A 218,500-nucleotide genomic window follows, 5' to 3' on the forward strand; every position below is an offset into this window, starting at 1 on the left:
TTTAATCATCTGATTTCCAATTTTTTGATTGACGTTTCGCAAATATCACATGCGTATGGAAGTTATTCAAAGCACGAACGCTGTGGGGTTATGACAAGAATGTGGCAAGAGGAGAATACGTGCAAGGGTTTTTATGTTTACACAACACAGCTGTTACTCAAAACAAATCAATGTTTAAAAGTTGTAAACCAACAACAAAACAAATATGTGCTCTAAATATCCAAACAAACTTCAGTAATTCAACTCCTGAAGGGCCGGATTTGGCCCAGGTACGAGTTTGGTGCTTAGCTGCAAGACACCAATATACCAATGTGATATTTGCCACCTCGCAATTGCGCAACATTTCTGAAACAAATTCTGCCGCCTCAACACATGCTGTCGTTACAAGCTTGGTTTAAACTAAATGTAAATTCGTCGAGTTTGGAGGCGCCAAGAGCAACAATAAATACACAACAAAGTGAGTTTCCAGCTAACTCGTGCTTGCACGCCTGCTACAACATGACATGAATTATTGAGAAGTTCCGCTGCATGAGCCGAGCAGATTGTGACCTAACCGTTATTCAGGCTGTTGAGGGTGCTCGAAACCGTTTGAAGCTCACGAGATGTCATACACTGGAAATGCTATTACACCGGTACACAGCCAGATCGCAAAACTTATCCACATACAAGCTTTTGTAGCACAACAAGCGATTATTACCTGCATAATTAATTGTCGCATTTTAATTCACAGGCAAAAATAACAGGTGTTTGCTTTGTTTACATCTGACCGTTAAAGTTCGAACAGCTTTCTATGTTACACAGACTTGCATCAGTTTTTCGACCTGACTGATTTCAAGCGTGGAAGTATTTTCCACCACACACAAACCTTCGCCCGCTTCATACACTAATTCACAACAACCAATTAACATTTGAAATTCTGTTGTCTGTTACGTCACAAAATTCGCATTTCTGGTGCCTTTCTTGCGTAATAAAGGCCGATTAGATTTTCCCATGTTATACGGCGAGACGAATACGTGTTCTTAAAGATTTTCCTTTCTAGTAAATCATGTTTCAGTCAATTAGTTGCTCGAAATTACAAGTTAGCTGCAAATTGCGCCGCTGTACCAACAATTTTCTGTGGAAGTAGGCACAAGCAAGAACTTCCTTTTTGGGACTCGGTTGCACTCAATTTGGCACTACAATTCAAGGTCATTCGACGAAAACTCAAGGTCATGTTCAACTTCTGCTTAAAGCATGACTTGGACATTTAAGAAATATGCACCAGCATCCGTAACCTTTTAGCAAATGACCACAATACCAGTTAACAGTTTTCTAAGCCTCATTTGGCAATTAAACAAATAAATATTGGTCGGTGCATTTTGTCTAGACAACATCAAACCACAGGCACTGCTTGTTGTGCAAAATGGGATTTAAGCAACGAATTGGTGGCAGAGGATGTTGAAGCAGGCCACACTTGCTCAGCAGAAACGCAATCTCTTAAAAGCTAACTGCCTCGCTTTTTTCTTGTACAATGTTAGACTTCAAACTTCTGTGTAAATAAAACAAAGTTTTACGACATAAAACGTGGTGGGACCTAACAATGTGCAAATAATCGTTGTGTATTTGAACACAATGCGGTTTGTTACGACGTCCACTGATGTAAGTTGACAAAATCATCGCTTTTTCCTAACTTGTCACTTAAGTCTCAGCTGGTGTAATTACAAGCTGGCAGGGTTGCTGCTTCCCTCTGTACTGTGCTGTACAACAGTCAGTTCCAGACTCGTGACAAAGCGTCTGCGCAATAGCGCATACCCCGAGGGAAAAGGCGTCGCATTCTTTATTGATCGAATATTTGCTTGGGACTGAGGGCGTGATTTTTCAATGTTTATAAATATTTTAAACATAAGTTTTTTTATGTTTATGTTTTTTAAAAATCTCCTTCCAAGATTTCCAGTGTGGCAAGAAGACATTAGATTCCAAAAACTTTTTCTTTTCAACGAAACTTGTTTCACGCTAGACTGAACACCATGCAAATTTAAAATAAAGCAACTTCGCGTTAAGCATTGAGATTTGTTCAATAATTTTTATAAAATCAAATTAAACTAACCACACGCTTGTTTCTGCAAAATTGTTGTTGCAATTTCGTTTTCAATGTTTGTTGTCTGTGATTATTAAAGCGTGTACTAGTTTCGTTACGCTTGAATAAACATTCAATTCACTCAGCGAAACATTTTTTCTTCAAGGAGATTTTCTTTTAGAACTGCGTCTGTCTGATCGCTCGTCTGAAGCCGATGGATTGGAACGAAACGTCGCTTTCGGCTTCAATGATACCACCCGGGGGTTTATGGTTGAACACAACAAAGTGCACACGTTAAGTAAATTACTAATAAGAATACTGTCTGGTCCCATGTTTTAATCACAAAATTACTGTTTGGTGAAAGTTGGATTCCACTTCAGAAAGGCGTTGATTTGATAAGCTGCGGTTCAGAAGGATTCCAATGTCGTTTGACCCGCGTTGAAAAAGATAAACCTACTTTCCCGCGGCAACCTTTGTCACTTCTTGTAATGGTGACAGACGTTTTGCCTTGAGGCGCTTTTATTTGCTGGGAGATTCAGCGAGGCCTATTTCCAGCAGACAAGTTGTGTCAGGCAGAATAGTTGTTGGGTTAACACCAAGGCCAGTTAGCTTGTTGTAAACTAGAGTCCATTGGTGCTGCTGCTAGGCATCCTGTATTTCAATTATTCAAATAAACGTCGGTTAATAAAAGTTCATGATTAATTATGCCAGAAGAACAGTTTAACCAGTTGATTTGTATTAACTCGTTCTTGACCAGTTGTACGACGCTGACATCTATATTTAAACTGAATGCTTGAAACCGGCCTGAATGTCAATGCTTGGTTGTGAGACAGGCTATGTTGATAAATCAGTCATGTGCTGTGGTATATACAGACTAACTGCTGTGATCAATCATGTAGTTGTCGTGTGTTCGTTTCCTCAATGTGGCCGTTCCACGTTCGCACGTTGTTTTCTTGTAGCTGTTCAAGAAACCTTGAGGCGTTATGGCTGAAATGTTGCTTTCAAATTCTGCCTAAACAAGCCGTGAATTTGGCCTAAATTAAGGCTGGCGACATCGTCTGTGTTTTGTGAGTTGTTAATTAATTGGTTGAAGGTTGGTTGAATTTTTTCATGAGCTGGCGTGGATGAGTTTAGTTTTGTGATAATGCTTCACACCAATGTCCCATGACAATCTTAATGAACTGAAGTTTCCACAGCCATGGTCGTTACGTCACGGAAAACCTGCTGAAAGTTTCTGAGGGTCAAACATTGTTTTGTTCATTTACATACTTCACAATATTTTGCATGGAGGTAAAGATTTTTATTAGATTTACGAATGAACTTTTATTTAAAATAGGAAAATACAGTACCCGCTAAAACAATACTTTGATGTTTCATTTTGTCAAATTATCACCTTACAATACTGTTTGTCACGTCATAAAGAGCAAAGCGATTTCGGTAATGCAATATTCATACCTGGATCCACCCAGCTTGGACGCGGATATGTAATAACGGTCTAGTTTCAAGAGTTCCCTGAGCTCGTTGAATCATATTGGCCACTTATGACGTAGCATTGCGATATGAAGTTTTCGTGTATGTTGCGGCCACTTCTAGTGTTGTTGTTGTCAAAATCTGGCCGCTCAGCCAAGAAATCATCTACCAGTGCAGACCGAGACTTCATGTCAGAACAGACAAAAGTTGTTGTAGAAACGTGGTTTTGAAATCCACCAATACATGGACTATGTAAACATCAGAACCAAGCCATCAGCAAATATAACGTAGGTTGAGAACCCTCATTTAGTGATTATCAAAAAGCGTTCCAACCGTTTACAGAGTTGGCTGTGCAGTTTGGTCTATGGTCTGTGATTGCCCAAGGTTTTCGCCGTATTTCAGTGGAAACCGGTGAAATACGTTTGGTGGTTTTTAGTAAATGTTTACGCGGACGCCATGTTGAAATCAGTCAACACAAAAAACACAAACATTTAACCAAGGCTTCACGTTTGTGTTTAACTTCCCGCGTAGTTGCATCTCCTGAAGCCATTCTCTGTCTATCAAGGTTTATTTAAACCGAGGATTTAAAACGCCAAGGGCGGTAAATTTTTTCTCAGTTTAATTGTCTTCATTCTACTGTTGTTGAGCAACGTGTCGTTCTAGAACGCCCAAAAGAAGTTGCGCCGGATTGTAAAAGTCGGTTTAAACTTTTCAGCCATGAACTTTTTTCTTCGCATATGACGTGACTGCTGTGAATTCAACTTGTTTATCAAAGAATTTGTAATAATGGTTTCAGAACCAATGCTAGGCAATTTGTGTTTTTTCCAAATACCCCGTACACGAGCATTAAGTTAAAGTTGGGTTCAAACCGACAACAGCTCGTATATATCTCTGGTTAGTTACGGTCGTTTATACCCTCATGTCACGATTCGGAAGTGGCTGGCAGCACTTTCCTCTGCTCATATGCATGTTTGTGGTTAACTACTGCTGCTGCTGCTGTTGATAGCGTCGTACTTTTATGTCTAGCGTGGTTACGTTAAGACTGACTTTCTCAACAGAAAAAAAACAAGGCGTTGTTTGTTTAAATTAATATTGGGATTTATGTGGTTTTGAACTTATGTAAACTTATGTTCATCTACATTGTGAACAGAACTTAAAAATTTCTGTCCAAGCGGTTCAGCATAAAGTCGATTTAATAAGCATGCGTTAATTGCTAAAAAAAAGGTGTTCATTCGTTTCACGTTAACGTTTGGGTTACAGATGAGGTGTTCATTGATTAATCGTGGATGTTTCCTGTTTGCTAACGATCCATCTTTAGTTTGTCAGGAAGGACAGAGTTGGATACATATTTTCCGGTCGTGATGGAATATACACATTAATAATCTCCCCCTCCAGCGAGCTTTAAACCGATGGTGATCCTAAAGTAACTTTGCCGGATAAATTGGGTTTGACTGAAAGCACTTTGTTTAAAGCAGTAGAGTTTTGGTACGTTTAGGCTTGCAAGGTTTAACACGGCAAAAGCAGGTTTAACATGGCAGATGTAGGTTTAACATGGCAGTAGCATGGGCGTGCGTTGAAATAATATAACGTCGTTGTTGTCGATTTGACGATGTTTTGATATTGTCCTTAACCTCATCACACTGAGGTGGGTTTGTGACGTAAACAAACGCTACCAGGCAACACAAACTTCCCGTAAACGACAGGAAGACGAACCTGTAGATTTGAAAGTAAATTTATTATAAACAATCTCCCCCTTTCCCTCAAATGACTTTAAGTCCGAGTCGTATGTTTCATTTGTGACGTAATAAAAATGCGATAATATCTGTGCGGAAGTGATTATGACATCGCAGAACATTAAGATGAATTTATCGAATGATCGTTGTTGTGTTCGTGAAAGTGAACGACAATTGCTTGTGGTTTGAAACTAAATAATTATCAAAGGAATTTATGGTGTTGCTCTAAAACTACTGTTTATGTTAAAAGCCCGAGAAGTTTCAAACTGTCAAAATAACTTCTGTACTGAGTGCAGTGCAGACATCTCTATGGTGACGTCACCACACACGTAATAATCCCACAATGTTCCACGTGTTAGAATAATAAGGTTTTTGATAAATGACCAAAACTTCCACCACATCCGGGTAGTTTGCAAACATTCAACCCGGATTCGATCGGTCAATTGTGACGTGTGAATATAGCGTTTGTAATAATGGAACATGTCGTGACGGACAATGGACAACTTCTTAAAACTCTTGAGTTTGGATTAAGCTTGGCGAGTCTGGGCGCGATTTTCAAAATGGGAAAAAGTTTTTACAGCAAAGTGCGTGGGATCGAAGTGAGTTGTTTGGGAATGTTCAGGTTCAGACGTTGGAGGTGATTTAGTACTGGATTCTGCAGCTAAGACGCCTGAATAAACAATAATCTTCGTATCTTCGTAAATGTCGATTAAGTGCAAATTATCTGAGTGCTTTTTTGTGTAATTCCCGATTCGTGAAAATCGATATTTTTCGATTCTGGTTTAATTATTTCATTTTTAAAGTTTTCAAGCGAATTTCAACCGGGGAGATTTTTTATCGACTGTCTTTTAAATCAGAACTCATTCCTTCAAGGTCAATTAAAGGGCAATTTATTCTGTTTGTAAAAACATTTAAAATCTGTTGTTCTTTATTCCGTAATTAGAACAAAAGAGACGTGGTCTCGCGCGTTCGAGTTTTTATAATTAGAACTAATCTGAAGAACAATCAGAGTTAACAATCGCTCGCGATTCTTCTTGTCGCGGTTTCGTGGTTGTTATCGAATCGCATTGTTTCTAAATTGATTTTCGTTCTTTGCGGCGTCTAGCTGTAGGTTCCTTTGTGACGTCACAAACTGGGGCGCGAGCTTTTGACAATGCAGCTTATATGACGTAATTACCAGCACGAAGTAAAAGTTTATGACGTCAAATTTGTGGTAAAAGGCAAAACATGACGTCATTTCAATGTTTTGGTGACGTAGTGATAAAAATGTTGATAGCAAATTGAATGGTCAGAATGTGAAAGATAATTCACACGAGCTCTTGTATTAGGATTTACTGCGCGTGTGACGTCATTTCGATTGTTGAAACGTCTGATTCAGAGGTGCCAGGAAAGCGATTGCGACGTGGCAGAACTTATTCGACCATGACGAAAATTTTATTTTTTCAGGTTAAAGTTCAATTAAAAGAAATAGAAAAATGGAATAACGTCCAGATCCAGATGAAGCATTTCGCCAGCATTAAGGTCGTTCTGGCCTTCTGCGTTACACTCCTGATCACGACCTTGGTTTATCATTGGACCAAACTGACTCCTGTGGTCCTACACCCGTCAACTTCCACCTTCTTCCAACATATACCCATCGACCACAACGTGTTTTACAACCTGAAGACTCTAATGTTGGCTGATAACAGTTACCAATATGACGAGGTCGATCTTCTGGCGGCGATGGAAAAAAATTGTTCGTTCTCTGCTTCATTGAACGACTCGAATTGGGTGAAAGTTTCGTCATCAAACCAGGTTATGTCGGTTTTTAAATACAAGAAGTCAAAACGGGAGGAATTTATGAAACTGAAAGCGAACCCGACCAAGAAAAGTGAAGTCAGACCCACTGTGAAACCTTTTGACGTGAGAATATTTGTTGTTATTTCGGGATTTATGCGAAGGAAGTCGCGTCTATAATTCGAACGCGTTTAGTCAACGTAGCCACCCCGTGCTTGTTTCTAAAACTCGTAATTATTTTGGTACTGGATGTTAGTTTTTTTGATCAAAAACCCGATTACCAGTATAATATTGCGTTTGTATCAGACCAGTCGACAATAAAATAATAATTAGGAGAGAATTATCGTTTCGGATCCAAACAATCTTTCCAAAAACGCAAAGTTTCTGAAATCAAATTTCGGCATCAAAATGCAGCGTGCATATATTTTGGTCCTGACCGAAGCATTTAACATTGGATTTTTGTGCAGCAAAACGCTCCAGCAAACCCGACTGGCCGCCTGAAAACTCCCAACGAAAAGATCAGCTTTGACGAAAACTTTGCTGAGGTCGCGAAAGAACGTGACAGATGCGACAAGCTTGGGAATACTAAAATCCTGCAGGTTGGAGCCAGAACATAAAAAGATCCCAACTGTTGCAACACACTTTATTACACAGTGTATGGTTACTCACCACATGTTGATAACTTTCCACAATATTTCGTTTTCAGATTCCAGAAGTTCAGGACGAAATGAAACAAACCAAGTTCAAGATCCCAAACATCGTCCACTTTATATGGTTTTCATGCAACCCGTTCAGAGTCGACCACTACATGGCGTAAGGGAGATGAGATTTTATTTATCTCGTGGGAGATTAAACCGTGTTTCACTGTTTTAATTGAAAGTCTTTAGTTACAAAACTCGTAAAAGTATTTCAAACAGATCTTAACTGTGACGTAACAAACCTGGAATCGAATCCTTTTGTTTCAAGTGTGATGGGAGCTCTACGTCATCAACGTCCTCGGGTCATTCTCTTCCACACGGATTGTGAACCTCACGGGGAATATTGGGATGCTTTGAGGAAAATCGCGGGAGAAAAGTTGAAGATTGTGAAGAGGAATCCACCAGAGAAAATATGGGGTCTTGATATCGAGGTGGGGGGGGGGGGGGTGATGACGTCATCAACAATTTTGTTGTCTATAAAAAATCTTCGCGCGATCTTCCATCAGTTATTTGTTTCAAAGGAAAATTTTTTTTTAATTCGTAATTTTTTTTGTAAAAACTAAAAAATTTTGAAATGAAATTCTTTAAATTACGACGCGACAATGTTGTTTGTCATCCTATTAAAAAACAATCAATTTCTCTCAGGTTGTGGAACATCACGCGGATGTCGTTCGACTCCAACTGATGTTGGAGGTTGGTGGAATGTACATGGACACTGACAGCATCATCCTAAATAACTTGGACACATTTAGGAATTACGACATCGTTTTGGGCCAAGAAACCATGGACGCTGTCGGTAGGTGGCGCGAGAGTTCGACGTCAAGGTCACGGTGACCTTGAATTGCAACTTATTTGAATCCAATGTGATTTAGTGGTTTACATTTTATGATGTGTGTCAAGTTACCGAACCACAAATTTCCTGTTTAATTTTTGTAGCGAATGGAATAATTCTGGCAAGCAGGAATTCTTGGTTCCTTCATCGATGGTTCTGGGAATACAAATATTTCCGGGACGATATGTAAGTTGTAAAACATATCACAGTGTTATTCTTGCTGCCAGGTATAGTAATTAATAGGAATTGCTCTTCTGGCACTTAAGTTTCGAAAGTATTTATTGAAACCGGCGTTTCGTCCACCATCCGGTAAAATTATTGTCTGAATTCGAGGCAAGTTTTAAATAAATTGCGTTCCTACCATTAACTAACCAATTTTATTGAAACTTTAGTAGACGTACTTTCAACTAAAGATGCCGCATTCATGACAAAACGCATCGCATAATTCTGTCGATGCCACTGACCGTTAATTTCTGCTTCCTAATTCTTATGAATGAAATTAAAAATAAAAACTTTGTAACAGTTGGGGTCACAACTCTGTCCTTGTTCCGTGGGGGATTTGGAAATATTTCCCCAAAACGATTCACATCGAGTCAAACACATTCTGTCGACCGAACTGGGGGGAGCTTAACCTTCTCTATTATGACCTCATGGATTGGAGCAAAAGTTACGTCATGCACTTGTACACCAGGTATTCCATGACGTCATTATTGATTGCGTAGGGCGCTTTCGAGTTAATTCCATTTTTCTGAAGTTGTAAAACCACGGTAAAGACGTGAGGGTTGAACATTGTGACGTAACAGTTGATTTTGTGCAGGTTCATGTCCGCTTATGACGGAACAAGGGAGCGACCGCTAAAAGAACTCGCGGTTCTCAACACAACCTTTGGGGAGGTCGCCAGACACGTGATCTGGGGAAACAAAGAAGTTCGTGACATCACAAATTGGATTGTGACGTGTGACATCAAAGAAATTTTATACAAGTATGTTCTTAAGCCATACAATCGTGTGTGGATTTTTATAAAGTTTTGTTAAAGGAAGTTGAGTCAAATTTCCATCGGCCAGAAAACAAAATTTAAGATTATTTTAAATTTATATTTTTTTTAGTGCGCGACCGGTCGAAGCTAGTTGAAGATCACCCATCCATGACCAAATTACGTTGGTTGAAATTTTTTTCCCATTCAGCCTGCGATTGTTCTTCGGCGCCACCGTGCGGTTATTTAATTTGTTCAAATTTCCACAGTGCTTTTCTTTATCGTGGCCTCTTTACCTACAATCACCATGATTGACGCACAATCGTGCCATTGTTGCAACAACAATCGAAATTTTGTGTCTGATTTGTTTCAACTTATTTTTGCTGCAGTATTTTGTATCCCTTGTGACGAAACAAATAAACAAATACACGGTTTGTTACGTCACTGAAGCAGACGAAGAAATCTTACCACACAGTTATTCCACGCTTGGCTGCTTCTATGAAATTAGGCGGGAAAACGCATTCAGGCCGTATCTCACAATTAAATTTTGAAAATTGAGCTTTCGATAAACTAACAGAAAATCACAAACTGACCATACTTTCTGTGATTCATTTTTTCACAAAATCAACCTCAATATTTGGGTAGTTTTTCAGCTACATGTACAACAGCACCCTCTACCAATTTACTGCCTGAAAACCAAAGTAAAACTGCCCCAAACACGCTGAAAATCGCCCTGGCAACAGCCTGTTCATCTGCGTTCATTCAACCAAAACACTGGCGCCCATGCTTGACCCATTGCATTGTTACACATAATTAACTCAGGTTTTCGAGAATTTCCCGACCAATAAACTCTTTTCCAGAGAAACACAGCGTTGTAAACAGGATAGTACGTAACTCAATAGCGACAGTGCGTGGCCACAAATGCAACCCTACTAATGTCGTTGCCAAGCGAGTATTACGTCACCATACTATGCTTTGACGTAACAGTCACTATATAAGAATCCTGTATATGAGATAGTGGACGTTTGTATTAGTAAGATTGCAAATCATATACAATTGATGACGTCATATACACGAAACAATCGCAACAATAGGGGGGGGGTTTGTACATTAAGTGTAATATCACGTGATTTGAATACTGAAAACACACAGGGTTGAATTTGTTAAAAGCGCACCATTTCTATATTTACAAATATTGTTGCGAGAAGACAGGTAAAAAAATGCTAGGTCGAATGGCACCGTCCAAATTTTGTAACATGTAGAGTTTGAATATTTGGCAAGAAAACTTTAAACTGCAGCAGAAGATGAAGAAGTTTTGTGAATAAGTAATTTTCTGTAAAAATATTCCCGTTTTTCTATTGATTGAAGTTTGGTTGGAAAGCCATGAATTGCACCCAAATAAAGACGATTTCCACAACATTTATCAATTGCAACCACACACAAGAAAAAGTTATTGTGACACAAAATTGTTGGACGCAAAAGTACGTTAGTTAAAAAGCGAATGCATAAAAGCTGCAAAAAACACAAACCACAATATTATTTAAGGCAATGGCAAATCCTCATGGCCCAATAAAATTCTGCTTCATTTTTATGATTACAGGATTTCAAAAAAAATCTTATCTGCAAACATTGCAGAATAAAAAACACCAAGTATTTCATGATTTATCAAAACAGAAATACAAAATGATAATTTCCACTTTTGGGTTTGAAAGTACAAAGATACATTAAACATAATGTTTTGAGGGTTTAATAAACTTATAGTTTAGTTTATTTAAAGTTGCAATCAACATGTTTTTGGTAAATTATGTAAAACAACTACAAATGCAACAACACTTTCGCAAAAAATCAAAATAATTACCATCACAATGTCAAAGTATTTGCTTAACTTTGTGGTCTTTTGTTAATTTCAAAAAAAATGGTGAGTGATGCAACTTAGGCAAAAAATTAATCACATTAACCAAACTATTCCAAGGCAAGAAATCTGTGAAAATCCATTTATTTCATTCACGACGAAGTAGCCACCGGATGTCGCTTCACTCACACCTTCTTGGTGAAGTTTTCAGGGAAAACCCCCATAGCGGAAGTGGACCCGGTGTCCTCCCACGACGATCGGGGAATCCCCATCTGCCACCCATCATCCTGGGAAAATATTTCAAATATTCGATCGTTTGATGGATTTTTTTTGGGGGGAGGGAGTTAACAGAAAACTTAATTTCAGAAATCTTTTATGTGAATGTGGCCCAGATTTCACTGCTGAAATGTTTAAATGCTAATAAATAGTCTGAATTGATGAACCATGTTGAAACACGGAAACACAATAACTACGTCAGTTGTTCATCAACCAGATGTAATTTTGTATTGGAATCAATTTAACGCTGGCTTAAGTTTCACCAAATTATTAGCGAGTCACAATAGAAATCAAACAAACCTGTTCATCTGGGTCGGGAAACTCCACGACGTAAATAATATCCCCCTTCCCAAACGTTAGTTCATCTTCATCTGCCCCCTGGTATTGATACTGAGCTTGCACCTGAATTATAACAAATATAGCAGTAGTACAAAATATTAAGTAATCCTGAGTCGTCTGTCATATTTTGTGCTAAATCTGTTACTGAGTCTCCGTTAGCCATGGAGACAACAGGTTTCCAACTAAATTTTCCACTAATATTTATTGTTTTCAACAAGGTCAGCAAACAAATCAAAATGTCAGTTTCAACAAATCAGCTGTTTGCCAGAAGGTTCTAAGGTTTCTAGTTAATTTTCAAGTGAGGTATAAATAAGTCTTGATGGAGTTTGTGAACAGGTGAACTTACCGTGTACAAATAATGAGGGGGGAGGATCACATTCTCCGCATTCTTCTCCAGAACTTTCACCTCTGGTTTTGTTTCTGTGGAAAAAATCATATTTGGATTTCTTAAACTCTTCAAAGCCCTACATTTTGAAATGTTTGGTTTTTCAGATAAATATTGCTTGCAAATTTCACTTCTGCATCGTGGAAAAGTACCACAGGTCAACCACTGAACTGTTTTGTTTTTACATTTATCCCACAGTTATTATTTACGAGAACAAGCAAAATTTTTCCAAAAACCTTTTTCAGGGATTTTCTCTTCAATCTCTGATGGAACAGTATCATACACGGGGGATCCCCCATTCATTTGCTGTGGTTCTTCAAGAATCTGTTTAATGGAAATTCAAAATTTAACGAAGATTTAATCCTGGGTAATATCTCAATAATATTAAAGAAGGTTTTTGGTTAATTTTCATGCAAACAAAAATCATGCATTGAGGAATCAAAACCTGTGAAAAAAAAACATTAACACAAAAATTTCGTTGGGAATCTGTTGATACAAAAACATTGTAATAATTATGCAGAGATTATTAATGTTAACTTGAAAGTTCAAACCAACAGTGAAACATGATAAACTTTTCAGAATGATAAATTGTGGAAATTCTCACCATCAAATTGCAATCAATAAATTATGTTGGGATAATTACATATAAAATTCATACATTGCTGACAAAGGAGGGAAAAATAAACAAATATCATCACAAACCCATATGATAGTTTTTTAAACCTGCATGAGAGTGAATGAAAATAATATATTTATGAAATGTGAACATGTTTGTAAATTTAAAATAATTATAAAAAAACACATCAGGAAAATATTCTTCACATCCAAATTCCAAAAATCACTGCAGAATTAGATCTTGATTGCTTTGTATTTTAGTTATTAATTCTACCTCCATTGAATCATCACTAGTAGAGGATTGTGATGTCACAATTAGATTTTCTTCAACATTAATGATGTCATCAACATCCACAGTCAGCTTTTTTTTCTGTGCAGTATCCACGTAATCACTGATGACATCATGGCCAGAACTGTCATTATTATCAGTTGCATCACCAAGGATGACATCATGGCCACCATTTATTTCATGTTGGCTAAAAGAATTAGTGATGTCATTGTTGGCATGGAAAGATATGTCATTGGAAGAGGTGACATCATTACTGATGACATCATGAGATTTAGGCTCAGCAGCAACATTACCAGTGATGACATCATCATTGTTGGTTTCATTTGTGTTGAGTGGAACGATGTTTCGAGCAAACTCATACGGATCTTCTTCTTCAAATTGATGGCTAAAATCAACATCTTGATGAAGGTTGGAAGTTTGTTCATCAGTGATGTCATGATCTTTCCCACTCGTCAATTTGTTGGTCTTCCTCTGGTTAAAGTTTGAACCACTATCTGGTATTTCATCAACCAGTTGTGGTGAATTTCTCCCGACCAAACCAACCTCCGCCTCATTATGGGAAGATTCAATAAAATTTCCAAAATCTGCAAAATCATCGTTGAATCTCTGCATGGAATTAAAACCTTCACCATTGCCGTCGACAACGGAAGAAATTCCCCTGTTTTCATGAAAAACATTTTCTTCGGATCCGAATGGAGTTGATTGTCTCGATATACTCGAACCGGCACTTAAACTTACATCCTTTATGACATCATCATGCTTAGAAGAATCATGGTTTATGACATCATCATCAGTCGAAATGACATCGTCAGGAACCTCAACATCTTCGTACAAGTTGCTAACGCTGCTCGCAACGTCGTCACTCACTCCACCGTTGTTAACGTTTTCATATACTGCAGATTCCGACCCATCATCGCGTTCTGATTTCAATTCCATGTTAACATAATTCTGGTGCTCCGTAGCGCCACCTGCTGACTGAAACTGTGGAACCGGATCAAAGTTTTGTGAGTGATCGACTTCTGATGTGGGAGAATCGTCATCTGCTTGTTTGAAATCAGGGGCCTGAACTTTCTGGAACACGGGGACAGAGGAAGTTTGGGGGTCAGAGGGGGTTTGGGGGCTGGAGGGGGGGATGGATGGGGGGTTTCTGTGAGCTTTTGGGGCTTCTTTCGTCGTTGATTTTCCTTCTTTCGCTTTTAATCCGAAAAATCCCCCTTTGTTTTTTTCTTCTGTTGATTCCGAAGGAGTTTTCCGCTTGGGTGATTTTGTGAAGAGTTTGTCCAATCCAGTGAAAGTGAGGAGAGATTTCCTTTTAACCGGATCCTTACGTGGAAAGTTATTGAATGAGAATTACGACCAAACAAAAGTTTAAAGTTGTTTGTGAAGCAAAGCAGCAGACACAATTCAAAACTCATATTTTCTGTTTAATGGAAACCCCATTTGTACATTGGTCTCGGTTGTTCAGAGAACACCAAAATATCAAGGTGTAGGGAATTAATATATAGGAACTTAAATTGTTCACAAACTTAATGTAAAAGCCAAATAACAGTGGGTTTTTTATGTTTCAATCTATGTTTAGTGAGACAGAAGCTGGATGTTTATGTGGGGTTGTTGTAACAGAAGCGAGTTGTTAGTGACTGGAGGTTACTTTAAAACAATTCATGTGTGAATGAAAAGCGCCATGTCATGAAATTGTGAGCGACGTCAGCATTTTTACGAACCTCTTGCGTCTTTTTATCTAAAGTTTTTGATTTTTTCTTGGCTTGGTTTTGCATTTCGCTTTGCTCTGAGGAATCTGGTAGAGTCATGGTTCGTGGACGTGGGTGAGGAGCTCCTTCTGTGCTCTCATTGGTTGAAGTGGATGCCCGGTCATGTGGAACATCGCGTACTTTCAACCTTGGTGAAGGTCGCGGTTTCTCCGCAACCAAACTTTTTGTCTGAGGTTCAGGTTTTCTAACTTTCTCTGCCTAACACAAGATGCATGCAGACACAAAATAACAAAAAACAAACTTTCGAGTGCTTTACATCATGCACACTAGAGGGCAGCACAAAACAAATGAATCACACGTCAGTGGTGTTTAGTGTTTAGTACACCCAAGTTTATGTTTTGCTGCAAATTATTTTCTTGGTAACTCTCGTTAGAATCACAGACAACGACTACAAAAGAAATCTAAGAAAGCTAAAAAAACTACAAATATCAACTAAACGTCAACTGATCAAACTCATGCAAATATCGAGTTAATACCTCTTGGACTGGTTCTGGTGTTTTCCCAGTTTTCATTTCTTCTGATTGGTCAGGTCCGTTGGTCACATGATCAGATTGTTGTCCAACTTGTATGTTCACGTACTGGTGAGTTCTGAGTTTCATGAAATTAATATAATGAAAAACAAGCAACCATGGCAACAATATTCTACAAAATACACAGAAATTAGGAGTTGGTCAAACTGAAATAGCATTGGGTTAAAAGATACCATGGATAAAATTCAACTTACGACGCATCGTGATCTGATCTGTTGGAAGAACTTCTTTTCCTCCTCGACGAATCATCGTGTTTACTACTTCTATGTGAACTACATGACAACACGGTAGGTGTTAATGCACAGTGGCTTAGGTTTGAACCCACGACCCTCTGCTCTACCGATGAGCTACAGGAGCTCAGTGATTGGAGTAAGCATACTGTGGTCAAGTTACACTGGTGGATACAATTCTACAGCTGGTCAGGTGACATTAGGAAGGGATTTCCACAGCCATACTCAGAAAGTGCAAACAATGCATGCTGAGATGTAACTGACTTCATCATATTTTCCATTTGACCAAAGCTGTAATTTACCACACACACACACACACACACCTGTTGTGTTTGTGGGGCGAGCCACTGTGTCTACGATCTCCAGATGACCTTTCCGAGTGACCTCTTGACCTTTGACCTGTGACCTCATCAGCTGGGAGGGTGGAAGGTTCAGGAAGTTTGGGTGAATGTTCATTTCTCCTAAACGTTAAACACATTCATTCAGAGTTACCGCTATAAAAAACTTCCAAAATTAAATGCTAAATATTTTAAAATAAATACGTCTTCATCATGTCACAGTAAACAGTGGCTTACATTGGTGAATGAAGCCGTTGAATTCTGTATTCCCCGTTATCGAAAGCATCGCGAACGTTTGTCACAACGTGTTTCATCTTCGTCCGAACCTGCAAAAAATAGAAATCTTATTACCAAGAGCAACATTTATGGAAGCAAATAAAAAACAAATTCTGTTTGAATATTTCAGTGCACAAACTTCAGTTTATGACAACAAGATGCATGGGGGGAATGGAGATTGTGTATCTCAGTGCCCCAGTTAAGATGAAAATTCAATTAAACTCCTACCAACAAAAGTAATATTTCTTCACCATCCATGCTTACAAACAGACCTGGGTTTCAAGTTAATCTGCAGAATTAACCCGGAAACTTACATCAGAAAGTTCATCATAGAAAGCTTTCTCTGCCGTTGAGATGTTACTGATCAGATCTGTGCACAAAGTAACTCTTGAGTCATAAAGATCGGGAAGATCATCGTGGAGTTGAGAGTTAAGTGTTTCGTACGTGTCGTGGGCTTGGGTCACATGATCTTGAGCCTACCAGAAATTATGAAAGGAAACTATCTTTTAAATTACAGGAAAAAAAAAACACATGAATAAGTAATTCAAATAGTCTTAAATGTGGTTTTATTTGATTCGTGAAATTGAGATTTTTCGAACCTTGCCCAGTTTCGATTCCTCGAGTTTCTTCGCAGTTTGTAAACCTGCGAGAGCTCGACGTGAAGCGTCAAAATCAACAAGTTTCCGACCACGCTTGTTCACTTTCACTTTCATCTCATTGCACTGAACATAGAAATCACTTTCACTTCCAAATGAAATCTTACTTAAGTTTGAAAAAATAAATTCCATAATAAGAAATTTAAATATCTCAAAGTAATTCTAATTAAAATACACAAAAATATAAACCGTTAAAATGTTTAAGGAATTGTGACATCACAATTGTTTACTGATGACATCACAAATCAAAACTTATTTCATCAATTTGTGTCTATGTATGTCCATCGAACCCAGTTAATAATTCAAATAAATGTTAACATGTAAAGGTTGTCAAACCTGATTAAGATGGTCTTGCAAAACTGTGATGACCTCTGTGTTCAGTCGAGCGTGAAGGTCTGTGTATAGAAGATCGGTGGCCTGGAACCAAAAATATTTACAAGGTAAGAATCGAGCTGAGGTTGGAACAACACGTGAGGAATTTCCTCTCTGTGTGAACTTTGGTAAATTCTTAAAAATATCCAAGGGTTTGAGGCGAATTATTTTTGGAGCAGTTTGCAGAAACTATTTCGTTATATTGCACGAAAACTTCCCAGTAAAATAATTTGACTACATTAAGAATCTAAAACTTCACGTTAAAGATAAAATGTTTTCTTGCAAAAAATGTTCACAACTTTTTGCTTTAAAAAATAATGAGATAATTTTCAAGCAGGTAATCTTGATAAAAATCAATGACCCTTGAGACAGTGAATATAAAGAGGATTAAATACTTTTGCAAGAGTTCCAACCATGTCTTTTCCCATCCAATCATCCTCATATATTTCACCCAACGAAGCATAGAAATCAGCTGCCGCCATTTTCATCACTGAAATAAAAAAAGGTGGTAATTCACAAATGTGATTATCGAAACATGGCTCTTGGAGCTGCAAGAAGCTTTAAATTATGTTTTTGCGGCTCTTGGCAAACCATTCTGAAAATATAATCAACCTATTTATCTAATAACAGCCCATGCTATGAGTGAATTTGTCATGTTTATGTTGCTAAGGTTTGTTTTTTTAACTTGTGTTGTTTTCATGTGGCTCCTTGCAAACATAAGGTTTTGCACTTAAAAGGTTGAAAGCCACTGGTGTGAATAATTAACAAATTAGCAAAGTTTCCAACAAAATCGTCTATACCAAACTTATTGATATAAGAAACAATTCTTATTTTTTCTACCTATAATTGATTGCAGATATCTTTTCATGTCATGCTGGAACTTCTGAAATTGAACCTAAAAAAAAAATTTACTTTAATTGAAAGCTGTGGTATCGTTGACTGTGTTACATAATAATGGTTGGTATCGTTGACTGTGTTACATAATAATGGTTGGTATTGTTGACTGTGTTACATAATAATTGGTATTGTTGACTGTGTTACATAATAATGGTTGGTAAGAGCATTAGGAGTTTATTACACATGAAGTGGAACAATTTGTTTTGTGGCAACGACTCAAGTATTTTAATATTCATCAAATGCTCATCGAGGAAATATAAATGATTTACGTTGGTTGAAGATGACGTAATTGTTGACAATCCACATTGCGTGACACAAAACAGCATTGTTGACATTTCTATGTTGACAAAAGGAAGCCCCCCGACCATTTAGTGGTTGGGGTGGAAGTGACAAAAGTTTTATGAAAATAGGAGGGAGTGAACATGACAAAACCACACCTTCTTGGTCCACAAACACCATGTTAGTGAAACTATATTAAGTGGAATGTAAATGCAAATAAATTCACAAAATTTATCAAAAAGAGTGTTTTGGACACAAATTGAAAACTGACTGTATTTGAAAATTGCAAAATAAGTCTATGCAATGATATCCCCCCCAATGTACACAACAAAATACAAGGGGTAAGATTGTCTACACACACAAACACACTGGTATTGAGAAGCAATCACCATCAAAACATGATCCCAGTTTAATTAACAACACAATGGAGGATTGGAGGATTGGTAACTTGAAACTATGGCGACAATAAAAAGGATGTGAAGAGTTGAAAAGAAGCATGGTTCAACTAACAGCAACAGATTTCAGTTTCAAAACCGCAGCTGAGCCACAATCTACTGCCATGTTTAACCAACATTGTTGGGTTACAAAACATTCTGCCAACATAATGTGGCAACAAATTATTGATATTTTATATGGTTAAGGTTGGTGGGGACTTGGAAAAATACCAACATCTTTTCTATCAACACAAAAATACCGGAAAACTGACTTCAGTTTAAAGCAAAATCGAAACAAATTCACAAAATTTATTAAAAATATTTGTAATGAAAATGAAAAAAATAACAAAAATGAGCAGAGATTGCGCAATAACTTATGAAATGTTTGCAGAATATCCAGCCATGTACAGAATTATCAAGAGTTGCCAAACAAGTTGGTGGAATGCAGAGATAAAGTAATATTGACAGTTCGGCATTGGTAGCATGATGCATTCCAGTTGCATGCCGGCTAATAATTGACAAGCATACAAGCAGCGCTGGGTGCAGCATGTTAGCAAACAAACACTTTTGGTGATAAAGTTGGTCCACTACACACACTATATCGGACACATATTAAGTAGTATCAGATCTGCTTATGTTTCTTTGATAAGTTACAGTTCAATATATGTCAAAAGACAACAATCACATCCTGAATGAACAACTATCAAAGTTACATGACCACAAACCAACTTTCTGAATATAAATTAATAATAACAATCAACAATAGACCCCAGAACAAGATAATGATTTAGTTGATTGGCAAATGTAACAAGTTGTTTAAAGAAGGTGAAGCCAATGATTTTTGGTTGGTGGACTTTCACACAACTTTGTATGTGAATCTACCTGACAGGTTATTAATAATTCAACCTTAAAACAATACTTGGACGAATGAGATGGCCATGAATATTTATAAGCTGGCTTTCATACAAGTATTCCCAACAGAATATAAACAGAAGGTTAAACAAAGTTAACTTTTATTCTGGTTTGTGGCCTAAATAGTGAAGCTAAAATAAGAAATTATGGTAAACTATTGTATGGTGAATACTAACACAACACCAAGGGCTGTTTAATATTTTTATGGGATTGTTTTGTTGGATATTCTTTTATTTGAATTTTAAACAACAAAAATGTTTTAAGGCCAGTTCTGTTTGGGATTTTCTGTTGCTACGAGATATGTTAATATTTGGTGTTGTATAATTTTATACATAACCACATGGACAAAACAATGAAATGAACTGACCTGTTGTTTTGTCACGAGGTAAACATAATTATCGATGATTTCATCTTTTGTTTCTTCCCCACGACCAAAAGACCTCAGCATCTGTATTTACGAAATTATATTTATATATTTGTGTAATTCGAGATATATGAGAGATTGCATGAAATAATGCGTAACATAAATATACGCAAATGAAAATGTTTAATACATTTGTGAATAAACAAGATATGTGGCTAGCTGCACTGACATAATTCTGTGTAAATAAGGATCAACAAGGTTTTCGATAATAACTTGACAGAAAGGGCATTTATTTTAAATATACGTGACATTTATTTGTTTGCTATTATTACAAAAGATATTCATCACCATAAAGAAACTGAGGTAATCAATATTTTAAATGGGTACAACTGTAAACTCAGACTAGGAGTTAAATTTCTTGATTCTTGATTTTGTACATCTATGTTATGCTTGTACATGTGATTTGTTGGGACAATGTTATTTAACTCAGACATCTCAAAAAATACTCTTTTTATAATAAACGAACCTTTTCCCGCCCTCGAAACGCAAATTTTGTGACATTTCTCTTCAACCTTGCACTACTTTCCCTTCTATTTGCTGATGGGTCCGACATCTTCAATTTCCAGGAGCAAATCCACAAAAACCTAACTAAATCTGCACAAGTAAAAGATTGGGAAGACGTTATTATCCTATATTATTATTCAAATTTTATTTGAATTTGAATTCGTCGCATTACGTTGAATACTCATGACACAGATAGAGTCCTAGCTTATGATAATTTAATCGTATTCGTACGTAGGCTAATAATCCTCCAACGAAATGAGATACATTTGCACCAAAAATGTCGGCAAAAATCACGAAAATGGTGCTCTTGTTGCTTCGCAATTAGAATTTCAATTACAACACAGAACATACATCGTTCATTTTACTTTCACAGAAAAAAGCAAAACGTGAAAAAAATATCACCGCCTTCTTGTAATCTTCGCAATCTGCATTCACAATCCAATGAGAGAAAGGGGAGCAATCTTCTCTTAATTAGAACGATTGCGTTTTTCTTTGCCAAGTTTAAACCCCCCTCCCCAAAGATTGGTGTTTTGTGTTTGGTGTTTGAAACCACCGATAGTTCAGTGCGTTTAGAACTTGCATTACTTTCCAAACCAACGCAAATGCAGCAAAAACATTTGCACAAGAAGGCCACGCATAACTTCCCACAAATGGGATTCTTAGAAGAATGTGCTGCTGACGGATGCTTTTCAAAAATAACGCCAAATTTTGCGGCACAGGCCCGGCATGAGATGGGGGCGGGGTTACTCACCAAAACGCATTGTGACGCATTAATGGCTAGCCGTGCAGACAACCATGCATGCGCCAATAAGAACGCTGGTGACATGCTAGAAGATCAATCTTAGACAACATTTTAGTCCGCCACTATAGCGTTCTTATCAGTGTATATAAAAAATTCCAGTGAGAATCGCCATGACCTTACTGGAATCTTTCTTGGCCTATAATGATTTTATTTGTATTAAAACCACCCTGAATAACGAAAATTAACACAAGCCCAACAAGTATTCCCCTACAGCTGTAGTCGGTGACCTTGGCACACAAGGTAATTCTACTACTACAATAACATATGCTACGTCAGGCAGAAAGAACAGTATCTAAATGTCGAGAAATAATGAAATTATGCCTTGAAAGACGCATTGCTCCCACAAAAGTTTTGGCCGCATCTACATTTTGACATAGCTCTGACAACAGGTTATTGAAATGGTTGTCGCCCCCCTGCATTACTAAAGTAACAGTAAATAATCGCGTATAAACGCATTTTTAATTGCTGATATTCATGGGCCCCTGGACCGGAACCAGTATGATGAAGCCGGAAGTAGATTACCAAAAGCCCACTCGTAAAAGTTTTCAGTCATCAAATCCGGTCGCACCGAATAAAATATTAAGAATGCTCAAGCATATTTGCAACTCATTGAATTAAGAGTTAGCACTGATGATGAACACAGCGATGTTCGGAAAGACTGCTCAATGTCTACAATACAAGCTTCGGCTTTCTGATCAAAATGCTTCTGGTTAATCCCACACAAAAGTAAGCGGAAGGTTTTATTCACGACAAAATAGTTCACACAACACAATGACCCTCCCCCCATGGCCCCCCCTCCCCTAGTTGCCGGCAACCCCCCTCCCTATATGTGTGACGTAACAATACAAATATCAATGTACGAAATAAAACAGGATAATAAAGTACAATGTGGGAAAGGCCCGACATACAGTCAACGTCTGCAGGAATCTCCCAAAATATCGGAGATGTTTCCTAAAAATAAGGACAATAATTTAAATTTAAACACAAAAAATTGATCTCTCTACAACGCCTTCGCATCCTGTAAGTTTGTAGAAACTCGAAACCGGTTTTGACCACCAGGTTACAAATACATCGCTGAACAACAAATATCCACTTTGCTTCAAACAAACGTTCGCGTAATTTTTAACATAACGCTACCAGGCATAATATTCAATAAAACCAAAGCTCATAATATTCAAAGGACCTGAGACTTGTGTGGAACTTGCGTGTGGTGAAGAGTTGGTGGTGGATCAGCTGCTGGATTGGTTGGAGAAGCTCTTGGTGGTTTTGGTGGAATTTGACGAGAGCTCCAGGAATTGTTCGTCGTCGTACATGAAATATTAAAGTTGTATTAGTTCCTATTGAGCTAAACTTGATAAACTCCGGCAAAAGTTCTATCCACAAGTTGACAGGCAATTGCGTTATCAGTGGTAGATTTTTATCCAGTAAGTTTTTTTATTACCACCAAATAGATTCCAGACTTCCGTTTCAAATTTTCGCCCCAACATTCATAACATCACGTGATCCCATTCGCTTTGTGCTTAATTTTAATCAACACGAGCCTTAACTAAGGGTTCGGCGCCAAAGATTTATATTGAAAGGAGGTGAATCTTAACTAACAGGAACACGTGATGCAGTAAAACCACACAAACACACGAACAAGCACAAGAATGTTGGGACAGGTTTGAAACAGTTGTCAGGTGTTCTAAGGGTTATTCTGCCCGTGTTGTTGATTATTCTCCAGTCGAATATCCCGGAATGAGTTTTATTCCCCATCAACTACGAAATAATTTTTCCATAACAATATTTACTCTTTGACCCTTTTTTCGTCAATTTGTCTCGAAGATCACCTTTTTAAGTTCCCCTTGTGCCGATGGAAGGTAGAATGAGAAACACCTACACCGTAACAGGAAAGCATTCCTGAATTCACCAGTCATCCTGTATATAAAAACATGCGTATGTTCAATATAGTAAACAAACAGATTACTCCTTTTAGGGAGAAAAATGTCGACATTTAAGGAACCCCACAATCTTACAATCGCTGTCACTTTCCCTCTGCCCACGGAATTTTCCCTCTGTCTTATATGTTTTCAGGGTTAATTATGACGTAAGTATTACGGGAGAACACCCTGGAAAAGCTTTGCACAAAATTAAGACATCTTATGGTCCTGATTTTGCCGAGACTGCAAGGAATTAAGTACCTTGTCTTACAGCGCCCTCTTTCGGTCAGTACGTTCCGGTCATCCGGTTAGACATCCATCGAAGTATGGCTGCACGTAAATAACGTGTAGTTTATCGTATCCAGGTTTGCTGCTAATGATCTAATGTTCTTATTATTCAATAGAAAAATATAGTTTGACCGCAAAACTAAGAAATTTGTCTTTCTATTCTAGTTACAACACTCACCTTAATTTGTCAAGTGGATGAAAACTTCCCAAGACTGAAACCATCACCTCCTGGTGAGGTGGGAAGGAAAACACCTACCCTATGACAGGAAAGCATTCCTGAATACACCAGGATGAGAGTGCGCGTATTTCCAATAGCAATTAATAGCTTGTTTAAAAACAAATGCCGAAATTTATTGAATCGCAATTTTATTTTTTACCTCTCTTTCTGTTCATCAGCTATGTATGTTCTATTCTGTAGTTTCTCACGAGTTCAGAGTTCAGATGACGTAAGTGTGACGTAGACAATCCTGAAAAAAGCTTTGCATAAAACTTGGCTAACCATACATCCCGTGTCCCGGTTTAAGCACCCGTATGATTCATTAGTTCTTATGGTCGTAGTTATCAAGGATTGGTTGCAAATTTAAAATGAGTTAAGTAATTCTTCTCTGGATAAATAAAATAACTTTATAAAGAAACTACCTATATTGTTTGAAAAAGTCCAGGTTTAAGTGGTCAAAAATGTAGTGGGCCTAACAAAAAACATTAGCGACCTGAAAAAAACCTGTGATTTGTATGGAAACTAACGTGTGATGGTGAGTTAGTGGATCAGCTGCTGGGTTGGTTGTCGAAGCTCTTTGTCCATTGTTCGAAACCACGACACGACCGAATGAATGAAGGTGCAGATGCAGTCAGGTAGCTTATACGTAGCAGTCAGGAAATCCACAAGGTCGACGACATCCTGAACAGTTAAGTTGGAACTGTGGTTAGTTTAATATTCGGTTCTTACTCATACCTACATTGCTCTCTTGCACCACCTTGCGCTAAACAGTAGGGAGCGTTGGCGCCACCTTAAAAATCTCTGCTCAAACCATTTATTAAAAGTTTCAAAACAAATGTATCAGTTTCCAACTAACCCGACGCCGGAGGTGACGTTCAATAGAATCCGAACAATGGAAACCATTCCAAATATTCCACTTAGCACATTCGGTTCTCCTGTATTTGTCCGGTTATAGCTTGGTTTTAACCTTACCAATTGGCGGCAACATACCACAACCATACTAGGCCCTGATGACGTTAGTGTGTCCAGGAAGTAAACATTTATTCACCGAGCCCGAAAACTTGAATGCAATCTACATAACCTAAAATTTTCCTCCAAAATTGTGTAGTTCAAAACCTGCAAAACTTGAATTGGTAATTTCCTTGTGTTTAGTGACAATATTGTTTGGTATAGTTACGCGTTTTACAAACGGATGCATAACAAAGCCCATTGTTCCACATTCCAGATCAATAAATCCATGGAGATATCCCTGGTTCAAGATTTTTTATGTAAATGTTGAGTCAACAACACAATATTTAAACTCACCCATTGAATAATCCTCTACCTCTTGAAACAAGACCTAACCCTTGCTAGCAGCCTGACTTTCTTGTTACGTCACAATATTATATGTTACGTCACAAGTAGCCTACATTGATATGTTTTAAACCAAATGCGAGCCTTCCACAAATATTTAACATAGGATGCGACGAATTAAAACAATCTCCTAAATAAAAAAATAGTTCACCTTAACCTGGCGTCATAGTTTCATACCTTAACCTGAGCCAAGTTCCAGCCTCCATTGTATGTTGATGCTTGTGTTGTGATCTGGACACAGTTAAGTTAACAGGCGACTTAACACAGATACACAAAGTGACATACGATAACTTTCAGCAAGAATCCATAATCCAGATCCAGATCCAGATCCAGATCCAGATCCAGATCCAGATCCAGATCCAGATCCAGATCCAGATCCAGGCGACTTCGGTGGTTTTGGTGAAATTCGGCGGGAGCTCCAGGATTTGTTGGAGGTCGTACATGAAATATTAAAGTTGAATTAGTTCCTATCGAGCTAATATCATACACTGCTAGCAAAGGTCAATCTTTAAGTTAGTGGCGGTAACAACGGTGGACTTATGGGAAGTTTAAAACAAATTTGTGTTGTTATGTTTGTTATAAACAAGTGGCATAATTAAGCGTAACTTTACGTAAATTGTTTAAAATAATTAAAAGCTCGTCCCAGATATAAAAATGGGTGTTTCCCGCAAATAGATTCCAGACTTCCGTTTCAAATTTTCGCCCCAACATTCATAACATCACGTGATCCCATTCGCTTTGTGCTTAATTTTAATCAACACGAGCCTTAACTAAGGGTTCGGCGCCAAAGATTTATGTTGAATGGAGGTGAATCTTAACTAAGAGGGACACGTGATGCAGTAAAAACCACACAAACACACAAACAAGCACAAGAATGTTGGGACAGGTTTGAAACAGTTGTCAGGGATTATTCTGACCATGTTGTTGATTATATTCCCAAGTTTATTCTGCCATCAGCAATTTAGCATGTTTAAGTTTCACAGCACTTACCTTGCTATCCACACTTCAACCTGAACTTATGTGAAATGGAAGAACTTCCAACAAGACTGAAGCAAACGTGAAGGTTATCCGGCAAAATCACCAATTTCTAATCAGCGCCTTCACTTGCGGAGATTAACGGGAAAATAAAAGGAAAAAGAAATTCCTCCGCCGAAATTTCCCTCTGGCCGAAAACATTCAGTTGATTAATCAAATCGGATGGTAACCGGCTTATTATTTCATTGTGACGTCACAAATATTTTTGTTAATATTCGATTTATTGCTCTTTTCGAATTCCACGTGGATTCGAATCCGCTTAATGATTCAACGGTTGACTGATTTTCCCCACAAACACATTTATTGTAAATTTTTTTTTTTCACGGAAAGTTAAACATTGACACAAATATCTTGCATATTTTTTATTGCATCAACAACATTTATTTTCGGCTAAAATAAGTTAGGCGTGGATTCAGAAGCAAATGGGTTAGCTCAGGGTTTAAATAAATATGCAGAAAACATTAAATAAATAATAACAACAAAAAATACTCGACACAATGAGCTTAAATTTGCGGCTGTAACTGAATGCAAGCAAGCAGAGGCGTCAACGCTTCCGCTGAGGTCCGAGCCAATTGCCAGTAAAATGCGAGACGTTTGCATTGTAACACAGCGTTGTCATGAAAACTGATCCAAAACGTCATAAATTCTGGAACCAAAGACACCGCAGATCGAGTAAAGTTTAACTTTCTTTCTTCTCAATCTTTTCTTCCTCTTTTTCTTTTTCGTCGTTTTTTCTTCGAATTCTTTGAAGTCTTTCAACAAATTCTCTACCTGAAAAAAACATTCATGATTCCTGAGGAATGTCCATTAAGCGGTAAGCTGCAGCGTAACAAAGCGACTAAGTGACATCACAACAACGTAAATTACGTCACAATTTACCTTTGTGTCGTAGGTTTCTTCTGTTGTGTTGAGTATTGCTTGGAGTAAAGTATTGGCTCCGATTTGCAAGTCTTGCAGGCAATCGTCAGTGACGGCCTCGGGATCGCAAGACTGAAAATAAAATATTGTTGTTGTAACGGAAAATTAATCGTAATTTTTGTTTCTTCAAATCTTAAGGTTTTTAGTCATCTCGTTAAAGTTGCAATGTATAATACACACATACTACACCTTGCAACAATGTGTTGCAATGTATAATACACACATACTACACCTTGCAACAATGTGTTGCAATGTATATACACACATACTACACCTTGCAACGATGTGTTACACACATACTACACCTTGCAACAATATGTTACACACATACTACACCTTGCAACAATGTGTTGCAATTTAAATTGCCGTAATTTTTTTGTAACACAAACAAGAATCGATGCGCTGTGGTTTAGTGACAACTCCTAATCAAACCTGACAAACTGACACGTTTACTGAACTACCTGATCTTGATGAGAACGAACTTTCTGTTTCATCAGCTTAGGTTTGGGAAGATTACAATTCAACTGCCTTCTCTGAAAAGTAAAAAACGAAACAGTCAAAAAAATATCACAAATTAATAGTAAGTATTAAATATTTTATATTGTTCAATGTAAAATGAGTGTTGAATTCAAGCTGATAATCGAGTCATGTGAGCGGGGGATCCCCTTGTGGTAGGCGAGAAATCAATTGTTGTTGGTTTGTTTGCTTTCGAATGCGCGTGGTTGAAACCGATCCAGATATTCACTTTCGCTCAAACAAGAATGTTTCGACGCCGAAACGAAAAGAGAACCCACCCTTCCAACTCTCTTGCCTAATCCCTTGTACCATTCCTTCAGTCGATAAACGTAAAACGCCAGCACGCGGCCTTTTCCAAACTTCTCGATGATTTTCTTCATTTTGCCGGTGATGAAAAGTTTCTTCAAATCTCTGTTGATTTTTGATTTTATTTTCTTTCCGAAAGCGAGCTGAAAAAAAAAAACGATATTTTTGTTTCGCTTTTCACAAAAACTCCCCTCGTAAATTAATTAACACATACAAAAACGTTAAAACAGAAATTTTGAAACACACAACATACGCAATATTTAATTAAATCAAGGATTTTATCAATGCCCCTTTTCACCGCTAACTGAACCAAAATACAGAATTCAAGCATTCGAAATTCAATCCGAAAATGAAGGAGTATTTAGGGGCGATTACAGAGGTCGCGTTCAGATTTCAACCTTAATCTTTTTATTCCAAATACCAACATTCTCACCTTCCTCACTGCTATCAGATCTTCATTTTGTGATCGGATATTTTGTAGTTTTCTCTTGTAACTTACTCGGCTCTCATCCGATATTGTTGTCAAAAACTTTTTGCCTTCACAAACAAACGCGAACCCAACAACAACAACTAAAATCCCGGTGAAAGTGAAACGACACATTGTTGTGATATGTTGTTTCTGTGTTCTTCTCGAGTCGTCCGAACGTCGATGTAGATGGTGTGGAACATCGCGACGCGCGCGCTTATATAATCATTCCACATAAATTCCCCATCTTCACTTCCGCAACTTAAAACAGAAAGGAATTTTTGAAATAGATCGCCACATGTAAAAATATACTTGAATCGATCAAAGCGACGTCGGTCATTTTACAAAATATTCTATTTTACACCCTTTTTCAACGAACCTGTCATTATTTTTCATTCCTATTTTCTAAATTCTCGCGACACAAGCCTGAAATTTACGCAGTGATTGTGACGTAATAAACAAAAAGAAGAACTACAGGAAAAACCATAATTAAGAAAAGATTTCTGTCGACCCACGTGGGTGTGAATTTCCGAACCATTTTCATCATCCGGATGTTTTTTTGCGCGGTCCAGTGGTTACCAAGGCAACGCTAACGTGCGTCATTCATTAAACAATAAGCGTTCCCTCGGTGGATGGATGACAGGGGAAGCACGGAGGGTGTTCCCCCTTTCTTATATATGGCTTCACGGCAACAAAAAGTTAAATGTTTAGGGCTGGACTTTCGTCCGTAGCGAAATATGTTGAGAATCTTAAAACAAATTTGTTTTACTACTACCACAATTTGGTGCTGTTGTGACGTCTGCAGTTACAACATTAGTTGCATAAGTTTTGCATTATTTTTCTTCCATCAACTTACATTTGCAGAGGAAAAATTAGCAAAACCAATTGAATCCAAAAATACCGACCTAACGTTCGTCTGCACTGGCCACCGAGCGTTAAAACCTATTTCGTGGAGGAAAGTTAACCTTACGTCACCTGCTACGTCACGTCACCTGCTACGTCACGTCACCTGCTGCGTCACGCCGCCTACAATAAACACTTGATGGTGTTTTATCAACGTGACCTGGAAGTTTCCTCGGAATTCCCGAAACCACAACAAACAATAAAGAAGGAAGTATTAAAACGACGACCTTCAACTGACCTCTGTGCACACATGGTTTTAACTTGCAGTTTCCCTGACCGGAATAAACCGACGACCGACATCAATCAGACGATCAATATTAAGTCACACGTTGCCTAGGTGTGCAAAATAAATACGAGTTATTGTAGTTTATTTGTGTAGCAACATAGGATCGCATCGAACAGTCTGCGATCTTTGTAGCTCGGTGAAGATAAATCAAGTCATGGAGTGATGCAGTTTCGCGGCAACACAAAAATATAATTATAAATGTTGTTTTGTTAAATTAATGTACAGAAAATATCATCGATTTATGACAAACAGAAAGAAAGTTCGCAAAAATAAGTAAAAACCAAAAACACGCAGACAAGAAATAGTTGATATTTTTACGAGAGCAGTTGATATTTTTACGTAAAATACGCGCGATGTTTTTTTCTTTTTTGAACAATTCCACTTGAAGTAAAAACAAAACTGGTTTCCATCAATTCACAGCTCATCGGTTTAACGACAAGAAATTACTTAAATTAAACGTTTCAAATCAATTAACAAATTTTTTGAAAATCAAACTTTAGCAGAAGAACGCAAAAACTGATTTCCCAGTTGAATAAAGTTTTCGCTAGGTGGTGACAAGACAAACAAAAATGTAATTCATTGTCGGGTGAAATATTTAAAAAAAGTAGGTATATTATATTTTGGTAATTTGTATTACGGTTACCATAACAACAACCGGTACGTAACAATAACCTTTTTGTTACATTGTTCACGAACAACTGGGCCACTCAGCTCACTTCCAAATATTTGGAAACTTTATTTGTTGAAGCAAAACATACTTATTTGCTGGGGTTATTCGGGTAAAAACAAAGTTATTATTTGTAACACACCCGTGTAATACACTCTAGTAAGTATTTGAAGACAAAGAAAAGTAAAAATATTAATATTCTAGTTACAATGTCAGAAGCGCTTATGAAACATGGTTGGTTGAGCAAACAGTCACAGTATAAATGAGCTTTCAACACATCGTTCAATTCCAAATTCATCAGCTGACACAACCACTTCTTGGGAGATTGTGGTACTAAAATGTGTCAACAACAGAAACTGCTAATGTTTTGAAACTTGGAAGGCAAAAACAGCATTAAAAAACAACAACATTTTGTTTAATTGAGTAATAAGTATAAACTGAGGTACAGAAACACTTTAAATGAAACTTTTTGTGGTGAAACAATAGTTGATAGTTGTGTATGATCACAAACGCAGCAAATCGTGACGAGAATTAAACAATTATTTAACATTGGAAAGCAACACCGAAACTTCATGAAACCAATATGTTGTAAAACAAAGTCTTACATTCATTTCAAGGTTTTTAGGCAATTGAAGCAACATTATCAATACATTCACCAAAGTAAGATCCGCAATTTGTGCAGCACTGTACAAGAAATAAGAAAATACTAAATGCACATGCGCAAAGTATAAAAGTTCAAATTCAGTGCTTGGTTCGATTTCCACAACTCCATACACATTGCAAAGTATTTGTTTTAGCCGTAATAGGAACAAAATTCCAATTGTTTGACGACACATTGCAATATTCGGATGCAGAAAGTGACTGGAAATCGACCTGAAAGACCCTCAATTAAAGGCAGAAATATAGAAGATATTCATACAGTGGTCGGGAAACAGGACTTCCAAATACCCAAGTAAAAATGTTTGACTGTCGGGAAATGCAAGCAATCATCGGCATAAAGTAAAAAATTAATGCAATCTTTGCTTTAACTTTGCTACAAAATAATTGTTTTTGGATTCTGTAGAATCACAGAGCGGCCAGAATGTAGCTTGAAGCAGAATAAATACTTATGAAAACTTTTAATTCCAGTCATCTTATAAAAGATGTGTTTGGAATGCCAAATAAAGGAAGCACCCATTTAATGTCATCTGCATCGAACAGATAACAAACTGATGAATCATTACAACAATATTGCGCAAGTAGGGGTTGGGAATTTAAGTAAGCACCCAAAATACACACAAACATTTCTGAAGGCAGCCGAGCAGATATCATTAAATTGCACAACTGTTAAAGCACATTCTACTGCTAATTTTAATATTGGTAGTAGTTAAAAAGTTGCACAAACCCTGTGATTTTTACATGGATTAACAAAAGCAGTACTAGCAAAGTTGTTAAAAAAGGAACTACGAGATTATTGAAATTAAGATCAACTGCAAGAAACAACCTGGAATTTTGAAGAATTAGCTTACGTCCCACCTTACGTAAAATATACTCGATCACGTTGGGTCTAATGTTAATCAGGGAAGAATATTAAACTAGTCGCTTTCACAGTAACAACAATTGTTTAGCAAACAAATAAACACTCATAACGGTCATGAATGTTGATCCTCGTTGCCACTGACAACTTTAAAGGACTTTGCGCATTCGTTCAAGTCAGAATCATGGAGTTTCTTCCACATTTCCACCATTTCCTCACTGTTAAGTTTATGGAGCGTCATCACCTCATGGTAGATGCAGATGTCCTTGGGTCGATTCACCCCCCAACTTTTGAAACCCTTGTGATTCTGCGGCTTCATGTCCAATTTTTTCAAACACACGCCAAGAAAAGCGTCATCGATTGGAATTAGTGGTGTCACTTTGGTGACCTCAAAAATCTTCTTTGACACCAAAGATGACATCACAAAGCCACCACCAGACACATAAGGTGGGTAATATTTTTCACTCCATAAGTTGGTGGAAACGTAATATTTGCTTTTTGGGTCCGTTATCCTTGGTGACGGATAAAGAACGCTTCCAGCAAAAAGATTTTTCGCGGCATCTTTGCTTAAAGACAGAAGGTAATCCACGATGTTGTTAATGTTCACAAAAACATCATCATCGCCCTGAAACACAAACACAAAATTTCAACATTTATCTCAACCTCCTCTGGAACTTATTTTATTTTGAAATAACGACAACACTTGTGAAAACAAAGCATAATATTTCACGAAAAGCTAAACAGGTGAACAGTTAAAGGCTTTAAATAATTGATAAAACACAGTTCAAGTTTACAACCTTGTATGTACATTAGACCCATAAATATTCATGGGAATAATTAGGTTCACTTTAAACAAAGCTGGGAGGAAATTTTCCAAATATTAATGCACTTATATTGTGAAGAAAATTTAACTTTTCTAATGAGTTTTATTACATAAACAATGCACATTGTGTTACAATAATACAAGCCTTTATGTTATTCAATGCCATTAAGGACAATAAATTAGCATACAATTATGGCATCATGCAAGATTATTACAGTTTTAAGTTGTAACAATTGTGAATTAAATCATGCTCCTTATTAACAATTCAATAAAATATGAAACTGTTTGGAATATTTGATGAAACTGCTATGTTTGGACATATTAGCCACACAGCAGGACAAACCGTTATGTTTATGTTAAACTAAAGGTGGTGCCAAAATTACGTCACCGTCCATGCATGACGATAACTTATTGTCTGTCACAGAGCAGCATAGAGTTTGACTCATTTGTTGTGCTTATAACAAACACAAACAAATTGATGCAATAAGATCATATTAACAACAACTTTATGACAAACACAAACAAATTGATGCACTAAGATCATATTAACAACAACTTTATGAAACACAAGTTACAAATTGCACACAAACCTCATGGCCTGAAATTTTGGTTTTGAAATGTCAAGGTTTTGAAATGTTATATGTTAGTGTGGTTTGGTGTGAGTCGATGTATCCTGTTTTGTGGTTTTCACCTTACAAAGGGTCAGGCCCACACCAGCCAGTAACTTCCTCATTGTAAATTTGTCACCAAATGTTTGGACAAACTCCTAAATTTCTTTCTCACACAGAATTTTAAAATTCAATTGATTGTTTGCAATATTGTAGTTCCAAGAACTAATGTGCTGTTTTACCGATGCCTGACATCCTTTCAACAATTAAAACACAATTGTTTGGGCAGTGGCTGAGTTTTTACATGTACACAACAATCTTACATCGCTACATTTTGTGTTGGACAAATTACAATGTTTTCAGTGTTACCCATAATACATTGTTGTACCAGCAGTGCCAACATACACAATTATAATGAATTGGTTTCGTTCACAAACCTTTGACATAATTATCAAACACAGGAAGTTTAACGAAACAGCAACGAGGCCAAAGTTTAAGGCGTTATTGTTCTATCAAAATTAGTTGAGTTTAATCTTGTGTTGCCTTTTTCATATGAATGACATTGCACCAGAGTGTGAGGTGACAACCACATGATATTATCACGACCACAACTTTAAGCAAAAAGATTAATGTGTTTAATGCCATCCAATGTTATGCATGCAAACATTTTACCTTTGTTTTTCTACAAATGTTTAAATTGCAAAAAAAAGCAACTATAAAGGTTTTGAATGCAATCTGCACTTTTCCAAATAAAGATTGTATTTAAATTCTCATCTGGAACAGGAAGTTATCGAGCAACCAATGTTTTTTCATCTGGCAGTTCCACCTGAGCGTGGTTGAACAATTTGTGTTGGTAGTGGAATGTAGTTACTACTTTGCCGAGTCCTTAAGCACTTTCAACCACTACAAGCCCATTATTATAAACACAATGACATCTTCGGTCTGGAATGTTTGACAAATGTGTAATTTCTTTTCTTTTTTAACATTATCTATTTGTTAAGTTCGATTCCGGGCAGAGTGCATATATTACATGCTTAGGGATGTAATCTAACAGAATTTTCTAACAATTATCGACAGTTTTTGTCAACTCTTTATCAAAAGTAAACAGGAAATATGTTAAATTTCCCACACATCACCCCATACAATATATCACAAGTTTCCTGATAACAATTTGACAAGTATTTAGGGTCACATAGCTCCACGCAATTGTCCACGATTTTTACAAACATAAATATGCAACGTCGATGAAACATAAAATGTCTTTTTACAATTTTCAGGGTAAAAGTTTATCAAAACCATTTATCTGCATAAAAAAATCTACATGAAAAAATAGCTTGCTGGTTGGGCAACCATTAATGCTATCGACATTACCAAGAAAACTTTAAAATCTCCAACAACTGACCTTAAAAATGAACTTTGCTTGTGGACAATACGTCACCATCCACCTCATGAACATAATGTCTTTAATCGTCAAGTTTCTGAATGAGTCGTGAAAGTCGCCTTGGATTATATCGTGATATTCCTCCACCTCACGCTCCAACAAAGCTTGTTTCTTCAAGTCATCAGATTTGGCAACCAGAAAAATTCTTAAAAGCAAATTTGCATATTTTTATATTGTGACGTAATAATAATAAAAATCATTAAATGCATACAATAATTCATAAAATTGGAAAAAAACAAATATTATGTGCATGCAGCACTATCGGATACCAAGCAGTAGTTTGGCCATAGTGCACTCCACGGTGGTTCGTCTCTGTTGATTCGTATATACCTAGTTTTGTACCCAATAGAACATTGACCAAAAGTTACCACAAAGTGGGAATCTCTGTGCCTGCTGGTTTAAAAGCTAGCACAGTGCCACAGTTAACAGCTGCACTGATGATACCTTACAGGTAGAACCAGTGTGTACACTCTGTCTGCAGCTTAAAAAAAAACTGAATTGGATAATTGTAGTAATATTTCATGCAATGGCATGATTGGCAGGATTGCCCCACTGTGCAGGTCCTTGCTTGGCGATCACAGCTATCGTATCGCGATCATTAGGTTTGCAGGCTTGGCAGCCCATGCATTGCAGCTGGATTGAATAATTGTATGAATGAACTCTCACCTTCTCAAAATTATTCCGTTTACATTAGATTCATTTCCCCAAGTGTCGCGAATGGACCGCCTTCGATCGAACTGGGCTGTTGTAGATTTTACAACAATCAATAGAAATACAGGCACCTCGTTTCCGTTTTCGTCTTTACATTTATCAGGTTCATTGAAGATGTATGGGTAATATTTTTTCTGTAAATTTAATGAGGCTGTTTTACATGGTGTTGTAAATCACAAGCGACTTATGCAAGGAAGTCAAAAACCCAGCCTCTGCTTACACACAAAATATCAGGTCCAGGTTTTATGTATTAGCATTACTGATAATTTTTACATATGAGCACAGAGCATCCTTTTTTTCAATCACATCAGAATGTGTATATGTATGTTAAATGTCGATATATATATACATGTAAAAAAAACAAGTTACTTGTGAATAAACCAACTGTGGTTTCTGGTCAGATTTTGCTTCAGCTTGTTTTTCATCTTTTACGACTCTTGTCGTTTTTTCTTGAAGATTTTTACTAAGCACTGATTTTTCGTGTTCCAATCTTCGCACGGTATTTGAAAGTTCCACAAATCTCACGGCAAAGTAGAATAGATTGGAGACGAAAAGGAACAAGACGAATAATTTGAAAGCGCCGATCCTGTATCTCCACAACAGTAAAAGAGGTGAAAGGTTGCCATTATTGTATGTGTTGTGGGCATTTTTAACAGCCATCATTGCTTGGACAAATAGCAGCAAACACTACATACTTTTCCTTCATATATATTTTACAATCAAAATAATTTCTATGAATAAAAAACAAAACACAAAGTTGATATTGTTGTGATGCATATAAATTAATTTCTTTCACAACTTAAGCATTGAATCACATATTGTATGTTACGATTGATAACTGTTTGGTTGGGTACCGCAGGAAACACAGTAAGATAAAAAACAAAACAATTCCAATGTTAAATTGTGCAAGTTAACATTTCTGAATACCATAATGATAATATTGTGTTAGCTATACAGTACTAAGTGCTGCACTTTATCCTAAACTACATTACACACTAAACTGCATTGCAAATAGTTGAGAAATTACGTACGCCACGCCAACTTTCTGACAATTCGAAAACGAAACTGCCCCAGTCAGAAGAAGTAACCTGCAATCGTGATACCTGGAACAACTGCGCGATCTAACGGCCGTTCCAATAATGTTCAAAACTCGCTAGAGGGCGTTAACAAACGTATTGTGATTTTAATGTTTATCGTGTTTCCAATCAAGCAATGCGATATCGTAATGATTTCGTTAACTTTAGATTGAAATATTTAAATAACGTTACCGCTGCTATTAAGACGCACTTCCCAATAGAAGTGGTTTGATGTAACAAAATACTGCCATGTCTTACTTGATATAACCTTCAAGGATTGCATTGGTGGCCATTCCATAAATGATGCTCATGTTCATGTATGTGCGCATTTCGGCACCGATAAAGGCATAGATGACATTATGCCCGATTAAACCATGTTTTATTGGATCAGCCACTTGGACACAAACAACAACACAGGAAGAACATTTCGAAGATATATAAACGCTGTTGGTCGCATGTCACGTACAACACCAAACTTTAACCCCAGCAATATTTTATTCATTCCAACTCCTTCTGTACCAACACCAGTACGTCGCATTACACAATCACGAATTTCTGTAAAAAAAACAACTTTCTTGAGCAATGCGCAAACGGCATATATTAATTTAAGGTTGCACAAATTTTGGTCCATAGACGTGAACAACGCGGCAAATTTAACTAACAACTATGTTTGCAAGGCAAAGTAACAGCTTCCATGCTGTCTCAGACACACTGCAACCACAGTAAAAACACAACCAGCCACAATATATAAAGAAACAAATGCGCAAGAAGACAATGGCGGGCGAAAGTTTATCGGCATTAATATTTGCACGTTCACATCCGTAAAAATTTAAGTAGGTTTAGAAGTTGCGTGACCATATCACGATTACGAAAAACAGGAGGAAATCAACATTCTCGTACAAAAACGGTCAAAGTGGTGCGAACAGTTGCCAGGAAAACTGAAGGTTGGGAGTTCAAACCCCAACGGAAGCCAGATTTTAAGTTACATATTTTCCATTTTCTGGTCGTTGTTTGAAGTCAGAGATCTCTCTAATGACCCAAGGTTCAGCATCGCATCGCGCCGAACGTCAACAACAAGATCTGCAATGACGTGGACGCCGACGGACGAAAACATGCCTCGCGGGGAGACTTTAAACAAATCGAGATTTAAACCGTGTTCACCTTTCCATATATGGATAAAACCTACACGGAATATGAAATGCGACACCGGTTAGAGGGGAGTTCACAACTGAAGTGGTGAAAGTACCACTAATCCCTGGTGTTACAAGTTGTAACTAAATCCCGTCTTATTTAAAAAACGCGATTCGTTAAGAGGATTAAAGGTTGGAAAACACCAGAGGTTTTCTATAAAACACCATGGAGGGAAGGCAGGTATTCACATTGGAGGTTAGAAAACTATCGCAACGACAAAAGCTATCAGGTAAGTTGAATTTTGTGAAATTATTGCAAACTTCTTATTTCAAAGTTGAAAATGAAATTTGTAGCAAATGTATTTCGAACATTTAATAAAAACTAAACAAGAATCAAGTATTTGCATTTTCCAACAATTTTTAAACATTTAAACCTTTTTTTATTGTTTTTTGTTATGTTTTGCAACTTTACATGTCAGACATACATTGTGGTGAAGCATGATGAAGTTCATCCAATACTTTGGGGTCAGCCTTCTTCTTATTGCCGTGAGTTCATCCCAGGAATGCAACAAGTTACAACTATGTGCTCCCATCTCAAACCTGCCAGGACAAGAACCATATTTGGAAGGTTGGAACGTTTGTTGTTTTCTGAAAAAATCCATTGACAAATTTGATTCAAATTTACGTGCAAAACTTTGTTCGTTATTTGTTTAAGTGCTGCTTGTTCATAATATGATGATGATTGCAATGCTATGAGCAATATGTTACTTTCTACTGGAGTTACGAACTACAGCCGAACTAAACCAATTGTTTTCTGTAGGTTTGCGAGGATTCCCTGGACCTCCAGGACGTAAGTGATTTAAACCAAACTCAAAAATATTAAATATGTGAATGAAGTTGACATAAGGAATTGTAAAAATTAAACATGAAACTATGTTCTCATCAGATTAACTAAAATCTATTCTAATTATTCACAGCCCCACTTGCACCAGAACTTGAAGGGGAAATTTACAATCTGAAGAGCAAAGTTGAATTACTTACAAGCCCAAGAAAACAAGGTTACAATTTATTAAAATCACAACATATTTACACAAAAACATTAAAATTATTATATCTTGACTGATGGATTGCAAAAATATAATAAATATCACAAACATAATGTTGGCTAAATATTTGCAAATACTTGCTCGGTGAAAACAAGCAAAAAACATTCCTAAATCTTTTTTTCAGTTTGTCCTTCAGTGACCTTCAACTTTCCAAACCGGAATCAAATCAATGACTATGTTATGTACCGTCGACACGTACCTAGTCTAAAAGCAGCTACGGCTTGTGCATGGATAAACGCAACAGATTTTTCACACGACTTTTCTGTCGCAAGCTATGCAGGAACTAGTCATTTGAACAATGATTTCCTAATTTTTTTCACTTCCACAACCAATTTAGGGTTACATGTCGCCAATAAGAACACCAATCTCAATGCACCAATCAACATTAACAATCTGGTAAGACAGATAACATTTTCTTATAAATACACAAAAGTAAAGATTAATATGTAATCCACCCTAATCAATGTAATCATGTCTTATTGAAGAACTTTTTCATAGTTTAAGTAAAAATACCGATGTTTTTTCTTCTTTTACCACAAGTTTGTACTGACAATCTGCCTCCTATTTAGTGAATAGTTGGCAAAGGCAGTTACTAAGAAAATAAAAAGTGAAATTTTAATTTTGTTTCAAACAGGAACATGTTTGTGTATCATTCAACCCAACCCAGAAATCAGCATATGTTAACGGAATTCTAACCGACACTGAATATGTCTCCACCAGTCCTACCACTGGAGGGGGCACTTTAATTTTGGCACAGGAACAAGATTCTCTAAATGCCGGTGGTCTTGATGCTCGTCAATCGTTCAGGTATTTTTTTACTTTCCAGGCAATCGATGCACATTAATTATTGTAAAAGTAAGTTAACATCAGTTGGCTGCAGAAAGTTTAAGCTGTCAACTCTCATCAGTGCAACTGGTGACTGGGGACGGAAACGTCAACTAATTATTAATATTGATTTTTGAGCTTAAAATGTTATAATAGAGAACATAAAATAACAGCTCTGAGTTAAATTATGAATTTTCAAGGCAACATTTCGTGTACATTTTTCAGAACCAACTTTATTTTAATTTTGACAAAATTTAAACTTTCTCACTTTTATGATTTCAGTGGAAGTGTCGGAAACTTCATGATGTGGCCTCGAGTGCTTTCTGACGATGAAATCATAGAAATCTATGCAAGCTGCATTTGTCCCACTGACTATGTGGTTGCCATGACAATGGACACGGTTGAGTTGTTTGGAGAAGCAAGTTACGACGTTCCGGAATCCTGTCCTGTGTCATCATAAACACATGCCTTTGTCACAAAAATCCTACAATTTAATTGGAAAATTAAAAGTCAATACAATTATTAACATTAATAACATTGTTGTTGTAATTATTTGTGTTTAAATTGCACCGATGTTTGAAAAATAACAAAATAATAAAAGCTGGAAATGAATCAAATATGTGATGTTATTGCAACACAAGCTTACACACAAAAATCTGAAAGTAAAATTTAGTTGCACCAGAAATGAAATGTTCAAGTCGCACAATTCTTTGACGTAACATTAACACCAGTATTAAAGATGCATTAAAGTTTAACTGGATTAATCAAACTGATGATTATTTTCACAACAGTAAATTTTTCAATTTTGTACCTGACCATAGTAAGTTGAAAGCTGCATGAACTTGAAATGTCAGAGCCATACCATCGCTTGCAACGAAAACTAGCCTCAGGCACTTCCAACATTGTGAGTTTAACTTTCCATATTAGGATAAAATCTGCACAAGATATGAAATGTCAAACTGGCTACGAGAGGATTAACAAACCTCAAATTATACCAAAGCGTGAACTTAAAGGTCACAATATCATGATTTGCAGAGGATTAAAGGTGGAAAACACCAGAGGTTTTCTATAAAACACCATGGAGCGAAGGCAGGTATTCACATTGGAGGTCAGAAAACTATCGCAACGACAAAAGCTATCAGGTAAGTTGAATTTTGTGAAATTATTGCGAAATTTTTATTTCATAGTTGAAAATGAAATTTGTAGCAAATGTATTTCGAACATTTAATGAAAACTAAACAAGAATTAAGTGTTTGCATTTTCCAACAATTTTTAAACATTTAAACCTTTTTCTTGTTGGTTTTTGTTATGTTTTGCAACTTTACATATCAGACATACATTGTGGTGAAGCATGATGAAGTTCATCCAATACTTTGGGGTCAGCCTTCTTCTTATTGCCGGCAGTTCATCCCAGGAATGCAACAAGTTACAACTATGTGCTCCCATCTCAAACCTGCCAGGACAAGAACCTTATTTGGAAGGTTGGAATATATAACTATGAACTAAAACATAATTAATTACTTTTTTGGTTACAAAATTACAATCACTATAGCAGTTTATAATTTATATCATGCAAGGATTGCAAAGCAATAAACACTGCAGCACTTTTTATTGCTATACATGCATTGAGTTGATTTTGTTAAGTTTACAATTTACGAACTACAGCCAAACTAAACCAATTGTTTTCTGTAGGTTTGCGAGGGTTCCCGGGACCTCCAGGACGTGAGTGATTTAAACCAAACTCAAAAATATTAAATATGTCAATGAAGTTGACATAAGGAATTGTAAAAATTAAACATGAAACTATGTTCTCATCAGATTAACTAAAATCTATTCTAATTATTCACAGCCCCACTTGCACCAGAACTTGAAGGGGAAATTTACAATCTGAAGAGCAAAGTTGAATTACTTACAAACCCAAGAAAACAAGGTTACAATTTATTAAAATCACAACATATTTATACAAAAACATTAAAATTATTATATCTTGACCGATGGGTTGCAAAAATATAATAAATATCACAAACATAATGTTGGCTAAATATTTGCAAATACTTGCTCAGCAAAAACAAGCAAAAACCATTCCTAAATCTTTTTTTCAGTTTGTCCTTCAGTGACCTTCAACTTTCCAAACCGGAATCAAATCAATGACTATGTGATGTACCGTCGACACGTACCTAGTCTCAAAGCAGCTACGGCTTGTGCATGGATAAACGCAACAGATTTTTCACACGACTTTGCTGTCGCAAGCTATGCAGGAACTAGTCATTTAAACAATGATTTTCTGATTTTTTTCACTTCCACAACCAATTTAGCGTTGCATGTCGCCAATAAGAACACCAACCTCAATGCACCAATCAACATTAATACTCTGGTAAGACTGAAAATATTTTGTTACAAATACACAAAAGTAAAGATTAATATGTAATCCACCCTAATCATGTAATCATGTCTTATTGAAGAACTTTTTCAAAGTTTAAGTAAAAATACCCGATGTTTTTTCTTCTTTTACCACATGTATGAAATCTAAATTTTTGTGATTTGGGTTTGAGTTGCAGGCAAACATACTGTGATTTGTAAGGAAATAACCTTCCAATGCATTCAAACATATATTTTTTGTACTGACAATCTGCCTCCTATTTAGTGAACAGTTGGCAAAGGCAGTTACTAAGAAAATAAAAAGTGAAATTTTAATTTTGTTTCAAACAGGAACATGTTTGTGTATCATTCAACCCAACCCAGAAATCAGCATATGTTAACGGAATTCTAACCGACACTGAATATGTCTCCACCAGTCCTACCACTGGAGGGGGCACTTTAATTTTGGCACAGGAACAAGATTCTCTAAATGCTGGTGGTCTTAATGCTCGTCAATCGTTCAGGTGTGAGCGTGTTTAAAATTAGACTAAATTATGGAGATAATGCAACATCTAAGTTAATTGTAAGATTTTGTTATCTGCCACCAAATAAATTAATTTCATTTTTTGAAAAGAAAAATGATGGACAGACAGTTTGAGCTCTTATCAGAGCAACTGGTGGCTGGGGTCGCTCTCGTTAACTGATTGTTAATATTGGTTTTTGAGCCTAAAATGCTTTAATGATGAACATAAAGTCAAAGTTCAAAGTTAGGTTATGGATTTTTAAGGCAACATTTCGTGTACATTTTTCAGAACCAACTTTATTTTAATTTTGACAAAATTTAAACTTTCTCACTTTTATGATTTCAGTGGAAGTGTCGGAAACTTCATGATGTGGCCTCGAGTGCTTTCTGACGATGAAATCATAGAAATCTACACAAGCTGCATTTGTCCCACTGACTATGTGGTTGCCATGACAATGGACACAGTTGAGTTGTTTGGAGAAGCAAGTTACGACGTTCCGGAATCCTGTCCTGTGTCATCATAAACACATGCCTTTGTCATAAAAATCCTACAATTAAATTGGAAAATTAAAAGTCAATACAATTATTAACATTAATAACATTGTTGTTGTAATTATTTGTGTTTAAATTGCACCGATGTTTGCAAAATAACAAAATAATAAAAGCTGGAAATGAATCAAATATGTGATGTTATTGCAACACAAGTTTACGTACAAAAATCTGAAAGTAAAATTTAGTTGCACCAGAAATGAAATATTCAAGCCGCACAATTCTTTGACGTAACATTGACACCAGTATTACAGATGTATTAAAGTTTAACTGGATTAATCAAACTGATGATTATTTTCACAACAGTAAATTTTTTAATTTTGTACCTGGCCATATTAAGTTGAAAGCTGCACGAACTTGAAATGTCAGAGCCATACCATTGCTTGCAACGAAAACTAGCCTCGGGCACTTTCAACATTGTGAGTTTAACTTTCCATATTAGGATAAAATCTGCACAAGATATGAAATGTCAAACTGGCTCCGAGAGGATTAACAAACCTCAAATTATACCAAAGCGTGAACGTAAAGGTCAGAATTTCATGATTTGCAGAGAGTAAAAGTTGGAAAACACCAGAGGTTTTCTATAAAACACCATGGAGGGAAGGCAGGTATTCACATTGGAGGTCAGAAAACTATCGCGACAACAAAAGCTATCAGGTAAGTTGAATTTTGTGAAATTATTGCAAACTTCTTATTTCAAAGTTGAAAATGAAATTTGTAGCAAATGTATTTCGAACATTTAATAAAAACTAAACAAGAATCAAGTATTTGCGTTTTCCAACATTTTTTAAACATTTAAACCCTATTTTTTGTTGGTTTTTGTTATGTTTTGCAACTTTACATATCAGACATACATTGTGGTGAAGCATGATGAAGTTCATCCAATACTTTGGGGTCAGCCTTCTTCTTATTGCCTGAGTTCATCCCAGGAATGCAACAAGTTACAACTATGTGCTCCCATCTCAAACCTGCCAGGTCAAGAACCTTATTTGGAAGGTTGGAATATATAACTATGAACTAAAACATAATTAATTACTTGTAAACATTCTAGGGCATTTAAAGATATCTTCCTATTCAGGAATATTTATATAACTTTTTGGTTACAAAATTACAATCACTATAGCAGTTTATAATTTATATCATGCAAGGATTGCAAAGCAATAAACACTGCAGCACTTTTCATTACTATACTAATGTCATACATTAAGTTGATTTTGTTAAGTTTACAATTTAAGAACAGCAGCCGAACTGAACCAATTGTTTTCTGTAGGTTTGCGAGGGTTCCCGGGACCTCCAGGACGTGAGTGATTTAAACCAAACTCAAAAATATTAAATATGTCAATGAAGTTGACATAAGGAATTGTAAAAATTAAACATGAAACTATGTTCTCATCAGATTAACTAAAATCTATTCTAATTATTCACAGCCCCACTTGCACCAGAACTTGAAGGGGAAATTTACAATCTGAAGAGCAAAGTTGAATTACTTACAAACCCAAGAAAACAAGGTTACAATTTATTAAAATCACAACATATTTATACAAAAACATTAAAATTATTATATCTTGACTGATGGATTGCAAAAATATAATAAATATCACAAACATGATGTTGGCTAAATATTTGCAAACACTTGCTCGGCGAAAACAAGTAAAAACCATTCCTAAATCTTTTTTTCAGTTTGTCCTTCAGTGACCTTCAACTTTCCAAACCGGAATCAAATCAATGACTATGTGATGTACCGTCGACACGTACCCAGTCTAAAAGCAGCTGCGGCTTGTGCATGGATAAATGCAACAGATTTTTCACACGACTTTGCTGTCGCAAGCTATGCAGGAACTAGTCATTTGGACAATGATTTCCTAATTTTTTTCACTTCCACAACCAATTTAGCGTTGCATGTCGCCAATAAGAACACCAACCTCAATGCACCAATCAACATTAACAATTTGGTAAGACTGAAAATATTTTCTTACAAATACACAATTGTAAAGATTAATATGTAATCCACCCTAATCATATAATCATGTTTTATTGAAGAACTTTTTCATAGTTTAAGTAAAAATACCCGATGTTGTTTCTTCTTTTACCACATGTATGAAATCTAAAATTTTGTGATTTGGGTTGGAGTTGCAGGCAAACATATTGTGATTTGTAAGGAAATAACCTTCCAATGCATTCAAACATATATTTTTTGAACTGACAATCTGCCTCCTATTTAGTGAATAGTTGGCAAAGGCAGTAACTAAGAAAATAAAAAGTGAAATTTTAATTTTGTTTCAAACAGGAACATGTCTGTGTATCATTCAACCCAACCCAGAAATCAGCATATGTTAACGGAATTCTAACCGACACTGAATATGTCTCCACCAGTCCTACCACTGGAGGGGGCACTTTAATTTTGGCACAGGAACAAGATTCTCTAAATGCTGGTGGTCTTAATGCTCGTCAATCGTTCAGGTGTGAGCGTGTTTAAAATTAGACTAAATTATGGAGATAATGCAACATCTAAGTTAATTGTAAGATTTTGTTATCTGCCACAAAATAAACTAATTTCATTTTTTGAAAAGAAAAATGATGGACAGACAGTTTGAGCTCTTATCAGAGCAACTGGTGGCTGGGAACGCTCTCGTTAACTAATTGTTAATATTGGTTTTTGAGCCTAAAATGCTTTAATGATGAACATAAAGCCAAAGTTCAAAGTTAGGTTATGAATATTAAGGCAACATTTCGTGTACATTTTTCAGAACCAACTTTATTTTAATTTTGACAAAATCTAAACTTTCTCACTTTTATGATTTCAGTGGAAGTGTCGGAAACTTCATGATGTGACCTCGAGTGCTTTCTGACGGTGAAATCATAGAAATCTACGCAAGCTGCATTTGTCCCACTGACCATGTGGTTGCCATGACAATGGACACGGTTGAGTTGTTTGGAGAAGCAAGTTACAACGTTCCGGAATCCTGTCCTGTGTCATCATAAACACATGCCTTTGTCATAAAAATCCTACAATTAAATTCGAAAATTAAAAGTCAATACAATTATTAACATTAACAAAATGTAACTATTTGTGTTGACAAAAGTGTTTGCATCAATGTTTGTAAAAATTAAACAAAAAATGGTGAAATTGAATCATGTAAGCAGGGATATCTACCTTGTAATATGCGAGTGCAAGGCCTTGTACAGACAAGCAGGTTATCTGTATCAGTCTTGATTACCACATGTCAAACAGAGAAGCAAGTTTGTAGAACATGAATTTTTACATGGGGTTTTGCATCACATCAACAATTTCATTCAGCATTCTACTGATAAATTTGTTTTGATGAAACAAGTTTGTTAGAAGCAGCACTTGCAGTTGCAGCAAAGAATTGAGCCATGATTTGCAAAGTATGCATTGTAATGTTTGTCCTTATGTTGTCTGTTTACGCTCAAACATCCAGCGAGAATAATTGTAACAACTTGCCATTTTATATCTCTGTATCACAACAAGGATCTCCTTCATTGGAAGGTGAAATCGAATCAAATGATTTAAGATTAAAATATATTCAATAAAGTAGTAAATAATAAATAGGTAGCTATAAGCATTTGTTAATTGATTTACTGCACAATGTGCAAATATATTTGTTACCGCTGACACACCAAGTTCATTTATTGGTATTTCTTTACACAGAACTGCGAGGACCCAAAGGAGACTTTGGAAAACCTGGAAAAATGGGACCAAAAGGTATTCAGTTTCATACACTCACTAAAAAATTAGGATTACTGTTAAAGTGGTTAAATTCTCACTGATGTATTTTAAAAGTTTTCAATGAAAATGATAAAAGTTGTTTGGAAATAAACATTTTGTTGCAAGAACAAAAAAAATTGGCTTTTTTGTGAAGAATTGTTAAATTTCACAACAAAATTGTATTTTGGGTCAGGTTGAATTATGATAAAATATTCCTTTTTCACACATAGAATCATATTTTGTCACAACATTATTATCTAGGACAACTTGGTAATCCAGGACCAACAGGCCCAATTGGTAGCCCTGGGCCTACAGGTGTGCAAGGGCCAGTTGGTTCCATGGGCCCACCAGGTGAACCCGGTCCAGTCGGCCCATCCCCAGGTAACAACCAACACAAAAAAAATAATTCAATGATAATTTCAATAATAAAAACTAAAAAAAAGATTTAGAAGGAATGAAAATTCAACTTGAATTAAAAACTGAGAGTCTGTACAGCCTAGGTACTTTCCCTAATTAACTGACAACTCTCTGTGTAAGAATGAGGTTGAATAATTAACTCATTTATTTAAATTATAATTTAGATTTGACTCGATTGGAAAATGAATTGGAAGAATTGAAATTGAGAGTTGCTGGAATTGAATCAGGTAAAAATAATTCAAAACAGCAGTTTACCAAATAATGTTTCAACCTTTGAAGGGTGTGCTCTACATAAGTTCATCTTCCCAAGAAGAAGGCAAACATCGGATTATGTGAGATACGGAGGAAATGTTCCCGACCTCCAAGCTGGGACAGTTTGCATGTGGTTCACTGTAACTGATACATCCCATGAGTTCACCCCATTCAGCTATGCTTCTTCTGTAAATACCAATGATTTTACATTAATTTTAGCCTCAAACAGAGTTAACTTGTTTGTTAACGGCGATAATTCCATCATCACTCACAACATTACAGAAAATGTCAAAGTAAGTAAATATGTGTTCTCTTATTATACACTTTGTTTAAGTTAATAACTAAATTGCCCAAAACATTTGAATTTATGAGCCATTAAAATAAGTCAAATAAACTTACTAACAGATAGTGAAATTCCAATACTTTAAAAATGGACCATTTTTCATCTATAACAATGTTTTTTTTGTCAATATTTAAGTAATTTTAACAAGAAACAAATATCTTCTATTGCAATCTTTAATCAATTCCAGACATTTTTGTGTGCTTGGTTTGATTCTACAACAAATACTGTTGGAGTTTATGGATCAACAAACCAAAGAGAAACCAAACAATATGATGGTAACAGTGTCACTGGGGGTGGGACACTTATCATTGCACAGGAACAAGATTCTGTGAATGGTGGATTTGATAGAGACCAGTCCCTAACGTGAATAAGACTGCTCTTATCTCACCCAAGTTTTACAACATATTAGATCACACAATGCATTAAATTACTTTTCAGGGGAAGTATCAGCAATGTTATGTTATGGTCCAGAGTTCTATCCACTGATGAAATGAATGCAATCTACCATGATTGTCTTTGCCCTTCTGGACATGTCATTGCCATGACAATGGACAATGTAGAGTTGATTGGACAAGCCAGACATGAAATTCCAACAAGATGTCCTGTTGCTTAACATGTGCTTAATGTGTGTTTCCATATCCTGATCAAAAAAGTGCATTGTTGTAATTTGACAAAGAAATTGTTTTAGTTAAATATGATATCTTATGACTTTGCAGCTCTCAATTACAGGTTTTGGTCGAAATGTAAATATTAATATTGACAACTGCCATTCTATGCAACATATATAACACAAATAGTTAAAATGTGCATCTAGGTACCCAGAAAAAACACTTAATTTTCCCATAAACCGGACAGACTGTTTTAACAAAAGTTTTCTTTCCCAACACAAGTGAGTTTAGTCTCACAAAGCAACAATTTAGGATAAAATATTTGTTTTCAGACGTCAGCCTCATTTTGACAAATAAGCAACAAATTATCATAATGCGAGATACATAACAAATGCAACTTCAATATCACGATTTCTGTTTGCGAAAGTCTGGGTATTTAAACCAATCAACAAAAAAACATTTGACTTGTTTCTTGGTATTACGCACAGTACTGGGAAAAACCCCTTTAGGTACTTTTGTATCTGACGTCACATTTCTCGTATGTTATGTTGTGTTTACGTGGCATCTGTATTTTTATTAACGTCGAGTGATACGCCACGAACCCATTTCAACATACGGCGGATAACGCGATGTTTATTGTATGCACGGAAGACAGCTAAATATCCGGCTATTCAAATTACGTGACCCTTCCATCAACACAGCTGTCATTTCAAATGAGTCACGTATCAGTCCGAACCCAAACGACCCTGTATGCATTTTCTATATAAGCCACACATTTTTTGGGTAAAAGAGGGAGAGAAATATAGAGTCACGGAGAGTCGCGAGTAAGTCAAGACATTAAGTCGATAATTTTCAAGCCAAACAGACATACATTTTAGTACGCGTGGTTGTAACGTTTTATTGTAATATTCGTGCGACTGTTATTTATGCATTAAACCGACAGATTGACTTTGGGTTAGAGAGTAGCCTTTTTATCAGGAGTCAGATATACGGCAGTGTTAGTATTTTGTGTAGACGTTTAAATAACGCCCTACACTTTTTATCGTTAATAATCACAAACATAATTTTTTTTAACACCAGAACTTTAAACTTCAATACTAATTAGTGTTCGCAGTCCAACTGCAAAACCAAACACAAATCAGATTTTGTTAAAATTCCACATGACTTGTTGAACTTAAACGATAAATTTAAAAATTAACCACATTTGTAACGTTGATTTTGGATGGTACAGACGTTTTAAATGCGTCACAAATATTATAATGTAGATCAGTGCCCAGTCGTGCCCGTCAACATCCAAAGGTCAGAGAATTAATGTTTGTATGTCGGTAAAGACGGACGATATGGTTTATTTTTGAAACTTTGCACATTTACGTGAAACACACAAGTGAAACGTCACAACGAGACAACAATTTCAAACACACGTTTAAATTTTATTCGATTCATTGTTTTCCAACTGCAACTGCTGCAGAATTATGGGTTGCCAACATTTTCTTTAGTTCCGCAATCGCTAAACCTGGATTGAGGCCCTGAACATAATGTTGGGAAAATATTATACGTAGGTCAACCTAATTAACTTGCTCAAATGTGATTTAGTTCAAAGATTCATGCAAATTCCACTGAAAATATCTTTACTTAGCAACAAACTTCACAAAAGACACTATCAAATATATCTACTTTACTTAACATAATTTACGTAATCGTTTACCTTGGGACATGTTTTTGTGCAGTTCATGATTGTATGGCATCTGTATAGCGAGAATGGGTCATTAAGTCGGTCCAATCGCTCAGGACGATACTCATCGCGACTATCGATTATCCAACGATATGCCTGCATTATAACTTACAACTAGTTCCACGATCGCAATGCAAAGTACAACTGTGTGGGATATTGTCATGCTTGTTATTATTGTTTTTAATGTGAATATGTTTTTACCTGCATAAGAACTGCAGGTCCAAGGTACTTAGTTGGATTCCACCAGTAACTGGGACAAGATGTTGAACAACAAGCACACAAAATACACTCATACAAACCATCCAACTTCTGTCTGTAATAAATTGAATCTTCGGTGAGAGAGTTAATTAAAAATTCAAACCATTAGTTGAAGTTTGCCATAAAGTGAATGCAAAATCCTAACGAAATTATTTTTAAGCAACTTTGAAATCACTGATCTTTAATTTACGTTCTGCAGCCTATCTGCAGTGTCACAGTTAAAAAAAAACCTGTCCCTTTCCATTCCAATGAGTTGTTGTGTTAAAAAACGATTCAGAAACATTTTGACTCATGACTTTAAATTTGTTTTTAAAATTATTTCAGGGGAAACGGGAATCAAACACCCACATAAATTACATTTTGTCACCAACAGCAACATTATATTTGCCAACATAAATATTTTTTTATTCTCAGTAAAGTTAACATGAAATTCAATGATAGTAAAAGTAAGGCCAAGAGATGTTTTAAACTAAAATAAAATTGCAAGCCCAACTTTTTAGAGTTGATTTGGATCCTTCATATGCAGGATCACGTAACATAACTTAAATGCTTGCACAATGAAACCAGGTAAATCTGCTCACCTGTCTTCAACTGACTGATGATTTTCAACGCCAGCTTTTGTTGCATCTTTCTGTTTCAAGAAAGGTTCAATTGATCTGTATTGAGCGTAGAAGTTCCCCATGTCCTGTTGTATAAAATCACAATTAAAAAGTCAAGTGTAAGAAAATTCTTCTATATTCTAAACCTGGTTATATTTCCATGTAAATTAAGGACAGCGATAAGCAGATACCTCAGTTTGTTGATGTTTAGAAAAATATATTTCGCTGTTAAAAATATAAAATATTTGTTTTTCTAAGCATCAACTTACTGCAGCCTATTGATAGTTGTGGATTACCAAATAAATACATATTGTGATACAGTGCATGCTCAACAGCCTGTCAGGGTACCTTGGTTTGAACTGATCCAAATTATTGTGTAAGCTGCAGACAGATGGCTATGGTTTCGACCTAGGTCGAATTTTATATTGGCTCCACTTTGCTTAGCATATGATCCAAATTAGTTTATTTTTCTGCAAACACTTCACTATTTATGTGCAAAAAGTGCCATAATATTATTGAGAGCAACAGACAGGGTGTACGCACTGTTTTGACCTGTAATGTCTCATCAGTGCAGCTGTTAACTGTGGTCAACAGATGTATGTTGACCGAAAGGTACCACAAAGTGGAAATCAGTGTGCCTGCTAGTGTGAAAGCTAGCACAGTGCCACTCAACAGCTGCACTGATGAGACCTTACAGGTCGAACCTCATTATTTTTCAAACGTATTCCTTAAAATGTGTTGTGTTTATCAACATATTTACGACAGAATTTATACTCACAGGTACAAGGTCTTTGACCACATACATGTGTGGCAGAGGGTAAATCCTGGTCGGTTTGCTCAGATTCGTGTCAATTCGCCTGTAAGAGAAACAAAAGTAAGAAAACAACAAATTGAAAATAATTTAACAATATGAACTTTTTACAGCAGTTTCTCGGTATAAGGGATTGAATGGCTTTTTTATTCAGCAAAAAATAAAAAAATGGTTAATGTATTCTTAATAGAAAGTATCTACTAACGATAAGCAAGCCAAAGTATTCGTTCCACGAATGTTCATTGCACAAGAACCACAAATTCCTTCACGACATGATCGACGAAATGTTAAAGTTGGGTCTTGTTCATTTTTGATTTTGATTAAGGCATCAAGGACCATTGGACCACATCTAAAGTACACGAAGAATCATGAAAACTTGTTTGCTTTTCTCATTGTATATTTTCCTTTACATTCAAGGGCAAATTCCACACATGCATTTTGATACAAGCAAACATCTTTCTATATAAATGATAACGCTTAAACATGTGAAAAGAAATATCGCTTACTCATTCAAGTCAACTTTGTATTTCTGCATGTAAGGTTGTGAGCTTTTCTCCTCCGGATTCCATCGATAGACAGAGAAAGTTTTAATCCTTGGTTGCTCCTTTTCGGCTGTTGCGGCGGCAGATGCAGCACAACGTGAAGTCTACAAAAAATTTTTTAAGTTTAAAAGTTAATATGAGAAAATTTTTGCGAGATGAAAATCAATTGTTCTGCAATTTGCAAACAGTTTAACTTTTAAACTCCAAGGTATATTATATATCAACAGGTAAGTAAATAGAACAACTTACCTGGACGAAGATAGATGCAGTTTGGCAAGATTTTCGCAACACTGTACGAGAAATCCCAAACCCCGACATAACCAGAACTTAAAAGATTGAACTTGCCACAAAAAAATGAAGAATGTCTGCTTACGCTATTTTGATGCTAAACAACACAACTATTTTGAAACATGTTAGCTTCAAACAAAAAAATTGCTAACAAACAAACCGAAAAAATACCGAAACAAACACGCAAATTGTTGCAAGAGCTGCCATAAAATCTGCAAGAAACATTATTGTTTATTCAAGCTATGTTTGGCGGATGAGCGAAAGCAATACAAACTACGATTTGACTTTGGGAACCAAGGCACCGGTCTTATTTAATTTATTGGTACACGAACGTAAACTCAAAACTTTTTTCTGTTAAATCGATTCTTTCTTCTCCCCGCCTGTTCATATGTCAAAACAACGGCTTGCTTGCTGCTTAAAAGCCAAATACGGATGATTGCGTAATACTCTACGTCATTGTCACCTGGGTGCACATTGTTACGTAACATTTCACAAAATGACTTGTGTAACCGAAGCCTTTTAAAGCTGTGGTGTGTTGCTGAATTGCCGCTGTGTATACTCATATGCACTTTCCCACTTATTTGTTAAATGTCAAGTTTGTAAACGTAAGGTTTCCCGCAAACAAATACATGCGATAAACAAAAACTTTGGCGATTTAACCAAAAATTAACTGAGATGGGAATGTGTCTTTGACAATTCAAACAAACATCTTACTGTTAAAGGCTGAACATTTTTGGGTTACTCCTGATCGTATTCTAAAAAAAACACTTCTTGAGAAAATTCGGCGTTTAACTTGCGGACAGCAAATGCATGTATCGCCAATACGAAAGTGAGTATACATAGCCGTACTTTTTTTGCTTTTTCTATCAAAAAATTGCTGCACAGACACCGAACTACACACTTAGTTTATGTTTTTTATGAAGTTTATTGTAAGAAGTTCAGCAACTTTGCGATATACAATAATATATCAAAAATAGTAAAAAACTTGTGCATATGCCCAAGGTTTGGATAAATCTTTACAGTATACACTTTTTACATTACAGAAGAACTACAAACTATGAATCCTATTATACATGAGAAGAACAAAGTTAACAACAAGAATCAGTAAATTTACATCCACTGCATGATAAAAGTTTGAATAAAGCACAACAAAATTTGCCTCTTGAAGTTAAACTATTTTTTGAGACAATCATCGGAATGAAACTCCATGTCCAACTTTGCCTTCAGATATTGCAATTGAATCATCATTTTTCGAAAAGTCTGAAAATAAATCTGAGTGGTTTGGTTCCGCAAATTCTCCTTCAAAAATTTGGTCCACACAAGTTTCACAAATATCATTAACTTCGCTGCACACTGATGTCATAATTGATGACATAATTTCATTTGACAAATCCTTGACAATTTTCCAAGGATCAAATCTCCCTTTTGGTTGATGAAAACAGGCCTGTAGATAATTTTGCCTCTCCTTCTGATATTTACAAATAGAGTTCAATGATTCTTCTTTTAAAGTCAAACCAGTTCTAGATTTTTGTTGAGGCAACTGTTTGGAGCATCTTTCATGTTTTGGTGATTTTTTGTCTGTCACAAACTTGTACGGCATTTTCTTTTTGCCTGGACTAGTTGCATGTAAATCACCACCTGCTATATTGACAACTTTTGGGTCTGTCAATGGATCAGACTTTTTTTGATCTTTTTTCGACCTTACCCCATGATCAATATCATCGTACTTAATCTTTTTCCACCGGGCTCTTATCCCCCTCTCCTCATTTTCCATGTCTTCAATTCGTTGAAGCAAAGTTTCGTATGTTCCTGCATTGTTCATGTTATGCGCTTCTTGTTCCAACTCCAGATTTCTGTCCATTTTGCGAAACTCCACTGCCGTATCCTCCACAATATCATCAAACAGAGATTCCACCATTGATTTTTTGTCAGGTTTTCTTGGAAAGGCAGAGCTAGCAGACTTTTTTCCTGATAAGTTTTTAAGCAAAGCACGTACTGGGCTTTTGGTTCGAAGTGGTTGACTCTTATTTCTTGTGATTTCTTTGAAAGAATCATCACTGCTTATATCATTTCCACTGTGTTCAAATTTGGTTGTTGGTTTTTTCAAAGAAGCCATCTTCACTGGTGGAGTTTGAGTGTTGGAGCTTTCATGATTTCTTTTTGGGCTGAACTGATAATGTTTTGATTTAAAATGAGCAGAAGTTTGACGGTATGGAGATTTTATTGGATATTTTGAAGGAGAACGGTGAAGTGACAAAAATCCACTGTGATTTGGAGCTTTATTATTTCTTCTCTTACGTAACTTTTCTTTTTTTACAACAGTTTGCAGCGTTTTAGCAAACTGCTTAAAATCGCTCTGCTCTGCATAACTTGCAATTTCTTTGTTCAAATCAGCCGTAGAAGTGCAAACATCTTTTAATTTCCCTGCATCAATGTGCCTGGAATGATGATCCTTATCCCGTTTCACAATTCCACGAATGTGTTCTTCAAATGTTGGAGGTTCATAAAACTGGGTCTTTCTCGGTGCTTTAGGTCTCTTTTGGGGCAGTTTTGCAACTTTATGCTGGGTTGGTTTAGTTCTTCTTGGTGGAATCCTTTTTTCTGGAAACACAACATCTTGTTCTGTCACGTACTCTGTTTTGATTCTTGGCCTTGCAGGTTTAGGAAGTTTTCGCAAGTGGTGAGACCTGTGCTGGGCAGAACTTACTTCATATTTTGAATTACTTATATCCAACTTTGCCAACTTGATAGCTAATGCCAGTTTTTCACTTGTGAGGGAAGAATTACCGTCATCGTGGTCAGGTTTGTCTGATTGTCGATGAGGGGGTTTGCGTTGAATCTTCTCAATAACAATCACACCTGGATTTCTGTTTACGTTGCCATAATTTGAAGAATCAGATGCGTCCAAGTTGAATAAAAGCTGGTTGTTGTATTGTGAAGGTTTTTCGACGCAAATCATTTTCTTATCCATTTAACTAAGAAACAAAACAAAAAACATTTTAATATAAATGTTTGTCAGAAGCGCTTATGCCGAAGAAAACCCCCCCTGTCTTGCAAAACAAGAAATCTAAAAACAACAAATTAAATTTCACGCAAAAATTCCTGGACATGCTTGACTGATTTTATTTGGTCGACAAACCGATTATTTTTTAGGTGGCACGTGCGATATTTTCATATATTTTTGTTTTTTATTTCTGTTTTGACAATTACAAACAAAACAGCGTTCAATGAAATAGTCAAAAAATGTTAGCTAATTGTCTATGTTTTATTCTCAAAAACGACCATTTTTTTTACAGAAAGGCCGCAAATAGCCTGACTTAATTTGAAGGATGTACAATTGCGCACACGGAATCTACAAAAAATGCATTGTTTAAATTTCGTTTATTCCCGGTTGATTAGTTTAGGTGAAGAATTCTCACGCTCGAAAAACATTTGTAAAATCACTTTTCTGGGACAGCTATGGGCGCATGGGTACCGGCCAGATGTTTGCACTACCAAGCAGATTTTAAACAATGCTGTATATTTGCTAAACCTTTTTCATCACAACATTTATTTTGTATTGCACGTTTATTCAACATTAACTACTAATGGGATCTCCCAATATTATACACATTTGCAAGACATAATGCAACACAAAATAATAAAAGTTTTATCAGAATAAGTACAACAAAAAATGCAGCATGAGGGGTAAAAATCTACCGGATTGTGTAAGCTTGCAGGGACTTATTGACTCTGTGTTGCCACAAACTGAATATGAATACAATAACATAAAGTCCAGCAGCAATGAAGCAGTTGTTTCCAGTGTCGTAATACTCTTCAAATATTAATGTTTTGCTGAAAGTACAAAGTTAATAGTTAAAAAAAAAAATGGAACAAAATTATATTGCCATGGTAATGCACAAACAATGCATACTCTTGTGTGTTAAGGTGGAAATGCGCTACGAAAAATCAAGCTGATGAGGAGGTTTGACCTTACAATCGTGGACTTAGCATGCCCACATATAATCAAGATGAACTGGTCACAACTTGCAAGTCAATTAAAAACAAGCACATTACTGCTTCAAAATGCGATACAATGATAATTTAGTGATTCAATGTTGCTCACAGAAATAATTCAGAAAAATAACAATATGTATTATTGCTTGAAGCGGTAAATGAATTGAATCAGCTACATAAAGCAGAAGTAAAGTTTTGCGGCATTCAACTTTCTGGTAAGTTTATACATAATGTTATCACTTCAGAGCAGTGGTTGTTACCTTTTGAGTGCAGCTACCATTTTAATAAATTACTCAAAACCAGTGTTGTTTAAATAAACCTGGGCAAAAAATTATCAATGGTTGAAGGATGAAGACAGATCAGCATTATACAGCCTACATTATGTAAAATTACTGCCACATTACAAACTCTAGAACAAAGGCCACGGAACCCATAATACAGTTTAAAAACCACTGCATTGGTTGAACATATTGTGTGATTAATGTAAGTTTTATGAAACATTTTGAAGTGATTGTTTTTTGTGGAGAATTTTTTATTAGGCGATCGTTAATTGCGTGGAAGATCACAACGTTTTTTCGGATGTTAATGCATTGACTAATTAATTTTGCGCGGATTATTGGCAAATTTTCATAAAAAATGCACAGAGGATTTATTTACACGACATTTTTTTCCAATGTATTCTGATGTGTTACGTTCTTACTTGCTAATTACGGTGTATGTTGAATAAACAATTGGAAGATCATCATACAATGCTGGACTGAGTAGATAATAAGCTCCACCCATCAATGACTGCAATGAGATGTTACACAAAGAAATTAAAACACATCATATATATTTAAATTAAGTTTCAATTAAAACTGGTAACAGTAGTAAGCCTTATAAAGCATTAATAACAAAACAACAATTATTCTGCAGTAACAGAGGTATTATATCAAACTTAAAAATATATTCTTACTTACCAGCATTATAATCCCCCACACACTTACTATCAAACAACATTGTGAACATTTCGGCCCTATCAGCTTTTGGCCCATGGCTTTTGCAGATTTTGAACAATTAAAATTTACTTAACTGTAAGACAGATATGCATTAGCGTTTTAAACTAAAAAAATTCCACGTTTACTGTCGTAAAACGTCTCAAAATGTCACAAAAACTTCGTCTTTGAACCTTCTTGTTTCGAGGTGAAAAGTTAGCTCGTCACGGAAGGTTTGTTACGCGTCACGTGATTATCACGGGACAAAAAAATGTATGGCATCCGGTATTCCTTTATTTATTTATTGTTCAACAAAAACACAACAAACAATCTGAACATAAAACGTAAGAAAAGTAATTAAAATGTTATTATCGTAAGAGTTTTTAAATTAAAGTTAATTTTTGTCTCCAATACTAAAAATGTAAAAATATTAAAATAATTTATCTATTTTTTTAAAATTAAAGTAAACAACCAAACAAAAGCATCATTGTTTAAATAATTGTAGGGAATTCGACATTCTAAATATTTTGTTTAAACTTGATTTTACATTATGTTATTCAATAGCCCTGTTTACATGGACGTCTAAAGCGGGTTCGCGGCACGCTTCTTACCCGCTTCCCGCCATTATCAGAAAAAGCGTTACGCATCACAGCCCAAGCTAGTTCGGAAGCGGTTTCGGCGAACTAGCTTAATAGGGGTGGGTTCGGAAGCTAGTTCGCCCAACTAGCTTCTTTTCGCGAACCAGCTGTTCGAAAAATTTGGCGGCAAAATCAAGTTAGGTTAGGTTTGCTTGTCGATGTTTTTCGAAGATATTCTTTTTGAGGTTTTAATTTATGTGCTTGGTATTAATATTTATTTCATAAAAAATGACAAAAATATTGCGAAAAAGTCCAGTAATTTGGACCAACGAAGCAATACACCAGTTGTTAAAAAGTGTTGAAGAACACCCAAAGCATTCTTTACTCAATCTGAAATGGGTCAACCACTGGGAATCATTGAAACCGGGAACTATAACATTCCACCATTGTCCTGACCTAAAACAAACGAAAATAACATTTAACTTAACCAAGATACAAAACTATGAATGCAAAGCGAAGCACAGTATTCCAGTAAGCATAAAGCTTGGCCCATTAATACCACCAATATCTCACCTCTGTAATCGCCACGGCCGTTCAAGTCTTCGATTGTGAGAAAGCAGCGCATTGACATGTAACAACAGCAAAGCCTTTCTTCGTTTGCACCGTTTTTGGTAATTATGAAGTAAAAGAAGAGCCCTAACTTCCAATAAACTATCTGTTGCCGCCATATCCATTTTGCGAGAACCGAATTTCGCGCTCATGTAAATTGAGCCCCGAAGCTCGCTCGTTATGGTATGTTAGTTCTTCACGGCTCGATGCCGCAAGCTCGTTCGCAAACCATTTCATGTAAACAGGGAAGTAATAGAAATATTTACAAAAAAATTCACGCATGACCGGTTACTGTTGAAAAGTTGGTTTATTTTGTTGTCTTCACTTATATGCGTGTTGCGACCGCTGGAAGAAAAATATGAAGTAAGTGTTTTATTACAATCAGTTTGTTCGAAGCTTATCAATATCGTGTTATATATACGACTAAATAAATGTATCCATAGCCATAGCATAAAGTCGATTAGTTATAGCATCTTGTTAATTACATTTGTATTTTCAGTGTGGTCACAAAAATACGGCTTCTCAATGAACTCAACGCCAAGGAACTGCGATTGGGTGTTGCAGGCACAAAGTCATCCTGGCACAATCAGTACAAGGACAGTGCGTGGGTCTATGTTGGGAGTTTACCTTATGAGCTGTCAGAGGGGGATGTTATTTGCGTTCTATCACAGTGAGTGCAGGTTTTCCAAATTAGAAATTAATGTATTGGTTGTGGGTATGGTTAATGTTACAACATTAACTAAAGCTAGAATGGTAGTAATATGGATAAATTATTTCATTTGCAAGTTAAACTTTGTGTAGTTAAATGCTTGTCACCACAAAATGCTGTGTTTGTGCAGGTTTGGCGAAGTTGTAAACATAAACATGATTCGTGACAAGAAAACTGGAAAGTCAAAAGGGTTTGCTTTTGTTTGTTACGAAGATCAACGCTCCACTATCCTGGCTGTGGATAATCTTAACGGCACAAAGGTGGTTTGGTCATTTTGAGCTTTGTCCTTTGTATAAATAACATGATTGATGGTATTCTGCTAGAAAAGTGCGTTGTTTTGGAAACAGTCGTATTTTCTTCAGATAAAAGGGAGACAGATACGCGTGGATCACATCATGGATTACAAAGTTCCGAAAGAGGACGAAGAGATCGATGAACTGACGATGAAGATACGGGATAAGGGGGTTGCCCCTCATGTGATGAAGGATTACGAACCAGAAGTTGATAAAGTTGAAGTAAAAGAAGAAGTTTTAGAGGAAATCATTATCTCGGACTCGGATGAAGCGACCAAAGGTACGCAGGTGTCACCACAGAGTTACCAACATGTTTTTCCGTAACACAAATTACTTATTGTATACATGATGGAAATAACTCTTATAATTTACTTTCAGTTAAAAAAAAGAAGAACAAGAAGGGAAAAAAGAAAAAAGGACTCGATTTTTTGAAAGAAACTCCAAATGAGAAGTTAAAAAAACCACAAGGAAAGAAATCACAGGATTCTGATGACGAGGAGAATTCACAAAAAGTTAAAAAACACAAACATAAACGATCTCACGAAGTTCTTGACGAAGAAGAAAAACCTGGAAAACATTCAAAGAACAGGGATTTAAGTAAACACAGAGGTGATGGGAAATTGAGCGATGATAAAAATCCAAAACAACAATATCATGAAAACCGGAAGAGAGAATATGAAGATGAAACACGAAAAAGGCACAGACGTCACGATGATAGAAGAGAGAGGGATATGGACAGAGATAGGAAACAAAGAAGGCGTAGATCACGCTCAAGATGATTGGACTCCATTTTGTCATATTTGCTTTTTTTTGCAATAAATTCACTGCCTCAGCATAGCCTGTCACAATATAAACATTATTTCTACTAGTAAATATATTTAGCACCCACAGGAAAATACTTGCAGCAATAGATGGGCAGTAAAAGCATACAACACAAGTTTTCCATACCTAATAATTTATTTAATGAAACAGAATCAACCTCACAAGGTCTCAAGAAAAAGGTAAATCTTGCATCTGAAAATGATCAAGAAGCACAAGAAGGTATTTCATGTAAAACTATGGTGTGTGAATCTTTAGTGGATTCAAATCATGACGCAGGTATGGCTGGAAGAAGTTCTTCATCGATAGTTTGCTGGTGTTTGTAAATCATGCAACGAAGTCGTACTTTTGCTTCGACCACCGCCTCGCGCTCGTCATGGATCGATCGATTTAATGCCTCGTTCTTTCTCTCAACATCACGATTGGCCTTCAGCAGGTCGTCACGGATACGAATTAGCTCTTCTATTTCTGCCTCGTCATCTGAATCATCCGAGCTGCTGTTTTCGGCAACAGGGGAGAGACCTAGGTTCAAAAAAGTTTGGCAAATGTGGAAAACATTTGTACTGTTGCTTTTTTGTCGGGGTTTTATCGTTAGGTCATTATTTCGAAGTTGACTAAATAAATAACAAGATGAGAAACAGTGTTTTGGTTTTAAGAGAAATTGTAATTAATTGGCCATCAAACAAACCTTTTAGATATAAAAGCAAGCTAAAAAAAGCAAATAATTAGAAACCTTCATTTGTGTGATTGGGGCCATCATCGGGGAGTTCCCCACCACTGAGAATATCATCAGAGGATTCAGTAACGAGTGAAACAGATTCCGCTTGTTGGTTTTGGCTGGAATGAAAAAAAAATCAACACATTTGTTGTTATCAGAAAGCCAGAATAGTTTTGTTATTGAATTCAGACTGTGTGGACAGAATAACATTTCAAAATTTAAAACAGGGTTCACTGCATAGGGTTATCAATAGTGACCTTTCAAGGTCTGCAAGAATTCCCTTCAATCTTTCCAATTCTTCAGTTTCAGCTTCAATTCTTAACTTGAGTTCTTCTTGCATCACAAGTAGTTCCTCCTGGCAACATATCCAGTAAACACAAACATATTCATCCAACATTCGGTGGAATTGTGTGTGAAACTTGCATTGGCAGAAAAATTTTGATATTCATAACTTTTTAATGTGAGTCAAACATTCAGATTCCATACTTTCTAGTTTTGTAAGAGAGATAAAATTGATGTTAACCTGTTCAACCAAAACTTCTCTTTCCTCCTCCAGGAGAAGTTGTATCACCTCAGGATCATTCTCATCATCATCTGCATCCAGTTGATCTTGTGAGTTGTCAACTTCCACTTCACCTTCACTCTCCACCTTCTGTGTTTCCATCTGATGTAAAAATAAATTAGTCACGACACGAGATCCATGTTCGGGAAAAGTAAAATTTATTTCTGAAAAAGAAAACTAGCACAACAAAATAAAATTCGTGCAACAGAAAAACTGGTTTAAAAAACGTTTATAAAATCTATAATAGATAAATAAAACAACACAGGACAAACAAGTTTATGATAAGGAAAAACATTTGTTTGACTTAGAAGTGAATCTAGTGTAAGAATAAAGCAGGCATTTTCCAGCCAATCGTGCAGCCAGATGTTTTTAGGTGTTGTACCTTCTGACTGCGGTTACTTGGACTGGAACCCTGCAACTTTCGTCGCTCGATTGTCAAGTTGTTTAACTTGGTTTTCGATTGCTCTTTCTTAAAATTTCGATTCTATAAAAATAAAATTTACAACAGGCAAAACAACTAAACCCGATGTTAGTTGAAAAAAATAAAAATAAAACAAAAACCTTCCAAAAAACAAATAACAAAAGTGGTCAGGATGTGTTTTAAGTTTATGATAATTTTTCTTACAAGTCTTTTCAATTGAGTCAAAATCCTCTGAACTTCCCACAGTCTCTCATCCTTCAACCGATCTTTGGAACCAGCCTGAAATAAATTTTTCTGTTAATGACAAATGTCAGCCAACCGATGTCACATGAACCACCAGTGGTAAGAAAAAGGCCTCCTGGTCTGAAGGCCAGCGCATTTAACAAAGTTGTTTGACAAACTGACCTAATCATATGCAGTTGTATAACGTCAAATTCACAAACAACATTGATTTGTGCCATAATTTCATTTCAAACATAAGTAGTTCACGGCAACTGTGCAGGACTTTGAAATGGTACAAGATATAAATGGAGGTTAGGAATCACTGGTGGAAAGACAGGAATGCTGGAGAACCAAACAAGATGTTCACCTGAACTTGTGTGTGAAGTCTGTTGAGCAAAAATTCCTGTCGAGCGATTTCAGCAACCACTTCATGTTGTTCTACTGGAAATTGTGGGGTGGTCGCCCAGTCCTGCCATCTCATCGGTTTGACAAGTTTCTTAATTTCAACTCCCTCGAATACCTCCTTACTGCAATACATCAATCAGGTGATGCAAAGTTGATCAAACAAAAGTTTTGTCATCATTTACAACTGTTTAACTTATCAACAGTTTTTGAGCAAACAATTTATAATCTGCCAATATGTAGTTGATGACGCAGAAGTTGTTTAAACTCTATCACATGACTTGCAGGATCGCCCTACTGTGAAGGCTTTACCTCTGTAGATGTGTGTTTATTTCTTATTTGCTTCCAGATATATCATGACAACAAACACCACTTTGTAATATTTGTGATGTATTTTTTACCAGTTGTTAAACTAAGTAAAATTTAGTTGATTTAGAAACTCACCAGTGCATGAAGAAAACATTAAGGACCCTGTGACTGATGTGAAGGGTGGGACTAAGCACGATGGAAATATTCTGGATCGTCATTTTGCTGAACTGCTCAAGTTTAATGATGTTGTCGAAGTGGACGACCAACCATGAAACGAGGATTCTGTTGCAAGCTGGAAGCTTCTTTATCAACTCCTGAAAACCCTGCAAAAAAATTTGCGATTCTTGAAGTTGAGGAAACCAAGTTGCTTTTAGATGGAAGAGCTTGGAGTCTTGGATAAACTTTTGTCAACAGTTGGATATTATTTGGTTTACAAATGTTTATTACAGTATAATTACTACAAATGTTTTCCAGCCCAAATCTGTTTATAACATCTGGTTTTTCTACAAGACTAATAAAATTATTACTTTCATACACAAAACTTTTCTAAATGCATGTGAATTTTCAAGAAATGAATAAACTAAGAATATTTAAATCACCTGAATCTTCTCAGCCTTGCTGTGCTTGCTCGCAACTTCCTCAAACTCTCTACAATATTCATTTGTGAGAATGTGGTCGGGGAGTTCCCTCAAGTAGGATTTAAGAACACCAGCAATCGTGTAAGGTTCAAAATTGTTCAGGTCTGGGGTCATTTCACTGCAAATATTAATCAGGGTTATTTCCACAGCTAATATCTGTTCATTGTCCATTCACCCCAATTAAAAGAATGAATATGTTAAAGTCATAGTGAAGGAGTTTGACGGGACTCACCAGTTATATGACCTTATAAGGTCGTCCATCTTGGCTTTATGTCCAGATATTCTGTAAATCCCCTCACATCGGAGTCCTCTCTCTTCCACAGCATCAAGACACTCCCTCACAACAGCCGGAAGTGGTATGTTGTCATGGTAACCGGTCCGTTCAACAGCCTCTGACAGCGGTCTCCCAAATACTGGGTTATGGACTGGAAAAATTTAGTAATAATGAAGTTATTTTGCACCAAGAAAAACCAAGTTACAAATTTACTTTCAGTCTCTTCGGCTTCTTCAAGGTTTTCCTCTGTTGGCGTGGCAACCGACGAAAACCTCTTCTTTGCCTTCCCCTTGTCTTTTTTGTCTCTAGATCCACAAACAAGACAAATATCAGTTGCAAAAACTATTTTGTGGGCAAACACACTGTTGAGATAATTTGCAGATGATTATTCTGTCATTTTTTAAAACAGGTATTTCTGCAACTTTAAATAACAATAAGCATATCAGCAGCATGTTTGGAACATAACAAAAGGATTTCCTGTTTTTTCTTTATTCATTCCTACTTAAATGAAACTTTGAGATCGCGCGGCAAACTCGCTGATTTCTTCTTTGCTTCTTTACTTTCTTTTAGTTTTTCCTTTGTTGCATCATCAGTTGGTGAAGTGTAACTTTCAGATGTCCTCCCCTTTTTGGTGTGTTTTGCTGCAAAAATGAAAATATTTAACATAACACACATCAACAACAAAAACACACCATGAGTAGAAACATGACAATAAAACAATGTTGTGACTTACCCTTAGAAAAAGACGGTTTCTTAAATAATTTGGACGGCCTTGACTTCTTTGTTTGTCCAAATTGTTTTGAGGAAACATCAGATTTTTCAATGGGGGCTTCTTCATCTCCGCTCAAGTTTTCTGGAGAAAAATGTTGATATTTTCTCTCCTTTTTCTTCTTCTTTAAATCGTCGCTAGAATCGGCGGATTCCGCCATTTCGACTAACGCATATAAGGCTTTTTACATTAAGTAAACCAATAATAATTGATGTAAAATTGACTAGCCAATCTCGAAATAAAAACAAAAAATATTTTTTTGCATACTGGGAAATTACCTTGTTCATAAATCCGTACCTGTGCAGTATATTTACCGAAGCGTATCAACCGAAATCTGTAGCAGAAGAAATATCCGGCAACTAAAAAATTCTGCACGTTCTTACAAGTTTTATAAGCCATTCTTTGTTTCCTTATACTTTACAATACAACGCAATTATTTAAAAGCATTGTTTGTGTATTAATTTCTAGTGAATGTCAATCGCCACTGAACAAATATTGTGTTGGTGCTTAAAACTATAAACCGAATATAACAAGTCATGTGTCAAGTCGTTTGTATTTTTTGACATCGGCCAAGCGAAACACAAGAAAGTAGTAAACAGATTTTTAAGGGTATTCACAAAGTACATGAAGTAAACAGAGGAAAAAATTGAAATGAAAGTCGCTGCAGACCTTTCTGGTCACGAACTCCAGTCGCCCAAACAAAAAACGCCACGCCTATTATTAGCTCAGGGGCGGCGACGTAACAATAGTCTCAATGTGAACGAACAATCGCCTCACGGAACGAAATCACATTAGCGTCAATTTGGTCGAGTGCTCCAAGCTTTCATGTGGAGAAACCGGATATCCATATGTAATAACTCATAACAGTGAAGGTGTTGTCTGGTCTCTGCGAACTGCTGGAAAATACATCATGATCTGATCAACGGAACACTGGGTTTTGGATCCCCAAGTAGAGATAATTGAATCAAGCAAATTTTTTGGGTTTTCAGTTGCGGATGAAAATGCCTGGGAGTTCAGTATCAGTTGCCCAGTCAGTGGCATCAACTGCTGCCGTAGGAGCTGTCGGGAAATTAACCCACGTTCATTATGTACCGATCTACAACGCCCACAGGTTGCGGAGAAGGCAGCGAGAGATTTTAGAGCAAAATTTAAAGGCCATACAAGTGCGTAATTCCCATTGTTTAATCGCATTAGGAATTTTAAGAAAATTTATTGTGAAGTTATGACGAAAATATGTGGTCCCAGTAGTTTAATGTTTATTATAAAGCATTTTTTGTAATTTTTACATTAAGTACGAAACTCCATGTGTAACCATGTAAACATTTGCGTTGGGGGAAAGGTTTTGATTTTTCGAAGTAAAAATCATTGGATATTTTCGGCGAAAGTGAATTACGACTCGACACTCAACTCAACAAGGTTTCAATCAACATCCACATACTTCATATATTTGTAAAACTGCGAACAATGATGGATTGTTGTTTTGTTAAGGATTTGATTGACGAGTTCTGATTTGTTATTGTAGGAATTGAAAGCAGTTGATCTGGTTGGGAGGAATTCTTTGCGCAGTAGACGGAGAAGAAGAAATTGGAAAGATTATAAACCCATACAGGTTGTTTGAATAACAATTATTCCACACAAAGATATTAAATAACAATATTTACTGTCAAGTTAAAAGCACTGCTCTTGCTACAAATGTTTGTTGTTTTGTTTATCGACTATAAAGTATTTTACAACGTCATAGAGCGCACGAAGACGTCAGTTAGAGAATCTTCTACAAACGCAAACGTTCGATATTCCAAGTACTTACACCGGGGCCCGCTACCCCCTCCTCCCCAAAACAGAGAGAGACAAACCGAAAATATCCGCACCACGAGAATCCAACATATCCCAAGCGGCACATTCCTCAATCCCCCCTTCCTTAACGCGCGTCATGTCTCACACTGTGAGGTCACAATCGCCTACGAGGTCACGTGAGATCAGTGGAGCGTTAAAGCTTCCCCAACTGATGAGATCATTTATTCCGACGGAGGGGAGGAAGTTGCCCCCCAGACCTCATCCGGATTCGAGATCAACTTGGATTGATTTGACTGGGAGCCGGAATATGAAGCAAGTCATGGCTCCAAGCAGACACAAAGCTTTTGTGAGTTCGTTGTGATTTCCGATTTATTAAAAACCAATAGCGGGGTTTGATGAAGTTCATCTTTGTCGTCAAAGCAGTATTCTTAAATCCTTTTGGTTTTTAACGGGGAATTGATATGTCGCCCTTTTCAATATTTATAAGGAATTTGCAAAGTTGACCGCTAAGCCCATAAACGCTTTGCCAGTTTTACAAGAACAAAACAGCTTAGCTACCCTGTCCATGCAAACATTCACCAGACAAGCTTTTCAGGATATCGGCGTCAAGCCCGTTTCCTTGGTAACCGTGGATTATGACAAAAATGTTCCAAAACTTCACAGAAGGCCCCTCCCCCCCATTCACAACTCGACCCCCCAAACCAAGTTAGTACGTAACAATAACATTGCGAATACGTAACAATGAAACCACAGCATACATCATTTCAAGCGTGACAACCTTTGGATGGATTTCAATGACACAATAATGGTTTTCCACCAATGCGTTATATTTTGTGGGCATTTGATTCCAACATTTTCGTGCTACAGCAAACAATAATGTGGAACTTATACCAAGAAGTTGAATCTTATTTCAGAACTTGAACTTTTTCAGTGCTCGAAAGTCGAAACCAGCCCGTATCTGGCATCCTATGGATTCACAATCCAAGATCGGTGACGTAAGAGGCAATCAAGCGCAACAGCATAATCGGTCGAGCGTGACTAAGAGCCCGAACACCGATGCGGGAAAGAAACTTCTCGAAAACCTGGTGGTTAAAGTGGATGAGACGAGGAAGAAAATTATCCCACCCATCAGAACCACTCGATTGCTTCCGGAGGCACAGAACCATGGACAAGAATCTCATTGGGAAAACGGGCGGATGAGAGCACAGAAAAGTGTTCGGAAACGGAATGAGAGCGACCGATATTTCGGTAATTTCAGGAGCGGAGTAATTTTGAACAAACTACCTTCTGATTTGGTCGGGAATTACAAAGCGACTTTCGAAAACTTGAATTACTACCTTGGGAAGGGAGCAATTAAAATAAGAGAAGAGAAACAACAGGAAGAAGGAGTCATAATAATTCCTACAGGTACGGATTTTGTAACAGTAAAACCTTAAATTGTTCGTTATGTGATTAATGCAAAATGTATGAAGTTGCGAGAATGTTTGCCGCCAATTTCTATTTCCACTCAGGTCGACAAGGGGAAACACCCGAGTATGAAATAGACGAAGACGCGATTAATCCCGAATTCCTTCGAAGTCTCGCGCACAATTGTGACGTCAAAATGCGTTACGCCCATCGTAGTTCGAGCGACACCCCGAGCATGGAGAGGATGCCGTGGGAAGAAAACGAATCCGGAAGTGACGAAGCGGAAATGGCTGCCCGCAATGCGGCGCTAGCGAGCATGAGAAAATCCGGAAGTCGAAAAGTCAAACGTCTCACGGTTAAACTCCCGGATGTTCCTTACCTGAAACAGGAGCGCTTACGAGCGCCCCCAGCGACCCCGGTCGAAGTGCCGGATACCATGCAATCTGGTGAAGATCAATGCGAGGCCTGCATTCAACAACACGTGACTACAGGCGGCCAATCAGCGCTCGGAATCCCATTGAAGATTTCTCGCAAAGACTTTGGAGCAGAACTGCTTTCAGGGGGGGCACAAAGCCAGGGGGGTAAGCAGTGGTATGGCGTGCGCCCCCTGGTGACAGATGAGGTAAGGATTTTGAGAGGAGAGATGAAGACGATCCAGGAGGAATCGAAGAAGGATCTTACAGAGCAACTGATCCTTGCCCACGGAGCAATGAAGAAACGAAATCACAGCTGCTCCCAGAAAGAAATCCTCATCACTCCATTCACAGTGAAGATTGATGAAAAGTCATCTCAGTCTTCAGTTGAACTTCCTTCCTCCAGGAAGCCGCTAAGAAGCGATTTCCGGAGCAACATTACAAAACCCTACACCTTTTCATACATTTCAGCCAATAAGAAACGAGCATCGCAATCACGTGATCCGATTGTGACCAATCAGCTTTGTAACAGTCCAGAAAAAAAACCCCAAACGAAACCAGACGATTCTTGGTATATTCGAAACTTCGTCCGCGTCACACCTGATGATGTAAAGGGTAATGACGCAAATCCTGACGTCATTAATCCTCCCAACACTGCCGAAGGAGAAATGAGCACACTTGATAAAGCAACTGATCCCATTGTGACGTCACAGACGGGCGATCAAAGTAAATTGAAAGGAAAGAAGCGACGTAGAGTTAAATTAACACACCCACAAAACGCCCCAATTGTTCAGCCAATAGCAGCGAGCGAAACATAAAGCGATGTTTTTATTTAAACGACAACTGCCTGAATACGTCACTGCAAAATCTTTCCGCAATAAATCAGAATGATGTTGATTGTTAACAACTGTAAGTTCGTTCTGAAATATAATCTGGCTTGCTTGAACAAAGATTTCTCAAGTAAATGGATAGGATTGTATTTACAGATAGTATAAGGGGTGAAGTGCAAATTATAAAGTCCACTTTAATCAACTACTTCATACAAAAGAGCTTCTAACAAATTGAACAAGGCAAAAAACTCATTTGGCATCTTGCACAAGATATACATTGGGTAACTGCTTCATTTGATATAGAACATTAATAGAAGTTAAGGTAAATAAAATGGTTTAACAAAAGAAAGCATGAACCGGTTAAATTAGGTAGCGTGAAAAAATGTGAAAATGTTGGAACCAGGAATCATGTTATTGACATTACAGGGAATAGTTGATTTTCACAGTAACAAGGTCAGACTGATCAACCGCATTGCATTTGTATGCATATTTATACCTGGGTTCACTACCATAAGAATATACCACTATTGTTACTAAGTACCAATACATATGTACATAATACAAGGTTATCATTGGGTTACCTATCTCTATGTACAAATAACGGATCGACTTTCAATGCTTTTATCTCAAGGTTGAAATCTCCAGAAAGGAACAAACAATTTTGTGATGAACAAAAGCACACTGTGACGTAACAATGGGTAATTACGTGAGACCGGCGTCTTTGGCCATGGAGTAGAAGTGACCTTTTGCCTTGAGGAGATTTTGGGGTGAATCAAATTCCACAACTTTCCCAGCGTCCAACACAAGAACTCTGTGTAAGAATTGAGAGACATGAGAGTTTGCAACTGTGGCAGTTTGGAATGGGGTCGGTGGTGATTTTCACATTAATTCAACAAATTAGTTTGCAATCGAAGCAACAAATGATGAATGGTTGATTTTGGTGAAATTCGACCATTCATGTTTTTGTTGCTTCCACTACAAATTAATTTGTTGAATAAACATCAGTTATTGGCTGGTGCCAAACCACAACACTTGTCAGTAATTATCAGCAAAACCATGGAGCTGAATCCCCACCTTGTGCTATCCATAATGGTGTTAAGACGATGGGCAATTGTGAAAGTAGTACAATCGGCAAACTGGTCCCTGATGGTTTTCTGGAAATATAAAACAATATTTGGTTGCTATGGTTACCAGAATACCTTGCAAAAATTCAAACAAGGAACCTGATAAATTGGTGTCATTATCACCAGGCAAATCACACAGAACAGTTACATTGGACACATAAACATATCTGTGACCTGTAAGCACTTGTAGTGCACACAACTAATGTATATGTTCCAACATGAACAGCAAACAACGAAATTTAAGGAGGCCAAAATAATTTAAAACGATATATTGGAGTATGATAGTTATTCAGTTGGTTTCAAACCAGCAAGATCTGTTGGTAATTACCTGAATAAGGTCATCTGTTTCAAGGTCAACGGCTGCTGTTGCCTCATCCAGCACCAGAATTTTAGATCTTCTCAAAAGAGCTCGTGCCAAACATACAAGTTGTCTCTGTCCCACACTTAACATGAAAAACGTGGAAGGATTTTAAATAGATTAAAACATTATTTTCTTGGTATTGCTTATTTCATTTTTTTGTCAATTAAAATGTTTGGTTTTTTGCAATTTAAAAATAATATAAATCACAGAAGTTTCGTTGATAAATCATGAAAGTAGGTTTTCTAGCAGAAATTAAACATTATTCATTTTGATTTTTTGTGGCCATAAAAATCTTACCTCAAGTTCTCACCGCCTTCTGACACCTGGTGTTCAAGTTTGTCCGGAAGTGACGTAACAAACTCTTTAAGATGAGAATGTTCCAAGGCATCCCACAATTTGGCATCAGAATAAATTTCAAACGGGTCCAAGTTCATTCTCATGGTTCCCGAAAACAAAACAGGATCCTAAAGAAAGTTGCAATGAATTGTGGGAAGATGTTTATGTCATGTGATCACTGAAGCCCCGCCCACCTGTGGTATGATTGACAGCTTAGACCTGAGATCTCCAAGTCCCATTTCAGCAATATTTCTTCCGTCAATCACAATACGTCCAGATGCAGATTCAATGATGCGGAACAAAGCAAGAGTCAGAGAAGATTTTCCAGCTCCAGTGCGGCCCACTATCCCCACCTGGTGGATATTTATGATCAACATTCAGTTTAAGCTGTCCTTTGTTTGTTTAAGCTATTTAAAATGTCATCAAACAATTTTCAAAACATTTTTACTAAAACCAGTTTATTTTGATACTTGTCGTCGAGATTGCATTAAGATGTCTGTTGGCAGCCATCGTTACCTTTTCACCCCCACCGATGTCTATGCTGATGTTCTTCACAACCAAATCCAATTCCTCTCTGTACCTTGTGCTGTAATCATCGAAGCGTATCCCGCCCAATTCTGGCCAATCACCAGGTGGAGTTCGGTTTAAAATTTTCAGGGGCGCCTACAGCAAAAGTAATGCAATAAATTTTTGCCAAAACATAATTAATTATCATTATTTTGTAAACAACCTTATAATACTGGTTTCCCTGGCATGGTTACTGTCAATGTTTGCAACACAACTTTACATTCAAAACGTCCACCTGATAACCAGATGTAAGAAAAAACAAACCTCTTGTTCGACGTTTGTATATTCCTCAACTCTTTCAATGGCAACAATGTTTGTTTCAATCTCACTCGCCATTCGAACCATCCAGTTCATGATCATCGTGATCTAATTGAATCATTATTTTAAGAGTTTTCATGTGAATTTGGCATGAGACGATCATGTTAGATGATTATGAATAATCATGAAGAGTTAGAACAGATTACATGAGTGGGGTCTTGGTCATATGATGACAATAACAGTTTCTACTTTGATGAAAGATTGCAATCATTCATGAAAGATAAAAAAAAACTCATTCCATAGTTCAAAAACTTTTGTAAAAATTCCCATTTGTCTTTTGGGTTGTTTTTCAGACTCATTGTGGCAACGGGACGAAAATGCAAAAATTATTTTACACAGTAATCACAGAATAGTGCAACATATTGGCAGCATTTGTTTGTTTTTTTACGCTCATAAATAGATTGATGAAGTTACCTGCATGGCGTAAGAGATCGACAAACCAACGACCCCCGCATCTATTTTTCCTCTCTCAAGGACAGCAAATATTGCCGCAAACAAAACAATCAGATTTCCGACAACCTCAAGTCTGAGTGCAAGCCATCTGCAAAACACATTTACTTTCACATTTGGGTCTGGAACATTGGTTTTGCTGAAATTGCCATCAAACAAAACTATTTATTAAATCAACGTTTCGGTCGTCAAACAATCGACCTCCATCTGGTCACACCCGGGTAATTTCTACCTGTTTGAAACTATGTTAGGGTAGTAAGCCATCTGATTCGTGTCAACTTTTGCTGCATTCTGTTTGATGAAACTCTTCCTCAATCCGTAAGCTCTGATCGTGCTCACACCTGGGGAATCACACAAATAAATCTTACCATAGAAATCTTAGTCATTCAGTTGCTAAACAAATTTAAAAATAACAGAGAAACAATAATTTCATATGTTAAAGTATGTGGTACGTATCATATGTTAAAGTATGTGGTACGTATCATATGTTAAAGTATGTGGTACGTATCATATGTTAAAGTATGTGGTACGTATCATATGTTAAAGTATGTGGTACGTATCATATGTTAAAGTATGTGGTACGTATCATATGTTAAAGTATGTGGTACGTATCATATGTTAAAGTATGTGGTACGTATCATATGTTAAAGTATGTGGTACGTATCATATGTTAAAGTATGTGGTACGTATCATATGTTAAAGTATGTGGTACGTATCATATGTTAAAGTATGTGGTACGTATCATATGTTAAAGTATGTGGTACGTATCATATGTTAAAGTATGTGGTACGTATCATATGTTAAAGTATGTGGTACGTATCATATGTTAAAGTATGTGGTACGTATCATATGTTAAAGTATGTGGTACGTATCATATGTTAAAGTATGTGGTACGTATCATATGTTAAAGTATGTGGTAACGTAGGGAAGAAAACAAACCATTCATGGTTTCGCTGAAGTGAGAGTAGATTGGAGATCGACTGATTGACTCAAGACGCTTCAACTGACGTGAAGTTCGGATGTAAAACCTCTGTTGGGAAAATTATTCATGTTTAAAGCGATCGTCTCGTGCTCAAATGAAAAAAATATGATGCATCATCATCTGCCTAAACATTTTACTTTTCTGATTTTCTATAATTTCCAATACATAGGCTGAAATAAGTTCCTGCACTATACTGTATTTACTCCATTATATCTCATGTATTTTGTAAAATAATTTGAGGATAGACTGACCTGAACGAACCAGTAGAGGATGAGAATGGGAACGACGACCGCAGCAAATATTGGGGTACTGAAAATAATCACGAAGAAAGTCGACAACGTCATGAACATTGTACTGAGGAAGCTGGACATGCTACGGGGAATCACCTCATCCACCAAATAAACATCTTTGCTGTGGAAAATAAATTTCAATGTTGATAGGAAGAATATCAACCTGTGCTCTTGAAATATGACACAAGAAAATTTCTTTAAACAGGACGAGCATTTGACAGTTGTTTTGTGAAGCTATCTTGGTCAAGGGCAAAGATCTGTTATTTTGTGGCCAGTTTCAACTTCAATATTCACAAAGTTCATACAGTAGCCAACTTTGTATAATTCTCACTCTAACCTGAATCTGTTCATAACCCTTCCTAGTGGTGTTGTGTCAAAGAAGGCCATGGGAGCTCTCAATATACTGTACAACATATTCGAGTGTAGAACTCGCGCAGCTGCCACAGATCCAAACGAGAGGGCGAACGAAGCAATTAGAACCATGAAAGCTGCACAAATTAGTTATCGATTAATCTGTTTGTCGTTTAAACTGCATAAAAAAAAGTTTGCAACAGAGGTGATTCCCCCACCTTGACCGAAGCCGAGAGCAGCGTAAACTCCAAGCCTCAAACTTGTTGTGTTTTGGGTGTGGTCTGGGTTTATCGGGTCATTTGTCCAATCTACATTTCAACATAAAACAGTAAAGTACGCGGAAAGTTACAAGCAACACAACGTGATGTGATAATCACACATGTTATCCACTTCATGAAATATACACTGGTTTTTATTGCAATTACACAATTAATTGAAGTGAGTTAAGATGAGTGTGCACCTCACTGGTTATTATGACTCATGTTTTTATGGGGGTAAAATATTGAACAAAAGTTTTTGATTGTGGGTGTCAGCAGTAAACTTACAAGTTAACATGTTATGGCTACAATTCCACCAACCCTGGCATGTACCATGAGTTCATACACCAATATTTTACCAAAGCATGGGATTGTAATGCGCCAGGAAGAAAGGTTAGCAAGTGCGTTAATGTCCAGGTATTATATGAATTTACTCATTACATTAACATACAATTCAAACAAGGTCAACATATTTTGGTTAGTGCCTATAGGATGGTATGCGAAGTTTTGACATAATTTGTAAACTGTCGTGCGGTGTTCATAAGGTTGTCGAAATTAGATATCTCCAATCACACAACACCATGAAGTTGTATGTTGCTTACCGGCAAGCCATATGTTGGAGTAAACTGATGCCGCGTTCTGCAGGGTGTACATAGAAATAATAGCAAAGACGACTGGAAATCCGAGAGATCTCATGTAGGAGGTGAACACGGACAGACTGACCTGAAATTTCGTTGCAAGATTGTTAACTTGGTTCATTGACTTGATTTTTTAGTGGGAGATTATTTATAACTGGTGTGATACTACGACAAAACCTGCTTGCAATATTGGGCTTGGGAGGACATTTTGGTAAAAAAATTGTTTCTTACATTTCCAGTTTCCGCTGTTTCAGTTGTAATGAGTTTGTCGTCCTGTTGTTTCTGAGCAGGCAATTTACAAACGCGGTCAGAATCTTTCTTCTTCAGTGGAACATATTTGCATGTCGGACCAACAATATTCTCAGACATTGATTTTCTGCTTCTTTGTCTGAAAAATTTGAAGTCCAAAATAAAAAATGCCCAGCAGAAATCAAATTAACATCATTGTTTGGAACCCACACAAATTTAACAATAAAAGTTGTATGTTGACTATATTTGTCCACTGGAAGTCCACCCAACCACTGTCATGCTGACAACATTTTATGCCAAACTTTTGTTTTCATAAAAAAACTAACAATGACACCAAGGATATTTTGAGAATGCAATAGTAAATTTGCAAAAACAAACAGGAAAATTTGAGTAAAAGCAGAATTATTAAAAATGTTTTTGTTAGAAACATACCGGTGATAAATATTAATTTCTCCCTTAACTTTTGCTATTTAAAACTTGTGACAAAAACCTTTTTCAATAAAATATGTTTAAAAATTAGTTTTGATGCCATTGTTAGATGAGAACCCAACCAAGGAAAAAACAATTCAAAATAAACTCATCAAAATTTAAATCAGGAAGCGAGCAAAAAATATCAACAAGCAACAGAAAACAAACAAAACTAAAAAATAATTTACCTTTCAACAGAATTTGTAAAAACATCGCTAAAAAGAAAATAATTTCAACAAAACAATGTGTTTTGTTAATTTAACTGAAGGCGAAAGTTCTGTTGATTTTGTAAACTTATATTTGATTGCACAGCATTTGCAAAAATAATTTGAATGTTTGAAGTTGTCTAGATATATATTTCGCCTGTATTTCACGTATCATTATCATTGGTTAAAATCTGTTACTGAGTTTGTTTGATGACCATAAAGAAAACAGCGGATTCAAAGTTTACAAACTTTTATTTATGTAAAAAACTGTAAATAATTTCATCATTTAGTTTGATTGTTTATTGGAGAGTTTTGATCTTTGGGTGAAAGTAAAAATGTGCAATTGTTCAGATTCATGTAACAGAGTCACAGATTGGATCAGTGTGGAAACGTAAAAATACCAACCTCTCAAACTTTCGCTTTGCTTGACCGGATGAGTCGACAGAATCAAGGTTGGGGTCGACACTGGCTTCATCGACGTCATCAATAAGCATTGGAGATTGAGGAACTAAAGTAAAAAAGCCCAGTTTAAAAGTTGAATCCACTTCAATCCACACACACAACTTACCACTGGGAACACCCTCGTCAAAAGTCTCGTCATCAGCGTCGCCATAATTTCTCAAAAACTCGGCAAATGCTCCGTTCTTGTCCAACAACTCGTAGTAGCCGCCAACCTAACACAAATATTGTCGCAACCAACTTGAATGGGTTTTGGTTTGAGAGTCACAGACAAGAGTCAATAGACAAATACTGAACAAAGACAGTGAAAAAATACCTTATTTATTAAGAAATTAAACATCAAACTACCTCTGTAATGTTTCCATTGACGAGAACAACAATTGTGTCAACTTGAGGTAAATATTGGACACCGTGAGTCACCAAAATCCTTGTCTGGGAATAAAAATATCAAGGTTGCAGCTCGAAAGACAAAAATTAAGGAGAAACGCTTGAATTTTTTGATTGAAGAAGAAAATTTTTTTCTGACTTACTTTTTTTCTAAGAACTCCTCGAGGCCCCAAAACATTGTCAAAAATATTTTTTCCAACATGCGAATCCACAGCACTCAGCGGATCGTCGAACAAATAAACCTAAACATGCAAAAAGAACTAGGAAGGCCAATTTTTTGAGGGAATCATTAAAAATCATTTAGTCTTTTGGTTTTAAAACTTCTGCCATTATAGGGAGAACAATAGAGGAAAAGTTGGAAAAAGTTTAAAAAAAAATGTTCCAATAACGTTCAGTTCAACGAAAAAATGTTTAATAACGTTCAACGGAATTAAATATTCGTGTAATTTGTAGAAATAGTACAAGTGGTACCTGTGCATCTTGATAAACTGCTCGTGCAATGGAGACACGTTGCTTCTGACCACCTGATAAGTTGATGCCCTGCAAATAATAGCAGGGTTCAGACAATTTGAACTTTTTCCACTGAACATAGATGATCACTTATTTTTGTATAAATTTCAAGTAACCTTTTTACATATTTTGTTAAACAACAACAAATATTTGTGGCTGGATAAAAATTTGTTGCGAAAAAGGTTTAAAAATTAAATGAATTGTGTAATTGGAAAATATTAAACGTTGCGGTAATTTAAGTCACAAACAATTTTATAAAGTGTTTCTTTTGCAAAACGTGGTTAACTGTTCATCATAATTATCTTAAAACAATCCTGACTTTTTTCACTTCTCATTGTGGCTTAATTCACAACAAATTTCCGACACGACCACAGAAATTTTACCCTCTCTCCGATCTCGGTCTGATCTCCTCCAGGCAACATATCGAAGTCCTCCTTCAACTCACAAGATTCAACCGTATCTTGATATTTACAAACATCCAGCTTGTTTCCAAACAGAATATTTTCACGAACTGTCAGGTTCTGGATCCAAGCTTGTTGTGCCACATATGCCACAGAACCCTGGAATAATTAAGTTGAAGTTTGTTGATTTAGGGCAAAACATTTACCGGCCAAAATTATAACAACAAGGTGAAAATTTAACCTTTTTTTAAAAAAACTCCAACAGTCGGTTTTGGAATGTCAAGAAAATAAAACACTTTTGTATTTATTCATTTTTTAGCAAAACTTTTAGTTGTCAGGAGAATTTAAACAAACAAGACCAGAGTTTCCTTTACAATGAAAACATGAGTTACAACAAATTCACCTTGACTGACACGTGGCCCTCGTTCTTCTCCATGTCACCGAGTATCGCAGAAATAAGTGACGATTTTCCACTCCCAACTTGCCCGACGACAGCGACCAGTGAACCGTCCGTCACTTCAAGATTAATACTAAGAATATATGAAAATAAAATATATTCGATTAGCAGTGAAAGTCAATACTGAATATATTCAAACTGGGATTGCCCAGTATCCCAGCAATGCATTCTTGGTAATAATGCAAATTCTGAGGCCGAGGAATAATCTCTGCCCTTACTTTGAATCTTGGAGATAAAATTCAGACTAAAAAAATATGAAAAGTTAAGAACTCACTTTTTCAAAACAGGTTCTTCGTCTTTCGACCAAGAGAAAGTACTGTCTAAGATTTCTATGGCTGGTGAGGATGAGTGGGGATTCCTGTTGACGTTCCTCTCATCCAGTTCCTCGTTGCTGAGAAACTTGTGCAATCGATTCAAACTCACGTTTGTCTGACGGAGAAATTACAAATGTTTAGCAGGCAAATCAAAACAGAATAATGGACAATTTGCATGAAGGAGGCACCACCAATCTGACATACAGAAAATTTGTATGGATTTTGTGTACACCCTCAGCATATGCTTTCGCAAAAAGACATTCGTTGTTCAGAGCTGTCAAAAGCGGCACTTAATTGGGGCATTGGATGAAGATTACTTGGCAACTGATCAAGCAAATTGACCACATGGGTAGGAAGGTCAGCTCTTTTAGAAACTCCAAATATATAACTTCAAAATTTGTTTAAATTAAGAAGTAAACTTATTTGTTTATTCAGTTTTTATCGCACACAAACCTGTACAAGAGCTGACACCATAACAGGAAGCATCATGAGGGGGAATCGGAGGATGTTAAAGAGGGAAAGTGAAACAAAAGCTTTCTGGGCGTCCAAGACATTATGACTATCAGACAGAACGTAAACTGCAAACGTTATCAAAGACACCTGCACGAAAAAAATTCAAATTTCTAATCAATTGTAATTTATTTGATTAAAGTGTTTGTGGTTTTACAACTCTCAAGGAATGATAAAAACATCTTTGCTGAAACCGAATGTTGATAAATTCACACATTGTCAGAAAAACAAATTAAATTATTATGTTCTCAATAACATAATAAACAGAATAATTTCATGAAGTTAATTCAACAAAAGTTTTGGACAAAGTCAACAAATAAAAATTTTTTTAGGGCATTTCACATTAAATTCCTAAAAAATTCGTCAATTTACATGTTTCTATAACATTATGGTCCATAAAAATCTTACCATGAATGGGGCACACGTCCATGTGAAGGAAGCTCCTGCATTTAAGTAAGCTGCACTTCGTAAAACTCCCAACTCAAGATTTCGTACTGCAGTCAGTTTTTCCTAGAAAAATAATATCATACATCACAAGTAGACAGCCTTCGTGACTAACAAGAAGTTATTTACGAACAGAGCTGGAAAGTTTTCTTGGTACAGTTTTTTTTTTAATTTAAAAGAGGGAATGCAAGATTTATAAGTAAAAACAAAATTGACAAAACATTCAATCAGGAACTTCGGAGTAAAATCATGTTTTTTTCAAGTAAAATAAATGAAGTATTCGGAAAGATTTGTCAACAGAAATACGTTTTGAGATTGTCACAAAACCTACACTTTGTAAAACAATTTGGAAGAATCTTAAACAGTGACAATCCAAACAGTTGATTAAAATACTGACATTGATATTATTTGTGTTTACCTTGAATGACATTTCCCATGCGTACATTTTCAACACTTTAATTCCATTAAGAACTTCATTCATCAGCTTGATTCGCTCATCTTTGTGCTTCATCTGTCTAACCTAAATAATTAAAATAATAAATTTAATGTGGCTTTTCAGATTCATGATTGTTGGCATCACTAAATCTTTGGCATACTTTGAATATGTGGATATGGAAATATCAAACAGAATTTCTGGCTGACAGAAAAACACAAATTAGAGGGAATGTGTCCATGAACTCCATTAAGTAAACAAATTTTATTACTTCAAATGAGCATTTCAGTCTTCCTTAACTTGTCCCCCTCTATGCTGTATAAACATATGCTGATGTTGATCATGCTTACAACATACCTGGAGTTTGTGGGCTTTGCTTGCGATCAAACCATTAATTGGGATGAGAACAATCATAACACAAAGACCTGCCATCACAGACGGCCCAAGAGTTTGCCACAAGAAATAGACGGCGAGGATAATCTGGAAAGGACCTGAACACAAACAAATTACCACGTAACTATGTATAGCAATGAAAAAAAACACCAACACAATGGCATATGCTTTCTTTTTATTTCAAAAAGACAATATATATGTTTGTTAATCTTTGACTGTAGTCTGTAGTAACTACTTTTTTTAGGCATATTTGTGTTGTGTGCACAAGTATAGCATATGAACATCAACATTGTTTATATGTTCTCTTATTAAATATCTTAAAACACATGCATACATTTTTTCAAGCATGCAGAAAGAAATTGTCACAAAATAACTTCAAAAACACCTGAACTGTCTTAGAAAGTCAAACTTGTCGTAACTCACCAGACCAAATAATATTAATGTACGACATCAAGTCCATGAATCTCTGGGCGTCGACCGACATTAAATTCACAACTTCCCCAACTGTACTTTCCTTCTTCGCAGAATTACTCAAAACAAGAGCCTAAAAATTTCAATTAAACACTTAACTATGTGGAGGGGATTTTTATACAAACACGAATGATTAGTTTCGCTTGAAAATCCCAAATATATTTGTTTATTATTGAATGTATTCAGCTAATCACATGGATGAATTCAGAAAAAAAGCACTGATCAATGTTAGGTTGGAGATATTTTCCAAACCATTTAAATGCTCTTTGGTAAAGTAGAATTACACTTAAAATACAACTTTTTGCTGGAATAAATAAAATAGACAACTAATAGTGCAGTTTATATTACAAGCAAGCCTAACCTTCTTGTAGACGGCGGACACAACAGCTGACCGAAGTCTCATTCCGACAACAAAACAGACATGGAAATATTGTTGAAGGACGATACTTTGAAAGATGGCAGTAAGAAACAGCAGAACAGCGAGCAGATATCCCTGCCATACTGGGTTGTTGCTGGAGGTGTAATCAATCAATGCACTGTGAGGAATAACATCAGGTTAATTTGTGGATGTTTGTGTTTAAAGTAATTGTTTCGTGCTTGAATTTTCACCTCATAAGTTGCGGACTGACGAAAGTCAAAACATCGTTGATTGCCTTCAGGAATGCACTGAGGGCAAAATAAGGACCAAAAGTGACGATAAGAGCTCTGAACAACGATGGCTGGGGTTTCTTGGCTGGAACACAAACGGGAAACTTATAAAATTCTGACATCAAGTGGAAAAAAATAATTTGTGAAATGCAAGAAAAGTTGCAGAGAATTTCTGCCATGTATTTTGGACAAATATTCACAAAAAATTTAGAACATTACCAATTACCACGCACCAGGGCAGGTTTAAGTGATGGAAAATAACAACACGTTGTGACTGATTTACAATCAAGCCAAACAAGTAAATTATTTGGAGCAAAACAATTCTCATGAGAAGTTTATGGTGACAAGCTTCACCAAAAAACCTCATCGACATTTAAACATGCTAGATATGCAATTATGTCATGAACTTTCATACTATTTGCTTCTTCAATCAGAACTTCTTCATCGGTTCCAGTGAAATGGGAATTTCCGACACCGTCTGCAGCTTGTAGCGCTTCTTTTTTTCTGTGTCACGAACAAACAGGAAGTTAAACAACTTCCTATCGACCAGACTTTAATCGCGACATGTGGAGAATGTGTTGTTGATGATTTGCATGTTGCAAAATAATCACTCAGCAGTTGTAGCTTATTTATTTCTATGGTCCTTATATTACCCCACACAATCAACATGCTTGAGATACTTTAGTTTAAATACTGCCACAAAAATTCTGTCCATCCAAATATTTTCACTTAAATTATGAAGTTTGATTGCTCCAAAAGTTGTCACCACAATTATTTCACAAACCACACTATGCAAGGGTACAAAGTTTGTGTGCTTTATTTGATCAATTACCTCTTGCCAAACCATACAGCAAGTCCGCAAGCAAATATTTACAATTGATGATTTTAATAAGGTGTGGCTGGACTGTGATATCCAATAACCTACTTTGCTTCGGCCATCTCCTTGTTCCAGTTTTTGTTGAAATGTCGTGAAACCCTCGAACATTTGTCCTCATTGTTAAGCAACCATAAATCGTTGTCAACCAACGGACGTTTGTAACCGAGCATGATCATTCTGAGGTCAAGATGTCGGTTAGTGGAAAATATTTTGATTTAGATGAATTTGTAAACACGCTACCCCCATATTTCTGATATTGACATGAGCTATTTGAACTGCATTATATCCACAAGAAAGTTTATCATAACCAATAAGCAGAGATTTAATCTGCAGAAGTTACTTCAAAAAATAAACTTTTAACTATTGTATTTTGGAATAACATTGGTGGAGTTGTATTAGAGCCAATTAAAATGCAGCAACTTTCAAAGTGAGTAAACTTACTTAGAAAACCACTCAAACATCATTCGAGAGATGAATGATGCAGAAACTTCCGGACACACTTTTAATTCTTTTCCGTCTTCTGGAATATTGAGAAGGTCCTCACTTGCATCATAATATGGATCCTGAATTAAGTTTTAGAAAATTTTGTTAAATATTTATGCTTTTTCAGCAAAGTCAAGTGTTTTTCTTTAGTTAAGTTGTAAAATATACTGAGAATAAAAAGGACCGGCCCATACTGTTATTAACGTTGTCATGTTTGAAAAACGTTTTGACAAGTACTTATGCCAATGTTAATAACTGTATGGGCCGGTCTTTTTATTCTCAGAATTATGAGTAAATCTGTGAGTTGTGTTCCTTGTATATATTTGTATTTGTATTGATCATGTGTTTAGGAAAAGAAAGCAAAGCTGTATTAATGTGCTGTAACAGTGTTAAGAAATTGATTTTGAGTGATTTCATCAAATAATTGAAACGATGCAACTTTTACCGGTTGAATAGTGGCAGTAAGTTGTTATTGTAAACAGTTCATGCAGTGAATGGTTTTAATGCCAGGAAGTGGGGAAACGTGGTCGTGTTATACGACAATATTTGTAGATCATTATTAATTGCTGCAATAAGAATTTGGTTATGCTTGAAACATGTATGTAGGAATCATCATTTAATTTACGTTACACATTTTTTGTTACCAAAGTTCAACTTGAGTAAGATTGATATGGTGATGAATTATCTTCAAAAGATGGGTTTAAATAGACATGTTAGTGTTAAACCTGAATGAAGTCTTGCTGTATGTCAAACAAAACTTTGGACAGCACATTAATTATTGCCAGAAGATCAGTTCCTGTTTGAAAAGTTATTTTTCTTTTCATTATATACAACGTACATATTGTGTACTTCTAACTTAAAATCTCAGTAAATACTTACATGAGGGGGTTCAGCTGAATCTCGGTCGACCACAAAGGACAAGATAACTTGTGTGATGACGCAAGTGTAGGAGATGAAGAAGGTGACGCATCTCCACACTTCACTTGTGTTAAGCTGCAATTTAAAACATCATAAATACAAACAGCATTGGTTGAAGCCAACCCTAATGTCAATATGTAACTTGGCACCTTCAATAGGAACTTTACACTCTTCTAAAATACAACAAAATTAATGGAAATTGCATGTGTTAATGTGTACATTAATGTAGCATTTGTGTGTGAAGTTTAAATCAAACCTATAAGATTTAGTATCACGATAAACATTTGCAATTTATCCAACATTCAAACGATTGTGAATTCACTCACATTTCCATCCATAATAAGCTCAACTTTAGTTTTGAATACAAGAGCCCAAGTGATTAGATAGAGAATCCAGTATATAGTGAGTAACCCAGACGATCTGACACCTTTGCTCCGGTCAAAGTTGGTGAAGAAAGCAGCTGTTGCCTTTAACACATAAGTCAGTTATATGGGGTGTCTAAATTATACATTTATGAAAATATGTGTTTCCAAGGTTAAAATCTGTTGACTTTTATGTAAGACAAATAGAGAGTTATAGAAATTAATCAACCTTTTTTATTTGCTGAACAAAACACAATTTCAAGTTATTCTGCCAATTTACTCTTTTATTTATTTTTCAATTACCAAAATACCTAATTTTTTATTTTTGTAAGTAATTTTATTAGTAGTTTCATTTTCTTACCATTCCAAGTCCAATAATAAACGGTGAAATCAAAGCAGCGTACGATATATCGACATTGTTAATCCATTCCCATAAACCTCTGCCAAAGTCTGTCCAAGCCAAAAGCCACAACACAATGGTGAAAATCTACAAAAAATCAAATATCATTTTTAGAATTTTCAATACCAAAGAGAATCTCTGTGATAAACTTAAGAAGTGAATGCACCACATTACTTTCCAAATGACTTTAAATGTTTGTTATTATTTGGCATTTAAAAAAAGAAATTACTAATATATATCACACACCAATTTTGTAGCAAATAGCTTTGAAACTGGGATAGCAGATGCATAGGATTTTCTGATGGCAAAGAAATATGGCAAGCCAAATATAAGAATGAATGCAACCGGTGCCAAATCAAACACGATATCTTCAAAGCAATCACTGAACTCTGGGTCAGTAGAATTGAAGACCTTGTTGTAATCCTAGGAATAAAAATATAAATTAAAATCCTTTATTCTAATCACTGTACACCGAAGGGGGGGAACTTATAAAGATAAGCATGAAATGCATGCTTGATATTCATCTTTCATCTGGTCAAGGTAATTTTAAAGCCAATATGCAAATCTCTACCATGTCATGGTTATTTAAAAGCAAAAAATGTAATTACTATATCATTATTTGGATGAGTAATATGATATAAACATATCTGTATACATTTGCAACTAGAGCCAAGTTTACATGTAGCCAATATTAACTTGTAATATAAGACAAGAATACTTACAAAAAAATCTTCTCCACCACAGAATTCCTTTAAATTCATGGCTGAGGGTTAAATTAACCTAACCATAAACTAAAAAGAATTCCTACAAATGATTAAAAAACACATTTATTTTTATTGACTGTTGATATAATGACACATTTCACTACCAACAAACACATTGGATAAGCAAGGGCGTTGCTTCCAGGATAAGCCAATATATTTACTGAATAACAACATAGTTTACTAAACACCGAAGAATGTACAATGAGAGGTTTATCAACAGTTTAACCATAATAACCTATCTTTGTACAACCTCTAAAGTCAAACCTGTTAATTTCAATCAAACAGCTTCTGCTTGGAACGCCACGTGTGCGTGAGTTAAAATTGCACAATACCTTGCAATAAGTGTCAACTTCTCATAGTTGCGAAGCCGAAAGTAAGTCCTTTTTTTGGTTTAATGCCGCCCAAAACTGCTGATGTAACGGCCGGCAAAACAACGTGAAAATCTGCGACCCTGAAACGCTATTGAAACTTATATCGCAAGTTTTAACGGACGAACGCTTGGTCGAAGTGGAATTTGTGCAAAGTCATTGTTTGTCATCGCCTGAGGCAAAATTAATCAGCTCGACTTACAAATATGGTGGTGTTGACTGGCGTAAATTTCATGCAAACATTTACTAAACTAACATGCGTTTTACGATGTAATTCCTTGCAGATATGTGGCGCAATCTATTGATTAACTTTATTCAAGTATCTGCAGGTATTTTGATACTTTTCCATGCAGTGAATAATGAAAGTCAAAACACAATTTAAAAAACTAATAAAACGAAATCTTCCTACAGGAAATAATCAAATTCTATCACTTTATAAGTCCCTATTAGGCATCAGCTTATGTAACTTAGCCTCAATTCCTCTGAATCATTGTTGACCGTTGAATTTCTGTTCGACCGGCGTTCCATTCAAACCAATGCAAACACTAGTGTGTGAATAGAAATCAATTGACGGGCAATATTTCATAGTAAATATTCCGCTAAGTTTCAGTGAAACGAAACTATTAAGTCTTTATTGAATTAAAACGCCGCCACCGACGGTACAAGCTAATACAGTTGATTGTAACAGCTTCCTGTACAGTCGTGATGGCAAAGCACGGATTTATGCAAATAAGTATAATCACTAACAATCCTGTTAAAATACGGTGATTAATGGAGAAATGGCGATTACGTTTCTTTGGTATAAAGTAGCCACCCATCAGTTTAGCATTTATCGCTATACAATTAATAATGCAACAAAAAATTTCAAAAACTAGATGCAACTTTAATATGGCGCAGTACAAAACCATATGAATGAGTTAAAAGTATACATGATCTTGCGACGGCATACAGGTTGCAAGGTAATAAGGGTGTATTTGGTTACTATGAGCGTGCAGGTTATCGTAGGAGCGGCGGTTAATCGCAAACTTCATATTTCCATCTACAGTAACTCCGGACCGGATAATCTGCATCTGTTCCCCCAAACATGGCCGGAATCGTGCATTCAAACCCTAACGCCGAAGCAAAACAAGACGGAATGAATTATTCCACCTGTTTGCATGCTGGAGGAAATATCCATATAATAAAGCCAATATAAACTGAGCCAGAAGATGCCTCCACATCACAGTCGGTTACCAATCAAACCACCATAATGAGTTATTCACTTCAGATGTTCGGAATCCTCATTCTTGCCACGTTCAACGTTGTGCGGGTAAGATTTCTATCATTAGTTTTACTTTTTACGAAACGGATCTGGTCAATTTAAAAGAAGTTTGCTTTTTTATCATGTTTCTAAGTGTTTACAATGAAAAGCAACTTCAAATCTGTTTCTGTTGTAGATACGAGCCAACTGCATCGGATCGAATGGAGGGGTTGAATATTTGTCGAATAATTATGGTGGAGATCTGATGAGGTACAACACCGAATTAACAGGAGACCCAAACTCCATGTTTTCACCACTAAGTGTCGCGAACATGCTCGCTCAGCTTCGGGAGGGAAGTGTTGGGACAACAAGGTCAGTGGAGTTGGTCAAGGTCGACTCCGTGTCTCATTGTGACGTCACTGACGAATTTTAAACACTCGCCGACAAGAATTGATACAAAGTCATCAAATAATCCCGAACCCTGGGACCAACAGATAGTTTTATATTCAGGTTTTAAATTGTTTTCTCTACCCTGAAAACTCATCGCTGTTACAAAAAAAAAAAAGTTTAATCACAATTTTTTTCAGGAACGAATTCGACAACACGCAAAAAAACAACTTGTTCGGTTATTTCAATAACGACAAAAAACTTCGTGTCGATTACAACAATTCGAGGGAGGTTTTGAAAGAATACAAACTTGCGTTGTTCATCGATTCCAGCATCTACTTGCTTCCAAAATTCATCGGAAATTCATCAACTTTCTATGGCGCAGAAATTCAATCTCTTGATTTCGAATTGACACCAAACGTAAGACTGAATAACATTGGCAAAATTCCCTTTATAAATATGAAACAAAAAGTATTTGCAGTCACAGACCAATTATAATATAAATTATACCAGTCAGTGTAGAAGGGAACATCCTTAGTTAATGAAAAACAACAAATTGAAACAAGAAATTAAGCTGATTATAATTTGATCTCAATACAAACCAACATTACGGGTGTTACTGCTGTGGTTTTAAATTTAACATATCTTAATCAACTTCCATATAAGGTAACGCCTTCTGTTGTTGCCAAGGCTTCCAGGGTGGCGATCAACACGTGGGCGCAGAGTAACAGCGTTAGCATGGTAACCGCAACTCTTTTCACAACGAATCAGATCACTTCATCTACCCGCATGGTGGCGGTAAACACCCTAGACTTCCAGTTAAATCTTCCATTTGTCGGCGATTCTTTGGATAAAACTATGCAGACGTTTAGGCTTAGCAACGGGACTGATATTGAGGTGAGTCAGAGGCGAAACCATGTGACCAATGTAATTGATTGCAATTACACGCTTCACTGATTGCTGATACTTTTACTACCATGGAAATCTTCAAACGACATCGCGGATATGACAAACCCACCTTTTTTTCTGACCAATAGCCGAAAATATTGCTCAAGGTTTCAACACGAGAAAATGAATGATTTCTCACAACCAAAACCGTTTACCCATGAGTTGGGTTTGAAACAAAGAAATACGTTGTCCTTCACTGTGACGAAACAATACCGAAATATCAAGTTTTCGAGTGATTTTTTATGTTTTTTTCGTGCAGATTGGAATGCAGGAGATTTACGCGGATGGATATCACCAGAACACACAAACCAACAACGGGAGAACCCCTGACGTATTCAGAGTTGATATAAGGTAGGGAGGGAGGGTTACGTTGGCGGCCCGCGTTGCTATGGGCAACCAACAACCAAACTTGGTGGCTATTTTCCACATAAGTGACAACAATAATCCGCATTGAAATAAATTTACGTTGGCCGAAAAAGTTAACATATCAGTTTATGCTTATTCACTGCATTTATCCTTAATCAGCACTTTTACCGACACTTAGCACCATTAGTCAGCAAATCTTTTTATATCCCAGCCCGACTGAGGAACTTTATTTCTTTGTGGAAAACAACGGGGTCAGAGGTCATGACATGGAACACGATTTCTGCAAGGAATATACAAGATGGATGAGGTTGGCGAACAGAGAGAAAATCATTCTTAGAATCCCAACATTCATGGTAAAAAACGTCAATAAACCTCTGTAAAGTTTAAATAGATCATGAGTTAAGCACGCTCCCGGTGAGATTCGAACCCACGGTCTTAAGTCTTCCGCGCTCCAACCTTCTAATGAGAGGTTGTGCGCACGGGAATGTTGGTCATGCAGTTCTGGCAAAGAACAAAACAATTCTCCCTATAATAATTCCACACGCAACAAATTACTTCTAACGACAACATCTGGAAACAAATCTTGATCCAATTTTACTTTTCAACGTTTCAGAACGAGTACAGGATGAACGTTGGTCATATTCACCACCACAGATCCGGTATCGTCCACGCTTTCAAACCAACAGCACAATACGACGGGATGACCAACAATACCATGGCTTACTATTCACAAGGTTGGCGATACTTTTAATCTTTTAACTCAACTCACGAAACAGAGTGCAGGCTGTATTGGAATGTTGGAGGTTTAAGGGAGAATACCGTATTTGCATGACGTTGCTTTACACATTTTACATCAATACAGAGAAATGTCGGAAGAGCATTTAAAAAACATGTTTTGTAGTCTGTGAAATTTGCATCACAGTAATTGCGAACTAATTTAGTTTTTGGGTGCAAAATACTTAAAAAAGCCAAAGCTATTATGCTATTGATAATAAGTAGACGTTCCGAACTCTGCCTGGGTTCATCATCTGTGCAAGAATGAGCTACAAGCAGCAAAGCAAGATTCAATTTAGTTTTTTGACCACGCCGGGATTTGAACCCAGGATATTCTGGGCACGAATCCCGATCAGGTTTTCTTCTTGGTATATGAGTCAGGCGCAGTTTTTTTTTTTTTTTTTGAGTCGGGCGCAGTTGCTCAACACCTGAACATGAAACACCACCAGCGCCCTCAAACCGACATATTTTTTTATTGCAGCAATCCACCAGGTGTCGCTGGAGATCGGAAACTCGAACGCGAAGCCGACAACTCAAGCAATCAACCCGTCAGCCGCTAACCTTCAGACATTCCCTACCCTGAACATACCAGAGAATTGTGAATTAATTTGCACAACCACAGTTGCGACACCAGCTGCTCGACCCAACTACAGAAAATTCACGGTTGACCGCCCATACATGTTCATAGTCCGAAACAAAGCGACCAGGGCCGTTCTGCTCTACGGACGTGTTAACAGACCATAAAACCATGATGTAGATATGTTATTTTCAGATTCGTTAAACACGTGCTACTTTATTATTTATTTGGAGTTAATTTTCTATCAACAATCTCTATTATGACGAATAATCACCACTGCGTCTTCATACTGTTGAGGTTTTGCGTCTTGTGCAGTTTCAAATCACGCACCCTGGAAACTCTTCAAACGCATTAAATATGTTGTTTATGTAATGATTACAAATTGTTGTGAAACTTTCTTCAATTCTTTTCGTCTTGAGTCGTTTTTTTTTTCATTCAGTGACGAACTTGAACCGATTGGTGATTGACGACTAATAAATGTATTCGGTTGCAAATATGATTACAATGTAGTACCCTGGGTCACGTGATAGCTCTGGAGCAGGCGCCACCTAGTGGTACATCTTTTGGACCTATATATTAGCACTAATACATTTTAATAAAAGTTTGTACCGTAAGGATAAGGGCAGGCGAAATATTACAAACTAACAAACGCTAATGTAGAACCCCCCACCTTTGCTCGGTCGTTCCAGCTATTACATAGTGACGTATTTCAAACCCCACCACCCCCACTGTTAAGGAGCAACAAATACTTCCAGATGACGTTGTTCCTTGGGGCAGACAAAACATACACAAACATATGCATGCAAGTTGGTATTTTCCTACATCACGAAGTTTGTGTTCATTAAAAGCGAGATTAAAATACGACGTCGCCACATGTTGGGGTGTTCGTGTAAACAATGATGTACATAACATCAACACTGGTTTATGTGGAATACATAACATAACCCTTCCTGTGGATTGCATGTAAATGTAATGTTTATGGAGAGGATTTGATGAAACAACTTTGTATGTTAATCACTTCCATGCTCAGTGTATAAAGGTTGGAACGCTCGAGCTCAGAAGATAAGTTCGAATCGGTATTGAGGTAGAAGAGTAATAAAAACCATATAGACAGCCTAATAATATGTGTGATGATACGTAACAAATAATATCATAATTTTATAAATTCTTTTTATAGATTTTAAGGTTTAACAACAAACTGAGACCGAAACAAGATGATGTTGAAACTCGTGTGTTTGTGTGTTTTGTCTGTGATGGTCCGAGCACAAGTTTTGGTGAGTTTTAAAATGAGTAAATTAAGTGAAAAGCAGTTGTGTATTACAGTACTTATTTGTGCATTTCTTTTTAACCGTTTTGAAGCAATTTCGACCGGCAGAAATAAAGTTCTATTAAAATTTATATTTGTGGAAAATCGTATAAATTTTAATTGCACACAAGATAATTACATCTAACGTTTGGAGGAAAAAAACAACAAAGTTTCCCGAGTTCTTGTTAAATTCAACAAATCCTCACCTTGAAATATTCTTTTCTCACCGCAGGGTCCACGGACCTGCATCGTCAGTGGTTCTGTGATTGAGAAGGCAAATCACTTTGCCGGTAGATTCCTCGAGAAGCAAGGTGAGACATTGGGGGAGACGGCCAACTTCCTCCTGTCCCCACTCACAATCATCCAGTTCGTTGCAAACCTGAGACTCGGGTCAAGATTAGAGACACAGTAAGTTTGTGAACTTCGTTTTGACTTTTTGCAGGAAACTTTCGGAAATTCTTAGATCGCGAGCTTTTAATAAATTTTCGAAACAACTCCAAGTAATCTGTTAGTAGAAAGTGCCCCAAAATTGCAATACTTTAAACTAGTGAGAAAAGCAACACATAAAAAGGAAGCCACGATGTAATGTACAGAGTTAAGATGAAGTGTTTTGCAACATGTTTATCTTGCAGCGAACCCGTAAACTACGTTTAAAAGTGAAAGATTTCAGTCGAAATTCATCTCGATCTGCTTGATACGATGTCACTATAGACAGGGTTTAATGCAAAATCTATTTTCCCAGGCGGGAATTCAGCCAATCTCAGCTTCTGAACGATCTTTCTACCCGAGACAACCAACCTTACACCAACACCCTTCCTATTACACGAGACAACTCGGACACCGCGATATTCTTCGATAATTCGGTTACATTATTGGGAAGCTACGAGAGGGACACCAACGTATCCTTCCCTGGAACAGAACTTATCCACAAAAACTTCAGAACTATGACTCAGGTAGTTGGGGAAGTTGGTTGTTGTAACAAAGGGGGTGGAACCATTTTACTGAACAGATTTAATGAGAGAAAAATGACAACAGAAATCAGTCCAAGTTACGTAAATAATAAATTCACAATTTTTCATAAAAATATGCATAGAATCACGTAAATGTACCAGGTTGTATGCACCACAAGGTAATGGTGGTACAAGAAAGTATTGCAGAGCAGTAAACTAATCTAGGGTTCCAAGATACCTTGGAACGTTATCAAGAAGTTATACAAAAACACGCGATAAACTTCAAAAAATATAGAAAAAAGTATCATTGGATGAACCTTGTGACACTTTTCAAATGAATCCTTTGGTGAGATTTCTATCAAACGAATTTGTTTCCAGCAAACGCGTGAGGAAATCAACTTTTGGGCGCAAATGAACAGCGTAAGTTCAACTACAGAAACCTTGTTCAGGAACGGAGAGATCGATTCCGGCATGAGGATGGTAGCGGTTAACACTTATCACTTAACCCTGCAACTCAGGTTCACATCTGAGATGGAATATCCCCATCTTTTCTACACAAACGAAACTTACACTGTAAGTAAATGCCAACAAGTCGAAGTCTCACTTAGTTGAAGTAGTGTTGCATTAAAATGTGAGGCTTTAACTAACGAGAAGAATTGAGCTCCGGGTGGGATTCGAACTCGTGACCCCGAACATTCCAACTCACGATCTGCAGTTTAGCAAAATATTGTAAAATATTGTAATGTAAAACAAGTTCTCACATTTTCCGCAGGTTGAAATGAGAGAGATCGAAGCGGAGGGTTATTACGTATGTGGGGGGTGCACCCAAAGAAGGAACCGACCTGACATCTTCAAGTTCAATGCTGGGTAAGAATATACCAAACAAGTAATTTGTTGCCCCAAGAAACACGAATATCCCCCCAGGTCTGGTTTGGAGCTGATTATTTTCAAGGCAACTCAGTACATTTCACTCCATGATATTGAACATGATTTCTGTGTGTACTTCGAAAATTGGTTGGGTCTCGTTGGAACAACGCCCGCTAACGTCAGGACACCACACTTTCAGGTAAACGCTATGTCGCTTTTGTAAACTTGTCTTTTCCAGAAAGAAAACCTTATCGGGATTCGTGCCCAGGACATTCTGGGTTCAAATCCCGGTGTGGTGAAAAAAATGGTATTTTTGAGTAACACGCCCTAAGAAGCTTGTCTGACCTCAACCCCAAACATTAAAACACGCGGGTATACGACAAAAAAAACATCTCAAACCAGGGCAGTTTCTTTACCATAAACCTTCACTATATTTTCCTGTTTACTAAACTACCAAAATCATGCGGAAAATCCGAGACCAACAGGAAGCATTGGGTGATGAAAATGCTGACGATGCAGTTTTTGTTTTCAGAGACAATTTATCAACGACCTTGAACCCCTGCTTGGACAACACTTCGGGTTGAACAGAGCTTTCCAAAGAGGCAACGCACATTACAACGGAATCTCATCTTACACTGGACTTTCACTCGACAGATGTAAGGGAGCGAATGTTTGCACATAATACTCATTGTTACGTCACTGTAGATACGCGCACTATTCCGACAACATGTTCATTTCAACAATTTCATTCCACACAAATTAATCTTTAAATAAAAAAGAAATTTTGTTTAAACACCTTTAAACTTGCTAATGAGTTTGACTTGTGGCTGTATCTGTTGGCAAGCATTTAATAACATGCATAGTTTTCTAATTAACTTACTTGAAACCCACGCAGTCGTCCACCAGGTTTCGATCGATGTTGATGATGGGAGCACTGAAGAGGAATGCACGACTGCCCCGATCAACCCCACACCGCCACCACCCGGAAGCAGACTTCGTACATTCATCGTCGATCGTCCGTACGCTTATATTGTGAGGGATGTAAGCTCGGGGGCGTTTGTGTTGGCTGGGAGGGTCGAATTCCCCTAAGGATTTGAGAGAGGAAATTAGATAGAAATTTCTTTTATGTAACCGGAGATTCAACATAGAATCGGACAAACTGTGTGGTATGTTGTGTGTGTATTTGATCACTATCCCATAAAGAGATTTTAAACTGTCCTGTGTTATTTTGCAAAATTTGCTCTGGTGAATTTCCTGTAGCTTTATGTAAAGCATGTTATACACCGACTAATCGGAACTATGTGTTGTACTTTCCAACTACTTTCCTTGTGTGTGTTTATGCGGAGAAACCTTCACCAAACTTTCTGCTTTTAACTGTATGTATAATGGAAGTTCTATTGGCCGTAAACGATTCCACGCTATTACAATTATTACTCGGAAATCCGCTTTGTTTCAAACTTGAGCCGAAACAGAATAACAGGAGCCGTAGAGTCGTCACTTTGTGGGTTTATCGAAACCTCAAAGTTTGTTTTTAAGACAGTAAAACGTAAAAAAATTGAACTTCTATTTTTTTGAAGGTTTAAAATTGCCCAAACCACCACCGCACTGACTTTAATAAAGGCGCCACAAACAATTACGATGTTTTCGCGCTGTGAGAACGTGCTGGATTTGGAGCAGCAAGTTTGTGAACTCTGTGGTTGATAGCCTTTGGAAAAAAAAACTTAAATGTTAGCGAGTGTTCATAACTCATTTATTTGCACACAAAAACAGCAGTAATTGAATGACCACATTTGGAAGCAAACAAGCTCTTGACGGAAACACCTCTAAACCTGGCACAGATACAGGCCATTATTGCAATAATAACTTATTCTTTGAGCTACAGACAGTGCAAATAAAGCATTGTGATCAATGACGCCTTTGCTTGTACAAAGTGACACAGAATGCACTGCAAAGTAACCACAAAGCGAAACGTCTTGATGATTTGTATTTGAAAAATTAACCACGTGATAATGAACGAACGGAGCTTTTATAAAAATAATGACTATGCCATACAATGTTAAAATGTCGTTTAAAAGCAACTCTGGACACTGGACTTCGTTCGAACCATAGAATAATTCGTATGTGAACGGTATAACCTCACTCGTTTTCATGACGTAAACATCCTTCTCATACGTCACAATTACGTCATCCGATCCAAAACCACCGGGCGGTTTGTCACGTGATTATGCGGCGACAATTGATTCGAATTTTACGATGTTTTCCTTCCAGTTGGAGGAGGAGGGTTTCTGGTTCCTTCTCGCCCAGTAAATGTTGATGTAAACGAACCCAGCGATTGCAGACAGCGAGTTTCCTGCTAGTGAGGTTAGGAAGGATGGACCAAGTTGTGTGTACGGGTCATCTGTGTTGGTACGGGCGTACACCAAGTCGCCCAGCAATCCCAAACTACCTGTAAGGAAAAAAAACGAGTTTACGAACCCGTGCACTGAGATGTGATGGACGAGCGCGAGGTTTTATACAGACAGGATACTTGGTTTGTGCAACCACAGAGGTAATGTACGGGACTTATCCGGGTGAACGTTATAAACTGGGAACACCATACCCAGGTTGGTTTCACCACAGATGAAAATATATGAGACTGACTAACCTGCTACACACCAAGCAAGGTTGGCATAGATCACAGCTTGGCTTTCACTGTGCGATAACAACCTCGTGTACATCGCATAAGCACTGAAGGTACAGGTAAACATTGACACCAATAACAAGAACAACGGGAGAAGTTTTGATGCTGAATCTGTAACAAAATATCCGTGTTTTTATTTGTGATAATGACACAAATATTTACTTCTGTTAGAGTCAAAATATTTCAAAAAAACATATTTTTGGTGTTTCGAGCAAGTTTAAACTAATAATTTTTTGGTAAAACACATTTTTATAAGAAACCTTACCAAAGAAAATGCGTTCACATTCTGGCGGGTCAGAATAACAAATAGTAAAAAATCCAAGCTTGAAAGTTCCAGGCCGTTGAATCCAGGCATGAGAGTGGATTGAAACCAAGGATAGGATGAATGAAATCAACACTAGGGACAGGTTACCACGACACAAGTGTGACGAAACAATCATGTTTATCAAAGCAAATTGTTGAATCTGTTACGATCGAAACACAACTGTTGGCAGGTTGTAAACATATTAATAACCAACTGAATCTACATGAAGTCTTTTCCATCAAGGGCCATCTAACGTAAAAGTAGTCAACAAATTATCACCAAGCATCGCTCATAGAAATCCACAACAACGCCGACATAACCATGCAGTATTTTACTGGGAGTCGCGTGTATTCCAGGAAAAAAAGGACCCTGAAAGTTGGCACCCAGGTGGGCTAATGGGTTTTACTGACGCTAAGCAGAGCGGAGAATTCGCTTCACGCACCGCTTATTCTCATCAAAGGTTATTTCATTGCGGGATTGCGGTGTTGCGCTCGTTTTCAATAGTTTTAATTTTTCTGGTAAATCAGTTGCAAAACGAATCACATTCATATCTGGTGGAGATGGAAGTGGGTTAAGTACATTTTCGCCTTCTACAAAAGTGAGAGTACTTGGTAAATACACTGTTGTACCCAAACATCCAACACTACAAGCTGATTCAGAGTTAACAAACGACAATGGGCAACAATAGACATTGTTTACAAACAAACTATTTAAGTCATTATTTTTTGACCTCTCCAAAACCACATGTTTATATTTGTATTTTTAATGGCATGAAGTTTTAACTATCACACTTTTTTAACACGTTCACACAACGTTCAACTTCTAAGCTCGACAAACTCATTAAGTTGGGACTAATTTAGCTAACGATTACGTCACTTCTGTGCGCGTGGTAATCACAGTGCAAACAGAGGGTGGTTTGCATGGTTAAGTTTCGCACGACTTTGCATAGTGAAAACCAGCTTAACGTGGAATCATAACTTATACATGGTCGCTTCACCAAAAAAGTTTCTTAAATGTAAAAAAGCTTAGATACAAGTAGTTATCATCCAGCATTTACCCGAAGAAACGATTAAAGCTACATATTACACAAATAAAAACCCTTTCTAACAACTAATGACCACGGTTAACCTGTACATCCACTCCCTAAACAACATCGCAATCAATATCGCCTGACTTAACCCCATAAATTTCGCCTGTTTTAAGAGAAACCTTTTTCTTTAAAGCCACGTTTACCACTTTAAGATCCAACACTTTGTCGCAAAACCGCAATGTTTCAATTTTAAATTTACTTTAAATTTTAATTCAGCCGCACAAAACACCACAAAACTAAAAGCCGGAAACGGTCTGGAAAATGGTGAAAAACCTGGCTAAAACGGACCGTAAACCCGCTTAAAGCGATTGCTCTGTGACCAAGCCTTGGGGCACAAACCGACCTCCATCAGCAAAAGCGCTCAGCTTAAAATTCCTTCCGGACTTTTCATACGGGCAGCAATTAAACTCCACACGCACACATTAAAGCTTTAATTACTGGGAGTGAGAAAGAAAGAGCCCGGTGAATTTTTGTCATAATTAGGTTAATTTCGTAAACCTCAACACCGCTTAACTTAACCTTTGTATTGTGATTCTATACCGTCTCATAATCACAACGCGCCATCCTCAATACCTTCAAACATGTTTGCTGGGTGGTATTTAAGCCACAATGGCATGAATATATTTGTTTATTTTTACAATTTCCCGAAGAAAAGAACGAAAAAGTAAAACCAACATAACCAGGTTTCAACGCCACTGCGATCTGAAATGTTTCCTTTCGAGCATTTCAAACCTAATATAAATATTCTGGTAAATGAAGTTGCAAAGTGTGGTAGTCACACCGTTGTTTACATTCAGTCTTGAGAACCAACATTTGATTAAAACAACTCCTCCACTCCGGTCTGTAGAAAGCCTGCCCTGGGTGAACGAACAGTTACGAAGCCGGATAACGTTTGATGAAAACGCGTCATCTCAATATGAGATGTTTTTTGTAACACGACACGAATCACCTGGACAAACTGACTCCGCTTGAAAATACGTGACTCTATACGAGGTCGCAATATACACTGTGGTCTCTGCTCCCATGCTGTATGTTGAACAGGAAGCGGTTGACAACAAAGTCACAAAGACAATGGTTGTTGCCAGTTTCCTATATTAAGTGATGCCATAAGCACACGATATCAAGTTCGCCAGCATAGTTTACGTGGTTAAACTCGTAGCGTAAAAGAAAATTTCACCAAAACATCTTTCGATTAAAAGTGAAAGTAGTAAAGATACACGCATATTACATAAGTTGTTCAACATTTACTAAAAGCAATTAAATACTCGTACTCAAGAGCGTATTCCGTATCCACACACCGTTTCGGGTAGACGGTTTCACTGAAACAACGAAGGAAAAGTTCAAAAACCCAGAGAATAAGTTCGAGTAAAGAAGATAACTTGTTCACAAAAAAAACGTTGGCTTGTTTAAACAATGGCTGTAGCAGATCAGGTGCGGGTAGAGGTTATGACATTATATCCGGCTACCGGTATAACACAGCATGAGAAAGTGATGACATCACGTAAGTATGTTCACGGCTCGAAATGCAAACCACAACGAACTGGTGATAATTCCACAGTTAAGACATCCGACTTTAGTAATTACAGGTGCACTTTGAACAAACTGATTTAAGAAAAACTTTATTTGCACGAACTTTTGTGAATTTAATCTCGCTTCACCAGGTGTTGCAAATACACAATTACTTGTAAGGTTATTGACCTGAGACTAACACGGCGTGAGAAGCTGACATATTCCTTATCTATGTGGCTTATAATGGCAACTGACATTTAACTATATATATACTAATTTGAGCTGAAACTACATCAATAAAAAAACATAAAAATGACAAAAACACAGTAGGTCAAGGGAGGACTGCAGATGATAAACCTCTTTACATAGAACTTGGTACACAATGTGGGATTCCTACATTGATATGCCGCCTCCTGTGAACGTATACTTGGTAAACACTAAAACACGGTATTTGTGTATCTTGGAAACTTACTTCTGCCTCTTGCACCGAAGAAACAGAGAATTGCTGAGATTATTCCCAATATAGAAGCGATCCAAGCCAACACAAACGACCAACCAAACTCATAACCCCGAGTTTTCAAGGTAACGCCATGTACAGTGTATAGGATTGAGGCGACCAAACCGGCAAAGCCTGAAAATATACAAAGGATATAAGAAGTAAATTTAATGCTTTATCAGGAGATACAAAATAAATGTAGAAGCAAAAAAGTTATAAAATAATCATTTTAAAAGTTAGTCCAGTGTTGCAGTCACAAGCTGCACTGATGAGACTTTGTAAGTGGAAACAGCAGCAGGCACTACTGTCTGCATCTCAAAAATGAATGCGTTTTAAAGCAGAATGACAAAAAGTTTGTCACGTTTCTCACCTCCAAATGCAGTCATTATACTTGCGTACTGAATGTGTGAGTCGTTATCAACTACAAGGGCGTATATTGTCCATGATGTACTTCCCAGATACAAAGCACATGATACCACCATAAACGCCAAGGTTGCTATTTCAAGAACAGGTCGGTTGCCTGTAACAAAGGTTATTAAACCATGGATTCCTTATGTATATGTTATTGATTGTGTTAAAACGTTTCACGGTGTGTCTACAATGAACATCTACATTTCGGAAAAACTACAATTATGACGAAATCAATTTAAACACATGCCTAAACCAAAGGAAACAACAAAATGTTTTTTATTTTATTTTGTAGCTATGACAACCTATTGGACTAAATTTCGGCAAGGAATTAGCCAAATAGGGTTATGTTTGACCGAGAAGTTGACATGGGATATAAACTTACTTGTGTCGGCTGCGCAATTCAAATTTGCATCTTGACAGATTACAATCAGCCCTCTGTCGCCATCTAACCGTGAACCAACCGACCAAGCAGGAGTGAATGTTGATATCAGGGCGAGAATGAGAGATATACAAAGTAACACGACACCTGTTACAGTTACACCTGGTCTCATGACTACTGTTTATTCCTTACTAAGCGATCTGTGCAAAAAATCATCCATACAGAATTGTTATATTGTATCGCGGTGTGTTTATCTGTATCAGTTTGTATTAAATCAGTTTTTTCTTTGAGGCCACGATCCCAATCAGGTTTTCTATTCAGTTTGGTTCAATTCTAATGACCGATGTTGCCAACCTCCGCCACAATCACCCGTCCCAATTCTCATCTTATCTCGAATACTTCCCTAACTTAAACCAAATATATTCCAATACCTGAAACTACAAATTTAATCTACAGCGTGGAAGCATGCCAAAAACCTCTACCAAGATGTAAGACTTAATCTTGCCTGTGAATTTGCTTCACTGCTTGTAATTGCGTCGAACGTAGATATGCGTGGCGCAACCCGCTTGTGTCGCAACAATAAGAGTAACCCGATAGGACAAACATCGCACTATGACGTCACATAACTAGTGAATGAATGCGTACAAAGGAAATTATCTTACTTCGAACGGCTTGGTTGTCTTGAATGTTTGCTGGAGACTTTAGGTTTGGAAGAATCTCTTGTTGCCGCGTTAACTTTCTGTGGGGAAAACACACCACACACTGTTAAAAATTTTGGGTACAAATTTTTAAAGTTTTGGGTGGTGTGTTTGTTTACCCAAAAAAATGGAGAAATATTTTGGGTATCCTTAAAATCTACCCAAGTGAAATTGGGTAGCATGTCTACCCAAAATAATTTCAATCAATGATTGGGTAGAAAAACATTCTACCCAATTCCATGAAAACTTTTTTTTGGGTAGTCGGCTTTTATACCCAAATATGCAACTGAGTTTTGTACCCAAAATAAACGAATTGGGTATGATCAACAAGTACCTAAATTAAAATCTGTACTTTGTTGGGTAATGACTGTTGTTCAGACAGACTTGGGTATTTCAACCCCAAAATAACATTGCATGTTCAAACAAAAAACAACCACTGTGCCACTTTATAACATAACTATGATCCCAAAACATTTGTTTATTTTCACACAATCCGATTAGCTTAAATACACACATGCAGAATATTTCGAAGACTCCATCCTAAATTTTGGACAAACAAATTTCTCAAACAAGCCAAACGGGGAAACTACACACAAAGGATGGGGATAACATAATTTTTTTTGGAGAACATATGCTTTCACTGATGTGTGTTCTACGGACCATGCATGATAATGTTCATTGTAATAATTAACACAAAGCATGTGTCCAACAAGTATTACACCACATGATTGACTCAAATAAACAGCATCTACCGACAATAAATCTGGCACCCCATCTTCACAAACATGTGCACACACAACACACTGTGCCGAGTACATTAAACCATCATAACTTAGATTATCAGTTTTTTTAATGTAAGTTTCATCAGTGGGGCTGCTACTTGATCCAAACACATCATATGAATTTACAGTTGTAAACTTTTTAATTGTGAAAGGGCATGAAAATAAGTCATTTTCTATAATATTTGATGCTAATTTTATTTGATGCTGGACAGCAATTGTATGTGGAACATTAATGTAATTGTTGCTCCTAGTGATTATTTGCTTCAAACTTTTATGCTTGGCCTCAAATCTCATGCACGAAAATTGCATTAGCGGACCAATTTCTTTAATTAACCTTGGATAATGTAATAAAAAATGCAGTTTAGGTGTAATTGCTGCCTCTGGATAACTGCCATGAAACATGCTAAAAAAGCTTCGCAATTCCATTTCCAGTTCAGTTATTGTTGTGCATGAAATAAATGGTGCACAGCAAATATCAACAATTCCACAAAATGTTATATATAACTCCCATGCATCATCTTCATCAGGAATGTAGCTTCCAATTAACATTGGCAAACATCGAAGTAGACACCAATATTGTGAAGCTAATAACAAACGAAATATAGCCAAAAATAAATTTGCTTGAACAAATGTACACACAATACCATACCAGTTTGGCGCAAATTTTTGCTTTTATCATCAACCAATTTGCCATAAGAAATATGAGATGGTTTGTTTTTATGGTCCATGCCATACTTAAAGCAATCAATTTTGTTATTCAGACAATCAAGACTAAATAGCTTTTTTTTGATTATCAGATTCTGTTTAAAGAGAAAAAAACTGATAATTTGGAGGTCAAAATGTATTTATGATTACTAACAACCAAATACCTGTAAAGTCAGTTTTAATATGTATGGGATTGCTCCCTCAAATATATCATGATGAACATCAGCAGCAAAATTTTCTGCTGGGTGAAAATATTGAGACAACAGTGGACATCGAAATTTTATTCCCTGATGGGGTTTTCCTGTTGTCTGGGCTACTTCTACTGAGTTGTTGTACATTTCCCGGGTACGTATTTGACATTGCTTGTAAGAATTCTGTTTTAAACAAGTTGAAAGTGTCTTAAAATACTACCAAATATGACCGCTTTAGAAGTGAAAGGCATTATTTTAATAAACAACACAGAAAAGGTTTTTACCTTTGTCTGAATGTCATTTCCAGTACATGTACAGTATCTTGATACAAATGTATTAAACCCTGAAAATCGCTCAGTAAAGCCTAAAATGGAGTGAGCAGCTAAATTATCTAAAGCAATTTGTGCAACTGTCCCTCGAACAGTTACCTCTGAACCATTGTAACTGAAATGAACACCCTCCTGGGAAATAAATACATAAATTCAGTTAAAGTTGCAATTACGCTATAACTAATGAAATTTTACTTACTGTTTCAAGTTGCTGTATGTCCCGATTAAGTGGCTGCAAAATTTTGACCCAACCAATTCGAGGGTCCTTTAAATCTTTACTGTAAAAAAGTGTGCTGAGAAAAATTCTATTTACAGCTGATGCAAGTTTGGGGTGAGTGTTGAGTATCAAAAAATAGATTGCACCTTGGAAAAAGGAGTGCAGGGTTGATTGCACAATACAACAAACAAAAATGGCCATGTACCCATATTATGTGTGCCTGTTTTGGATCCAAGTGGATTGACAACCTCAAACCCATCGTAGTAAAATAGAAGTTGTAAATTTGGTACTGCTTCAGTAAAAAGAGAATGTGATTTTGCATATTCCCCATGCGAAAAGCTTTTGTAGACATCTTCATCATCCAAGTCCTCTTCTGATTTAGTGATCTTAAATTATTCAGGAAGGATGATGTTTGTCATTGAACTAATTATACATAATCACATATTGCAGATGTACTTACCCAATCATAAAGACTGGAATTTTCCAGCAAGGTTTTTAAAAGTGCAGTTAGTGAAATATACTCAAGTGAATGGTACTCCATGCCTTGTTTTGAACCATCTTTTGGACATTCAAATAATATATGTCGTGTAGGAGTCTGAACAAGTACTTTGCTTAAAGAAATACAATGTTTGCAAAACAAACTTACAACCAACGAGGGAAGAAGTTTTCTTCTTTGATATTCAGTTACAATATCATGAAAGGGGTTGGCTAATCCCATTGCCAGTTGAAATACTTCCTCTTGACTGGAAGACAATGATGCCGTAGCCTTGATTCCTCCTATCAAAGTTTGAATACTTTCTTCTAATAGGCCTTCTGTCCAAGTTTGTACTAAATGCAGAGCCGACTCAGTCAAATTACAATCAACCTTCAGTTTGGTCAGTGAGAGAGCCATTAATTGCTTTCTGTTGTGTAAGTTTTGCCTTGTGTTTCTGTATACATCAATGTCCTTATCAATACAAGAATCTTCGCTAGTTGCAACACTGCAAGTAGTGTTACAATCACTACCTGAATCCATTTCTTCTTCCTTCGGTGTGTCATTTGGCAAGGACAATTCTTCTAAATCACAGGAACTGTTTCTGGACGAGTATCTGTACCAACAAGTCGGCATATGCCAAGACTTCCCGCAGTGCCACCTTTTTATGTGATGTCGCAATGAAACTTTGTCATTTAGCTGTATAGAGCAACCGTCTATGTTGCAAATTAGCTTGAAAGACTTGTCGTAGCAATGGTGAGAAAACACATGTCTTTTCAAAGCCATTTTACTTTTAAAATAGTTTGCACAAAACGTGCACTTGAACAAAATACTGTTCACACAACTCATGTTATTTAACTTGTCACTGCCTTACCATGACTCCTGCATCCAACAGAACAGTTTGTCTAAAAAAAATCCCTTCTTACAAATTCGGATGAGCGTAACGCAAGCGTAAAATTATTGTTTATTTCAATGATTTATACTCAAAAATAGTGAACCTTTTTATTTATTACCCCATAAAGCCACTGAGCTCCTGTAGCGCAGTTGGTAGAGCGTTGGGCCTGGTTAGCCCAGGGTCGTGAGCTAAAACCTCACCGGGAGCTTGATTTTTCAAATCTCGCTCCGACTTGTCGGGAAAGTGGCTGATCCAGCTTGGCTGCGAAGCCTGTGAACCTTATGATCAGAATATTAGAGCTGTGATCGCCAAATATAACGGGCCTGCGCAGTGGGGCGATCCTGCTTTGCTATGCGAAAGCATAGTATCACTTCTGCGTTGTTTTATTTATTATTTATAGCTTTTCAACTGCATAAAAAGTCGCCGCGAAGAGTTTCAAAAATCAAATTTTGAAATTGGCGCGAAACGTTACGTCACACCCAGTGCGGCGCGGCAAAAATCGTCTAGAGGATGCGTTTGTTTTGCTCACGGTGCGGCGTGGTTTGAAAGTTAAATGATATTTTGTGTTTGTTTGCGAAGGAAATAGTGCGCGTTTTCACGTTTTTTAACGTCAGGAAGTCATAATGAACCGTAGTGTTGACGATGTTGTAGCTATTGTGTCCTTGGCGTTAAAAGATGAGGATGATAAAGAAAGGGAAAGTGTCTGTCAACAATTTTATGGTGAGACAACATGTGTAAATAAGCCAAAACAAATTTGCTAGTTAGTTTTATAATTAATGTGTAAGTTAAAACCTATGCTGTTAAATGTTGATCAGAAAGAAAAAAATATATCCTAATGATAAATTGTACTATTTCGCACATTTTTAGACAACAAAATTGATGGTAAGGCCTTTGGAGCAGTTGACCAGCTGGACATGCTGTTCAAAATATTTCCAGACATTCCCAAAGGAAGTTTATTAAAAATTTACCAAGAACTTAAAACTTCTGAGAGGTCGAATAGCTTTGACATGGACCACATGTCAAATTCAAATTCAAGCAGCAGTTTGGACAGTTCAATATGTGAAACAGTCACCAGTGAAGAGAGTTCAACCTCAAACCATGATTTGGAAGTTCTTCCAAATCTAACTAAGACTGTTCCAAAAGTATTTCCCATTGAACTTTGCGATTTTGGTTTTCATGCCAAAGAACTGATCCGAACTGGCATACTGACCCAGATTGGAAAGTTTGCAAACTGCGCGGAGGATTTTTTTCTGTCGGTGGTGATTGCGCGGATTGTGCGCGGACTAGCGATTTTTTTGCGCGGATTGTAGTAGATTTTGTTGTTGTTTAGTAGACTGTGCCTTTAGTAACAAGCCTATTTTCCCTTTGACAAAAAACACTGGAATAATGTATTTTTAAGAACCGATTCATAATACTTTAATGTTATTAGCGTTTACTTGAATAAAATTGCACTTTTTACAGATGATTATATCCGCTTTTTAAGCGGCTGTCTGGTACAATGACTTGGCGTAGTTGCCACGGGTGGCGAAAGCTAGTCTGGAGGGTTGCGAGTTGGAATCCCATGGTACCTTTTTTTCTCCAGGAACTTATTAATGTTTAATTGGTGTTCTTCTTTCTGGCACGGAGCTACAACGCATTTAACCTAACAAAACCATTTGCCACAAACAACTGTGAAGCAAAAACAAGTGATTCAAAACGTTTTAACTTTATTTACGCTTGATTTGTAACTTGCCAGTTGCCATCACGAAAATTTATGCAAGAAAGGGAAACTTTGGTTCCTAATTTTTTTGTCGTGTAACCACTTTAGAAGCAGCGCCATGCCTATATTTACTCCGACGACCTTTCGATACGGGGATGAGTGCCATCCCATGTTTCTTGCTGCCTTTAACATAAAGTTTGGCCATCTCGTATAACGCCTCGTCACACTGGATTGCATGGGGCATAGAACAATCAACGATTGTTCTGTTTTTGAGAACTTCAGAACTTTTTTCCATTACTCGTAGAATGACTCGGCAACTGTTTCAGTGCCTGTTTTTGCATACATAATATGAAAAACCAAGCAAAATTCCTGACCAATTTTCGCGTATAGCTCGGGGTCGATGTACCTATATGGCGCGGATAAAATTTCTTTCGTTAAATAAGGCAGCATTAAACGATCTTCCATCACCGAAAGAAACTTTGGTGAACGTTTTAGAAAAGAAGGAAAACTCAAGAAACCGAGTTGTAGAAACATCAATTTTAGAAAATGGCTCTTAGCTTGGGTCGCAATCTTCCGTCTTAATGTGATCAAACATTACGGCAAAGTGAGTTTGAAACATAGGCTAATCCCCAAACTACATTAAGTAAGGTTGACTGTAACCTCCTATATATGCGCGCAGAAAACTCGGCCCAAGAATTCAAAAACGCATGTTTTTCCAAAAAAAGATCAAATGGATTTCCAAATTTGACGAATGTGCGTAATTTCGCCATTATAAAATACAGATGGAAAATATTGCATTCACCCCGCTCGACCTTGTCCTTTTTTCGTTGTTCGTGATTTTCGAGAGAAGGAGAGAAAAAAATCAACGCTCAGGTCAGTGAAGCATATCCAAAGAGCCTTCAAACCGAACATTGGCACACAGAACAGTTGGGGTCTTGGGGAAAAGTCATCAGTGTTGCAAGACTTGGAGCGATTTGTGCGCGGATTAATAATTTTTGCGCGGATTGCTAGTAAAATCACGAAAATTGCGCGGATTTTTGACCGATTTTGAAAATTCTGCGCGGAGGATAAATCCTCCGCGCACGACATATTTTCCAATCTGGATACTGACTGAAAAAGGAAAGCGAGAGGTCACATCAGAATTAATACGAGTTATGAAAAAATATGAAAGGTAGAAGATATTTTTCAAACATGACAATGTTAATAACAGTATGAGTCAGTCATTTTATTCTCAGAATTGTGAGTAAATCCGTGATTTGTGTTCCTAAGTTTGTGGGCAACCATTATGGCAAACTAGAAGATATTTGATTTACAATACATTTGTAGTCCTGTTGTAATTATCGTGAGCCTTGTTTTCAGGTACCCTACCAGACCAACAAAGAGATCAGCAATAACTTCCTTTGTACAACTTGGAAAGGCAACCCTTGGACTTAGCGAAGAAGATGCCAAGGTAGCACTTGACTTTATATATACTATACATAAATATATAAAAAAAATTTGCTTCAGAAATTTTGGTTGCGAAAAATAACCCAAAAGATAAACACACAACTTAAACAACAAAGGCGTCTGCAGCATTACACAACCCCTTTTAAACGAACTAAAAACAACACAACCGGGACAGCTTCAACATCTATTATAAAACGTCGAAAAATTATGCATGTGGAGGAACTGGATGTGGATCTGATGAATCAAAATAAACAAGCAAGTTTGCTACGTTTTGATTTTATGAAATTAAACTTTTGAGTTATTGTGTGACAGCTTTACATAGATCACTCTTTACAGCAGGGGGCACGCTCGGTTAAAAAATGGTTGCTTCAAAGGTTTTATGTGACTATAATGATTTTTGTTCTAGTTGTTGAAAGAAGAGTTTCAAAAGCAATGTGACATAAGGAATCAACGCAAAATTTCGGATATGATGGATCAGACATTTGCAATGAGAAGAAACTTTTTCTATTCAAATCCAAATCCAAAAAGTGTGTTTCAAGAATGGCCGGCTTTGTCTATGTATACTGAGGTAATTATCTCTCCCAAATACATATTTTGTTTATTTAAATTTTTGTGACAGTTATCAGTATTGTGCACTTTTTATGTATAAATATATATATATATACATATATATATATGTGATCATATTTGTAAAAGTATATACATTATTTTTTGTATGGACTACAGCAGTGCTTCCCAACCTTTTTCAGTTCGCGACCAACTTTTAATGCAAATTTTATTGTGCGACCCACAATGAGATATGACCGAACGAATAAAAAACATTGTTGCATAAATGTTACATAATGATAATGCAATAATTTTGTGATCTGATAGAAAACTGTATCATTCAGAAATGCTATGCGACCCACTGGTTCGGAAGCACTGGACTACAGCACTATAATTGCTTTTGTTTATTCGCTTTCAGTTGGTTAAAGAATTTAAAAGGGTACAGCGCTTTGAAAAGGAGAATTATTTGCAGTCAAGGATCTTTATGAACATTATTAATTACGCCAAACAATGGACCAAATCTATGCAGGTGAAGCGGATATTACAGAAACTACCATTAAACAATGAAGAACAAATGCCATTTGGTGAGGAAGTTCAAAAATACTGTTATTATTATATTTGACATCATAGTACCAACACAGACATTAATCTAAAAATTTCTTTTCAGATCAACAGATTATTTTTGGTTCATGGGTTTTGTGTAACATCCTTAGATCTAACACTAAAAAGGAGCATTGTACTGAGCGCTACCTGCTTGATCTATGTCCGGTAAGTTGGCAGCAAATTAGTTGTGACAATAAAAAAGTTACTTTTCATTGTATTCAATTTTAAGACATGATTTGTTTTGTAGGAAAATACAACTACAGATGACTTCATTAAGGCAGTTTCAGATCGCCACCAGCCATTCATTGCAGTGTTGGGCACCACAGATGATATCAAAAAAATCCGACTGTTTTGTGAGAAACAACCCTTAATGCAAGTTAAAACCCTATCCGAGGCATTTACTGCTCTTTTTGCGTATTATTACGTGTTTAATTATGAGTACTGCCCACATGTACATTTGGCACTACAGTTTCTGCAAACTTACTGGTTAGGTATCCCAACAAATGTCAATGATTCTGTAAAAGAGTTGGCAATGAAATTAAAGCTAGTTTGAAGTTTTGCAGTGAATTTTATTTCCACTTTTGATGTAATTTCTTTCCTTTGAATACACTTTTGTGTATATTTATTGTGTGGTTCAAAACCAGTGGAGAACCGTATTTTATTTGGGTGAAGTATGTTTCTACCCAACAATGTTGGGGATCCCCACGAATGTACCCAGGATATTAAAAGAGGTACAAATCAGAATTACCCAATATAACATGTGGGAGAAAAACCATGATACCCAAAAATGGAAAATGGGTAAGCAATAACATTACCCAAGTTGGGTTGGGTATCAATTACCTAAAAATTTATATTGGGAATCCCCACGAATGTACCCTGTCAGACATAAAAGTACCCAATAATTTTGGGTAGTAGTTACCCAGTTTTGCTAACACAGTGTATCGGACAGTAGCAACATATTGTTCAAAACATGACTACAACCTTAATATTAATGGCTTTGCTACAATTTAAATTAAAACAATCCTGTGATCAACATTTCCAGGACAAAAGCAATGTAAGATGATTTATCGGTCTTGTTGGAATCGCAATTGTGGACTCACCAGATTAACGAATCTCAGTAACAAGTGCCTGTTAACGTTCACAACAATCGTGGCTTTTTCATTAAAAGCTCAAGAGATGGCAAGTCACGATTATGAAGAGGGAAATCACCGACAAATTACACAGCAGCTTATAATCGCTCGAATTAAAACTTCAACTCATCGAATGTTTTCGACACAAGCTTGAACCGCAACGACCTGTTTACAAAAATGCGCTTTTTATACGGAATAAAACATGCAGTGGAATATTTGGGTGTTAATCATGGCAACGTTGGACAAATATTTTTCACAGCTCGTTTGATTTCAGCATGTGTTCGTCGGGGAACTTCTCAGTAATCCACGCAAGCTGCTACTTTGTTTCCAACTTTGTTTCCAATAAAACAATGTTATGAAAGTCCAGAGATTGAAACGCCTTCATTAAATTATGGAGAGAGAAAGTTTATTAATTGCAATGTTGTAATGTAAACGAATTTGTTCGTTTTGTTTTAAGCACAATGCACATATTTTTCTTGGTTGTTTTCCTGTACATTTAGCGTGTATCGGTATTTGTTTCACCTTTTCACAGTGTGAATTCGTATGCTTGAGCAGTCGTGCTTGAATTGTGGTACGACAGTTGGTTGAGGTGCTGACGGGCGATGCAGTGTCAAGTCAGGGACAGTTCCCTGGTGGTGGCAATAATTTTATTACAAACGTAGCCACTTTGGTCATGTGACTCCAGGTCTCTGCGATAGGCCGTCAGTGCAGAGTAGCCTAGGCGTTTAGCTGGGTTAGGGACACGCTAATTTCGGTTACAGTAACACTCGTCACATCTCAGTTTGCAAGGAATTAACATTACATAAACGTTACAAAGACAGGAGAGTCTCAAAATTTAAACGAAACAAACGTCAAAACTATCCGGTCTTTTAACAACAAGTTGATCAGGATCTCGTGTTGAGATAGAGAGATGGTATCGCAGGTGCCTAAAGCCAAGGCAACAGCATCATGGTCAACAGTTCACGGCAAGATTTAATAGATATTGAAAACGGACATGAATTTACTGGTGACACGTTCGTGATGGCGACCGTGGCCTGCAGCGATTTGTAGCAGGGTTGGAGTTGTTAGAAGCTAAAGCTCGGCTGTAGGTGTAAAGTGTTTTTTGGACTATTTGTGGGAGATTATCATAAGCAGGACAAAAATGGCGGTTTTCACCAGTGTACAAATGTTTGTGGCTTCCTTCAGCATTGTCTACATGTTATCGGTAAGACTGATGTGTCAATAGCTGTTACTATACATTGGTATACCCGTACTGTGTGAATTCGTGAAGCCGCAAAGCTTATTACAACCTTGTAACACGATTGAATGCTCAGTTGTTTTACTGGAATCGCAACGCATGGCTTATTTCACTTTCACACTGAAGTTTAATGAAGGTGCTTTATGTAAATAATGAGAAAAATGTATGAAGTTTATTGAATTGTGGTTGTTCGGGCGACTACTGCTGTAATAGACAGAAGCCACCTAATGTGCCTGAATTTCTTTTTGAGTGGTCAACTATGCTCTTACTTGTATTTGATGTTTAAACATTTTTATGACAAAGCTCCGTGAGCCACTCGCATGCGCTCGGGATCACATATTTATGCACTGGGCTAACCCTTTGCTGTGTGCGACATGCATGGGATAGAATGCTGGTTATAATCAAATCTCTGCCCATATATGGGCAACACCACATGTACTTGCTTATGGACAATTTAAACAGATTTTGACTGACGCGTTTGGAAGGGGAGTTTACACAACGATCGAACGCAGATTCCAAGTTACAACCAAGAAGATTGCGTCACTTTCAATCGCTTACCAGGTTGCAAACTTGTTGTTTCTGGTGATAGTGAGTTACTACGGGAGGAAATGTCACAGGTAACACACAATGTTCGTCACACATTGCCATGGTTAGAAAATTTGCTCCAAGATCATGTGTTATTCTATGGCTGCTCGCTATTGCGTATCTAAAGATGCAGAAATATTGTCTACACAGGCTATGTTGACTGTATCTCAAGGCACAACATATTATATGGTTTCGTTGAAATGTTCGTGTCATAATTTAATATTTGTAGGAAAATAACACAGTGTAACAGTTAAAAAAGTTAAACACTGGAACCTAACGCGTGTTTTTCACACGAAATGTTGGGCTTGACATCCCGCCTATAGAGGAAACCGCATTGACACGACCGGATCTTGGATAATGTTTCAAAATTTTGTGATGAATTGCTTTTAGTTGAAAACCCACAAGCTTGTTGCGATAACAACATGAGCGCATTGGGTTGGGTTTAATTCATACACTCAGAATCCTCGTTAAATCTGCTATTTTACTTTCCTTATTGGTACTTCCGCTGTGTCCTTGTTATTTTAACTGTATTTTAATTGCTTGTTGGTTATTCTACACATCGAATTTGTGTGGTAAAACACCACATACTGCTGCACATGGAAGTATTGCATTCCACAACCCAAGTCATATCTGTTGGCGATACAGTGGAAAAAACATATTTGTCGAACGTCGATTTATGAAAGAAGTTGAAACTGAATATTTGTTTCCCAGGCCTCGGGTTGTGGGGGGGAGTTGTCTGCTTGTTGCAATCTCATTTTTCTTCATCACGATACCACACTTTGTGAGCGATAAGTACGATTATACGATAATCGATACAAACGATTCCACTTTAACTGACGATACATCTCAACTGTGCAGGTAACGTTGTTTCAATTCAACAAGCTGATTTTATGCGATTTCTGCCGAGTAATCACAAACCCAACTGGATAAAGTAATCATTATCAGTACAACTAAATAATGACATTTGTGCTTTTTCTAAGCCTGGAGCCCAATATTTTGCATTTACGATCGCCTTGGAGTTTCGCTAACCCTGGGTCGACAACCACAACTGTATGATATTACATTGCATTCACAGCCTGGCCTCTACACACCCAATGCCATCAAGCACTGTGACTTCACAATGCGACATTGATGACTCGACAACGAGTAGTGGAATATCTGGATTGTATTGGATGGTTGTGGTGGGGTACGCACTGTGTGGGGTCGGGGGATCCACCTTTTACCCCCTAGCTTTTAGTTATGTTGATGATGTCGACAAGGAGAGTTCGCTTTACATTGGTAAGTGGGGTGGGGGGGGGGGGGGGGGGGGGGTGTTTATTAAACATAAAAGAAGAATGACATCCACATGTTTCACCATAAAACTACATCAGGACTTAGAGATTTTGAAATTGAACTTAATTCTATTAAACCATGGAAAAACATTAGAATAACCATACCCTGTTACAACTTTATGGAATTGAAAATTTACTGTTGTTCTCCAGCCATCATCAACACAGCTGGATTGCTTGGGAACGTACTTGGTTATGCGATGTGTGGGGTAATCCTTAAACTATGGATCGACTTCGAACGTATACAACCTGGTGCGGAATACATGAGAAAATTTTCAATGGCGAAGTCTAATAAGTTGACACTTTATCCTGACAGGTACAGTGGATTTAAAACAGGAAGATCCGAGATGGATCGGACCCTGGTGGCTCGGATTTGCAATAGGAGGAATTCTCACGTTCCTTTTCTCAATTCCTCTTTTTTTCTTCCCCAAATCAAACGGGAACGACGAGAAGACGGATGAGGAGTTGGATGAGGGAAGAGGACTCAATGAGATGATGAAGGAGGACGAAAACATAAGGAATGGAAGGGAGTGGAAAGAAATGTGCAAAGGTCATTTATTTTTTACTGATGTCATGGATGAACGTGCAACAATCTGGACGTCTTACCACAGGCTACAATTAAGGCGTTTTTTTGCAATATAAACATTAAATACCCACATTTTTTTGTTGGCTGTTGCCACAAAAACGCGTATTTCTAAGTGACGTAACATTTTTGTATGGTGTCAGATAGGTTCGTTAACATCACAGTTAAGTTGGGTCAGCATTTTTTCTGTTTAAGATGAGTAAAATCGTCTGAATAGAACTTTGACCTTTCCATGCTTCCCACCAGGCCCACTCGCAACATTCAAACGAATGTTCATGAATCCTGTGTATGTATTCACAATCACATCCGGGACTCTGTGTATTGCAACCCAGATAACCATGATCGCGTTCAGTCCGAAGTACTTTGAAGTTAGTTTCGGAATAAGCGCCTCCAACAGCGGTTACATTTTCGGCAAGTTATTCAAATTGTTACTTTTTTTCTTACACGGTTTTGTTTGAATTTAAACTAAACAAATATCAGTTCAGAAAGTCTGATATATTGACAGATAAAAGTTGATTTTTGTCGGTCAGTTATAATGATGATTTAAAGTAGATGTTATTCCACAGGCGCAGCGGTCCTGCCCTGTTCTGGTCTCGCCGTCATCATTAGCGGGATTATCATCAAAAAGATGAAGTTGGAGAGTAAAGGAACGTTGACATTATGTCTTGTATCTGTATGTGGATCGTCGGTCTGTCTTCTACTGTTGTGTTTTGTCGGTTGCCACACAATCGATGTTAGAGGAGTCACAGCAACGTACACAGGACAAGATATAAGGTTGGGAATTTGATTTATCACCGGTTTGTGTCCAGCTATTTTAAAGGCCTGATGGTTTCCAAACATAATTCAAAATCCCTTAACATTCGCAAGTTATAAAAGCAGAACAACTTGGCGCAATTCAACTCTGGCTAATTACACATCGTACTTCCGTCGTATCAGACTTTATGTTTATGTGAGGATATTCCGCCACAACTTGGAACAGTCAGTTTCCACAAAGCATTCAAAAGCCCAACAACCCTAAATTATTATAACACGTGTCTCCAAAATACGTGGCAAGGGCCTGGTAGGTTTTTTACTTCCAGTTCTCCAATACACGAGTGTAATACGGGTTGCGATTGTCAACATGGAACTTTCGCCCCTGTTTGTGGTTCAGATGACGTCACGTATTTATCACCGTGTCACGCAGGTTGTTCGAGTGCGGTGGGAGATACACAGGTGTGTGGATTCATATGCAATGATTTCTTTGCTTTTCTAAGTACGACCATACATATGTGGTCATCCATGCAGTGAATCTCACTTGCTTTGTGTAAAAATGTTGCAAACAAATAATTACTAGGAGCGGCAACAGCACCCGAACATATAAATTCATCACCAACATTTTCCATTCAGAATTTCACCGACTGCGCATGCGTGGAAGGAAACTCCACCGCCACTGGAGGCGCATGTGAGCTCTCGAAATGTCCTCACCTTTTCATCCTCGTGGTGGCGCTACAGACAGCAGCAGCATTCTTCTCATCTATGGTGATTACCCCTTTCATGATGGTAATTCTAAGGTGAGATGTGGATGTGTTTGAGGCTTGTTGAGTGTTTGAGAGAGGATTCTTGTGGACTTTGTTGTCGTGCTGAGAAGTTGAACCCAGATGTTAAGCGGGTATTTTTAACCGTGTTCACATGCAAATCTTACAACTACGAAAGTTAAACGACAGAACTTGCTCAATGGTTTGTGATACAAGAGCTTATAGTGCTTTATGGGGTCGTAAGTTACAAGGATTACCAACTTTCCATAAAGCCCAACATACATGCTGTTGTATTGCCGAACACGGCAATGTTGGAAACAATAATATTTTTTGGGACTCTTATTAAAAAATTGTGAAACCGCCAACGGTTTAGGCGGCAAAACAGGTGTTAGAGCTCTGTTCAAAACAAAAGGTTTCATATTTAACTTGCCTTGAATAACTTTGCTACAGTCTTGTAGATTATTTTTATTCTTTATGATGTGTTTAAACTTGAGGTTTTGTGTTTGGTTCTTACACTAAAAAGGCTGAGAACTATATTGAACAAGACGGTTATTCCACATACAGACATTTAATTCGCCCCTCATATTGCTGTAGAACGGTTCCACCCGAAGATAAGTCGGTAGGAATAGGAATAAGCGCATTCATGGTTCGTGTAGCAGGTTTAATACCATCACGTATTATACTGGCTGCAGCAATCGACTCAACATGTTTATATTGGAGTGACGGGGGTTGCGGAGATGAAGGTTACTGCAAGGTTGGTGGTTCGATTCCCGGTCGGGGAACCAGTTTTATCCATGAGTAAATATTACTTTTTGGAGATAATTTGCATGTTTCAATCAAGTAACAAACCTCTAATTGAAGCAAGCTGAATACACCAGAAAAAATCGATTTCGCTTACCTATACTGTAGGCATAGATATGTAACAGAGGTTTACATTGTTAATCACATTTCCTATGACAACAAGACCAGTGAAGTAATAGATTCACAGCAAAGAAAACGATTTTTGTTTCAGATTTACGACAACTCGGCGTTACGAAAGTCAATGTTTGGAATATTATTTCTCTACCAAGCTGCCTCAGTGCTGACAACGGGTTTGGCGAAGTTCTTTGAAGCGAGAGAAAGAAGAAAAAAGAAGCAAAAGAGAAACGCTGAGAAAAAAGAAATTGATCGTTCCAAACTTATATAATTTCCATAAACACTTTTATTGAAAGTAAAATTTTCATTTCATTACTTTCGAGGTTTTTTTCTCTTTAATTAAAGTTTTCTTGAAATTTAATATGCAAGCCACGTGTTACACGTAAAAGTTTGGCCGTGTTCGAGTCAAAATAATGCCGGGGATATTATTTTTTTTGTAATATTTACTAGAAACAAATACCACACTTAGTGACAAACAAACAACAACAACGTATGTTTATACCTTAAACATGGAACCATTTCAATCGAATTCCTTTCTGCTGGCGTTGCCATAGCAACAGAAGCATTCACTTTCACAGATTGCGACTGCAAAACATTTATTCGCCGTCAAAATTCGAACGCGGCTTAATTGAGTCAACAGCGACACCACAGAGATTAAAACGACCTGTTTGCAAATTTCTGAACACTGCTATAAATTTTAACTGATATCAAACTACAAAACAAAGACACTCATTCCTACTAACCCGAAGTAAAGGCAGTGAAGCCCAGACTAATTTGTCTTTTTACTTACGTACAAGCAGACTTTCTTTCCCTCATAATTTAGAAACCTGATGATGATATTGGCGTCAAAAGTTTAATAATACAAGAAAGGACTTTGCGGTTAATAAATAATGGTGAAATAAAAATGGGCCAAAAAAATGAACCAGACATCATCCAGTAGTGAAATGGAATATTGTCGGGAAAAAAATATCTTTTTAACACAGAACTACTGCAATATATATTTTGAAACTAAACATGAAATTGCAAAATATGATTACATCCTTATTTGACAATTTGGACGAAATTGTATTGACACAAATATTGAGCATAAATATGAGTAAATTTCTTTGTTCATCGGAAATCCATTTTTGAAGTAATGTCCGATCACATAAGGAATATGTGATGTAATTTGATACATAGCAAAGATGCTTCATAATCATCCGGGGTGATCATGGTCATCATAAGAATGGCATAATTAGCAAAAGATTATGAATTGAAAAACCAAGTGAATGTTTTTACACACTGGTTCCTTCAAATCCCTGATCCAAGAAAAACTTGGTGTAGTTTTCTTGAGTTGGTCTAAGGAAAAAAATGGGAAAGTTGAACTTTTAAACCGCAAAAGTTTGTAAAGTAAATACCTTTTATATCTGTTTGGACCGAGAAACCCAATTGTCAAACGTAAGATTCCAATTCCAGTAAGGATTATGAATCGTGATGTAAAATCAAGTTCAGATAACCCTGATCCAATTGCTTTTGCCCACCAAATCATCAATCCTGTTGTGGAAGCATACCTAATGCAAAACTTTGTTTTCAGTGATTTCAGTGAACCCCAAAAAAGGTTAAACTTAAATGGACAACAGTAAGATTTCCTCATATTTGTTTCATGGGTAATTAAACATTGCATAAGACACTGTGGTGGTTGCCAACATAACAAAGTTGATGTTAACCACTGGACATGACACAGTAGTCAATATCTAAATTTTTGTTAAAACTAACCTTGGTTTACAACCACTATCTAATAATTAAACACCAAAATTGGTAAAATGCTTATCCTGTTAAAAATGCACAAAAATATGTGTTAAAAGTAAATGTTTAAAACAAAAGTTTTACCTTAGCAAGGAAATCCAGAGGTAAAATGCTGTTTATCATATTAAGTAGATGTTTCAAACTCTTACTGGGTTCATCATCAGTACTATAACCCAGTGAGAGTTCGAAACGTCTACTAATAATATGATCAACAGCATCCTTAGCTTTGGCTTTCCTTTTTAAAGTCATTAACTCAGATATTTTGCACCCAAACGTTTTACCGCTTTACAAATATCTGCCATGATTGATATTCTTGTTGCCATTCTGCAGACATGCCACAGTTGTCACATTTAATATCCACCATGTGTATGAATGAAATACAAGTAATTTTTTTTGCTCCACGATCTCCAATATTATTGTTGCTCAAATCAATTATTCGATAAGTTGGCTACAGAAACAGATGACGTTGGAAGATTAATCAACACCAAATGCCAAAATAACTTCAATGAAACAAAACTATTAGTTTACCTTGCTAAGAGAAAAGGTTTTGGATATTGCATATAAAAGTTTATCATCAATTTCAGTAATTCCACAACCAACCATCTTTAAAAACCACATATGCTGAAGACATTCTGCCATTGCACAAAGTCCATTGTTGCCGACTTTATTTCCAGATAAATCAAGGAGCAACATCTGAAAACAATGATTGAACTTTAAGTCACAACCTCAGCACAATTAAACACAAACAATAACCCTAACATCTTGTTTTGGTTAAAATAGCGGGGTTTGTATGATTCTATGTATTTGCACATGATTTGTATTACCATGGAAACATCAACACAATAATAGCATTACCCATTTTGATTGGTTTATTGCGTTTATCAGATGTTGGTTCAACTGAGTTATGCCACAACCAGAAATGTCCAAAGATCTAATTGAGGAAAGGCAGTTTGTAATTTCTTGTAGTCCAGCATTTCCAAATTCATTGTTCGACATCACAATGTTCAACTAAACACAATTACATAAAATCTAAAGTAAAATTTATTGAACACAATATTAAAATATTTAACAAGCCAAAAATGCTTTTAACAATCAAAGTCATAAAAAATTAAAAGTATTAAAAAATTTGGAAATGATTCCATCAATTTTGTATTCACCATATTTTTTTTCTTTATTGCATTTGTTAGTTGGTTGTCAACAGTTGTAAAGTGACAAGAAGCCATTTTTAGGCATCTTATATCAGATACAGAGGACAAAATATTGCAAATTCCCTCTATCCCTATGTTGTTCCTCGACACATCTACATATCTCTGAAAAAATTAGTTGATTATGATTTGGAATAAAAACTAGTAAATTTTTAGTCCAGCTTACAAAATAATTTGTGCCTAAACAAAAATGCAATAGATTTACAGAATGAGACAGACTGAATCCATTTTGTTTGTACAATGTAAAACATGCAAATTCACATACCCATGATTTCCTGTTTTCCGTTTTCAACCAATTTCTAGGAGCATGCGTGATTCCACAATTGACAGCAGTCAAATCATTAAATGGGACAATTCTAGTTGCAATTACTTCCAATCCAATGTCTCCTATGTTGTTGTCAGATACATCGAGATGCAACTGCAAGTTAACATTTCAATTACGAATGTATGGGAGCTACACATCAATGTGGAACAAACCCGAAGATATGGATTTTCAGAGAGGATATTCAAGTATTCCACAATAACATTTAGTTCAGTAACATTATAAACTTTCATGTACACCGGCTAAAACAAAGTTAATTAGTTTATAAATATTACTGACACTTTTAAGTAGACATACCAAAATATACCATGGAAGGAGGGTTTCTTTTTTTAGGAGCACCTCTGTACTTACAAATAATGTCCCTAACTGATGTTTGAAAAAAATCATCTGAAAGAAAAAAGTTTAAAGGTCTAAACATGCACAAATTTTAAATGCCACATCTTAATCATGCATATACCTTGTAAGTACTCTGTTTCAATGCATTTTGAAACAATTCCAAAGAATTCCCGAAAAATCGGGCTGAAATTTTGTCAATTTTTCTATTTAGTTGTTTCATGATGTCGAAAAAACAGGCAATGTCTTGGGGATAAATGTTAGCATCCTCAACAACAATATGTTCTGGAAACCTTAGTTGCAAGGACTTTGTTATTTCTTTATCTTGTGTTTCACTGGCCCATTTACAAGCATGGAATATGTTTGAAGGAATAGAAGATAGTACAACGCGTTTTTTGGAGCAAAACATCTCATTTGTAAATGGTATTCGATAACTTTTGGCCAACTCATCAAACTTCTGTTTGTTACAGAAACCAAACATTACAGACACCATGGTTTGGTGTAGATCAAATATTCGTTTGTCAGAAAGTATTTTTTGTAGTGTATCAGTTGAAACATAATACATTAAAAAAATGGCAGCGAAATAATCTTGCCATATTCTATGGGCAAAGTAGCCAACTTTACCACAGTGCAAAATTTCTAGAACTAGATCAACCGACTCATCAAGACCCGTGAAAAGGAAAGAAGATTGTTTAATTCCTGCTTTGTTTAGATCATCAATAGTAAAGAGGTATTTGTTTTCAAGAATTCCCATGCACGCCAGCTTGCCTAAAGCCATTATTTCATGCTCACGGTTGTGCCTCGATTTGAAATAGTTTCTGTAGTAATATGATAGAATATCACACAGGGAAACTGTTGTTATTATCGGATTTTCAACAAAATAGTTGTGAACCAAAATAAAGAATAATGGAATGCTGCAGTAGGATAAGATTTTGGGGTTTTCTTTTAAGGCAGAACAAATGCGAGTGTAGTGTTTTCCACAAACTTCTTTGCCTAATTTCTCCTGGGTTTGTTGACTAAGTCCACAAATTTCGACAACAAAATGTGGTATGTTATGGGGGTGAATCTCATAGAATTGATCTGGCCTGGATGTTGCTGCTTTTTTTGCTAACGGAAATATATTTCCATTAAGAATGTTCATTATAAAAGTCATTGCATCAGACTCTTCAAAAAGAGATACATAACCATATTTTTTTTGCAATATCTCTACACCAGCTTCATCAAGACCGTCCATAATTATAATCATATCTGGATCTTTGTTCAGCAGTTTGAGAATATATTTTTGATGTTCTAAGGTCAGATCTATTTCTGGAGACCAAGAGAACAAAAGTTTGAATAAAGTTGTTTTTTTATCGAATTGAATTGACCTTAATTCAATAAAAAATATAAATGTAAGACTATCCTTATACTGTTCAAGTAAATGTTTAAGCCAAAGCTTTGTAAAAGTAGACTTTCCAATCCCAGGCTGTCCCACAATACAAGCTGTATTCCCATGGTTTTCTCTGTACTTTTTAGCGGCTGGCTCATCCATATTAGATGTCTGTGACATTGCAAACTCTTCGGCAGTTTGAAAAATGTCATTCATTTTTACTGGCATGATATTCTGTTGCTTGCTTCCAAATAAATCCCCATCATCGTCGTCAGCAAGAGAAATGTGTAGATTAGTAGTTAATTCTGGTACTTCGAAGCCAACTTTGTGCTTTGTTTGTACAGAATGACTCAGTGACCCAGATATCTCTTTTGCCCTTTGTAGCAATTGCTGTTGCAGTTTTTCTATAGAAAGAATATCTAAATGTCATGCAATGCCAGTGCCCACGTCGTATATACTATAACACTTAAAATACCAACTTGCCTGTGTCAAGTTTCTCCTTGCTTCTATCAGGTTTTACATTTTTAAATATTGTTAGATTGTTGACTCCTACAATGCTCGATTGAATTTTGGCATGAGATGCAAATACCTTTGAAGTTATTCCTGTTTCAAAACAATATAGATTTAGTAATTCTGAAATTATATGCAAGTTGGTTAAAATATTCAAATGTTTCCAGGATTTATTTTGATTGAAGTAACATGAATTTCAGATTTTCCAGAAAATAAAAAATTTAATGTAATACTTTCAGTAAAACATCGAAAAAACGTTGGAAGTGTTTCAGATTCATTACAAACTATTTTAAACATCAATTATCATGATTGGCAAAAGCCAAAATACAACGGCCTAAATTATTAGTCATTTACAGTTGATGGAAAGAAAATATAATATGCCAGAACCAATATTCTAGTCATTGCCTGTATATATTCTCATAAATAACTTGATGTCCCATGAGTTTCTACAAAAACATTTGTCGAAGGCCTAATACAAAAAATGCAATCCAAGTAAAAAACATTTACAAACACTTGTGGCACAAACTAATTAAACCACTCACCACCATTACTGCTGCTTGTTTCAAAGTCTTTTTCAAACTTGTCAGTAGCCATTCAAACTATTAGGTCATGAGAAATTACACAGAGTACCACTTCCACCACCAGAACAAGGAAATATTCATTCTGTGTCACAATCAAACAGTTCCGCTTTTCGACACAAATTAACAATTCCTAAGTATTCTAGTGAACAATTGGTGCCCAACGGACGACGGTGATTGTATAGTCACCACAAAGTGGAAGTCTTTGCTTGGCCGTTTGGTCAGCAAAGTCGTCTGAAAGTCACACCAGCTGCACTGATGAAACTTTATCGGTCGAAAGAACAATTGCAAGTTCCTATTCTTCTAAAAATCGGGGAAACCCCAAATTACGCCATAAATACTTTTATAGAAAGTTTAATTTCCATTTCATCACTGTTGGTGTTTATCCCCATTCTTTGCTCCGGCTTTTAATTTATTTTTTTCGTGAAGTTTAGGACGAACTTTTCCACGAACAAGTTTAAATATTCCCGCCTTCAAAGATTGTCAAACGACCACTTCCAACATATTACGACTTGTGTCAAAACTAAACCATGAAGTTCTTGACAAAGAGGTCACAAACCAGTTGTACGCGTAAGGTACAGACGTTATTATACCATCTAATGGAATACGTTGAAAATATTTCGCAAACACATTCATATACGACCCAGGTACAAACAACGCGACCAAAACAAGGTTTATAGTTGGTAATTTACTTATTTGTGCAATAACTTGTTTAAAACGTGCATGTGGCAGGCGCAACTGTGCGCGACGCGAGTGGTTCAGGTTGGGAACCCGGTTTACAACATTAACAGTAAGTGACACCTCATCACAATAAAGTATGTTTATACTTTAAACATGACGCTGTCCATCCAATTCCTCCCGATTGACGTTGCCCATAGCAACAGAAGTGATCGCTTCCAGCGACGTCGACCGTTTAAAAAAATATTTTGTCATTAAAATGCCGACGTGACCGATGGTCGAAGTGATAAGACGGACGGAATTAAGCAAAGCTGAAAAAATGTTTGCGTCCGACCTGCAAAGTTGCCTGAAGGGGATCACGTGATCAGGTATGAACTTTAATCACCACCTGTCATGGTTTGAAACCACTTTCTGAGCAACGCAAGTTTGACAGGTGGAAGGTTTTCTGTTTGAGCTTGAAGAAAGTTCTGGAAATAATGGAAGTTTTGAGGGACATCAAATTGTTTGTGGCTTGCTTTAGTCTGGTTTATTTTACCGAGGTGAGTTTTAAACTTGTTCAATTTATTGTAACAAGATCTGCATTACTACCTGATGTTGATAATGTTAAAATGTGTTTTTTAAAACCTTAGTTTAATCCAGAGTTTCTCAACAGCCGACCCGCGTTTATTTTTTGTCTCTCCCCGCAATAAATTCGTTTCACTTTAAATGGATTTCTTCTGGGGCGAAGTGAATACGTTTGCCTCACTGAATATTAACATTTATAAATGCCACACAGAAGGACACTGTTTCGACCTATAAGGATCAATAAGCTTCATGCTTATTTATTACAATCACACAAATGAACGCAAGAAACGTTTAAAGATGATGACCGGATCGTTTGGACGGGGAGTCTACACAACGATCGAACGTAGATTCCAAGTTACAACCAAGAAGATTGCGTTACTTTCAATCGCTTACCAGGTTGCAAACTTGTTGTTTCTGGTCATAGTGAGTTACTACGGGAGGAAATGCCACAGGTAACACTGCCAGCATTTCTAACAATAGGTTGCAAACTTCAGTCAAACACCATCTACCCAACCCTGACCCACCGGACAACTTTCAAAATAACGTAAACGTTTTGCCAAACTTCACATCATTTAATGCATTACCATTATACTGATCATTATTTGGACAAGCAACAAAAATGATTGACGATTATTGCTGCTTCAAGAACAACACGAAGTTAAATATGATCTGCACGATTCTGTTGCATCACCCAATTTGTTTAACGTGTGGTGTGAACAGGAACATAGATTCCCTGTCAAGTTGCCATACCTGAAATTATTTCCAAACCGGGTATGACCCTACATGCGAGAGGCCCATGGTCAGCGGGCTTGGGAACCACTTACACTCTGCACATTTTAAAACGTTAAAAAGTAAATTGTCACAAAACATTCGTCGCCACTGTGGGAGTGAAGATGTTTATCAGAGTAAAGAAGGTCATTTTACGGACATTAGGTCGCAAAATTGAATTTGAAGGACAGGCAAGAGTTTTAAATTACCACGATCGCAACCAGATAAGAGTTCTAAAAAATCAACTTTGGCAAGTGACCAATAGCGAGAGGTTCCAACTATGGAAAATAAAAAAAAAAAGAATATTAATAATAATAATGAATGTACATAAACGTATAGCGCAATCCAAGCGCCAACAAGGAACCAAAAATACAACAGAAAATCGTTCCGGTCGACGTATTAAGCACGTGTTTTAGTATTAAGCACGAGTTTTAGTATTTTAAGACCTCAATTTTCTTGTAGACCCCGGGTGATAGCGGTGAGCTGCATTCTCATCGCGATCGCGTTCTTTGTCAGGACGATACCTCACTTCACCAGCGATAAATACAACTACGCGATATTCGAAACAAACGTATCGTCAACTGACGATATGACTCAGATATGCAGGTAATTGATATCGCGGTACCCGGTAATGTAAACTTTTTCACCTAAAACTAAATTCTCATCAAACAGCCCTCCCTCCAACGTGACGTCACCATCCAATATGACGTCACAGTGTAGTACTGATGACGTGACAGAGGGCATAGGAATACAAGGATTGTTTTGGATGTTGGTGGTTGGTTATGCATTGTGTGGAATGGGTTCGTCTACTTTTTATCCGCTTGGTTTTAGTCACGTGGATGACGCAGTTGGAGAAGAAAATAGCTCGGTTTATATCGGTAGGTGTCGCTCTAGTTGTTGACAACATTCTTGTGTTTGACTTTGTACTGGCACTGCAAAGAGAACCCTCGTGGTGTTTCATTTAGCGCAGATTCCCCTTTCCGCGTTTCTATTAAAAGTCTTATTAATAATCATGGAACAAATTCATTGTTTACAACGGATGTAGAATATTTCCACGAAACCAATGGATGTGATAACTCTGTACATTTATTCCAGCTGTGATGAACTCTATGGCGATAATTGGAGGGATCAGTGGATACGCACTGAGTGGAGTTTGCCTCAAACTATGGGTGGACTTCGAACGTATCCAACCCGGTGAGTGTAGGGGACAACATATTACTGTGAAACACGAAGAAAACGATGAGTAACTCCAGACAGATGTAGAGGCAGTTTCGACCTACCAGGTCTCACAAGTTCACCTGTTTCCAGCTGGGGTAGATAATTAACAAAAGAGTTTCTACTCAAGTAACCCCAGCTGCACTGATGAGACCTGACAGGCAGAAACTGTCTGGTGCTCAATGTTAAAGTAAATGTTGGTACAGTTTTAGATCTGAACGCAGATAAAGATAATTTCTATTTAAAAGTAATGCTTAACAATCTTTCCGGACAGGTACAGTGGATTTAAAACACGAAGATCCGAGATGGATCGGATCCTGGTGGCTCGGATTTGCAATAGGAGGGATTTTAATTCTCATTTTTTCTCTTCCTCTCTTCTTTTTCGCCAAATCAAACAAGAGAAAAACAAAAAAGGCGACTCGTGAAACGAGAGAACTGCAAGAAGAAGTCCAAGGTTTAACGAGTGATGACGTGGGAAATGGGGACGAGGGAAATATGTTGTGCAAAGGTAAAATTTCGTTGAAAGCTTTCAAAACGTTCGACACTAAGCATGTGGTTTTACTTACAGGGCCACTTCTGACAGGGAAACGTATGGCGTGCAACCCTGTGTACATTTCAACTATAATGGCTTGCACATTTTCAGCCGGGGGCCAACTTACAATGGTCATGTTCTCAACTAAATATTATGAGGAAAGTTCCGGGATCAGCGCCTCCAACACCGGTTTTATTATCTGTGGGAAATTGTTCAGTTTGTTTCAATTAAGTTTCCTCAACTGTTTTCTTCACATAAGGATTTGGCGTTGTTTGGGTTAGATACAAAACTTAACTAAGTTTCCGTTTGTATTAACCGACACTTACTAAGCTATTCACGTATTGGCGGTCCCATAAAATAAATAGTTGCCACATGAGTCGTGTTACTGACTGGATATTTGCAACAGGTGTAATTGTATTGCAATGCTCTGGAATCGCAATCATTCTGAGCGGAATTCTGTTGAAGAAGTTGGACCTTAAGAGACGGGGGACATTGATCTTATGCGTTGTATCTTTAAGCATGGCCACAGTTTGCCTGCTGTTGTTGTGTTTTATCGGGTGTGATACGGTGGATGTAAGAGGGATTACGATGGGTTACACTGGACAGGCACTAAGGTGAGGTCATGACCCAAGTATGTGAAGTAAGTTTTGCAACGTGTTCCATGTATGTTCTATGTCCAGTTCTCCAATACACGAGTGTAATACGGGTTGCGATTGTCAACATGGAACCTTCGCCCCTGTTTGTGGTTCAGATGACGTCACGTATTTATCACCGTGTCACGCAGGTTGTTAGAATGCGGTGGGAGATACACAGGTGTGTGGATTCATATGCAGTGATGTGTTGGTTTTTCATCACCAACATTTTCCATTCAGAATTTCACCGACTGCGCATGCGTGGAAGGCAACTCCACCGCCACTGGAGGCGCATGTGAGCTCTCTAAATGTCCCCAATTGATTTTCCCCGTGGTGGCGCTGCAGACAATGACAGTATTCTTTGGATCGTTTGTGACAACACATGCCCGAGGAGTGGGACAATGGACCAGTGCCTTCACATAAAAACCTAACAGACGTTTTAAAAAATATCTTGACACATTGCGAGAGCACAAAGGCTTTGTATTCGTGGCTTCAAACCGCCAATATAATTCAACCCAAAGCACAAGCTGTATGGGAATCCTTAGTCAATGACAGAGTACCTTGGAGGCAAATATATAAAAATATACCGCAAGCTACAGTGGAAACTAAATTAATAAGTTTTCAAATTAAGCTAAATCTCAGGGCCATTGTGACCAATAAAAAGTTAAAAGATCTGAAGTTTATAGAAACAGGTTCATGTGTCTTTTGCGAAAATGCCGAGGAAACGGTTTTACATTTATTTGTAAATTGTCCTATCGCAGCACATTACTGGGAAAATGTATGCAGTTGGCTAAGCGCTAAACTCCGTGTACCCTTGTATTTTTCTCGTGCGCATTTACTGTTTGGTAGACATGAAAATAACAATATTTTTGAATGCTTTTTAAATTGCGCTCTTCTTTGTGCCAGATTTGTGATTTATCGATGCAAATACGGTAAGAGGAAACCAACAATAACAGAATTTGTTAACATGTTGCAAAAAACAAGATCTATAGAACTAAACATCGCCAGTGAAAAATACTGTAGCGAAACGAATTATTACAGAAGAAAGTGGTCCTACGCTACTTGAAGCATATACCCAAATAACTTGACTCTCTTTTGCTGATTTCTCGCCATTGTGTTTACCCATTGTTTTTTGTCTTTTCTTCAATTGTACGCCTTTAGCGTCCTTTTTCAATAAAAAAAAAAAAAAAAATTTGTGACAACACCGTTTATGATGGTGATTTTCAGGCAAGATTGCAGACAATGAGTTATTATTTGCAAACTAGAGGGTAAATTAAATTTACTGCGATGTTATTAAAAGCGAAATTGTCATAAAACCCACAGAAATTAATTGCGAGGAAGAAACTAAGAAAAAACACATGATGGAAACAAACTATTTAAATAATCAGGATCAAAAATGTTGCAGTGATAACCAATAGTGTGTCTGCAGCTCATACACAATTAATACAATCTATTAATAATAATGAAGCATTGTCTCTTTACTTACAGAAGTGTTCCACCCGAAGATAAGTCGGTAGGAATAGGAATAAGCGCGTTCATGGTTCGTGTAGCAGGTTTAATACCATCACGTATTATACTGGCTGCAGCAATCGACTCAACATGTTTATATTGGAGTGACGGGGGTTGCGGAGATGAAAGTTTCTGCAAGGTTGGTGGTTCGATTCCCGGTCGGGGTGGAATGTATACGCGTGGACGCAGTTTGTCGGATTTATTTTCGCAAAAGATTAAGGGAAATTCGTTAGTTTTAAAGCAGACAATGGTTGTTCTTTGGCCCGCTTTTAATATTCATGCCCCCTGGGACGCCGGTGGCACCCCCTACCGTAGGGTCTGGTGGTGTCGTGTACCCCGATATAGCGTAAAGTTGCATGCCATGGCAATAATCATGCTATGTACAGCCAATAAATTACCCAAGCCCGCTTCCATCCCATGCAATTCCAGTGTAGTTTGACGCAGGTTTGGGTCAATTCCAAACAGTGAATTCATGATTATTTCAGATTTACGACAATTCCTCGCTCAGAAAGTCGATGTTCGGGATTTTTTTCGGTTACCAATTAACGTCGGTCGTTTTCACATCTATTGCTCAACTCTTCGAGTGGAAAGAACGTAAGAAACTGACAAGAGGTTGATCGCGTGTCGTTATGGCAACCAGCAGAAAAACAATTAGCATACGGACAATTTGTTTCCATGTGTCCTAATAAGTATTTTCCGCTTTTCTCTTTGCGTGGGGGGTCAAATGCGCTATCAATTTTAACCTGTTTTAAATAAATCACTCTAGTGTGGATTTGCTTAAAATTATTGTGATGGAATTGTTGTTTGCGTGAAGAGAAAAACAATGTATTTGTTTAACGGCAAAGTGACAGCTGTAAAGTTTAAACCGAATTTTACCCTGCGGTTAACTTAATTTCAGTGATTGTAAATTTAGACAAGAGTTCTACAACCAGTGGCCATGATGACCAATATATATGAACAATAAATGCGAAGAAAGTATAGCCAAGCTAATGGGATACTGGGCCACGTTAGTTTCACCAGAATAAATCTTGGCGAAATAAGAAAAAAGATTGAGAAACACTGATATTAGTTGATCACCACCAAGTTTCTCCGAACACAACTCAGTAACTGGGGAGGGTGTTTAACGTTCTGTAAGTTAAAATTTTAAACAATAAGCGCCAGAACAATTGATACAATCTATTCATAATAATGAAGCATTGTTCCGTCACAAATGAGCAAACGCTTAATATACGGATGTTACTCACTTATATGAAATAATATCCTCCGGAGGCGGAGGCGGTGACTTTGTGTCCGTTCCATTAAATGTTGGTTGTTGAGTTTAAACATCAAGCAACATGTCGGCTCTTCGCTGGTTCGTTCTTCTGCTTGCACCATATCTAACAAGTGAGTGTATAACGTCGCTCTGTTTAAGACATGTAGAAAACAGACAAGTATTATTAATCAGTTGTTGCGCGCAAAGTAAAGTTATAGAGAAATATTACAACCGTAGAAGGCAGCTTGCTTATCATTTGAAAGATAAATAACTTTCCCACTGGAATAAAACTTACGTAGATTCGTAACCGACGTTTAGTGTGCGGTGAGACTTCTCCAGGGCAATAACGCAGCAATTCACCATGTACAACACAGAAGGAAAGTTTCTCTTTAATTACAACGCCTGCAAACAACAATAGCAATAAATCAAATAAGTTCGGCTACAGATGTTAATGTTTTTACCTCAAAATCCTTCCTAAATTTAGTGAAATAAATTGGTTTGGTTGATCCTGGGATGAAGCTGCAAACCAGGAAACAGTCGGGTAATATATTCCTACTTAGTGGAGTTGTGTGTGTTTAGATATGTTTGAAATGGAAGGTTCAGGTGAAGGCCCTCTAATATGTCTTTTCGCTCATGCCCATAGCAACATGATGACGGACACACAATGCAACGAACAATCTGAGGTAAATATTCCCCGGTGTCATCCGATATCCTGCATCAATTCAGTTTCTACATGACATGATAGAGCGAATGTGATTGGTCGGTTGGCATAATTTAAAAAAAAAATGGTTAACACAGAGAACGACACATTTGCAGGCGGCTTGTCTCACAAAGATTACCCAGAATAACGAACAGACGTTTTTCGAGAGAACTTGCAAAGAAATGACCGAATGCGGAGAGCTGGTTAACGACAACGCCCTCCAGTGTTACTCAGAGTCAGCCATCAACAACCAAGTAAGGAATATATTCAGTGTTGCAGAAATAACATAAACTGATTGGAATGAATATGAAGTTAATGAGATCCACATCACTATGAAAGCATCGTGATATGATATATCATGAATCGTGATTAAATTAGTGATGAATTAGGTGAACCGCAAAACATGTTTATTGTAAAATTTCTCCTACCTGGAAGAGTTTTTATCATAATTCAACTATTTATTCCCAGGTTCGCGTGTGTCATTATTGTTGTTCAACCGACCTCTGTAACGATTTAACTTCAATTCCCGATGCAGACTTCCCAGATTTACCTCCAGAATATGAAGAATCGAGATCAAAAAGACGCTCTTTCCTGGCATATTTAAGAGACCCTTGAACAAAAGAATATTTTTTTCAACACATTCGGTCGCACGCACCATTGCATTTGTGTGAAAAACTTGATTTTTATGCATGGTTCTGACCATATGTTAGTTCTGTGGCCATATATGGTGTTCGGTATTATTTGGTTTGAAAATTCCGCTCGAGGTCGTACTTGAACCCACAACCTCTGGGATTGTTCCCACAAATTAAACTATTGAATTTTGAACAAAATACATGTGGGGAGTATTTGGTAAATCAAGAACCAGAGGTTGCGAGTTCAAAGCCCAACGAAAGCGGCCTTTCCGCAGATTGTTTTGTTACAATGTAAATGTTGTGCTGATGCCGCCGTAGGTTTTTCTTGCCGCTTTTCATTGCATTGCTATCAGAACAGGGTATTTTTAACATTGTTCTATACTAATTATTGACTGTTGTACCTTGTTTTTCAGTCAGTAGCATTTGTAGATTTTGTAGTTTACCAAATAAGGTCGAATGATGAACAGAATGTTGATGGCTACGGTATTTGCAGGCTGGCTTCTTTCAACAACCTCAGGCCTAAGTAAGTTCCGTGCCCTGCATAAATACAAGAAGAATGGTTGACAATTTTGTTCGAAAATATGACGTCATAAGAAGGAAAGTCGCATGTTGTATGACGTTTTTTTATATTTTTTAATGGTTTATAAACACATTGCCTTATTTAATCTTGACTTCCTCGAAGTGTTGAGGAGGAATTTTCATGAGATAATTTAATCACGTGATTGGTTTCAGAATGTCAGGTGGGGGAAGCGGTCCGTTTATGGGGGGGAAATTTCACCGACGGTGATTTTCCAGAAAGAGAATGTGATATTCCAAACCCTGGGGTAGATTTTGTATTTTTACAAATGTTCCTACAAAAAAATTTAACTTACAAATTTGCACAAACCTGACTTCATGTGCTTTGTTTTTCAACAAACAAAATATTTCTGTCATAAATCAATATATTGTTACGTCACAGGGCCACGTTTTGGGATGCCAGACGAAGATAGAAACTCATCCCTCTGGACGAAAAGTTTCAAAACATTGTAAAGTTTTTTCTGCCTGTCAATCAAACGCTGAATCGAACACAGGAAATTGTTTTGCTGACGCACCAAGAATAAATCACGTGAGTTGCTATGCCAACACTCTACCGTCCAATCAAAACAGTAAAAGACAAACTATGCAATGTTATGTGGATAAATGGGAGATAGAAAATCACAATATTTCAAATCGTCACCACCATCATTTCTGCAGGCGAGGGTTTGTCATTTCTGCTGCAAACCAGAAGATGAAACTGACCAATCAGCTTGCAACACGTTGCACGATATACCGGAAAATTAACCAATTTCGGCCACGATGCGACGAGTTGTGAGCGCATCAATCAAGTTACACATGAAATTAATCGGATATATCGATGATATTCAATATTATGGCATCCAATAAAAATGTTAGTAAGGTTTAAGGGTGATTTTTTTCATCAAAGCTAAGCAGCAGGAAAGGTGAAAATTCCAATTCAAACGTGATTGGATTTCTAGTTTAAACAAGAAGGACGGAAAATGCGAAAGTTATTAGACAAACAAATCACTTTGTGTGTTTCTAGACTTAGTTAAAGTTGTTCAAAGCGTTGCATTTCAACTTACTGCCCCAAGTGCTGAGTCGTGAGGAGAATTGTTTGTTGTCCTCGATTAAACCGATGCGAATTCGACAGCAGGGAATCGGGATACGACACGTGGACATGTAGCCTGGAGGTAAACGGGTTTTGGCAATACATGAAGATAAGATTCCGAACTTGCTGCATTCAAATGTGAAGGGGTTGAACACGAGTCGAATAAACAGATTGCGAGTTGATTCCGTCGCTTATTTAAACGAATGGGTTCTGATTTAAACAAAATATCTAAAGAAATTGCAGCTTTTTAATATTTTCAATAAAGTAAATTTACGGAAGACGAATAACATACATACTTTGGTTGTTAGCAACAAACATGGATTTTCTTTTCAAACTGTTTTTTTTTTCATTTAGGGTTGAAACCGAATCCTGACAGGAAAAATGCAATCGTTTGTAGCGTTGAGTCTCGTTGTGTTATTGGTTGTTGTTGTTGGTAAGTTGTTGTTGTGTTGTTGGTTGTTGTTGTGGGTAAGTTGTTGTTGTGTTGTTGGTTGTTGTTGTGAGTAAGTTGTTGTTGTGTTGTTGGTTGTTGTTGTGGGTAAGTTGTTGTTGTGTTGTTGGTTGTTGTTGTGGGTAAGTTAACACCGAGATATTCGTACAACAACTAACAGGCGCGAAAACGACAACGGCTTTCTGCAACAACATTTAATAAAAATAACTTAATGGTAACAAGTGGTTCGGTTGAAACAGGGGGGTTAAACTGGGATGCGCGCCATGTATGGTATTGTCTATCACGTGACATTTGCGTAACCTTTAAGGGGGATCTGTGAAGAAGCTTAATTTTAATGGATCTAAAACAACGAACAACTAAGTACGATTCTTGGAAAATATTTTCTCAAATTCAAGGTTAAAATCAGCCCGCGTTCTATTACAAACTAATGTAATTTGCCCCCTGCGTTGTAAACCTCTCGATTAGAATTTTAAACGAGCACGCGAAACACTCACACACTCACGTGCGAATAATTTACGGCTTTCCACGACCTAACAACATGAAGTTTTCGTGGTTAAATTATCCATTATAGCTAACTTTAAATGCAACCTCCTCGATACAGATTTGGGATCAGGGATTGAGTGTTACGTTGGTGGTCAGCGTGGGGATTCACTGATTGATGGAACGTTTGCTACGGAGGAATGTAGGAAAGGGCAGGTGGGGATTTCACATTACTTATTATGAGAAACGATAACTAACCAGCTTTCAAATTCCAACGCTAAGTTATGGAAATATATATTTTATTAACCCTTAAAAGGGGCTTGAAATTAGGAATTGAGTCATTTTATTGCTTTAACTTCGGTCATAAATAATGTAGGTCGTCTCGTCTATAATAGGCGAACATAAACGAATTTAAATAGGAATTGAGACATGATGGGAGCATTTAAAATAGCTCAACTTTCCTATTCCATGTTAATTTAAACGTTCACCTCAGGTTTGCATGACGAGGATTGATATCAACCATGGGTTGAGGAAGGTAGAGAAAATGTGCAAAGAAAGAGAAGCTTGTCGGACTCAACAACAACAAAACATCCTCCAATGTTACAACACTAGACGTTTCGCACTCTCGGTGACAATATTACGGGGAAACCCCACATTCAACACCACCATTTATATTAGATTCGATATTATGATAGGAAGGAAATTGCTCGCAAATTTCATCTTAATTATCTGATACTGATTTTTGGTAACATACGTTGGTCTGTTTCCACGTGGTCTCTTAATCTAATGCAATCATTTAACCGGCCTTGAAGCACGACGCCCATAATATTAATTCACCCCACGCCGTTTACTAAATACTCTTATTAATTTGTCTTTTTTTTCGCAATTTTTTAAAGCACATGCTGATGAGTGACGTAATTTGCATACGTAAAGGGGCATTCGGAATTATCGAGACGACTCAAAACGTTTTGTACGAAGTAACTACCACACGAACCAAACGTGTTTAAAGCATTAAAACCGCCAGGACCTACAAGTCACTACAAGTATTTTTAACACCCAAGTAATATTGACCTTGTGCGTTTCAGACCCGTGTATGCAGATATTGTTGTGATGATGACCTCTGCAATGACTTCATTGACATACCGGAATTGCAGGGAAAATAAATGTTTTTGACGTCACATAGGAAGAAATGTGCGTGTTGAGTCTGCGTGAAAATAAACATGCGGAAATGACGTGTCTTGTGTTTGGGGAATACCGGGGACGTCATGTTAGTGCGGAGAGCGGACAATCAAAATAAACAAATGACGTCATGTGATCATAGAAATCATATTACCAAAACTGACAGGGTAGATGCAGATAGGTTACATGTAGAGGATGGCGCTCAAATCCTGGCCGAATCCACAAACACGCAGTACGTCGAATCTTTAGTAATTTTACTAACTTTCGCTTACAATAATCGAATCGTCTGTGTGTTTCCGGTCTTGACTCCCACAAATGCGCTCGGGGAAGTTCAAGAACATTTAAACGTCATAATGACAACCAAGTTGTTGCGCATCAGGAATCTCAGAAAGGCATTTTTTAAGTTAGAAGTTACAAATTGTCGCCACTGCATGTAATTGCCACGTTTGAAAGCAAAGGAAAGCTTTGATGACCGACAAGACAAGAACCCACTTTGCTGACAAAAACCTGCCAAGCAAGTACTTGGTGACGTTGCTTGAGGCTGTGGATGTGGCGAGACTTAAATGTCATCAGGTGCAAAAGGTTCATGCGCCATCTCTTTAGCGAGTCAGAAGGACCGAAACAGTGTTTTCAGCCAATACGAGAGTCCTTTTACTCTGTAGCCGAGTTTAAATTTGTTATTAAGCTAGTTGGGATCACTTTGGTTTAAGTTTACAAAATTTCAAAGAGTCGCATCTTTCATTGTGTTTTGAAAACAAATGTTTAAAATCGGTTGTTGTTTGCTTTGAATAAGTGAGGGAGCATTTGTTACATATCATATTATATCGCAGACATAGAATTGAAAAATATCAGCCAAAACGTCATTAACTTATGAATCGTCTTAAAACAGTAACAAGCCGGAGGCAGTGTTATACACGATATGAAATATAACCTACATTCCAACGTACCTTGGGGATCATTATGTAAATTGTGGAACCTATGTATGCGCGTGGGGTTAACTGAAACATCATAAACGCGGTTCACACATTCCGCTTTTAAATATTAGTCGACCGAACCAGACACGTGACCTTGTGCATAAACAAGACGCAGACAAATGTCTTGTTGTTGCCAAGACAACCGCCACAAAAACGACTCCGGGGCAAAACGCTAAGCGCTGAATAGTGACGTCACAGAGGCGCAGTGTCAGGCCGAAAGGTTGCGGGATTTAGTTTGGAATAATATTACGCGGACAAAGGTTTAGTTCGAGGTTGATCAGGCATTGTTTTATTTGCAGCCAGTGTAGGAATTGTGTTAATCATGAAATACACGATTGCTGTTGTCCTTCTGACCTGCGTGGTTGCTGCCAGCGCACAAGGTATATCTAACCACAAGGAAACAATTCTTTAACGAATAAATAAATAGGTTTACATCGACCAGTCACGCCTCATTCAACTATAAACTAGGATAAGCAACAAACTAATAAAAATTACATCCGTTAGTTGGCGCACTGTGTTGGTAAGGGTCACACTCGCACTGACCCTTTGTTGTGGAACAAGAATTGCGGAATAATAAGAGTTCGAGTCCCGCCATGAGTAACTTTAGGTAACTTAACATTATCCCACCTTAACACAGGTTATTGCGTAATTGTTTAATATTCTCCTCATATTTTTGTCAGAAGAGAACCTGCGACCGCGACCTTTTACTTGTTACGTTGGAAGAGTCGAAGGCGAAACAATTGACAATAGTGACTTCGAGATGAAGAATTGCACGTCCAGAAAAATGGTGAGAACAGTTGATAAAACACGTGTGAAATATCCCGAGGTGAAAATATTGGATAACGTCACAATTCCCTTTCTGGATGTTCCAGAACAAAAAACAATTACAATTACGCGGATCACTAAGAGTCATATGCATTTATTACAATGTTGATATGTTTTCCACAGTCGTGTCAGACGAAGATAGAATGGAATCACGGTAAGATGATCGTGGAGAAATCATGCCATGAAAGAAAAGCCTGCGCATTCCAACAACCTTTGATCAATGAGTTTCAATGCTACAGTGGAATCGCACTTAGGAATATGGTACACATTTTAAACTGATGCAAAATCTCTTTAATTTAAATCAATTTCAAGAGGGATTGTTTTTTTTAAGAAAAGTCAAACGCAAATTTAAAACCTTGCAAAGTTTATATTAATTTACACCAAATACTTGCGGCCTCGCACCTGTTTTAATCCTTATAAGCGTAGTTACCATATTAAGAAAAGTTGTGTCCGTTTCGCCGCAATAACTTAACCCCATGTATTTTCTTCAGGTACGCAACTGTCTGTATTGCTGCAGAGGAAACTTGTGTAACGACCTGACAAGTATTCCAAGGGCACCGTAGATGAGAAAAGTTTCGACACAAATGTACAAATATCACGTGATTTTCTGTGTAATAAATATAAGAAGTTATGGTGACTGGTAATTCCAACACACGAGCGTTTATTGTGACGACATAGAACATTATCTAAAAAGCAAATTATAGTTGGTCACAATGCATGTCAAAACTCTCAACTGGCATGTGGCACGTGACATTTCAAGGTCAAACGGTTTACGTAGAAGGTCAAACGTGCTTCCGTCAACCGGAACCAATCCATTAAACAAAAGCAACACAAGAAAAGTTGACGAGCAAACAAATGACCACTTTCTCACGTCACAATGCCCATTCTGACGTTAATTGTGGCGTAATGTTTTGCTTGTTAGGCGACACGCGTGACTGCGTGTTCATCGAGGCGTCTTAACTGCGTAAAAGTTTCCATTGTTACGTGTTAAAGGGATTGTTCGCGCGCTTAATTCGATATACCGTGACATCGCATCAGGCAGTTCCCATAATTTCGTTGAGAATTGGATCAAACAAATTACCTCATTTTGACTGAAACATTTTGTATTAGCAGAATCCAATTAAAAAACCAAAGCGTTATTTTTAGCCGGTTTAGCATCCATTTGCGTGTACATTGAAATAGGGTTTGAACACAAACCATCGTTTTATAATATAAACAATCCGTTTTTAGAATTTAATCAATAGGGAACATTTAATAAACGCTGGTGTAATTTTTGTGTCCCCTGCATTGATCTGGCGGATTTTATGCAAGGGGGAATTAGACGAGAAAAAAGAAGCCGAGCGATGAAAATAAGGATTTTGTAATATTTATTTTCTTGTGTTTGAATGCAAGTTTCAACTACGAAAACTATATCAACGTCAGTGGCAGAAGTTTTGCCAATTCACTGACACACATGTACATAAACATATGCAATATATTCATCATATTATTAAAGAAAAGTCTCGCAAATTACTGCGCCAACTACCCTTGGCAAAATAAATAATTGTTAAAAACTTTTTCCGCGTCTGAAATTGGACCCAGGAAACTTGAATTCACAAACATCCAATCAGAAACGAGCTTGAAATCATGTAACGATCCGCGACCTTTAAATGTGATTAAACGATTTGTCGAATGCAATCATTCTCTGGAGTCCCGCAATCGCGTTAACGCGCAAACAACTCTCCTCAGTATCGCGTTCCCTCTTTAATTGAAGGAGGACAATGGCAGGTTGCCGAACATCCCGAATTAACGCTGGCTTAAATCAGTCGATCCCGCTGTCGAAAAAAAACCCTGATATTTTCGCTTCCAGGGAATTTCCAAACAAACCATTGGGCGTTTTGAATTGCTTCAATAGAGAATTATCAGACGTTCTATTCTCTAAGTAACATGAGATAAGTTTTTTTGTAAAAGGTTTTTCACGAAGGTGTTTGCTAGCCTGTGTTAAGGCTATTTACGGTAACTAACATAATGCATGTTTTTACCACTGAATCCAAGGGGGACTATTGCCCCCTCAACGCTCCCGCGAATAAATAATTAAAACACAAAAAGAGCTATTCGATTAATCTTATAAACCAGAATGTCCCAGGCAGAGTTGATACCACGGTCAAATACACCAAGGTCTGTGAATTACAATGGAAAAAAATGGCGCGCTACCGAGAAGGCGCGGGGAGGGGGGGGGGGACCTTAGAAGAACTGCGAGTTGGAGAAAGCCGCGCGATTCGCGACGAATTTAAAACTACGCTCGATTATTACTTGTATTTTTGTATAATTCATGAAATTTTGATTAGCAACTTATTGCTGCATTAATACGTTAAATGGTGGGTACTGTGTCAATTGCTCCACTCCATTTATGACGTCAGCAAGGGATTGTTTTGAAACAAACGCACCGTGCACAAGTTTACGGCAATAACTTGTTATGGAGATGAGGGCAGGCAAGGGAAGGTACGAAATGTGGCAGTTTGTTGTGGAAACTTGTTTATTTTCCTCGCATTTTTGCCTAAGGTTTAAGTAAATCTGACAAGGTTTGAATTGGGATCCATATTAGCCCGCATCGAAATCTTCTAATCCTATCTTTAGCACCGAATCAATATGGTTCTTTGAGATAGGCATTTGCAGCGTTTAAGCCTCAATTGATTTTGCGCGTTCCTTGTTTCAGACAACAGCAGAAATTAGATCAAGGAATTCTTAAAATTACCCGAACACCACCTGAATATTACCTGGTGTTTCAGAAGATGTGTTAGCAGAGTTATTCAGTTTCAAGACGTCTGCTTGTTTAAAAGAGCAATGAAAATGTGTTCATTGCTGAGTCTGTTTAGTTGCTTAGTAACACCGAGGAAGGTTCAAATTGAAATTAGGAATTTTTAACGAAATAATAAACCAATTACGTCATCACCAAACAGCGTGAATATTGTTAAAAAAAAACGATTTTTATTTCCATGAGCTGTGCGTGCTTTTACCCGTTGCAGTTAAAAAGAAAATGAAATATCGTAACACGCAGGAGAATTTAGTTCATTACAAACATATTTGCCCAGTTTAACCCCAGGAACAAATATTTTTCCAGCAGATAGAAGTTAGCAATAATGTCCAACTTCCACGGGACACAGCGAACAAGCAAGCAATTCCCAAACTTCCTTATCGACACAATTCTCGAAGATAAACCACAAAATGACGTAGCCAAACCTGTGACGTCATCAAATAGTTACGTGTATGCCAAATATAGCAGAGAGCAGGCGTTGCGAATGTACGCACACAGATTGTCGCAGTGGCGGTCACTCATACAAGGGACACAAGACGAGGGGAATCCCCAAGCCGAGGTTCAAAGTAACTCTGAAAGTGACGGAAATGACGTCTGTTGTCATGGCGACGTGTGGAATCCGGTGTACAGCGAAACGTTGAGAAAGAACAAAAACCTTCACAATTGCATCAGCAAACTACGAAAGATGTCCAGGGATCTGGTGGAGGTGGATGAAGATGAAAGGGCGACATCTGACGGGTGTACGGGAGAGAATGATAAGGTTGTTGATACAGAAACGAACGACGGGGATTCGAAACAGAGCGATGACATGCAACTACTATGGCCGGCGTGGGTTTATTGCACAAGATATTCCAACCGACCATCGGCAGGTATGACGTCACCGGGTAATTTCTGCAACCGGATGCAATGTAACATACAAAAGTAATTTGGAATTATTCAAGCAGTCCATATGGACACATAACGTCGAGCACTGCAGGGGACTTACCCCCAACGTAATACACAAAGTCTAAAATAAATTCTAATGCTTTTGTTTTTGTGTGAACACTTATCGTAATTCCCGTGTTTTCCAACAGGTCCCAGAACAAGAAAATACAAACGTAAGCGAAATATTCGTGCAAGGACGACTTTTTCGGCGGAACAAATTGACAAACTTCAGGTTAGAAGTTAAAGTAATACAGATTCCATCTCATAAAGTCAAATATTTGCGGCAAACGATGAATCTATTAAATTTACCAATTGGTTTTCATGTGCTTTCAATTTAATAAAGTATTAATTTTTACAGCACCGAACAGCGATAAATATATGAATATTAGATTAACGAAATATCTTGATTGAATCAGGGTTTTATGGTGGCACAGTGTATAAGTGGATCCAATTAACCAGAGAAACTCCAACGTTATTGTTTCATGACAGAAAGAATTTGAAAGCAGTCAATATTTAAATGAAGAACGGAAGGCGAGACTTTCCACCAACCTCGGACTCACAGTGGCGCAAATAAAAGGTAAATCTTCCCCAGAAACCACTGGGTCTCAAAAGTTTCACCGCAATTGCAACTTTTTATGCATTAGGAAATTTGTTTTTTTGTTGATCGACTTTTCAGTCGCAAAAAACTCAACTTACAAAATGCCACCATTTTCCAAATCAAAACTCCAATTTTCTGTGTTTAAATTGTTGGAAAACGAACCTAACTGAACGACGGACATGGCGTCGCGTCGCACAGTTTAGGAAGCGCTGTCATAAACCACAACAATAGCCACAATCACAAGCAAATATATGTACGTAATCATATTTCTAACGATGAATATTTATTCCGAAACAATGAACACCTTTGCTTGCATCAACTTATCCGCGTATTTTTTAGTTTGGTTCCAGAACAAAAGAGCGAAAGTGAGGAAAAATAGCCCGGTCCGTTTCCTGGCAACACAGCTGAGTGCGCAGGGTTTGTACGATCACAGCATTAAACCAAACACAAATCAAGAGAAAGTGTAGCAAGAAATCCACTGTACAAGCTTGTACATATCACCATCTCTCAAGCTGATGTACAATAATTGTACAGACAATATACTCATCGCAATTATGTTTCAATTCAATCAACAGATGTGGAAATATTTGATATATATTCATTGTTTTATACAAGTAAGGCAGGCGTTTGTAAACCAGCGTAATTTTTTATAAACGTGAAACTGTGCGGTTGCCATGCGTTGGATTGTCAAGACTTTTTTTTAGGCGTCTCGTATTTATTATCACGTGCCGTTGTGGCTTTCTCGCTTTGTTTTATTTTTAAAGAATTCATCAATTTTACTGGTGTTGAGTCAAGTATGTGGAATTACTCAAACGACACGAAGTTCAGATTTTGTTAAAAGTATTTAAACCAAAACCACCAAAAACAAAAAAAGTGATTAAAACACATGACATTGTTTGTGTCTTGAGGCCAGGTTTGAAATTTGCTGAAAATCAATAATCGCCTGTATTTTACCCGATTCCTGTTCCGAATGCAAAGTCTAATTCGAAACAACAGTAATAGGGCGGTTGGAGGCAAATTAAGTTACGTCTGCTTCCATATTGACGGCACATGGAAGAAATAATGGCAGAAAAATTCCTTTCCCAAGTGACCTGGGTTTGACTCGCGTATATGTTGAATATCTTAAGCAACGTCATAGACGGAACGTAGGTTTACGGTTGTCACGCAATGTAGGTAAGGCTGCGATATACAGGCAAAATATGGTGACATCACATTTATAATGTTCCGCATTCCGCAAATTGCTGCCACAAAAAATAAACTTAATTCTACAATAAACAAATGAATTTAATGTAGAAAATATAATCACATTTGCAATTTCCATCAGAATCATCGAAAAACATGGAAATGTAATTCGCCTTCTCCTCCTGTGCAATTAAGAAAGGTTGATTCCTAATTTGTTTTTCTACAGTGGGTTACTGAGAGGGTAATTCATGCTTGTACCACGATCACATGCCAACATCCATCTGCCGTTTAATTCGGGCATTTCCATATTTCACTTGTACTTTAAGCAGGAACAATATTTACATGTTGAATTGTGGCAGCAATTTACCCGGTTTACCTAAAAACTATACGGGAGAAAGTAAAATATAAAGCATCTAAAATTGAAAAACAATATTTTTCCGCAATCGTTGGTACTTTTTATTCCATGGTTCAAAGCAAAGAAACCAGGAAATTTATACGAGATTGAAACTTTGATGGAAAAAGTGTTTGGTCACTCACGCTTTTAGTGATATTTATATTCCGCTTGTTCAGAGGTTGTCATTGTCGCTTATTTTAACAGAATGAAAAAGTTGGTTTGACCTTCACTTTGGTGTTGACGCCGCAGTTGACGGGGGATCGTAAAAAGCCACAGTTAAATATAATATTCGGACTTGGAATGACTCGACCCGAGCACAACTTGATGATGGGATCTCGTTTCATGTCAACTTCGCTTACGAACAGATTGCGTAACGGATTCTTGGATTAAATGAAAATTGTGTGAACTTTAACAAATAAATACTGGGATATTGAAAGAACTTCGAACAGCGGTACGTTTGGTCGCGCGAACACTTTAATTGCGTTGTAATTTGACAAAACAAGCGCAGCGTAAACTGGTGTTGAAATAGAGGTTCCATATGTTATCTTACAGGAGCAACACAACGCCTAAAGGTCCCGCGGGAGTGGCGACCGACTGAGAAGACAGGAAACTAAAAGTCAAATGAAAAGAACGTTTGGAAATCACGATCTGTGATCGATTTGGTGATTTATCAACTATTGTTAGCTCACTCAATGACCTTATTGTGACGTCACACTACACTGCAGACAGTTACCTCACAAACGCGTTCCAATTGTAAACAGCGTCAACACGATTTAAAGTACCGCTGTGAATTGTTGATTTAATTTGTGGAAATTCAATATTTATTAGGATTTTGTGTAAAAATACGTCGAGGACAGAACGAACGAAATCCCGGCATTTAATGAGTTTCATAACTTTGGCTGAACCGACAGTTTTGGGTTTAACCAAACCCGCGACTTACTAACTTACTTAGGGGCAACGTCGTTTCGTGAAATACATCAATTCTGTCTTAATTATTCGGCACATTATAGAATCCTATTTAAATAAGTGATACTGACGATGTCTTAAATTAGGCAAAATATATCAGAAACAACATAAACAAATATAACTTGATATAACTCGTCCAAAACATCAGATATCACACCTACGTTGCCTAGGAGGCCGATTAGACATTAAACTGTAATAAATTTGGACATAAGGTCAAAAATAGTTTAGTGCTGCCTGTACCTTTGGCAATTGTTGTGAAGAGGTCGCACCGTTTGTTACTTTTAATAATCCCACAGAATATTTCGCTGAATGATACAAAAATGTTGGTGTATAAAAATGTTGGCTATTTTCGACACGACGCGGGTAAGTTTTATTGAATTCTTAACCACGAGGTAGCGCTCATGGCACACAGCGTGGTAATTGTGTTGTAGGCGGTCGTTTTACCATCGTAGCTGTTATTAATGTTATGTTGGACCAAAACAGATGTTGCTGTTTCGAAAAGGGCCGCACAAATCATCAATTGCAATGAAAAAGTTGGTTTCCTGTATTTCCCTCATACTTTTGATCTGTAAGTATGCTGTCACTTAAGCGTATTATGACATCACAAACACGTTTATATACACATCGGATTTCTAGTTTTTTTTAACTTTATTTACGATAGCAACATAACTTTCACTACATTTTTATAAGAAATTATAGCGACCTTCGCGCAATCAAAAGATCGTTAAAAATTGCTCCACTGGAGCATGGGTTCACTGCGCGCACTGCAATTGACATTGGAGGATCAGTGACGTAATCATCACTTGTCGAAAACAAATGTAAAAGAAGTCGTCGTTCGCCACTTGATTTTACAACCATCACGTTTATCCCAAACATTCTTTTGTTTTCTTCGCCAATAATGGAAATGAAACCGTAAATAATGGCGGCAATTTAAAACATCGGCCTTTGGGATCAAACCAAGCAAAAATCGGGATGGGGATTCGTGGCCGAGATATCCAGGGTTCGAATCCCGGTGTGGTCAAAAGAATATAACAGTCAAAAATTTCATTAAACTCAAGTAAACGTCACTGCATTCAGTAAACGGTGCCCAGGTCCGCTCGAATGCGAATGCAACAAAGGTTTGACAACCAGTAAAGAACAATAAGTAATGATTCAAAAACAGTCCAGTTAACTACAGTTCATCGCCAACTTTAAAACTCCTGTTACCCAGGAAACGAATTACTTGGCAAATTTCTACGTCAATCAATTACGCAACACAACAGATTCAGAAACGAATAATTCAAAACAGATGACGTCAACGTATTGAAAGCAAGATAATTACGCACGTCAGTGGTGGAGTGAATGAGTAGGAAAGGTGATCATTAGCGTGTCTGTTGGAGAAAGAAGGTTGTCTGAAAGTCAAGGTGTGCGGGATTGGAGAGGTTATTACGTATCTGCTTCATTGCGTGAGAAGAAGGCGGTGTTCGGTGGCAGAGTTGTGGAAAGTCAAGCGAATAGGTTGGACTTTATGTAAAAGCAGGCAAGAATAATCTACACATGCAGCTATAGGAATATTCTGACGGACTAAAAACAGTTTACTGAAAATATTACGGGCGTGTTTTTAAAGCAAATGAATCTAGCAACCTTACAAGCACATTTACCGTGAGTTTGACTAAAAATGGTGTTTCCTTGTGCAAAGCAGAGAGATGCCACCGCCCACCCAATCACAACTATACCGAAAAAACAAGAAAATATTAAACCACTGTAAACTTTTCGATGATTTAGGAAAAACAGGAAAGAATATTATGTTATAAATCCACACTAAAGGTGGAATGTACAACAGCGCCTAGAGGGCAGAATCGCGGTTTACCAAAAGTTTTTGCTGGTACAAATATAAGCTTACTGCTGTGGTGTAATGTGAAAGTGTAAGTGTAACCGCTAGCTATGTTGCATGTTCCACTTATGGTTAAACTCAGAACTTCGGCGGATACATGTAGTGTAAGCGATCTTAAAGTAGTTTAAGTACAGCAATGTAGTGATTTTATGTTGAATTTTGATGTTATATGCATTGGAAAGTTGTCAAAAGGCTTTAAATGTTTGTTAGGTAAAACATAAATAAATATTTGCCATATACAAGTTTGGTGGACAATCGCTCGGCAACTTTACGACCAAAAAAAAAACAAAATTTAAAACCTACATATTTAATTCTTAGAAAAAACAACCGCTTGGTTTTACAAATACTTTTAATAGTGATTGCTAGTTAATCACTAACGCTTTATAAAATTTCAGAAAAAGATAATTGTTTGTCGATTATTACGTCACAGTAATCAAACAGACTGCGTAAAGTTGTTCAATATGTTTGACATTATGTTGTGTGTGAGTCATAGATAGGTGCGTGACTCACTTTTTTTCGGCGGCCAAGTGAATTACCACCCGTAGAACAATACGAGGGCCGCAAGACAGCCCAAGGCAGGCGACCTCATCAATATACGTCGTGCGAACGCAGGTTGCACTACTGGCTGTCTGGTAGACTGCCGTTGTCATAATACATAGGACTTTCAATTTATTTGCCATCAAAACTCAAAATTATGTGACAACATATTAAGGTTTTTGTGATTTGCTGGAGACAAAATTATTGGCGTGTTAGTATATTCCTATTCAATCAGGACTGTCATCGATATTAAAACTAAAATACTGGAAAAGGTTCATGATTTACCTCTTAAATTGTGTCTTAATAATGTCTTAAATTCATGATTTAATGGAAGTTTGAAATTTAAGATACTTAAGTTACATAACTAGCATTTCTACAGACAAAAATTACTGCACTGCAATTTAAGGAATAGCTGAATCCAACGCAATATCCACTATTTAAAAATAGGTCTTTGGAAATGTTATGTAAGAGACATGAGGCCGCATGCACGTGACGAGACAGATAACGACAAAAAGCGGTGCGCAGGCATTTGTGTGGAATGCTTTACCGTGCAATGCATCAACACACGCACATGCAAACAGAGTGTCACTAAACTATTCGCTTCACTATCTTGGTTTAGTCTTAGGTGAAAATCGTCTGGAACTTAATTTTTAGGAGGAACAAGTTTTTAAAATAACAATTTATGAACTGATTTAAAATGACGGAAAAATGACTACAGCTACATACAAATAATTTCTTCGCAGCGGTAGAAACAACCGAAATTTGATCCTTCTAAACTGTGGTGCAAAAGCCAGTGTACATTGTATTGTTGACCGCATAAAAGGCTAAGTGGTTGTTGGAAGCATGATTAATTGCAGGTGTACGCGGTGCTGTTCAAGGTTAAGTGCGACTGCTTAAGTGGTCAGGCGAGCGTAAAACCAACGACAGTTTCAGCCATAATCAGCTGCTGACCCAGAGTCTCCACAGTCAAGCTCAACTCAATGGTTTTTGTTGATGATTTAATCATTTTTATGTTTTTAATTTATTGCATTGTTAGTTCAGACTTTCAGATTAATAATTGACCTAATTCCACTTTACATTAGACTTAAAATAAGAGAATTAGTAAGACGGTTGAAATAATGTGAGTTTAAAACGCTATTGTAAACTGGTTTGATTTATATGCGATTAATAAATAAAAACTGGATCAAAAAACCAAAGGCCCCTGGCAGGCTGTAGATCGCACACCGTATCAATAATAATATATTAAAATCTGGTTTGATTTAAAGTTACTTGTTGTTTAGGTGTCGGAAAGTACATTAGGTATGTGTGGTATTAAGTGCATAGTTTTTGCTGTACTTTTGTTCGGAATTACTGATGCACAAAGGACGTATCTACAACCAGGTACCATCAGTTGTTCATTCGTATAAATGGTTTGAAACTGTTGTTTTTACAACATTTATTCATCCCGTGTAAACGCGTGCGTGAAGGTGATTGAACACGAAAACTTAACCTTGTTTTAATTTTGGAACCGATTTTGTCACAAATAATTTCTACCAAGTTTCATGTTTTCTTTGGGCAGAAAATAAAACCAAAGTCCCCGAAACTTCGGTGTGTTACCAGGGAACAAATCAAGACTACACAGATGAACATTGCTTAAACTCACAGGTCAGTGGAATCAAGTTTGAATATTGAGTAAAACTTTTGATTATGTCTGTTTTCAAATTCCAATGCAAGATTTATTAGAAACAAGGTGAAGCGTTTAAATAGCATTTTTACTCCTTATACTTTTGTAATGTTTCATATAAAATGCGTCCAAGAACATCCTTAAATGTCGCCTCGCAATGACCAACTATGACGTCACAACACGTAGCGTCGCGTTATCCGGCTCCTTCAACAAACAATTCCCCGCCAATATTCCACTATAGTCAAGCACCTTGTAATAAGACAGATTGATGAAAAGTACCACCTGCCACCAGACCATAGAAATATAAGATTGGCACTCGCGCCCACCTTCATCTGACAATGACAGGTGGTGTATTGGGATTCACAAGACACAGGGAAATGTGGGAAACTCAAATCTATTTTGGACGGAATAAAGAATATATTAAATTTTGCTTTAGATCCGGTAGCCAACAAAAACCAATAAGTCCCAACAATATATTTTTTCTGTTTATGACAATAAGTCCAGTTTTCGACTGACAAAGAAAATTGAGGCTTTTTCGTTTGGTAGAAATATTACTTTGCAAAAATACGTTTTTACCGAAAACCCCCAGCACTATTAAAGTTGGGATCTTATACTTAAACAGCAACTATCAACTTATATATCTACACAGGATATGTGTCTGACAAGTGTGAATATCAGGGGTGGAGAAATGCGTGTGACGAAATCCTGTACAGAGACGGAGGAATGTTTGGTGCTACAGAGGAGTGGGGAAAATTTATGTACGGGGTTCGACCCAACCAATACACAGGTATGAAGGTTTGCCAGACATGGTTATTTCTGTGGTGCTTGCCAATATGTTGGCCCAGGTCTTAATTATCCGCCATAAATATGTGGCAAATCGCGCAGGTCTTGACTTGCTGTTCAGCCGCTGAAATTCGAGAACTGCAAAATCTTTTATTATCCCAAAAAATATCAAATTAATCTTTAAACCTACATAAGTTTGCCTTAACACTGGGTTTTGGTAAATACAGAATTTAATGAGCAACTGTATTGACAACAAGAGGATTAGACTAGGCCCGTGTAAACTATACATACCCGTGCGATAATTCCGGTCGGGTGTTTACTACAATTCCACCCGCCAAGAAAAGTTTAAATTAGTGTGGTTTATAAGATCTCTGTTCACAACAAACTAAAGTAATTCCAACTTTCAAATGTTTGCTTTTGTTAGAAAATTAGTTTGTAAATTATTGTAAGTAGGTTAGTTTAATAAACTGTGACGGTGGAAATATTCTTGTCCACTGCAGACTCGCATGGACCGATGCCTAAAGTTGTAATAATATCTTGGGGCCTCAGTTAAAAGTTTAACCCAACCCTGGTTTAGGCTTCTGCTGATTTAACATAAAAACTGGGTGCAGTGGTGTTATGTTGCAATAAAGTAACGTTGTTTTTGTTATGACGCCACAAATATTTACTTGATACAGGAGTCGACTTGCCATATTTGCTGTGTCGGCGATCGCTGCAACTTCTTCGACACCGCTGCCGAGTTGGAAGAAGCTTACGGAGTTATTTCAAGAATTAAAATCTCACCTTGACTAAAAACAAACAAGCGCAACTGGCAAGAGACTCGAAGCGCCGACAACATATGGATTCGACCACACCATATTTTTGTTGTTTAACCAACGTCAGTCTCAAATTCCACGTCGTCATAATCACATTTATTACAATAGTAAAAATAATTGTCTTAAAACTTATTCTGACGTCATAAACAGTCTCTGTTGCCCAAGCGCGCTTTTTAGTTGCAATAGCAATACATAGAGCCGGATTAGTTGACACGCATGGCTGGTTGCATTAGTTGCAAGGTTATACGGCTTATACACTGTAGGAGCGCAGTAGTGGCAACACCGGGATTCGAACCAGCGCTATCCCGTCTTCTTTGTCTTTTGTCAAATTTAATGACGGATTGAAAAATATTTTCCTTCCTGTTTACGCCTTCATTTGTAAACCTGTTTGCTTGCATTTACAAACGTTCAAATATTGCATTTCTACGAGGGCGAATCGTTGTTTTTCTATATCTAAGTTAAGACGGTTTTGCTTTTTAAAAAATGTTGAAGATTATATTGTTGTTGGATATTTTTCCTTTGCATTCAGCAGATGGCAAATCTGCCTTATTTAACTCACTTTTAACCTATTTTATCGTATTGTGATCTTCCAACTTATGGAATAAATGTTTGCTAACTTCGTTTAGTATACCCATTGACAGTATACTAAAAAAGTAATTCCACTGCTTCAAACAGTTCGTTTTGAGGTCGCGTTGTGTCACTTTGCAGCAAATATTTAAATTGAACTAATAAAAATATACAAGGCAGAACCACATTTGAAGCCCATTTTCTGTAGTTTTCAAATACCGGAGTTTGCGTGAATTTAATATTTGCAATGGAACGTAGTTGCATTTAATAAACCGAAATATATGGCTGTGTTTCGTATATCAACCTTGTACTTTGAAGTTGATGGTCTTTCACCGTGATACGATCACAACAAAGTGAGCGCAGTGAAGTTATCAACGTGTCAGATCAGATGTGGTCATTATAGGTGAGATGATATACGGCCAGTAAAGGTCAAGAATTGGTTTACATCAAACTTACCGTCCAAGACAGCTACTAACGTTCGACATGGGTTTGTATATAAACTCACCAATGCCCTGTTTGTTTTACAACAATGTTCTTCATGGGTGGGAATGGTTATGTAGTATTTGTACAAGCTAATAGGACCAGTACATATTGATTAACAAACAACTTATAATTCGTCTCGAGTTAACCAAATAAACGTCGACTTATTTTCCCAAAAATGCCATGCACGACTTTAACGTGTCATTATTCAATGCCGAAATACCTTACGATTGTGACTTGTCATAATTCCAATATTGTTTCAAATAAACGCTCAATTTTATAAAGGGAGGACATAAAAATAGAAGGAAGAGTAAAACTGGGTAAAACTGATCTACAAAGATATTTTGTGAAACTGCTCTCGAAAGTGGAGGAAAAGGGAAAAAGACACAACTTTAAACCGAGCGGTTTTATAGCAAATATCAGAATAAAGATTCGCCCAAGCGATAAGTTCCACTTCCCACATAACGACTGCACGGATGAATGAGAAAAGAGCGAGTTTGACTGGAAGTCTGCCAACTTCACAAGCTTGTTTACATCTCAGTTTGACACATCATCGATTAAAGAGCTCGCATTAAAGATTGGAAAACCTTGCTTGTAGTTAAGCTTAGGCTGGCAAATGGATTACAGGCGCTAGATGCTGGTCATAGATGGCAGTAATTACTCGACTATTATTCATGATAATAATTGCAAACTCTGTCCATTATTGCTTATTTAGGATTATTTTCAAAGACTTTTTACGATAAAGATCGTTGGTGGATTGTTTTTTATCAATTGGCTAGGAATCCAACAAAATTTTCCACTTCCCAATAACATGCTATGTACGCTGTCGGGACACGATTAAGTGAGGTATTGGATTTGTCAATGTGGGCGTAATCTTGACTAAAAGATACAAAACCACGGAACCCATTGTAAAAAAACGCCTTAATCCCGAAACTTGATCGGATTACGAGATTACGACATGCCTGCGATATTTTCCCTGTGCGTAAACAAAGGCTAGCGTACAGGATTATACTTGTACAGTGCCACATACACAGAGAATGTCGTTTGTATGCAGCTATAACAGCCAAATCGACCATCAAAAAATGTCCTTCACCAAAGAAAAAGGTTGTAAAATTGTGGTGAAAGTTAGTTGGGTGTAGAGCGGTTTCACATGTGGCCGAGGTTGCGTAAAAAGGTTTGAAATTCGGTTCAAATGGTGGACCTTATTAACATGCAACCTGCTGTCTCGTATCTAGTAGCGCAGTTAAATACCCTTCAAAATTATACACAAATGTCGTCAAGCATCCACCTACCTCGAAACAATTTATGTGTGTTACGTCATAAAAATACACAGATTCATACGTCATAAGCTTCGAACTAAATCGACCGCTTGGATTGGAGTACGCATTATGTAGGATTAAGTTTGCGAAACATGATATTTGGGATCAAATCGACAATAATAATGGTTAGCCTTCGTATTTGCCAGCGTCAAAGTGTTAAGAAACCAAACAAGTCGAACTTTTGTGGACGAGATAACATACGTGCGGTTTCGTGCGGTTACGTGCGGTTTCGTGCGGTTACGTGCGGTTTCGTGCGGTTACGTGCAAAGGTGATTGAAATTCAACCACGAGTTGTTATGCAAATAAACAACGTAACAACCGCATAACAACCTGTCTATACCAGTGTCCGGCAACTAAAAGTCACGTGGTATCTTTCCATCTTTTCCCACAGCATTTCTGACCATGAACAGATTTTGTGGAAACCGGAACATTAGAGTTTGGCAACAAAACCCATTCAACCATTTATTTTAGATCAGACAAAACTTGGTTCTAGCGCAGAGGAGAGGGGAGGGGGGGGAGTAAATCTGTGTCAACATAGTGTTGGTGGTGTTTGCTAACCAGACAAGTGTTTCACGTGACACAATGTCAACGTGAATCTGACTTCCAAGAAACATGAAATAAAATATCAACTCACGTATATCAAATATATTTTGATGCCCTTGGCTATAAGGACGCAACATTACTGTATGAGATATATCAGATCGGGGTAAATATGAAACGGCCGCATTATAACGTGACTGAACCTAGCGGTGGCTCTCGCGTCGATTAAAAGTCCATTATGAACAATCCTTGTTATAGAAATAAGTGCAGCACATAATCACTACCACGCATATGTTTGTTCAAATTGAATACAAGAAAATGATTGTTGATTTGACATTTATTTGTAACAACTATACGAGAAATGTTAAGTGCAAACACTACAAACGGATTGTCCGTACAAACGTGAATAAAGAAACGTTTGCAACACGTGTATTACGTAGTGCCAAACGCACACTTCACATAAGCGCAAGGTCCCACATTTTTATCCAAATAACAACAAAGCCAGTCCAGTGCCGACGAAAGAAGGAAATACACGCCTTCACCTCCAGACTCGCATAACCTTGGACCAAAGTTAGACGCTCCATACTGCACCCAGCGGCCGTTTTCTTCGCACACCAGAGGTCCTCCTGAGTCGCCCTTTCAAAAAAACAACATTCACTGGATCTGAACAACCCGACCCTGTTCTCAACTGATGGTAACTCTACACTCTACACCGCATTGAACGAAGCCGATCTACTTTTCATTCTATGCACATTTTTCTTCTCTCTCTACTTACTCTGTCACTGGGATAGACCTGACAATATCAATGCTAATCTAATAACAACCATAATCTTGGGTATTCTACAGTCGCAGAAACAAACAACACAATCTACTTGTAATATCTGTTTGTTATTGCTTATCTTGTAGAGGCCACTGCAGTGGCATATATTAACCAAAACTGTTTATACCACCAAAGATTATCTTATGTAAGTAGTAAACACAGCGAGTCACAGTACAACAAAACTGATGCCACCAGGCGGTTACAACCTTTAAAGTTCTGATAAAAGATAAACAGGGAAATTTAATTTTTGTCGCATGAGGTTGAGCTTTCCTTACTGTAAACAATCTACAGATGGCCTCTACAAGGCAAGCCGAGCATTTAACTAAAAACACGATTCGAACGGATTTACAAATTACGTTGCTAAGAATGCAAAATTCCCTACGCAACACAGAACACCTGCACTTGCTAGTTATAGCTAAAGGCATGCATAGATACAACAGCAATGCCTACATAATAAACCACCCCACCATCCTCTTACAAACACACGATAAATCTCAGACATCCAACACAACTAACTTACTCTGCACTGCAAGTTTGGATTCCCTTTCACCGTCGATCGTTTGGCGCATATATTGTGGTTCGGGTTGTAATAAAACTTCCTGTAGACACGTTGACATCTTGCAGGCGACTCTATGAACTGGACAGCTTGCTTCAACTTGTTCCTATCCGTCTTAGCTGTGGAGACATAACCCTTGTTACCATCCTGTTGCTCATGATGTATCATCATCACAATGTATAACGGTGACATCACAATATATATCGGTGACATCACAACATATAACCCTGTCTAGTTGAAGGCCAGTTGTTTATAATGTCAACGTTTTGCTCACAGAGACAAGGAATCCCAACATAGATTTTACGACCACGTGTCATATTCGAACACGAATGCCAAACCTCACGACTGCTAAAAAGATACATGTTTACCAGTGTTGCTTGTGAACCCCCATCCAACCACCCAGCATCTCCTCTTATCACGTGGGATGACGTCAGGGTTGGGAAGGCACACGGGCGCCACCTCGCGGCGGTACTTGATGTCGCGCTGCCGAACAAATGTGGACGAGATAAACAGTGTTGGGATCTAAGTAAACATGGAGCCAACAATATGAATTGTGTGATTAAAGCTGACATATAAGTTGAAACAGCGGACATCTGAACACAGATCACGAAAAGTGTTGGAATATGGCAACGAATTGGAAGACCCACACGTTATTAATAGAGAAACAATGGCAACTTACATTGAGGTAGAGCAGGGCAAGGTCGTATTGGTTGGTTGGGTCGTCGTACTTGGGGTGGTAAACTATCTTTTTTATAGAGAAGACATCTCCATCAAGTGTTGAAAGTTCACGTTGGTCATGCCTTCCGACCACTACTTGATAGGTCGTTTCCTTTCTGGTGAAGTTATTTGCTTATCGGTACGGTAGAAATTGTATGCTGGATGTATGCAGCGTATATAAAACCACCACACAATTAATATTATCATGATTTTAACAACAATTGTTTAAATATTCAAACACTGCAAAACAGGACCACGTAACTAATTTTACATTTCCAAAGATAAGAAGTGTGTATCACAAAGCAAAAGCAGGATATTTTGTCAAGGAAGCAACAGAAACTGAATTTATTGTATGTTGAACTTACAGCAATGAGTTTCCCTTGGCAAAGCAGTGAGCAGCTGTTACAATCCATCTCTTGGCAACTATTGACCCACCACACTTCCAGAATGAGTAAGTGTATTTCATAACATTTGTGTAGTAATCACGTTTACCTTTCAGATTATTAATACTGATTGCCCACGGCCATGAATGGGCTATAGCTTCTCTACCACCTGTGATTATGCAGTAATTAATCAAATTGGAGATGAATTTATGAACCAACATATAATAAACATAAACAAGAAAATGAGTCCAAGACCAAGTAGACACTGATATTTAGATTAACTTTTTGATAAATTAATTTCAGCCACATTGTTTGGTTATGGTTTTCTATACAACAAGAGATTCTCAACAAGGGGTCTACGGTATAGGGTTGATCACAAAATACATTTGTTGAAAGAACAAATATGATTGTTATAATACAGGAGAGAATTGCACTAATTATTGCAATCCAACTTTTATGATGCCAAGTTATTTGTGCAATTATAAACTGCATTTTGTTAGATTGCTGACCAGCAGCTATAAGTTGAGAATCTACTAAATTTGGCTGGTGACCACTGACCTGAACAAGATAAAAAACGGCTAAAAAGTTTTTATCCAATACTTCATATGGACCAGATTACAGATTAAGCTGCTATATATTGGTTACCGACAATCTTGCCAGATTGTAGAATTGGTAGAATTGCCTGTTTTCCACAGTGTTGGTTCATGTAGAAACTCTGTCTTTCATCTGGTTCAGTTTTCCGGGTGTTTAAGGTTCCGGAAAGTTGTACGCCCCCATAAGCTATCCCTGTAAGTTGAATATTGTTACTGACAGTTCTTGCTATAAAGTTTAGTGACTTCAACATGAACAAGCCAATGTAGGTTTTGAATATTAGCACAGATTTAAATTATTTTTTTAGAAGTATTTTCCTTCTGGCCTTAAAATGGACATCGCCTTTATTTTCACCTACGTTTTGTCGGCATTTTGGCGAGAAATCTTCAGGGTTAAATTAGAATGCCATAAGGACAGTTCTTCTTAAATTACTAAATTTTTTAGATGTTTAAACACAAGTCGCTTCTAAACATATTAACAGTTCTGATGAAGCAAATAGTGTTAAAACGCTTTGTGTGGGGAATATATCTTATTTTGAATGCTGACTGATTTAAAGTTTTCGATAATTTCATTAAATCAGTTAGTTTAGCAAACCTCCAACTCTTTTGTAAGCTTTCAGGCCTTCTCCATTTGGAATTCCATTTGTGTAACTTCCAGTAAAGCCATATCCATGTGCTGATGTTAGGTTAAAAGTTAGTTCCGCTGATATAAACAAAGTGTTAGGTTGGCAAGTTTAAACCCCTGTTGTAATCCACACATACCTGGTGGTTGTATGTTGAAAGATAGGTCAGCACACGTTGATGGTGGTTTATCACACACATACTTTCTACATTTCATTACAACATACTTGAGTTATCGTGAACGTTTAAAAGATACAAAGCCCAAAATCTACAGATATTATAACTCAACATTTCATTGGTAAATAACTTATCCTATCATCAAAACAACATCAATTTTGCTACATGGTGGCCAAAAATATAACCAAATTATTGCCAGAAAAGCTGTATTGCAGCAATAAAACATGCCTGGCAGCATCAGTAGTAATTTAATTTTGTAACAGCTTAGATTTTATAGGAAAAGTGTGAACAAGAAAATGACGCACCTGATTACTTGTGTAAGAAACGCAGCAATTTCATCAACTTTATCCACATTATTAACATGCATTACAAAGTTGGTTGCTGGGACAGACGCATATTGTTGGGGATAATAATACCTAAAAATGCACCAAAATTTAATATAAACATGGCTACAGATTTGACATAAAAACATGGTTCAACTTGTTAAAAACTCACGATTTTAGCAGATCAACATCCCAGTTATATCCAACATAGGCAATGTTGACACCTCGCTCTTTCAACCTTCTCACATACTCCAGGTTTATCTCAGCATCCGGACCAGATACAAATTGTGACATCACAATGAGGAGTTTGTTACGTTTGCCAATATTCTTCCTCAGAAAAATTGACTGATCTTCCAATTTCTAAAAAGTAACCTTTATGTCCCGAATCCCACACAAATTTCGACACTAGTTCAGAAAATTGTTGAAGGAAACAGAATAAACGTCAAACCTGAATAAACTTCCATAATTTTTCATTGGTTATGTCAACAGAGTGTGGTGGAATCCCTTCCATGGCTTCACTCATTCGACGGATGGTTCCAGTTGATGTATCCTGTCCAATCATGGTCATGATTTCCCCGCTTGAATCTACCTGCAAGAAAATGCTGTTAAAACTGTTCAATAAACAGCTAGAAAGCGGTATGACAAAGACATTCATTTATAACACAAACGATACAGACTTTGTCCTGAGCAAGACTTGATACATACATCATCTGTTCCAGAAACTGACAGAGTTCCAAACCCTAGTCCAAGCTTGATCTAAACCAACATGTTCTGGTTAAGTTGTAATCATGCAACACAAATCATACTTGGTCGAACTGGAATGCGTCGAATATTTTCTGGTACATGGAGATCATTTTTGTATTTTCTGGATTATTCTTTAACGAACCCAAACTTTGAATGAAGAAAACATCACCACAACTACAACACAAACAGAAAATCCTGTTTAAAGCACAACATTGTTGGCAATTGTTTTTCTTATGTTTATTTCTCAGTAATGTCAAGTTACTATGTCCTAAGTATGGATCCGCCAGTCTGAACATAATATACAGATTAGTAACAATTTACCCACAAGCTCCAGAATATGAAGTTACAGGTGGTATGGTTGTGCTGGGGATTATCTCCAGTGCTGATAAATAACTTCTGTCCACTAAAAATGCACAAAGACATTGTTAGAATAGACAATAAAATATGTTGATTTGTAATAAACATTTACAAGTATCAACATTAGTGGGTGTTGCTTGATTGTTAAATTATTAATTATTTCCAAAACAAGCATTGATAGAGGTCAAACCTCTTTATAATTGCAAGAGGAAAACAATAAACATTGACTTTAGACTTACTTCTTAGCTCTGGATTTTCCATCAGAATGTTATCGGTATCGAAAATCTTCATGATATCTTCCATAAGTTTCTTGATCTGAGAATTCTCCCAAGGTTTGTATGGGAAGAACCCCTGAATCAAGTTGAAGCTGTTTCTTATGCAGAAAATATATCAAAACCAATAGAGTTAAGACATGTTGCTGCAATATATATCATTTTTGTATCTGAAATAGGTCAACAGACGGTTAGGGCAGTTCCATGATATCAACACAGTGATGATTTATAGCTTGCCCCAGCCAACATGTACACACCTGTGCGTTGGCATTGTAACCTCCATGTACGTTTATTTTCACAAGCACAGAAGCACTTCCACTTAGAGGAGGTTGGAAAACAACAGCTACAGAGCGTGGGTCGAAGTGAAGATTAAGCAAAGCTCGACGCATCTACAAATTGTGGTGCTTTTATTTCAGAGACTGCATAAATTTCATGCCTTCAACTTCCTATTTTAATTTTACCTTTGTTTCTAGTTTTCGTTGGATTGTTATGGCCACTAGAGGGCTTCCAAGTTGAAGAGTTGAATAATCAGTTGGTGTTCTGTCGAATTTCAGCATTTTGAACTGGACTGAAGAAACAAAAAATCCCCTTGACTGTTGCGTTAGACATGGGCATTGTTGGCATCAGTTTGTTTCCAAACAATTCAAGCATTACTCAGCATAATGTCACCAACCTAACATTAAAGCTTTATTGGCTTCTTGTAGGCCTTCTGTGGTGGTTTTTGGTCCAACTGTTGGCGCCACATTAAATTTTCTTGTCCAGCTCGGCCCAGGGCCTACATAATAAAGAAGTTTAACATTTACAAGCCACTGTAAAGCGTTTGAAGCTGACATTAAACTAAACAAAAAAGAGAGAGCTAGTATGCTTCGAACACTACTACGTCCACCATCAGTGCCACTTGAGAAGGACATTAAACTATTCTTACTTTTTACAATAAATTTAACTCCATATTGATTAAGATTGATGGAGTTGATTCCGTTCTGCTTACTCCCAGTGAACTGATTCGAGTCCCCAGCTTCAATGAATTCTACATTACCTCCATCAGATGCCTAACATGACAAACAAACATAGAAATATAAACACACAAAGCACTAGCTTAAACACAGGATCCTTGTGTGAAAATCATCACAGAAAGTGATCGCTAGGTCAGCATATGCAGTTTATGGTTAACATTGTCATTTTCCATAGAAAAGTTACAAAATTATTAGGTGTGGAATTACACAAGAACATGAGACAAACCTGTATTACACCAGAATGTATAGCAGCTAGACACACAGCTGAATCCATGTGGTACAAGTTTGTCCCAATTACAGCATGGTCTTTGCTCACATAACAATCAGGTGGGCATGTAACCAAGAAATAAGGGAGAGATATTTGACGACCTGCTTTGTGACAGGAAATGTATTCACCTGAAAATAAAATCATGTTTTAAAAAATGTTGGTCTTGTAGCTTTGTAATTAGAGTTTAGAAACTTCAAATAGTAGTTGTGCAAACAAGTTTTTAAATCACCATTTGCAGGTTGTTCAACTGAGGTTCTTCCAAGACGAGGGACTATTCGCATTGCGGTCATTATAGCATCTTTAAATGCTTGTGGGACTAAACAACAAAAATTTTGAGCTGGGATCCCAGCTAAGTCCATTTTTAACATCAAGATACCTTCAATAGATTCCACAGTTGCAATAACCTTCTGACTTGCAAGGTAATTTTTTAACATAAATTGGACCATGCCAAGGTCATTGGGTCCAATCAATGACAAAAAAGCAGCATTTTTGGAAGGTATGGCAAGACATTGAAACACCAACCGAACTACTTTTCGCGATCCTAATACTTTGTACTGTAAACAATTAACCAGATTTAAAAATTTAATTGCGTTTCTTACAAACAAATTGTGAAAAAAGTTTATTGCTAATATTTGCCCAAACCTAAAATGTATCTTTCAGTAACAAATACAAAGCTGAGGCGGAATTTATCTTGATTATATTTTATCAACATCTATTGTAAAAGGTCATTGTGTTTGCTGGCATAGCAGCCAAGCTGGATCAGCCACTTTGTACCAACAAGTCAGAGATCTGAAAAATCAAGCTTCCGGTGAGGTTTGAACTCACAACCCTTGGCTTAAGTTCATTAAGCTACAAGTGCTCAGCATTCAGCTGAATGATACCAACCCAACTATGATAAAAACGTAAAAAAAATGTTGTCAAAGATTTTAGTCACATAGAAAAAAGCAATTTTACTTCTGTATTTTTATCTGATCCATTTAAACTGGCTGGAAGTGACCATGTAAGTGATGTAACAGTTCGATTCATGACTTCATAAACAGTCACATCATAAGGAACCTGGGATAATGCTTGAATGGAAGAAATGGAAAATCCTTCAACTTCAAAAGAAACTTGTAACTGTAAACAATTCATTAGTTTATAAATACTAAATGTTGCAAGCAATTATACCGTTGGCAACACAGATTCTTGAATAGTTGCAGACTGTTTAGAATTGAGATCTGACATTAGTTCATTCCAGACAATGTCGTGTCCTGCAACTTTTTCTATTCTAAGAGCACTTTGAAACATTGGAAGTGCAACTTCAGAATCCAAATATTCTTTCTCTGCTTTCATTGCTGCAATTTGTGGATCTTCTGGGATACCTGGATAATTATAATGTGAGTAAGAGGTAGAAAAAAACAGACAATACAAAATGGCACTAACTTAAAGCAATGACAAATGTTGTAATGCCCACCAAAAATCCACAAACAGACATAATTATAAACATTCGTTTTGGAGTAAGCATGAAACTTCTTTCACGTGAAAGTTCCACATGGATTTCATGACCTATGTAACATTAAAATCTTAGTAAGTTTAGCGTAAGTCAGTACACAAATATTTGAAGCACCTTGATTATTATAGTCTCCAGAAATAGCTGGATGAACTGATTTGATTTCATGATCACTTGTGTTAGATGAGGAGGTATTTGAGTAAGCTTTTGCAGCTTTTCTAGCATTATGCCCAAACAGGTAAACATCTCCTGAAAATATTAGTTTAAATGTGGTCTGGACACTTCCATTTTTATGTAAAAAATTTCATTTGAATTTGTATGATTTTGTTTTGTGCAATGCGCTAGGCTACTGTGTAAATATACATGATTGTAGAAATGTTAACAAGCAGTGTAAGATAGAACAATTTCATCAGATTTTATCATACTTGCAACATTAAAAACGCTGAATGACAAAGCGGAACTGTATTCTGTTGCAGTTGAACTGGTTGTCTGATCTGTGAAGGTAAAGAAAATGTCAGATATGACTTAAACAATAAATTTTTATCTCAAAACCAATGTGCAGACCACAATGTACATCTATCTCATTGATTTTGTAACGGATTACGTCATTACGTAGTTTGGCGGGAAGTTGTTTTTAAAGTTGGATTAAAACGTTGTATTACCTGGCACGAAACACGGTTCCGAACTTGTTCCAACTGAGCGTTTCGTTACATTACTTGTTCTGGACATTTTAACATTTCCATTGCAATAAAGCAGGGTAGGATCAGTCAATTTTCATCAAGTGTCCTCACAATAAAAATCAAAAAGAAAAGTTGTCTGCCTGGACGATTATGACGTAACACCCATGTCTGTTTAGGCACAAAAGTCACAACGGTTGGAAATTTTTTTTTTATGTTTTTTTACTTGTTTTTATTTTTAATAATTTTAATAAAAAAGTAAATCAACTTATGAAGTGCTAAATGTGGTAATGAATAAAATGTCGCATTTTATTGAAAGTGAAAATTTAACAACTGTCATGTGACGAATAATAAGGGAAAGTCCCTGGGTAAACTTTCGGTAAACAAGAAGCAAAGCACGGAATAAAAAAAGAACACCAACAATTATTCTGTGGCACAAATTTGTTGAAAAATGCCAGAACTCTGTAAACTAAAGGGTCACACAAAGGAAGTTAATTGCTGCGCATTTTCAAACGATTATTTCGTCACTTGCTCTGGTAAGTTGCCACAAATCCAACTTACCTATGATGAAAAATGCATTCATTCTTTTGTCGTTTTACTTTGTATCGGGCAAAATTTGCAAATTATTTTGAAGGAATAATTCCCATGTAATTTGAGATGTGTGAAAGGATTGAATCAAGCGAGCAGTGATGTTACTAAAGAAATTTTGTCTACTCATTTATTCTTGTTTCAGGTGACAAGTCTGTAAGAGTTTACCAAGTTGGGAGTTTTAAAGAGCTTCCATACTCTCCAATAACTGCTTTCAAATATGGAGTCAACCATGTCTCGTTCAATGCTGATGGTACAGTTCTTGCCGCAGCAGGGACAGATGGAAATGCTCATCTATTTAAATTAACTGACCAAGAGGCCAAGGTGTTTAACTTTCTGCATCATGGCCACCAATACAAACATGAAAGCATGCTTTTGCAAACTAGTGTTTGTTTTCGTCTGATTATTTCAAATGCTAACAGGCTGGCAGTGATTTTTATTTCTTAAATGTTACATATTCACCGCAAATTACTCCAAGTCAAATTGTTGTGTTCTTTTTAGGTGTTCATCATATTTCGACACTCTGGCACCAACACTTTGCAAGTGTGTACCTTTTCTAACGACTCAAAATTCTTGGTGTCCGGATCTGCTGATGGTTCCATTGCAGTTTGGGATGTTGACAAGAAAAAACTAATCAAGTAAAATTTTGTTTTACAGTCTCTCAAATTGAAATTAACATAGTATTGGTTTTTGTGTGTTTGACAAGACTAACCGCTTGTTTTGTAACTTGCAACTGTAGTTTGTGTGGGGTCAACTTTCCTTCTCATTTTTATGTATCACAGGGAAATCTCTGGCCATGCTGAAGGAATGGTTCATGCAGCTGCATTTACACCTTGTGACTTGTATCTTATGACAGGATCGACCTTGGGTGACCTTCGTGTGTGGAACATGTGGAATAATACCATGCAGGTAAATACCATGACCTTTGGAGCTGTAGATGTAATATACGTAAACTGTACAATACAAAACCTTTTGAATATTAAGATGCTGGATTTAATGAATCATTTAATATTTTTTATTTATGTTAACTTTATTACAGCCAGTGTTGTTGAAACAAGCACACGAAGATGGGGTTTCATCCTGTGGAGTTTCATGCATTGTGTTTTCTCCCACGTTTCACTCTTCAGGTACCACCCAATATCGACGGACAATTTAACAAATTGCTTTAAATTAAATAGCAGTTCAACTTATCACAATTGGTTTTCGTGTTTTGCAGTTAGCGATCCCCAGCGATGCTATCTAGTGGCATCATGTGGTCATGACAACAAGATTAAACTGTGGATATTTGAAGTTGCAGGTAATTCCCAACATAATTACAAATACCAAATCCAAGTTCGTAACCTGCTTTTTTATTCAGGAAAATCTTTGAGATTGTTTCAAACTTTGTCTGGACATTCTGGCCCAGTCAGTGGGTGCGACTTTTCAACAAGCGGAAAATTCTTGGCTTCAAGCTCTTTTGACAAAAGTATAATTATCTGGGATCCTGTAAGTTGCTGATTAAATGTATATATATACATATCATATTCCATTAAGTTCAGTGCATGTTGGTTAAGTCAACATTTAAGATCACATTTGTTCACAGCAAGTTTATGTGTTGTGGTGGGTGTTGGAGATTAAGAGACAGACATGGTTTAAATTACAATATGTCTGTGCGATGTTCTCCATAAAGTATTCAATGTGCCAAGTATCTAAAGATAAAGTTACTCGAGTTTGTGTAACTTGATCTCTTGGTGGCACACATGTTAAATCGACAACAAAAACCAAGTTTTTGTTTTTTTGTGAATGCAAAAACCTTAATTTCCCAAGCCACATTTTAGTTGTGTCTGGTTTATGTTCACATCTACAGTTTTCAGCATGGCTGACTTCATCATTTTATGTGTTTCAGATTGTTTGTGAGCAAGTGTTTGTGTTGGACGCCCACTCAGCATTCTGCACATTTGTGGCTTATTCAGTTGACGATACTTACCTCGCATCCACGTCTTACGACAAAACTTGTATCATATGGAAGATGGAAACTGAAGGTGAATCATATATTTCATCAGCCAAGTGCTTCGGGGTTTTAAACCTTACATCTACTTAGTGTCATTATTTTTGTGCAAATATATTCCGTTAACTCTGCAAGGAAGATTCAATACATTTGATCTCATTCTTCTTCTTATGATGTCACAATATAACAACAATCTTACCAGAATATCTTTGTGTATTTAGATGCAAATTTACCAACGTTGTCATATGACTCACCGGAAGTAAGTGGAAAAACTAAAACAAAAATATGAAGATAAGGACGTTAAGGTGGCATTAGGAGTATGTGTCTAACCTACTAACTACATATATTTCCAAACAGCCACAAGATACAGACTTAATTCAACTGAACCCAATGAACCAAAGCAATCCACAACCCCAAAACGCCGCAACACAAGAACCATCTTCGAGCAATAGTAAGTTAATGATCACTGTCATATATTACAATACTGTATATTACAATTTAAAATCTACAACTTGATCCTGTATATATATCTATATATTAATATATAAGATATCATATATTGTTTTTGATAATGCTTGAACCTGGCCTGGTTTATGTATGTCAACAAGTGTTAAGCCTTGCTCCAACTTACAGACATGGAAACACAACAGAGGGTTCCGTTCCGAACGTGGACTTGCCACGATGTGAGTGAATGGTTGACCACGGAACTTAAACTCGGACAATATTCAGCTAACTTTCTTGACAATGAAATCGATGGAGCGGAACTGACAGCCTTGACATCTGATGTTCTTCAAAAAGATCTTGGTGTTGGTATGTTGGGATAACCATGCTGGGTGTTGGGTGTTTTTATGGCTAAAATTATGTGAAAACAGTGATTGCTGCTTCTCATGAAATACTGTGAATAGATCTGTTTTCCCAACAAGTTTGGTTATGATTTCTTGTCTGTGATGTTTCAGGCCCCCTTGGTCATCGCAACAAAATACTGCGTGCGATCAAAGCCATGAACGAGGTTTCTTCAGGCACCAGTAGAAATACTTTAAACCTCAAGTCCCTTGTTCAAGCCCTGCCCCCGTCCTTACAACAATTGGCTCCTTCCGTTATTCAACAATTTCTCACAAATTCAACACCAGGTAAATGAATGACATTTTTGCTTTAAAATTTGCACATGTTTTTTTTTAATTCCTGAAACCGGAAAGGGGGTATTAGGAGATCAGCATTTCACCTGTTGGCATCATCAGTTTCTGATGTCGATTCCTGCAGTCATTCTTCACATTTTCTTTAGCTGTTCTTTTTAAATGCATTAACTTTTTCACCTTCACATAGGACAATTGTGTTTAAATATTTTAGCAGAAAGTGCACCAACTTCTACCAGCACACGGGAATGGCAAACTGTCCAGTCAGCTCCAAGCTTCCAGAATGTGAGGAAAGACAAAGAAGAAGGTGAAACATGTGTGAACAATTTTCTCCGTAGTTAACCTTGATTTTCTGATGTCGTAGAACAAATTTAACACTTTTTCATTTTATTTGTTAATAACGTTTGTAGCTGAAAAGGGAATTCCTGATGAGTTTTTGTGTCCAATTACACGTGAAATTATGACTGATCCTGTTATTGCTTCAGGTGACTAATCTTTTTAACTTGTGACTAACATGTTTGTGTTAAACACCCAACTGTATTAACAACATTTTTGCACACGTATATTTGTAACAACTTGCGTTTTGCATCTGTATATCATGGTTAAATTTATTTTATCAGACGGTTTTTCCTATGAGAGATTGTCAATAGAAGCTTGGATGAGAAAAGGAAAAAGAAGTCCGATGACAAACCAACCATTGACCAACAAAAACCTGGTTCCTAACCAAACTTTGAAGATGGTGATTGGTCAGTTTATGGATGCACGGCAACCAGACAACATGGTTGAGCCATGTGTTGATTAGAATAGTTTGTGACTACTTTAAAAAAGTGTTGTGTATTTGGGTTACTTTATGTATTGAAAAGATGCACTTTATAGTTTAGGACTATGCATGGTTAATTTGACTTTTTTGTAATGCTATCTTTTTCATAATATTGGTTCCAATATATAATATTTTATATGAACAGACTTATTTACACTAATTGTCCTATTTGTTGTGTAAATAAATGTTGCAGCCATTGTAATGTGTTTTGTCTCGTGCAGTTTGTAATGAAATGTTGGAAGTATAAAAAGTAGTGAATGCACTGATAAAGCGTGGATTTCAAACTGTCAGTAGGGCGTGGGCAAGCTAAGAAAACAAACACAACCTGTTTGTAATATTATATATATATATATGAAAATACCTGTAAGCTATTTCTGTTGTTGCTGCATATAAGTTGGGCTTGCTACATAATGGTTCACAACAGACCTGGCAGGTGACAATACAAAGGTGTAATAATTATGAAATATACATTGTTATCAATATCTTGGGATCGATCTTGAGATGTCAGTTTTATTGCTGTAAGTAGAAATTAAAGAAGTGTTCCTGATCCATGTGAAACTATATTTGTTTTCAAAAGGAATTTAGGAGCAAAAATATGTTTACAAAATGTTGCCAACTCCAAAAAAGGGTATTAGAAAAGTTATTTCTTCTTGCTTGTTTATGCACATGGAACACCACAACACAGCATTCATTTACATGTCCAATTTGGAATACAGTACAGTCTAAAATTGAAGTGAAAAATTGTTCATTTGATTTTGATCAGAATATTATGTTACATGTTACCACGACAAAGGAAGTATGTACAACCAACCGAAGCCAAATTAGAACCAATCAGTCCATCAGCCATGTATATCCCTATGCTTGTCACTTCGTATATATAAAGGGGAATGTCATTCAATGCAATATAGAATCGTTACCTGCTTTTCAGTGCAACATTACATCTGGAAGGCAGTCAGGTGGAAGACCAAAGTGGGGTTCCAATATAACTTTGCAAACTTGCAATAAACAATATCAGCAACCAAACTATCACATAATCGTCCGACAATGTCTTGATCATAACAACTATCCTATTGACCCAATAAACTGTAATGGAGAAAGTGTAGTTCAAAACAGACCCTGCTGGAATGCATCAAATTATGTTTGGACTGAATGGAAAGTTTACAACAAATGCAAAGTGAACGATCATAATGAAACAACTTGCAGAGAAAATGTCCCTTATGCCGGTGAATCTCAAACTACCACAACATTGTATAAAAAGACTACCACAAGGATGGTTGAATCAGTTGGCATGGAAACATTAAAAAGAAAATGTGTAAATGGTTCAAGACATGTGGTAGACCCAATGTATTGTGATGGTAAAATGTATGAAGTCAGAGAATGCATCAGAAGGTTACAAGAAGTATGTAAAACTGATATTAAAGTAAGTCCAATCACAATCGGTGCAATTATTCCTGCTTGGATTCTCAATGCTTTGCTGATGATTGCCATTATATACAAAATTAAGATCAATCTGAAATATATATTGGGTGCATTTACAAAATGTGACAAGAATAAGACAGTGGCAAATGCTAAAGATCAAGAATCTTCAATAGCTGAAACAGGAATGATGGGAGAATATGATGTAAACCCATATGCTTTTGCACAAGACCTTCATATTGAGGAGTCACCTTATTTAATGGCTATGCCAATGGGAATGGAGGAACCAAAGGTTAAATATGCCACGGTGAGTAAGTAAATGGATCACAAACAATTTGTGGCAATGAAGGAAGCACTTGTATGGATGGAGGTTACATATGCATGAGAAAAATTGAAACTTTATCAAATAATGTATAGCGATATTTGTGATTTATTTGAAATCCATTGGGAAAATCTTTAATGGAGTTGTGAACATAATGGTTAATATTTTCAATTATGAATTGTGTTAATATTTAATGTGATGTTATTTTTGACCTACACAATTACAAGTAAATACAGAAATTACCTTTCTCTGTAATTTCTTTAATTTTCTGACATTAATTTCAGTATTTTTGAGAAAGATTTTTTGAGGGGTATTTTGATGACAATAATGTAATAAAAGTTCCAAAACAAAATGTGAAAAATAGTGTTTTGCATTGTACAATAAACATTGTACTTCTACATGGAATGGAATTTTAATAATAGAGAAGCTAGTTAGTTCATGTGTGCTTCGACAGAAAGGAAAGTATGCAAGCGATTTCAGTTCTGAATATTGTTTAAGCAAATATTTTGATGGAAAGGTCCTAATGAAGCCAAAAGAGACTAAACGGCCGGTGTGGTGTGTTCAAAAAGACAAAATATTGCAACGTTTCTTCTGCTACGGTGTGTTTTGTAACAAATTAGGATTTCTATAGCATTGAAGTACACCAATCATTATGAACGTAAGCAGCATATTGGATGAGGTCACATAATAGCCAAGAAAATACGTCATTAATTGAGGACTATTCATACGATATCGCAAAAACTTTCCAAAACGTTGACAAAAAAATTACATTCGCTGCTTGTTTTCTGAAAATACAAATAATGGGGGCAATACCACTTTCATCAATACAACGAGATAATTTTTAATTGTATTGATATCACATCATTTATTGCTGAAAACTAGGGACCAGTTGAATACAATATTTTATCTAAATAGAAATAGTTCGGTATTAGAATCAAACAAAGGATTATCTTTAATAAACCCCAATATAAAAAAAAATTAAACACCAATCAATGTAAATCCAAAAGAAGATGGATGAGATCAAATGTCAGTTTTTATTTTTGGGGAATGTTAATATCTATTTTGCAGTAAGTTAATTTACATTTCTTTTGCTTTAACGTGAAGAAAAAACTTGGTTCATGAACAGACCTGTCTTATTTTATTGAATGTGCAATTTTTCTTTTAAGAATGCGCAAATAAAATATCCTTTATTTTGAATGGTTATTCCCGTCAATGCGTGTCCACTGACATTGTGCAGTTATATTGTTATAAAGATTAGCCAATGATACACATTCTGTTGATCACCAGTGCCCTTAAAAACATTATTTATTATTTGTTTGCCTTAATCGTGATGAATATATGTCCTTGGTGGATGAGTGCACTGTTTTCAAATGTAAATTGTCGTCAGCGAAACAAATTTATACGGAATTGAAATAAAGCTTTTAAATGTTCTGAAATGTAGAAGATGTGGATTCAAAAAAACTTGACTAGACGACTAAATACTTTCCTAAACGAAATTGTCTCAATCGGTAACTAAATGTGTATATTCCTAAATTTGCAAGATTGTTGATATTCGGGGCAAAGGTATTCACAATTTATTTTGTATGATATGGAAATGGTAAATGGTATCGGCACGTGTTACTTATGATACAAAATTAAATCATTAATTGCTTTTGATGAATTATATTTTATTTCTATGGTAAACCAGACCACAATTGATTGTTGTACCTTAGTTACGTGGTAAACGACCTAGAACAAAAACTTGACGTTATTTTTTCAAAATACAAATTTCAGGCCTTGATTAATTTTCTGCCTGTTGCAAATTTAATTTCCCAATTGTATTCTATCCAAAAATTCATTTTAACGATGCAAAACATCATTTAATGATCTAAAAAATTAAGCTCCCGGTGAGGCTTGAACTCCCGACCCTCGGCTTACCAGGACCAGCGCTTTACAGCCTGCAAACTTGACCACACAACGAAATATGACGTCATAATCTTATGGCAAAAACGACTGTGATCAAAATAATGAGTGTTACAGGTGTAGCGTCCTGCTCACGGTCTTAGTTTACGGTTTAAGTGTTGAACCATAAACATGAAATGACTATAAGTGTACATAATTGATATCTGTAAACTTCATTAACATTGGGCGCATTTGGGCGTGTTGTTTTTGCAGAAATTGGAGCTTTTGGGCGTGTGAAAACCAAAAAATTAGGGGCTTTTGGTAAAAAAAATCTGGCAACACTGGAGCTACAGGAGCACAGAGGTTTCACTGTGTATATTGTGGCCAAGTTACACTGGTGCGCAAGCGCACAACTTGCCAGGCAACCTTAACATAAACGTAGGGTATCGCTACTACTATAATCAGACAATAAAGCTCCTCACTTGGCAATCACAGCTATCGTATCAAGATCATGAGGTTTACATGTTTCGCCAAGGCATTGCAGCCTAGCTGGACCTCCATGGGTCACTTGGTATGTTTATTAATGCAGATAACCTTCAAAACTTGATTTGGGGATTTAATACTGCTATGTGTCCTTAAAATTGCTTGGGACAAGCTGGTTCAAAATGTGTAGAGTTTAACGTCAACATGCATCTTGATTTCAGTGAGATTTTAACTAACAACCATGGCTTACCAAACCAACAATTTACCCACTGTGCTTAAAGAACAATTCTAAACCAAGGCAAGAAGGAATTATTCTTGAGAATGCTTGGTTTCATCAGAACCAAGTCTGAACCTTTTGGAATGTTTGAAAAGATCGAACAAGAAGGTGATTTAAGAAAAAATATAAACATGCAAACAACACCCCAAAAATCCCTCTATATAAACCATGGATCAGTGTTTCTTAAATTTTCTGTCCAGCCCGGCCCCTTTCGATGTTGTCACAATAGCTGTGGACCGCTTTAGGTTTGTCACCTGATATGTAGTCTGTTGAGATTTAAGTCTAAGGTGCACTCCACAATTCACTTTAGTTTGCTGTATAACCAGTCTATGATATCCTTCTGTAATTTTGCATGTTTCCATGCTTAGTGCAAAATAGGAATACATTTTTTGAAAGTAGTGATTAATGCCGCAGACCTCCTGGCATGTTTAAAACTATTGCCCTATTATCAAGCAAATCTTCGTGCCAATAAGTGTATCCAATCTGATCGCTGAGCTCCCGTAGCTTGAAAGAGCATTGGACGCAGAGAGAGAACGCAAGTTCAAACCTCACTGGTAACTCAATTTTTCTGATCACCCTTGGGGAAAAAGTGGTTACTTCAGCTGGGCTGCGATAACAGCAAAACCCTAATAGCAAGAATATGACATTCCTTCATCTGATGTGATTTAAAATAAAGGTTGTTGTTTGTAGCTGAACAGCCAATTCCTGGTGAGTTTATGCGTCCAGTTACATACAAAATACTCGCTATTTCATTCCGGTGAAAAATATTTTTACTTGCCCCTAACATTTCACCATTTGTTAAAACTATTTCTGGCAAAAACATGTTGACTTCAGTAAAAGGGCAGATAATTTTCAGATAATAACATTTGTTGACTACAGTGGATTCAGTTCCATTGTTGCCAATCGTAACTGTCATGTCAGTATATGACAACAGACAATTTTGGTTTAAGTGAAATTCTATTTTCTCAGGTTACTCGTGGTGTGAAATATCATCAGTAGAAGCTTGAGAAGAAAAGCTACCCTAATGACAGATCAGCCATTGGCCAACCAAACCATGGTAACCAGTCAAACATTAAAGATGATGATGCAAAATTAATGTGTCATATGTAATTGCCTTATCCATGCCCTGATATGACTCTGAGAAAAGTTTAAACTGTTCCCAAATGCAGTTTGTGTTATGTATTTTTTGACTTCAATCTTGCTCTCAGCCCTGGTTTGGCAAAACCAAAAAAGACGAGCTGAATAGTTTCTCATTACAGGTCTATATAATGTGCTTTTAACTTCCCCCGTATGTGTTGGTGGTTATGCTTTACTGGATTACATGGTGTACGTTAAAAATGCACTTCATTATTCAAGAAGATTTTGGTCACTGTATTCTTGCTAGTGGTGCCATTTCTATTTGTGCTTGCATAATCAGCAGTGCTTTATTTATGACAATAATATGTGTACATCACTGCCCTTGTTATGCAATAATGTACCATTTTGTCAGACTGCTATATGGCTCTCTTTGTTTCTCAAACTGGAGGTGCTGCATATGTTTTTATTGTGTGGCTTCTATTTGCGATCAGCCCACTTTGTTGTATTACTTCTTGTATTTTTTTTTTGTTACATAATGTTTAGAGGTTGTATATTTTTGTGGAATATGGCTGCATTCTCTGATTTAGCACATTTGATTTTGTCTCGTTAAAACCAGTTAGGCAAGACACATTCTGCTTTTAGTAATTTGTGCGCTGTGCATATTTTTACCCTGGACACTTATTCTCCTGCGAGCAGTTAACAAGCCCTGCCCAGGTTTGTGGCATGGGAGTCTTACTATACATGATCAGTTTTAAATATATGATGACCTTATCTTGTGGTTGTACTCCAGTATGATAATGTGCGATATGTTTTCTATGCAATAGTGCACGCTTATTGCACCATGTGTGTAAATAAATCTTACAGCAAATGTTGTTTTCCAAACGAGAGTTTTTGAATGAAATGAGGATAAGAGTCTGAATTTTAACCCTGAACAACTTACATGTAAAGCAAATATCCATCGGACTATTCAAGAACAAAGAATATTTTTGAAATATGTTGGTTTAATTATTATTTTAAGTGAGTTAACTGATTGTCCAGATACACTGAAGCATGATCATTTTATCCAGTATATTTGCACGGATTATAGATAGAGTTTTTCTTATTTGTGGAGCTATTACAATCAAAAAACATTGTTTAATTGGTAATGAAAATCAAGTTGCTTGATACCACAAGATGATTGCCAAGTTGCCATACTTTTGTTCCCAATTGTTGCATAAGAATTAGCCTTGCTAAACAATGGTAAATGACAGACAAGTTGACAATATACATTGTTATCAATATGTTGAGATTGGAAAGTAAAACTTAAGAGGTGTTTCTAATTAATGTCAAGTGAATTTAAATTGATCCTCTTTATGAATTTAGGATCATCGTTCAAAACAACCTAATCTTGTCAGCTTTTCAATGCAAAATTACATCTGGATGGAAGGCCAATGTGGGATTTTAACATAAATTTGCAAACATGCCATAATCAAAATCATGAACCAAATCATCCCATAATCGTCAGACTGGATCAAATTTATGTTGTGCATTTACTATTGGGATTATTGGGATATTTGTGACAATCTATAGTTACGTTGTGTTCAATCACATGTTTTTTTGGGTTAATCGTTTTGCTTTTTTAATAACATATTAGCAAATCAACTTTGGTATTAAAAATTGCATTGACCGCTTCAATAATCCAGTACATATCACAGATTTTTTTCTATTTCAAGCGTTGCAATAAATGTCGCTGGCCTTAAGCCAAGATAGGAAATAGAAATGGAAAGATATAGATGGTGAGATATCGTCACACAACTTTCCGTCCCTGTCCATGTTGTAAGTACGATAGGTTGTTATTTATTTGTCATTTTGCATTCTAATTAAAGGTCGCAAAGTTTTTTTTTTTTGTTGTTTGGCGGTTATCGGAGTGCAAGACAATGTTTTGAGAGCAAAACTATCCTATTGACACAATATAACGTAATGGAGAAAGAGTAGTTAATCACTCACCCTGCTGGAGTGCATTACATTATGTTTGAAAGGAAAGTTTACAATAGATGAAGAATGAACAATCATAATGAAACAACTTGCAGAGAAAATGTCCCTTATGCCGGTGAATCTCAAACTACCACAACATTGCATAAAAAGACTACTACAAGGATGGTTGACTCAGTTGGCATGGAAACATTGAAAAGAGAAAGTGTAAATGGTTCAACACATATTGTGGACCCAATGTATTCTGATGGTAAAATGTATGAAGCCAGAGAATGCATCAGAAGGTTACAAAAAGTATGTAAAACTGATATTAAAGTAAGTTTAATCACAATTGGTGCAATTGTTCCTGCTTGGATTCTCAATGCTTTACAGATGATTGCCATTATATACAAGATTAAGATCAATCTGAAATATATATTGGGTGCATTTACAAAATGTGACAAGAATAATACAGTGGCAAATGCTAAAGATCAAGAATCTTCAATAGCTGAAACAGGAATGATGGGAGAATATGATGTAAACCCATATGCTTTTGCACAAGACCTCTGTATTGATGAGTCACCTTATTTAATGGCTATACCAATGGGAATGGAGGAACCAAAGGTTAAATATGCCACGGTGAGTAAGTAAATGGATCACAAACAATTTGTGGCAATGAAAGAAGCTTGTTTGGATGGAGTTTACATATGCATGACAAAAATGGAAACCTTATCAAATAATGTATAGTGATATTTGTGATTTATTTGAAATCCATTGGGAAAATCTTTAATGGAGTTGTGAACATAATGGTTAATATTTTCAATTATGAATTGTGTTAATATTTAATGTGATGTTATTTTTGACCTACACAATTACAAGTAAATACAGAAATTACCTTTCTCTGTAATTTCTTTAATTTTCTGACATTAATTTCAGTATTATTGAGAAAGATTTTTTGAGGGGTATTTTGATGCCAATAATGTAATAAAAGTACCAAAACAAAATGTGAAAAATAGTGTTTTGCATTGTACAATAAACATTGTACTTTTACACGGAATGGAATTTAAATAAAAGAGAAGCTAGTTAGTTTATGTGTGCTTCGACAGAAAGGAAGTTATGCAAGCAATTTCAGTTCTGAATATTATATAAGCAAATGTTTTGACGGAAAGGTCCTAATGAAGCTAAAAGAGACTAAACGGCCGGTGTGGTGTGTTCAAAAAAACAAAATATTACAATGTTTCGTCTGCTACGGTGTGTTTTGTAACAAATTAGGATTTCTATAGCATTGAAGTACACCAATCATTATGAACGTAAGCAGCATATTGGATGAGGTCACATAATAGCCAAGAAAATACGTCATTAATTGAGGATTATTCATACGATATCGCAAAAACTTTCCAAAACGTTGACAAAAAAATTACAATCGCTGCTTGTTTTCTGAAAATATAAATAATAGGGGCAATACCACTTTCATTAACACAACGAGAAAATTATTGATTGTATTGATATCACATCATTTATTGCTGAAAATTAGGGACCAGTTGAATACAATATTTTATCTAAATAGAAATAGTTCGGTATTAGAGTCAAATAAAGGATAATCTTTGATAAACCCCAATATAAAAAAAAATTAAACACCAATCAATGTAAATCCAAAAGAAGATGGATGAGATCAAATATCAGTTTTTATTTTTGGGGAATGTTAATATCTATTTTGCAGTAAGTTAATTTACATTTCTTTTGCTTTAACGTGAAGAAAAAACTTGGTTAATGAACAGACCTGTCTTATTTTATTGAATGTGCAATTATTCTTTTGTGAATGCGTAAATAAAATATCCTTTATTTTGAATGGTTATTGCCGTCAATGCGTGTCCACTGACATTGTGCAGTTATATTGTTAAAAAGATTACCTAATGATACACATTCTGCTGATCACCAGTGCCCTTAAAAACATTATTATTTGTTTGTTATTTGTTTGCTTTAATCGTGATGAATATATGTCCTTGGTGGATGAGTGCACTGTTTTCAAATGTAAATTGTCGTCAGCGAAACAAATTTATACGGAATTGAAATAAAGCTTTTAAATGTTCTGAAATGTAGAAGACGTGCATTCAAAAAAACTTGACTGGACGACTAAATACTTTCCTATACGAAATTGTCTCAATCGGTAACTAAATGTGTATATTCCTAAATTTGCAAGATTGTTGATATTCGGGGAAAAAGTATTCACAATTTATTTTGTATGATATGGAAATGGTAAATGGTATCGGCACGTGTTACTTATGATACAAAATTAAATCATTAATTGCTTTTCACAATTTTTTGTATGAATTATATTTTATTTCTATGGTAAACCAGACCACAATTGATTGTTGTACCTTAGTTACGTGGTAAACGACCTAGAACAAAAACTTGACGTTATTTTTTCAAAATACAAATTTCAGGCCTTGATTAATTTTCTGCCTGTTGCAAATTTAATTTCCCAATTGTGTTCTATCCAAAAATTCATTCTAACGATGCAAAACATCATTTAATGATCGAAAAAATTAAGCTCCCGGTGAGGCTTGAACTCCCAAACCTCGGCTTACCAGGACCAGCGCTTTACAGCCTGCAAACTTGACCACACAACGAAATATGACGTCATAATCATATGGCAAAAACGACTGTGATCAAAATAATGAGTGTTACAGGTGTAGTCTTGCTCACGGTCTTAGTTTACGGTTTAAGTGTTGAACCATAAGCATGAAATGACTATTAGAGTACATAATTGATATGTGTAAACTTCATTAACATTGGGCGCATTTGGGCGTGTTGTTTTTGCAGAAATTGGCGCTTTTGGGCGTGTGAAAACCAAAAAATTAGGGGCTTTTGGCAAAAAAAATCTGGCAACACTGAAGCTACAGGAGCACAGAGGTTTCACTGTGTATATTGTGGCCAAATTACACTGGTGCGCAAGCGCACAACTTGCCAGGCAACTTTAACATAAACGTAGGGTATCGCTACTACTATTATCAGACAATAAAGCAATGTTTCATGCAATGGCATGATTGGCAAGATCGCCCCATGGCTCCTCACTTGGCAATCACAGCTATCGTATCAAGATCATGAGGTTTACATGTTTCGCCAAGGCATTGCAGCCTAGCTGGACCTCCATGGGTCACTTGGTATGTTTATTAATGCAGATAACCTTCAAAACTTGATTTGGGGATTTAATACTGCTATGCGTCCTTAAAATTGCTTGGGACAAGCTGGTTCAAAATGTGTAAAGTTTAACGTCAACATGCATCTTGATTTCAGTGAGATTTTAACTAACAACCATGGCTTACCAAACCAACAATTTACCCACTGTGCTTAAAGAACAATTCTAAACCAAGGCAAGAAGGAATTATTCTTGAGAATGCTTGGTTTCATCAGAACCAAACCTGAACCTTTTGGAATGTTTGAAAAGATCGAACAAGAAGGTGATTTAAGAAAAAATATAAACATGCAAACAACACCCCAAATATCCCTCTATATAAACCATGGATCAGTGTTTCTTAAATTTTCTGTCCAGCCCGGCCCCTTTCGATGTTGTCAGAATAGCTGTGGACCGCTTGAGGTTTGTCACCTGATATGTAGTCTGTCTAAGGTGCACTCCACAATTCACTTTAGTTTGCTGTATAACCAGTCTATGATATCCTTCTGTAATTTTGCATGTTTGCTTATAGTGCAAAATAGGAATACATTTTTTGAAAGTAGTGATTAATGCCGCAGACCTCCTGGCATGTTCAAAACTATTGCCCTATTATCCAGCAAATCTTCATGCCAATAAGTGTATCCAATCTGATCGCTAAGCTCCCGTAGCTTGAAAGAGCATTGGACGCAGAGAGAGAATGCAAGTTCAAACCTCACTGGTAACTCAATTTTTCAGATCACCCTTGGGAAAAAGTGGTTACTTCAGCTGGGCTGCGATACCAGCAAAACCCTAATAGCAAGAATATCGCATTTCTTCATCTGATGTGATTCAAAATAAAGGTTGTTGTTTGTAGCTGAACAGCCAATTCCTGGTGAGTTTATGCGTCCAGTTACATACAAAATACTCGCTATTTCATTCCGGTGAAAAATATTTTTACTTGCCCCTAATATTTCACCATTTGTTAAATCTATTTCTGGCAAAAACATGTTGACTTGAGTAAAAGGGCAGATAATTTTCAGATAATAACATTTGTTGACTACAGTGGATTCAGTTCCATTGTTGCCAATCGTAACTGTCATGTCAGTATATGACAACAGACAATTTTGGTTTAAGTGAAAGTCTATTTTCTCAGATTACTCGTGGTGTGAAATATCATCAGTAGAAGCTTGAGAAGAAAAGCTACCCTAATGACAGATCAGCCATTGGCCAACCAAAGCATGGTAACCAGTCAAACATTAAAGATGATGATGCAAAATTAATGTGTCATATGTAATTACCTTATCCATGCCTTGATATGACTCTGAGAAAAGTTTAAACTGTTCCCAAATGCATTTTGTGTTATGTATTTTTTGACTTCAATCTTGCTCTCAGCCCTGGTTTGGCAAAACCAAAACAGACAAGCTGAATAGTTTCTCATTACAGGTCTATATAATGTGCTTGTAACTTCCCCTGTTTGTGTTGGTGGTTATGCTTTACTGGATTACATGGTGTACGTTAAAAATGCACTTCATTATTGAAGAAGATTTTGGTCACTGTATTCTTGCTAGTGGTGCCATTTCTATTTGTGCTTGCATAATCAGCAGTGCTTTATTTATGACAATAATATGTGTACATCACTGCCCTTGTTATGCAATAATGTACTATTGTGTCAGACTGCTATATGGCTCTCTTTGTTTCTCAAACTGGAGGTGCTGCATATGTTTTTATTGTGTGGCTTCTATTTGTGATCAGCCCACTTTGTTGTATTATTTCTTGTATTTTTTTTTTGTTACATAATGTTTAGAGGTTGTATATTTTTGTGGAATATGGCTGCATTCTCTGATTTAGCATATTTGATTTTGTCTCGTTATAACCAGTTAGGCAAGACACATTCTGCTTTTAGTAATTTGTGCGCTGTGCATATTTTTACCCTGGACACTTATTCTCCTGCGAGCAGTTTACAATCCCTGCCCAGGATTGTGGCATGGGAGTCTTACTATATATGATCAGTTTTAAATATATGTTGACTTTATCTTGTGGTTGTACTCCAGTATGATAATATGCGATATGTTTTCTATGCAATGGCGTACGCTTATTGCACCATGTGTGTAAATAAATCTTACAGCAAATGTTGTTTTCCAAACGAGAGTTTTTGAATGAAATGAGAATAAGAGTCTGAATTTTAACCCTGAACAACTTATATGTAAAGCAAATATCCAATGGACTATTGAAGAACAAAGAATATTTTTGAAATATGTTGGTTTAATTATTATTTTAAGTGAGTTAACTGATTGTCCAGATACACTGAAGCATGATCATTTTATCCAGTATATTTGCACGGATTATAGATAAAGTTTTTCTTATTTGTGGAGCTATTACAATTAAAACATTGTTTAATTGGTAATGAAAATCAAGTTGCTTGATACTACAAGATGATTGCCAAGTTGCCATACTTTTGTTCCCAATTGTTGCATAAGAATTAGCCTTGCTAAACAATGGAAAATGACAGACAAGTTGACAATATACATTGTTATCAATATGTTGAGATTGGAAAGTAAAACTTTAGAGGTGTTTCTAATTAATGTCAAGTGAATTTAAATTGATCCTCTTTATGAATTTAGGATCATCGTTCAAAACAACCTAATCCTGTCAGCTTTTCAATGCGAAATTACATCTGGATGGAAGGCCAATGTGGGATTTTAACATAACTTTGCAAAACATGCCATAATCAAAATCATGAAGCAAATCATCCCACAATCGTCAGACTGGATCAAATTTATGTTGTGCATTTACTATTGGGATATTTGTGACAATCTATAATTACGTTGTGTTCAATCACATTTTTTTTGGGGTTAATCGTTTTGCTTTTTTAATGACATATTAGCAAATCAACTTTGGTATTAAAAATCGCATTGACCGCTTCAATAATCCAGCACATATCACAGATTTTTTTCTATTTCAAACATTGCAATAAATGTCGCTGGCCTTAAGCCAAGATAGGAAATAGAAATGGAAAGATATAGATGGTGAGATATCGTCACACAACTTTCCGTCCCTGTCCATGTTGTAAGTACGCTAGGTTGTTATTTATTTGTCATTTTGCATTCTAATTAAAGGTCGCAAAGTTAGTTTTTTTAAAAGTTGTTTGGCGGTTATCGGAGTGCAAGACAATGTCTTGAGAGTAAAACTATCCTATTGACACAATAAAATGTAATGGAGAAAGAGTAGTTAATCACACACCCTGCTGGAGTGCATTACATTATGTTTGAAAGGAAAGTTTACAGTAGATGAAGAATGAACAATCATAATGAAACAACTTGCAGAGAAAATGTCCCTTATGCCGGTGAATCTCAAACTACCACAACATTGCATAAAAAGACTACTACAAGGATAGTTGACTCAGTTGGCATGGAAACATTGAAAAGAGAAAGTGCAAATGGTTCAACACATGTTGTGGACCCAATGTATTCTGATGGTAAAATATATGAAGCCAGAGAATGCATCAGAAGGTTACAAAAAGTATGTAAAACTGATATTAAAGTAAGTTTAATCACAATTGGTGCAATTGTTCCTGCTTGGATTCTCAATGCTTTACAGATGATTGCCATTATATACAAGATTAAGATCAATCTGAAATATATATTGGGTGCATTTACAAAATGTGACAAGAATAGGACAGTGGCAAATGCTAAAGATCAAGAATCTTCAATAGCTGAAACAGGAATGATGGGAGAATATAATGTAAACCCATATGCTTTTGCACAAGACCTCTGTATTGATAAGTCACCTTATTTAATGGCTATGCCAATGGGAATGGAGCCAAAGGTTAAATATGCCACGGTGAGTAAGTAAATGGATCACAAACAAGTTGTGGCAATGAAGGAAGCACTTGTATGGATGGAGGTTACATATGCATGAGAAAAATTGAAACTTTATCAAATAATGTATAGCGATATTTGTGATTTATTTGAAATCCATTGGGAAAATCTTTAATGGAGTTGTGAACATAATGGTTAATATTTTCAATTATGAATTGTGTTAATATTTAATGTGATGTTATTTTTGACCTACACAATTACAAGTAAATACAGAAATTACCTTTCTCTGTAATTTCTTTAATTTTCTGACATTAATTTCAGTATTTTTGAGAAAGATTTTTTGAGGGGTATTTTGATGACAATAATGTATTAAAAGTTCCAAAACAAAATGTGAAAAATAGTGTTTTGCATTGTACAATAAACATTGTACTTCTGCATGGAATGGATTTTTAATAATAGAGAAGCTAGTTAGTTCATGTGTGCTTCGACAGAAAGGAAAGTATGCAAGCGATTTCAGTTCTGAATATTGTTTAAGCAAATATTTTGATGGGAAGGTCCTAATGAAGCTAAAAGAGACTAAACGGCCGGTGTGGTGTGTTCAAAAAGACAAAATATTGCAACGTTTCTTCTGCTACGGTGTGTTTTGTAACAAATTAGGATTTCTATAGCATTGAAGTACACCAATCATTATGAACGTAAGCAGCATATTGGATGAGGTCACATAATAGCCAAGAAAATACGTCATTAATAGAGGACTATTCATACGATATGGCAAAAACTTTCCAAAACGTTGACAAAAAAATTGTATTCGCTGCTTGTTTTCTGAAAATACAAATAATAGGGGCAATACCACTTTCATCAATACAACGAGATAATTTTTAATTGTATTGATATCACATCATTTATTGCTGAAAATTATGGACCAGTTGAATACAATATTTTATCTAAACAGAAATAGTTCGGTATTAGAATCAAACAAAGGATGATCATTAATAAACCCCAATAAAAAAAAAATTAAACACCAATCAATGTAAATCCAAAAGAAGATGGATGAGATCAAATATCAGTTTTTATTTTTGGGGAATGTTAATATTTATTTTGCAGTAAGTTAATTTACATTTCTTTTGCTTTAACGTGAAGAAAAAACTTGTTTAATGAACAGACCTGTCTTATTTTATTGAATGTGCAATTTTTCTGCGTAAATAAATGCGTAAATAAAATATCCTTTATTTTGAATGGTTATTGACGTCAATGCGTGTCCACTGACATTGTGCAGTTATTTTGTTATAAAGATTAGCCAATGATACACATTCTGTTGATCACCAGTGCCCTCAAAAACATTATTTATTATTTGTTATTTGTTTGCCTTAATCGTGATGAGTATATGTCCTTGGTGGATGAGTGCACTGTTTTCAAATGTAAATTGTCGTCAGCGAAACAAATTTATACGGAATTGAAATAAAGCTTTTAAATGTTCTGAAATGTAGAAGATGTGGATTCAAAAAAACTTGACTAGACGACTAAATACTTTCCTAAACGAAATTGTTTCAATCGGTAACTAAATGTGTATATTCCTAAATTTGCAAGATTGTTGATATTCGGGGAAAAAAGTATTCACAATTTATTTTGTATGATATGGAAATGGTATCGGCACGCGTTACTTATGATACAAAATTAGATCATTAATTTCTTTTGATGAATTATATTTTATTTCTATGGTAAACCAGACCACAATTGATTGTTGTACCTTAGTTACGTGGTAAACGACCTAGAACAAAAACTTGACGTTATTTTTTCAAAATACAAATTTCAGGCCTTGATTAATTTTTCTGCCTGTTGCAAATTTAATTTCCCAATTGTATTCTATCCGAAAATTAATTCTAACGATGCAAAACATCATTTAATGATCTAAAAAATTAAGCTCCCGGTGAGGCTTGAACTCCCGCCCCTCGGCTTACCAGGACCAGCGCTATACAGCCTGCAAACTTGACCACACAACGAAATATGACGTCATAATCTTATGGCAAAAACGACTGTGATCAAAATAATGAGTGTTACAGGTGTAGCGTCCTGCTCACGGTCTTAGTTTACGGTTTAAGTGTTGAACCATAAACATGAAATGACTATAAGTGTACATAATTGATATGTGTAAACTTCATTAACATTGGGCGCATTTGGGGCGTGTTGTTTTTGCAGAAATTGGAGCTTTTGGGCGTGTGAAAACCAAAAAATTAGGGGCTTTTGGTAAACAAAATCTGGCAACACTGGAGCTACAGGAGCACAGAGGTTTCACTGTGTATATTGTGGCCAAGTTACACTGGTGCGCAAGTGCACAACTTGCCAGGCAACCTTCACATAAACGTAGGGTATCGCTACTACTATAATCGGACAATAAAGCAATGTTTCATGCAATGGCATGATTGGCAAGATCGCCCCATGGCTCCTCACTTGGCAATCACAGCTATCGCATCAAGATCAGGAGGTTTGCATGTTTCGCCAAGGCATTGCAGCCTAGCTGGACCTCCATGGGTCACTTGGTATGTTTATTAATGCAGATAACCTTCAAAACTTGATTTGGGGATTTAATACTGCTATGGGTCCTTAAAATTGCTTGAGACAAGCTGGTTCAAAATGTGTGAAGTTTAACGTCAACATGCATCTTGATTTCAGTGAGATTTTAACTAACAACCATGGCTTACCAAACCAACAATTTACCCACTGTGCTTAAAGAACAATTCTAAACCAAGGCAAGAAGGAATTATTCTTGAGAATGCTTGGTTTCATCAGAACCAAACCTGAACCTTTTGGAATGTTTGAAAAGATCGAACAAGAAGGTGATTTAAGAAAAAATATAAACATGCAAACAACACCCCAAAAATCCCTCTATATAAACCATGGATCAGTGTTTCTTAAATTTTCTGTCCAGCCCGGCCCCTTTTGATGTTGTCACAATAGCTGTGGACCGCTTTAGGTTTGTCACCTGATATGTAGTCTGTTGAGATTTAAGTTTAAGGTGCACTCCACAATTCACTTTAGTTTGCTGTATAACCAGTCTATGATATCCTTCTGTAATTTTGCATGTTTGCTTATAGTGCAAAATAGAAATACATTTTTTGAAAGTAGTGATTAATGCTGCAGACCTCCTGGCATGTTTAAAACTATTGCCCTATTATCCAGCAAATCTTCGTGCCAATAAGTGTATCCAATCTGATCGCTGAGCTCCCGTAGCTTGAAAGAGCATTGGACGCAGAGAGAGAACACAAGTTCAAACCTCACTGGTAACTCAATTTTTCAGATCACCCTTGGGAAAAAGTGGTTACTTCAGCTGGGCTGCGATAACAGCAAAACCCTAATAGCAAGAATATCACATTCCTTCATCTGATGTGATTTAAAATAAAGGTTGTTGTTTGTAGCTGAACAGCCAATTCCTGGTGAGTTTACGCGTCCAGTAACAAACAAAATACTCGCTATTTCATTCCGGTGAAAAATATTTTTACTTGCCCCTAACATTTCACCATTTGTTAAAACTATTTCTGGCAAAAACATGTTGACTTGAGTAAAAGGGCAGATAATTTTCAGATAATAACATTTGTTGACTACAGTGGATTCAGTTCCATTGTTGCCAATCGTAACTGTCATGTCAGTATATGACAACAGACAATTTTGGTTTAAGTGAAAGTCTATTTTCTCAGGTTACTCATGGTGTGAAATATCATCAGTAGAAGCTTGAGAAGAAAAGCTACCCTAATGACAGATCAGCCATTGGCCAACCAAAGCATGGTAACCAGTCAAACATTAAAGATGATGATGCAAAATTAATGTGTCATATGTAATTGCCTTATCCATGCCCTGATATGACTCTGAGAAAAGTTTAAACTGTTCCCAAATGCAGTTTGTGTTATGTATTTTTTGACTTCAATCTTGCTCTCAGCCCTGGTTTGGCAAAACCAAAAAAGACGAGCTGAATAGTTTCTCATTACAGGTCTATATAATGTGCTTGCAACTTCCCCTGTATGTGTTGGTGGTTATGCTTTACTGGATTACATGGTGTACGTTAAAAATGCACTTCATTATTCAAGAAGATTTTGGTCACTGTATTCTTGCTAGTGGTGCCATTTCTATTTGTGCTTGCATAATCAGCAGTGCTTTATTTATGACAATAATATGTGTACATCACTGCCCTTGTTATGCAATAATGTACCATTGTGTCAGACTGCTATATGGCTCTCTTTGTTTCTCAAACTGGAGGTGCTGCATATGTTTTTATTGTGTGGGTTCTATTTGTGATCAGCCCACTTTGTTGTATTATTTCTTGTATTTTTTTTTGTTACATAATGTTTAGAGGTTGTATATTTTTGTGGAATATGGCTGCATTCTCTGATTTAGCATATTTGATTTTGTCTCGTTATAACCAGTTAGGCAAGACACATTCTGCTTTTAGTAATTTGTGCGCTGTGCATATTTTTACCCTGGACACTTATTCTCCTGCGAGCAGTTTACAAGCCCTGCCCAGGTTTGTGGCATGGGAGTCTCACTATATATGATCAGTTTTAAATATATGTTGACTTTATCTTGTGGTTGTACTCCAGTATGATAATGTGCGATATGTTTTCTATGCAATGGCGTACGCTTATTGCACCATGTGTGTAAATAAATCTTACAGCAAATGTTGTTTTCCAAACGAGAGTTTTTGAATGAAATGAGAATAAGAGTCTGAATTTTAACCCTGAACAACTTATATGTAAAGCAAATATCCAATGGACTATTGAAGAACAAAGAATATTTTTGAAATATGTTGGTTTAATTATTATTTTAAGTGAGTTAACTGATTGTCCAGATACACTGAAGCATGATCATTTTATCCAATATATTTGCACGGATTATAGATAAGTTTTTCTTATTTGTGGAGCTATTACAATTAAAACATTGTTTAATTGGTAATGAAAATCAAGTTGCTTGATACCACAGGATGATTGCCAAGTTGCCATAATTTTGTTCCCAATTGTTGCATAAGAATTAGCCTTGCTAAACAATGGAAAATGACAGACAAGTTGACAATATACATTCTTATCAATATGTTGAGATTGGAAAGTAAAACTTAAGAGGTGTTTCTAATTAATGTCAAGTGAATTCAAATTGATCCTCTTTATGAATTTAGGATCATCGTTCAAAACAACCTAATCTTGTCAGCTTTTCAATGCAAAATTACATCTGCCAATGTGGGATTTTAACATAACTTTGCAAAACATGCCATAATCAAAATCATGAACCAAATCATCCCGCAATCGTCAGACTGGATCAAATTTATGTTGTGCATTTACTATTGGGATATTTGTGACAATCTATAATTACGTTGTGTTCAATCACATGTTTTTTGGGGTTAATCGTTTTGCTTTTTTAATGACATATTAGCAAATCAACTTTGGTATTAAAAATCGCATTGACCGCTTCAATAGTCCAGCACATATCACAGATTTTTTTCTATTTCAAACATTGCAATAAATGTCGCTGGCCTTAAGCCAAGATAGGAAATAGAAATGGAAAGATATAGATGGTGAGATATCGTCACACAACTTTCCGTCCCTGTCCATGTTGTAAGTACGCTAGGTTGTTATTTATTTGTCATTTTGCATTCTAATTAAAGGTCGCAACGTTAGTTTTTCTAAAAGTTGTTTGGCGGTTATCGGAGTGCAAGACAATGTCTTGAGAGTAAAACTATCCTATTGACACAATAAAATGTAATAGAGAAAGAGTAGTTAATCACACACCCTGCTGGAGTGCATTACATTATGTTTGAAAGGAAAGTTTACAGTAGATGAAGAATGAACAATCATAATGTAACAACTTGCAGAGAAAATGTCCCTTATGCCGGTGAATCTCAAACTACCACAACATTGCATAAAAAGACTACTACAAGGATGGTTGACTCAGTTGGCATGGAAACATTGAAAAGAGAAAGTGAAAATGGTTCAACACATGTTGTGGACCCAATGTATTCTGATGGTAAAATGTATGAAGCCAGAGAATGCATCAGAAGGTTACAAAAAGTATGTAAAACTGATATTAAAGTAAGTTTAATCACAATTGGTGCAATTGTTCCTGCTTGGATTCTCAATGCTTTACAGATGATTGCCATTATATACAAGATTAAGATCAATCTGAAATATATATTGGGTGCATTTACAAAATGTGACAAGAATAAGACAGTGACAAATGCTAAAGATCAAGAATCTTCAATAGCTGAAACAGGAATGATGGGAGAATATGATGTAAACCCATATGCTTTTGCACAAGACCTCTGTAATGGAATTTTAATAATAGAGAAGCTAGTTAGTTCATGTGTGCTTCGACAGAAAGGAAAGTATGCAAGCGATTTCAGTTCTGAATATTGTTTGAGCAAATATTCTGATGGGAAGGTCCTAATGAAGCCAAAAGAGACTAAACGGCCGGTGTGGTGTGTTCAAAAAGACAAAATATTGCAACGTTTCTTCTGCTACGGTGTGTTTTGTAACAAATTAGGATTTCTATAGCATTGAAGTACACCAATCATTATGAACGTAAGCAGCATATTGGATGAGGTCACATAATAGCCAAGAAAATACGTCATTAATTGAGGACTATTCATACGATATCGCAAAAACTTTCCAAAACGTTGACAAAAAAATTATATTCGCTGCTTGTTTTCTGAAAATACAAATAATGGGGGCAATACCACTTTCATCAATACAACGAGATAATTTTTAATTGTATTGATATCACATCATTTATTGCTGAAAACTAGCGACCAGTTGAATACAATATTTTATCTAAACAGAAATAGTTCGGTATTAGAATCAAACAAAGGATGATCTTTAATAAACCCCAATATAAAAAAAAAATTAAACACCAATCAATGTAAATCCAAAAGAAGATGGATGAGATCAAATGTCAGTTTTTATTTTTGGGGAATGTTAATATCTATTTTGCAGTACGTTAATTTACATTTCTTTTGCTTTAACGTGAAGAAAAAACTTGGTTCATGAACAGACCTGTCTTATTTTATTGAATGTGCAATTATTCTTTTGTGAATGCGTAAATAAAATATCCTTTATTTTGAATGGTTATTCCCGTCAATGCGTGTCCACTGACATTGTGCAGTTATATTGTTATAAAGATTAGCCAATGATACACATTCTGTTGATCACCAGTGCCCTTAAAAACATTATTTATTATTTGTTATTTGTTTGCCTTAATCGTGATGAATATATGTCCTTGGTGGATGAGTGCACTGTTTTCAAATGTAAATTGTCGTCAGCGAAACAAATTTATACGGAATTGAAATAAAGCTTTCAAATGTTCAGAAATGTAGAACATGTGGATTCAAAAAAACTTGACTAGACGACTAAATACTTTCCTAAACGAAATTGTCTCAATCGGTAACTAAATGTGTATATTCCTAAATTTGCAAGATTGTTGATATTCGGGGAAAAAGTATCCACAATTTATTTTGTATGATATGGAAATGGTATCGGCACGTGTTACTTATGATACAAAATTAGATCATTAATTTCTTTTGATGAATTATATTTTATTTCTATGGTAAACCAGACCACAATTGATTGTTGTACCTTAGTTACGTGGTAAACGACCTAGAACAAAAACTTGACGTTATTTTTTCAAAATACAAATTTCAGGCCTTGATTAATTTTCTGCCTATTGCAAATATAATTTCCCAATTGTATTCTATCCAAAAATTCATTCTAACGATGCAAAACATCATTTAATGATCTAAAAAAATTAAGCTCCCGGTGAGGCTTGAACTCCCGCCCCTCGGCTGACCAGGACCAGCGCTTTACAGCCTGCAAACTTGACCACACAACGAAATATGACGTCATAATCTTATGGCAAAAACGACTGTGATCAAAATAATGAGTGTGACATGTGTAGCGTCCTGCTCACGGTCCTAGTTTACGGTTTAAGTGTTGAACCACAAGCATGAAATGACTATGAGTGTACATAATTGATATGTGTAAACTTCATTAACATTGGGCGGATTTGGGCGTGTTGTTTTTTGCAGAAATTGGCGCTTTTGGGCGTGTGAAAACCAAAAAATTAGGGGCTTTTGGAAAAAAAAATCTGGCAACACTGGAGCTACAGGAGCACAGAGGTTTCACTGTGTATATTGCGGCCAAGTTACACTGGTGCGCAAGCGCACAACTTGCCAGGCAACCTTAACATAAACGTAGGGTATCGCTACTACTGTAATCAGACAATAAAGCAATGTTTCATGCAATGGCATGATTGGCAAGGTCGCCCCATTGCTCCTCACTTGGCAATCACAGCTATCGTATCAAGATCATGAGGTTTACATGTTTCGCCAAGGCATTGCAGCCTAGCTGGACCTCCATGGGTCACTTGGTATGTTTATTAATGCAGATAACCTTCAAAACTTGATTTGGGGATTTAATACTGCTATGGGTCCTTAAAATTGCTTGAGACAAGCTGGTTCAAAATGTGTAAAGTTTAACGTAAACATGCATCTTGATTTCAGTGAGATTTTAACTAACAACCATGGCTTACCAAACCAACAATTTACCCACTGTGCTTAAAGAACAATTCTAAACCAAGGCAAGAAGGAATTATTCTTGAGAATGCTTGGTTTCATCAGAACCAAACCTGAACCTTTTGGAATGTTTGAAAAGATCGAACAAGAAGGTGATTTAAGAAAAAATATAAACATGCAAACAACACCCCAAATATCCCTCTATATAAACCATGGATCAGTGTTTCTTAAATTTTCTGTCCAGCCCGGCCCCTTTCGATGTTGTCACAATAGCTGTGGACCGCTTTAGGTTTGTCACCTGATATGTAGTCTGTTGAGATTTAAGTCTAAGGTGCACTCCTCAATTCACTTTAGTTTGCTGTATAACCAGTCTATGATATCCTTCTGTAATTTTGCATGTTTGCTTATAGTGCAAAATAGGAATACATTTTTTGAAAGTAGTGATTAATGCCGCAGACCTCCTGGCATGTTTAAAACTATTGCCCTATTATCCAGCAAATCTTCGTGCCAATAAGTGTATCCAATCTGATCGCTAAGCTCCCGTAGCTTGAAAGAGCATTGGACGCAGAGAGAGAATGCAAGTTCAAACCTCACTGGTAACTCAATTTTTCAGATCACCCTTGGGAAAAAGTGGTTACTTCAGCTGGGCTGCGATACCAGCAAAACCCTAATAGCAAGAATATCGCATTTCTTCATCTGATGTGATTTAAAATAAAGGTTGTTGTTTGTGGCTGAACAGCCAATTCCTGGTGAGTTTATGCATCCAGTTACATACAAAATACTCGCTATTTCATTCCGGTGAAAAATATTTTTACTTGCCCCTAACATTTCACCATTTGTTAAAACTATTTCTGGCAAAAACATGTTGACTTGAGTAAAAGGGCAGATTATTTTCAGATAATAACATTTGTTGACTACAGTGGATTCAGTTCCATTGTTGCCAATCGTAACTGTCACGTCAGTATATGACAACAGACAATTTTGGTTTAAGTGAAAGTCTATTTTCTCAGGTTACTCATGGTGTGAAATATCATCAGTAGAAGCTTGAGAAGAAAAGCGACCCTAATGACAGATCAGCCATTGCCCAACCAAAGCATGGTAACCAGTCAAACATTAAAGATGATGATGCAAAATTAATGTGTCATATGTAATTGCCTTATCCATGCCTTGATATGACTCTGACAAAAGTTTAAACTGTTCCCAAATGCAGTTTGTGTTATGTATTTTTTGACTTCAATCTTGCTCTCAGCCCTGGTTTGGCAAAACCAAAAAAGACGAGCTGAATAGTTTCTCATTACAGGTCTATATAATGTGCTTGTAACTTCCCCTGTATGTGTTGGTGGTTATGCTTTACTGGATTACATGGTGTACGTTAAAAATGCACTTCATTATTCAGAGGATTTTGGTCACTGTATTCTTGCTAGTGGTGCCATTTCTATTTGTGCTTGCATAATCAGCAGTGCTTTATTTATGACAATAATATGTGTACATCACTGCCCTTGTTATGCAATAATGTACCATTGTGTCAGACTGCTATATGGCTCTCTTTGTTTCTCAAACTGGAGGTGCTGCATATGTTTTTATTGTGTGGGTTCTATTTGTGATCAGCCCACTTTGTTGTATTATTTCTTGTATTTTTTTTTTGTTACATAATGTTTAGAGGTTGTATATTTTTGTGGAATATGGCTGCATTCTCTGATTTAGCATATTTGATTTTGTCTCGTTATAACCAGTTAGGCAAGACACATTCTGCTTTTAGTAATTTGTGCGCTGTGCATATTTTTACCCTGGACACTTATTCTCCTGCGAGCAGTTTACAAGCCCTGCCCAGGTTTGTGGGATGGGAGTCTCACTATATATGATCAGTTTTAAATATATGTTGACTTTATCTTGTGGTTGTACTCCAGTATGATAATGTGCGATATGTTTTCTATGCAATGGCGTACGCTTATTGCACCATGTGTGTAAATAAATCTTACAGCAAATGTTGTTTCACAAACGAGAGTTTTTGAATGAAATGAGAATAAGAGTCTGAATTTTAACCCTGAACAACTTATATGTAAAGCAAATATCCAATGGACTATTGAAGAACAAAGAATATTTTTGAAATATGTTGGTTTAATTATTATTTTAAGTGAGTTAACTGATTGTCCAGATACACTGAAGCATGATCATTTTATCCAATATATTTGCACGGATTATAGATAAGTTTTTCTTATTTGTGGAGCTATTACAATTAAAACATTGTTTAATTGGTAATGAAAATCAAGTTGATTGATACCACAGGATGATTGCCAAGTTGCCATACTTTTGTTCCCAATTGTTGCATAAGAATTAGCCTTGCTAAACAATGGAAAATGACAGACAAGTTGACAATATACATTCTTATCAATATGTTGAGATTGGAAAGTAAAACTTAAGAGGTGTTTCTAATTAATGTCAAGTGAATTCAAATTGATCCTCTTTATGAATTTAGGATCATCGTTCAAAACAACCTAATCTTGTCAGCTTTTCAATGCAAAATTACATCTGCCAATGTGGGATTTTAACATAACTTTGCAAAACATGCCATAATCAAAATCATGAACCAAATCATCCCGCAATCGTCAGACTGGATCAAATTTATGTTGTGCATTTACTATTGGGATATTTGTGACAATCTATAATTACGTTGTGTTCAATCACATGTTTTTTTGGGTTAATCGTTTTGCTTTTTTAATGACATATTAGGTATTAAAAATCGCATTGACCGCTTCAATAGTCCAGCACATATCACAGATTTTTTTCTATTTCAAACATTGCAATAAATGTCGCTGGCCTTAAGCCAAGATAGGAAATAGAAATGGAAAGATATAGATGGTGAGATATCGTCACACAACTTTCCGTCCCTGTCCATGTTGTAAGTACGCTAGGTTGTTATTTATTTGTCATTTTGCATTCTAATTAAAGGTCGCAACGTTAGTTTTTCTAAAAGTTGTTTGGCGGTTATCGGAGTGCAAGACAATGTCTTGAGAGTAAAACTATCCTATTGACACAATAAAATGTAATAGAGAAAGAGTAGTTAATCACACACCCTGCTGGAGTGCATTACATTATGTTTGAAAGGAAAGTTTACAGTAGATGAAGAATGAACAATCATAATGTAACAACTTGCAGAGAAAATGTCCCTTATGCCGGTGAATCTCAAACTACCACAACATTGCATAAAAAGACTACTACAAGGATGGTTGACTCAGTTGGCATGGAAACATTGAAAAGAGAAAGTGAAAATGGTTCAACACATGTTGTGGACCCAATGTGTTCTGATGGTAAAATGTATGAAGCCAGAGAATGCATCAGAAGTTTACAAAAAGTATGAAAAACTGATATTAAAGTAAGTTTAATCACAATTGGTGCAATTGTTCCTGCTTGGATTCTCAATGCTTTACAGATGATTGCCATTATATACAAGATTAAGATCAATCTGAAATATATATTGGGTGCATTTACAAAATGTGACAAGAATAAGACAGTGACAAATGCTAAAGATCAAGAATCTTCAATAGCTGAAACAGGAATGATGGGAGAATATGATGTAAACCCATATGCTTTTGCACAAGACCTCTGTAATGGAATTTTAATAATAGAGAAGCTAGTTAGTTCATGTGTGCTTCGACAGAAAGGAAAGTATGCAAGCGATTTCAGTTCTGAATATTGTTTGAGCAAATATTCTGATGGGAAGGTCCTAATGAAGCCAAAAGAGACTAAACGGCCGGTGTGGTGTGTTCAAAAAGACAAAATATTGCAACGTTTCTTCTGCTACGGTGTGTTTTGTAACAAATTAGGATTTCTATAGCATTGAAGTACACCAATCATTATGAACGTAAGCAGCATATTGGATGAGGTCACATAATAGCCAAGAAAATACGTCATTAATTGAGGACTATTCATACGATATCGCAAAAACTTTCCAAAACGTTGACAAAAAAATTATATTCGCTGCTTGTTTTCTGAAAATACAAATAATGGGGGCAATACCACTTTCATCAATACAACGAGATAATTTTTAATTGTAGTGATATCACATCATTTATTGCTGAAAACTAGCGACCAGTTGAATACAATATTTTATCTAAACAGAAATAGTTCGGTATTAGAATCAAACAAAGGATGATCTTTAATAAACCCCAATATAAAAAAAAAATTAAACACCAATCAATGTAAATCCAAAAGAAGATGGATGAGATCAAATGTCAGTTTTTATTTTTGGGGAATGTTAATATCTATTTTGCAGTACGTTAATTTACATTTCTTTTGCTTTAACGTGAAGAAAAAACTTGGTTCATGAACAGACCTGTCTTATTTTATTGAATGTGCAATTATTCTTTTGTGAATGCGTAAATAAAATATCCTTTATTTTGAATGGTTATTCCCGTCAATGCGTGTCCACTGACATTGTGCAGTTATATTGTTCTAAAGATTAGCCAATGATACACATTCTGTTGATCACCAGTGCCCTTAAAAACATTATTTATTATTTGTTATTTGTTTGCCTTAATCGTGATGAATATATGTCCTTGGTGGATGAGTGCACTGTTTTCAAATGTAAATTGTCGTCAGCGAAACAAATTTATACGGAATTGAAATAAAGCTTTCAAATGTTCTGAAATGTAGAACATGTGGATTCAAAAAAACTTGACTAGACGACTAAATACTTTCCTAAACGAAATTGTCTCAATCGGTAACTAAATGTGTATATTCCTAAATTTGCAAGATTGTTGATATTCGGGGAAAAAGTATCCACAATTTATTTTGTATGATATGGAAATGGTATCGGCACGTGTTACTTATGATACAAAATTAGATCATTAATTTCTTTTGATGAATTATATTTTATTTCTATGGTAAACCAGACCACAATTGATTGTTGTACCTTAGTTACGTGGTAAACGACCTAGAACAAAAACTTGACGTTATTTTTTCAAAATACAAATTTCAGGCCTTGATTAATTTTCTGCCTATTGCAAATTTAATTTCCCAATTGTATTCTATCCAAAAATTCATTCTAACGATGCAAAACATCATTTAATGATCTAAAAAAATTAAGCTCCCGGTGAGGCTTGAACTCCCGCCCCTCGGCTTACCGGGACCAGCGCTTTACAGCCTGCAAACTTGACCACACAACGAAATATGACGTCATAATCTTATGGCAAAAACGACTGTGATCAAAATAATGAGTGTGACATGTGTAGCGTCCTGCTCACGGTCCTAGTTTACGGTTTAAGTGTTGAACCACAAGCATGAAATGACTATGAGTGTACATAATTGATATGTGTAAACTTCATTAACATTGGGCGGATTTGGGCGTGTTGTTTTTTGCAGAAATTGGCGCTTTTGGGCGTGTGAAAACCAAAAAATTATGGGCTTTTGGAAAAAAAAATCTGGCAACACTGGAGCTACAGGAGCACAGAGGTTTCACTGTGTATATTGCGGCCAAGTTACACTGGTGCGCAAGCGCACAACTTGCCAGGCAACCTTAACATAAACGTAGGGTATCGCTACTACTATAATCAGACAATAAAGCAATGTTTCATGCAATGGCATGATTGGCAAGTTCGCCCCATTGCTCCTCACTTGGCAATCACAGCTATCGTATCAAGATCATGAGGTTTACATGTTTCGCCAAGGCATTGCAGCCTAGCTGGACCTCCATGGGTCACTTGGTATGTTTATTAATGCAGATAACCTTCAAAACTTGATTTGGGGATTTAATACTGCTATGGGTCCTTAAAATTGCTTGAGACAAGCTGGTTCAAAATGTGTAAAGTTTAACGTAAACATGCATCTTGATTTCAGTGAGATTTTAAACAACCATGGCTTACCAAACCAACAATTTACCCACTGTGCTTAAAGAACAATTCTAAACCAAGGCAAGAAGGAATTATTCTTGAGAATGCTTGGTTTCATCAGAACCAAACCTGAACCTTTTAGAATGTTTGAAAAGATCGAACAAGAAGGTGATTTAAGAAAAAATATAAACATGCAAACAACACCCCAAATATCCCTCTATATAAACCATGGATCAGTGTTTCTTAAATTTTCTGTCCAGCCCGGCCCCTTTCGATGTTGTCACAATAGCTGTGGACCGCTTTAGGTTTGTCACCTGATATGTAGTCTGTTGAGATTTAAGTCTAAGGTGCACTCCTCAATTCACTTTAGTTTGCTGTATAACCAGTCTATGATATCCTTCTGTAATTTTGCATGTTTGCTTATAGTGCAAAATAGGAATACATTTTTTGAAAGTAGTGATTAATGCCGCAGACCTCCTGGCATGTTTAAAACTATTGCCCTATTATCCAGCAAATCTTCGTGCCAATAAGTGTATCCAATCTGATCGCTAAGCTCCCGTAGCTTGAAAGAGCATTGGACGCAGAGAGAGAATGCAAGTTCAAACCTCACTGGTAACTCAATTTTTCAGATCACCCTTGGGAAAAAGTGGTTACTTCAGCTGGGCTGCGATACCAGCAAAACCCTAATAGCAAGAATATCGCATTTCTTCATCTGATGTGATTTAAAATAAAGGTTGTTGTTTGTGGCTGAACAGCCAATTCCTGGTGAGTTTATGCATCCAGTTACATACAAAATACTCGCTATTTCATTCCGGTGAAAAATATTTTTACTTGCCCCTAACATTTCACCATTTGTTAAAACTATTTCTGGCAAAAACATGTTGACTTGAGTAAAAGGGCAGATAATTTTCAGATAATAACATTTGTTGACTACAGTGGATTCAGTTCCATTGTTGCCAATCGTAACTGTCACGTCAGTATATGACAACAGACAATTTTGGTTTAAGTGAAAGTCTATTTTCTCAGGTTACTCATGGTGTGAAATATCATCAGTAGAAGCTTGAGAAGAAAAGCGACCCTAATGACAGATCAGCCATTGCCCAACCAAAGCATGGTAACCAGTCAAACATTAAAGATGATGATGCAAAATTAATGTGTCATATGTAATTGCCTTATCCATGCCTTGATATGACTCTGACAAAAGTTTAAACTGTTCCCAAATGCAGTTTGTGTTATGTATTTTTTGACTTCAATCTTGCTCTCAGCCCTGGTTTGGCAAAACCAAAAAAGACGAGCTGAATAGTTTCTCATTACAGGTCTATATAATGTGCTTGTAACTTCCCCTGTATGTGTTGGTGGTTATGCTTTACTGGATTACATGGTGTACGTTAAAAATGCACTTCATTATTCAGAGGATTTTGGTCACTGTATTCTTGCTAGTGGTGCCATTTCTATTTGTGCTTGCATAATCAGCAGTGCTTTATTTATGACAATAATATGTGTACATCACTGCCCTTGTTATGCAATAATGTACCATTGTGTCAGACTGCTATATGGCTCTCTTTGTTTCTCAAACTGGAGGTGCTGCATATGTTTTTATTGTGTGGGTTCTATTTGTGATCAGCCCACTTGGTTGTATTATTTCTTGTATTTTTTTGTTACATAATGTTTAGAGGTTGTATATTTTTGTGGAATATGGCTGCATTCTCTGATTTAGCATATTTGATTTTGTCTCGTTAAAACCAGTTAGGCAAGACACATTCTGCTTTTAGTAACTTGTGCGCTGTGCATATTTTTACCCTGGACACTTATTCTCCTGCGAGCAGTTTACAAGCCCTGCCCAGGTTTGTGGCATGGGAGTCTCACTATATATGATCAGTTTTAAATATATGTTGACTTTATCTTGTGGTTGTACTCCAGTATGATAATGTGCGATATGTTTTCTATGCAATGGCGTACGCTTATTGCACCATGTGTGTAAATAAATCTTACAGCAAATGTTGTTTTCCAAACGAGAGTTTTTGAATGAAATGAGGATAAGAGTCTGAATTTTAACCCTGAACGACTTATATGTAAAGCAAATATCCAATGGACTATTAAAGAACAAAGAATATTTTTGAAATAAGTTGGTTTAATTATTATTTTAAGTAAGTTAACTGATTGTCCAGATACACTGAAGCATGATCATTTTATCCAGTATATTTGCACGGATTATAGATAGAGTTTTTCTTATTTGTGGAGCTATTACAATTAAAACATTGTTTAATTGGTAATGAGAATCAAGTTGCTTGATACCACAAGATGATTGGCAAGTTGCCATACTTTCGTTCCCAATTGTTGCATAGGAATTAGCCTTGCTACACAATGGTAAATGACAGACAAGTTGACAATATACATTCTTATCAATATGTTGAGATTGGAAAGTAAAACTTAGCAGGTGTTTCTAATTAATGTCAAGTGAATTTAAATTGATCCTCTTTATGAATTTAGGATCATCGTTCAAAACAACCTAATCTTGTCAGCTTTTCAATGCAAAATTACATCGTGACGGAAGGCCAATGTGGGATTTTAACATAACTTTGCAAAACATGCCATAATCAAAATCATGAACCAAATCATCCCACAATCGTCAGACTGGATCAAATTTATGTTGTGCATATACCATTGGCATATTTGTGACAATTTATAATTACGTTGTGTTCAATCACATGTTTTTTGGGTTAATAGTTTTGCTTTTTTAGCAACATATTAGCAAATCAACTTTGGTATCAAAAATCGCATTGACCGCTTCAATAATCCAGCACATATCACAGATTTTTTTCTATTTCAAACATTGCAATAAATGTCGCTGGCCTTAAGCCAAGATAGGAAATAGAAATGGAAAGATATAGATGGTGAGATATCGTCACACAACTTTCCGTCCCTGTCCATGTTGTAAGTATGCTAGGTTGTTATTGATTTCTCATTTTGCATTCTAATTAAAGGTCACAAAGTTAGTTATCGGAGTGCAAGACAATGTCTTGAGAGTAAAACTATCCTATTGACACAATAAAATGTAATGGAGAAAGAGTAGTTAATCACACACCCTGCTGGAATGCATTACATTATGTTTGAAAGGAAAGTTTACAATAGATGAAGAATGAACAATCATAATGTAACAACTTGCAGAGAAAATGTCCCTTATGCCGGTGAAACTCCAACTACCACAACATTGCATAAAAAGACTACTACAAGGATGGTTGACTCAGTTGGCATGGAAACATTGAAAAGAGAAAGTGTAAATGGTTCAACACGTGTTGTAGACGCAATGTATTCTGATGGTAAAATGTATGAAGTCAGAGAATGCATCAAAAGGTTACAAAAAGTATGAAAAACTGATATTAAAGTAAGTTTAATCATAATTGGTGCAATTGTTCCTGCTTGGATTCTCAATGCTTTACAGATGATTGCCATCATATACAAGATTAAGATCAATCTGAAACATATATTGGGTGCATTTACAAAATGTGACAAGAATAAGACAGTGGCAAATGCTAAAGATCAAGAATCTTCAATAGTTGAAAAAGGAGTGATGGGAGAATATGATGTAAACCCATATGCTTTTGCACAAGACCTCTGTATTGATGAGTCACCTTATTTAATGGCTATGCCAATGGGAATGGAGGAACCAAAGGTTAAATATGCCACGGTGAGTAAGTAAATGGATCTCAAACAAGTTGTGGCAATGAAGGAACCACTTGTTTGGATGGAGGTTACATATGCATGACCAAAACGGAAACTTTATCAATTTATGTATAGCGAAATTTGTGATTTATTTGAAATTCATTGGGAAAATCTTTAATGGAGTTGTGAACATAATGGTTAATATTTTCAAATATGAATTGTGTTAATATTTAATGTGATGTTATTTTTGACCTACACAATCACAAGTAAATACAGAAATGACCTTTCTCTGTAATTTCTTTAATTTTTTGACATTAATTTCAGTATTTTTGAGAAAGACTTTTTTGAGGGGTATTTTGATGACAATATACAAAAAAAGTACCAAAACAAAATGTGAAAATTAGTGTTTTGCATTGTACAATAAACATTGTACTTCTACATGGAATGGAATTTAAATAAAAGAGAAGCTAGTTAGTTCAAGTGTGCTTTGACAAATGGAAATTATGCAAGCAATTTCGATTCTGAATATTATTTGAGCAAATATTTTGATGGAAAGGTCCTAATGAGGCTAAAAGAGACTGAAAGACCGGTGTGGTGTGTTTGAAAAGACAAAATATTAAAATGTTTCGTCTGCTACGGTATGTTTTGAGACAAATTAGGATTTCTATAGGGTTGAAGTACACCAATCATTATGAACGTAAGCAGTATATAAGATGAGGTCACATAATAGCCACGAAAATACGTCATTAATTGAAGACTATTCATACGATATCGCAAAAACTTTCCAAAACGTTGACAAAAAAATTACATTCGCTGCTTGTTTTCTGAAAATATAAATAATAGGGGCAATACCACTTTCATTAACACAACGAGATAATTTTTAATTGTAGTGATATCACATCATTTATTGCTAAAAACTAGGGACCAGTTGAATACAATATTTTATCTAAATAGAAATCCGTCGGTATTAGAATCAAATAAAGGATGATCTTTAATAAACCCCAATATAAAAAAAAAATTAAACACCAATCAATGTAAATCCAAAAGAAGATGGATGAGATCAAATGTCAGTTTTTATTTTTGGGGAATGTTAATATCTATTTTGCAGTAAGTTAATTTACATTTCTTTTGTTTTAACGTGAAGAAAAAACTTGGTTAATCAACAGACCTGCCTTATTTTTATTGAATGTGCAATTTTTCTTTTGTGAATGCGTAAATAAAATATCCTTTATTTTGAATGGTTATTGACGTCAATGCGTGTCCACTGACATTGTGCAGTTATATTGTTATAAAGATTAGCCAATGATACACATTCTGTTGATCACCAGTGCCCTTAAAAACATTATTTATTATTTGTTATTTGTTTGCCTTAATCGTGATGAATATATGTCCTTGGTGGATGAGTGCACTGTTTTCAAATGTAAATTGTCGTCAGCGAAACAAATTTATACGGAATTGAAATAAAGCTTTTGAATGTTCTGAAATGTAGAAGATGTGGATTCAAAAAAACTTGACTAGACGACTAAATACTTTCCTAAACGAAATTGTCTCAATCGGTAACTAAATGTGTATATTCCTAAATTTGCAAGATTGTTGATATTCGGGGAAAAAGTATTCACAATTTATTTTGTATGATATGGAAATGGTAAATGGTATCGGCACGTGCGACTTATGATACAAAATTAAATCATTAATTGCTTTTGATGAATTATATTTTATTTCTATGGTAAACCAGACCACAATTGATTGTTGTACCTTAGTTACGTGGTAAACGACCTAGAACAAAAACTTGACGTTATTTTTTCAAAATACAAATTTCAGGCCTTGATTAATTTTCTGCCTGTTGCAAATTTAATTTCCCAATTGTGTTCTATCCAAAAATTCATTCTAACGATGCAAAACATCATTTAATGATCTAAAAAATTAAGCTCCCGGTGAGGCTTGAACTCCCGACCCTCGGCTTACCAGGACCAGCGCTTTACAGCCTGCAAACTTGACCACACAACGAAATATGACGTCATAATCTTATGGCAAAAACGACTGTGATCAAAATAATGAGTGTGACATGTGTAGCGTCCTGCTCACGGTCTTAGTTTACGGTTTAAGTGTTGAACCATAAACATGAAATGACTATAAGTGTACATAACTGATATGTGTAAACTTCATTAACATTGGGCGCAGTTGGGCGTGTTGTTTTTGCAGAAATTGGAGCTTTTGGGCGTGTGAAAACCAAAAAATTAGGGGCTTTTGGTAAAAAAAATCTGGCAACACTGGAGCTACAGGAGCACAGAGGTTTCACTGTGTATATTGTGGCCAAGTTACACTGGTGCGCAAGCGCACAACTTGCCAGGCAACCTTAACATAAACCTAGGGTATCGCTACTACTATAATCAGACAATAAAGCTCCTCACTTGGCAATCACAGCTATCGTATCAAGATCATGAGGTTTACATGTTTCGCCAAGGCATTGCAGCCTAGCTGGACCTCCATGGGTCACTTGGTATGTTTATTAATGCAGATAACCTTCAAAACTTGATTTGGGGATTTAATACTGCTATGTGTCCTTAAAATTGCTTGGGACAAGCTGGTTCAAAATGTGTAAAGTTTAACGTAAACATGCATCTTGATTTCAGTGAGATTTTAACTAACAACCATGGCTTACCAAACCAACAATTTACCCACTGTGCTTAAAGAACAATTCTAAACCAAGGCAAGAAGGAATTATTCTTGAGAATGCTTGGTTTCATCAGAACCAAGTCTGAACCTTTTGGAATGTTTGAAAAGATCAAACAAGAAGGTGATTTAAGAAAAAATATAAACATGCAAACAACACCCCAAAAATCCATATAAACCATGGATCAGTGTTTCTTCAATTTTCTGTCCAGCCCGGATGTTGTCACAATAGCTGTGGACCGCTTTAGGTTTGTCACCTGATATGTAGTCTGTTGAGATTTAAGTCTAAGGTGCACTCCACAATTCACTTTAGTTTGTTGTATAACCAGTCTATGATATCCTTCTGTAATTTTGCATGTTTGCTTTTCGTGCAAAATAGGAATACATTTTTTGAAAGTAGTGATTAATGCCGCAGACCTCCTGGCATGTTTAAAACTATTGCCCTATTATCCAGCAAATCTTCGTGCCAATAAGTGTATCCAATCTGATCGCTGAGCTCCTGTAGCTTGAAAGAGCATTGGACGGAGAGAGAGAACGCAAGTTTAAACCTCACTGGTAACTCAATTTTTCAGATCACCCTTGGGAAAAAGTGGTTACTTCAGCTGGGCTGCGATAACAGCAAAACCCTAATAGCAAGAATATCACATTCCTTCATCTGATGTGATTTAAAATAAAGGTTGTTGTTTGTAGCTGAACAGCCAATTCCTGGTGAGTTTAGGCGTCCAGTTACATACAAAATACTCGCTATTTCATTCCGGTGAAAAATATTTTTACTTGCCCCCAACATTTCACCATTTGTTAGAACTATTTCTGGCAAAAACATGTTGACTTGAGTAAAAGGGCAGATAATTTTCAGATAATAACATTTGTTGACTACAGTGGATTCAGTTTCATTGTTGCCAATCGTAACTGTCATGTCAGTATATGACAACAGACAATTTTGGTTTAAGTGAAAGTCTATTTTCTCAGGTTACTCATGGTGTGAAATATCATCAGTAGAAGCTTGAGAAGAAAAGCTACCCTAATGACAGATCAGCCATTGGCCAACCAAAGCATGGTAACCAGTCAAACATTAAAGATGTTGATGCAAAATTAATGTGTCATATGTAATTGCCTTATCCATGCCCTGATATGACTCTGAGAAAAGTTTAAACTGTTCCCAAATGCAGTTTGTGTTATGTATTTTTTGACTTCAATCTTGCTCTCAGCCCTGGTTTGGCAAAACCAAAAAAGACGAGCTGAATAGTTTCTCATTACAGGTCTATATAATGTGCTTGTAACTTCCCCTGTATGTGTTGGTGGTTATGCTTTACTGGATTACATGGTGTACGTTAAAAATGCACATCATTATTCAGGAAGATTTTGGTCAATGTATTCTTGCTAGTGGTGCCATTTCTATTTGTGCTTGCATAATCAGCAGTGCTTTATTTATGACAATAATATGTGTACATCACTGCCCTTGTTATGCAATAATGTACCATTGTGTCAGACTGCTATATGGCTCTCTTTGTTTCTCAAACTGGAGGTGCTGCATATGTTTTTATTGTGTGGGTTCTATTTGTGATCAGCCCACTTTGTTGTATTACTTCTTGTATTTTTTTTTTGTTACATAATGTTTAGAGGTTGTATATTTTTGTGGAATATGGCTGCATTCTCTGATTTAGCATATTTGATTTTGTCTCGTTATAACCAGTTAGGCAAGACACATTCTGCTTTTAGTAATTTGTGCGCTGTGCATATTTTTACCCTGGACACTTATTCTCCTGCGAGCAGTTTACAAGCCCTGCCCAGGTTTGTGCATGGGAGTCTCACTATACATGATCAGTTTTAAATATATGTTGACTTTATCTTGTGGTTGTACTCTGGTATGATAATGTGCGATATGTTTTCTATGCAATGGCGTACGCTTATTGCACCATGTGTGTAAATAAATCTTACAGCAAATGTTGTTTTCCAAACGAGAGTTTTTGAATGAAATGAGAATAAGAGTCTGAATTTTAACCCTGAACAACTTATATGTAAAGCAAATATCCAATGGACTATTGAAGAACAAACAATATTTTTGAAATATGTTGGTTTAATTATTATTTTAAGTGAGTTAACTGATTGTCCAGATACACTGAAGCATGATCATTTTATCCAGTATATTTGCACGGATTATAGATAAAGTTTTTCTTATTTGTGGAGCCATTACAATTAAAACATTGTTTAATTGGTAATGAGAATCAAGTTGCTTGATACCACAAGATGATTGCCAAGTTGCCATACTTTTGTTCCCAATTGTTGCATAGGAATTAGCCTTGCTAAACAATGGAAAATGACAGACAAGTTGACAATATACATTCTTATCAATATGTTGAGATTGGAAAGTAAAACTTAAGAGGTGTTTCTAATTAATGTCAAGTGAATTTAAATTGATCCTCTTTGTGAATTTAGGATCATCGTTCAAAACAACCTAATCTTGTCAGCTTTTCAATGCAAAATTACATCTGGAAGGAAGGCCAATGTGGGATTTTAACATAACTTTGCAAAACATGCCATAATCAAAATCATGAACCAAATCATCCCGCAATCGTCAGACTGGATCAAATTTATGTTGTGCATTTACTATTGGGATATTTGTGACAATCTATAATTACGTTGTGTTCAATCACATGTTTTTTGGGGTTAATCCTTTTGCTTTTTTAATGACATATTAGCAAATCAACTTTGGTATTAAAAATCGCATTGACCGCTTCAATAATCCAGCACATATCACAGATCTTTTTCTATTTCAAACATTGCAATAAATGTCGCTGGCCTTAAGCCAAGATAGGAAATAGAAATGGAAAGATATAGATGGTGAGATATCGTCACACAACTTTCCGTCCCTGTCCATGTTGTAAGTACGCTAGGTTGTTATTTATTTGTCATTTTGCATTCTAATTAAAGGTCGCAAAGTTAGTTTTTTTAAAAGTTGTTTGGCGGTTATCGGAGTGCAAGACAATGTCTTGAGAGTAAAACTATCCTATTGACACAATAAAATGTAAATGGAGAAGTAGTTAATCACACACCCTGCTGGAGTGCATTACATTATGTTTGAAAGGAAAGTTTACAGTAGATGAAGAATGAACAATCATAATGAAACAAGTTGCAGAGAAAATGTCCTTTATGCCGGTGAATCTCAAACTACCACAACATTGCATAAAAAGACTACTACAAGGATGGTTGACTCAGTTGGCATGGAAACATTGAAAAGATAAACTGCAAATGGTTCAACACACGTTGTGGACCCAATGTATTCTGATGGTAAAATGTATGAAGTCAGAGAATGCATCAGAAGGTTACAAAAAGTATGTAAAACTGATATTAAAGTAAGTTTAATCACAATTGGTGCAATTGTTCCTGCTTGGATTCTCAATGCTTTACAGATGATTGCCATTATATACAAGATTAAGATCAATCTGAAATATATATTGGGTGCATTCACAAAATGTGACAAGAATAAGACAGTGGCAAATGCCAAAGATCAAGAATCTTCAATAGCTGAAACAGGAATGATGGGAGAATATGATGTAAACCCATATGCTTTTGCACAAGACCTCTGTATTGATGAGTCACCTTATTTAATGGCTATGCCAATGGGAATGGAGGAACCAAAGGTTAAATATGCCACGGTGAGTAAGTAAATGGATCACAAACAAGTTGTGGCAATGAAGGAAGCACTTGTATGGATGGAGGTTACATATGCATGAGAAAAATTGAAACTTTATCAAATAAATCGATCTGAGCTGTCTGAAGATCGCTGTGTTTGGATTTTAATACATTATTTATCAAATAATGTATAGCGATATTTGTGATTTATTTGAAATCCATTGGGAAAATCTTTAATGGAGTTGTGAACATAATGGTTAATATTTTCAATTATGAATTGTGTTAATATTTAATGTGATGTTATTTTTGACCTACACAATTACAAGTAAATACAGAAATTACCTTTCTCTGTAATTTCTTTAATTTTCTGACATTAATTCAGTATTTTTGAGAAAGATTTTTTGAGGGGTATTTTGATGACAATAATGTAATAAAAGTTCCAAAACAAAATGTGAAAAATAGTGTTTTGCATTGTACAATAAACATTGTACTTCTGCATGGAATGGATTTTTAATAATAGAGAAGCTAGTTAGTTCATGTGTGCTTCGACAGAAAGGAAAGTATGCAAGCGATTTCAGTTCTGAATATTGTTTAAGCAAATATTTTGATGGGAAGGTCCTAATGAGGCTAAAAGAGACTAAACGGCCGGTGTGGTGTGTTTAAAAAGACAAAATATTGCAACGTTTCTTCTGCTACGGTGTGTTTTGTAACAAATTAGGATTTCTATAGCATTGAAGTACACCAATCATTATGAACGTAAGCAGCATATTGGATGAGGTCACATAATAGCCAAGAAAATACGTCATTAATTGAGGACTATTCATACGATATCGCAAAAACTTTCCAAAACGTTGACAAAAAAATTACATTCGCTGCTTGTTTTCTGAAAATACAAATAATGGGGGCAATACCACTTTCATCAATACAACGAGATAATTTTTAATTGTATAGATATCACATCATTTATTGCTGAAAATTATGGACCAGTTGAATACAATATTTTATCTAAATAGAAATAGTTCGGTATTAGAATCAAACAAAGGATGATCTTTAATAAACCCCAATATAAAAAAAAATTAAACACCAATCAATGTAAATCCAAAAGAAGATGGATGAGATCAAATGTCAGTTTTTATTTTTGGGGAATGTTAATATCTATTTTGCAGTAAGTTAATTTACATTTCTTTTGCTTTAACGTGAAGAAAAAACTTGGTTCATGAACAGACCTGTCTTATTTTATTGAATGTGCAATTTTTCTTTTGTGAATGCGTAAATAAAATACCTTTATTTTGAATGGTTATTGCCGTCAATGCGTGTCCACTGACATTGTGCAGTTATATTGTTATAAAGATTAGCCAATGATACACATTCTGTTGATCACCAGTGCCCTTAAAAACATTATTTATTATTTGTTATTTGTTTGCCTTAATCGTGATGAATATATGTCCTTGGTGGATGAGTGCACTGTTTTCAAATGTAAATTGTCGTCAGCGAAACAAATTTATACGGAATTGAAATAAAGCTTTTAAATGTTCTGAAATGTAGAAGATGTGGATTCAAAAAAACTTGACTAGACGACTAAATACTTTCCTATACGAAATTGTCTCAATCGGTAACTAAATGTGTATATTCCTAAATTTGCAAGATTGTTGATATTCGGGGAAAAAGTATTCACAATTTATTTTGTATGATATGGAAATGGTAAATGGTATCGGCACGTGATACTTATAATACAAAATTAAATCATTAATTTCTTTTGATGAATTATATTTTATTTCTATGGTAAACCAGACCACAAATAATTGTTGTACCTTAGTTACGTGGTAAACGACCAAGAACAAAAACTTGACGTTATTTTTTCAAAATACAAATTTCAGGCCTTGATTAATTTTCTGCCTGTTGCAAATTTAATTTCCCAATTGTGTTCTATCCAAAAATTCATTCTAACGATGCAAAACATCATTTAATGATCTAAAAAATTAGGCTCCCGGTGAGCTTTGAACTACCGACCCTCGGCTTACCAGGATCAGCGCTTTACAGTCTGCAAACTTGAACACACAACGAAATATGACGTCATAATCTTATGGCAAAAACGACTGTGATCAAAATAATGAGTGTTACATGTGTAGCGTCCTGCTCACGGTCTTAGTTTACGGTTTAAGTGTTGAACCATAAGCATGAAATGACTATAAGTGTACATAATTGATATGTGTAAACTTCATTAACATTGGGAGTGTTGTTTTTGCAGAAATTGGCGCTTTTGGGCGTGTGAAAACCAAAAAATTAGGGGCTTTTGGCAAAAAAAATCTGGCAACACTGGAGCTACATGAGCACAGCGGTTTCACTGTGTATATTGTGGCCAAGTTACACTGGTGCGCAAGCGCACAGCTTGCCAGGCAACCTTAGGTATCGCTACTACTATAACCAGACAATAAAGCAATGTTTCTTGCAATGGCATGATTGGCAAGATCGCCCCATGGCTCCTCACTTGGCAATCACAGCTATCGTATCAAGATCATGAGGTTTACATGTTTCGCCAAGGCATTGCAGCTCTAGCTGGACCTCCATGGGTCACTTGGTATGTTTATTAATGCAGATAACCTTCAAAACTTGATTTGGGGATTTAATACTGCTATGGGTCCTTAAAATTGCTTGAGACAAGCTGGTTCAAAATGTGTAAAGTTTAACGTCAACATGCATCTTGATTTCAGTGAGATTTTAACTAACAACCATGGCTTACCAAACCAACAATTTACCCACTGTGCTTAAAGAACAATTCTAAACCAAGGCAAGAAGGAATTATTCTTGGGAATGCTTGGTTTCATCAGAACCAAGTCTGAACCTTTTGGAATGTTTGAAAAGATCGAACAAGAAGGTGATTTAAGAAAAAATATGAACATGCAAACAACACCCCAAAAATCCCTCTATATAAACCATGGATCAGTGTTTCTTAAATTTTCTGTCCAGCCCGGCCCCTTTCGATGTTGTCACAATAGCTGTGGACCGCTTTAGGTTTGTCACCTGATATGTAGTCTGTTGAGATTTAAGTCTAAGGTGCACTCCACAATTCACTTTAGTTTGCTGTATAACCAGTCTATGATATCCTTCTGTAATTTTGCATGTTTGTTTATAGTGCAAAATAGGAATACATTTTTTGAAAGTAGTGATTAATGCCGCAGACCTCCTGGCATGTTTAAAACTATTGCCCTATTATCCAGCAAATCTTCGTGCCAATAAGTGTATCCAATCTGATCGCTGAGCTCCCGTAGCTTGAAAGAGCATTGGACGCAGAGAGAGAACGCAAGTTCAAACCTCACTGGTAACTCAATTTTTCAGATCACCCTTGGGAAAAAGTGGTTACTTCAGCTGGGCTGCGATAACAGCAAAACCCTAATAGCAAGAATATCACATTCCTTCATCTGATGTGATTTAAAATAAAGGTTGTTGTTTGTAGCTGAACAGCCAATTCCTGGTGAGTTTATGCGTCCAGTTACATACAAAATACTCGCTATTTCATTCCGGTGAAAAATATTTTTACTTGCCCCTAACATTCACCATTTGTTAAAACTATTTCTGGCAAAAACATGTTGACTTGAGTAAAAGGGCAGATAATTTTCAGATAATAACATTTGTTGACTACAGTGGATTCAGTTCCATTGTTGCCAATCGTAACTGTCATGTCAGTATATGACAACAGACAATTTTGGTTTAAGTGAAAGTCTATTTTCTCAGGTTACTCGTGGTGTGAAATATCATCAGTAGAAGCTTGAGAAGGAAAGCTACCCTAATGACAGATCAGCCATTGGCCAACCGAAGCATGGTAACCAGTCAAACATTAAAGATGATGATGCAAAATTAATGTGTCATATGTAATTGCCTTATCCATGCCCTGATATGACTCTGAGAAAAGTTTAAACTGTTCCCAAATGCAGTTTGTGTTATGTATTTTTTGACTTCAATGTTGCTCTCAGCCCTGGTTTGGCAAAACCAAAAAAGACGAGCTGAATAGTTTCTCATTACAGGTCTATATAATGTGCTTGTAACTTCCCCTGTATGTGTTGGTGGTTATGCTTTACTGGATTACATGGTGTACGTTAAAAATGCACTTCATTATTCAAGAAGATTTTCGACATTGTATTCTTGCTAGTGGTCCCATTTCTATTTGTGCTTGCATAATCAGCAGTGCTTTATTTATGACAATAATATGTGTACATCACTGCCCTTGTTATGCAATAATGTACCATTTTGTCAGACTGCTATATGGCTCTCTTTGTTTCTCAAACTGGAGGTGCTGCATATGTTTTTATTGTGTGGCTTCTATTTGTTATCAGCCCACTTTGTTGTATTATTTCTTGTATTTTTTTTTGTTACATAATGTTTAGAAGTTGTATATTTTTGTGGAATATGGCTGCATTCTCTGATTTAGCATATTTGATTTTGTCTCGTTATAACCAGTTAGGCAAGACACATTCTGCTTTTAGTAATTTGTGCGCTGTGCATTTTTTTACCCTGGACACTTATTCTCCTGCGAGCAGTTTACAAGCCCTGCCCAGGTTTGTGGCATGGGAGTCTCACTATACATGATCAGTTTTAAATATATGTTGACTTTATCTTGTGGTTGTACTCCAGTATGATAATGTGCGATATGTTTTCTATGCAATGGCGTACGCTTATTGCACCATGTGTGTAATTAAATCTTACAGCAAATGTTGTTTTCCAAACGAGAGTTTTTGAATGAAATGAGAATAAGAGTCTGAATTTTAACCCTGAACAACTTATATGTAAAGCAAATATCCAATGGACTATTGAAGAACAAAGAATATTTTTGAAATATGTTGGTTTAATTATTATTTTAAGTGAGTTAACTGATTGTCCAGATACACTGAAGCATGATCATTTTATGCAGTATATTTGCACGGATTATAGATAAAGTTTTTCTTATTTGTGGAGCTTTTACAATTAAAACATTGTTTAATTGGTAATGAAAATCAAGTCGCTTGATACCACAAGATGATTGCCAAGTTGCCATACTTTTGTTCCCAATTGTTGCATAAGAATTAGCCTTGCTAAACAATGGAAAATGACAGACAAGTTGACAATATACATTCTTATCAATATGTTGAGATTGGAAAGTAAAACTTAAGAGGTGTTTCTAATTAATGTCAAGTGAATTTAAATTGATCCTCTTTATGAATTTAGGATCATCATTCAAAACAACCTAATCTTGTCAGCTTTTCAATGCAAAATTACATCTGCCAATGTGGGATTTTAACATAACTTTGCAAAACATGCCATAATCAAAATCATGAACCAAATCATCCCACAATCGTCAGACTGGATCAAATTTATGTTGTGCATTTACTATTGGGATATTTGTGACAATCTATAATTACGTTGTGTTCAATCACATGTTTTTATGGGTTAATCGGTTTGCTTTTTTAATGACATATTAGCAAATCAACTTTGGTATTAAAAATCGCATTGACCGCTTCAATAATCCAGCACATATCACAGATTTTTTTCTATTTCAAACATTGCAATAAATGTCGCTGGCCTTAAGCCAAGATAGGAAATAGAAATGGAAAGATATAGATGCTGAGATATCGTCACACAACTTTCCGTCCCTGTCCATGTTGTAAGTACGCTAGGTTGTTATTTATTTGTCATTTTGCATTCTAATTAAAGGTCGCAAAGTTTTTTTTTTAAAAGTTGTTTGGCGGTTATCGGAGTGCAAGACAATGTCTTGAGAGTAAAACTATCCTATTGACACAATAAAATGTAATGGAGAAAGAGTAGTTAATCACACACCCTGCTGGAGTGCATTACATTATGTTTGAAAGGAAAGTTTACAGTAGATGAAGAATGAACAATCATAATGAAACAACTTGCAGAGAAAATGTCCCTTATGCCGGTGAATCTCAAACTACCACAACATTGCATAAAAAGACTACTACAAGGATAGTTGACTCAGTTGGCATGGAAACATTGAAAAGAGAAAGTGCAAATGGTTCAACACATGTTGTGGACCCGATGTATTCTGATGGTAAAATGTATGAAGCCAGAGAATGCATCAGAAGGTTACAAAAAGTATGTAAAACTGATATTAAAGTAAGTTTAATCACAATTGGTGCAATTGTTCCTGCTTGGATTCTCAATGCTTTACAGATGATTGCCATTATATAAAAAATTAAGATCAATCTGAAATATATATTGGGTGCATTTACAAAATGTGACAAGAATAAGACAGTGGCAAATGTTAAAGATCAAGAATCTTCAATAGCTGAAACAGGAATGATGGGAGAATATGATGTAAACCCATATGCTTTTGCACAAGACCTCTGTATTGACGAGTCACCGTATTTAATGGCTATGCCAATGGGAATGGAGGAACCAAAGGTTAAATATGCCACGGTGAGTAAGTAAATGGATCACAACAAGTTGTGGCAATGAAGGAAGCACTTGTATGGATGGAGGTTACATATGCATGAGAAAAATTGAAACTTTATCAAATAATGTATAGCGATATTTGTGATTTATTTGAAATCCATTGGGAAAATCTATAATGCAGTTGTGAACATAATGGTTAATATTTTCAATTATGAATTGTGTTAATATTTAATGTGATGTTATTTTTGACCTACACAATTACAAGTAAATACAGAAATTACCTTTCTCTGTAATTTCTTTAATTTTTTGACATTAATTTCAGTATTTTTGAGAAAGATTTTTTGAGGGGTATTTTGATGACAATAATGTAATAAAAGTTCCAAAACAAATTGTGAAAAATAGTGTTTTGCATTGTGCAACAAACATTGTACTTCTACATGGAATGGAATTTTAATAATAGAGAAGCTAGTTAGTTCATGTGTGCTTCGACCGAAAGGAAAGTATGCAAGCGATTTCAGTTCTGAATATTGTTCAAGCAAATATTTTGATGGGAAGGTCCTAATGAAGCTAAAAGAGACTAAACGGCCGGTGTGGTGTGTTCAAAAAGACAAAATATTGCAACGTTTCTTCTGCTACGGTATGTTTTGTAACAAATTAGGATTTCTATAGCATTGAAGTACACCAATCATTATGAACGTAAGCAGCATATTGGATGAGGTCACATAATAGCCAAGAAAATACGTCATTATAGAGGACTATTCATACGATATCGCAAAAACTTTCCAAAACGTTGACAAAAAAAAATTACATTCGCTGCTTGTTTTCTGAAAATACAAATAATGGGGGCAATACCACTTTCATCAATACAACGAGATAATTTTTAATTGTATTGATATCACATCATTTATTGCTGAAAATTAGGGACCAGTTGAATACAATATTTTATCTAAATAGAAATAGTTCGGTATTAGAATCAAACAAAGGATGATCTTTAATAAACCCCAATATAAAAAAAAATTAAACACCAATCAATGTAAATCCAAAAGAAGATGGATGAGATCAAATGTCAGTTTTTATTTTGGGGGAATGTTAATATCTATTTTGCAGTAAGTTAATTTACATTTCTTTTGCTTTAACGTGAAGAAAAAACTTGGTTCATGAACAGACCTGTCTTATTTTATTGAATGTGCAATTTTTCTGCGTAAATAAATGCGTAAATAAAATATCCTTTATTTTGAATGGTTATTGACGTCAATGCGTGTCCACTGACATTGTGCAGTTATATTGTTATAAAGATTAGCCAATGATACACATTCTGTTGATCACCCGTGCCTTTAAAATCATTATTTATTATTTGTTTGCCTTAATCGTGATGAATATATGTCCTTGGTGGATGAGTGCACTGTTTTCAAATGTAAATTGTCGTCAGCGAAACAAATTTATACGGAATTGAAATAAAGATTTTAAATGTTCTGAAATGTAGAAGATGTGGATTCAAAAAAAACTTGACTAGACGACTAAATACTTTCCTAAACGAAATTGTCTCAATCGGTAACTAAATGTGTATATTCCTAAATTTGCAAGATTGTTGATATTCGGGGAAAAAGTATTCACAATTTATTTTGTATGATATGGAAATGGTATCGGCACGTGTTACTTATGATACAAAATTAAATCATTCATTTCTTTTGATGAATTATATTTTATTTCTATGGTAAACCAGACCACAATTGATTGTTGTACCTTAGTTACGTGGTAAACGACCAAGAACAAAAACTTGACGTTATTTTTTCAAAATACAAATTTCAGGCCTTGATTAATTTTCTGCCTGTTGCAAATTTAATTTCCCAATTGTATTCTATCCGAAAATTCATTCTAACGATGCAAAACATCATTTAATGATCTAAAAAATTAAGCTCCCGGTGAGGCTTGAACTCCCGACCCTCGGCTTACCAGGACCAGCGCTTTACAGCCTGCAAACTTGACCACACAACGAAATATGACGTCATAATCTTATGGCAAAAACGACTGTGATCAAAATAATGAGTGTTACATGTGTAGCGTCCTGCTCACGGTCTTAGTTTACGGTTTAAGTGTTGAACCATAAACATGAAATGACTATAAGTGTACATAATTGATATGTGTAAACTTCATTAACATTGGGCGCATTTGGGCGTGTTGTTTTTGCAGAAATTGGAGCTTTTGGGCGTGTGAAAACCAAAAAATTATGGGCTTTTGGTAAAAAAAATCTGGCAACACTGGAGCTACAGGAGCACAGAGGTTTCACTGTGTATATTGTGGCCAAGTTACACTGGTGCGCAAGCGCACAACTTGCCAGGCAACCTTAACATAAACGTAGGGTATCGCTACTATTATAATCGGACAATAAAGCAATGTTTCATGCAATGGCATGATTGGCAAGATCGCCCCATGGTTCCTCACTTGGCAATCACAGCTATCGTATCAAGATCAGGAGGTTTACATGTTTCGCCAAGGCATTGCAGCCTAGCTGGATCTCCATGGGTCACTTGGTATGTTTGTTAATGCAGATAACCTTCAAAACTTGATTTGGGGATTTAATACTGCTATTTCAGTGATATTTTAACTAACAACCATGGCTTACCAAACCAACAATTTACCCACTGTGCTTAAAGAACAATTCTAAACCAAGGCAAGAAGGAATTATTCTTGAGAATGCTTGGTTTCATCAGAACCAAGCCTGAACCTTTTGGAATGTTTGAAAAGATCGAACAAGAAGGTGATTTAAGAAAAAATATAAACATGCAAACAACACCCCAAAAATCCCTCTATATAAACCATGGATCAGTGTTTCTTAAATTTTCTGTTCAGCCCGGCCCCTTTCGATGTTGTCACAATAGCTGTGGACCGCTTTAGGTTTGTCACCTGATATGTAGTCTGTTGAGATTTAAGTCTAAGGTGCACTCCACAATTCACTTTAGTTTGCTGTATGACCAGTCTATGATATCCTTCTGTAATTTTGCATGTTTGCTTATAGTGCAAAATAGGAATACATTTTTTGAAAGTAGTGATTAATGCCACAGACCTCCTGGCATGTTTAAAACTATTACCCTATTATCCAGCAAATCTTCGTGCCAATAAGTGTATCCAATCTGATTGCTGAGCTCCCGTAGCTTGAAAGAGCATTGGACGCAGAGAGAGAACGCAAGTTCAAACCTCACTGGTAACTTGGGAAAAAGTGGTTACTTCAGCTGGGCTGCGATAACAGCAAAACCCTAATAGCAAGAATATCACATTCCTTCATCTGATGTGATTTAAAATAAAGGTTGTTGTTTGTAGCTGAACAGTCAATTCCTGGTGAGTTTATGCGTCCAGTTACATACAAAATACTCGCTATTTCATTCCGGTGAAAAATATTTTTACTTGCCCCTTACATTTCACCATTTGTTAAAACTATTTCTGGCAAAAACATGTTGACTTGAGTAAAAGGGCAGATAATTTTCAGATAATAACATTTGTTGACTACAGTGGATTCAGTTCCATTGTTGCCAATCGTAACTGTCATGTCAGTATATGACAACAGACAATTTTGGTTTAAGTGAAAGTCTATTTTCTCAGGTTACTCGTGGTGTGAAATATCATCAGTAGAAGCTTGAGAAGAAAAGCTACCCTAATGACAGATCAGCCATTGGCCAACCAAAGCATGGTAACCAGTCAAACATTAAAGATGATGATGCAAAATTAATGTGTCATATGTGTCATATGTAATTGCCTTATTCATGCCTTGATATGACTCTGAGAAAAGTTTAAACTGTTCCTAAATGCAGTTTGTGTTATGTATTTTTTGACTTCAATCTTGCTCTCAGCCCTGGTTTGGCAAAACCAAAAAAGACGAGCTGAATAGTTTCTCATTACAGGTCTATATAATGTGCTTGTAACTTCCCCTGTATGTGTTGGTGGTTATGCTTTACTGGATTACATGGTGTACGTTAAAAATGCACTTCATTATTCAGAGGATTTTTGTCAATGTATTCTTGCTAGTGGTGCCATTTCTATTTGTGCTTGCCTAATCAGCAGTGCTTTATTTATGACAATAATATGTGTACATCACTGCCCTTGTTATGCAATAATGTAGCATTGTGTCAGACTGCTATATGGCTCTCTTTGTTTCTCAAACTGGAGGTGCTGCATATGTTTTTATTGTGTGGCTTCTATTTGTGATCAGCCCACTTTGTTGTATTATTTCTTGTATTTTTTTTTTGTTACATAATGTTTAGAGGTTGTATATTTTTGTGGAATATGGCTGCATTCTCTGATTTAGCATATTTGATTTTGTCTCGTTATAACCAGTTAGGCAAGACACATTCTGCTTTTAGTAATTTGTGCGCTGTGCATATTTTTACCCTGGACACTTATTCTCCTGCGAGCAGTTTACAAGCCCTGCCCAGGTTTGTGGCATGGGAGTCTCACTATACATGATCAGTTTTAAATATATGTTGACTTCATCTTGTGGTTGTACTCCGGTATGATAATGTGCGATATGTTTTCTATGCAATGGCGTACGCTTATTGCACCATGTGTGTAAATAAATCTTACAGCAAATGTTGTTTCACAAACGAGAGTTTTTGAATGAAATGAGAATAAGAGTCTGAATTTTAACCCTGAACAACTTATATGTAAAGCAAATATCCAATGGACTATTGAAGAACAAAGAATATTTTTGAAATATGTTGGTTTAATTATTATTTTAAGTGAGTTAACTGATTGTCCAGATACACTGAAGCATGATCATTTTATCCAATATATTTGCACGGATTATAGATAAAGTTTTTCTTATTTGTGGAGCTATTACAATTAAAACATTGTTTAATTGGTAATGAAAATCAAGTTGCTTGATACCACAAGATGATTGCCAAGTTGCCATACTTTTGTTCCCAATTGTTGCATAAGAATTAGCCTTGCTACACAATGGAAAATGACAGACAAGTTGACAATATACATTCTTATCAATATGTTGAGATTGGAAAGTAAAACTTAAGAGGTGTTTCTAATTAATGTCAAGTGAATTTAAATTGATCCTCTTTATGAATTTAGGATCATCGTTCAAAACAACCTAATCTTGTCAGCTTTTCAATGCAAAATTACATCTGCCAATGTGGGATTTTAACATAACTTTGCAAAACATGCCATAATCAAAATCATGAACCAAATCATCCCACAATCGTCAGACTGGATCAAATTTATGTTGTGCATTTACTATTGGGATATTTGTGACAATCTATAATTACGTTGTGTTCAATCACATGTTTTTTTGGGTTATTCGTTTTGCTTTTTTAATGACATATTAGCAAATCAACTTTGGTATTAAAAATCGCATTGACCGCTTCAATAATCCAGCACATATCACAGATTTTTTTCTATTTCAAACATTGCAATAAATGTCGCTGGCCTTAAGCCAAGATAGGAAATAGAAATGGAAAGATATAGATGGTGAGATATCGTCACACAACTTTCCGTCCCTGTCCATGTTGTAAGTACGCTAGGTTGTTATTTATTTGTCATTTTGCATTCTAATTAAAGGCCGCAACATTAGTTTTTCTAAAAGTTGTTTGGCGGTTATCGGAGTGCAAGACAATGTCTTGAGAGTAAAACTATCCTATTGACACAATAAAATGTAATGGAGAAAGAGTAGTTAATCACACACCCTGCTGGAGTGCATTACATTATGTTTGAAAGGACAGTTTACAATAGATGAAGAATGAACAATCATAATGAAACAACTTGCAGAGAAAATGTCCCTTATGCCGGTGAATCTCAAACTACCACAACATTGCATAAAAAGACTACTACAAGGATGGTTGACTCAGTTGGCATGGAAACATTGAAAAGAGAAAGTGCAAATGGTTCAACACATGTTGTAGACCCAATGTATTCTGATGGTAAAATGTATGAAGACCGCATATCAGCAATTATATTAAAATAGTTTTGCCCGCGGGGAATGCCCGTCTTGTACTCCTGCGTCATAGATAGTGTCAGTTCCGTCACAAGGCAACCGGTGATGCGTTGGGGTCAATTTTCTGGTTGAATGAGCAAGAAGTCACGTGGTGTAGCCAGGGCGATTTTCAGCGTGTTTAGTGCAGTTTTAGTGCATTTTTTGCTCTTCTCAGTCAGTCAGACGTTTGGTGCAGGGTGCTGTGAAAAGTTTAATTGAAAAACCACCAAAATGTTCAAGGGGATGTAGCTCAAAATTGAATCACAGAAGTATACCTTAATTTGTGATTTTATGTTAGGCCCGCCTCTTGGCTACGCAGTAAGGTGAAAATTAGTTGCAAGATAGTTGCTTAAAGCACCACCTAGGGGTCTTTTAGGCCCCCGATTAGTCATTATTTTAGCTAAATTGGCTGCAAAAAAATGTAAGATGGTTTTGCAAAAAAATGAATCACAAAAACCTCATCCAATTTGCAATTTAATGTTGGCCCTAACCCTTTTCTACGCAATGGCAAAAAAAATTGTCACAGGAAAGTTGCTTTGGTTGCCCCCTGGGACTGTTTTTGCTATCCTATAGGACAAAAGATCCTCCTGGAGGCTCCTCAGATCCTTGCTGTGTTTTGGCGGATGCAGCTGCAATCAATTTTTTTTCTCTATGAATAGTACCAGTAGATCTTCATGGGTCACTGACCACAGGAATTGTTGTTGGCAAAAAAGCAAATCACTCAGTATGGGTATTAATGGTGATAGCCTTCAAAACTAGATTTTTGGGATTTAATACTGATATGCGGCCTGAAGTCAGAGAATGCATGAGAAGGTTACAAAAAGTATGTAAAACTGATATTAAAGTAAGTTTAATCGCAATTGGTGCAATTGTTCCTGCTTGGATTCTCAATGCTCTACAAATGATCGTCATTATATACAAGATTAAGATCAATCTGAAATATATATTGGGTGCATTTACAAAATGTGACAAGAATAAGACAGTGGCAAATGCTAAAGATCAAGAATCTTCAATAGCTGAAACAGGAATGATGGGAGAATATGATGTAAACCCATATGCTTTTGCACAAGACCTCTGTATTGATGAGTCACCTTATTTAATGGCTATGCCAATGGGAATGGAGGAACCAAAGGTTAAATATGCCACGGTGAGTAAGTAAATGGATCACAAACAAGTTGTGGCAATGAAGGAAGCACTTGTATGGATGGAGGTTACATATGCATGAGAAAAATTGAAACTTTATCAAATAATGTATGGCGATATTTGTGATTTATTTGAAATCCATTGGGAAAATCTTGAATGGAGTTGTGAACATAATGGTTAATATTTTCAATTATGAATTGTGTTAATATTTAATGTGATGTTATTTTTGACCTACACAATTACAAGTAAATACAGAAATTACCTTTCTCTGTAATTTCTTTAATTTTCTGACATTAATTTCAGTATTTTTGAGAAAGATTTTTTGAGGGGTATTTTGATGACAATAATGTAATAAAAGTTCCAAAACAAAATGTGAAAAATAGTGTTTTGCATTGTACAATAAACATTGTACTTCTACATGGATTGGAATTTTAATAATAGAGAAGCTAGTTAGTTCATGTGTGCTTCGACAGAAAGGAAAGTATGCAAGTGATTTCAGTTCTGAATATTGTTTAAGCAAATATTTTGATGGGAAGGTCCTAATGAAGCTAAAAGAAACTAAACGGCCGGTGTGGTGTGTTCAAAAAGACAAAATATTGCAACGTTTCTTCTGCTACGGTGTGTTTTGTGACAAATTAGGATTTCTATAGCATTGAAGTACACCAATCATTATGAACGTAAGCAGCATATTGGATGAGGTCACATAATAGCCAAGAAATTACGTCATTTATTGAGGACTATTCATACGATATCGCAAAAACTTTCCAAAACGTTGACAAAAAAATTACATTCGCTGCTTGTTTTCTGAAAATATAAATAATTTCGGCAATACCACTTTCATTAACACAACGAGATAATTTTTAATTGTAGTGATATCACATCATTTATTGCTGAAAACTAGGGACCAGTTGAATACAATATTTTATCTAAATAGAAATACTTCGGTATTAGAATCAGATAAAGGATGATCTTTAATAAACCCCAATATAAAAAAAAATTAAACACCAATCAATGTAAATCCAAAAGAAGATGGATGAGATCAAATGTCAGTTTTTATTTTTGGGAAATGTTAATATCTATTTTGCAGTAAGTTAATTTACATTTCTTTTGCTTTAACGTGAAGAAAAAACTTGGTTCATGAACAGACCTGTCTTATTTTATTGAATGTGCAATTTTTCTTTTGTGAATGCGTAAATAAGATATCCTTTATTTTGAATGGTTATTGCCGTCAATGCGTGTCCACTGACA

The 218,500-nt window shown here is 36.4% G+C and overlaps 25 protein-coding genes across 34 annotated transcripts; 14 read left to right on the forward strand and 11 right to left on the reverse strand.

The window, feature by feature from the left end:
- The first annotated feature begins 6,709 nt into the window (after nt 1–6,709).
- LOC145908603 (uncharacterized) lies at nt 6,710–9,972 on the forward strand. Its single transcript, XM_082995911.1, has 9 exons — nt 6,710–7,161; nt 7,503–7,634; nt 7,742–7,848; nt 8,002–8,164; nt 8,379–8,529; nt 8,670–8,751; nt 9,089–9,256; nt 9,383–9,547; nt 9,672–9,972. Exons 1-9 carry the CDS (start codon nt 6,757–6,759, stop codon nt 9,694–9,696), a joined length of 1,398 nt encoding a protein of 465 aa, XP_082852037.1. The 5' UTR covers nt 6,710–6,756; the 3' UTR covers nt 9,697–9,972.
- A 583-nt stretch (nt 9,973–10,555) lies between these two features.
- LOC145908040 (myc box-dependent-interacting protein 1-like) lies at nt 10,556–21,001 on the reverse strand. 3 transcript variants are annotated; one of them, XM_082995206.1, is made up of 16 exons: nt 20,878–21,001; nt 20,355–20,435; nt 18,306–18,360; nt 17,861–17,955; nt 17,430–17,510; nt 17,037–17,159; nt 16,752–16,913; nt 16,399–16,487; nt 16,147–16,284; nt 15,788–15,865; nt 15,540–15,651; nt 15,016–15,261; nt 12,627–12,714; nt 12,352–12,425; nt 11,967–12,068; nt 10,556–11,677 (listed from the first exon to the last, which is right to left on the reverse strand). In XM_082995206.1, exons 1-16 carry the CDS (start codon nt 20,962–20,964, stop codon nt 11,576–11,578), a joined length of 1,713 nt encoding a protein of 570 aa, XP_082851332.1. In that variant the 5' UTR covers nt 20,965–21,001; the 3' UTR covers nt 10,556–11,575. The 3 variants fall into 3 exon arrangements, with proteins under 3 accessions (XP_082851332.1, XP_082851333.1, XP_082851334.1); XM_082995207.1 differs by having other exon boundaries at nt 14,995–15,247; nt 15,517–15,651; XM_082995208.1 differs by lacking the exon at nt 15,016–15,261.
- Nucleotides 21,002–30,280: 9,279 nt separating this feature from the next.
- Nucleotides 30,281–36,417, reverse strand: LOC145907911 (beta-1,3-galactosyltransferase 1-like). Its single transcript, XM_082995021.1, has 4 exons — nt 36,060–36,417; nt 35,646–35,824; nt 34,941–35,124; nt 30,281–32,732 (listed from the first exon to the last, which is right to left on the reverse strand). Exons 1-4 carry the CDS (start codon nt 36,351–36,353, stop codon nt 32,223–32,225), a joined length of 1,167 nt encoding a protein of 388 aa, XP_082851147.1. The 5' UTR covers nt 36,354–36,417; the 3' UTR covers nt 30,281–32,222.
- Nucleotides 36,418–37,957: 1,540 nt separating this feature from the next.
- On the forward strand, nt 37,958–43,371 carry LOC145907923 (serum amyloid P-component-like). 3 transcript variants are annotated; one of them, XM_082995041.1, is made up of 7 exons: nt 37,958–38,186; nt 38,376–38,524; nt 38,717–38,746; nt 41,677–41,757; nt 41,930–42,201; nt 42,537–42,709; nt 43,055–43,371. In XM_082995041.1, the coding sequence occupies exons 2-7, from the start codon at nt 38,395–38,397 to the stop codon at nt 43,230–43,232; spliced, it is 864 nt and encodes a 287-aa protein (XP_082851167.1). In that variant the 5' UTR covers nt 37,958–38,186; nt 38,376–38,394; the 3' UTR covers nt 43,233–43,371. The 3 variants fall into 3 exon arrangements, with proteins under 3 accessions (XP_082851167.1, XP_082851166.1, XP_082851168.1); XM_082995040.1 differs by lacking the exons at nt 41,677–41,757; nt 41,930–42,201; nt 42,537–42,709; nt 43,055–43,371 and adding exons at nt 38,874–38,954; nt 39,127–39,398; nt 39,637–39,809; nt 40,110–40,433; XM_082995042.1 differs by lacking the exons at nt 37,958–38,186; nt 38,376–38,524; nt 38,717–38,746 and adding exons at nt 40,845–40,969; nt 41,160–41,308; nt 41,520–41,549.
- An 8-nt stretch (nt 43,372–43,379) lies between these two features.
- LOC145908819 (uncharacterized) lies at nt 43,380–46,261 on the forward strand. The gene is made up of 8 exons (XM_082996144.1): nt 43,380–43,434; nt 43,808–43,914; nt 44,106–44,253; nt 44,528–44,557; nt 44,685–44,765; nt 44,938–45,209; nt 45,545–45,717; nt 46,062–46,261. The coding sequence occupies exons 1-8, from the start codon at nt 43,380–43,382 to the stop codon at nt 46,087–46,089; spliced, it is 894 nt and encodes a 297-aa protein (XP_082852270.1). The 3' UTR covers nt 46,090–46,261.
- A 155-nt stretch (nt 46,262–46,416) lies between these two features.
- On the forward strand, nt 46,417–48,632 carry LOC145907924 (C-reactive protein-like). Its single transcript, XM_082995043.1, has 3 exons — nt 46,417–47,946; nt 48,184–48,359; nt 48,435–48,632. Exons 1-3 carry the CDS (start codon nt 47,782–47,784, stop codon nt 48,607–48,609), a joined length of 516 nt encoding a protein of 171 aa, XP_082851169.1. The 5' UTR covers nt 46,417–47,781; the 3' UTR covers nt 48,610–48,632.
- A 1,258-nt stretch (nt 48,633–49,890) lies between these two features.
- LOC145908028 (succinate dehydrogenase [ubiquinone] iron-sulfur subunit, mitochondrial-like) lies at nt 49,891–52,958 on the reverse strand. Its single transcript, XM_082995193.1, has 8 exons — nt 52,796–52,958; nt 52,511–52,650; nt 52,210–52,353; nt 51,972–52,050; nt 51,176–51,279; nt 50,538–50,649; nt 50,310–50,432; nt 49,891–50,130 (listed from the first exon to the last, which is right to left on the reverse strand). The coding sequence occupies exons 1-8, from the start codon at nt 52,862–52,864 to the stop codon at nt 50,044–50,046; spliced, it is 858 nt and encodes a 285-aa protein (XP_082851319.1). The 5' UTR covers nt 52,865–52,958; the 3' UTR covers nt 49,891–50,043.
- Nucleotides 52,959–53,778: 820 nt separating this feature from the next.
- On the reverse strand, nt 53,779–55,805 carry LOC145908572 (uncharacterized). Its single transcript, XM_082995873.1, has one exon. It carries the CDS (start codon nt 55,803–55,805, stop codon nt 54,024–54,026), a length of 1,782 nt encoding a protein of 593 aa, XP_082851999.1. The 3' UTR covers nt 53,779–54,023.
- A 586-nt stretch (nt 55,806–56,391) lies between these two features.
- On the reverse strand, nt 56,392–58,017 carry LOC145908639 (ribonuclease kappa-B-like). Its single transcript, XM_082995956.1, has 3 exons — nt 57,790–58,017; nt 57,531–57,619; nt 56,392–56,668 (listed from the first exon to the last, which is right to left on the reverse strand). Exons 1-3 carry the CDS (start codon nt 57,862–57,864, stop codon nt 56,530–56,532), a joined length of 303 nt encoding a protein of 100 aa, XP_082852082.1. The 5' UTR covers nt 57,865–58,017; the 3' UTR covers nt 56,392–56,529.
- Nucleotides 58,018–59,328: 1,311 nt separating this feature from the next.
- LOC145908098 (uncharacterized) lies at nt 59,329–60,777 on the forward strand. Its single transcript, XM_082995283.1, has 5 exons — nt 59,329–59,354; nt 59,491–59,661; nt 59,831–59,960; nt 60,063–60,273; nt 60,372–60,777. The coding sequence occupies exons 1-5, from the start codon at nt 59,350–59,352 to the stop codon at nt 60,770–60,772; spliced, it is 918 nt and encodes a 305-aa protein (XP_082851409.1). The 5' UTR covers nt 59,329–59,349; the 3' UTR covers nt 60,773–60,777.
- Nucleotides 60,778–61,080: 303 nt separating this feature from the next.
- Nucleotides 61,081–65,381, reverse strand: LOC145908097 (ralA-binding protein 1-like). Of its 2 annotated transcripts, XM_082995281.1 has the most exons (13): nt 65,092–65,381; nt 64,861–64,999; nt 64,572–64,663; nt 64,317–64,509; nt 64,046–64,202; nt 63,582–63,769; nt 63,103–63,262; nt 62,718–62,792; nt 62,475–62,576; nt 62,054–62,194; nt 61,788–61,885; nt 61,546–61,649; nt 61,081–61,334 (listed from the first exon to the last, which is right to left on the reverse strand). In XM_082995281.1, the coding sequence occupies exons 1-13, from the start codon at nt 65,285–65,287 to the stop codon at nt 61,081–61,083; spliced, it is 1,899 nt and encodes a 632-aa protein (XP_082851407.1). In that variant the 5' UTR covers nt 65,288–65,381. The 2 variants fall into 2 exon arrangements, with proteins under 2 accessions (XP_082851407.1, XP_082851408.1); XM_082995282.1 differs by lacking the exon at nt 62,475–62,576.
- A 562-nt stretch (nt 65,382–65,943) lies between these two features.
- Nucleotides 65,944–69,685, forward strand: LOC145908254 (uncharacterized). Its single transcript, XM_082995495.1, has 6 exons — nt 65,944–66,290; nt 66,650–66,736; nt 66,869–67,267; nt 67,517–67,626; nt 67,853–68,328; nt 68,433–69,685. Exons 1-6 carry the CDS (start codon nt 66,123–66,125, stop codon nt 69,557–69,559), a joined length of 2,367 nt encoding a protein of 788 aa, XP_082851621.1. The 5' UTR covers nt 65,944–66,122; the 3' UTR covers nt 69,560–69,685.
- Nucleotides 69,686–69,713: 28 nt separating this feature from the next.
- On the reverse strand, nt 69,714–85,441 carry LOC145908253 (multidrug resistance-associated protein 1-like). 2 transcript variants are annotated; one of them, XM_082995492.1, is made up of 39 exons: nt 85,358–85,441; nt 84,882–85,058; nt 84,597–84,722; nt 84,200–84,340; nt 83,835–83,948; nt 82,914–83,035; nt 82,521–82,649; nt 82,011–82,099; nt 81,557–81,680; nt 81,309–81,483; nt 80,900–81,020; nt 80,441–80,574; nt 80,069–80,170; nt 79,615–79,716; nt 79,150–79,296; nt 78,657–78,811; nt 78,329–78,455; nt 77,908–78,084; nt 77,486–77,554; nt 77,158–77,256; nt 76,976–77,059; nt 76,737–76,842; nt 76,574–76,676; nt 76,151–76,177; nt 75,477–75,633; nt 75,210–75,330; nt 74,569–74,658; nt 74,337–74,487; nt 73,961–74,120; nt 73,667–73,757; nt 72,960–73,068; nt 72,692–72,818; nt 72,224–72,325; nt 71,909–72,055; nt 71,587–71,745; nt 71,354–71,520; nt 71,024–71,138; nt 70,646–70,725; nt 69,714–70,382 (listed from the first exon to the last, which is right to left on the reverse strand). In XM_082995492.1, exons 1-39 carry the CDS (start codon nt 85,394–85,396, stop codon nt 70,274–70,276), a joined length of 4,674 nt encoding a protein of 1,557 aa, XP_082851618.1. In that variant the 5' UTR covers nt 85,397–85,441; the 3' UTR covers nt 69,714–70,273. The 2 variants fall into 2 exon arrangements, with proteins under 2 accessions (XP_082851618.1, XP_082851619.1); XM_082995493.1 differs by lacking the exon at nt 76,151–76,177.
- Nucleotides 85,442–87,016: 1,575 nt separating this feature from the next.
- Nucleotides 87,017–90,226, forward strand: LOC145908821 (neuroserpin-like). Its single transcript, XM_082996146.1, has 8 exons — nt 87,017–87,076; nt 87,204–87,379; nt 87,595–87,814; nt 88,061–88,291; nt 88,602–88,693; nt 88,920–89,061; nt 89,322–89,442; nt 89,964–90,226. The coding sequence occupies exons 1-8, from the start codon at nt 87,017–87,019 to the stop codon at nt 90,224–90,226; spliced, it is 1,305 nt and encodes a 434-aa protein (XP_082852272.1).
- Nucleotides 90,227–91,234: 1,008 nt separating this feature from the next.
- LOC145908759 (serpin B9-like) lies at nt 91,235–94,627 on the forward strand. Its single transcript, XM_082996095.1, has 8 exons — nt 91,235–91,333; nt 91,598–91,773; nt 92,108–92,318; nt 92,694–92,888; nt 93,088–93,182; nt 93,240–93,381; nt 93,715–93,838; nt 94,078–94,627. The coding sequence occupies exons 1-8, from the start codon at nt 91,274–91,276 to the stop codon at nt 94,269–94,271; spliced, it is 1,197 nt and encodes a 398-aa protein (XP_082852221.1). The 5' UTR covers nt 91,235–91,273; the 3' UTR covers nt 94,272–94,627.
- Nucleotides 94,628–95,086: 459 nt separating this feature from the next.
- Nucleotides 95,087–98,190, reverse strand: LOC145908359 (uncharacterized). Its single transcript, XM_082995621.1, has 3 exons — nt 96,128–98,190; nt 95,827–95,973; nt 95,087–95,628 (listed from the first exon to the last, which is right to left on the reverse strand). Exons 1-3 carry the CDS (start codon nt 96,300–96,302, stop codon nt 95,405–95,407), a joined length of 546 nt encoding a protein of 181 aa, XP_082851747.1. The 5' UTR covers nt 96,303–98,190; the 3' UTR covers nt 95,087–95,404.
- Nucleotides 98,191–98,328: 138 nt separating this feature from the next.
- On the reverse strand, nt 98,329–100,571 carry LOC145908360 (epithelial membrane protein 1-like). Its single transcript, XM_082995622.1, has 4 exons — nt 100,055–100,571; nt 99,632–99,781; nt 99,238–99,396; nt 98,329–99,178 (listed from the first exon to the last, which is right to left on the reverse strand). The coding sequence occupies exons 1-4, from the start codon at nt 100,221–100,223 to the stop codon at nt 99,159–99,161; spliced, it is 498 nt and encodes a 165-aa protein (XP_082851748.1). The 5' UTR covers nt 100,224–100,571; the 3' UTR covers nt 98,329–99,158.
- Nucleotides 100,572–104,963: 4,392 nt separating this feature from the next.
- Nucleotides 104,964–109,235, forward strand: LOC145908590 (uncharacterized). The gene is made up of 10 exons (XM_082995894.1): nt 104,964–105,060; nt 105,208–105,399; nt 105,451–105,540; nt 107,141–107,210; nt 107,399–107,489; nt 107,546–107,740; nt 107,892–108,053; nt 108,450–108,615; nt 108,699–108,799; nt 108,882–109,235. Exons 1-10 carry the CDS (start codon nt 104,964–104,966, stop codon nt 109,185–109,187), a joined length of 1,470 nt encoding a protein of 489 aa, XP_082852020.1. The 3' UTR covers nt 109,188–109,235.
- A 1,124-nt stretch (nt 109,236–110,359) lies between these two features.
- LOC145908164 (solute carrier organic anion transporter family member 1A6-like) lies at nt 110,360–128,604 on the forward strand. The gene is made up of 14 exons (XM_082995366.1): nt 110,360–110,968; nt 111,464–111,618; nt 112,298–112,444; nt 112,662–112,864; nt 113,068–113,166; nt 113,231–113,464; nt 113,744–113,908; nt 114,064–114,271; nt 114,577–114,709; nt 114,884–115,047; nt 115,606–115,809; nt 115,873–115,900; nt 128,012–128,065; nt 128,412–128,604. The coding sequence occupies exons 1-14, from the start codon at nt 110,906–110,908 to the stop codon at nt 128,541–128,543; spliced, it is 1,989 nt and encodes a 662-aa protein (XP_082851492.1). The 5' UTR covers nt 110,360–110,905; the 3' UTR covers nt 128,544–128,604.
- Nucleotides 116,200–122,287, reverse strand: LOC145908163 (NACHT, LRR and PYD domains-containing protein 14-like). 3 transcript variants are annotated; one of them, XM_082995364.1, is made up of 12 exons: nt 121,993–122,287; nt 121,424–121,543; nt 119,696–121,344; nt 119,536–119,625; nt 119,394–119,480; nt 119,182–119,334; nt 118,869–119,021; nt 118,567–118,719; nt 118,240–118,404; nt 117,993–118,159; nt 117,324–117,476; nt 116,200–117,224 (listed from the first exon to the last, which is right to left on the reverse strand). In XM_082995364.1, the coding sequence occupies exons 1-12, from the start codon at nt 122,042–122,044 to the stop codon at nt 117,161–117,163; spliced, it is 3,006 nt and encodes a 1,001-aa protein (XP_082851490.1). In that variant the 5' UTR covers nt 122,045–122,287; the 3' UTR covers nt 116,200–117,160. The 3 variants fall into 3 exon arrangements, with proteins under 3 accessions (XP_082851490.1, XP_082851489.1, XP_082851491.1); XM_082995363.1 differs by having other exon boundaries at nt 116,200–117,264; XM_082995365.1 differs by lacking the exons at nt 116,200–117,224; nt 117,324–117,476 and adding an exon at nt 117,508–117,795.
- Nucleotides 128,605–132,455: 3,851 nt separating the features above from the next.
- Nucleotides 132,456–134,318, forward strand: LOC145909048 (uncharacterized). The gene is made up of 4 exons (XM_082996371.1): nt 132,456–132,588; nt 133,208–133,302; nt 133,580–133,714; nt 134,172–134,318. Exons 1-4 carry the CDS (start codon nt 132,537–132,539, stop codon nt 134,247–134,249), a joined length of 360 nt encoding a protein of 119 aa, XP_082852497.1. The 5' UTR covers nt 132,456–132,536; the 3' UTR covers nt 134,250–134,318.
- A 1,165-nt stretch (nt 134,319–135,483) lies between these two features.
- On the forward strand, nt 135,484–136,708 carry LOC145909056 (uncharacterized). The gene is made up of 4 exons (XM_082996376.1): nt 135,484–135,619; nt 135,920–136,026; nt 136,188–136,325; nt 136,556–136,708. Exons 1-4 carry the CDS (start codon nt 135,562–135,564, stop codon nt 136,625–136,627), a joined length of 375 nt encoding a protein of 124 aa, XP_082852502.1. The 5' UTR covers nt 135,484–135,561; the 3' UTR covers nt 136,628–136,708.
- A 9,908-nt stretch (nt 136,709–146,616) lies between these two features.
- Nucleotides 146,617–149,377, forward strand: LOC145908859 (UPAR/Ly6 domain-containing protein cold-like). Its single transcript, XM_082996181.1, has 4 exons — nt 146,617–146,712; nt 146,891–146,976; nt 147,645–147,782; nt 148,456–149,377. The coding sequence occupies exons 1-4, from the start codon at nt 146,634–146,636 to the stop codon at nt 148,564–148,566; spliced, it is 414 nt and encodes a 137-aa protein (XP_082852307.1). The 5' UTR covers nt 146,617–146,633; the 3' UTR covers nt 148,567–149,377.
- A 2,554-nt stretch (nt 149,378–151,931) lies between these two features.
- Nucleotides 151,932–160,558, reverse strand: LOC145908823 (uncharacterized). Its single transcript, XM_082996147.1, has 28 exons — nt 160,492–160,558; nt 160,255–160,323; nt 159,947–160,078; nt 159,763–159,885; nt 159,520–159,701; nt 159,295–159,456; nt 158,717–158,894; nt 158,570–158,656; nt 158,299–158,468; nt 157,985–158,108; nt 157,733–157,834; nt 157,521–157,627; nt 157,317–157,448; nt 157,027–157,138; nt 156,752–156,833; nt 156,493–156,604; nt 156,392–156,442; nt 156,135–156,275; nt 155,859–156,046; nt 155,669–155,779; nt 155,328–155,392; nt 155,161–155,268; nt 154,621–154,761; nt 153,958–154,144; nt 153,555–153,708; nt 153,244–153,358; nt 152,840–152,994; nt 151,932–152,135 (listed from the first exon to the last, which is right to left on the reverse strand). Exons 1-28 carry the CDS (start codon nt 160,556–160,558, stop codon nt 151,932–151,934), a joined length of 3,561 nt encoding a protein of 1,186 aa, XP_082852273.1.
- A 324-nt stretch (nt 160,559–160,882) lies between these two features.
- On the forward strand, nt 160,883–165,581 carry LOC145908065 (WD repeat, SAM and U-box domain-containing protein 1-like). Of its 2 annotated transcripts, none has more exons than XM_082995237.1 (15): nt 160,883–161,042; nt 161,240–161,418; nt 161,596–161,732; nt 161,877–162,003; nt 162,134–162,221; nt 162,311–162,391; nt 162,452–162,579; nt 162,980–163,115; nt 163,303–163,340; nt 163,439–163,532; nt 163,715–163,891; nt 164,038–164,211; nt 164,429–164,521; nt 164,625–164,699; nt 164,835–165,581. In XM_082995237.1, the coding sequence occupies exons 1-15, from the start codon at nt 160,958–160,960 to the stop codon at nt 165,014–165,016; spliced, it is 1,794 nt and encodes a 597-aa protein (XP_082851363.1). In that variant the 5' UTR covers nt 160,883–160,957; the 3' UTR covers nt 165,017–165,581. The 2 variants fall into 2 exon arrangements, with proteins under 2 accessions (XP_082851363.1, XP_082851364.1); XM_082995238.1 differs by having other exon boundaries at nt 164,432–164,521.
- The last annotated feature ends 52,919 nt before the right edge of the window (nt 165,582–218,500 follow it).

This window comes from Ascidia mentula, chromosome 7, assembly GCF_947561715.1.
Source record: "Ascidia mentula chromosome 7, kaAscMent1.1, whole genome shotgun sequence".
In the NCBI taxonomy this organism is placed as follows: Eukaryota; Metazoa; Chordata; class Ascidiacea; order Phlebobranchia; family Ascidiidae; genus Ascidia; species Ascidia mentula.

Bases quoted from the DNA above. Each gene is read 5' to 3' on its own strand.
- LOC145908823 (XM_082996147.1), bottom strand. From the start codon at position 160,558: ATGTCCAGAACAAGTAATGTAACGAAACGCTCAGTTGGAACAAGTTCG. The intron at 159,457-159,519 runs GTGTTGCCAACG...AATTGTTTACAG, and splicing joins CTGCAACTATTCAAGAATCT to TTACAAGTTTCTTTTGAAGT. The intron at 155,269-155,327 runs GTATGTGTGGAT...TGTTTATATCAG, and splicing joins TTTCAACATACAACCACCAG to CGGAACTAACTTTTAACCTA.
- LOC145908164 (XM_082995366.1), top strand. From the start codon at position 110,906: ATGGCGGTTTTCACCAGTGTACAAATGTTTGTGGCTTCCTTCAGCATT. The intron at 115,810-115,872 runs GTAAATATTACT...CTCTAATTGAAG, and splicing joins GGAACCAGTTTTATCCATGA to CAAGCTGAATACACCAGAAA. The intron at 128,066-128,411 runs GTTGGTGGTTCG...TGATTATTTCAG, and splicing joins GAGATGAAAGTTTCTGCAAG to ATTTACGACAATTCCTCGCT.
- LOC145907911 (XM_082995021.1), bottom strand. From the start codon at position 36,353: ATGATGGCTGTTAAAAATGCCCACAACACATACAATAATGGCAACCTT. The intron at 35,825-36,059 runs GTAACTTGTTTT...TTAAATTTACAG, and splicing joins CACAGTTGGTTTATTCACAA to AAAAAATATTACCCATACAT. The intron at 35,125-35,645 runs GTGAGAGTTCAT...TTTGCTTTTAAG, and splicing joins AACGGAATAATTTTGAGAAG to AATTTTTCTGGTTGCCAAAT.
- LOC145908572 (XM_082995873.1), bottom strand. From the start codon at position 55,805: ATGGATAAGAAAATGATTTGCGTCGAAAAACCTTCACAATACAACAAC.
- LOC145909048 (XM_082996371.1), top strand. From the start codon at position 132,537: ATGCAATCGTTTGTAGCGTTGAGTCTCGTTGTGTTATTGGTTGTTGTT. The intron at 133,303-133,579 runs GTGGGGATTTCA...CGTTCACCTCAG, and splicing joins AGGAATGTAGGAAAGGGCAG to GTTTGCATGACGAGGATTGA. The intron at 133,715-134,171 runs GTGACAATATTA...TGTGCGTTTCAG, and splicing joins CTAGACGTTTCGCACTCTCG to ACCCGTGTATGCAGATATTG.
- LOC145908028 (XM_082995193.1), bottom strand. From the start codon at position 52,864: ATGTCGGGGTTTGGGATTTCTCGTACAGTGTTGCGAAAATCTTGCCAA. The intron at 52,354-52,510 runs GTAAGCGATATT...CGTGTACTTTAG, and splicing joins TACAAAGTTGACTTGAATGA to ATGTGGTCCAATGGTCCTTG. The intron at 50,433-50,537 runs GTAAAAACATAT...GTTATAATGCAG, and splicing joins GACCTGCAGTTCTTATGCAG to GCATATCGTTGGATAATCGA.
- LOC145908254 (XM_082995495.1), top strand. From the start codon at position 66,123: ATGAAAATGCCTGGGAGTTCAGTATCAGTTGCCCAGTCAGTGGCATCA. The intron at 66,737-66,868 runs GTTGTTTGAATA...ACAACGTCATAG, and splicing joins AAGATTATAAACCCATACAG to AGCGCACGAAGACGTCAGTT. The intron at 67,268-67,516 runs GTGAGTTCGTTG...CAAGCTTTTCAG, and splicing joins CAAGCAGACACAAAGCTTTT to GATATCGGCGTCAAGCCCGT.
- LOC145908040 (XM_082995207.1), bottom strand. From the start codon at position 20,964: ATGTCGGACCCATCAGCAAATAGAAGGGAAAGTAGTGCAAGGTTGAAG. The intron at 12,426-12,626 runs GTTTTTGGAAAA...TTTTTTCCACAG, and splicing joins AGAGAAAATCCCTGAAAAAG to AAACAAAACCAGAGGTGAAA. The intron at 12,069-12,351 runs GTAAGTTCACCT...GTTATAATTCAG, and splicing joins CCCCTCATTATTTGTACACG to GTGCAAGCTCAGTATCAATA.
- LOC145908590 (XM_082995894.1), top strand. From the start codon at position 104,964: ATGAACCGTAGTGTTGACGATGTTGTAGCTATTGTGTCCTTGGCGTTA. The intron at 105,400-105,450 runs GTGAAACAGTCA...ATGATTTGGAAG, and splicing joins CAGTTTGGACAGTTCAATAT to TTCTTCCAAATCTAACTAAG. The intron at 108,616-108,698 runs GTGAGGAAGTTC...ATTTCTTTTCAG, and splicing joins TGAAGAACAAATGCCATTTG to ATCAACAGATTATTTTTGGT.
- LOC145908359 (XM_082995621.1), bottom strand. From the start codon at position 96,302: ATGATTGTTTCGTCACACTTGTGTCGTGGTAACCTGTCCCTAGTGTTG. The intron at 95,974-96,127 runs GTAAGGTTTCTT...ATTTTGTTACAG, and splicing joins ATGTGAACGCATTTTCTTTG to ATTCAGCATCAAAACTTCTC. The intron at 95,629-95,826 runs GTTAGTCAGTCT...TTTTCCTTACAG, and splicing joins CCTTGCTTGGTGTGTAGCAG to GTAGTTTGGGATTGCTGGGC.
- LOC145908821 (XM_082996146.1), top strand. From the start codon at position 87,017: ATGAGTTATTCACTTCAGATGTTCGGAATCCTCATTCTTGCCACGTTC. The intron at 87,380-87,594 runs GTCAGTGGAGTT...AATTTTTTTCAG, and splicing joins GGAAGTGTTGGGACAACAAG to GAACGAATTCGACAACACGC. The intron at 89,443-89,963 runs GTTGGCGATACT...TTTTTATTGCAG, and splicing joins CATGGCTTACTATTCACAAG to CAATCCACCAGGTGTCGCTG.
- LOC145908859 (XM_082996181.1), top strand. From the start codon at position 146,634: ATGTGTGGTATTAAGTGCATAGTTTTTGCTGTACTTTTGTTCGGAATT. The intron at 146,713-146,890 runs GTACCATCAGTT...TTCTTTGGGCAG, and splicing joins AAGGACGTATCTACAACCAG to AAAATAAAACCAAAGTCCCC. The intron at 147,783-148,455 runs GTATGAAGGTTT...TACTTGATACAG, and splicing joins TCGACCCAACCAATACACAG to GAGTCGACTTGCCATATTTG.
- LOC145908253 (XM_082995492.1), bottom strand. From the start codon at position 85,396: ATGAATTTAAAGGAATTCTGTGGTGGAGAAGATTTTTTT. The intron at 80,575-80,899 runs GTGAGTTACGAC...GTTTGTGTTCAG, and splicing joins CATTAATATTATTTGGTCTG to GTCCTTTCCAGATTATCCTC. The intron at 80,171-80,440 runs GTATGTTGTAAG...TTAATTATTTAG, and splicing joins GCAAAGCCCACAAACTCCAG to GTTAGACAGATGAAGCACAA.
- LOC145907923 (XM_082995041.1), top strand. From the start codon at position 38,395: ATGATGAAGTTCATCCAATACTTTGGGGTCAGCCTTCTTCTTATTGCC. The intron at 38,747-41,676 runs GTAAGTGATTTA...AATTATTCACAG, and splicing joins ATTCCCTGGACCTCCAGGAC to CCCCACTTGCACCAGAACTT. The intron at 41,758-41,929 runs GTTACAATTTAT...TCTTTTTTTCAG, and splicing joins TACAAACCCAAGAAAACAAG to TTTGTCCTTCAGTGACCTTC.
- LOC145908065 (XM_082995237.1), top strand. From the start codon at position 160,958: ATGCCAGAACTCTGTAAACTAAAGGGTCACACAAAGGAAGTTAATTGC. The intron at 162,004-162,133 runs GTAAATACCATG...ACTTTATTACAG, and splicing joins TGTGGAATAATACCATGCAG to CCAGTGTTGTTGAAACAAGC. The intron at 162,580-162,979 runs GTAAGTTGCTGA...TATGTGTTTCAG, and splicing joins GTATAATTATCTGGGATCCT to ATTGTTTGTGAGCAAGTGTT.
- LOC145908603 (XM_082995911.1), top strand. From the start codon at position 6,757: ATGAAGCATTTCGCCAGCATTAAGGTCGTTCTGGCCTTCTGCGTTACA. The intron at 7,162-7,502 runs GTGAGAATATTT...ATTTTTGTGCAG, and splicing joins CCACTGTGAAACCTTTTGAC to CAAAACGCTCCAGCAAACCC. The intron at 9,548-9,671 runs GTATGTTCTTAA...TATTTTTTTTAG, and splicing joins ATCAAAGAAATTTTATACAA to TGCGCGACCGGTCGAAGCTA.
- LOC145908819 (XM_082996144.1), top strand. From the start codon at position 43,380: ATGAATCAAATATGTGATGTTATTGCAACACAAGTTTACGTACAAAAA. The intron at 44,558-44,684 runs GTGAGTGATTTA...AATTATTCACAG, and splicing joins GTTCCCGGGACCTCCAGGAC to CCCCACTTGCACCAGAACTT. The intron at 45,718-46,061 runs GTGTGAGCGTGT...TTATGATTTCAG, and splicing joins AATGCTCGTCAATCGTTCAG to TGGAAGTGTCGGAAACTTCA.
- LOC145907924 (XM_082995043.1), top strand. From the start codon at position 47,782: ATGTGGTTCACTGTAACTGATACATCCCATGAGTTCACCCCATTCAGC. The intron at 47,947-48,183 runs GTAAGTAAATAT...AATCAATTCCAG, and splicing joins ACATTACAGAAAATGTCAAA to ACATTTTTGTGTGCTTGGTT. The intron at 48,360-48,434 runs GTGAATAAGACT...ATTACTTTTCAG, and splicing joins GATAGAGACCAGTCCCTAAC to GGGAAGTATCAGCAATGTTA.
- LOC145908098 (XM_082995283.1), top strand. The intron at 59,662-59,830 runs GTGAGTGCAGGT...GTGTTTGTGCAG, and splicing joins GTTATTTGCGTTCTATCACA to GTTTGGCGAAGTTGTAAACA. The intron at 59,961-60,062 runs GTGGTTTGGTCA...TATTTTCTTCAG, and splicing joins ATAATCTTAACGGCACAAAG to ATAAAAGGGAGACAGATACG.
- LOC145908163 (XM_082995364.1), bottom strand. From the start codon at position 122,044: ATGGCTACTGACAAGTTTGAAAAAGACTTTGAAACAAGCAGCAGTAAT. The intron at 121,345-121,423 runs GCAAGTTGGTAT...TTCTTTCTATAG, and splicing joins CAAGGAGAAACTTGACACAG to AAAAACTGCAACAGCAATTG. The intron at 117,225-117,323 runs GTATTTACTTTA...TTCTTGGATCAG, and splicing joins GGTCCAAACAGATATAAAAG to GGATTTGAAGGAACCAGTGT.
- LOC145908097 (XM_082995281.1), bottom strand. From the start codon at position 65,287: ATGGCGGAATCCGCCGATTCTAGCGACGATTTAAAGAAGAAGAAAAAG. The intron at 65,000-65,091 runs GTAAGTCACAAC...TCATTTTTGCAG, and splicing joins GAAACCGTCTTTTTCTAAGG to CAAAACACACCAAAAAGGGG. The intron at 64,664-64,860 runs GTAGGAATGAAT...TTGTGGATCTAG, and splicing joins GATCTCAAAGTTTCATTTAA to AGACAAAAAAGACAAGGGGA.
- LOC145908360 (XM_082995622.1), bottom strand. From the start codon at position 100,223: ATGAGACCAGGTGTAACTGTAACAGGTGTCGTGTTACTTTGTATATCT. The intron at 99,397-99,631 runs GTGAGAAACGTG...GTATATTTTCAG, and splicing joins TATAATGACTGCATTTGGAG to GCTTTGCCGGTTTGGTCGCC. The intron at 99,179-99,237 runs GTAAGTTTCCAA...ATACGTTCACAG, and splicing joins CTTCGGTGCAAGAGGCAGAA to GAGGCGGCATATCAATGTAG.
- LOC145909056 (XM_082996376.1), top strand. From the start codon at position 135,562: ATGAAATACACGATTGCTGTTGTCCTTCTGACCTGCGTGGTTGCTGCC. The intron at 135,620-135,919 runs GTATATCTAACC...TATTTTTGTCAG, and splicing joins GGTTGCTGCCAGCGCACAAG to AAGAGAACCTGCGACCGCGA. The intron at 136,027-136,187 runs GTGAGAACAGTT...TGTTTTCCACAG, and splicing joins ATTGCACGTCCAGAAAAATG to TCGTGTCAGACGAAGATAGA.
- LOC145908759 (XM_082996095.1), top strand. From the start codon at position 91,274: ATGATGTTGAAACTCGTGTGTTTGTGTGTTTTGTCTGTGATGGTCCGA. The intron at 91,334-91,597 runs GTGAGTTTTAAA...TTCTCACCGCAG, and splicing joins TGGTCCGAGCACAAGTTTTG to GGTCCACGGACCTGCATCGT. The intron at 92,889-93,087 runs GTAAGTAAATGC...CATTTTCCGCAG, and splicing joins ACACAAACGAAACTTACACT to GTTGAAATGAGAGAGATCGA.
- LOC145908639 (XM_082995956.1), bottom strand. From the start codon at position 57,864: ATGGGCCAAAAGCTGATAGGGCCGAAATGTTCACAATGTTGTTTGATA. The intron at 57,620-57,789 runs GTAAGTAAGAAT...ATCTCATTGCAG, and splicing joins TGTGGGGGATTATAATGCTG to TCATTGATGGGTGGAGCTTA. The intron at 56,669-57,530 runs GTAAGAACGTAA...TTGTACTTTCAG, and splicing joins ACATACACCGTAATTAGCAA to CAAAACATTAATATTTGAAG.